The sequence below is a fragment of the Rhinolophus hipposideros genome, assembly GCF_964194185.1.
Source record: "Rhinolophus hipposideros genome assembly, chromosome: 10".
Classification (NCBI taxonomy): Eukaryota; Metazoa; Chordata; class Mammalia; order Chiroptera; family Rhinolophidae; genus Rhinolophus; species Rhinolophus hipposideros.
This window is the reverse complement of record NC_138056.1, coordinates 42267438-42500708: the sequence shown is the minus strand read 5'-3', so window position 1 is coordinate 42500708 and position 233271 is coordinate 42267438. Positions and strand designations below refer to the sequence as shown.

Genomic DNA, 233271 nt, shown 5'->3' with positions numbered 1-233271 from the left:
TTCACACAGAATATTAGAAAGACATGTATTCAAGGATTGAGATTTAATACAATATTTACTGCTTAATCATGGACATTCTTAAGTGAAAATGGTTTATTTCTTTTCTTTTTTTACTGCAAATGCCTGGCAATGTATGATGACTGGTACCAGCAGTTTTATATCATCTTTGGCTTTGGCTTTGGCACCATCAGTGCAAATGTCAACGCAGTGAAAGGGGCAAATAACATCTTAGTACTATATGAAAGTTGTTTTGATCTTGTAGACCCCCTGAAAGGGTCTCTAGGACCTCATAGGTCTATAGACCACACCTGGAAAACTGCTGGATTAAACTTTGAATTGTTATTCTGGAAATTCAAGGGGGTGGCATGGCTTTCCAACATCAGTGGGCACCACCTAGTAAAAATATAAAGAAATAAGTATTTCATCCCTGTCTTAAAAGAGCAATTGAAGTAACTCTATGGGGATAAAGATTAAATTAAAGGCAGAGCCAAACAATGAGTCTCTGATTTGAGGATGAGGAGGGGGAGGTCAAATGACATTTTCTATCCCCTTCTTCTGGCTGCTTTTCACTATCACTTAGTTCTTCCTTCTCCTTCCTATCTCCCCTGACCTAGGAAAGTGGATGGGGTAGAGTTTGGCAGAACGTACCTAAACCAGGAGAAGCAAATTCAAATGCCTACAAGGGCCAGGCATATAAATAGTGAAGTGCTCGACCTTAAAGAATGTGGGTCAGTGTTGCCAAACCTTAGTTTTTCAAAACACCAGAAATTCAGATTTTTATTTAAATTTTAAAACATTGGCAACTACTTAAATTAAAAAACAAGAAAACATCATGAATCGAATAAAATATACCAGCAATCAGATTGTGACCTCTACTTTAAGTCACGAAAAAACCTGAACTATCAAGTTTGGAAGGACAGGAAACCTCACGTATAAGATTAGCTTGCTCACAAACAGCCTCCTTTTAATATTCCAAACCAGGGATTTGAGAGAAGGGAAATGTTTACCAGGTTTTTGTAAACTTGCCAAGGAATGACAGAGAAATTCATTCTATAACACGTTGGGAGTAAGAATTTCAATGATTGTTTGTATGGGTAGCACAGAAGAAATTATCATTAAAATGTACTCGTTTTAGGGAGAAAATGAGAGAGAAAAAAACACTATGTAATGAGAGAGCACCTAGTCTATGCTAGACTGTGTTGAATGTGATATATTATTTGTTTGTTTACTTGTTTACTGTCTGTTTTCAACACAGTCAGAGGGCAGGACTTTTTCTTGTTCACTTCACCTTTGTATCTGCCCCTCCCTGCCTGGCACATATATATATAGTGCCTAAACTTAGCACACACTCAATAAATATTTCTAAAGTGAATGAATGAATCTGTCATTTTTAATTATACAAACAAGAAAACTAAGACTCAAAGAGAATATGCTGGTTGTTCAATATCATTCAGTTAGTAAAAATAGAATTAGGAAATGAAACCCAAGTTTCTGTGCCCTTTGCACTAATTTTATCATCTGAAATTAAATTAAAACTCAGATATTTAAGGCCCTCTTTGTTGTGCTATTGGATAAACTGCCCACAAATATCCTATAATTCCTCTCTTCACATTTTGCTATTTTGAATTTAATGGCAGCAGGGTTTTCCAACCTCGCTTCCAACAAAGCTTCTAGGAATGCACTTGTCACATAGTACAATGAAATTAAAAAAAAAAAAAAATGTATCCAACACAGAAAAGAAAGATTCCTAGAAATTCTTAATCCTCACATTAGACTATTTTTATTTGTGCTGATGAAAACCTTGTGGTCCTATGGATTTTCCTCCTAGATGCCTTATTGCCATATATCAAAAACTACCGATAAAAGAAAAATAAAACAAAAACCCTGAGCCTGGTGTAGTTGAAATTGGAAATTATACATGCTGCTGATGCATAAATTGGTACAATTCATTTGGGAAAATATATATAGCAATATAAAATGAATAATAAAAATGTTCATACCCTATAATCCAACAGTCCCACTCCTGTGAATTTATCCTAAACAAGTTACTCAATAGAAGAAAAAAAACTACATAAACACAAATGTCCACTGTACCAGTGTCTCTAATAGCAAAGAACACAATAAGAAAAAAATGAAAACAAAATACACTTGAAAATGGCTTAGTAAGTTATAGTACATGCTAACGATAAATTACTCTTCAACTGTTAAAAATAATAATCATTGGAATATTATGCAGCAATAAAAGGAACGAAATCTTGCCATTTGTGACATGGATGGATCTAGAGAGTACTATGCTAAGTGAAATAAATTAGGCAGAGAAAAACAGATACCATATGGTTTCATTTATATGTGGAATCTAAAAACAAAACAAAAACAGACTCACAGAAACAGAGACCAAAGGGATGGTTACCAGAAAGGAGGAGGTAAGGGGATGAGTGAAAAGGGAAAGGGGAATATAGTCAATAATATAGAAATAAGTTTACATGGTAAAAGATTACTAGAATTAGCTGGGTGATTACATTGTAAGGTATAAAAATGTCAAGTCACTACATTGTACACCTGAAACTAATATAACCAATATAAGATTGTATACAAACTATACTTAAATAAAAAAATAATTAAACAAAATAATAATCGTGAAGACTGGGTAGTGATAGATAAATATTGCATTAAACGAAAAGCAGGATACAAAGGAATTTGTATACTATGATCATCAGCTTTGAAGACAGCTATGTCTCCATGTAGATGAGAGCTGAAAGGTAATATTCAGACATGAAAACAGCATTGTATGGTGTTATGATTTGAGATATTTTTACTTATATTTTTTCTCAGAATTTTCTTTAATGTTTTACTGTCATTTCTATTACATAAAAAATTGTTAAATTCTGAAATAAATTTGGATTTCAGTTTTCTCAAATTCTCACTTAGAACAGAAATCTGGCCCTTTCCATCTTAAATTAACAATCCTCTGTTTGAAGAAGAAAAGCGTATCTCCAAATGTCCAAATCTAAAGATGAAGAGCCAGAAAACAAGGCTGGATCCATCCATGCTATTGTTGCTGTCTGAAGGCCTGTTGACAGACTCAGGAACGCAGAGAGGAGAGGAAGAGAGAGGAACCACCGGCCCTCTTCAGAGTGGCAATGTGCTCCCAAGGCCACCTGGAAAGAGGTCTGGGATAGTAAAAATGTCAGCACCACCTTTACCTGCTTTGCAAGGCTGCTGCCTGGCATCAACTCCCTTCTGCTCATTTCACAGGTTTATTTTCTGAGGCTCAGACTCTCTGGGAAAGCCCAGATGCCCGAGATGTCACAATGCCATGCTCTACTTCAGAAGAGATGTCACAGAGAAGATGTCTCAAGCGTCAATCACATCCAGGGTCTGTGTGTCCTGATGGGGACAGGTGACTTAATGCCCAATATCTGGCTGCTGCTCAACTTTGCAGATCTAGAGCTCAGCTTTGTTTGCTCTCTCAGAGCTGGTTGACCTAGGGAAACTGACCCACACTGACAAACCCCACATGAGCCTTATGTTGAAGCTACATGATTACCTTGTGAAGGGGAGGGAGCTGGCTGGAAACCGGATCCAGACAAGCACCCAGGGCTCTCCGTACCCTGGAGATCCATCAATGAGAAGAATGTTAGGTAAGCACAGAACCCAACGCAGGTGCTGGTCCACTCAGGGAGGCCTCCCATTCAGCCGGATGGCCTGACAGACAGGACGTAGCTCCTCTATAACCAAGGAACCTGGCAAAACTATCCAGAAGTCACGTATCATCACCCAGAACCTTCCCTCCAACCCCGAGGACAGTCTTAGTTCTTACTCCAGGCCCTAGTTACAAGACACCTGATGGTTACCTTTCATTCCCAAAGCTCTGCCCAGCTTACCTCCTCCATTCACAGACCGTCCGCCCAGGGTAGTTTCCAGGTAACTCAGCTCATCCCTTGTACACTTACTGACCAGTTTTGATGTCAAATAGAGTATGATCTCTTCTTAGACCTGGTCCTCCACCCACAAGGCCCCTTCCTGCTGGTCACAGGCAGTAAGTGATTAAGGATTGAAGGAGTGATGAAGAGCACAATGCTGTGAGGTGAGAGGCAGTGGTCACTGAGGTAAAAGCAGGGGAAGTGGAGAGAGAAGACTGAAGCTTAGGCCCAGTCTCTCTATCTTACCAGCTCTGTAGCCTCTGGCAAGTCACTCAAACTTCTGTGTGTTGATTTTCTCATTCATACAATGGGGTTGGTAGTGTTGCCTTCTCAGGCAGACACATTTTGTACACCGCAAGGTGTATTTGGCTATTATCACTGTGGACTGGAGTGTTTTAGGAAGCAGCAGATTATAAGGTGGGCTTTAAAGGTTAAGGGTGATTCAGGCTATCTGGGCAGGAAGATGAGCACTTCAGGCTTGAGAAATAGCTCGAGCACAGGCAAAAAGTCGGAGCAGATGTACCAAGTTTGGCTGCAGTCGAAAGCTTGTGCAGGGGAGAAGCTGAGGTAAGGCTATAAAGGGAAGCAGGCTGGATTTTGTTGGTAACAGGGAGGGAGATATGGAACCTTCTGATCAAGTGAAAGAATGAGTCATGTTTTAGGAAGATGAACCTGGTGGAGGTGTGATGGATGGAAGGATTGGAGGAGGGCCAGAATGCAGGCAGGATAACCACAGGAGGGCATTGAACTCAAGAGATACGATGGCCTTAATGAAGTCAGTGGCAAGAGGGCTTAAGAGGAGGAAGATTTGAAAGGTATAAAGTATATAGTTACAGTGTATTAGAGGAAAAGAAGGCTTGGGGACAGTTTTCAGGGGTCCCTGACATCGCTATGGGAGACAAGGGTGCTATTCACCAACATACAGAATAAAGGGGAAGGTACCGGTGAGCAGGGAAAATCAAAGTTTTTTGATATGTTTATATCTAGTTTGTCTCTAGAATGTCCAAGGGATACTAGCCAGAAATTAAGTGAATATATGAGAGTGGAGCTCAGAAAGAGATGTGAATTGAAGCCAGACGTGAATTGAACACCCAAGATGAGCTCACCCAAGATTGCGTACCGTGAAGAAGGGGGAAGGATAGGAGACTGAAGAACACTCAACATTTAAAGGTGGTCCAAGTTAGAAGAACCTGAAAGGAAGAGTAAGAAGTAGCCAGAAAGATAGGAGGAAGGCGAGTTTCTTTAGAAAAAGAAGTTAAAGGGGTAAAGTGCAACAGAAAGAACAGTGGTATGAGGAATAGGAAGTCCATCCAATTTGGTGTTTAATTGATGACTTTGCTAAGAGCAATTTCATTGAAATACTAGGGCTGAGAGGTAGGCTACAGTGGATTAAACAACGAATGGGAAGTGAGCAGATAGCATTTCAGACTGTCTTGGGGAAAAGAGTAAAGGAGCAAGGGCAGTAGATGAGACAGTCAGTCAGAGAATTTAGGATATTTTAGCTGAAGAAAACAAAACAGAAATACCTACACGCAGAATAACTGACGGAATAGGATCTGGAACACAGGTTGAGACCGTGAACTCTAGTTGACACTTAAGACAGGAGGGTTGCCCCTTCCACTATTAGTGAGGAAGGAGACAAGGGTAGGTGCATTCGTTCACTTAATCATTTGTTGAACGTGTACTACAAGCCGGGAACTGGGGCGGGTGGTGCATGGATAAAAGAAAACAATCCTCGAGTTCCTTAAGGAATTTGGTCTAGTAGGGAAGACAAGTGTGGATTAACAATTATCCAAGAGCTATGTACTAGATTTTGGGGTGGTACAAACCAAGGTAGCGAACAACTATGACTAAATGGGTCAGGGTCAGAGAAGCTTCCTAAAACGCTTGTATTGGGGTCAGAAGTGGGGGCCACAGGCGTGTCGAGTTATTTAATATGGTGGTTACGAAATTCACACGGTCTGGCTAAAAAGGACTCTAAAGCAACCAGGTGTGCAGGCCCCCGAAGCAGAACAGGTTCAGTGAACAGCCCTCGATGACAGCACCAAGGCCAAGGCGAAAGGCGCCCATTCAGGGGTGTGGGGGAGCAGGTCCCCGAGGGTGCTAGACACCTAGGGAAGGACTTCAAAGGCGTCAGAGCGAGACACAGGGAGGGCGAGCTAAGGGTCACATAGTGCCTCGTGGGTCCTCACCGCGGCCGGGGAACAGCCAGCAATCGCAACCGGCGGGGCCGATTAGATCATTACATCACTAAGAACGGAGCAGGGTGCGTGGAGCCGCTCGGGGCTGCGGCGTTTGATGAGGAGCTGAGACATGCGGCGGCCTAAGAGGCTTCCTGGGCCACAGCGCCAGGAAAAGGGCCCGGCCCACAGTGCCCCAGTCCCACATTCCGCGCCAGCTCTCGGCCTCCGAGCCTCTGCGCACCACGGACTGCGAGCAGGGAACCCAGACGCCACAACCACCAGCACAGCCCAGGGACAGCGCACAGAACCTGCAGGAAGAAGCAACACAAGCCATAACCCCGCGAGACCCGAGACCCGAGACCCGAGACCCGCCTAAGGCCCGGCCTCCCGGGCCGGAAGTGAGGTATTGGTTCCGCCCCCCATGTTCCACATCTCGCGAGACTTCGCAAAGGCCTGCCTTTTTCGTCTCGGCTGTCGACATGGTAGGTTATTGGTTTCGTGCCTCCTCTTCGCTGTTGGGGCCGGCCACGAGCTCTGCTCGCCTTGCACCCCAGGCACCTACCCTTGACCTTATTAGTCCGGTCTTCTGGGCCGCGCACAGCGGGCCGCAGGGTAGGGGGCCGATGTGGGCGTGGGAGCCTTGGGGCCGCGTGTTCCGACCAGGGTTCGGATCTCTGGAGACGCGCGGGCCCTGGCACCGCCCAGACGAGCTCGCGCGGCTCCGGGCCGGTCTGTAACCCCAGCTTTGCTACAAGGCAGATGCTTGATCTTAAGACCTCCAGGCCTCTCACAAGCTGGCCAACTTCGCCCCCCGCCCCACCTCCCTTAGGCCTTGTCACCAAGCACCTTTTCCCACACAGCCATCCAGACTGAGGAAGACCCGGAAACTTCGGGGCCACGTGAGCCACGGCCACGGCCGCATCGGTAAGTGCTGGCTTTCCATCCTGGCCGGCGTGGGCCCCCCTGCCTGGTGCTTAGCTAGTCAAGAGGGAGATAACTTAGGAGTGAGTTACTAGGCTTTGTGCAGTCAGGTCGGATTGACTCTGACCTCTGGCTGTCGACCTTGTTCTCCGAGAATCCTGCAGTGCTCAGTTACAGGGAGTTTAACAGCAATTGGGGAGTGGATGAAAATTGAGCGGGGCACAGTGTTGACCTGGTTGGCAGTGCTGGGAAGAGATGTTTAGGCTGGAGTCTTGAAGGCACAGCAATGCTGAAAGAAGTACTGCAGACTGGGACCAGCATAAGCAAAGGCGGAGGGGTGGGTAAAGGCTTTTGCCGAAGTATTGAGGGGCTGGAGAAGGCTGTTAGCCATGTGGCTTTGCTTTCCCGCAGGCAAGCACCGGAAGCACCCAGGAGGCCGCGGTAATGCTGGTGGCTTGCATCACCACAGGATCAACTTTGACAAATAGTGAGTGCTTCTTGGACTGCTTTTACTAACAGTTTTGGCGTTAGGGACAGAGCTGGCTCAGAACATCTTCAGTGGGAAACAAGCCTCTTACCTTTTGCTGGCTTTTACCAAGTTAACACTTGATGTGAACTGAGCAAATCTGTCATCGAGGCTAGAGTCACGCTTGGGTATCAACTATTGCCTTAGTGTGCTAGAGTCCTCGAAGAGTAACTGCTGACCTTATTCACTGGCTGTGGCCCCCATGGTATAGTCAGTCACCAGGTTAGTGACATGCATCAGGTTGACGTATACGACTGTTAGATTCACCTATGCCCACAAATTAGGGATGGTATTTTAACCATCTGTATTGAAGATCTCTTCTAGAGTGGATAGCATATCCATCAAATGCTGTCAAGTGACCTGAATTCTAGTCTTCCTACTGCCTCTGACTTCCTCAGGGACTTATCCTGGTTCCATAAAATAAGGCTAGTCTTTTTCCTCCTGAAAGTCTTTGGTGGGCTTTTTAAAAAGATTTGTTTCGTTCAACAAATGGAGTATCAGTTATGTCCCCATTCGACACCAATGAACAATTTACACTAAGGGGGGGTGGGGGGGCTGGACTATAAAGATGATAAACACAGCTTCTTAATTGGAGTGACGTGAAAGTGTTTGCTTTCTCTTCCCAGTCATCCAGGTTACTTTGGGAAAGTTGGTATGAGGCATTACCACTTAAAGAGGAACCAGAGCTTCTGCCCAACTGTCAACCTTGATAAACTGTGGACCTTGGTCAGTGAGCAGACACGGGTAAATGCTGCCAAAAACAAGACTGGAGCTGCTCCTATCATTGATGTGGTGCGATCGGTGAGTGAATGAATATTTTTGCTGTTACACGGGTCCTGACCTCTGAAAACTCTGAATCTAATCTACTTGATCTCCACCTCAAGTCTATATCCAGTTACCTACTAGAGTTGCACCTTTTGGAAATTTCCAGAGGTAATTCACTGATCAGAATTGAACTCTAGTTCAGTTGAAGAGTACTCCTTCCACTCTCGCTCTTTCAGGTATTTCATTTTCACTTGAATATTTTTCCAATCAGTAATCTCATTCCTACTGTTACGCCCTGATTAAAGGTTTGTATTTCTCACCTGAGCTATTGGCAATATCTTAGCTCAACTTGTTTTGGTCTGTTTTACACAAGACTGTAAGGCCCTACATTATCTGAAGAGGTTCCCCCCCAAAAAAACAAACAAGCATTTTATGTATCATTTGGAGTTCTGGTCTTTGTGTCAATCTTACCTTCCATGGGTATAGAAGTTGTCTGAACCCTGAGGGGGCTTTCAGTTAAGGTTTAAATTCCCCATCCCAGCCTGTTTAACATTCCCTGAGCAATTCTGATGGTCAAGACTTCGTGGAACACGCTGGGAACATGGTTTTCCTTTTTTGGTTATGAGATCATAACTGAGTGAGGGGGGGGGGGTTGTGTTTTGCCCGAGACTAGAGTCACATCCTGACAGCTCTTGTCCTGGTGTGCTATAGTTCTCGGAGAGAATCTGCTGGTCTTGATTCACTGGCGAGGGCAATCAGTGCCCCCGGTAGTGCCCAGATCAGAAACATGCCCTTCCTGGCTCCTAGATGGAGAGGGTTAATGTGCATCTTTCCTCATACCCATCAAGGAGTTAGTACCTGCCGTGGTGTGCTATAAATCCTTTTCTCTGTTCTTTTAGGGCTACTACAAAGTTCTGGGGAAGGGAAAGCTCCCAAAGCAGCCTGTCATCGTGAAGGCCAAATTCTTCAGCAGAAGAGCTGAAGAGAAGATTAAGGGTGTTGGAGGGGCCTGTGTCCTGGTAGCTTGAAACCACACAGGAAGTTCATTAAAACTCCAATGTTTTTCTCTTCTGGTCTGAGTGTAGGTTCTTTGGCACCTCTCTCTCTCCCTTACCTATGTGTCAGAAACCTGCTTAACAGGTTCTGGGAGTAAGGGTATGAGGGTCTGGGCTCCAGCCAACTCCCCTCAGAAAGTGTGCAAGAGATAGCACCAACACTTAGAAGGCCTTGGGCTGTTGCCTAACTTGAACCTTTTCATTTATCAAGCGATAATACCTGTTGGTGGGGTGTGAGTCTGTGTAAAACAGTTGAAAGGCTTATTTTCATTGTATACTCTGAATTTACATTGAGTAGAAGAATTTGCCCTTAACTGTTCCATGGGGCTCAAAGGGGAGGGGACAGAGTGATAGGAATGAGGCAGTTCTTCTGGACAGTTACTGAACTTACTAAGGTTTTTCCACCTGGCTCCCTCATCTTGGACTAAACCATTCTAGTTTATAACCAAAATCTTGAGATGGAGCCCAGCAATCTGAATTTTAAACACACCAGGGCTTTTACCTATCAGAGTGGTTTGGATTATATGAGGCAATTGTCAGGATTTTGGGGTCCCTGAGCATAGGAGTCTGAAATGTTCAAAGAAATACATCATGAAATCCTAAGTTTTTCTTCTAGTCTGAAATGTATCTAGTGGAGAAATTTGGGAAATCATAAAGGCCTGAAACTAGAATCAGGTTTTCCAGGGCTTGTATCTCCTGCAAAAACTTGACTAGTGCTTGCAGATAGGACCCTCATAGATCTCAGGGTAAGTTACAACTTGCTAGCTTTTATAGTTCCAAAGATTTTGAAATTTTTTCCACCAATAATAAAACTCACAATTTAGGACCCTGGCCAAAGAAATAGTTAAGATGGCACTTAAACTTGAAACTCGGCTACTAGGTTAATTTGGTGGAGAGTTGTTTCCTTAGGGCTCTAAGGGATCATACATGGGCTAGGGACTATTACTTTCTATGGGACAAATCTGTCATGACAAGCTTTAGAGGATGTGGGGGGCCATCAAATATTAGGTTGGTGCAAAAGTAACTGGTTTTTGCAATTTTAAACCCTTTAAACCGCAATTACTTTTGTACCAACCTAATACAAGGAAGCACAGGGGAAGAGACTTAAGTGAGTTAAATAATGGGAGTTAAAAGGGGTCAGGAAAGCTTTCTTCAGACAAACTAATAACTGGATTGTTTGGATTTGCATCTTCCATAATGGTGCTGAGAGAAAGGTAAGGTGATAGGTTTTCCCTTAGTGTCTTCTGGAGAACTTAACATAGAAGCTAAGGGATCAAAGACAGATGGTCAGTAGTTGATAAAGAATTAGGTGACTTAATTTAACGTTGGAGTCCTACGAGACACTGAAGGTGCAAAAATGTAAAGATAGGAAGATTCAGAGACAGGGTTTGAAATCTATGAACCTAACAGCTTGTGTGAGTTAGACTTAGTCCAGTTTTCTCATATTTAAAATGGAAGTGAAGGCATCTACTTGAGGATCGTGTAGATTAAATCAAATGGAAAGAATTTATTAAAACTTTTTGACTCTTAGCAACCATTCTGTAAGTGAGCTGTTAGGGGAGCAGACAAATCAACCTTGGTGTGATTCAGTTAATGGGAAAGGGGTCCAAATGGAAGAGCAAACATACCTTTGGGAAACCAGTTTGGAAAGGTTAGGCAAGTTACTGGATATGTGGAAGATGAGCCTGGGGAGGCTCTAGTTTGGGGGCTGGGGTACAGGGTGAGGCTGGAGGCAGGGCCAAGAAAATGGGAAAAGTATTCAGAAGACAAAATAAGCAGGACTTGGTGACTCACCTAAATGAGGTGGGGATGACCACAAAACGGTTAGGCTTGAAAAGGTGGGGTTTAGGGGGAAGAAAGATGGGCACTAGTCCCTTAGTGTCCAGGTCTTACCCAGGAATTTGTTGGTGCCCTGTGGTGGTAACTCCAGAAACAGGATGGGGTTGGATAGGATAATAAATATCCCTATCCTATATAGGGGAGATGACCTCCTGTGTTTACCATGAAAATAAGACCTAGCCGGACAATCAGCTCTACTGCGTTTTTTGGAACAAAAATTAGTATAAGACCCGATCTTATATAGTAAAATAAGACCGGGTCTTACATTAATTTTTGCTCCAAAAAAATGCATTAGCGCTGTCAGGCTAGGTCTTATTTTTGGGGAAACACGGTATTTTGAGCTGCCTTGTTCCAGTTTGGTCACTCACCAGTTTCTACAGCTGACATCTGGAGAAATTCTCCCACTTCTCCAAGTAGTAATGTTGCCAGAGGAAGAAGCTTGGGTAGCGTGAAAAGCAAAACGTTCATGTCCCAAATAAGGGAAGGACAACCTAGAGTGACTGCTTGGCTTGCTTTATATTTTGATGTTCTATTTCGGTTGAGAATGAAAGGTGCCGCAGCTGACACGTAAAACACAGTCAATGTTCATGAGACGACCGTGTCCTGTAGGCACAGCAGCTCATGATGCCCCCGTGCCTTTAGTGACCGCAATGATGCTCTCCCATCTATGGGAGCTGCGCTTTAACAGATACCCCTCTAACAACGTGGTCTTGAACCTTTCGTTCCCTAGTACCTCTGGAAATAACTGGGAAAATGGTAATCACCCAGCACATTAGCTTGACAGCTAAATTTTCTGTAAGTTGGAACTGCCAAGGACATTCCTAGCCCAATGAACGGGCTTTCAATGTATTTTCCACAAAAATCTCTGGGCTGCAGCTATGTTACAATTTATGGGACGTGTCTACCACATATTTTGCAAAATCAACTAGGTAGGATTTAAGTTTTCAAATAAACATTTCTACTCGATGACTAGCCCACGAGCAGTCAGCCCCAGGGACGAAAACAAACCTGCGGCGCGCAGCACCGGAAGATGCACTGCACAGCGTCCGCCTGCACTGGAAGGCGGTAGGCTACGGGAGTCAGGCCGCCGCAGCCCTACTGGGCTTGGCGCTTCCGCAGCCTCGCTCGCTTTACCCCGCCGGACCTCCGAAACGCCCTCACCACGAACCAAAGCTGAGTTCACGTCTTCCCCTTCCGCCCCCGAGCCACTTCCGGAGTGAGGTTGTGGTTCCGGGGTCACTGACCACCTCGTGACCGGAAGCATGGTCGGCGCCAGCTTCATCCGCTTCCGGCAGTGGACGGGGCCGGTCCGCCTTAAACGCGGCGTAGATACTCTTACCCGGCGAGGCGGGAGGTTTGATTCCAGCCCCGGTCCTTGGACGGCGTGGGTCGCCTTCCGAGCGGAAGACTGGCACCGTTGGACACTACAAGTCGCGCTTTGGCTGCGCTTAACAACGGGGGACTTGGTCTTTGTATACATTTTCAAGGTGGGAATTTCCAAACCTCGGGATTAACTTTCAGTTGTCGAAAAGGTAACGAGCGCCAGCTATGTTCAAAGCACCTTCGGCCAAAAAAAAACAAAAACAAAATGCTTGTACAGATAGGAATGTTCTGGAAGAACTTAAAAGGGATTTCCTCAGTTTCAGAAGGTGAGGTAGATGTTTTGGTGCAGTTTGAGTTTCTTGCTTAACCAAATTCATATATTTTCATATTAAAAGGCAATATAAACGGACAAAAAATAAGAGGCCAGTAATTTGCCAGTGCTGAAAATGAAACGTCGTATTTTTTTGTTCTAGAGTTTTCATTTATACTCAATTTATACCCACCTCCACCTCCCTGAATTTAAGATACCACCACACACTCTGGCTGTGGGAACTACTTCTGTGTATCATCCCTAGTAAGAATATGGGTTAAAAGTGTATGTCTCATTTCTGGCTCTATTTTACAGCCCACTTTTTGTTTTATTTCCATTTTCTTAACCTCGTTTCTGTATCCTTATAAATAAGTCATTTTGTGTACAAGGCAGGTTTCAAGTCCACATGTGAAATAAAAGGTATTATTTTAAACAAAAATTTAACAGTTGTAACTAGTTAGAATGATTTTCTTGGAGCCCTAATTCAGACAGTCTAATGTGAACCACATTTGGAATACTGCTACTTTCCAAGGGCATTGCCTTCCAAATACTGGCTTTAAAAAGCCGACTCCTCATTTCTGCACTGCAACTTACTACCAGGATGCGTTTCCTTACTGAGAAGAGCATTTAGAAAGATATAACAGGGCAGCCTGCCCTGCTTTAAAAGTTACCAGACTGATTACAGGAGAAAACCCAGAGCCTTTAACTCCTGAATAGAAGAGGCCTGGCTGACACCACACAGGCACTGGGACCTGGAGCACAGGAGACAGCACTGCTTTGCCCCGGGGAGCTGGGGGAGGCTGGCATCCATAATCATGGAGGGGGAACAACCAGGGATGCTACATGTTGATTCTTAACAACAAAGAAAAATCTAGCTTAGAAGCGACTCCCATTTATACAAAATAAGTTGGGTTTTTTTCTTTCGTTTGCATATACTTCTCAGTTTTCCAGGATTCCAAATACTGTTTAAATCAGAGGAAGCTCATACTGTGTTTTGTTCAGAATATTACCAAAAAGTGTTCATTTCAGAAAACTGCCAATGGTAACAACACCTACTCAACAGAATGTGAGTTCTGATGCAACACAGTTTTCTCTGCATGTGTAGCTATTCCAGTCCCAGTAATTCTGTACAGGTAAAGACATGTTATTTTCTAACAAAATACTTTCCTTTTATTTGTCCCCTTTTACATTACAGTTAAGAGGTGTTTAGGTAGCTTATACTATCTATAAATTTCATTTCAGAATAGTAAAGGGAGGAGTTACAGTATTGGCTGTAGAAAAAAGGCGAGTGTTAGACCTGACAGGATTGAGAAGCAGCTGTTTAGGGGTCCAGAGATCATGTGAAATTAGAATGTGGAAAGAAGCCCTGAACACTTGTCAACCCCAAACCAGGCCCCCTGGACACACCCACCTCTACCATCCCTATGAGACTTCTGTGCCTTGGCCAGAGCAGTCATTGTATGGACCCTTGCAACCCATTCCAAAACATTACATGCCTCAGTTTTCTGAATTGGGGAAGAGCCATGGCCATAGAGGAAGAAATCTCTAGCGTTAGTCTTAGGTCTCTTAAAATTTCAAAGATACATAAAAGTTTCAAATTTTGCAAAAAAAAAAACATAGCTATATCTCTTGTCATCTGATCACATATCTTAAGGATTCTTTGAAGCCACATGAAAAAAGAGGGAGGAAAAGAGAAAGAGCACCTTTTGGAAACTATTATTTTATTATTAAGGAATCCACTTCTGACTGTCATGAAGTCCAGGCTGGGTAAACAGTGCCACATTCGGGAGGTAACTGAAAAACCAGACTAATGAGGCCTCAATCCCCACCCTATTCCTGGAAGATGCCAAGGCCAGCTACATAGGAGACTTTTTCAGAGAAGATGACTTTGTCTTCCCAGCAGACAGCCCTCTACTTTGCTTTATGAGGCAGAGCAACCCCAAACCACGGACAGGTTGGGACCTGCACAGGTCTCAATGGAGATGGAGAGGAAGAAAGGGAGCCCAGGATGGAATCGACTCCTAGTAGCTAGGATGGAACGACAGGAAAACTTGACTCCATGGCTCAAATCGTGCCAGACCCAATACCAATGAAGAAAATTGCAGCTTAATGCCTCATCTTGGGAATTTCCAAGGTCTCTACTCTGGGAAGGACTTGCGTGGGTAGAAAGCCTAAGTCACCCATATTCCCCATCCTGCTTATCTCTTCTCCTTGCTCTTCCATGGAATGTAGCACAATGTCTATTCAAACCTACAGTTCCAAACAGAAATGACTATTCACATAGTAACAGGAAAGAGCCATATGAGCAAGCTTGGTTGGCTTTAGCTGTGCTTCACCGATGTCAGGATACCCAGTGATGTCCTGAGGGCTTCATACTGAATAGGAAAATGTTAAGATTCACCTAATAGTGGAGCCAAAGGGCAATGAGCATTCTTTCCATCACTGGAAACACTGACACAGAATTAGAAACACTGAATGAGAACAGTGATTAGGTAACTTCTAACTCTTAAGACTAGTCATACAACCAGGCCAGAGAACCCGATATCAGGGGAGGTCAATGACCCACACTGAAGTTAAATGCTTAATCAAGTACTCAGTTCCCAGCATGATGGTGTTTCACCCCTGAGAGGCCTTCTCAGCCCATCCCCCAGGAGAGAAAGTTCTGGATAATGAAGCCAAGGAACACATGGGACTCGGGCCCAAACAACTGTACACTGTTTATTGAGAACACCCGTAGATGGTGGGAAGGAGGGATGCCCTGTACCGCATCATGGCCACCACTGACGGAGCTGGGCCTGGAGAGCACTGGCAGAGCCAGGGGTGGGCGTCCCATGACTCACTGACCATCACCGAGGTGGGAGGAACAAGAGAAGGCCAGGCCCCAGAGCCTGGTACCATGCTGCAAATGGGGATCGATTGGCCTGTGCCCTTCAAAAACAGGGTTAGGGGAGGGGGACTACTAGAAAAAAATAGAAACTCTAAGATTTAAAAAAAATAGTCCTCCTGTACATAACAAGATAGCATCTGCTCTCCAGGGCCCAAGACTGGCAGCAGGGGCCTCAGGCAGGCAGGCCAGGAGCCTCCAAAGGAAGATCAGTGGTTCGGCTGAGACAGTCAGCTGCACATAATTGGCCAGTCACCAGCACCCAGCAAAATTTATCCATGCTCGGGCAGGGCAGGAAAGCACCCGGCCCCTTGGGAATATACAAATATTTACCAGATTCTCTTTGCTTGTTACAAAAACAGATAAGAAAGCTTACAGCAGATTATTTACAAACAGTATCCTGGGATATTGTGAAGGCAGGGGTGGGCTGGCTTGGAGGGTGGGGTCTGTGGGAGCAGAGCAGCCACAGCAGCCCAGAGGGTCCCAGGCTGGGCCCGCCCCCCAGGCTCCAGGCTCTGCAAGGCACTGGACTCTGTTCCTGGGAAAGGAGCTTAATTCTTCTTGTGGAGGAACTTCATTTTGTTGCCTGTGGGCCAGAAAGGGCAAGAGTGAGAATGTTTGACTGTCATCTCTTCCAACAGCCCTAACCCTTTTCAGCGGGAGAGAAAGAATTAGAAAGACTGGAGTACAGCTGTGATCCATCTGATCCAGGAAAGGGAAAGCACTCGAGCTCTAAGGACGCCACTGGTATTAATCACTGTGTGCCTTTGGACAAGCCACTTCTTTGGCCCCAATTTCCCTTTAAACTGACACATGCTATGATTCTATGATCCAACTGGCTGAGCTCTCTGAAAGGAATGGAGGTTTTCAGAGAAGGGTGCTCTGGCATGGTTACTTTTGTAGACAGACCCCCTTATGGCCTAGAAGAAAGCTCACTGGCCCTATGGCTTTCATATTCACTAAGGAAGCAGTACACCCAGAAAGACCTGACTTAGGTGAGTTGCTGTGGTTTCTCTTGGTTCTACAGTTTCGTAAATAATGAGCAAACTGCCCTTGGATCACTGCACTGGGAACCTTCTCTTCACCAAGGGATTTCTTCCTGCTCTGTCTGTAGCCCCAGTGTAAATACCCATTGGCACTGGTTTAGAATAGTTTGGGGGTACAGATGCCCCAGAACCTTTTTGCTTAGTGTCTATCTCATCTGTGACAAGGCTACTTACCCAAACCTCGAAGAAACTTATTCATTCCACTCTGCTCAGTATCTGGAAGTTCCTCTAAATACTGCTCTACTCGCTGCTCAAAGAGGCCTGGGGAAGAGGAGAGGCAAGCAGGGAAGAGAAGAGTCATTGGCGGAAGGGAAAGGGCCTGCTGGAGGGGGGCCATGAGGCACAGATCCCCGAGAGGGAGAAATTAAGGATCTACCATTATAATTTGTAAGAGCATCTCAGAATTCAGACTGGCTCATCAAAACTAGCATTAAAGACATTGTACTGACATTCACTGCTGATAGCAAGAAGCCCTTGATACCTTGCTTCCCGGTACCCACTCCTGAGCTGCAGTACGGCGAAGGTGCCACTCGTTTCTAAGCTGCCCCTGAGTGAACACCTTCTCTACTTCTGATTAGACCACTCTACCAGGTTGTTTCAAAAAGGTTTGTCAGACCAAATGGACAGTATTAGTGGACAGAATAATAACCCTGAGGTTAGACAGAAAGATCTTGATGAGAAGGGAAAGCCCTGGTGATCAGAGCTGATGAAATAACTCGAGATGAGATGACCTGCTCTGACTGCAGACTGCCACCACCCCAGACAGCTAGCTCAGTTCTCTTCACAAGCCTTTCCAGCCTGGGTTCTCAGAACCCCCTACATTGCTCAGCCTGGGCCTTTTTTCTGGATAAGAATGGACTGGGCAACAAACGGCATGCAGCTCTTGGTGGAGATCACATGGCTCCAGCCTGTGAACAGCCTTGGGAAGGCATTTACTGGGACAGCGGGAGAGGAAAACTCCCTTGGAAGTTTCTGTCAGAAGAAAAAGGATGTTTGGACGCCTGGCTCCGGACAACACCCACAAGCTGCCATCACAGTGCTTAGCTATTTGGCCCTGATGTTAGCAGAGAAGTTAGAGAAAAGAGCCCATTACCCCCAACCCCAAGCTCTTCTAACCTTACCCTTTGCCCGACACTTCCTTAACTCCCTGTCTTGGATGAAGCCAGCAAACATCTGAGACTCCATAAAAACCTCGAGAAAACGGCGGATGCTCTTGGAGGCCACAGACTTGCGGAAGGCCTCTCGCTGGAAGGCCCTCTCCCCCTTCTCATTCTGGGTCAGGAAGAGGGAGTAGTGCCCAACAGTCTCCACAAAGAACCGGATAAACACCTCCGACACCAGCCCATTGAGGGTATTACATTCTGGAAGAGAAAAGAAAACCTTTGAGGTTCAGGTCAAGAGCCTGTAGTCTCCAACCTACAACCCCCAATTCCAACTGGTGGTGTCTGTCTCTCCCCAATAAAACTCCCATCCAGAACCACTTATCTGTTCTTGCAACTCTATCTCCTATGCTCCTGGTCTTGTACCAGGCCACAAGCCACGAGGCTGGCAAATACTTGCTGGATGAATGACAGTGGACCCCTTTCCCCACACCCCTCACCCTCTCTGGTTTTACTGGCTTCACAGGAAGAGGAAGTTTCCTCTATCTCCTGCAGTGGCTCATGGAAAGGACCAAGAGGGAAGAATAACTAGTTTCCTGTCAGCAAGAAGAGTCTGTAGTTGCCACATGTCTGGGTTTTCCTTCCCAAACCTCCACAGGTAGAGAAGAATTAGAAGAGGGTACTTTGTCGCCTGGGCCGCCCTAGAAGCAGCCACAATGTGGCTGATGTTCCTGAGCTCCCTGACAAAATACCACAATACTTTCCTCTCCTCAGACCCAGGCCAGCCGTAACTCCGTGAACTCCACTGGTAGTGGGGCTACAGAATTCGAGGCTAGAGCGAGACCAGGTCCTACATCTGGAGGCTCATCAGCCAGAAGGATCTGCACAGAAACGGTCCCGGCCCCACGACACCCAGACCCAGAGCTGACTGCGTGGCAATCTCACCATCGTCAGACTCGCTGTCAGAGTCCTGGGAGATCAGTTCGTTCTTCCTCTCTAGAGCCTGCTCTAGAGCCGCCTGTAACTTCCTAGGTAACAGCGTGTCCTCATCATCCATCTGCAGGAGAAGGAAAACACACAGTGATAATCACAGCTGACACGACTGAGCACTTACTCTGTGCCAGGCCCTGGCGAAGAACTTGAATATATAATCTCACTGAATTATCCCAATAACCCTGACGTTATTTATCAACCTCATTTTAAAGTAAGGAGCTGAGGCACAGAGCGAAGTTAAGAAACTTGTACGAGGTCACACAGATAAAAAGTGGTGGGGCAGGTGGCATTCACTGACCAGGACGAGCTAGGGGTTCCTACCCCAGCACCCTGATGAAGTCTCCCCAATTCCTCCATCTTCAGTGCAGGTGAGAAGCACATCTGGCTCAGGATGGGGAGACTGTGGCCCAGCTTGTGTCTCAGGTATGAGGTTAGGCTGTCGTTCCTGTCTCTACGTTCTGGTTCAGTGTCGTACCTTGATGTCTTGTGCCCAGGAGTCACAGCTCTGTCAGTGGTGTGTAACAGACTGTACATTCTCCAAGGGTAAGGCACTGGGCCGTGCTCCTTTGTGGAAAGCCAGGAGAATTTCTGAGACTAACAAAGGCTTTTTGAAGTTGACAGCAATGATTGCAAACCTTTAAGTCCACGGCATTCTATGCATCGTGTGTAGTCTCCTAGCAGGATTCCAAGGCAGGTGCTATCGCCATGCCTGGTGTGGAGATGAGAACTCTGGCTCACAGAAGTGCACGGGTCTGTGTAAGATCATGTGGCCCAAAGGTGGCAGAGCTCAGACGTCAAGTCTTTAGACTTCCAGGCCATGTTCCTTGCGCTCCCACACTGCCTTCCAGAAACTGATGATGCCAACCGGAAAGGCACATCCTGCTTGAGGACTAGACGTCTCAGATCAGCTTCTCCCCACCTATGTCTATTCATGAATATGGAACCCAGAGAGCTCAACCAATTGGCTGTGAGGGTTGAGCAGTGTATGTGACCATGTTGGGTACTCTGTAGTCTGCGTGGAATAAATACCCACCCGAGAGCAGGCCACGTTCTGCGGTGTCCCAGTCTTACCTGTCGGATGAATCGGTCAGATCCCAGATTCACCATCAGTGCCTGAGGAAGAGTCATTGGTAGCAGTGATTTAGGGTGCGAATCCCTGCAATGCCCTCCCCAGGCGTCCAGACCCCCAGATTCCCAGGGTCAGATGAGCGGAATAACTCTAGCTGGGGACAGTGCTCCCAGGCTGGGTAGAGAGACCCAGAGGTCACAAATGAGAAGACCCAGTGCCTTTCTTCCCTCCGCCCTTCCTTCCTGGGGGTTTCTGTTTCTTCCATCCCTTCCTTCCTCCACCCATTCCACCCAGCAGGTTCCCCAGGTGGCCCACCTCCTCCACTGGCAGCTCCTTCAGTTTGGGGAGGGAGCTGGAGAGCAGGCCAACCAGGAAGGGGGTGGGACAGCAGACGATGTCAATCATGGAGGCCGGGAGGACAGGAATGAAGGTGTGCTGCCAGGAGAAGGGGTAGAGCAAGGCCACCACCGCATGGGAGCAGCTGGACAGGGTACTGGAGACAAAGAGAGGCGAAGTACCTGAGCTCAGGCCCAGCCCCTTCAGGGAAGGGGAGTTAGAACCGACGGGGGGCTCAGGACATCCTTTATGTTAAGCATCCCAATGCAACAAAAATGCTAGTGGGACTCAGGCCTGGGTCTGACCCTACCGATGGTGAAGTTGCCACATTCCCACCACTCAGGGCCCCGAGGACACTGGTACTACCCTCTGTGGTGACTCTACTTAGAAACAGCCAGGAAGATATGTAGCAATACTTGAACACACAAAGGACTCACACACACTCCCAAAGGGCCACCCAGATGCACAGGCAGGCCTGACTCTGGCGGGGTCATCAGCTCAGGGAGTACACAGGTAAAATGTGTAAGAGTTGCTCACATATCCAGCGTGCAAGAGCTGGAGGGCCTTACAGAGGTCATCTTATCAATTCTACATTTTACAGCTGGGGCCACCAACTGCCGGGGTCAGTCTGGTCATAAGTGGAGACCTGGGACACAATCACATTTCCTGTCTCTCAGTCCGGCATTATTTCTACTGCTCTGTCCTCTACCCATTCCTGCCTCCCCACAGGACCACTGACAGGTGAGGGAACTGGCACCCTTCTTACCACCCTTCTTACCACGCAGAAAAAGGTGCCCACTCCCACCTTTCCTTTCAGGCTCCCCAAAATAACCACAGGTCTCAGTGGGGTCATCCTTCTTTTGGTCTAAAGAGGAGTCCAGGCCTCTAGACCCAGGAACACAACAGGGCTGACTGTCCAAGCAGGATGACCACTGGGAGATGTAGGAAAATCTCTAGGATGCTAGCTAGAAGGTACAGAAGTGAGTGCACACTCCCCATGTATGTTGAGGGCTGGTGAAGGGCTCCAGTAAACACAGGAGACACACCTGGCCTGAACTGTCCATCTGTCAGGAGGAGAGTCAAAGACCCTCCCTTAGGGACCAGATTACAGATGACGAGACAGAGGCCCACAGTCAAGTTCATTTTCAAGCTTGACTTTCCTAGGCTGTCGTTCCACATCTATTGGTCCCATCTATTAGCCATAAAGCCCTGGTCTCTACTTGATCAGCTCTAGTAGGGACTCTCACCCTTTCATGACTAATGCCCCACCAGTCAGAGAACATGGGTCTAATCCATGACAGATACAAACCCCCTCCCTCTTCTAAAAGGATCTCTGTATGTTCATAAGTGTTTTGTCTGCCAGTGCCTTGCTTGGCTGCCCTGTAACCTCATAGACACCTGAAATACTGCTGGGCCTTGAAGGAGAGACACAGGTATCCTGGCCCCCAACAGCCCTTCCCCTGGGACAGCAGCTTCCCATACCCCAAGGAGAGCCATCTGAAAAAGATCTGGAAAAGCACTGTCTCAAGGCCCAGGGACACACTGATCTCCACCGTCCCCTCCATTGGGCCTGAGAGGCAGATGGCTTTGTACACCCCCTAGGTCTGACCTGCAGAGCCTGTGTGTGTGCGTGTGCATATACACATAGCCACATTCACACATTCCCACATACAGATGTCAGAGCTAGACCAGAGGGACAACGGACTTACGGAAAACCTGAAACGTGAGCAATGAAACGTGAACTGGGTGCACTTCCTGAGCCCTGAGCCCAGTCCAGGCCTGTGTGCCATCCCTGGGCTGCCTACCCTGCCCGTCTCCAGTCAGAGGCAGACCCCAGATGGGAGGACATCTTCTCTAAGATCCAAGACTGGCAGAACTTGAATGCCGAGCCAGGCCAAGAACAGGGCCCTGGGGCATTTTCCTCCCAGAATGGCCCTGGAATGTGCTCAGAGGCAGCTTTAGCCACGGGGAACAATAGCAGTATTCACGGCCCTATTGGAGCTGGGCTGAGGGTGGGGGTGAGGCTCTGCCCCAAGTGAGGGAATGGAACCTTCAGGAAAAGCAATCTCAGGGTCCTGGCTCTGTTAGTGGCACCAAGGTCTGGCCAGCCCAGAGCCTCACAGCTGGGCAGCAGGGGCTTTGCTGGAGGACAATGAACATGGATGGCAGGGCAGGCAGGGGCCGTGTGGAGCTGCCGGACCCGGCTAGTGCTAGCTGTGGGCCCACGAAGTACATAGAACTGTGGGATACAGAAACACCAGGCTGTGACAGGAAGTGAGGCGACGTTTCCATTTCTAAACCTGAAATTTTCTAAAAAGTCAGCTTCGGTTTTCCCTCTTCTTCCTTCTCCTAGGCTGAGGGTAGGCCTCGGCTCTTGTCCTATGAGGGAGTTCATTTATCCTGTTCCCCTCAAGACCCCTCAAGAGTATATCAGGGGACAAACCAGAAGATTTTTCTTTTCTGCCTCTCATATCAGCACCTGGCATTATGTATGGTATGGCACACAGCAAGTAGCTTAATAAATATCCACATGAGTGAATTAATTCTACCACATTAGGGAACCTCTGCTTCCTGTGGATTGACAAAAAGAAATAGGCAATGTGTTGCCAAGATCTCTTCTTCTCCCTGCCTGTCCCACCTCCCACATATACACTTTGCTATAGTCTAAATATTTGTGTCCCCCCAAATTTGTATGTTGAAATCCTAACCCCCAAACATGATGGTATTAGGAGGTGGAACTTTGGAAGGTGCTTACGTCATGAGTGGAACCCTCATAAGTGAGGTTCGTGTTCTTACAAAAGAGACCCTCCAGGTCCGAGCCCCTTCCACACGTGAGCACACAGTGCGAAGGAGCTGGCTATGGGCCAGAAGGCAGGCCCTCAGCAGAATGCGACCATGCTGGCACCTTCATCTTGGACTTCCAGCCTCCAGAACTGTGAGAAATACATTTCTGTTGTTTGTAAGTGACCCAGTCTATAGTATTTTGTTAGCAGCCCAAAGAGACTAAGACACTGTTTTGTTAAAAACGTTGGCTGCCTAGAAGAGCTTGGCTTCTTCCAGTGACCTCATGTCCAGTGACACTTCTGCCACCCCTCCAATGGCCACAACCAGATCTTGGCATCTGGAACTCCTCTACCTCTAATATGCCTACACGTTGGAATAAGATTTGTGATGTACCCAGCTCTTTTCTTACTCCTCCTAAACCAGCCTCTCTGCCTCATTGGCACCTCCAGTTCCCAGACATCTTGTTCCCTTTCCTAGTTTGACTGGCCAACCTTCCTGCACTCGCCACCCCAGCACCCTCAATGCCTCATCTCATCCTTCTCCATAAATTCCCAAGTGCCTGGCCCTGAATCCCTCCAATCAATCGCCTTCTCCAGGTGACACCCTCACCTGGCCCCCTCAGTGGATGGCTCAGTGCTCCCTGTATTACCTCTAGTCAGTGCCCTGGCCCTCTGCTCATGGTGGTTCTTCCTAAGGTTCATCATTCTCCTCAAACTCAACAGCCCACAGAGACGGCCTTGCCTCTTCTTCCAGAGGAAATGTGGCCATCAACCATAAGTCTCCTTACTTTCTTATCTTTCTCTAAATACATTTGCATCTGCACAATATTGCCAAAGAAGTGTTCCTCGTCTTCCCTCTGGCCACATCGTCCATTGGGCTCTCAATCCTGCCAACTTGTGTGCTCCCAAGGGCTGCTCCCTCAACCATCCTCTCTTCCCGGGTTTGCTAACCTTTCCCTCTCCATTTGATCTTTATTTACACACACACACACACACACACACACACACACACACACGCATGCACGCACGCACACACACCAAGGGACTGGCACATACTAGGGCTCATAAAAACACGTTGGATGAATTAGCGGCTATGCCTCCCTCCTCTTCTTCACCTTGCCCTGTTGGGCCCTACCTGAGCTTATCTGCCACAAAAATGACCCGGCGCTCCAGCAGCAGTGAGGCAAAGATTCGGATCAACTGGCGCACACTGAGGCAGGTAAAAAGGCACTCAAAGTCCACGTGCTCCAGCCGGGAATCCATGGGCCGCCGCAGCTCTAACACCTGCAGGGGAGCGAAGGGGAAAGTGGTTCAAGGTGGCCAGGTGGGTGCCATTCCCAGGTCCTTCACAAAGTGACTGGAGGCTGGTTTCCCTTCCCACCCTCTCTTTTCCAGGGTCTCGAAACTACCCCACTATGCAATAAGACCCCATCTCCTCCTCCCCTCAGACCACAGCTCTGTTCCCCATCAGACACCCAACCTGAGGGCAGGAGGGCTAAGTCTGTGAATGTAGGGGAGGCTCCAAAAGGAAGGATCTGAGGGGCCGTCCATCAGGCTCTCAGGAAAGGGAAGAGGACAGCTGACTGCGCTTACAGATAAGAAGGATGAAGGAACAACATAGCTTTATCCTCCCTGCCATCTTACCCATCTCCCCAAGCAAACATCTCGGTCCCCATACTGACCAGAACCCACAACTGATGGCTGCTCCCCACGCCTAAGGAAGCACAACATCTCTGTATCCCAGGACTCTATTCGCACCCATCTGTGGAAAGACAATGCTAGTGTCCTTGTTGCCATGTCCCCTCCCTTTCCGGCTAGAAAGAGCTTCCTTCCAGAGGCTATGTTTGTCCTGCCATCCTGGCCTCTATCTCTATCAGCCTCTCTAATCCCTGTGCCAGAGACAAGGAAAGGGCTGGCTATTCCACAAAGTCGCCAGGAAGCTGGACTTTCTTTATCAGGGCCAGACCTAGCAATCCTTCCTCCAAAGGGTTTGCGAGGCCACTCCCAAGATCAGTGCCATGGCGCAGAGTCACCTCCCTGGGTACAGTTATGAGGGTGGAGGGTAGCAGCTGACCCAGCAGTGCGAGCAGGAGGAACTGCTGACGCGCAGGCCACAGCAGAGCACTGTCCCAGGGGCTGCCCACTCTCGCCCTTGGTCCCTCAGCATACGATGCAGGCAGCACGGACTCGCAGAACTACAGCCCACTGGTATCAGCTCTCCTCAAGGGGCTTTCCCCGACATCATCTCATTTGTTCCCCAAGGTCTAAGCAAGTGAGGTTCTAACTCCAGGCTCAGTATTCATCTCTCTGGCCCCAGAGAAGCAGCAAAATGGGCACAAGTTGCCCTAACGATCGCTTTACACTCTGTCTCTCCCACCAGCTGGTGAACTCCCGAAGGCCCAGTGACTAGCACGGTGCTGGGTGCACCCCAAATGCTCAGTGAAGATGGGCTAAGAGAATCCTCTATCACAGTTAGGCCAGAGGCCTTTGGACCCCTCCTGTCTTTCCCAGGAGAAGTCATAGTGAAGTCCCCCTGACCCCGCCTCCTGAGAGCCTGTGTGTGGCCCAAGGGGCCCCTCTCTGCAGCACACAGTCCCACGAGTGAGAATTCAGCCAGGCGGCTACCCATGATCTGGGCCTCTTCAATCATCCTGCCCTCAGGAGATCACAAAAAGACTGGTGTCGGGACAGAGAAAATGGATGAGAAAATGGATGATTAACATCTGCAGAGGCAGCTGACAGGGCTTTGAGGAAGGGTGCCAACCCCATGTGGGGCAGGGAGGGGTCAGAGCAGCAGCTCAAAACACAAGGTGTTAACTTGGTTGCCCCATGAAAGAAGGAAGGATCTTCCAGGGAAAAAAGAAGCAAGGTTCAGGGACAGCAAGCAGTTAAGTCAGAGTGACGAGACACGAGGCTGAGGAGGCTGGGGCCACGTCCTGAAGAACCCCAGGCCCGCTGTTGGGCTCTCAGGGCAGAGTCTGCTGTCCCACCCCTAGACCACTCGCGAAGCCTGAAGTCTCTCCAAACAAGAGTAGGCAGAAAGAGGCTAGCAGAAAGGCCTGGAATGGTATTCGCCACTGCCAGCAAACCCAGTATTTCTCTAGTCAGTTCCTCTCCTACTCTCCGCAACAACTAATTGATTTCTTCTTCCCTCTCCTAGAACTCAACACCTACCTCTCACTTTCAGAGTATGATCTCCTTTTCTATTTTGAGAAAACCAAAGCCAGCAGATGAGAATCCAAACTCTACAAGCCACGGCCCTAAGCCGCCATTACATAAGGAAGTGCCCTTCTGGCCTAAAACTGAACAAAAGCCAGTCCTTGCCTGGCCCCCACCACCAGTGCCTCCTCAGTGACAGCCTGATTACCCTCTCCCTCCTGCTTCCTTCTTTAACCTCTTCCTGGAGGGCGATTCCCAGATTCCCACCAGCAACCAAACCACCATCTTCAACAAACCCCCTTGGCTCCATATTTCCTTTCAACCACTGCCTCCTTCCTATGTCTCTCCACAGCTAAACCTCTTGAACAAAATGCCTAGACAGGCTGTTTCCACTTTCTTATCCCCACTCAGTTCTCAACTCACTCCACTGAAGCTTCTGGGGCCCTTGCCCCCCATTCTTCTGAAATCCACTCTCCTGAAGGCATCTTGCCATCCTCATCCAGACCTCTTGGCAGTATCTGGTCACTCCTTCCTTCTTGAGATGTTCCCCCGCCCCTTGGCTTCCAAGCCACCGCGCTCTCCTGGTGTCCTCCTATCCGCTCCGTCTTCGGGCCGCTATTCCTCTACTGCAGGGCCTCTAGAGTTAGATAGAGTCCCTCGGACTGGAAGGACCGAGGCCAGGGCTCTGTCCTCTTCCCTCGCTACACTCTGCTACTAAACACTTTCTCTTAGGTGTCTCCCAGGTGGAACATGAACAAAACCGAACTCTTCCTCTTCCTCCTTACAAATCTGCTCCTCCTTCAGGCATTCTATCAGCTACCTTGATGCGCAAGCCAGAAAGCAAGGAGTTAGTCTGAAAATCTCCCTAACACTTCTTCCTTATTGATCCTCATTCTGAAACACATCTCAAACCCATCTACCCGTCTTCGTCTGTTCTACCTCACCTTAATCCAACCTCCTACCATCCCTTACCTGCATGACTACAACAGTAGCCTGGCTAGTGTGCCTATTTTCACTCTAATCCATCATCTACATAACAGCCAGAGTGAAATTTTAAAAACCTATCTCAGATTTTATAATCCTGCTTTAGATTCAAAATCCTTATCTTGGCCTAGCAGGCACATCGTGATTTGGCTCTCCACCCTGCTGCCTCTCCAGCCCTGCTCACCTCGCTTCCTACCATTTTGGCCTTTTTCTCAGTTCTTTGATGAGTGTATACATTTCCCCAAATTTTACCTTTGCATTTGCTGTTCCCTCTGCCTGGGATAATCTTCTCCCATCCATACCCTTCTCTTTCAGTCTCCTTCCTCCCACTTCATTTAGTTGACTCTACCCATCTTAGGCCCCTGGTAAAATGTCACCTCCTCAGAGGAGGCTTTCCCTGCCCCTAATCTAAAGCAGATCCCTGTCACACTCCCTCACTCCCGTGCTTTCACTTGGCACTTAGCACTTTTAGGAATTAGCTATTTATATGTAGAAGGACTTCTTTAATATCAGTTTCTCCCACAAGACTGTGAACTCCACGAGGACAGAGCTGTGCCCCTCTGACTTTATGACTCTGTCCTAAGGTGTGCCACGATCCCTGACTATGAGCGTACATACTCAGTAACTATCTGATAAACGAATAAAAGGAGGGCAGATGGTGTGCAGTTTAGTCCAAACAAGTCAAGGAAGGCCCCCAGGAGTTGCAGAGAGTTGGGCAGAGAGAATGGCAGTTCCATCATTCATTTTTTCAGCCCCTATCGATTAGGTGTACAAGCATGGTGGGCAAGGAAGGGGCCGTGCTCTGCACCTCCCAGAGACTGCAAACTTGGCCAGGCAGGCCTTGCTTCAGTCCCAGTCCATAGGCTGAGAAAAGAGGCAGCAGAAAACCTACCTCATTGCCAGCCCCTGGCAGGAACGTCTTCACTTTGATGGTCTTCCCTGGAGCAGGGAAGGGCGACTCCATGAGACTTCTCATGAACGGATAGACCAACGCAGCGGAGATCCCACGCCGTCGTTCCACCTCATCTAGGACCTGTGCCCCCCGCCAGCAGCCCAGAGAGGAAGGGTGTCAGGGCGCTGCCCTTTCTTAATCCTGGGCAGAGAAGACGGCAGCCTGGCATCTGACCAGCCTGGGACAAAAGCTGAGAGCAGGAGGGCTGTCTTGCCAGTAGCCTCACATCCTACTTTTCCCACTTCCCTTGGCACTCACTGACTGCTCTTCTTCCTAACCAGTCCTTGCCTCAGACCCCAAGAGCTGAGTAGCTGCCCAAAGCAAATACCACTTGAGAGTCAGGTCCCTGGGCACTGGGCTTCCCCAGGATGGTCTCTGTCCCCAGTAACTCCGGCTCTGCCCATGGCCCAGGCTGTGACATTTGCAGACACTGCTGGTGCAGGAGCTGGGAACATGGCAGCTGGTTAGGTGAGGAGCCATGCTTGGGCATCAGGAGGGAGTCAGAGAGCTTGCTTAGACTTGCTCTTGCATTCTCTCTCTCGTCCTCTCACTCACGCTCACACACACACACACAGGTGGTTTTCTCATCTACGCTGGCTGCACATACTCATATGGGAGCTGTCAGCTGGGGGGGAGGAGGAGGGCAGGAAGCCAGAGCCCTCTTACCTTGGAAAACAGGCCGAAGCAGCCCAGGCGGCTGATGACACAGTATACCTCTGGCAACCGAGGTCCTTTCCCACTTGGCTGGGCCGGGACAAGGAGGAGGAGGAAGGCAAACACACAGAGAGAATGCGTGATGACTACATTGGCTCCTTTGCCTTGGGACCTGAGGACTAAGAACTGCTCTTCTAGTAGAAGAAAGACTCCAGGACTCTTCGAAACTTCTACTCAACAAGGTCCCAAAGGAGACTCTTGGGGGGCAGGCGTCAGCCTCTGGTGGGCCTTCCAGCCCAAGGTGCCAGACTCTTGCAAAGCTCCACACAAGCTCCCTCCTGCCCCCAGGAGGACACTGATGGGGGCTGGAAAGGACAGAGCAGTTTAGCAGAGGCTATAGCATGATTTGTGGATTTACATCCCTAAGGCTGAGACCCCCAAGGACACAGTGGGAATGAGAGGGACTTGTGTACATTCTTAGCAACAAGCCATGTAGTCTTCTGCCCCCCACAGGGGGCATTCTGCAAAACAATCCCTTTCCCGCTGCTCTTTTCTTCCTTCCTTGACCCATCTTCTTCTAGGAAGGGTCATTGAAAATAGATTAAGAGAAGCAAACTACTATTTGTTGAACGTTTACCGCATCTGAGTCCTGGGCTTGGTACTTTACAAAAAACTTACGAGACTGGCATTATCTTCATTTTATAGATGAGTAACCTGAGTTTAAAAATATTAAATCATTGCCCAAGGTTATGTATCTCGAACTCCTGGAATCAGGAGTCTGTTTTGGCCTCTGACATGCTGCTGTCTTACCTCTAAGGCATGCTGCTTTCTGACAAGACGAAAGAGACACAAAGACACAGGATAGAGGTATGCTACAGAGTAGAGGAGAACAAAGAGAAAAAGAGATTTAAAAGGTAGGCAGCTGGAGGAGATGTGCACCGAGAGCTCCCCACACCAGCAGCCCCCAAATGCAAGCTGAGGTGAGTCCGCAGGAGTCTACTTCTCCAGCCAGGGGCTGGCAGGGCTCTGTGGCTGCCTCTGGCTCAGAGGCCTGGAGTGCCTGGCAAGGTTTAGTGTGGTGGGAGGAGAGCAGCAGGTGCTGGCCCCTCATGCAGGCAGCTAAGCAAATGCAGATGGGACTATTTCAGTCTCCAAACCTGCTGGCCACACGTCACAGATCTAAAGAGAAGGCAGAATCTGTTTTTGTCCATATTAGGCCTGAAACTCACTCCTCAATCTTTCCCTCTCCCCCGCCTCCCCTAAAGCCCCAAGTGATTAAATCAAGTATGTGGGATTTGGGTTAGAATCATTGTGTCCAATCTGCAGGAATGCCGAGCTAGTGCCAGCCCCCTTGGCAGGGACCCAGCCCAGGCCCTCTCTGAGCAGGCCAGGACAAACATGCTCTTCCCTGGGGGCGGCAGGCCCGTTGCAAAGGAGCAGCTCTGCTCCATCTCTGCTCCTGCAAAGGGAGCCTTCGGAATGCTCCCTCCAGGCCCAGGTAAACCTGGGGCATGTTGGCCTCTGCCTGGCCCGCACTGCATCTGCACTGCTCCCCATTCCCTTAGCCCCACTCACTGGGCAATCTATACCCATATATCACTTCTCCCCAGACCACCCTTTGGGGTGATCCAAGAGTACCAGACTTGGTGTTAAATGGACTTTGGGAGTCAGTCCTGGCCTATCCCTCACTGGCTGTGTGACCTTGGGTAAATCATTCCACTCTGAGTCTCAGTTTCTTAATCTATAGAATGGACACAATATTACCTCATAGGCTATTATGAGGATTAAAGAAAATGACATACTTAAAGCATCTACCCTGGAACATAATAGGTCCTAAGTAATAATTTATTCCCTTTTCCTTCCCTTCTACATTGAAAGTCCTACCTCCTCTGCTTGACTCTCTCAAGTTCCTTGAGGGTAAGATTCATGTCTCATCTTTATGTGCCTTTAGCATGTTGCTTGACCCTCAATAGGCATATGACACGTGTTTCTGAATGAATGAATGAATGCATGGCCCCAAATCCTTCAAATGGGGTCCCTGCTATAATTACCCTTGTCAAGGAGCCCCCTCCCCTGCCCCTAAACTGGCATCTCCTGAGGCCTTCTCCCACTAAGGCCTAGGAACCCTGACACACACTCGACAGCCGAAGCCAGCAGCAGCCCTGGTGAGCCCCAGGACGGAGTGCCACAGGACTCTCTCTACTGTTACCTTGACTATTTCCCAGGAATAATGGGAAGGAGATGGGGAAGGACTGGCTAATATTTTCAAAACCTTCCCTTTCCCGTGAGTTCAAGGTATCTCTCCCAGAATCCCATAGAAAGAGCTGCTCTGTTCCTGCTCAGTCTCTAGCCCTACCAGACCATGGATGGACACCTCCCCACATCAGCCTGGCCAGGTATGGAGGTGAGGAAAGCTGTCCTCCACCTCAATCTGATGCGCACACACATAGTGCTGGGGGATATGATCCTGCGACCCAGGACTAGCAATCAGAGCTCAGAAAGCCGAGGCAAATGAATGATAAGAAAAAGTATAGGCGAGCTAAAAACATATAATGGCCCAGCAGAAGGCAATCTACTCTCTCCCCTTATTACAGATTATCTTAGATCCCAGGGCCCAGTCAGAGAGGCCACTCTGAGTCCTGCCATCCCAGGAGTGTCTCATCTGGGAGTGTGCGTGAGTGTAGGCGTGCATATGTATATGTATGTGTGTTGGGGTGGCCTCAGGGAGCATACAAGGGAGCAGAACACAGGATTTTATATAAACTGAAGTTGAAGAAGGGGACACAAACATAGACACACGGGGGCCCAGTCCCTGAGGACTGAATGGCCCTACTCACCAGTAAGCGCCTACAGTAGCCAAAGCGTCTGCTGCCATCCTCCCCAGTCAGCATGAAAGAAAAAGTCTCACTGGAACAGGGAGAAGTCTGGCATCAGGGAAGCATCAGAGGACCCAGGAGACAGCCCCCAAGAAGAGTGACTGTCATCCCAGGGAGGGGGGTGAAGGGCCAGGTTGCTGTAGGAGAGGAGGTTGGGACTAGGGTGGGCCCCATTCAGTTGCTCACCGCTATGGGGGTACAGAGGCTTTTCCCCCTTCCTCCCTCTAGTCGGGCCGGGCTGGGCCTCACCTGGTGTACTCTGACACGGGGAGCCAGTCCTTGGCATCAGGGAAGCAAAACTGGGGAATGGCCTTGAGCCGCTCCTCCGCCTCCCGCATCTGCTTTGTGGGTCGGTCCAGCTGCAGGCAAGATGAGTGTGGGGAGACAGAGACAAAGGAAGGCATGGAACCTGGGGAGGTGGGGATGCTGACAGGCGTCTCCTCCCCTCAGAGCCCTAGATGGCATCCTACCAATGGCACGCTTCTCAGCAGGCCCTGTCCCCACTCCCAGTTCTTACAGAGGGGTCTGGGCGTGGCTTGAGTCATCATTTATTCATTCAACAAATGCCAAATAAGCACTTTCCACGTGGCAGCTGGCACTGTGTCATGTGCTGGGGCTACCAATGGAAACAAAGTGGACAAGGTCCTTGTCCCTGCACATTCTGGTCTGACACCAATTTCAGAGGGTGTCACACATGAAATAAATAGGGTGATATGACAGAGAGAACTGGGCAGGGGGAGGGGCAACCTTAGGGTACCTGGAGCGATCTCCTGGGAGAGGTACTATTTGAGCGGAGAATGAAAAATGAGAAAGAGCCAGCAGCCATGTGAAGAGCTGGAGAAAGAACATTCCAGGCAGAAATAATAGCAGAGAGAAAGGTGCGAGTATTAAAGGAAGAGAATGGAGGCCGGGTTGGAGGTGATGAGCAGGGAAGGAGTGGTGAGAGATAAGATGGGGGGAAGTGAAGAATGACTGCTACTGGGTACAGGGTTTCTTTCTGGGGTGATGAAAATGTTCTAAGATGGATTGTACAACTCTGTGAATATACTAAAAGCCATTGAATTGGACACTTTAAATACGTGAATTATACAGTATGTGAATTATATCTCAATAAAGTAGTGAGAGAGAGCGTGTGTGTAAGCAGGAGAAGTAGCTGGGGACCCTCGTGGTCCTTGTAAACAATTTGGATTTTATTCTAAGAACGCTGGGTGGTGCTCTGTCCGCCTTCATCCTCAGCATAAGCACCGGCCCAAACCCACAACCCCAACCCTCTCTTCCCTCTGCGGTGGGGGCGGGGAGGGGAGAGGAGATGGCCTCACCTTGGGAAACTGGTAGGAGACTTCAGGGAGGTAGGTGTTTCGGGACGGCTTCTTCTTGAGGGATACCACCACAAAGTACTCGAAAAGCTCCCTCTCCTGCCACTCGAGCAGTTCCAGCTCCAGTGTTCGATAACTGGGCGCTCGCTTTAACATCGACTGGATGTGGACTAGACGTTGCGTGTGGGCTGGGGGTGGGTCACACATCAGAGGACAAGCAGGCTTAGCCTCACAGACCCCTCATCCGCCCCCTCCACACCAATCTCAGGGCTGGGTCTCTGTGGATCAACTCTAAGTGCATGAGCCCAGTCTGACACCCTTACCCAGGTAGGTCTGGGGCAGAAGCGGCGGGCCGAGGTGTCTACATCTGCACAAAGGCTCCACCCTGACAGAGGGAACTACTGGTCCGGCCTCCTGGACTTCTGGAGGCGGAGCTGGGCCAATAGGACTACCCACAGCAGGCAAACCCAGGTATGTATCATGGGCACCCACCCACCCCTGCCCCTGCCCCTGCCCCTGCGTCAACAGAACTAGAAGATACAAACATCCAAGAAAGCTTCATCCTTGTGCCCCTAGTCCTTGGACTTGAACACTTTGTCCCTCTTCCCAGGCCCAAAGTCCACTTGCCTGGGGCCAGCAGAGGAGAGAAAGAGGGAGCTAGCTCCCACCTACTTAAATCATCCAGGAAGGTCTAGGCAGGGCTTCCCGGTAGAGAAAGAACAGAGATTTGTCCAGGCCCCTGGAATGTGAGGGTCCCAGAGCCTTTTCAGGGAGGTGGCAGTCCTCCACTCCAGAGAAAGGGGAGATGAGTGGCCTCAAGACCTCTAAGGACCAGTTTCCTCAAACTATGACACATTTCTTATAACCAGAAGAGATACTTGTAATCTTCTGAAGCCATCTCTGACCCTCCAGATTCACAACATTTACCAGGCAAATCTGGCACCAATTCTCATGGGCGACGGCTTGGGAAAGTATGGCAAGGTCACTAGCCTACGACTGAGGCAAAAGGTCCGAAGTTAACCTCACAGGGCTGAGCTCGCAGGACCGCAGGGACACACTTTCCTACAGCTCCTTGCTCTGCTGGCCCGGTATCCTGCTGGCCTGTTGCCTCTGCAAACCAGGCCAATTTGGGGACATGGGAAGTATCCATGCAGAGATGCAAAGGAAGGGAAGGCTGATCCCCTACAGCCAGGGCTGGGAAAGGGTCCCACACCTCACCTTTGAACCTGTCGTCAGAGTCGCTCTCGCTCTCACTATTCTCATCTGGAAAAGTAACAGCAGGAGTGCATGCTTGCTGAACCACTGCCCACAGCAAAAATGTTCTGTGTCCCCCTCCCAACTCTTCTCACGAGGGATGAACCTGTACCTAGTCTGGGCTCCTAGGGGCCCATGGCCAGGTGCTGAGTGGCCTGGGGCCAGGGTCCCTCAGAGCTCAAACTGCAGGTGTTCATCTATATACAAACCACCATCCATCTGGTCCAGATCTGGGGGAAGCTGAGGGCCCCAGTTGGAGGCTGAGCTAGCGAAGAGGCCTACGGGCCTGAAACACAAGGGCCCTGCCTCCAGGAGACCAAGATTTGAAATGGGAACCAGACCACAGTGCTCAGTGAGTCTGAACTTTCCTTTTGCCAGAAGCAGATTCCCACACCCCACTCCTTACTCAGGGCCTCACAGCCCAAGGCCTGAACCAGCCCATCCCAGGACTTTCTTCCCTCTTTGGTCCTCCCCTCCTATGTGGCCACTTCTTGGCAGGGCTCTACCTGCCTAGAAGGCCCACAGAAGGGTAAACTGAGGCTAGTCCATGCCTCTCCCCGTTCCTAATGCCCAACAGCCCCAGACCCGTGAACCAGTAGCCATCAAGGCCTACCTCTCAGTGACGCTGTCTCAATGCTGGACATAGACAGCTTTTTTAACCTCTTCTTTCCTCTCTTGGCATTGTAGATGGAGTTAATTCTTTGGACAAGCTGGGTGAGAAAAGCCGGAAGGATGAGATAACCTTAACACCAGCTATGCCTACTTCTAAGAAGGTTCATTAGTATAGGCCGTGTGTTCCCTTATTGGTCCAAGCTTTCTGCTCCCCACCCCAACCCGAACCACTACTGGTCTCCTTGCTGCACTGACTCCAAGAGCTGTCTGGTAGCTCTCCATCTGCCTAACCCCCCAAGTGGTCTTCTGCCCCATTAAACTTAGTTCCCCAGAGGAAGGAACTGTGATCAAACGGGACAGGATGGGAGCTCCTGGGTCCCAAGAGTCACTGAAGCAACTGAGACAAAGAGCTCCTCAGATGCAATAACAGGAACAGGGATTTGAGTCTTTCCCCCTGGACTACAACCTGGAGCCCCGACAGGAAGAAGCTCAGTTCCCATTATACCCAAGCATTGTTTGCAGGCTAAAAATACCAGTTGGCTAAATCCTGCTGCTTTGGGCTGAGGACTTGGGCCTGGCTGCCTATGTGTGCAAATCACTGCTGAAAACTCTCAATTTTGAGAGTTACAGAAAGGGAGACCCACGTTTGAGTCCGAGGTCTTTCAAAGCCTGGAAATGTTTATGTGTGCACAGAGACCTCAAAACACCCCCCACACACACACAGTTGTTAATATGGAGCCTCCTGAGGACAGGTCTCCACCCACCCAGAGGCGTGGAACGTTCCCTGGGTGCGGAGGCTGGCCTGCTCTCGGAACGGCTGCCTACCATTTATCACTCAATGCATCTTTATTGATAAGAAAAGGGAATAATTGGCCAGATGAAAAAGAAAGGCCAGTGCATGGACCCAGAATACGCTCAAGAAGAAGTGAGGAAGCAGCCCCAGATTAGGGAAGGAAGGAAGGACGGAAGGCGAGAAGAGCCACCCGCCCGCCTGCCCACCAGCCCAGACCTATCCGGGAAGGCTACCTTGGGAATGCGGCGGGCCCGGCGGCTAGAGAGCAGCTCACTCGTGGTGCTGAGGCTGTCCTCGTTGAGGCTGGAGGGTGAAGACGGCAGGCTCAGCTGAGCCAGCAGCAGCATATCATCATGGCTGTGCCTCTTGGGTAATCGTGGCAGCCGGTGGCTCTTCCTTTCCGACCAGTTCCCACTGCGCAGGGACTGGCTGCCGGGTTTCAGGGAGAGCTGGCATGGGGGAAGAGAACATGGGAGAGGAAATCATCACTGAAGCCTTGGCTGGCCTCTGTCTGCTAGGGCCTGGACCGAGCAGCCACAGGTGGCATCCCTGGCTCCCCAAAACCTGGAATTTCCATCCACCAGGGTTTCCTCTTTCAAGACCTCAGCTACTAATCAGTAGGTCAGGGTTAGATTAGATACTGATCTTCCACAAAGGAAGTTTAACTACTTCTGCCAGAATAAAGAATGCAGAGGCTAAGAAAACTGGACTCTGAGTGGAAAGAGAAGGCCAACTGGGAATTCTGGGAACTCCTCCTGAGCTTTGGGACAAGGCTTAGACTTTGCTCATTACTAAGCCTGGCTGATGGAGCCAGTCTTCCCGTGTCAGCCCAATCCAGTCCTAAAAGGCTTCACTAGCAGAGGCCATAACCTACATGCCAGCCTGGTCCTGCTCATGTCTTCCAGGGGGTACACAAGGGTTTCGGGCTCTGACCACCAAAGCCCAGCAAGGAAGGCCTCATAGCCAGCTGGCTCCCTCCCCACACGGCTCTGGCCTGCCTCCATCCCCAGCCCTGGTCTACTTCCTGCCTCCTTCCAGCCAGACTGACATCCTATAGCACAGAGCACCTGTCTCTCAGCAGACCCAGCTCACTGCTAGGAAAGCAGCACCCTCTGCAAACTCAGCATGCAACCCACCCACTGTCTACATCTGGCATTTCCTCTCATCACTCTTCAGCACGTCCTCCTTCCTCCCTGTCCCCCAATTTCCTCTTCCCACCCAATCAGTCTGGCAATACATATTCCATGGAAGCCTGTACGAACAGAGCATATTAGAAAAGTAAATCTTTTATAAACATAATCATACCATTCCACAGCCAGAGGAAATAATTTTTATATTCTCTAGCCAATGTCATAAAATATCTGGGCCCCTCCATTTGCATAGAGAGTCAAAGTAGCCTGGGCAGATCCAGAAAGCGTCTCAATTCTCCTGCCTCCTTTCGACCCTGGACAAGGACAGGAGTGGAAGGGCCTCCTTTGACCTTTCACCTGTCTTCTCATTCCATCTTCTGTCAGTCCATTCCCCAGAGATTCATGCTTCCTCCCTCCAACACGAGTGGCTCCAGGTCTCGTGCACACCTGGCCAGCTCTCAGATCCGGTTTTTGGGTCTATGCCTGGCTCCCAAATGCTGGTACTGAGATCATTTCTGCCAGCGCTGCAGAATACCAAGACTCCAACCAGGGCCCTGCCTTCCTGTTTCCCACCGAGGAGGAATAATAAGACAGCAGACTGCAGGAGCTCCTGCTTTAGTTTGGCAGCTCAGAGTTCTCATACTGAAAGGAAGATGATGGGACAGGATGCCCCTCAGAGCATGTCTCAATAGTCCACAAGGGCTTCAACATGGTGGGAGTGCGGGAGTGCAGCGCTCTTTCCTGAGGTCACCTCCTTTGCCAGCACTAGTGAGGGAAAAAGGCCGAGCGGAAGCTGGCCCAAGCCTTGGTAGAACAGGCCCCCACTGTGGCCCTCGTGCTGACCCTACAGGCACAAGTTGGTGCCGCTGTTACCTGAGTGGGTGGGTTGTTGTACTTCCTGTCCTGAGGACTCCACATCCTGTGCAAAGAGTCCAAGGAATTCTCAGACAGCTGCTGGCATTTTCGTCCCGCTCTTCTCTTCAAGTCCACATCCTCGTATGGATTTTCCTTGGGCAGATCTCCTGCAGAGGAGGAAAAGTCAGAGTAGGGGGAGAAGGGAAGACGGAAACATATGCGCACACACACACACACACACACACACACACACACACACACCAGCAGAATTCCTGTGAACCAAAGAGAATGGCTTCTGCCTGGCTCTTCAGCTCATGAGTCATGCAGCTGCCCGTCTGCAGTGGGAGGCTGCAAACGGATCCTGGCTCCAAGTGCAGAAGCTGAACTCCCCCACCCCCGGTTCAGCTCAGCCTTGTCTGGCCTCTGCGTTATAAATTCAGCCATTGCACACGACTGGCTCAGCCACCCCTGCCTGTGCCCAGCCAGAGGACAAAGCCAACACCAAGGCAGCCTTCCTTGGCTCCAGCCCCTCCGCTGTGAAACCCCCTGAGACACACAGTTCGAGGTAGAAAAGGCTTTCAGAGGTTAAACGGCTGTCCCGTTACCCTTTACCGACTGCTCCCTGAGGACCCACTTTTGGGGCGTGGGCATGGAGGAACTCTAAAGAACTGCAGGGAGCAGGGCTTTCGCAGGCCTCCCTCTCACCTATTACATGGCTCAGCAACGCTTCAGGGTGTCTTCTGCCTGGTCCACAGAGGGAACCCCGCAGCAGTGATTAGTAAGTAGTGAGTGCTCTGTCATTATTTGCTCAATGAGCAGCTCTTACCACTGTGTCACTCTATTTCCTCTACTGCTGAGCTCAGCAAAAAGAATGGTCCTCACTCCGCTTTTGGAATAAACTCTCCTGCTGTGACCCAGGGAGGTGTGAAAGGCTTGAAAGGAGTCTGGCCAGAGGGGCAGGGCTGGGGAGAGTTCCCGCTTCTCAAATCCCTGGCAGCAGGCACAGTAGTGATAGGACCAGGGAATGTCCGAGTCCAAAGCACAGCCCCTGCCCTAGATGAGCAGCCCCTTCCCATAAAGCCTTCCCTCCAGTACATGCCCATGTACCTGGACTTTTCTAAAATACAACATTATGAGCCAGGTCCGTCCTGCCTCAGTCCCCCAGCAGCAGCACGGCAGTGACGAGGGCCATGGGGACTGAGAGTGTCTTGCCTTACCCACTCCCCCATGATTACCACCACTGTGTGGGACGTGGGACCTAGACACCAGTGAGGAGAATCAGGCTTCGCTGGAGGGAGCACATATGCTGAGAGCTGGGCCCGCTCATCTCCTCTCTGTTCAGTAGCAGGACTGAACCTGGGTGACCACCGAGCCCCCGGGAAAAGGATCTGGGACTGGATCAAGTGGTTCCCAACACCAACCGAGTCCCCAGCCACTGAGCAGCTGTTTTCCTGTAACACAGTCATGATATGAAAATGACTTGTCTCCATTCCAGAGCCCTGACTAAGCAGAGCTGGCCCAACAACCCTGCCTCAAGAAGCCAAATATTAAACCTGGCATCCCTGCCTGTTTTCCCCAGCCTACCCTGCTGTGGGCACTCAGGAGGAGATAGGACAGACTCTGTGCTTCTTGGCGCCCCTCCAACACATATCTCGTAGCAGTGAGGTGGGGGGTCAATGATTAGAGAATGAAAGGACGGTTTTCCTGACGCTGGGAAACAGGACCAGGGCATCACTGTGCACATAGAGACAGGAAGGACATTTATTCCAAGCTCCAACGTGAAATCCAAAGTGCCTTGGGCCAGATGATCAGTCAGAGACCTTATCATTATCCCCCAACCTTGTCTCAACTCCTTTAGACAAGTATGACCTTGTCTCAACTGCTTTCGATCATACTTTCTCCAAATGACTGACATTTTGGGCTGGGTAATTCTTGTCATGGTGGACTGCCCTGTACATTTGTGGATGTTTAGCAGCAACCGTGGCCTCAATCCACTAGAGGACAGTAGCAACCAAAAATGTCTCCAGACACTGCCAAATGTCCCCAGCAGATGGATGGATGGATGCATGAATGGATGATGGATAGAAGAAGGAAGGAATGGAGGGAGGGAGAGAGGTAAGGAGAGAAGGAAAAAGGGAGGGAGGGAAGAAGGAAAGAAGGAAGGAAGGAAGGAAGGAAGGAAGGAAGGAAGGAAGGAAGGAAGGAAGGAAGGAGGGAGGGAGGGATGGAGGAAGGAGTTGCTCCCCCTTAATTAAGAACCACTGCTTTAATAGGAAATATGGTAAATAATATTATAATAATTATGTATGGTGTCAGATGGGTACCATCTGGGAGTGATCACTTCATAAGGTATATAAATGTATATAAATGTTGAATCACTATGTTGTACAGCTGAAACTAATACAATATTGCATATCAACTGTAATTGAATAATAAATTTTTTTTAAAAGAACCACTGCTTTAGATAGATGTTTCTAAATTTCCTAATAGTTTGAATACCATGACGAGTCCCAAATCAAACCCTCTTTTTCTCCATTCTTCCCCCTCCCTCCTTTCTTTCCCCAGAATCAGAGTTTTGAACATTGATACAAAATCCAAGTCTCAACAGAGAACACAGATACAGGAGGTTGAGGCCCGGGGAAGGAACAGCTGCGCATCAGTGATAACCTGGGAGGAACCAGTTGGGAGCAACCAGGTTCTCAGGACTAGTCTTGTCTCTGGAAACCAAGCTCAGAAAAGCCTCAAATGCCTGCTCCTCCTGCCTGCCCAGCCTTAACACCAGCCTCTTTCTTCTCCAACAATGTTTAACATCCTCTCTGATATGGCAGGACACTAATCCTTTGGGAAATGACCGCTGCCCCAGCCCACGTCCTTCCTCCCCATCCTCAGCTCGGGCCCTTCACAGCCCTAGTTCACCTGCTACTCTCCACTTCCTAGACTGTTCCTGACTACGCTTTTGGAGCTGTCTCACAGAGACACTGCCAGTTATCCCTCCAGGTAGTAAGGGTGCCCAGGGGCTCGGCAAGTGCAGAGGCTAAGTAGGCCCCAAGTCCTGGAACCACTCCACGGAACCTGCTAAGATCAGGTTAATACCAAAGCAATGGCTTAGCGTGGGGCAAGGAGGAGGTCTGGGAAATAGGGCTCAGGACTGCCTCCAGCGGAGCAGAGCTACAGCAAGGCTGGAGAAACATGGCGAAGATTTAGGAGGGGCACGGATGGGAGACAGAAAGCCTGGCAGACCACAAGGCTTTGATGTGCACATCTGCCCACACAGCTTCCCTGAGGGCAGCCCACATGGCCCTGGGAGGTGGAGAAGAGGTAGGCCCTCTTCCCCGGAGGCCTGGTCATAAGCAACCCCATCTCATCTCATGATGCTCAGCTGGGGAAGCCAGAGGTCTCAACCCTTCCCAGCTTTGCTGATGAGATAAGGGACAAGGGCATGGCAAAGGATTTCTGCTCTGCACTCTTTTAAAGGGGCTTGTCACAGCCCAAACTTATCACACCCGATTCTCTTGAAGGGAGAACCCAGTCTCTCCCGACCCTGCCCCCGCCCTTCCCCACAGCTCCTTTGGTCATTAACCACATGTGCCAACACGCTCCCTCCCCCCAACACACCCAACTGGAAGAACCAGTTAGGGAAGGGTGTGTGTGTGTGTGTGTGTGTGTGTGTGTGTGTGTGTGTGTGTGTGTGTGTGTGTGTGTGTGTGTGTGTTAGCGCATAGGCACTAAGGATTTCTCCAAAAAGAATCCTAAGTTTCCTGGACCACACCCATGGCTAGGGCCCTGGGTCTGCAGCTTCCTTCCGCATCCCTTTCCGGGTTCCAATTAGCCTTTTCTCCAGGTTCTCAGCCTCTCCCCCTCACCACAGCCCCCTCTGACCTCCCACACACACAGTAGAGACAGGGTCAAGATAAAGACTCCCCCCCAATGCACAGCACATCAGATCAGGAGTTCTAAGGAGCCTCCAAGCCTGGACACCATTTCCCAACTGTCCAGGCACCGCTCCCTGGGCTGCAGCCTCTATGCTGTGAGGTGCCCGCTGCTCCTTACTGCTTCCCAGCCTGGGCACAAACAAGAGAAGAAGGCAGAGAGAGCAGAGGCTCAAAAACCTTTGCAGTCAGGCTGACTGGCCCAATCCCCAGCTGCCGTCCCCCTCAAGTTCCTGGAAACTGTCCCTCAGCCAGAGCTAGCTGACAGGAGTGGGAATGTCTAGAGGAATGCAGTCCGGGCTCCTTGGTCAGGCGCCGAGACCACTCCACACAACTCCCTACCAATCTGCTTCCTTGGATGTATTTTTTTAAGGGTCAGGCTCAGAACGCAAACGATGACAAGGCTTTGTGAAACCGCAGCATCTTCCTGGGACAGATGTCAAATTGGACAGGCAAGAATTAACAGCCCCCGGAAGCACCCCAACACAGTCATTCTGTTTTTGAACCCCTCTATTGCAAATTAGCAGGATAAACCTCAGTCTGCTTTGGAGAATCCCACCCCAGTTCCGCAGGATACAGGGCCAGCAAACTCCCGAGGCCCCTCATTCAAGTTCACTGCTCAGAGAAAAGACACGTACGTCTCTGGCCCCCAACCTCTAACAGACCAGGACTCCCGTCCAATCGGTAGGTCCCCAAAATGGAGACTTAGCTAGGGTGTTGTCTACCCTCCTCTCCTCTCCACCCCCCAACCAATCCACCTAATCACACATCCCAAATAGAGCTCTGTCTTTCCCTCCGCAAGAGCCAGGTAATCCAAAGGGAACCGGAAATGCCCATACCCTCACAGAACACAGGCTGGGCCAAGAACAGACAGGCTCCCGGGAAGTCCGGCACTGCTCAATCTGAGGCAAAAAGTAAAACTGACATTCAGAGCTCAGCAACAAGCCCCCACCCCCCAAGCCTCTGTGGGCGGGTCCAAATTCTTGAGCCTGTCTCCAGGGATGGAGAAAGGGATGAACCGACCGGAATCAAAGAGAAAGAGATATTCTCCCTAATATTTCCCTCTAGCCTCCGTGGTCGGGTCTAGAAATCCAGATACAAAGAAGGAAAACATGCCCAGGACACCAAACTAACTAACGAAACCCACCCCAAAGCAAAACCAGGTTCCTGGGTCACTCCCCTGCCCTCCCTCCTACACTGTCCCATGTACTCCTCCCCTACTTCTCTACACAAGGCACCAAAGATTCCAGAATCTGTGAGCAGCTAAGGAACATGCCCCAAATCCAACCTCACCCCGTCCCAGCCCTACCCCTGGCTCTAGCTCATCCATCCAAGAAGCATCTAAGCTGCTCCTGTATTTTCTCACCTCCTCATGCAACATCCCAAAGTGGCAGAAAGTCCCCTCGACCGAGGGAGGAGGCTGAGGCACAGATACATTTGCCTCCCTCTTCCTCTTTCTCTAACCTGACCTAAGACGTCCTAGAGAACAGTTCTGTTGCTCAGGACAGTGGCTCCAAAATTCTGACGCCCCCCAGGCCCAGACACTGCCCTCAAACAATCCCAACCAGGCCCTGGACTCATGGAACTCCGGGCAGTTCAAACGGTTGAAGCATCTCTTTCCTTACTGTAGTTCAGCTGATACGAGAATATTCCCCCACCTGAAGTTTCTGGGCAGCACAGAAGGGCTGCCGAAGCTTCTCAGAGAAGCGAGAACAGTGATGCCCGCAGTGTTGGCAGTGCCTCCTCTGCCCACTGCAGCAGCCACCCTGGTGCTCCCAAGGGCCCTGGGCAGTAATGGCATTACAACTCCTGTCAACTAGAGGAAGTAGGAATGCACTTGCACAGGGTGGGAGGCAGATGGGGTTGTGCCTCTCTCTGATCCCCACAGCTCTTAACCTCAACTTTGGGTGACCTGTGCGTACAAAGTTTGTTCCCAGTGGTCAGGGAACAGGCCTCCCTCCCCAAGCCCTTTTGCTGTTCTAGGGGATCTCACTCCCACAGCTTCCTGTCATGACCTAATTTTGGATGGCTGCAGACTATATCCTCCATTCTCGGGCAAGCAGTGCCTGTGTGGATCTGAGCACCGTGCTGTCGCCCCAGAGATGCTGACCCAGCAAGTTCTAAGGAGCAAACTATGAACCTGATGGCTTAGATCAAATGAGAGAATCAATGATTCTCTTCCTAAGATTCCACAGTCTTAGGAGAACCTAGACGGCTCTCCACTAGGACACTCTTCTCTAAAGTGTTAACTAAAATTATTTTCTCAGTCTCAAGGCCTAACACAGAGATAAGACTGAGAGGGAGTGGACAAGTGAACAAGCACACTGCTTCTCTTTCTTCAGCCACCCCACACTCGGACACACATTTCACGTGAGCAGAATTGAAGCCCCCACTAGGGAATGAGGCCAGAATTAAAATGAAAGCCAAAAAGAAACCCAACCCAACCTAGTATTGGTGTTTCATTGACCCTCGAACACAAGTTTGCCAACACCAAGTTCTCCCAGTTGTTGGAGGACAATTCTCCACGGTATCTTACATTTCTGATCTTTTGAGTAAAAGGAATTAATGGTTCCAGACTATCTTTCCAAAGATGTTTATATAGCAAACAGCCTTAGAAGATAGAACTAGCATCTCCCTCCAGGGCAGGGGCACATGTGTTTCCTGACAGAACAAGAAGGGTAATGTCTTCTTCTGGGCAGGTTTGCTGGCAGCCCCTTGAAAAGATGGGGATTTCCTAAGCTGAGTAGAGCCTCGACCCAGACCTCCTCCTCACTGCCCCATGAGATGTGGGAGCCAGAGGAACCCATGTGAACACTACATTCATGCTGCCTGTTGTGCCATGAGTGATAAAGTCCCTTTTCTGTGATCCAGGATTCTTGTGTCTTCTGCAAGCATCTGTGACACTGGGGCAGGCTACACTTGTTAACTTGCAAGCAGAGTAAAATCTCAGATGCTTTCACAGTTCTTAACACCACTTACTTTAAGGGAAGAATAAGGGAGATATATATTTCAAGAAACTAGGTACTGGGCTAGATACTCTGATGTGCATTTTACCTCATTTAATCCTAACAATAATCCTATGAAGTATTATTATTGTTGTTTTTGTTATCATAACATCATCAATTGAGAAAACAGAGGCCTCAGGAATGTTGAGTTGCCTAAGGACACACAGCTAAGGAAGGGCACCCATTGGACTCCAAAGCCTTCCGAAAATAAAAGAAAGGGAAGGATGTGGTTTTCCACCTTTTGTGTTCCCAGAAGCCCTTTCGGTTTCAGTTCATTCAAAGCCAGGTTTTAATCTCTTAGCTGCTCAGTCTTTGCTAAGCTGCTCCCTCTGATGCCCATTTCCTTGAGAAGTTCCAGCAGCTGGGCCATGGTTGCCCATGGTGAATGAACTGGAACCTGGGAGTGTCCCTCCTATTCCTGTTCTTCTGTAGCCCAGAGACCATCCAGCCCACCACCTCGGCCACTGCTTACCCACAATATCTTCATAGGCATTCTCTTCTAAAGTGCTTTTGGATCCAAACTTGGGTTGGCTCTCGGTCCCATTCTCAGTGGGAGAAGAGGGGTACAGGGACTGGAGACTGGAGGCATCCTCAAACTCAAAGGATTTTCTGTGGATGACAAGAGCAGGAGTCATTCCGGCGGAACTGGATTCCTGGGGCCTTCTTGGGGAGCGGCCATGGGCAAGAGCAAAGCTGAGCGGTCCTCCTCACAAGACCAGTTACTGAGCAAAGCACAAGTTGGATCCAAACTTACCACCCAAGTAAAGAACTAGATGGTGTGAAAGGCCCCAGCCTGGGTGACTGCAAATAATACCAGTAACAACTCCCACCGCTGGAGAGCGTGCTGAGTGCCAGATGCTGTGCCAAGTGCTTTAGTGTGCGACTGCATGAGTCTTCCCAAGGCCGCTGCTAGGTATTGTGCCGTTTTACCAATGAGGAGACAGGCTCAAGGGGATGACGTCAGAGGCAGGACTCGCCCGGGCTGTCTGACTCCAGGGTCCGAGCTTTTGACTGGGCCTCCGAGCCTTGACAATCTCCTCCTTGGGAAGTATCTGCTATTGCCACAGGAACTGAGTGCCACATCTGCCTTCAGAGCCTCACAGCATGGCTGCATCCTGGAGGGCTCCTGCATGGAGCAGGCAGTAAGGGCTCAACATGGACGGGTGATGCCAGGGTTGTTTGGGGGTCAGAGAAATAGTTGGTGGTGGGTGGTTTGTTGAAACAGGAGGGGCTGAGTCTTCAGAACAAATCACACCACTTCTGAGGTGGAACTAGGAGGGTGATTTGCAGCCAGCAGCTACTTCTAAGCTCCAGCTTCCCTTCAGTTAGTCAGCGGCTCCTTTCCATCCGCCAGATAACCTTCCCCTCTACTGTAGAATTTCAAAAGCACAGTCTGTTAGCTCCTCAGACATCCTGAGCCCACAGCACTCTCTACGACTCTCCTTCATCATGGAGGCACTTCCCTCACCTCAGACTTGACCCAGCTGAGTCCTCTCCCTCTCTGAGGCAGGTCTGAGAGGCTACCAGGGAGGGAAAGAAAGAAAGGCAGGGACAGATCCCTCCTCTCAGCCATTAACACCTCCCTCTTCTTTTGGGTACCATTAGACCTTTCAGCCAACGAAATCCTTTCTCTCTTATTTAATGAGCAACTCCTGCTAAAATCCTGGGGTGCGGTCAAGGATTAAGTGTTTAAAGGCCACGTCTTGTTCTCAGCTTGCCTGGCTACTCTGTAGCACTTGACACAACCGAACATTCTACACTGGCACCCGCTTTCTTTTGCCTCTATGACGCAGTTCCTCCTGGTTCTCAATGGCCTCTCTGGCAATTACTTTTCAGGCTCTTGTGAGGGATCTCCTTTTCCACTTGCCTTTCAAATGCCAGGGTCTCTCACAGTTCTGTCGTCAGGACTCTTTTGCTCACTCTGCACTTTCTGGGGGTCCAATATTGATGGCCATGACCACATCTACCATGATGACTCCCAAGTCCCTGACTCTAGGCCAGACATCTCAACCAGTTAAATAGTCAATGACTGAGCACAACGGTTCCGGAATGTAGGCCCTCAGACGTCTACTGGTCCGAGACCAAGCTTTCCCTGAGGTATATATAGTGGAGCCGACATCTTATGCAGGTAGTTCTCAGGTCAGCACATACGACACAAATTACGTTCAGCCAAGTGATCCTTGAAAATCCCTTAGGGAGGTACCAGGTCGAACATCAACATACTGTCTTTCATTAAGATTAATCTAGTCAGTTTCTCCCTCGGATTTTGCAACAAATGTCTTTTTCTTTGGTCCAATACCGGAAGAAATATTTGGCTTATCTTTTTTTTTTTTTAATTACCAAGTACATTAAATATAAGAATCATACCTGGCACAACACATACAAACTTACCATCTCATGCTCTTCAGGGGAATATGCTCACTGTGTGGAGAGGCAAACAAAACAACTTGTACTTTTTGAACCATTTCTCTTTTTTCCCCCAATAGCACAGATTGAAATTTGCTAAGTTAATTCTTATAGGAAGTGAGTCCGCCATATATGGTATATGTGTGTGTACATATGCTATAAAAATGTAATGTGTGTGGGAGTATGTGTAAAATCTTCGGGCTGATGCACTGTCGCCCCATCCCCCCCTTTCACCCAGCTGCTTTCTGCTGTTCTAAATTTAGCTGAGCAATTCCATGAGAAGGCTTCCCTCACTCCCCAGTCTAATTTAGACGCCTCTGCTCCCTCTGGGTCTCTGCAGGGCCCTGCACTGACATGGACTGGGGCACGTAGCATAGCATCTATGATTTATTTGTGCAACAATATCCTGCACCAGACCACAAACTCCTTGAATGGAAGAACCATGTCTTATTTGCCCTTTTCTCCCCTTGAGCAACACAAGACCTGGTGTCCAGCAGGCTCTAGATAGGTGTTTAAAGAAATGGATGAATAGAGACAAAGCAAACATTCTCAGTAGGCTGTTAAAAACTTAAAGAGCCAGCGACCTTGTTGGGGTGGGACAAAACAAGGGATTACTCTTCGCTAAGGGCTCTTGTGGCTCATGGCTCTGAACCTTTGTGATATCTTCCTCTCTGTACATGGCAAGAAAGTTTTTCTATGAGTTGGGATGTGCTGGATGAAGCTGGAAGTGTGGGGTCAGACTGAAGAATCCCAGAAGTGAAACAAACCCAATGCCCACCTGACTTTGGGTTAGAAGAGAAAGGCTTAGGGGTAGGAAGATGGGCGTCCCAAAGGAAGCCAGCTCCCAGCCTACCCCAGTTCAGAGAACAAGATCCCTGTTAACTTTCCCCAACTCCAACAGCTCCAAATCCTAAGTCACTGTAATTGTGGAGATGGCCTGGGGAGTCAGGGTCAGGAATGCTGAGACTGACAAGAAAGCAATGTGAGTCTCAGAACAGGTCATTCTGGGACCAGCCAAGATGTAAGTGAAATGTTCTTTCACTCCTGTCCCATCAGTCTCCTGCTGCAGGATCCAAGGATCCCCTCTTCATACAGGCCCAGGTTCCTGTATGGCCAGGCAACACTCAGGAAAGAGGCAATCATGTTCAATGTGTCAGGACTACTGTGTTCATGGTAGCATGCAGGATTCAGACATTGCCGCACTCAGAGAAATACATTTCTAATGCTGGCATTTCAGGCAGCCATGAGGCTAAGATCCTACTAGTCTTCTAGGCACTGCCTATTCTGTCTAAAAACAAGGTGGCCCTATCCTCCCACAGAGGACTGAGGAAGTTCCGGCAGGGCTCGGAACACAGCCTAACTCGACTCCAAAGGCTAAACCCAGCCAACATCTTCAGTAGACTGCATTTGGAAGAAGCGCTGTTACCCTCCCACTCATGTTTAAGTCCCTTTATCCTGAAAGAGCAGAAGAACAATCTCTTTTTCACCTAAGTCATGTTACCACTAACAATAATCTGGTGCCTCAGAACTTACAAGGCACCACTGACTGGGACCCACGACTACCATCAGCTTTTGCATTCTCCCCTGGAAAGAAAGCCACCGTGCCCAGCTACGAGACACTGGAGAGGCATGCGTTACCTGCTCTGAGACTTGCGGTGACCACGCATGTCCTTCTTAGGTCTCCGGGTGACTGGTGGGGCTGGGGTGGAGGGCAGGGGGGGTGGAGCAGCAGGCGTGGGCGAAGGAGGTAGACCATTGCTTGGCTTACTCTTGGGGTTCTTGTCAGCCTCATATTCAAAGGTGCGCTTGGGTTTGGGGACAGGATTCACAGCGGGGTCAGGGGAGCTCTTCGACGGCAGCAGCTGGGAGCTCAGGCTATTTCCAGGGGTCCCTGTCTTAGTGGAGCCACTGCTTTCCCTTTCCAGGGGTGGGCCCGCCTCCCCCCCAACTCCAGCCACTCCTCCTGCCCGGATGCCAGCGCTCACACTCGCGCTTCCTGTTGGTTCCTCCAAGGTGCCCAAGGTCCCAGTCTTCCTTCTCCCTCGGTCTACACTGTAGCAGCTGCTGGGGAGCTGCGGAAGTCCCCGGCCTGGTTGCTCCTTCAGGGCCTGTTCAATTTTCTGGATGCGACTCAGCACTGCTGAGCTCTCTTTCCTGCTACCATGCCCCCGGAGGAAGGCACTGGGCTCACTCCGACCTGGCCGTTTCTCTAGCCGGTAGAAAGAGTCCCGGACAGGGAGTGCCTCTCCCTCCTCCTCGGTCTCAGGGTAGGAACACTCAGAGAAGGTCCTGCTCATCCTCCGGAGACCCTTGAAATCAAAGGTCTTTTCTGAGCTACAGGGGGATGGCACCACGCTGGGACAGCCCACGCTGGGACAGCCCACACTGGGGCAGCCCACACTGGGGCAGCCCTCACTGACCGCCCACTCGCCCCCAGAGCCCTCCCGTTTCTCTCCACACGTGCTCATCCTGGGCGAAGCCTCTTGGCGACCCTCCCATGCTGAAATCTTCTCCCGGATGCCCAGGCTGTGGGCACGGGGGCCAGTGCGGTTTTGAAAGATGCTCCGTGGGCCAGCTGCTGGTCCCAGGGACGGAGTGCTGTGGGCAAGAGGGAGGCAAGCAGCTACCCCCTCTATATCCTGGGCTGCCCCTTGAACATTCTCCTTCTGGTCTTCTCTCTTGCACACTGTAGGGCTTCCGTCCAAATAACTGAAGCTGGTGGCCTTGAGGGGACAAATGGGCGGTGAAGTGTCTGGGGAGGAAGGTTGAGGATTCTGGGGTGAAGGATCACGGGGGTGCCAGTCCTTGAGGAGCAGCCGGGAGCTGGAGCGGCTTGAGTACCTGCAGGCTGACGTTTCACTATCACTGAGGGGGTAGATGGGACTCCTTGGTGGGGCAAGAACTGGAGGTGGAGAGACTGACTGAGACCTAGGAGCAAAAAAAGAAAGGAAAAGAAGAGAAAATGGCAGTGAGTGAGTGGCCTGACAACCACAGGCATCGTGTTTTAATCTTAGAGAGCTCAGTACCTCCTTCCCATAGAACTCTCAGGCTAAAAGTACTCTATTGAAGTCATGCACCTGCAAAGCTGTCCTCGAGAAAAGAAATAGCTCCTTAGGCAAGGAGGCCAAACTCAATGGGTCTCTCTGCCCAACTCATCGCCAGAGACTCCACGTACTGTCTGGAACAGAAGCCGGTTCCTTGACAGGTGAGAGCATCCCAGGAGTCTACATCTGCCAACTACACAACAGTACGACCAGTGGTGTGCCGTTAGATGTTTAACAATCAACTCTCTGGGGAGAAAACATAGATATGTAGCATTTGCCAGGTTCCACAGTATAAATGTTCCTACTAAGGCTGATTTCAAGCTATCGATGTGATGTACTTGAATGTGGAGCTGGGAAGGGATGCTAATGATCAGTTTTCATAAGGTGGAATAAGCAGCTCCAGCAAACATTTCCTGAAGGAGCCCCCAAAATGCATTCAAGCCCTTTGATCTGTCTCCTTAACAAGAAGTCTATCTCCCCCTGAGACTTCTACCAGACACAAGCTACTGCTCCTCAGCTTGGATCTTGATCAAAATTCAGATCCTTGAAAGTCTCAAAAGGATCAAGAGGGCCCCTCAAAAAAGAGACCTTCCCAGGCGGATGGGTGGCTCAGTTGGTTAAAGCGCGAGCTCTGGGCAACGGCGCTGCCAGTTTGATTCCCACATGGGCCAGTGAGTGGCCCCCTCTGCAACTAGAATGAAGTCAATGAGATGCCGCTCAGCTCCCGGCTGGCCAGATGGCTCAGTTGGTTGGAGCGCGTCCTCTCAACCACAAGGTTGTCGGTTTGACTCCCGCAAGGGATGGTGGGCTGCACCCCCTGCAACTAACAAGGGCAACTGGACCTGGAGCTGAGCTGCGCCCTCCACAACTAAGACTGAAAGGACAACAACTTGAGGCTGAATGGCACCCTCCGCAACTAAGATTGAAAGGACAACAACTTGACTTGGAAAAAAAAAAAAGTCCTGGAAGTACACACTGTTCCCCAATAAAGTCCTGTTTCCCTTCCCCAATTAAAAAAAAAAATCTTAAAAAAAAAAGAGTCCTTGCCATTCTAACTGACAAGGCTAATGGGAAGGGAGACCACTTCCTTATGCAGCCCTACCTTCCAGCAGGGGCATCCCATCAAACAAACAGCAGCTATTTCCCAGCTCCAAATCCACATACAGATCTTAGCAAATATTGGGAATAGTTGTAAATAAATGTTTTTATATATATTAACTCATTTAATCGTCATCAAAACTCTATAGTGTTATTATCACTTATTATCTTCATATTATAAATGAAAAACACTAAGGCATAAAAAGATTAAATATCTCATCGAAGATCACTCAGCTGGTTAAGTGGTAAAGCCAAGACATGAACTTACACTATGTTGCCTCTCTAAAGGGGAAGCAATGGCCTCTGCCATCTTTGTGAACGACAGGGGCCCCCAGACATAGCTCAGCAAAAATCCCCAGAGCACTAGGCACAGCCCTATCTTTTTTTTTCAAATTACAGTTTATTGGAGGTGACAATGGTTAGTAAAGTTACATAGGTTTCAGGTATACAATTCTGTAATATATCATCTAAATATCCCATTGTGTGTTCACCACCGAGAGTCAGTTTTCCTTCCATCAGCATATATTTGATCCCTTTTACCCTCATCTCCCAAGCCCGCCTGCCTCCCCACAGCCCTATCGTGAATGCAGCATCATTCAAGTGTCAGAGGACTTCTTGGTCTTCCCTGGTAGACCATGATTTCTCCTAGGTGGAGAGACACATACTCAGTATCTGGAAGGTGCTCAGTGAATGATGAACAAATAAAGAAACAAACAGATAAAGGTGAGCTTATTGCACAGAGCTGTGATTATATTTCCTTTCCAGTATACTTTTCTCATTGTCTACTTGGGTAATCACTGTCAACTTTCAGGGTTCTTCCCACTTTTAGCTCAGTGACAGCAGGACATTGCCAGCACTGCATGCTACAAAGGCCTACCTGACCCTAATGTCACTCATGGCCCTTGGAGCTGGGCAGTCCAGCCTTGCAGGCTCCAGAGTGCCATGCCATCCACAGGAAGGCAGCCAGCTGCCCCCGAGCCAGGCGGCTGTCACTGCTTGCTCACACACAGAAAACTGGAGCTCGGGTGAGTCAGGGATTGGCCGACAATTCCCTGTTGGGTCATAGCCCCTGGCTGCCCCCGATCAACAGGAAACCTCAACATGCTTAAGTTGTTTTTAAAAGGGCAAGTCAAACAAGAGCCATCCCACGTGTACATGGGCACAGATGAGAGAAATTCGGTGCCTAGCCAAGCCAATGACCAAAGAGACTCTGCTCAGCGAGGAAGTGTGAACAGAATAAGCCTCAGCGCTCCCTAGGGTAGGCAGTGGCAGGGCACTATGCCAGGCTTGAGCCTGGGGAGATCCCAACCTCCTCACAATCAAGAGAGGCCTTAAGTCCCTCACTTATTTTACAGAACCATGGATGCGGAAGGTCATCAGTCTAGCCCTGAGAGCCAGTGACTGTCTGAGCCTCTACATTTCAGTTATTCTCAATTGGAAGTGGAGAAGATGCCTTTAATAAAGGATGACCTTATCAATTGTTTATTCATTCAACAAATACTGAGCAAGCACTCACCATGTGCTAGGCCCATTACTAGATGCTAGATACAAGAATAAACAAGAGACAAAAATCATGTCCTTGTGAAGCTTCACTTCTAGTGGGAGATGACAGACACTTAATGAGACTCAGAATCTCTTAGGAAGCCTTTTCAGACTACGTTATGTCTCATCGCTCCAGACATTTTGATACATGCTCCCCTAAGGATGTGTCTCCTCCACCCCCAAGGTGAGAATTTACCAGTCCATGAAGCCACTGTTACTTATGCAGGCGTGGTAGTAGGGTGAAGTGGTGGGTGGCACGGCTCCCGTAGGTGGGACAGAAAAAAATGTTGATGATCTCTGCTTTGTCTAATTCCAGCATGCTTTCAGAAAGAATAATTCTTAACTTCCCTTAGTAGTCCTAGCATGTAGAAATCCCAAGTTAAGAAATTTTCTCAATGCCTAGCCTGCTTTAACTGAGTTTTAGTTTATTCCCTCTTGTGAAGGAAAACACAGAGAAAAGACTATGTGTTTCCTTTACAGGTCCTGGCTGTGATCTGAGGCCCAGAGCTGCAAGGGCTCCTTGCCTAGCCTCCCCACACAGGCCAGGCCCAACGTACTCCAGCACCTGAGGATGGAAAAGGGGCCCCACGCTGACCTGGGGCACAGGCATCCATAGGCTCATGACAGAGAAGGCAGCATTCACTCACTCCATGCTCCTAGGGGTGAATGTGTAAACAACCTCCCTTCCTTCATGGGGTGTGATTCTCACTTGAGGGTGGAACTCACTGCTATTTCTCCATGTTTGTTGGGAATGTGACCATGGGCAAGCCACTCACTCTCTCTGAGCTTTTTTTCTCTCTCTTCCAGCTTTAACTCCTCAAAATTGTGCTAATACATCACAGGGTTGTCCTATTGGGCCAATGAGACTGTGGGTGTGAAATGCTGTCATACACCGTAACTCACTGTGACTTAATTATCATTAGTACGGAGTTTTGCAGCAGCTTATTCCAGGCCAGTTGTTCTCAACAGAGAGTAAGAACACAATGGCCTTGGGGTTCAGGTTTCAGCACAGCCATGGAAAAGTTACCAACTTTGGGCAAAATCACCTTCTCTCTCTCAACTTCAATTTCCTTGTCTACAACAATGGAGGTTAAAAGAACAGTATCTCTATCTTGGAAGGTTGTTGTAAGGAGCAGAGACAGACAATACAAGTCAAGTGCTGAGCTCAGTGGCTAATACATAGTCTTCATTCTTAGCTTGGTAATTACTAGTATTAACAGGGAACTGACGATTCAGTCACTGCTTGGCAAACTTTTTCAAACAGCTAACTTCTCTGTCCCTGGATTCTAAACATTCGGGGCGGGAGGGGGAGAGAATAAATTAAATATGGCCATAAATGCTTTGCAGCTCATGCTATCAAAAGGTGGAATCTATTTTTCTGTCCTTTGAGTCTAGACTGATCTTGTGATATGCTTTGACCAATAGAATGTCATGGAAATTAAGGTGTCAAAGTTCCAAACTTAAGGTCTCAAGAGGCCTGACCATTTTCCCCTGCGCACATTTGGAATGCTGCCTGAGACTGTCACGTAAGGAAGCCAGTCTAGTCTTTTAGAGGATGAGAGGCCATGTGGAACATAACCAAGGAACCTCAGCCAAGAGCCAGCTACCACGTGAGACTGACACGTGAGTGTGGTCATCTTGGAGCCAAATGAACCCAGCTAGATGAGTGAGCCCAGGGGAAACCAGTAGAGGAACTGCCCAGCAAATGCACAGAAACGTTGGGAAATAATAAACTGTTCTAAGTCACTACATTTTAGGGGGGGGTTGCTACAATGCAACAGTAAAATGATGCAGGTGGGAAAGGCCAGACTTGTGTATAATTGGCCTGCCTCCTCCCACTGCAGAACCACTGCCCTGGGCCTTGTATCCCCATGCCTGTCTCTTTCACCTCCCATCCTCAACTGGGCGGAGTGTCTTCTCCCATGGTCTCATCCCTATGCTGCTTTATGTATCCTCAAACCCTGATTTTTACTGCTACATTTCCAACTCATTCCACAAAGGACAGAAAAGGGCCATCTTTGTTCTTCCCCCCCCCCCCCAAGCATCTGGATCCAGCTGTATCCCCCAAACACTGATCTACTTGATGACTAAGTCCTGTCAATTCTACACCCTTCACATCTCTCAGACCTGTCCTCCTCCTTGCTATTCCCACTGCTCCTGCTACTTCCTCAGTTCAGCTCTTATCTCTCACCACAACTATTAAAACAATCTCTTAACTTACCTCTCTGCCTTCGTTCTTAACCCAGTTCCAATCTATCCTCTCATCTTCCGACATTTTTATAAAATACAAAACTCATTATGCTTGAAACTCCCCACTATCTATAGAATGAAGTGCAAATTCATTGGCACGGATGACAAGGCCCCCCATGATCTCAGCACTGGCTGTTTTCCTTTGTCATCTCATATTGTCTTTTCTTTAATACAAGCCTGCCTCCCACCCTTAGCCACATCCAGCTGCTTGCTTTTCACACCTCTAGGCCTTCACACATTTTCTTTCCTTTGCCTGGAATGCTGGCCTATCCACTTGCATATCTCTGTAGCTCCTCTACAGAATCTCTCTTGACTCTACTCCTTTCACCCAGGTGGAGATGGACAATTTTTGATGCCTACACTGTGCCTGGAAAAATGTCTATTATAGTACTTGTAACACTTCATGGGACTCTATTGTTTCCTCACCTTCTTCCCTTACTAGACAATGAGTGGACCTACTTGAAAGTGGTGACAGTGTCTTGTTAATCTTGATATCCCCTGCTCTTTGCAATTTAGTAGAAATTAATATAGTATTTGTGTTGAATAATTAAATTAATGAGTAATAAACAAATGGTTAAAACCTTGGTGTCCTTATGCCTGCCCAGGGCATTGTTCACAGACTTCTTCACTCCTCCTTGTGCCATGTGGCCAGAAGAATAACACAGAAAGGGACACTTAGTACAGCCCAGAATGGCTGTCAGTCCCCACGTCTTTTCTCATGAGGCAAAAATCGTAGATTAGAACAAGAGTCTAGAGAACTGGATTCTCCTCTGGTCCCTGCCCCATCACTTCCTGGGTGTGCTCACGGGCAAATCACCTAAAAATTCTCAGAGCCTATAAAACAGAGGGAAAAAACTTGCTATGAGTATCTTAACATACTAGCTGGGTGACTGAAATGATGTAAATTTTGAAAGTACACCATTATGAGCACCATAAATAGTTCCATGAAGGCAGAAGAAATATGAAAGAGGGGTAATTAATTATAAAGCGGCTAAAAGACACGTAAGTCTCTGCTCTTGTCATCTCTCGCTCTTTATTCTAAAATCGCAGAGCTTGCCCCTAGGGAGACAAACCCTGTGAAAATGGGCACTCGTGCCATTGCCGTGTCAGCAGGCAGCCAGTTGTGCTGCTCAGCACATATGTGGATGCCAACACTGCAGCACATGACTGGCCAAAACCAACATTTCAGGAGAGGGAGCAAGATAAACAGACAAAGGAGAAGGAGGGGGGGGGCAGAATGTAAAGGAAATTTAAAAGAAATAGAGGAGCATAAACGCTCGCACACAGACAAATACATAAGACAAATGGGTAGGATAGAAAGGGTATGAAATAAGGTATGGAAAGAGAAATTTAAAGAGAAAGCAGTGTGTGTGTGTGTGTGTGTGTGTATGTGTGTGTACATAAAGTGAGAGTTAAAGTACAAAATATTGCCCTCTCTTCTGGTATTGTTTCACAAGAACACGACCCAGCCCTTGGGTTAGTGACCTGGGCCACTGTCAAATAACACAGCAGGAAATATTTGTGGCTAGGGACGCCTTGTATATTGTCAAGTGCACCCAGGGACTTTTTTTTGGAAGAAAAGCTATCTTTATTCCTTAATGACAAGATAGTTCTGAACTCAGCATGTTCTGGCCACAGGGCTAGCAGGAAGAGGACCAAGTTGGGGCCCGCTGGGGAAGGTTTCTGAGAGTGCAGGAAATAGCTCAGGGGCACCGAGATGGGCTGTGGGTGCCTGTCTGCAGGTTAAGGTTCCACAGGGCCCAGCTTCCAATATGCGTCGTCCCTACTAAGCAGCTGTTTAGCCTGGGAAACGGCCCTTCACCATTCCAGGTAGTGCCCATTGGCTCAGTGGACGACCACATCTGCCCACTACTCAGCGACTGCCCCAACTCTGGACATGGCATTCTCACTGTGCTCTCCAGAGGCCATCCTCTGCAGCACCCAGGAGGAGAAAAGGGAGAAAGGATGCCTGAGTTCTCCATCAGCAAGTCCTCAAGTTTGTTCCCTAGGTCAGAGCAGAGGCTCAGCTCAACTCCCACTGACACCCCACTCTGGGACAGCTCTGATACAAAGCCAAAGGACAGGGTGACATTCACAACTTGGCCTTCCTGATCCCAAACAACCTTATCTCGAATGGGTGGGAGGCTGCATTAGGGTCTGGGACAGCTCATCCTCCAGGTGGAGCTACATACAAGCCACCAGCTACAGAGACTCCTGAGGTCAATTTCGGTGTGCCAGCTAAGTAGAATGGTAGCTACCTAGAGTCAGAGCAGAAACGGAGCCACCTTTTCACCTCCAGAAAGCTCACCAAAGCCTCACCTGCCTGCCCTCAAGCTGATTTCTAGGGAAGCACAAAGAGGATTGGTGAACTCTTCTCTGGTTGGGAACCCCAAGTTCTTCTAAGAAGTAGCAGCAATGAACATAGAAAATGTACAAGGTAGATGCCCTGTCCGAGGCAGATAAAATATGATGCCTTATAGGAACATCCCTCATAGCCTAGTCGAGTAAAAATGGGACAGCTATACAAAGCAGAACCGGGCACTATGTAAAGCCCAGAGGGAGAGAAATGCGGGTGCAGGAAACCATGCTAAAGATACTTGTGATGGTTGTGAAACATGGCCCCCAAATTCTTTGACATGTCTCCTGTCACAAAGGCCCCTCCTCTTGTCTAGGTCCTGTGACTGCTTCACCACCAGAATACAGCGGAAATGCATGTGTGCCCATTTTCAGATCCAGATTTCAAGAAAGCAGCAGCTTCCACTTCCTGTCTCCCACGCTGTGAGGAAACGCAGGCTGTGTGGAGAGGGCACATGTGGGTGTCCTGACTGATGGCACTAGCCAGCATCAACCCCCAGACATGCGCGGTAAGCCGCCCAAAGGTGATGCCAGTCCCTAGACAGGGAGTCACCCTAGCCCCGAAGTCTTCCCAGACATTGTGGAATGGGGACCAGCCATCCCTGTGGTATTCTGTAGAATTCCTAATTTATAGTCTAGAAGCACAACACAATGGTTGTTTTACACCGTGTATTTTAGGGTAGTTAAGTAGCAGTAGATAGCGGTAACAGATTTGGGTACCTAGAACTGGCGTATTGTTGAAACAAAATCCTAAAATAATGACTTTGGGATTGAGTGACAGGTGGTCAGGAGGAGCTGAAGGGAAAATAGGAAAATGTTCTTAGAAGCTAGAGGAAAGAAGACCATGGTAATATTGAAAAGTTTAGTAATTCTGTCAGCTGGGGTAACACAGAAAACAAGAAACACGCCTAATAAATACATAAACTAGCTAAAGATATTTCCAGGCAGAGTGCTGAAGATGTTATCTGACTTATTCTAGCTACCTACAGTAAAAGAGAAGAGATGAGTCAAAAAGGGAACTGTTCAGTTTTCAAGCAAAACTTAAAGGAAACATAAATGGGCTTTCTGGATTAGAAAATAAAACTTCTTCCATTCTCAGTCTCTCTAGACCAGAAAAATTCTCAAATTAAGAAATGGCTTCCAGATTATGGTGATAATTGTATAGCACGTATGAATGTGCTTGTGTTTGTGTGTATGTGTGAAATCATCAAATTGTACACTTTAAATTGCAGTTTATTGTACTTCAATTATTCCTCAATGATTTTTTTTTAAATCTAGAGTAGTACTGAAAGATCCTTTGTCAAGACGAGAGAGAGAGAGAGAGAGAGAGAGAGAGAGAGAGAGAGAGAGAGAGAGAGAGAGAGAGAGAGAGAGAGGAGAGAGAGGGAGAGAGAGGAGAGAGAGAACTAAATAAGCGTCCCACTGTCAGCTAGCTATGTGGGTTTAGCTTCCTCATATGTGACATCAAGTAACTGAACCAAATGAACCCCAAGGTCCCCTCCAACTCTAATATTCCACAAGAGTACGTGCAACACCTGCAAAGAGTTCCAACTGAGTAGTGAAATGAGCCTCACACAAATACCCATCTATGAGGCGCTGTTTAAGCGCCATTTGGAGGCTCCAAACTGAGGGTTCTAAGAGTGAATACAGAGGAGAAAAGAATCCTTCCTAGCTGGGTGGTCAAGAAAAGCACTGGGAGGGAAGTAACGTTTGCATCCAGACTGGCAGAAATGTAAGGTGTGCGTCAGAGAGCAAAGGAAGATAAGGGTAGAAAGAAAGATTAGGGCTTTTTATGAAAGCTTTACAAGCCAGGCCAAGTTTGCCACTATCATAGATGACAGTAGATTTTGAGTAGGGCGATCCCAGTAATGTTTGCAGCGAGGTGAACGTAGTAATACAACAAAACATCAGAAGGATCAAGAGAGCTAGGCTTGAGTTCTTCCTCCCATTAGCTTTGTGTCCTCAGGGAGAAGCTCCTTGTCTCTCTGTTTTCCAAGCTGTAAGTGGGTTAGACTGAAGGAATTCTAGGGTTCCTTTTCGGCTCTGCCTTTCTGAGAGTTTCTGGACTGAATGCAAAGGGAAGCTAAAGTTAATAAGACCCATGAGGAAGGAATCAGATGGCACAGTGGCCTGTGCTCTAAGAAGCTGAGCTCCCAACCATCTACTTAACTGGTCAACAAATAGTTACTGTTTTCTACATATTAGGCATTGTTCTAGGCTCAGGGGAAATGGAAAGAAGTCGGTCAAAATCTTGACCTCAAGAAGTCTTCCCACACCTACATCCAGAGGCAAGGTTCCCAAACACAATATTGATAGCCTGTATTTTCAACTCGCAATGACCCAGGTGCTGGGGTTTCATGGTGAAGAAGCTGTTGAGGAAATCAGCAGGCAAGGCAACTCTTCTCACAACAGCCCCTGCTGCCTGCCAGGTCTTACAGCACAAGTGAAATCTACCGAGAGCAACAAGTGGCAAACGTCATTCCATGTAGGGGCTGAGTTAGCTCTAAACGTAACTCTTCCTTGTTTGCAAGTCATCAAGCTGCTTCCAGTCCCACCCCAGCTCATCAGCAGTGACATCAGAAAGCCTGACCACTGGAATTCAGGGGAGCTCTGAGAATCTCACCTCCCACCCCCAGAATTGGATGCAGCCAAATCTTATGAGCTGGAGTAGGAACAGCCTGTGGGGAGCATGTCTCTGGTAACTAAGGGTGAAGCTCCATCAACAAAGGGAAAGGGAAACTTCTCCAGGAGACCAAAACAGCAAAGAACAAAACTCTGTTGGTCAAATGAAAAGGCTTAGAGATCCTCCTCCTACATACATATCTTGCCAAATCAAGATTGGGCTACAAAGGAAAAGGAAGAATATAAATTAGCAAAACACCTGTAAAAACCTAATAATGGAAAGGAATTTAGGATCCTTAACTCATACTGGCTTAGTGGTAACACCAGGTAAAGTCTTATTCAAATTAAAGATACAGCCTTGCAAATACTTATCCTGACAGTCCCACAGGGTCCCATCTGCCCTTCCTCACCAGTTTTCCATGCCCCAGAGTACACTCTGCCTCCGGAGCTTGATAGAAAGGTCTCTTAATACCACTGGGCTCCTTTGCCTCCATGTAGATGATGTGGAGAAACCCAAAGCAGCCAGCAGTCAAAGACCCAGCTTTCCAAGCCCCCCGCATCCCAGCACCCCACAACCAAAGTTCCAGTCACACCAGTGAGCCACTGGAACTCCTGGGATGGCAATAATAAAAGGGCCCTAGGTCACTGCCAAACAGCTACTGAAAGGTCAGACTGAGAAATTCAGGTGCTAAGGTCATCAATCCAAGTTGTAAATGCCTTGAAGAAATAGGAAGGACCATCCCTTTTTGTCCCCTACAATCCACCCCAGAGCCTGGCTCCTAGAGGAAAGCCCTCTGAGTTCACTGACAATGACTTCCTAACAACTGATGATTTACAGCCCCACTCAGCCCAAAGAACACCCCCTAGATGTGGCTGGGGTGAAGGCAGCCACAGAAAGTACCAGATGACAATTTTGAAATGACACCTGCAGTACAATGGTAGCCTCTGAGAGAAGGGTGTGGTTAGCCCCAGAGGCCTATGAGTCCATGCAAAAAGTCCAGGAAAGGAGGGAGGGAGGCAAGGAAGGAAGTGGAAATGTGGCAGGAAGGAAGGGAAGACTTAGAAGGGAGGCTGGAAAAATGCTTTTTTTAGGCACATCAGAGGCTCAGATATTTACAAACATCATCTATCATGTTATGATGTCAAGTATGCTGGGAAGCTAAAGAAAGAGCAATTTCTAAAAACGTTTAAAGCATGTAGGTGTGTGTTCCAAACAGAAACTGGGAACCCTGTCAGCAGTCCTCTCTCTGCTCTGTGACTGATGTAACCAATGCATCTCCCACCCCACCCCCTACATAATGGAAATTAGAAGAAAAAAATGACTTAAGAGCTGTTGGGTATGGTAATTTCTGGTTCAGGTTCTAAATATACTATTTCTTTAAAATTAAGAATAAAATCAAAAGAACAAGACAAACAAATGAGAAACAAAAACTCATAGACACAGACAATAGTTTAGTGGTTACTAGAGGGTAAGGGGGTGGGGGGTGGGAGATGAGGGTAAGGGGGATCAAATATATGGTGATGGAAGGAGAACTGACGCTGGGTGGTGAACACACAATGGGATTTATAGGTGATGTAATACAGAATTGTACACCTGAAATCTATGTAATTTTACTAACAAATGTCACCCCAATAAATAAAAAAAAGAAATAAAGCCATACAATCTCATATAATGCTTATTTTCCCCTATAGTCTCACATAAAAGAAACAGGAACGTTAATTCCCAGTCTCCATCGGCTACCAGTCGGGTGAGAGCCCCATGAAGTGGTTCCCCAGAAACAGACAATGGGAGACAAAGAATCTAAGATGGAGACCCGTTTCTGCCTTAGCCACCACATGCCCTGGGAGAGTTCGGTTTTTCTATCTGTTTTCCCCAAGACGCTGGCAGTGCCTGCCATTCTCAGCCTCACCCGGGTCAGGGAAGCAGGCATGCGAACACCTGCAGGCTAGGTTAGAGAGGGTGCGTGAGCAGCGGGTAGGGGTACTTATTGGTCTTGTTGTCACAAAGTGGATATTCAGTTTGTCTAAGTACTTCACAGGTCAGAACCTACCAATCTCTGTTCGTTCGCTTGGCACAGTCCATCCAGATCACTTCCACTGGGACCAAATCCTGTACGTGTGGTGTAGGGAACTCATCCTGCCTCATTCATGCCAGTCGTTCCCCAGGGGCTACATCCTAGACGCCATTCTACCAACCATAGCTGGACTCCAGCTTTGAATGAATCAATCACCCACGACCGCCTCTGGCCAGACCTGAGTGTGCCACATCCCACTGCACTCAGCCTGTCACTGCACAGCCCAGATATCTCGGAAGGAACAACCCACCCCAGCCCCGGCTCAGCTTCCTTCTCGTAGCTATCCATTCTAGCGGCTGAGGTAACAAAAGCCAAATTTGTTCATCTGAGATTCAGCAGAAGGGGCTATGAAAGGTATGTGGCTTTAATAAAAGAGTCTGGAGGTTCTTCTAGAAGATGCTTCAACATCCAGCCTTGGCCATGACCAGAGAAGCCCTGGCGAAAACTGTACGTCTACCTGCTGGCTCTGAAAGCTTTCATCCTCTCATGGGGAGGAGGCTAACATTTATTGAGTGGCTATATGCCAGACACTATGCTAAGCACTGACATATATTATCTCATTTTATCCTCACAGCAACTCTGTGAGTTAAGTATTATTATTTTACAGATGAGTAACCAAGATTTTAGAGGGCATAAGAAAATGTCCTGAGATCTCACTATTTGGTAAGTAGTTAGAGCTTGGATTTGAAGTCAATTCTATATGGTTCCAAAAATCCATGGTTTTTCTATGGTCCTATATTCCCACTTTTAAAAAGAAGACAAAACCAGCAAAGTGGATTATAGGTTACACTGGCTAAAATTCTCCAAACTGCTTTGTTTGCAGCTCAGCCTAAATTCGTATAGAACCTAGACTTCTGCTTGGAACTTGTACTAATACGCATAACTGCTTCCCCACCTTTACCCCCAGTGTGGTCAGCAACCTCACTATAGCACTGCTTAGCTCAGATGGTGACAGTCCCTAAGCTGTCCCCATCTTGGGAAAAAGATACAGTCAGAAGACCATCAGCTGCTTCTCGCTGGCTCCATTCTTGGAGCTCTAGGCTCCTCCAATAGTATAAAGCAAAGTTTGTTTTAGGGTCCCTGCATGCTCTCTCCTGTGGAGACTGAAAGAACTGGAAAATGGTATATACTTGTATATTAGAGACGACTTAATTCACGGTCAGCATGAGCTGGGCCCAAACCACTTACATGGATGACTGTCAGTCATGATGATGATCATTTACGTTTTGGCAGGGATCCTACCCAGGACCCAGGCCAGTTAGCTGTCCCTTGGTGCCACCCTCCAGTGAGCCCCATTCCCCCACCAGTGATCCCCTACTCACCTGCTCAGAGTCCCCCGAGGGGCCTTAGTGCCTCCAGCTCCGTGGGTGATGCTGGAATTCTTGTTGGCAGTCATGGTCATTTCGGCTCTCTGCAAACCCAGAGCCCTGCAAAGAAGAAAGGCTTATAAGCCAAGTTTCCACAGGCAGCCAAAAGCACCTCAAACATTTCCAGATGACCTCCAAAACTGCCAAGAGGGTGTCTGTGACGGAGGGTAAGAACCACTTTCCCATATATATTTAATTCCACGTGTTATAGCTTACGAGTCTCAAGGGCCCCCTGATCTGGTTTGGAAAAGAGTCTGTGAGCTAACAGATAATTTATCTGATTATAGAAAATGATAAAAACTCCATCTCTATCCCACCTCATCTCACTTAAGTTAGAGTTTCCCAAATTTCTAGCATGCCATCCAGCCTTTGTAAATTTTGCCATATTTGCATACCTCCTGAACAACTATTTATTCAATATTTTTCTTGAATCAACTTGAAACTGACTTGCCTTTCTTAAAATATTTAACCTTGTCCTAAATAATCATTCATTCATTGAACAAATATTTACTGAGCACCCTGTGTCCTAGGCACTGCCATCCAGCAGAGTGAAATAAAATGTCTGCTCTTATGGAGCATACATCCTAGGGGGGAGAAACAGACAACAAGCATGCACGTGTCTCATGTGTATGATACATACGTACACTTGTATATAATATGGATGGTGATGATAAGTGGTATGAAGAAAAAAGGAAGCAAGGAAGAGGGAGAGTGAAGAAGGTCAGTTACCTTAAATACGATGTTCGGGAAAGAACATCTTGATAAAGTGACATTTGAGCCAACACCATAAAATCATGAGCTGTCATATTTTTTCTAATACCCATTAGAATAAAATTAATATACATGAAGGTATTTAAGTACTTACAAAGTGAAAAATGCCATTCATGTGCCATATACAGTTAGCTAACACATCAACATTATTTAGGGAATATTATTTTATGCTAAAATAATGCAAGGAAGAAAAAATTTAAAACTTAAGGGTACATCCATATTGGAAAGGAAGAAGTAAAATTATCTTTTATTTGCAGATGTTATAATCTTGTATGGAGAAAATCTATGGAATACTACTCTGCCATAAGAAAAGATGAAATAGTACCATTTGCAACAACATGGATAGATCTTGAGATTATTATGCTGAGTGGAATAAGTCAGACAGAACAAGTCCAGAAACATATGATTTCACTGATATGTGGTATATAAATCTGAAAACAACAAAAGAACAAGACAAAAAAATGAACACACAAAAACTCATAGACACAGACAACAGTTTAGTGGTTACCAGAGGGTTAGGGCGGAGGAGAGTGGTAGATAAGGATAAAGGGGATCAACTATATGGTGATGGAAGGAGAACTGACTCTGGGTGGTGAACACACAATGTGATTTATAGATGATGCAATACAGAATTGTACACCTGAAACCTATGTAACTTTACTAACAATTGTCATCCCAATTAACTTGAATTGAAAAAAGAAAATCCTAAGGATTGCCCTAAAAACTCTTAAACTAACATATAAAATCAAGCAAGTTTGCAGAATATAGAATAATATTTTTTAAAATCAATTTGATTTCTATAGACTAGCAGTGAACAATCGGACAATAAAATCAAGAAAATCAAGAAAAAAAATCAAGAAAAACATTTCCATTAACAATAGCAGCAAAAAGAATGAAATACTTAGGAATAAATTTAACAAAAGAAGTGTAAGACTTGTACACTACAAACTACAGAACATCACGGAAAGAAATTAAAGAACACAAACAAATAGACATCTTACGTTTATGGATTAGAAAACTCAAAATTGTTAAGATGGCAATATTCACCAAATTGATCTAAATGCTGAACAGAATACCCATCAACTGCAGAAACTGACAAGGTGATCCTAAAATTTTATGGCAACGTAAGGGACCCAGAGCAGCCAAAACAATCTTGACAAAGCAGGATAAAGTTGGAGGATTCATTCAGACTTACCGATTTCAAAACATACTTCAAAACCACGCTAATTAAGACAGTGTACGTAAACACAGGAAGAGAAATGAAGATGAATACACTTAAGAGTCCAGATATAAACCCATACATTTATGGTCAACTGATTTTCAACAAGGATATCAAGATAATTCTATAGAGAAAGAAGAGGCTTCTCAACATATGGCATTAGGACAACTGGATATCCACATGTACAAGAATAAAGTAGGACACTTACCTCAGACCATACAAAAAAATTAAGTAAAAATGGATCATAGACTTAACTGTAAAAGTGAAAACTACAAAAGTAAAGCCTTTAAGAAAACATTGAGGTAAATCTTTGTGACACCGGGTTAAGCAATGATTTCTTAGCTATGACACCAAAAACACAAGCAACAACAACAAAACAAAAAGACATAAACTGCATTATGTCAAAATAAACTTTTGTGCTGTTAAAAAAACACCATCAAGAAAATAAAAAGACACCCACAGAATGGGAGAAATTATTTGCAAATCATGTATCTGCTAAGGAACTTGTATCCAGAATAAAGAACACTTACAACTAAGTAGTAGAAAGACAAATGACCCAATTAGAAAGCAGATAAAGGATTTGAATAGACATTTCTTCAAAGAAATAAAATTGGCCAATAAGCACGTGAAACAACGTTCAACATCACTAGTCATTAGGGAAATATAAATCAAAACCACATAGAGGTATCACTTCACACCCACTAGAATGACTATAATCAAAAAGACAGATAAAAACAAGTATTAATGAGAATGTGGAGAAACTGGAACCTTTATTCACTGCTAGTGGGAATGTAAAATGGTGCGGCCACTTTCCAAAACAGTTTGGCAGTTTCTCAAAAAGTTATACACAGAGTTACCATATGACCCACCATGATCCACTCTTAGGTATATTACCCAGAAAATATTATGTCCGCACAAATACCTATACACATAAATGTTCATAACAGTATTATACATTAATAGCCAAAAAGTGGAAACAATGCAAATGTCCACCAACAGATAAATGCATAAACAAAATGTGGTACATCCATAAAATGGAATATCATTCACACATAAAAAAGAATAGAGTACATCGATAAATTATACATTCTACAACATGGATGACCCTTATGATATTTTTTTGAAATGTCCAGAATAGGGAAAATCTATAGATACAGAAATTAGCGGTTGCCAAGGGTTGGATTGAGGGTAGAAGAATGGGGAGAGAATGCAATGATAATGGAAGTTTCTTTTTGGGGTGAAAAAAAAGTTCTGGAATTAGGTAATGGTGATGGTTGCACAACTCTGTGAATATATTAAAAACAACTGAATTTTACACTTTATATGGGTGAGTTTTATGGTATGTGAATATCTCAATATAAATGTTACAATAAACTTTTAAGTGCCTTGGAGAGAGGGTGTGAGAGCTTACCATGTGAATGTGTGCTCTGGCCTGGGCTGACTCCACCTTCTCAGAAGTTTAACAATTCAGGAACACTAGCTCTCTCACTCTGATTGGCATTCTCAGCACATTGACTGAAATGAAGTATTTGGATGTGAAAGTTAAACATATTTATTTATGGCCACTAATGACCTTAATCCTGGAGGCCGTCTATGTATTACCTTGGTGCAAATAAGTGATCGGTCTCAATGATCAAAATAAGCCAAACCCTAATTCCTGATATCGTTTATAGTTCTTTCCTCATTCGAACATGAACTGTGCTACCTCTAATTTCTTTAACCTCATGGAAGCTCTCAGGGTTGTGCTTCTGGTGATGGCGGTAGTGGGCAGAGTTGGAGTTGGAAAGGGAAGACGCCGCCAGTAGACATAAGGGCAGTTATCTGATGGTGAATGCTACAGATGCTCTGAGAAAAGGGGAGCCAACCCTGAGCCCCATTTTTGTCCTTTATAAAGTGGAGAAAAGCCGTCCTTACCTGTTGGGAAAAAGGTGTTTATAGACTTAAGTACCCAGTACAATGTTAGTGAGGATGATGAGAAGGAGGAAGAGGAGTCCATCCTGCTTCCAGAGCTTCTGTGCACACCGGCTGTGGTGAGACATTCGTTACCTGCACCAGCCCAGTGCCAAGTTAAGTCCTTGGTCTATGGCTGGGTGTGCGACACAAAGAAGGGAGAGAAGAGGCAGCTTCTGGAAGCTTTCCCAGGCGCGTTCTCAGGCTCCTCCGGGAGCGCTGTGCTACCAGGAATCAACTCGCTAAGTATCAGCTTTCGGCTGTGCCCATGGTAACAAGGGTCGCAATAACCATCATAAGCCATGAAAACAGCCCTGGACGCGATCTAGCAGCTCCAGGGCAGGCCCTCAGGGAAAGGGCAGAAGACTGGGGGAAGATCGGAAACTGAAATAATTAAAAGTGAGCATGATGAAAAATATATTCTTCCTCTTCCTGAATTCCTCACCTAAGGAAGGTGAACCCACTGCTCTGAAATGCTATTATGTCACTGAATATGAGAACAGAGACAGCTTAGTAAGAAGGACAAATGTAGATGACCGACATTTGCTTGGGCCAAGAAGAAAAATCCTGTGAAGACGTAACCAAGAGAGGAGTGAATCAAAATTGCTCCCAGGCCTACGGCAGGGATCCTTGGCCACACTTCTGCAAGGGCATAGCTGTACCCAAAAGTGGCCTAGGACTTACGGCATTTGGGGCAGACACTGCTGCAAGCCCCAGAAGGACCCATTATGTCAGAAGAACAGATGAAACATATATCCTCCTCACTGCCCTCCTTCCCACCTGCTCTCTCTAGGCCAGGATATTAGGGTCAGGGAATTATCTGGGGGCTTGAGGAACTGAGGGCCAGGCTAACCCTTTACACCTGAAGCTCAGACTTGAGCACTCTGCGTGGCTAGCGTCCTGTGGGACGCCACTGCTCCCAGGGCTTGAAGAGCAACTCTAGGCTCTCACCTAGGCTTTCAGTCTGACCCCTTGGCTAGTCAGGCCGCAAGGAGAGAAAACACTCCCAAGCAGAGGAAATGCCCACTGGGAATAGAGTAGAGAAGCAAGGGGGATGAGAGGCTGTTTCACTAGTTCCCAGGCCCATCGATGGCAAGCAAAGTCCAGGCAGAAACTGTATGTTTGGAAAATGAATCTGTTCAATTTGCATCTACCACCAATCACAAGTTGCTCAAAAACCCAGCTTCGACCAATTATCAACAACTATCTGTCACAATGGAATACTATTTGGCATTAAGGAAAGATGATATAGGAGCATTTGTGACAACATGGATGGATCTTGAGAGAATAATGCTAAGTGAAATAAGTCAGACAGAAAAAGCAGAGAACCCTATGATTTCACTGATATGTGGTATATAAACCAAAACAACAAAAGAACAAGACAAACAAATGAGAAACAAAAACTCATAGACACAGACAGTAATTTAGTGGTTACCAGAGGGTAAGGGGGTGGGGGGTGGGTGATGAGGGTAAGGGGGATCAAATATACGGTGATGGAAGGAGAACTGACTCGGGGTGGTGAACACACAATGGGATTTATAGATGATGTAATACAGAATTGTACACCTGAAATCTATGTAAATTTACTAACAATTGTCACTGCAATAAATCTAATTAAAAAAAAAAAAAACTATCTGAAGAGTTACAATCCAGAGAAAAGAACATAATAAAGGACCTCTAGAACTTTTCTACAAACTCTGCATTGAGACAAAGAGCCCACAGTCTGAGACACTTGAGGTGCAGTGGGAAGAATACCTGATTTGCAGGCAGGTAACAAAGTCCAACCCTGCCTCTAGCAACTGCTAGTTAGGTGACACGGCAGGAGTTGAGTTTCAAAAACTCAACTGTCTCCCTGTAAGTGCAATAATAATAACATGACCTACCTCACATGATTGTTATGTCTGGCACATAAAAGCTTCATAGTAAATGGTTTTTCTTCTAGTTCATGCTTCTCTAGGTTTTGGAAGGCAACCTCTCCATTCACAAGCTTGAGTCATTTTTCAGACTCTCTGGCAGTGCCATTCAATCCATTTAACTCTGTGCTAGGCGGCATTCAAGTATTAGGTATAAAAATGGGCTGACACAACACATTAGCTGGAGGAGCTAACTGGAAAGGGAAAAAAGTCAAGTAAAACATGGACTCCAGGAAGGCCTCATAGTGAGGTGAAATTTGAAGTAAGCCTTAACCTACTTGTTAGCCACAATAATTGGACCTAAGAAAAGCAAGGGTACATTTATTATGAGACATGCTGCTAGATTCTTCCTGTAATTATAATAGCTAAAGTTATAAGCACTTCACATGTATTAAATTATTTAATCCTTGTAACAACCTTATGAAGTAGATTCTATTATTATTTACAAGTTACCAAGGAAACCAAAGTACAGAGCAATAAAACAGCTTGCCCCAGTCACACAGCTAGAAAGTGGCAAGGCAGGAATTTGAGCCCTGCACCAGGGTCCCAGCTCTGAGTCAGGACTCTGTCTGTATTGCCTCCAACCATCTTCTAATTCAGCTGTCACCATTCTACAAGGCAGTAGGTAATACAGACCTATTTTTCCAATCAGGAAATTTAGATTCAGAGAGATTAAACGACTAGCCAAAGATCACTCAGCTAGTGAAGGAACGGAGCAGGAATGTAGACTCAGCTCTGTCGGACTCCACCATTCACTTGCTTTCCTTAACACTGATGGGTGCTTGTTAAAAATGCAGAGTCCCAGGTCCTTCCTCCATCTCCTGAATGGGAATCTGTGGGGATGGAGCCTAGGAATTTGCATTTTTAGAAAGCACTTTAGGCTAGTCTTACATACCCGTAAGTATGGAAACTTGTGTCCTATGACTTGCTCTCCAAGGACTTAGAAAAGTACGAAGGGTCACTCCTCACCATCTTCCCAAGAGTTTGCCCAGCTGTGGGCAAATAAAAATGGACACTTGGGAGCCGGCCCAGTAGCTTGGGTGGTTGGAGCTCCGTGCTCTTGGCTCCAAGGGCTGCTGGTTCGATTCCCACATGGGCCAGTGGGCTCTCAACCACAAGGTTGCCAGTTCAATTCCTTGAGTCCTGTAAGGGATGGTGGGCTCCACCCCATGCAACTAAGATTGAGCACGGCACCTTGAGCTGAGCTGCCTCCCGGATGGCTCAGTTGTTGGTTGGAGCCCGGGCTCTCAACCACAAGGTTGCCAGTTCAATTCCTTGAATCCCGCAACGGATGATGGGCAGCGCGCCCTGCAACTAAGATTGAACACGGCACCTTGAGCTGAGCTGCTGCTGAGCTCCCGAATACCTCCGTTGGTTGGAGCGCGTCCTCTCAACCACAAGGTTGCCGGTTCGACTCCCGCAAGGGATGGTGGGCTGTGCCCCCTGCAACTAGCTACAGCAACAGGACCTGGAGCTGAGATGCGCCCTCCACAGCTGAGATTGAAGGGATAACAATTTGATTTGGAAGGGAGTCCTGGAAGACACTGTTCCCCAGTGGAGTCCTGTTCCACTTCCCCAATAAAATCTGGAAAAAAAAGAATGGACACTTGGTGGCTCTTCCCCCTCCCACCCCTCAGCTTCTTCACCCCTGCACAGAACCACTGACCCTCAATGACAAAGGAGCAGCTACACCACTGGACCAAGTGAAAGCATTACCAATGTCTCCTCTAAACAGTTTCTTCATTGCTTGGGTGTGCTCAGAGTTCTTGGATCTCAAAACAACCCTTCCTGCCACCCACCACTTGTAGCTAACAAAGGCTGTCCTCACTTCCTCCTCATTTCCAAGCTCCTGGGAAAAAGAGTTTATACCCAAAGACACAAATGGGTTGGTTGTAAGAGCAAACGTGTGTCTTCCCTTTATTTTTAAACACTTTGAATTAGTTATCAAACATTTTAAAAATTGGGTGTGTGCAAATAGAATACAAATAAAAACTCACACAGTGGCTTCTCTTAAAAAATCAGAAAATCGACCATCGCTATCTGCACTTCTCCATGGCAACCATGGGCCAGCCCTGAGTGGAAGAGGCCCATTTAGATGCAACAAGCTCTCTCCTATTTATCACTGTCCCTTCCCGCCCACTGTCTACAGCTGGCCAGCCTTACACAGCTCTGGGGCCTGACTGGCCCAGGCAGCAGGGGAGTGGTACAGCCCCAGCCTGCATCCCAGCAGGAAAGGGTTAGGAGGTACTGCACTGGGAGCAGCCACACACAGCCTCTGGACGGCTGGGCGGGCTGGGCCTGAGCAATACAGGAAGAAGAGCCTATTCTAGAGCAGGGCACCGCCTCTTGGCAGCTTGGGAGTCCCCCACCCCCACCCCATCTATTCCCCTCTCTACCACTGGAGGAAAGAGCATCTGAAGTCTCCCTGCTTTTCAGGCCAGCCTTCATTTTGCAGCACTCTCTCTAGCTCCCTTCGTGCTCCCTCTCCTCACAATGCAATCTTATCACCCGATCCAGTTGCTCTCCCCAAGGTCCAAGAAGGGACCCATTAGAGGTCAGGCTCTGAAGTGAGCGCCTTCTGAAGGGAGCCCAGCCTCTAAGAATGAATCTTCTTATCCTAGAGCAAAACACTGTTTCCCCTTGATCAGGGGACGTTTCTAAATGTCTGTTTGGTACTTTTCCACAGGCCTAACTGTGGACATGACAGTATGCTTCACCCCTGAAGAAGGAGACATTTGAACCCCGAGAGTGAGAGGAGCGGATGCAGACATTTGGCGGGAAGCCTCCCGTGCCACTGGGGTTGAAGCTGCCATTGAGAGGAAACACAAACACTGCCAAGCATTCTGCTTTCCTCGTCCAGGTAAGAAGCCGAGACACCCGACAAAGGAAACCTCGAAACCACATTAGAGAATTTCTGCCGACATCTACATTCCACCAATTTCTTAAGCAATCTCTCATGTGGAAGGAACAGCTTAGGAAGCAGTCCGAAAAAAGGAAAAGGTGGGAAAGGCAGCTGAGCTGTGTGTGCGCCCTGAGAACCTGTTTCTAGCCCAGAGACTACAGCTCTGCACAGCTGTAATCTGTCTAACCACCCTGAGGTCAACCTGCCTACTCACCCAGCTCAGGGAGCACCTACTCAGACCCTCTTGACTTTCTCACTGACGCCATCCTACAACCTTCCCCCGGTCAATGAGATAATGAACAAATTGGCAGCTCACCCACAGGAGGGCCTAACTCTTCAATTTCTTCCTCCAAGAATCTCAGCAACCAATACTGGCACTGCGAGCTGCAGGGAGGTTCGTCATTAGAAAGAGCTCATTTTATTAATAAGTACCCAAACCACCATTCTCTAAAGTGTGAGTGTGGGATTCTTCCTTTCTCTTCTGCGGGCATCTCTGCACTGGGCTAAGGTGGGAAGGGCTTTATCTTCCACAGCTCTGCCTGGACTAACAACCAGGCCTTGCTGAGCAGCGTATCTGCACATCCGCTCTGTTCTCCAGAATTCCTAGGAAGTTCAGCCATCCCACTGGCCTCCTGACATCCTGGCCCCCTGGCCCCATGTGGCTGAGAAAGCTGTCGGGCAGTGCTAGCTAGTTCTCCAGTTTTTGAACAATCCTCTGTACTTAGCAGAGAGTTCTGCACACAAAAAAATGCTCAAATAAATGTTAACTGACTTGTTAACTAATGACAAAAGAGGGCCCCCAAGGGCCCTGGGGGGAGACAAGGATGACAAAGGACCCTAGAAATTGTAGCGCTGGACACATCCTTTCAGGTGCAGGCTTTCCCTTCCAAAAGTCACAGCTGCTATAAAACCGGTGAAAGGGTGTTTTCCCTGCAGCGCCACCCAGTAGGGCTGTCTGTGGCCAGCCTCTTCCTCACATACCTCGGCCAATCTTGTTTTTGCTCCGGGCTTTCAATCTCCTCACAAGCGTCCCTATTATCTTCCAGGACTCTGTTGCAGTAACAGGTTCTCAGCCAACACATGCAAGAGGAAAGGCTGTTGCCTCCTCTCATTCATGTTGGTTTTTCTCCGCCCTTATCCCTTTATTCCTCCCCTCCTTTCCTGATTCATTTCTCACTGGTTTATCTGCCCACAACCTTGTCTTTGGCTCTACTGTGCCTAAAAAGAAGGGATTACAAGGGACAGGGGAGAAAGCAGGCCCAGAGATTTGGGGGTAGACATCAAAAAGCTTCAGAAAGGGAGCCAGGAAGGGTTTTCTCAAGTCTACTCTGTCACCCCTTCCAGAATGCCAGACCCCTTTTCTCTGTCACTACTACATACCTCGTACCTCGGATCTTTTCCATTCCAGCCCCAGGTTCCGGGATTTTAGGTTCAGGAAGCCCTTCAAGCAAAAATACTGAGGAGATTATAAGCCCAGTCAAGTGGAGAGGAACCAAGATTTGTTTTGCTGGAAAGTTAAAAGAATGGCCGGGTGTTTTGACAGATCCCTGTGAGGCTAAAATCCTCCTCAAGTGGCCACAGGAAAAGACAATTTTGTTGTTGTTGTTGTATAATAATAATAAAAAAAATTAAGTTCTCTTTCCATCTCTTCACTATCCACTTATCACTCCCACATCCTCTTTCCCAAACCTCCTTCTCAAAGAGCCCTTTAGGTTTGGGGTTTAACCTCAACCATTTTCAATCCCTTTTCCTGCCAGATGGTCCTTCTCCACTTCAGTACAGATTCTGTAGAGGTTTGAAGCTGGTTTTAAACATTTCCTGAAAGCCTGGAATGGGGTGAGGGTTTGTTAGGCAATTCTAGGCCAAAGAAAATCTGGTTGCTTCCAAGATCGTTTTAAAAACCTAGACACAGCTGTTTCTGCCAGTCTGGAAACAGCCTCTCAGCAAGTGGCTTGCCCCCTGCTCTGCCGGGATGAAGGCGCCCCCTCTGCCCGATGACTTGCCGCCACTTGGGAAAAGAAGGTAGAATGAAGGTTTGCTCTGCTCCTGGGGCCTAACCACTGTCTTCGCACTTCAGCAGGGAGAACCTGATGGGTCCTGTAAGCTGAAGATGATTCAGGGGCCACAGACCTATCACACACCAGCCAGCTGCAATAGCCTAGTTCCCATTTCCAGCACATGCCAGGAATGTCCGGCCTCCAAGCTTTGGTTCAATCAATTCCTTCTATCTTGACATCCTCCACACCCATTCTTTCTTAAATATCCAGTTCAAGTGTCAGCTTTTTTCCGAAGCCTTTCCTGATCCTAAATCAACCTCATTCTCACCTCTCCCATGCTCTCTGATCGAATTGCTCAACTTAATTGATGGCAAAATGCCTCCCCTACTCTAGAAACACGCCAGCCCTAAGCCTGCTTTCTCAGAAGAAGAGTAGGAAATAATAAGGGTAAAGTGACTGGGCAAGTCTCAATACCTCCATTTTGCTATCTGTAGCATCGGGAAAATACCCCACCACTATAATGAAGACATGAAGATCAATGAGAAGCCATCTATAAAAAAATAGAGGATACTCAGCACCAACAGGGAATATACTTGAAGTCTCTGGGTCGGGGTTTAGCTTTTCCCCAACTCGCAGCCTTAAGACCTCACTCTTTTTAGCTGACTTTGCTTCCCACTTCACTGAGAAAACAGAAACAATCAGAAACAATAAGCTATCACCATCACATGTACCCACCATTAGCATCGGAGCAGATCTTGTCATTTCTCTGCTCAAAACCTCTACAACCACTCAAATTAAAAGTCAAAATCTTTACAATGACTTACAAAGCCCTTCATCATCTGGGTCCCCAGGATATCTCTGACCTCATCTCAACTCTTCTTTCCTCTTACTCCACGCCAGCCACACAGTCTCTTTATGTCCTCAGACACACCAGGTACATTCCGACCTCAGGGCCTTCACACCTGCTGGACCCTGTAACTGGAACAGACTCCCCTGAGAGGACCTGCCCCTCTTCGCCCACGTCTTGGTTCAGATGTCCTCTTCTCAGTGAGGCCTTCCCTAATTACACCATAAAAAAATTAGGATTAAAAGAAAACCTTTTTCAACCTCACTATTTTAGTTTTTATTTTTCTCCATAGCATTCATCACCATCTAACATACTACTTTTCTTTTCTACTTATTTATTATGATTATAGAAGATCCACGAGGCTAGGGATTTTTGTGTTTTATTCACAGCTGTATCCTCAGTGCCTAGAATAGTCCCTGGGACATAGTACGCCCTCAATAAATATTTTTTGTATGAAAAAACATTTGCCACCTGCTCAGAGTGGCCTTCCCTGGACAGGGTGAGCAGCTTCGGGCTCCAATCTCCAGGCCCATCCTCCAACCCCACCAGTCTTCCCAGTTCAGAGTCTGACCTACCTGCAGCAATCAGACCCACTCAAAAAATTCAAACAGGGACCATGCCCTCTGAGCACCCAAAAGATTTAGGGTAGGGATGGTTTTAGCCCAAGAACTCTACTGCAATTGCTCTTTGCAGAGATTACAATCACTTTCCTTTTGCAAAACGCAAATGTTTCTTTAGGGCTCAATGATTACAGGACCTTCCTTTCCTCATGCCGACCACCTTGGACACTGCTGATCAGCCCTCTCTGAAGCACCGTAATTAGTTAACTCTCAATCTGGAGCACACTCCCTGGGGTAGTTTTGCACAATCGGCCTGAGAGAGCTTTACGGTCATCAAAAGGAAGCACAGGTTCAGGAAGGCTGGGAAAATTAGAGAGAGACAGGTTTGGGCACCCGAGGCTTTCATTTCTTTACTTATTTGAACCCTTTGAGGGCATCTTCCCCAAGCTACTGTGCTATACTCTGGACCTTGACCTTGAGCAGCTCCTTGTCCTGCTTAAGAAAGAAAAGTAAAGATTCTGGTACAATGTTCCAAGAGCTGTGATAGCAGTATGGACACAGCTCTGGGAGCGAGGAGAAAGATACCTAGTTAGGTGGGCAGGATGGACGTTGGGGAGGGCTGCTGCAGGAGACAGGAAGTAACATTAGGCTGTGTCTTCCAGACTTGGGGGGAAATAAAGAAGGCAGAAGAACATTGCGAGCAGAATTAAAACCATAAGCAAAAGCCAGGCAGAGCTTGGAGCAAGCTGAGATTTTTTTTCACTAGGACACAAAAAACGATAATCATAATGAAAAACATTGATAAATGATACTATATTAAATAAGAACTCTGTTCATTAAAAATGCTATTTAGAGAGTGAAAAGGGAACCTACAGAGTGGGTACGCGGGTTACAGGGCTCAGCAGATTTGGGAACATAAAATACACAGAGCAAAGTTATCAAGATGTAGAGTAATCCTCAAGCTGCAGAGCTAAGCCAGATCATTAGGGCTGAATGTCCCTTTGGAGAAAAGCCTCAGTTTTGGAAGGCAGTAGAAGAAAGTACACGAAGACAGCCAGGCTCTGAGGGTTCCATCTGAGCGTCTATCTCATTTAATCTAGCTGTTGTTATCTCTATTTTATGGATGAAGAAACCAACGCTCAGGTTAAGTAATCTGCCCAGGGTTCCATAGCAAGTGGCAGACCCCAGAGTCTGGAGAGGTTGGCACTGAGCTCTACTGTGATACCAGGGCACATTAGTCCTTTGGTCTCAGTCATATCTCATGGCCGGATGCCATCCTCCATCCCAAGTGCACCCTTGCAGCCCAGCTCCGTCTGGACGGGGTTGGAAAAGAACATCGGCAGAGGTCCATGTCTGACTTCAAAATTCTTGGTGTTAAAACCCTGTTGTCTTTTTTAAGCCATCGAGTTCAGAGGGCCCCGAATCAACACAAAATAAATACTAAACAAACTCCTCTCTTGCAGTTCTTCAGGCCTTTTGTCTTCATCATCCTCCCTCCCCCCCCAGGGATAGAGGCACTGGTCAAAGTAAGGCCTTCCCACAACAATGCAGTCCAGCTAGAGCTGAGACTGCAGATAAGGGGAGTCTATCCATCTATCTGTCTCACTTCTTTAAGGATCACGATAGGGGCAGAATTTGCCTCTTTTTCTTCCTTTACACAAAGCAAGTGCTACTTGGCAGTTGCAGGTCTGCGGTTCTCAGACTGTGTTTTGAGGTGCCCTAGAGCACTGGCATGAACTTACAAGACTGCTGCAAGAGATTTTTGCACTTTTGAGGAAAACAGAGCAATATTCAACGTTTGTCAGATACCCCATGAGTTCAGTTTTAACATTAGATTATCCTACATTCTTTTCAATGATGTCATTTCTTTGTGAAACTGGGTTCTCAGCAGCTGCTGTGGTAAAAAGTTAAGCACCATGTGAAAAGCAACATGGAAGAAGAAATAAGGATGGCAGTATTCGCTCTGACTCCACGATGGGAGATGTGCAGTACACAGTAGATCCCATTAGTTAGAAATTAGTTAGTGGCTACTGAAGCAGGAAACAATATTTTTCCTTTCACTTATGTGTATCATTTTTTCAAATGGCTACTAGTTGTTAGACTATAAGCACTCTTACTAAACTGTTTAGACCTAAGTACTTAATAAATGAAACTTAGGTTTCCTTTCGGCCTACCGGCACTGTGAAAAACTTACTAAAGCACTAAGGGCCTGTGTACTGAAAAGGGCCGGGTGCCTCTGCAGCAGGGGTGTTCAAGTCTGCATTCGGGAGCCAAGGAGGAATTCCCAGGGCAGGCCCAAGCCTGTTCTAGAAGCAGGCGAACAGCGAGCCTCGGGACTATGGATGGACGGCACACTCAGGCCTCCCACAGCGCCTGACAGAACAGTGGCCCCTCTGCCTGAACAGACGTGGCTGCACACCAGCTCCCTCTCAGCCTGGAGGCTGCGCACACCTGCTTTAGCTTCACCCCAGTCTCCCAGGCTCTCTTCAGAACTCCCTCCTTGAAAAGGTCTACCTATCCAGCACCAACTGCATGAATAAAACCCAAAGCCAGCCCAGAAGCCAGCCAGCAGGGGACTTCCACACATGCTCAGACTTGAGCAATGTCCACATACCAAACCATTAATCCATAGACGCAGGGAGGGAGCAACGGGATCTGGGAGAGGGCATCCACTGACAGCCCAACCACTGAAAGGCCAGCAGGGCTCTGCGGGTGAAGATTTGCATGAAAATAACTCCTTTGTTCCCAAGTGGTTTCTTGCCAGATACACTCCCTTTCTCCATACTTCCCTGAAGTCCTAATCCTCAATTGGTGACATCACAGCTGTTGATACAATAACCAACTGTTGTGATGTCACAAGACTCAACTTTGGTCGTTTTCAGTGCGGTGGGTGGAGGTAGAGAATGTGACAATGGGCTGGAATAGAATCAAGTTATAAAACTGGAATTTGCTTTTTCATGCTAATTTCCCTGGTACGAAGGGCAGGGACTCAGAAAAGGAAAGGCCAGCTACTGACAGCAAGGCTGTGTGTAGATTCATCTATACCAAGGGGAGAAGGGCAGGGAGGGCAGGCAAGGGCAGAAAGGGGACAAAAGGAAGGAGTTTTCAATTCCAGGATTAGCCAAATATGAAGGTCCTCTCAGTCTGTCCCAGGCCAGATCTTTGTCTTTCCATCATCCACCGTGTGAGCCCAGAGTAAGCGGAGAAAAGCTGAAACGTAGGAAAGGCTGAAACATTCCATGGAAATTGCTTGGGATATTGAGTTCTGGACTCCACGCTGTCAGAGGAACAGGCTCAGACTGGACTGCATCATGAGGAGAGTGGCCAGGTGGAGAGGGCACTCAGAGGCCCAGCACAGGAGAAACGACTGGAGAACTGAGAATGTTCACGTTGGAGAAGAGAAGGCTATGGCAGGGAGACTGATAATTCCGTTGAGAATTCTGAAAGGCTGTCATGTGAAAAGGGGACTAGATGTATTTCCTATGGCCCCCCAAAGATCCAGAATAGGCAAAATGAGGGAGAACTTTTTATTTTTAAACTCCAATTAGAGACTGCAATTTTTTTTTCATTCCTTCTCAATTGCAGGCTATACTCTTGAGGACAAGGATTATCTTGTTCACTACACTATATCACAAAACAGAGTAAGGAGCACATAGTAGGAGTTTATTAATATTTGTCAATTAAATGAACAAATGAAACAATGACAATGGTGTACTGAAGTTGTTGATGTTTACAGGGACTCCCTCATTTGACAAGTATTTTTTGAATCCTTACCAAAAGCCACTCAGCCCGTTAAGATGTTGGGGATACAACAATAAAAGAGGCAGAGAAGATTAGACTATCTTGCCCCCCCTCCCTGCTTTGTGGGTGGTATGTAAGGTCCCTTCCAATGTTGAGATTCCTTGATTCTTAGAGGTGACTAAAAAATTTAAAACCCTGAGGAAAGATAATAAACCAATAAGACGAACCTTACCTTTCTATCACCACTACTACTCACAATCTAAGGCTGCCTTTCCAGCTGAGGGGAGGCCTCACGCTAAGATGGCATTGTGCAGGAGTGCACCAGTCCACGGCAACCAGGCTGGGCATTTATCAAAGGACCACCACCCCCCCCAGACAAAGCAGCTCCAATATGGACCTGGGCTCCCTCAGCCCAGCAATAAATAAGTATGGTCTAGTTAGGTAATATGAGGTATTTCAGATACCCTCATTTCTCTCAAGGAACTTAAAAATTCCCCATCGGCCTCAAGCAATTATCTTCCTAGGGGCCATTTGAATGACAACATAGTTACTACTGAGCAATTTTCAAAGAAATAATTCCCAGATCTTCTTTATCTAGGTTGTACTAGGGCTATAGGCTTGATTCCAACTGCTGAGGGCATGAAAGTATAACTATAGGTAATGAAACAGATTACTTAACAATAATAATAAAGTAATCCCCCTTATTCATGGGAGGTACGTTCCAAGACCCCCAGTGGATGCCTGAAACCACGGATAGTACCAAACCCTATATATATTTTCCCCATGTGTATATATGATAAAGTTTAATTTATAAATTAGATACAGTAAGAGATTAACAATAACTAATAGTAAAATAGAACAATTATAACAATATACTGTAATAAGTAATGTGAACATGGTGTCCCCCCTCTCAAAATATTTTATTATACTGTACTCATCCTTCTTGTGACGATATGAGATGAGACAGTGCCTAAGTGATGAGATGAAGTGAGGTGAATGACGGAGACATTGTGACACAGCATTAGGTTACTACTGAACACAAGCACTGTGATACCTAGACTATAAATCTGAAGACCAAGACAGCGACTAAGTGATTAATGGGCGGGGAGTGTACAGTTGACCCCTATATCTGTGGATTCCACATCTGCAGATTCAACCTACTGTAGATCAAAATATTTTTCGCAAAGTTACATTGTTGTACTATGTAGTAGCTGGCGTGTACTATGTAGTTATGCCCAAGACAGTTGTGTCTGTACCAAACATGGACAGACTTTTTCTCTTGTCATTATTCCCTAAACAATACAGTATAACAAATATTTACATAGCATTTACATTGTATTAGGTATTATAAGTAATCTAGAGATGATTTTAAGTGTATGGGAGGATGTGCTTAGGTTATCTGCAAACACTATGTCATTTTATATAAGGGGCTTGAGCATCGTGGATTCTCGTATCCACAGGAGGTCGTGGAGTCAATTCCCTGGGGACACTGAGGAACAAGTATATACAATGTGAATACATTGGACAAATGGATGATTGTTCTGGGCAAGACAGAGCAGAATGGTGTGCAATTTCATCACGCTACTCAGAACAGAGCACAATTTAAAATTTATAAATTGTTGATTTCTGGCATTTTTCATTTAATATTTCCGGACTGCAGTTGACCACAGGTAACTGAAACCTTGGAAAGTGAAACTGTGGATCAGGGAAGACTACTGTACACAATATACCAGATGTTATCCTCTTCAAAGTAGTCCTTAAAGGCCTGCACTTTTATCTCAATATATTCTCAAAACATTTCTGAAATTCCTGTTTGGAAATTGCCCTCAAAGATTTGAAACATTGAGTTTTCTCTAATGGAAAATTTGCATCTTTCAAGGATGCTAACTCATTCAGAGCCATATGACCAAAAAAAATGGTACAAACTAGAGAAATCCATCTTAGGTCATCATAAGCAGTAACTATCAAGTATACTGTAATGCGTTGGTATAAGGGAATGCATATGGAGACTGTCCCCAATCTCTACTTTTTAGAGGGCAGCAGTTGTTATTCACTTGTAAGTAGTATCTATAACCCCAGGAACCTCCACAGAAAATTCATACTCGTATGCACATAAATTTCTGTCTACCATTTTAGGGGGTTCACAAGCTCCCAAAGTTCCTTCATAGACTCGTTTTAAGAATCCTTGTCCTAACCCATTTTACCTTCCTCATAAATGCACAATCGTTATGAATGGAGGTCTACAGAGCTGGGCGCTAAGGCAGGCACACTTGCAATAAGGCATCCTGCTTCCCTGAGTCCACGCAGCACTGTGTCAAACGTGGAAGTCAGTAATTTACAGACTACTATCCATCACAGGCCTTCAAGAGTTTTAGAAATAGCTGAGTCCAAAAATATTAGACTCACAAATGTCAAGGGTCCTGAGACTCAAATGTGATGTTTTCTAATGTGGTTTGTAAACTGGTAGTAGAGACAATTCCCAAGGAAAAGTCAAATCTGCCCTCAGGTAACCACATTCGTTTAGCTGTGTAAGCACAGGTATGAAGAGCAAGCTATGGTCACAAAAGGTATTTGCTCCCCTTCCCCTAAGTCCCCAGTCTCCTTGTGCGAAGCATGGAGAAAATGCCTCCCCGCTGCTGGGCCAGCCGGCATGCTCGCCAAGCAGCTCCCAACACACTAAAAGCCACCCAAGTCACTCTGACTCATGGCACTGCTCTTGGTAATGAGGTATGACATGTATCTAAGCTCTTGTGTATTTTCATATTTGTAGCCTACAATTAGGCATTTTTGAGGGATGTAGCTGACTAGTGGTTCTGTTCAGTGACCTATAATTACTCACACAGGCATCCTGGCCAATCCAGGCAACGAGCAGGCTGGAGGCTCTCTGAGCTCAGAGTTCATGGAGGAAGCCCCATGGCTCTGAGGAGGGCTAGAGAGCACTGGTTAGAATGGGCCTCAGGAGACTGCCCTGCTCTTCCTTGGCTACACACAGATACAATTCCCCTTCCCCCCTCTACCTCATCCACTGCCTGGCTCAGCACAGCTCAGCCCCCCAACCAAGTGTTGGCACATTAGAGGGCACAATGCCCACTGGACTACGTGACTGTGGGAGCAGACATGGGCCTCGTCGCTGAGCCAGTCTCTCTGCCACCAGTTGTGGTGGCCTCACTGCTCCCAAGGGCCCAACAGAGTAATTCTCCCCCATGCAAATGCCCATCACCCTGCTTCCTTACCACTCTCCCTACTGGGAGGGAAAGTTAGTCCTAAAGATCTGTCCTTAGTGACATTTCCCATGTACATTTGGTTCCAATGAAAACTGCTTTCTCCATTCTTTAATGGCAGCTCAAATCCTGATTCTCAATATAATCAAAGCTGTGGCCACCAGCCCACCGGCGAGGCTGTGAAGTACAACTGCAGCCCATACTCCGGGTAGCATACGCATCAAGTGTGAGCCCAACGTCTAATGCAAGTTTCCCTTCTTCCCGGCCCTTTCGAGTGCTTTATACGATTCAAAAACACTTTCACATGTTTCCTCATTTGAGTCTACCAAACAAGCCTGGGAGGTTAAATGCAATCGGTATTTTCTTCACTTTACAGAGGAGACTGAGGCTCAGGGAGGCCTTCTTGCCTCCAAGGTCACACAACTACTGAGCGCAGAACCAGGTCTAGAACTACTCTGCAGCTGTGCGACCCCAGTTCTCCTTGTGCCACAGTTAATAGTAGCTACCTCATAGGGCTTCTTGTAAGGGTACATGGGCCAATATAAAAAATGTGCTTGGAAATGGCTAGCATCAATAGATCAACACACAAGTACGGGTGCGGATGTGGAGAAAAGGGGATCCTGTGCACTGTTGGTGGGATTGCAGATTGGTGCAGCCTCTATGGAAAACAGGATGGTGGTATCTCAGGAATCTGAAAGTGGAACTATCTTATGACCTAGCAATTCCTCTCCTAGGTATCTATCCGGAGAAATCCAAAACTCCAATTCAAAAATATTTATGCACTCCTATGTTTATTGCAGCACTATACACAATAGCCAAGACATGGAAACAACTGAAATGCCCATCGGTAGACGACTGGATAAAGAAACTGTGGTACATTTATACAATGGAGTATTACTCAGCCATAAAGAAGAAAGAAATCTTATCATTTACAACAACATGGATGGATCTAGAGAACATTATGTTAAGTGAAATAAGTCAGACAGAGAAAGACAAATACCATATGATCTCACTTATATGTGGAAGCTAAAGAAAAGAGTAAGTGAATGAACTAATCAGAAACAGCCTCAGAGACATAGAGGAAAAACTGAGGTTTGCTGGATGGGGGGTGGGGATAAGGGGGAAGGTGAGGGGATTAGGAAAAAGAAAATGTGCTTGGAATGATGTCTGGTCCATAGTAAGGACTACGTTATTGTTGTTATTGTCATTGAGAGTATTACCATGTTTCCCTGAAAATAAGACCTAGCTGGACAATCAGCTCTAATGAGTCTTTTGGAGCAAAAATTAAAATAAAACCAGGTATTATACTATATTGTATTATATTATATTATCTTATACTATATTATATTATATTATACCTGGTATTATATTATACCTGGTATTATATTATATTATATTATATTATACCTGGTATTATATTATGTTATATTATATTGTATTGTATTATATTATATTATATTATATTATATTATATTATATTATATTATATTATATTATATAATTTTTGCTCCAAAAGACGCATTAGAGCTGATTGTCAGGCTAGGTCTTATTTTCAGGGAAATACAATATTGCCACCACCACTCAGAATCTCCAATCCCAAGTCTAGAGCTCTTTCCTCTCCATCCTGCTGCAGTTTTGCAAAGATTGCTCAGGAAGCAATTTCATCTCACCTTGAGTGAGTCCAGACTAAATCCCTGTAATTTGCCTGTGGAACCTAGAACTCACGGGGCTCTCTATTTTACCACTCCACAAACTTCTTCATACTTTCAGAGAAGATTTCAGAGAAGGCAGGGCTGAAATGAGTTTTAGAGTGACTAGAGTTTTCTGGGAAGACAAAGGGAGAGAAGGACATTCCAAGCTAAGGGAACAGCATTTCCATAAGAATTATACAGAATCATATACAGAGTATGATAATCTCATACTGCCAGCATGGGGGAAGGGGACATGGGGATGGCACACACGTGAGCAGAAAGAGACAGAGACAGGAAGATACAAACAAAGAGAAGACAGAAAAATTAGATGTGGGAGAGTAAGCCCATTAAGCCTAGGGTGGCAGGCCACTCGGACAAACATCGCGTCTGCCTTTCTATGAGCTTAGTGACAATTTGGACTCCTTGGCTATGCTTACACTGTACCAATTTTAAATTCAAAATCCTTTAACAATTGTTTTCTCTCTCCTCTGTCTTCCCCTCCTTCTATATAAGAGCTGTTTATCCCTATTCTCATTTCTGCCCAGCTCTGAGCCCCGAGTTTTAGTGTCAATGCTTAAACACAAATCCAGCTTCACGTCCTGAGTGAAATATAATTTCATAGGAATGTAATTCTGGAATGATCTCATTGAAAAAGCACATCCAGCAAAGGCCATGAGCGAACTCTGGGCCAGCCCATTCACACCCAGAGCCAAGGAGATTGTAGACCCCTTTCCCTTAAATGGAGAATGTGCCCGGGGCCCAGAGCCAAGCACACCAGCTGCCACAGATATTATCCTGCCCACAGCAAGGCCGGGGCCCAGAGCAGTGACCACCACAAACCCCTTTGCGCTGCACAAGCACAGACTCCAGAGAGCATCCAGGCAGAGAGGCCTCACTACACAGATGCCCCGTGCTCCTAGGAGCGCTCTGGCTCCAGGCCACGAAACACCAGCTGAAACTATTAACACTCCCGCCACAGCCCCATCAGACAGAAGCATGCCCAGAAGCCACGCTGCTCAGGACGCTCCCCACAGCTACCTGCCTTCCCTCATCTCTGAAACTCACTTGCTATCCAACTCTATGAAGAGAGTCCGAAAGTAGGGTATTTGAAATGAGACGTCAAAGCCAGGTCCAGCCCAGTCCAGCAGAGCTGAGACAGAGTGGAACTGGGGAAGAAATAATATACTCTGATGGCCTCTAAAAAATCCTAGCTGAAAAATCACCAAGTTGGAATCTTTAGAAAAAATGTTCTCACTCCAAATCTGTACCCCACCCCCAATGAATCCTCATAAAATGGACCAGAGGAAGAGAAAGAAAAAATTAATGGCTTACAGGGTCTACAGGAACTCTCTGTACTATCCTTGTAACTTTTCTGTAAATCTAAAACTGTTCTAAAATTTAAAAGTTTTCTAAAATTAATGGCTTGTCATAGTTTCCTCTATAAGGAATGATGGGAAAGGAGTGGTCTTGGGTATAAACTCCAGCTCTGCCCGCACTAGCTATAAAGCCATGCATGAGTTACCTACGCTATCTAAGCTTCAGTTTCTCATCTATAAAATGGAGCTGACAGTTCCACGCACAAAATGCTGTAGTGCAGATTAAATAAGATATTGCACGCAGAGGACTTACCACTACCAAAGTGCTATCTTTCTGGGCAGTAGCAGTTTCTCGGTTCCCTCAGCCTTCACCCTGAGTTCTTGGCAGCTGTCGTTGGAGGCCCTACTCCTACTCCACAGCCCTATCTGTCTTTATGATTCACAGTCCCTTCCACACACGGCAATACACTCTAAGCCCACGGTAATCACCCAAAGGGCTGAAGGCCGCCTCACAGCAAGTCCCAGCTAGTGAGAGCACACCTTTGTTGACAGAAACATATTCTTCTCCTTACTGCTTTCTCTTCTTCCATTAGGATCCGATGTCACTGCCATGAGCTGAATTATTTTCCTGAGGTTTGCAGGGGCCAACCAGAAATAAAGCCAAAGGCTGACAGACAGAGTTGGGCTTCCGGTATGATTAGCTGTCCATGGTAGGGGGTGGGCTGGGGAAGTATGCTCTCAAAGTTGCCACAAAAGATTCCTTCCCCTCAGCAGCACGACTACTACCCATCATCTCCACTCATACCCCTCCCTGCACCCACCTCGACCCCACATGCCGCCTCGCTGAAAAACTGCAAATCCACCAAGTCAATGGGCAGAAGTTCCCCAAAGCCAAGAGACATGTCCCAAGGATGGGCATGAAGTCACCCCCCCCAAACCCTGGAGCCAGACTGTCAAGCCTCAGCCACCCTGACTCCTGGCTCCATGATGTGTTATCCATTTATCCCCAAGGAAGACGAGGTGAAGGGACAGGGCCCCATGCTGGTCTTACAAGTGGATGGGCTACGGGCCAAGGAAAGAATCAGGTGAAGAAAGGCAACGCTCTGATGTCACATTATCTCTTTGAAAATCACTCACAAGGATCTCAAATCCTTAAAGCACTCTCCTAAACCAAAGGAGAAGTCCAATCTCACCCTGAAAATTTAGTGTCCAAATAAGGGAGCAGCCAGTGCTAGAAGTTAGCCTGTTCCAACTTTGAAAAGCCCTGTGAGAGAAGCAGTTCCCAGGCTCAGGATTCCACTGACAGGTTGTAACCCCTCGAAGCACTAATGGGCACATTCTAATGGCTAATTTCTCTGACCTTCCAGATGGCTGGATTGGGGACACACCCCAGCTGAGGCCCAAGGACATTAGTTCCTGGCAGGGAGTATGCAAAAGCTCAGCAGCCCAGCCAGGCCAGATAACAGCCTCAGTACAAGCGTCAAGGGCAAGTTTTGGGAAACGGAGCTCAAAAAGATGTCCTTGGAGCCATTTCTTATTTAACCAAATAAGAGTCAAATACAACCAGATATGAAGAACTATGTTGTGTTTCACGCAATTTTTCTCCAGTTCATCGCCTCATACGCAGTTTTACTACAGTGACCTCTGATTACATGTAAAGCGCTGCCAGCCCATGGGAAGCACTAAATAAATGGGAAGTATTACTGTTCTCATTATTAGTCCCCTTTACTCTTCCATCTCCAGTCCTCCCTGTCCATAAATGACGGACATAACATCCTGGAACACCATCATATCATTTGTCTGGGATCCTTAACTGCCAATCACGCTAGATCCAGATTCCTCCAGAGCCCTGTCAGATGCTACCCACTGATCTCTCTTCCCTCCTCTTCTTTCTCCACCCTCCACCGAACCACCACACCCTGCATTCCCCTGCACACAAAGACACACACGCATGCATACACTTGTCTCTCTAGATAGGACACCCCTATGCTCAAAAAATGTCCATTTCTGCCTCCATGTTTTTGTGATCAAACTATTTCCAGCCTAGAGCACTCTCCTTCCTCTCTGCTTATCCAAATCCTATCTGTGCTCCAAGGCCAGTCTAAGGCACCTCTTAAACTCACTTTGGGAAACCATTTGATCCACAAACAATGACCAAGCACTTCCTCTGTGCCAGGCACGGGGCAGACTCTTGAGGACACAGGAAGGAAAACAACACAGTTATACAAGCTCCTAACTAGTGGGAGGGGCTTCAATACGATCCTCCCTGCTCACCTGAACCACAGGTAGGAGACTCACCCACCAGACCTCACAGACAGCTTGTTCTGCTATTGTGGGGGCTGAGGTGGGTGTGGGAGGTGAAGTCCAGTTGGATGAAGTCCAGTTGCCTCTCCTTCAGCCTTTCCAAGAAGCCACCCAGGCCTGGTGGTTTAGAACACATTCTGTTACAAGAACGGCTGGTTATTCTCTGACCAACCTGAAGAGCAGTGCCTCCTGCCCTGCTGTGGAGTTTTATTAGCTTCAGAACTCGGCTGGGTCCAACCCCATTCAATAATAGCCCTAGTCAACCACTCCTCCTAAGGACCAGACACGGGCTAAGGCAGAGAACAGACAGAAAATGACCAACGCTTTCCTCAGGAGTTCCCAGACTTCATTCCACAATGAGTAGAGATGATAAAGGTCACAAGGGAGGGGACTCTGCAGAGCAACGTGCAATTCTCAGACCCTCATGGTAACTTTGCTCCACTCTCTACTGTGCAAGAAAGGTTATCACACTATGAGTCAGGTTGATATCATTATAGGCATAATCTTGCCTACCTCTTCAATTATAAAAATAAATAACCCATTCACATACACCTTGGTCCTTTAACTCCTATAGCAAGTCACAAATGTAGTAACTGTGACATATCACATGATATATCATATCACTGCAGCTCCTTTTCCCCCCTGCATCAGGAACAGAAGAGGGGATCCAGATATAATATTCGATGCCTTGTAGGTCCAGGGAGGAAGGAAGAGAGAATATCCAGCCCATCCCTATTTATATTCCAGCAATGCAGACTCAGTCTTCTTCATCACAGTCTATCTGAATAAGCTCATCTCACGTGAGACACAACTGTTACTTCTCAGAGCACTAACTGTCCAGCCTCCTGCTTAAGACCACCCTTCCCAGTGAGGCTGAAGCAGTCTCATACAAGGCCGCTCACAATTTTGAGGCATTCACCCAAACCCCCAGTCACATGTTGAGGTGTACAGACCTCAGGAGGCTTTCATAGGTCAGGATGGCCAGGAAGGCCACAGTTGCTGCTGACCAACATACACCACACATAAACACTAAAAGGGATCAGTGAGCAAAGCCTTAAAGAAAGGGCAGGACAGAAGGGAAGAGGCTGCTATCAGCCCTCAGATCACCAGCATCCAGCGTGGAGGAGTGTCTGCCTGAGCAAAGCTTTGCATCCAACCGAAACAAGCACCGAATCTTTGAAACCTGTGGCGTCCAGATGCTATCATCTGCTACTCGGCTGCCCAGGCTCCGCGCACTCAGCTGCTCCTAACAGCAGGCCTACCTGTCTCTAATGGCTGGAGGGGAGACCCAGGGCATACTAAGTATCCTCAGAGACTCAGCCACACATTTTCAGTCCCCTTCTACTTCAGCCCTTCCCTCCGCCCCTGACAACTCAAATTTTCAGTCTCCGCATATATGTCTATGTGCCTGTGTGTCTGTGTTTTATTTACACTACCCATGTCTGTTGTTAGCAACAGAAACAAAGTACTTTAAGGCAGAAAAGGCAAGTCAGCCAACTGGCTTACGGCTCCCCATCCTGCTTCCAGCTCGGGGAAGAGGCTGGTAAAGGATGTGTCAAGCTCTGATATCTCATGTGTGCCTACAGCTCCATGTACTAGGGGGATGGACATAGTCAGGGCCGTGGGGGCCCCAGCCACCAGGCCCCCCTTCCCTGGAGACTACACCCTGAACACCTCATTCTCTAACCTGCCAGGGTGCTGGGTGCTGACTGCTATTCAAAGGCAGAACTTCAAAAGCCAGAATTCAGAAAGCCCACTCTCCTCCCTTTTACAGTAGGAGATCGGAAAGATGAACGGGCATTGCCTCCTCACACCCAGACTCTGGAGAAGCAGCCCAACGCTAAGTTTTACCTTTCTGTCCTTTCCCACCTTCAGTTATTCAGCTACTGATAATCTTCTGAGTTCTGCTATTAGGCTCCCCAATAAAATCAGTGGTCATTACTGATCACTGCTTTGTTTTCAACAGAGAGAACAAAACATGAGATGTGATTCTTGCACTCAAGTTGCTCACAGACTAACTTAGGGAAACAAGACGCCATAGGAAATAATCCACATGGGAGATACAAACTAAAAGCACTCTCCAGAGATACGTTCGTTAGATCACTCCTTTCTGTCGGTGGACGCCGCCGAGTAAGCATCGTTCGAGTTACCCTTCCCGCGGTCGTCATGTCTAAGTCAGAGTCTCCCAAAGAGCCTGAACAGCTGCGGAAGCTCTTCATCGGAGGTTTGAGCTTTGAAACAACCGATGAGAGCCTGAGGAGCCATTTTGAGCAATGGGGAACGCTCACGGACTGTGTGGTGATGAGAGACCCAAACACCAAGCGCTCCAGAGGCTTCGGGTTTGTCACCTATGCCACTGTGGAGGAGGTGGATGCAGCCATGAATGCAAGGCCACACAAGGTGGATGGAAGAGTTGTGGAACCAAAGAGGGCTGTCTCAAGGGAAGATTCTCAAAGACCTGGTGCCCACTTAACTGTGAAAAAGATTTTTGTCGGTGGTATTAAAGAAGACACTGAAGAACACCACCTAAGAGATTATTTTGAACAGTATGGGAAAATTGAAGTGATTGAAATCATGACTGACCGAGGCAGTGGCAAGAAGAGAGGCTTTGCTTTTGTCACCTTTGATGACCATGACTCTGTAGACAAGATTGTCATTCAGAAATACCATACTGTGAACGGCCACAACTGTGAAGTAAGGAAAGCCCTATCTAAGCAAGAGATGGCTAGTGCTTCATCCAGTCAAAGAGGTCGAAGTGGTTCTGGAAACTTCGGTGGTGGTCGAGGAGGTGGCTTTGGTGGGAATGACAACTTTGGTCGTGGAGGAAACTTCAGTGGTCGAGGTGGCTTTGGAGGCAGTCGTGGTGGAGGAGGATATGGTGGCAGTGGGGATGGCTATAATGGATTTGGTAATGATGGAAGCAATTTTGGAGGTGGTGGAAGCTACAACGATTTTGGCAATTACAACAATCAATCTTCAAATTTTGGACCCATGAAAGGAGGGAACTTTGGAGGCAGAAGCTCTGGCCCCTATGGTGGTGGAGGTCAATACTTTGCCAAACCACGAAACCAAGGTGGCTATGGTGGTTCCAGCAGCAGCAGTAGCTATGGCAGTGGCAGAAGGTTTTAATTACTGCCAGGAAACAAAGCTTAGCAGGAGAGGAGAGCCAGAGAAGTGACAGGGAAGCTACAGGTTACAACAGATTTGTGAACTCAGCCAAGCACAGTGGTGGCAGGGCCTAGCTGCTACAAAGAAGACATGTTTTAGACAATACTCATGTGTATGGGCAAAAAAACTCGAGGACTGTATTTGTGACTAATTGTATAACAGGTTATTTTAGTTTCTGTTCTGTGGAAAGTGTAAAGCATTCCAACAAAGGGTTTTAATGTAGATTTTTTTTTTTGCACCCATGCTGTTGATTGCTAAATGTAATAGTCTGATCATGACGCTGAATAAATGTGTCTTTTTTTTAAATGTGCTGTGTAAAGTTAGTCTACTCTGAAGCCATCTTGGTAAATTACCCCAACAGTATGAAGTTAGAATTCCTTCAGGGTGATGCCAGGTTCCATTTGAAATTTATTTACAACCTGCTTGGGCTCAGTCAGAAGCCATTGTCTTCGGAAACCTTGGTGTAGTTGAATTGACAGATACTGTGTTGGTGATCTGGAGCTCACCATTAAAAGGGTCACCCAAGCAGAGTCGGGAGTTTATTTGGTGATTAATGATTGTTGGCACATCCTATGCAATATATCTAAATTGAATTATGGTACCAGATAAAATTATAGATGGGAATGAAGCTTGTGTATCATCCATTATCATGTGTAATCAATAAACGATTTAATATCCTCTTGAAAAAAAATAAAAAAATAAAAAAAAATAAAAGCACTCTCCAGTTTAATGGGTGGGGGTGGAGGGGCTGGAGTAACTTGGAACAGGATTTCTGTGGGAGAGGAAATGTGAGACATACCTTCAGGACAAACAGTAGTTGGACAGAATGAGACAGGAGGCTGTTTGAGATGAAGAGTTAGACTATGACTCAAGGTCCCCAGGTAGGAATCATGGCAACTATCATGTTGATGTGTTTTCCCATGTCCAGCTGAGGCTCAGCCTGGGAGGTACGGAGGAAAGAGACTGGCGTGACGTGATGAAAATAAAACCCTCACCCCAGGGTCACCACACTCTCCAGCCCCTCTGCTCCCACCTCTGCCAAGAGCACTCTGTGTTTCCCGTACAACTCTGAAATCCTCTCCTCTCCAGTGCCCGGAACGTAGCCAGCCTAATGCCCTAAACCTGACGACATCCTGATGGAACTCTTGCTACTCAAGCTTCTCACTCCCACAGTAGAACAAGCTTCATGCTCTCCCAGTTACAATGTGGGTCAGGAGCTTGGTGTCTTCTGCCGGGCCAGGTGAAGCTAAGTTTGACTCTTGACTCACTAGCATGGGAGAAGAGGAATGAAATTGTAAGTACAGTCTCTGATAAGCCAAGTCAAGTCTCTCCTCCATCCTTTTATACATACAATCATGCATGCGTTCAACTAATACATACTGAATACCAACCACGTGTACGTGAACATACTTAGTGCTGGTTGGGACACCAAAATGCATCAGGCAGGGGTCCATCCTTAAAGAGCTTACATTCTAGTAAGGTAGATATGACAGACACATAAACATAACAAATACCAGGAAGACTATTTGAAGTGTTATTAGAGAGATGCCATGGGATTGCTGAAATGCTGTGGACTTAGGGAGAGGGGCATTACTTCCAACCGAACAAGCAGAAAGGGTTGCCTTCACTCTGGGCCTGGAAGAACAAATGGCAAAAGAATCACGGGGCAATCCTGGGCAGATGGAAGTCCACGAGCAGAGTCTTGGACACAGAAAAGTAGAAGAAACATGAAGAACAGCAAGATGTTCAGTCTGATGGTAGTTTAACTGGAAGTAGACCAGGGAGAAGGAGAGTTGGAAGGAGAGCGAAATGTCAGATTTTAGAGGCCTTTGAAAGCCAAATTAAGGATCTTATCTTTTCTCTGGGAAATCACAGAAATTTTCTGAGAAAGGAATGATAGGTCAGGAACTATGCTTCTGAAAGATAGAGCTTCTAAAAGATAAAGTAGTATTCACAAATTTGGGGCTACAGCAAAAAAAATTTGATCATGTAGCCCTCCAGGACTGAAGATCATAGGAAGAATAAGAGAGGGAGGGAACTCAGGTAATCAAATACCTAACTGGAATTCTTTTGTCTTTGAGGTTCAAGCTGAATAAGAAAATAATTGGGCAGTCCCAAGGGCAGCTAAGAGGCTGTACAAGCAGGGAAAGCCAGAGAACCAGTTGTCCAGAGCAGGCAATGAAGGAGTAGGAGTCATAACCTTCAAGAGACTGGAGAGAAAAGGGACTTTCAAAGTGTAGGATCCTGGAAATGGAATGGCTCCAAGTGATGAGGCCGAAGGTATGGGCATGCTATGAGCACCTTAACAGGATATTGAAGACGAAGGCTTTAGAGTTGAAAAGATTGAGGGACTGTGAGGCCAGGGCATTGAAGGATTCTTGGTATAAATTCTCAAGTCCTAGTTAGGCTACAAAGGGGACATATGAAGAAGGTTGTAAGCAATTAACATGGAAGTCAAGAGGGAGTCTGCATCAAGAATGAGAAGAGGAGATACATGTGAAGGGAGAGACTGACTTCAAATGGGAAAGGTTGCCAGGCAAAGGCTAGAGACAAGGTCAGGGAGTACTAAGCACAAGTCAGGGGGAGGAGATAAAATTGCTTCATTAGAGTGGGTCACAGGGAAGTGAGATCTTCATCGAAAAGCCAGGTTTCAGCTATAATAAAGAGGTAGGAATACTCAAGGAAAAGGTAGAAAACAAGGGAGAATACCACTTTTGTCTATCAGATCAGGCAAGACAATAAAACTATTCCCAGAGTCAGACAGCATGGTGAATGGGTTATTTTCATGCACTGGTGGAAATACTATAAACTAGCACAACTTTTCTGGAGGACAATTTAGGAATATGCATATGTATGTATATATATGTATACACACACACACACACACACACACACACATATATACTTTTTCCCCCCAAAATGCTCTGAAAAATGCATGCTCACAATGATAACGTACACAAAGTCAAGCCACAGACAGGAAGAAAATAACCAACTGCAAAGCATATGACTGACAAATAATTTAAAGTCAGAATATATTGAAAACTTTGAAAATCAACAGAAAACAGACAAATAATCCAACTGAAAAACAGGTAAAAGATATGAACAGACGATTCAAAGACAAGGAAACCCAAATAATCACATACAAAACAATCCTCAATCTCTCTAGTAAATCAGGAAAATGCAAATTAATGCAATGAAATATTATTTCACATTCATCAGACTGGAAAACACTGAGAAGTGTGCAATCTCCAAGTGTTAGCAAAAAATTGGGGAAATGAAAACCCGTACACAGGCAAATATATACAACCACTATAGAGAGCCATCTGGTATGACCAAGGAAAGCTGGAGAAGACGCGCCCCACTACAGGTACCCAATGCACATACACTCTTGCACATTCCTTGTACAAGGATGTTCATCACAGCATTGTTTGTAATACACAAAAAGGAGAACTACTTTAACCATCTCTCACTATCATACAATGGTGCACCATATACCAATTAAATGGAATGATTTTATATTAGTAACAAGATGAAGGCAGCAAGAGGGAGGAGGAAGGAGGTCAGCTAGAGATGGTTGTCCATAACTGACAGGCAAAGTATGGGTCAGAGAAAACAACGTAGTTCCCAAATTCCACAGAAAATGTTAATAATAATTCATACTCCATCACACATTCTGAAACCCATAGAGACCAGCTTCTTTCGGTGTAGCTTGAGTGATAGAAAGGAGACTCTTGGTTAAGTTTCGTGGTATAGAGTCTATCGTAAGAACAGGCCCCAGAGGAGTGGATTTTTCAGCCCAAACTATCTTTCCTTTACTAGATGCTCCCCTCACTTTCCCACCCCGCATACACCTCCAGAGGCCCTATGGAAATGCTAGGCATGACTGGAATATCTGCCATGAGGAGGGTGACTAAGGCAACCAAAGCCATGGCCTGGGTCTCATCTGCACAACCAGCAATTCTGTTTCTCTAGAATTAGTGAGATAAAGGCTAGAGAAGCTCAAGGAACAGAGTGAGAAAAGAGGGCTGGCCACGCAAGGTGGTAATCACAAGCTAGTCTTGCATTTAGGCAAATGTGAAACAGCAAACCTAAAACCCATGAAGAAAGTATTGGCTGTGTGGCATCTACAAAACAACACTGGTGTTCTCTTGGCTTGTCTGTCTTCCTTCTGGGTATGGTACCCCCTATTACACAAGCCCCAGAGGGCTGAGTAGCTGTTAAGAAAGCATAAGAAGGTACACCATCTGAGAGTCCATGGGAACTTACACCACTCTTTGTACTTTCGGATTGTGGACCTCATCCAAAGAGCCAGCTGCCTGCATTTCTACAAGCAGTCAGCTTCATCCCCAGACCTCAAAACCTGAATTCGCCCTATGTCAGTGAAAAACCGCCATCAATTTTTCTTTACATTAACTGAAACATTGACTGTGATCATAGCAGTTTTTCCTGTTTTCTAAGATCACTGCTGCAAAGAGGAAAAGGTACAGGGGGATAAAAGCACACACATGCAAAAGCTTTGGTGGCTCCAATTCCTCATTCTACCTGCCTCTGACCAGCAAGGATGACAGAGAGCAAGGAGCACTTCTGCATTTTGAAGACAGTCACCTGCCTGCCCTGTTGTTTTTCATCTTCTGGAAAAAGTCACCTACTCCCAACTAGGATCTCTCCCTGGTCACTATAATCCCATGATTTGTTTGTGATGTGAGCGTCAGTCAGCAATTGCCCAGGGCAGGTGTTATCTAGAAGTAATGATGGTCATTTCCAGATCAGAAACAGTCACACAGATAAAGCAAAGGGCAGTCCCTGCCTGGTATTTATGACCCATGAGATGGAGGGGAAGAGAGAAGAGGAATGCAGTGGGCTTATTCGCGGGATCTCTCAACAATGAGTCAGCCTCCCTCTGTAAATGGAGGAACAGTCCAATACTTGGTACTTCAGAGGGAATTCAACCTTTGGTTAGTCCCCTTCCTCCAAGGTCTATTATAAAGATTAAACAAAATACATCGTGTTTTTAATACAGGCAAGAGCAGAAGTTACACAGCTCTAACTTTCTAGTAGGAAGTCAACCTTTCCATCTGTTTTCCAAAGTCTGCTGATCTGTTCTCAGTTGGAAATACAGAGTAAAGAATATAGAACTCAGAATTTCTAAATTGATTGCTGTTGAATTCTCACAAAATTCCAACTGAAAAAAGTGATATTTAAAGGAGACCACCTAAGAGGTGTGATGAATAACCTGTTATTTTAAGCTCCATTTTTCTATCAGATCACTGGAAAGCTATATAGATATACCAGTAGCTCAGCTCCTTATAGGGTGGTTTTCACTGAGTGGAATTTCATGTAATACATTTGTATTTTATGAGCAGTCACCAGAAGAGAGCTATAGGAAATCGAAACCATGTAAGCATTTGTTATAAAAATGGTTAAAAAAAAGTCCTTGTGGTTGTAAAAACAAGAAAAAAATAAAATACAACTCTCGATTTAAAAAATGGTAAAGATTACTATCTATCATTCAACATCTTCAACAAAGATATCCATGTAAGAAATCTCATTAAAATGCAAAAGTAAAAAAACAAATTCTGTCTGTCTTGAGAAAATGGTGTTTCCTATCTCCTAAAGGTATCAGAAGGTCAGTCGATTTCCTCAACTGCCAAGGAACTCAGAGTCTAAGTCCAAGGCCGTTCACAGAAACCATCTTAATAACTAGATTAGGACATTTGCATGCTCTTCTTTCCTTTGGTGGTGATGATCTGTTTCTATGTTATTAACATGATTAACGCCTCCCTTTACCGGTTATCTACTGTGTGCCAAGCATTGTTCCCAAGTGTTAATTATGTTAATTCATCTAATACTCTCAACTATCCTATGAGGTAAATGTTATCAATTCTATTTTACCAAATAAGAAAACTGAAACCCAAGGTCATACAGCTAGTAAAAGCATCAGCCAGAATTCAAACTAGGTCTCGCTTGGAAGTTCCTGTCCTTCCGCTAAGTACAGTAAGGTGTTCTCTCCATTATGTCTTCGTAGCCAGCCACCTGAGTTCCACTTCTGAGAAGGTAGAATAGACAGCCAATGAAATAATGTGTGTAAAAATATTTTGTGTGTTGTAAGTTACTATTCATATGCAAATAACTATCATTATCCTCCATGAAGAGATGCATAAAGCAGAGCTGATATTTCTACTTACACACACACACACACACACACACACACACACACACACAATCAGTGAAGTCAGCAGGAAATGAACTCCAAATACAGCCAAAGGAAACATTTTTTTCTCAACATGAAAACTAGGTAAGCACGAGGGTCAGTCACTCACTTAAACATAGGTATTTAGCAAAATAGTGAGAAATCATCCCACTTGCAGACTGCACTGGGCACAGACTCTGTTTGCTTCAGAACCAAGGAGATGCTGGTATCAAGCCAGGTAAGGCCTTCTTTTCTCCCAATTCCCCCTTAATCTCTTCTCTTTCAGTGATGAACATCCTAAAAGTATTATTTCAAGAGATATCTTGGGAGAAGGAATTATCATTTCACATTTTCATTTCTGGTTCTTCCACAAGTCCATGACTTTAGCTCAGAATTCTTTAAAACATTGAAACCTACAATGTGCTTCTTTCCTGTAAGCAAAGGACTTCCCTGGTATTTTAGACACAACGTTCAGAATAGACAAGGTCAGAAAAGGGGACGACATGCCACCTCTAGTCCCAAGGCATCAATGGCTTTCTAGAAGTTTATAAGGCAAGTGGTCACTAGCGGTAAGAAAATGCTGGGAATTCTCTAGACCAGGCTTTATCCAGGGACAGGCACCCCCTCTACCTGCCCCCACCCAAAGAATTAGCAACGTGTAAAGAATGCAACACAAATCATCACAAAGATTGGCTATGAAAACAAACCTCAATCAAAAAGGCATCAGGGGCTACTGCAGTGAGCAGGGACTCACCGGCCAGTTCCCGTAACACTGGCACTGCTCAGGGGATCAAGTGTGTCTCCTCAACCCCACCTACATATCACACTTCTTTTCCTGTTCAGGATTAATCCCCTAGGCCATTAGTCTCCTCCCACCCCAACCAGTGGACAGTAATGTCGACTAGAGCACAACAGGCTTAAAAGCTGTTGAAAATGATGTTTTGTATTCTTTTCACCTTGCCGTCTCCCACCACTGACTGTGCTTCCAATCTATTCTGTAGAGCTACTGCTCTACCCTAAAGCAAGGAACCCCACGTCTCTAGACTCTTCACAGGCGTGTGCACCACCTTCTGCGCTAACACGCACCAGGCTCTCCCTGCCGGCTCTCTCTTCACCCTTGCAGCTTCAGTGCCTATGTGGATGCGGCCACTCCAAATCCTCGTCTCACGGCTGATTCCCTGGCTTCAGGTGACTTTAGTCATCCATACCTGTGGACAAACGTTGGACCTTGTCACTGCCTGAGATTACATACCTCAATCTTGTCCTCCAAAATCCTGCTCCCTTATACAACCTCCCTTCCTGCCTGCCTCTTGGCCCTTTCACTTCCCGATGGCTGCTCTGTGACTTTGGGGTAGGGCTCTCTTCCTTTGAGTCCTCCTCCTTCTTCCTAGTTTACATCAGCTACTACCTTTTTTGTCCTTCCAGGCAAGAATCCACGATCCATCACTCCCTCAAATCCCTAGTCCCTTTCTCCTTCTGCTGGACCTCCTCGGAAAGCCCTAACTCTGAATTGATTCAATCATTAGTATGCCCCGTTCCTCCATAAGGACAACTAAAAATTGCTGGTCAGAAATCAGTACGCCTAAAACATGTCTGAAAGGTCTTTTAGAGATACATTCTGAAGTATTTATGGATGAAATGGTACGATGTCTAGAATTTGCTTCCAAAAATACAGTAGAGAAGAAGGTAGGATAGTGAACAAGGATAGAGATAAAATAAGCTAGTCCACATGTTGATAATAGTTGAAGCTGTATGATGGATATATGGGTGTTCATCTTCTATTCTCTCTACTTTTGTGTGTGTTTGACATTTTCCATAATAAAGTTTAAAAAATGAAACCACTTAAGTGAAAGATTGATGGGGAACAGTGCCAAAAGTCACCCACAGAATATCTGCTAGTTATAAAATGAAAACTATAATTTTACAGTGGAAAAAATTGCCTGGCCCTACTGTAAGGAGTGACCAAAATTAACATCTATAATATTGAGAACACCAGACATTATGTGCCTCTGGTCTGCTGCATCATTTATAAAGGGTCCCTGCACCCCCAAAAAATGCTTAACTTAAATCTAATCAAGCCTCCATATCTAATTTACAGTTTACAAAAAATACAAGGGAGAAAGAACCTAAGCAATAACCCATGGAACAATCAGACAAATCCATAAAGTGGCAAGTGAATTCATGTTTAAAAATTTAAGAAAAAGGAATGCCTAAAACTGAACTCAACATTTCGCACTCCACCCTTAATAAAACACTTTCCCCTCCTGTACTTTTTCCACAAAGTCACCCAATTTTCTACAACTCATCCCTGCATTTTCATTTTCTTTACTCCGGTTCAATTCATCACCAAGTCCTGCAAGTTCTACCTCCTGAATGTCTCATATTCACCTCCTCTATTCCCCTGCCACTCTTTAACTCAGATTTTATTATAGATTGTTTGATTTACTGCAATAATCTCCTTGCTCCTACTTTTTACTTTCTTTAAATCTGCTCTCTACGTGTCAGCCGAAGTGATCTTGCAAATTTATATCACTGCAGTGCTTCAATTCTTTCAGCAGCTCCACTGCCCATAGCAGTGCTTCCCAAAATGTGGTTAGGAAACTGCATGGCAGGCCCTCAATATCGTATTACACAGCATTCAATGGTGTGAAATCACATTCACTTTTTAATTCTTTAAACATTCTCACTAGATTAAGAAGAAAGTCTCCACTTGCTGCTGTCTTTATCTAACACTTGATAATCTCTTAAGAGATAAGACTTTCATAGACAGCATTATCTGGCTAAAATATTAAAACATTTTTTGTTTTCATTGTATTTACTTTAAAAGTCATCCTCTGTAATACAGCAAGTAGTATTGATTATCCACTTTAAGAAAGTGAGATAACATTTCCTTTTAAAATAAATTTAAGTTCGAAAGTTAGCTGATTTAAACATTATGTCCAGGTACCTTATAAGAGGCTATGATAATATTGCGAAGATGGTAAGCAATGAATTAAGTCTGGGAAAAACTGCCCTATAGCATAAAATTCAAGCTTCTCTATAAGATTGTGGTGATTTCAAAACAAGTTTGCACATAGTTTGATATTCCTCTCCATGAACTAGATGGCCCCTGTAACTACCTCAAGGAAGGGAAGGTAGCCTACGTGAGGGCACTGGAGTTCCAAGACTAGGTTAGAGAAAGGCCAGGCAACCTCTTTAGGGGTCTGAGCCACCTGATAAGAAATGCAGCTACCCCTGAGGCCACCAGGCTGCAGGGAGCACAGGAAGTAGTAATGGGGGTAAGGTGATGGTGGAGTGAGGCTGATGGACTGAGGAGAGCCAGGGACCCGGGGCTTGAGTTTCCCCAGCTCAGGTACCACACACGGGGCAGCACGAGTCTTCTGATGATTCCAGCTCCAGCCACCATCTGACTACAACTACACGGGAAGACCCCGAGCCAGACCCCCCAAACCATGAGAGAGAATAATAAAATTATTGTTGTTTAAACGCCCACTACGTTTTGGGGTGATATGGCACACAGAACAATGGTAGATCCAGCCTTGCAGGAGCCAGTCCTTGAGCCACGTCTCTGGTCTCATCTTGACCCTGATGACCCTGCGCTGCCATGTACAGTCAACCGACCAATGGGTAGTTATATGCACATACCTCTGCACATACTGCCTCATTCTGTCTTTGTACGTGCTAATCCCTCTACCTGAATGCCCCTCCCTGCCTTGTCCACTTGAAAAATAACTATTCATAGTGGTCAAAAGGTACAAACTTTAAAAAAGAAAATCGATTCCTCTTTCAAATTCTGAACAGGCGCCATTTCCCCTGTGAAACCTTATGCTCATCTTCCTCACACTCTTTCCTCCCGGTGCCACTTGTATAGCGGCATAAGTAACACTACAGTATATTGACCTTTTGTATGCCTGGTCCACTAAAGTATTAAGTTCCTTAAGGATAGGGATTGTATGTGTGTAGCTAGTCTTACAAGGGGCCCAATGAATGTTTGCTGATCTGAAGTAGTTTCTCCTTCCACTTCCTTATTTAGCCTATTTCTGTTAAAACCATTTCCTTCTAAACTCCCGGCTGACAAGAACAGAAATGTCGGATCAATATTGTTCTCCTCAGTTTCTCAAACCCTAAATTTCGGTTCCAGGATTTTACTTACTCTGACCCTTGAAAGGGCTTTCTTTTCTGTGTTCACAACCCTTAGGAGCAACAACTCTAAGTTGATCCAGCATTAAAAGCTGACTTTTCAAATACAATTAAGTAAGACCTATGAGTTTAATATCTGGGACATAAGTGGGTCCTCAAAAACATTATTCCTCCTCCTTCTCTCACTTCAGAAATCCTCCTTAATCTGTCTTCTAAACAGAATACGAAATTTCTTCACACATCTTTCCTGCTCCTCTTCCTCAGAGTCATGCCTTCCTGCATCTTAACATCCCTTCAGACTTTGGCCTTTCAATCTCCTCAGCACCAAACCATGCATCTTGCAATTGCCTCTCTGTTCGCACCTCAGCCAGACTGAGTTGATCAAATCAGGTATAATCTGAGAGGAAGGCTTTTATGTCACAATATCTAGGTCTAGTGTTTCACTACAATTGCATATAGGATTCACTGTGAAGTTTTTCACAAGGGGAGTGATGCAATTATCCCCAAACATTAAGAAAGGGAATCTGGCTGTATCGTATAAGAACAACAGAAAACAAACAAAAAACAGGATTGGGAATCAAAAGACTTGGATGCAATTTCTTGATCTGCCTCTCTCACTAAACGCTTTTTGTTTTGTTTTTTTGTTTTGTTTTTTGTTTTTGTAAACTGAGTCTAAGATGTTCCTCTATACATGCTACAGAAAATGTTTTTAATGGTTCTGGTACATACTAAATAAGAAATACAACAAGAATTTGAATGTAGACAGCCTCACTCATTAAAAACACTAAAGTGGACAGATGTTTACAAATTTTATATAAAGAGCAAATTAATAGGGAAAACATATTTTTGGTTTTTATCAAATTACAAACTTACAGTTTAAATGTAAAAATTGGAACCATGAAAACATGAATAAATTATTTTTATAATTCTGATGAGTGAAGAACATTTTTCAAAGTATGACAGGAAATCCAACTCAAAAGCTATGAAGGGCGGGAAATGCTATGAAGGAAAATATTATATATTTGTCTACATAAAAATTTAAAACATATGAAAGGCAAATAATTAGCCTAAACAAAGTCAAAAATTAAAAAGAAACAAACCGGGGGAAAAATAAGGCAAAGAGTTCTAATGCAATATGTGTATAAAAGCTCTTACAAATCTACAAGAAAAAATAATGACCACACAGAAAAGTGAACATAGTATCAGAACAGACAATTCACATAAAAACAAGCGCAACTGCCAGTGAGCATAATGGGTGTTCAATTTCATTAATAATTAAAGAAATCCTAGGTAAAGTAACAATAAGAAATCCTTTTTCATCTGTCAGATTGGCAAAGATTAGTAACACCTGCAGTGCCAAGGGTGTGGTGGAAACAGGTACCTTTATACACCGTTGACAAGGACCAAACTGACGTAGTGTCTTTTTTTGAAAGCAGTTTGGCAATATTTACTAAAATTCTAAATGAGCATACTCTTTGATCAGCAGATCTTTCCTTCTAGGAATTGTGCCTAAGGTAATATAAGCACTAGAACACTTGGGCAAAGACAGCTTATCTACTGCTGTTTATTGCAGCATTGTTTATAAAAAATTGGAAACAACTCAAAAGTCCATCACTAGGGCTTGGTTAAAGTCTGATTCATCCACCTGAGGAAAGACAACGCTGCTGTTAAAAGTAATGCACCGACATGGAAAAACAGCCTAGGTAAATTATCAAGGCAGAAAATTTTCAGTAGAGTATAATCACTTTTTTTCCCATATTTTATGTGGTGAAAATGTATATAAAATTTGTCATTTCAGCATTTTTAAGTTAACAATTCAGTGGCATTCATTACATTTACAATGCTGTGTAGCCATCAGAACTGTGCATTTCCAAAACTTTTTCATCATCCCAGATACTCTAACCATTAAAGCAATAAGTCCCCATTCTCCTCTCTCCCTAAGATCCTAACCTTTAATCAACTTTCTGTCTTTATGAATTTGCTCATTACACATTGTTCAATCAAGCTCAGTTGGGTGGAGCACAATGCTTGTACACCAGGATTGCCGGTTTGATCCCCGCATGGGCCACTGTGGGCTGTGCCCTCCACAACTGGATTGAAACAACTACTTGACTTGGAGCTGAGGGGTCGTGGAAAAACACCCTTAAAATAGGCAGAATCATACAATATTTGCCCTTTTGTATGTGGCTTATTTCACAGCATTTTCAAGGTTCATCGGTGTTGTGTGTAGCATATATCAGAACTCCATCCCTTTGTAAGATTGAATGATCATCATATATGCCACATTTTGTTTATTCATTCACCTATGAACACCGTGTTCACCTTTTGGCTACTGCAAATAATACTGCTATGAACATTGGCATACAAGTATCTGAGCCCGTTTTCAATTTTGGGGGATTTATACCTAGAAGTGAAATGGCTGGGTCATATGGCAAGTTTTAGGTTTTTGAGGAACCAAAAGAATTCAGTTCCACAACAAGTGCACTATTCACATTTCCACCAGCAACGTATAAGGGTTCTAATACGTCCACGTCCTCACCAACACCTTTTATTTTCCACTTTCTTTTATTAGAGGGTAATCTCTTTTTCTAAAAAGAAAATAAATGTATATATAAATCTATTGTAGAAAAAGCAATCCATTGTTATCCAACTGCTAACAATGATCACATTTCTGGGGCAGGAGTTTGTAGGAGAGGCTTGTATTCTGACATCTATTTTTCTATTTTGTAAACGTTTTTAGAAATAATGTATTGCTTTTGTTATTAAAAATAACAGGAAGAAATTCTAAAACAAAGATTAGCCTGAGACAGTTTCGTGCATGTTTGCTAATCTGAAATTGTTCTTGTGTTATGCAAACAGCAAGGCCCTGAATCAGCAGAAGTGAAAGGACCTGACTGGGTCCCAGTCCTGGCTTTGCCACCTTGGGTGCTCAGTTTTCTCACCTCTAAACTCTGAGTTCCCAACAGGTGTGCCAAGAATGGGTTACAGCTGTGCAGATATGGTGACTCCTTGGCCCCTGGGACAGCACTGGGACTCAGTGCTACCAGTAGACTCCTCCTTTTATCCCAGTGTGCCTTACAAAGATTATCACCTCCTTAAGGAAAATCCAAGTCACTGACCATGAAGGAGAAATGAACAAACGCTCCCCAAAAGAAGCATGCACAGACAGAGATTCAAGAAATGAGAACTCCGAGGAAGAGAGAGCGGCTTATATTTACTAATTCAAGTGTGTCACCTGAATCCACTGGTCCCGAAGTCAACAGTAGGCGGCAGAGCCTGGAGCCATGCTACTCTGGGAGAAGCTTCCCCAGACCACCTGCTTGGGCAGCGGACAAGTAGAAAACCTGACCTTTGTGGGAAGAGGCACTGAGGCCTGGCTAAGTGAAAGCCAAGTACAATCCTCTCTTCCAGGTGTTCTCAGCCTCTCTGCTGCCAACAGGGGACTTTGCCCTTGAAATTCAACTCTGGGGCTAAAGAGATAAGCTCCCAGGCACTAATCAACAGGACACAGTCAGTGCTGAGCCTGCCTGCAGTCCCTGCGAGTCTGCCAACCAGGAGGCTGTGCTGAAGGGCGGGGGGGAGCTTATCTTGGCATACATGTCACCTATCCTGATAAAATCAAGTGGCCAGGATGGGCATGTCCCCCAAATGTGTCACACTGCTGTTTAGAGACAAGCACATAGCTGGAACCTCACTGTGGCGGGGTAGGGGTGGCGGGTTGGGGGTGGAGGGCAGGCTCTGTTGATGCAAGCCCAGGAGATTCTAAAGCACATACATGAAATTCTAGGTGAATGAGAGGAGGTTACCTATTAGCGTCTGGCCCTCACACTCTTATTTGACTCTCAGCTGCTGAGATGCTCGGGCAATGGCTCTCAGCCTACAGCAGCACTTAGAAGTTTGTTAAAAATGCAAAGTCTCAGGCCCCACTTCAGAACAACTGGATGGGAAACAAGCTCTGCAGGGTCAGTCTGGGGCACACTCAAGTCAGAAACCCACTGCTCTAAGGCTCCACAGCACTCTGCCACCTGGAGTTCAGCACCCCCTAAACTTTTCCTATATTCTGTTTCAAATGAATTTTGAGGGACTGGAATATCACCTCTTAGTTCTGCCCAGTAAGATAAACAAATTTCCTCCCACACCAATTTTATCTTCTGCATGGTCACATAAGGGTTCTTTGACCAACCAAATTCAATTGTGTTCCTTTGCTGCTTTCAGAAGAACGATTCCCCAGTTACCAAGAGTTCAAGCTCTTCAAGATCTGACCTTGACGGATCTTTTCAAACCTCATCCCCTAACTCATCTGTGTGTTCCTGCTCATGGTGCATGACCATTTACTGTCTGCCAAGTGAATCAGTGCTAAAGATGAAAACACCGTCTAAGGAATCTTCCCTAACCACTTATCTTTTCCCTCAGAAGCCAAGTAGTTACTAAAACAGGCAGGGATAAGGAAGATAGGAAAGGAGAATCCCATTACTTACAAAAGAAATTCCTGTGTGTGTCAGGAATCTATGCTAAATCTGAAATTCAATCTCACCCTCTTCTGCCTGTCACAAACTATTCATCTAAGCCGGCTGGCTAGGCCGAACACAGATCACATGAACACCGAGAAATGAGGGTTTATAAATACCCTACACATTTTCATTTCAGAATCCTGACCCTTGATTTACAGACTCCAAAGAGGACCAGTCCCTTGAAAAAGAGGTGTCCACCAATAGAAACTACTCAATGTTCAATTTCCAGCCAGTGAAAAGTTGTGGCCTGACAAACTTCTTTCCTCAAACATTTCCAACAAATTTGAAGACTTTAAGAGAAACCTGGTAAACCAGGAAATCAGAGTTTATTTACAAATGTTAGGTTACTGTTAGGTAAGATAACAGTTAGGTCCTTTTTTTTATTATTATTTTCCAAAAAAAAAATCTATTTTCTTACTATCTAAAATAGGAGGAATCATAACCTCAGAAATCCAATTACTTATGGAGTATTAACAGAAAGACCGCCACTCTTCCTACCCAGATAAAGAGCGGTGTTCGGATGATCTGTTCCCAAGTCCTGCCACACACACCTGCGTACCACAATTTTTGATGGACTGGCATTCTCAATATTTTACCAGGTACTCCTTCCAGAGAAAGCTAACAAAACAAAACAACAACAAAAACACTCATTCAACTCCACAAGTACCCTTACTTCCAACATACGGAAAGGAGAACATGACAGTAAACAACTCATAACAATTCAGGAAAAAATGCTCCTTAAGTATTGCAGATAACTAAGAGAAAGTGCGTGGGGCATACGATGACAGTGCAGGCGGAGAAAGGGCACATCCTTTGGAATCATACAGACTTAGATTTGATTTTAAGCAAATTGGCCACTTGGAGTTCCTTATCTATAGACATCAGACCATCAACAAATTCATTCATAGATTTGATTAATTTTACTAAAATCATAGATTTTACTAAATTCATAGATTTTATGAATTTACTAAAATAATGTAAATGAAAATGCCCAGTTTAACACAATGCCTGGAACAGAGTAAGCATTCTCCTAATGATATACCACAAACCTAAAATCTACAGAAATTTTTAAAACACATATTTTTTGCTCCGTAGAAATATGCAGAACTAGATTATATTTACTCAGCTTCCTTTAGCTAATAAGCTATGTGCCTATCCCCACTCCAGATAACTTCTCTTTTCCCGTATTCTTTTTCTTGATTCTCCTCAATAGAATTCAATGCTCCTCTTAGCCCATCCTCTCTCTCAGATTCTGCAACCTTATCCCTAGTCATGCTTACAGACCTAGAATATATGCCCCTCATATTGTTCTCTAAAGCCCTTAACACGGCCAAAAGGCTCTGCCTGAGCTGCCCTCCACCAACACCTCACACCCTCCACCCAGGGGCTCCCTATGTTCTGACAATGAAGACTTTCTTCATGTTCTGTCAACATCCCAAGCTCTTTCCTACCTCAGGGGCTTTACCTTTGCAGTCACCTCTTCCAGGAATGTACTTCCCCCAAATGTGCACATTCAAGGTGTCTTCTCATCCTTGAACTAACTCGCTACTTCAATGTCACATTCTCAGAGAGGCCTTCTCTAGCTTCTCTTTTGAAAAGAGCTTTCAAGTTCCTGTTACTCTCTCTCTCTGGCATCCCAATGATGTTCTTCGTAGTGTATATGGCTATCTTGGTCTCATTTATTGATCCTATTACTCATCTACTGACTGCTCCCCCACTACACTTGAAGCTCCATGACATGAAGACTTTGGTGCCTCGGTTATCTCTATATCCCCAGCATTTAGAGCAGTGCCTTACACAGAATAGATGCTCAATAAATACGCATTGAATTAATAAATAAATTCAGACAGTTTCTAAACCAGAGAGGCAGAGCTGGACACCCCCCTTCTTTCTCTGACTAACAAGATAGGGATATGAGCTATGAAGGAAAGGCTAAATTAAAAAGAGAAAAGCCTGAGGAGAAATAAACCCTTTAGAAACACAAGCTGAGAGTCACCCCAACTTCCCCCACTGACAAAACATTAACATTAGGGGCTGAGAGGATGTCACAGGTGTTGCCACCTCCAGTGTTTTGTTTTGTGTTTTCTCCACCAATTTTTCTTACTGTGGCAAAATACACATAACTCCACGGTTTTCTCCTTTAGCTTCTACAGCTTCCCAGGGCTCAACTGCTTCTAGCGAAGCTATGTAGACATCAGCCCTTGGGTGTTTTTCAGGTAAAAAGAAGTCTGGAGATCACTGCTTTTGAAACCCACCTGGCTTTACCAAACAGTTGTGGGTTTTGAGATTGTAAAAAAGCTTTTCTATTTCCATCTAAAGAGATTTAAATAAAACAAAAATTTCCAGTTGTTCCTCGTTGTTTTCTTTTTAACTTGATCCCTGCCACTTCCCTTTGGGCACTTACTCAGAGTTAACAAAACCCACCCTCCTCACCACCAATATCCTCACTGCTGGCTCTCGGAGCACAGCTGAGTAGTAATTCCACCCTGAGCAGCAGTGATGACTCAAACTCAGAAAGACGGGAACTCAGAGAGGACAGTGATGCCCATTTCATTTCAAAAACACCAATTTCTCTGGCAGGTTTTTTGGTTTTGTTTTTTGGGTGTTTTTTTTTGTTTTGTTTTTTTATGTCTGAACCTAAAGGGGTGAGTAAATCGAGGTCAGAAGGAAGCAAAAAAGAAAAGAAAATAAGGAACGTCAGTGCTCTTTTTCCTTTCTAGATTCCACAGCTTCAATTCTCTCAACACAGCAGCTGAGTTAGTCAAGTCACAGACTGCAAACCAAGGTCACCGCCATTGCCAAGTTCATCTCAGCTGTCTCAGGTATTTTCCTCTCGCACTCAAGTACTACCACACTTCTTTATAGTTGCAAGGGTCAGTCAAGTTCTTTTTTTTTTTTCTAATTTATTGGGGTGACAATTGTTAGTGAAATTACATAGACTTCAGGTGTACAATTCTGTATTACATCATCTATAAATCCCATTGTGTGTTCACCACCCAGAGTCAGTTCTCCTTCCATAACTATATATTTGATCCCCCTTACCTTCATCTCCCTCCCCCGACTCCCTTACCCTCTGGTAACCACTAAACTATTGTCTGTGCTTATGAGTTTTTGTTTCTCATTTGTTTGTCTTGTCCTTTTGTTGTTTTTGGTTTATATACCACATATCAGTGAAATCATAGGGTTCTCTGCTTTTTCTGTCTGACTTATTTCGCTTAGAATTATACTCTCAAGATCCATCCATATTGTCACAAATGTTCCTACATCATCTTTTCTTACTGCCGAATAGTATTCCATTGTGTATATATACCACAACTTCTTTATCCATTCATCTATCGAAGGACATTTTGGTTGTTTCCATGTCTTGGCCATCGTAAACAAAGCTGCAATGAACATTGGAGCACACGTGTCTTTATGTTTAAATGTTTTCAAATTTTTTGGGTAGATACCCAGGAGAGGGATTGCTGGGTCATGTGGTAATTCTATTCGTAATTTCTTGAGGAACCTCCACACTGCCTTCCATAGCGGCTGCACCAGTCTGCATTCCCACCAACAGTGTATGAGAGTTCCTTTTTCTCCACAGCCTCTCCAATACTTGTTACTATTTGTCTTGTTGATGATAGTCGATGATCCTGACTGGGGTGAAGTGATATCTCATTGTGGTTTTTATTTGCATTTCTCTATGATTAGTGATATTGAGCATTTTTTCATGTCTATTTGCCATTTGTATGTCCTCTTTGGAGAAATGTCTCTTCAGGTCCTCTGCCCATTTTTCAATTGGGTTGTTTGTTTTTTTCAGTCAAGTTCTTGAATTACCTTTCCTTGTTTGCACCCATTTTGCCAAGTGACAAAGTATATACCGTACACTCACGGGTCTGACCTTCTGATCCTCAGATCTTTACAAGCGAGTACAAGTCCCATGTGTGGTTTGTACACCACGTGGTCTTCACCTCTTTTCAGCACTCCTTCAGAACACACGGTGGGTCAAAAATTGCTAATAAATTGAATAAGGTGAGGGATCCTGGCAAAACTTTGTGCCAAGGAAACCTGTCTCCAATAAGGAGCGTCGGGCATAGTGTTGGTAGCTGTAAATACCACTGAGGCTGAGTGTGTCCTGATTGTACAGGGAGCTACTGTGGAGTCTGAGCTCCTGCCTGTGAGAGTCTACAGAAGTTACAACTGAAAAAGAAATAAAATGTTTGACCCTGATCTGCAGAGTTTGGTCTTCTAAAGGACAAGAAACCTTAAATTATAAGCAGCCTCTCTCAAAGGAAAAATTTGTAAAGCACCTACTCCCAGGAACTCCCCATCCTGCCCTAGGCCTGCCTGGGTTCAGCAGACCCATAAATTGGCACTGTTGATATGACCTTCCCAGGCTATATTTCAACAAGAGATAACAACAAAGCTGAGAGCTTTGGTAGCACTCAAAGGAGATTTGAGGGACTTAAAACACACTGCTAAGTTTGGCAGCAAAAGTTCTTGTTTCTTGCAGATGGAAAAGGAAATCTCTTTATAATTACACTTGTAGATAAGATGCACCAAGCGACTCATGCTGCGCATTCTTGTTAAGAACAAATCAGAGCCATTTCTCCCAATGTACCACTGCTCTGAGAGTGCTCTGAGTGCTCACTGATGGGGCAGGTCTCACCTGGCGCTGGGATGTCAGCATGTCTCTTAGCAAGATAAAGTGCCAGGAGCTGTGTGATGCCACTTACTGTCTCACCCACAACCACCTGCCCAGATATATTCACCAGTCTTCATACCGAGCTCTCTCTGAGTGTACACGTTCCCTTAGTCCACTCCCCAGCTTGCTCTTCCACCTAAGGTTCTGCCATGTCCCTCCCCCCGTGCCATACAACATATATTACTTATCAGACAAGGTCCTTTCAACCTAGATGTCCCTTTAATTCCACCAGATCCCCCCTCTGGTTTATACGTCTTTATCACAGCAAGGTACAACAGCTACGGCCTATGTACTGACTGGGAGACACTTAGTACTGCTCTGCTCATACTAGATATCTGCCCAAGACACAGAGGAAGAAGATAGCATTTCTCAGCAGAACAAACCCGACAGACTAGCCACTCAGGAACAACTCTACTTGGCTTACAATATAATAGTGAATACAACAATTGCTCACATATACATATCATTCAGCACTAGAAACAAAGTAGTATTCTAAGCACTTGATTTTTGGGCCTCACCACAATCCTGTGAAATACTACTGTTACCGCCTCCATTTTACAGAAGAGGAGCTGGGGCATGGACAGGCTAAGTAACTTATCTGAGATTACAGAACTAGGAAGTAGCAGAGCCAGGATTTGAACCCAACGCTATGATCCCAGAGCCCAGGCTGTAAACGTTACTCTTTCCTTGGATGGCTCTAACTTACAGGCTTGTTTTTTAGCACGACTGGCTCACTCCAAAGTCTAAAGGGGAGAGGCTCAGTCAGAAAACTGCCATTTTTCTCCACCCAGAGGAGGAAACAGCAATGGCAGTTATTTATTCACAGAGCTGGTCTAAGTCTATACAGCAGAACAAACAAGTACCCCTCACAACTGTGGACCAAAATCTCCCCAGGGCCACCAAGTGGAACCCAGCTGCTTTCTGACTGACCTGGTGGGCTTTCTAGCTCGCTATGGGCTGGAGACTCTGTGCAAGTTGTTGTAGCCAAGCCCTATGCATCTGAGAACAAGTTGCCACTCTCCAAGTTATGAGAACTGAGTACAAATGCTTCCTAGAATCCAGGTGATGGGGTTCAAAAAAAGTTACTCAAATATTTTTTAAGCATAAACTTTATATGCTGGCCAACTAAGGAAAATAAAATGTATAAAATATTATATTTAACTTCATAGAACTTCAGGGAATCTAGCTGGAAAGATAAGTCCGAATGTCGATGAAAAGAGTCCAAACCTCCCACTTTCTAGAAGTGGAAACTGAATCCTAGAGAAGCCAAGTTACTTCCCCAGGGTCACCCATAAAGTCACATATAGAGCCAGGTCTGCTGACTACCTGGCCAGGGCTCTTTCTACTACTACAAACACAGGCAGAGAAATTCATAGGCGGAAGAGACCTGTAACACAGCTAAAATTTACTGAGCGCACTGGTGCCAGGAACTAAGTAAGCTAAGGGATTTATATAAATGAACTCATTTAACCCTTACAACAAACCTTTGAGATGGGTAACATTACTCCCAACTTATAGATGAAGACCCTAACGTTTACAGAGGTTAACTCACCAGAGGTCACAGAAAGTAAGAGGAAGCGCCAGACTAGGAACCTCCAGAGCTGGCTGCAAAGCCTGTGCTCTATTCTGGGTCCTGGAGGACACACAAACAGGGTTCATGGAAGTGCTGGGGGATGCTGGGGCAACCTGTGTGCAGAGCACTAAGAGCGGCTCGTGAAGGGCCTCTGTGCTGGCTTAAGGAGGACCTCAGGCCCTACCCGGGCTGGCCCGCAGCAAAGGGGCAGGCGAGAGGCAGTTGTGGTCTCCCCCGCCTGGAAAGTAAGCATCCTACAGGAAGATACAGCTGAGCCTGTGAACCTCGGGGGAGAAGGACCACCTCAGAGAGTCTCCTGGGGTCTTAATGGGAAGATGAATAAAATACACAGTAGAAACTCCTACTGAAAGAAGAGTCTGGTTTGACTTTCCTAGCATAGTAACCCCAACCTACCTGAGAGATGCCAGTCTTACTCTCTTGGAAATGCTGCTTTAAGTGGATAATACTCATGGAAAGCACTGAATATTTACTATGTGCCAGGCACTGGGCTGAGAGCTTTACAGGGTATCTTTTCATTTTTCTTCTCACCATAACTCCAACAAGCTAAGTATTATTATTATATCCATTTTACAGATGCCTCACAGAGAACTGAGTCTCAGGAAAATTAAAAAGCTTGCCCAAGGTCACCCAGCCAGTAAACAGTAATGTCAGGTTCTAAATGTAGGCTTATCAGACCCCTGAGCTCCAGCACTTAATCACCACGCTACACTGAATGTAAAATAGTTATATTAAGTGCGAATGGTTCCATCAGAGCTGTTCTAAGGCAACACCATACACTCACTGAGTAATCATCACTGATAGTTAAACAAACACATCACAGATTGCTTCACTGAAAAGCAATTGATAAAACAGTTACCAGAACTCCATAAGGGAGCACAAGTGAGCCCACCAAAATTGTTCCTCGAACAAAGCGAAAGAGTTCTAAAACCTAACTGACTTTATAGTTTTCTTTCCAATTTTCCCAGTTCCCTTTTCCTATTCCTCCTCCACACACTCCATCCTTTGACACTCTCAGAGAAGCTTCCACCTACGTCTAGAACCCTGGCCCTCCTCATATTGCCAGTCCTTTAGTTGGCTCTCGTCCATCATCCAATCAGTGCTTTAAACCAGTGTCTAAGAGTTGGACCTGCCCCATTTTTCCCAGTGTAAGAATGAGATGGTCATTCACCCTACCATCAAAACCTACAACTTCAGGTCTATGTTCTTCTCTCTTAATCACACAGAGGCTCACACTGAAGAGAAAATAACCATATCTAATAAAACATATATGTGTTACGTTCCACCCGTAATACTTTTTTAGATCCTGCCCAGCTCTTCGCTCAGATCCTCCGTGTTCACCAACTAAATGGTGAACAGACCAAGAAAGCACAGGAGCACCAGAGAAGCTGCCAAGCCCAAGAGCAAGTGAACAGGAGAACCAACCCCAATGCCAGCCCCTCAGTCCCCCAGCCCCCTGTCTCCCTACCCCCCCAGGGCTAGTTAGGAGCCACACACCACTGTCTCCTTGAGTGCCCTGGGGGCAAGCCAGCCTTCCACTGGATTATGAGGGCCTCCCAGGTACCACCTTCTATTGTATTTATCACCCCTGCCGCCTCTGAGAACTACCTTCTCCCCAGTCCTTTTGCCCAGGGTCTCTCTCCTATTTCCTTCTAGTCATCTTCCTACCACTTCAGATCTTGTCTCCCATAACCTTCCGTTTATCTCATTTTTCCCAAATAGTCGTTCATTCACTGTGCTACTTCCTATTAGTCAATCACCAGCTCACATACAAACCCCTTCGGTGACAAGTCACACAGAAGAGTCTGGATCTTTGAAAAATGGGAGTGGTTTCATAACAAACCCTTAGGAGCAGGTCAGTTTTGGTTAAGAAGGCTTCATACCTCAATTGTATATAATTCACCCTTTATAGGAAAAGTGCAATCAACATTCAGGCAGTTTTTAGATGAGACGAGTATTGTGATAATTTCAACAGCCTCTCAACAGAGCCGAGGAGAGAGAGAGACAGAGACAGAGAGAGACACAGAGAGAGAGAGAGAGAGAGACAGAGAGAGACAGAGAGAAAGAGAGAGAGAGAGAGGATCTTTGGGAAAATCCTTCAACAATGTAGTCTAGACTCATTTAACATCTTCCTCTCCCCTCAACATACATACACACTCACACACACGTTAAGTTTTCTAGGGCCTCTGGCTAGAAACAGAGACCCCAGGTTTTGTCTATCAGACACTATTGCGTGGCATGTTCCCCTAAGACAAATGCACCCAGCACTTCCCCCCACTCACCTCCTGAGACAGATGTGTACTGTGTCCCCTCCCCAGCATAAAATAGACGCACAAAGTCCCCCTCCCTGCCCCAAGAAGACACTCACTAAATTCAAGTTTTCCCACAGGCTTTAAACAGAAATCCCTGCAAACTATGCCAGATGGTCATTTTATTTTTTTTTCTTTCATGCCCTCCTGGCCCCTTCTCCATTTTCCATGGTTCCTCTAACTCAAAGAACTCAATTATCTGCCCACAGATCCCCCTTCCTCTCCCTCCCCCAGCCTATGCTCCACAGCCTGTCTTCCCAGGTCATGTAGCACACAGAAGGGAGACCAAGCCAGAGCTCTGGCAGGGCTGTTGCCTGGTCTCCTGCAGGCTCAGATGCACGTTCCCTTTGCTTGGCTGCCTCAGAAAACTCTCTTCGCCCCGACTTTTTGGAAATCGGGAGCCTCTTAGGTAACAGCTAAGAGAAGCAAAAGGAAGACATGCTTCCTTCAGTCTCTCAGCCCCACCAGCCTGTCCGGAAGGGCTGTGGAAGGCCTAGGACTCAGACTCAGACCCTCCCCGTTCCCACCTCCTAGGGGGGCCAGGCATACTCTCCAAAGCAGTCCTTAGAGTCAGATGAGGTGGGGAAGGGAGCACAGTCTCTCTCCGCTCAGGGTCAGCAGGGTGGCCATGACACCTGGAGTCTGGGGGCCCCTCCCAGCTGTACACCAAGCCCTCAGCCCGAGGGCGGGAGCAGAGCCAGTGGAACGGAGGATGCTCTTGGCCTGTCCTCCAAGGTATTTCCAAGGTTCAGCTCGTTGGGTACTGATCATCCTCATTTTAGAGAGAGGAAACCCAGGGGGGCTATGTAGGAAGGGGAGTAGAGGAAAGGGGAGAGAGGGAGTGAGAACAGGAATGCTACTTTTTAATCCTTAAGGAACATGGCGAGATCCAATTTGTGACTCAGCTCTGGGACGCTGGATTGACAAGGAGTCGGGGAACAGCTGCAGCCCCAATCTAAGCTGCGGACAACTTCTCCTTCGTGCCTTAGAGGCTGCTGTGACATGATTCACCTGGAGAAAGGGCTCCGTTGTTTAAATGAAAAAAAAAATCTGCCTACTCTGGGTCTTTCCAGGGCTTCTTCCCAGACAGCACTCCAGGGCATGGCTGGCAGGTTTTCCCCTGTCTGACAGTAAAAGCTGAGGCGCTAGGTGGGTGCTCAGTCCCTCCCTGTGTCCCCACCTAGTACTCCCTGAGGACAGATCTGGGATGCCCTTGCTGGAGTCTCCCCTCCCCTCCAGTTCTGTTCCTTGGCACTGTCCCATGGCATATCAAGTATCTCTGCCCTTGGAATTCCCACTTCCTCGTTTCTTTCTTTCTGTTTCCCTCTAAACTGTAGCCACACAAGTTCCTGAAAGAGCTGCCCAGCCCCCAAGGAGCATTTCAGAGCAATAGCTCTGCCTGCCAGTTAGAACCTTGACTTTCAAACTCCAAACAGAGGAGAAAGGCCTGTCCACGCTCTCAACAAGTTTCCCCAGCAGAACCCAGCAGGATGAGAGAACCAGCCCTGGCAAGGAGCAGCCTCTCTTCCAGCTACTAAAACTGATGACATCAAACCTTCCAGGGAGCTGTGGGACACTGGGAAAGCAAAGGGTCTTTTGGATTCCCTCTCCTCTATACTCAAACACATGAGGCAGGTGCCCTAAGGAAAGCACCGTCTCCGAGGGATCATTCCTGAGGCTCAAAGTCTATAGTGAATACCACTCACTAAACTTCCCAATCCAAAGAAAGCACTGTTTTTTCCTAACACCTTAAAGGAGTCTTTTAAGGTTTTTCTCATTTTTTTTTAAATTTATAAATGCAAAAGAGAAGAGGTACTTTATAAATGGGGAAACCAGAACAGAGGCAAAGTGACTTTCCAGAGAGAGGTGGGCCATCCTTCAAGTTTCAGTTCATCTTACATTATATAGGACTTGACTTGTTTAAAACTACTTCCATGGGAATTGTCTCATTTGCTCCTCTCAACAGTCCTGTGAAGCAGTTTTATCATTAACCTCACCTCTGAAGGGCATAGAGGTTAAAGAACTTGTCTGTGGCCACTTGGAGAACCTGGCCATGGACTCAAGTCTCCTAACCCCAAAGCTACTATTCCCTCTGCAACGCCAAAAGAAAGGTCATCTGCTAGGCTCTTCCCACGGGTAGGGAATGACAGAATGAGAGGGGACCCAACCACATCGACACGAGTGGAGGAGAACTGAGATCCTGGGTGTGCATTGCCCACCGACGTGCCCATGGACTCAGAGAGGCCTCCTGCTCCCCTGCTCCAACTTTAATTCCAGCCGACAGGGCTATGCCCCGTCCCCCAGTAAAACGGCAGTTTCAACCCAGCAGAGGGCTGTGGAGTAGGAAAAGGAGGACTTATTTTAGAAGTGGCCTATCTGAGATCCAGGGCGACAGCATTCACCCTCGTGGACCCTCAGGCCACCACATCCACGCATGCATGTCCACATTCAGGGAGCCCTAACTTTGGGGTGGCCAGTGCTTTCACTGGCAAGCTGACCCGAAGTTAATCAGAAGGCCCCCTCATTGTTTGCCAGAATACAAAAGCCATTCTGTTCAGAAAGTCCATGAAGAGAAACCTAAGAGCCAGGATAGCAGCTGTTCCTTCATCCCACAGAGAAACCAGCGGCATCCATAAAGTTGCCTGAGGTCCAAGAGTAAGTTAAGATATAACATGGCTGAGCAGAAGCCTAGCTACTGGGTCTCCACCACAGGGAGCGTCCCCTGCATTAACCCTCCTAAAATGATTACTGACAAGCTAGCTAGTTACCCTATCACCTATGAAAGTGCCTTTCTGGAAGGATCTCCTCTCCTAGGCCACACTGAGCTTGCCGCACACCACTCTGCTAGGTCAGAACAAGTTTTACCCAAACACAGGACAGAGTAGGAATCCACAGCAAGTACACTGCGCGCCCTGAGAGCTGGTTAAAATATTAACCCAGGGAATCCATCGGCACAACCCCAGCACCTCATGTCTCCTCAGGCAGCCTAGCTCTTAGTGACTGCAGCTAAGAACTCACTGAGATATCTGGATAAGTAACCTCTTTGCAGGGCTCCCAACCCCAAGACCCACCCATCACTTACTTCCCCCCATATATCTTTAAGAAAAGCCTGTGATGGACCTTATTAATGGGGGAGGACAGCTTGCTTCTTACCAAGCTACCTGGGAGGGAGGGACACACACACACACACACACACACACACATACTCACACACACACACACACACTCACACACACACACACACACACACCAGATATCCCTAAGATAGTCCTTCTGTCCTAATTACTGCTCCAGAGAGACTTGGAATTCACCACAGGCTCCTAGCTGAGTTCATTGGCTTTCTTTCTTTCTTTTTTTCATTACAGGTCAGACATAGCAGCACCAAGAGACAAAACAGCACCAAGAGACAGTGTTCACTAGAACAGACCGAGTCACTCAGAAGACACTGGAGTTTCCATGTAAGAACTACAAACACAAGGCTGGAGTGATGATAACTCGTTTTTTTACATATAAAAAAAACTCTTCTTATAAACTATCCTAAGCCTTTGTTCTAAATAAAAGATGATGGTTTCTATAGTGGTCTGAACACTTCAGGTTCAGCAAGAGTGAGATCAACTAGATTTGCAAAGTCAAGAAAATTGGCTGTTTCCCTCCTCCTTGAGCTAATAGAATCCAACTGTTGGAGCATGACATCATTCCTGAGCCCCAAACCCTGAGCAGAAAGTACAGACACTCGCCTGCCTCCCACCAAACAGCCCAAGACTGTAGCCAGGAAAGGAGGAAAAACAATCGGAATCCAGAGCTGACCTTACCTGAAAGTCCCGGTGCTTTCCTGCCCACTCCATTTTCTGCAGAGTTTGGCTCAAACCACAGTCCGTTAGGGAGCCCAGGGCCCCCAAACACACTCGCTTAAGTTCTAATACCTGCTGTGAGCTTCCCACAGCTCCTTCCTCTGACCTTTCGCTGTGCTCTTTCCAGCCAAATGAGCGGAGCACTGCTAGCCGGCCAGGCCAGTTGTCATGGAGACCCTGTTCTCACCAGCGTGCTAGCTCTGGCTCTCTCTCTTGCTCATGCTCCTCTCTCTCTCTCTCTCTCTCTCTCTCTCTCTCTCTCTCTCTCTCCCCCCCCCCACCCTCGCTCTCTCGCTCTTCCCCCGCCCCCCCCCCCTCAGTTCTGGGAGGCTTCCATGAAACAGCACTGTCTTTTGATCAGCTTGGTTTTTGCACGCATTCCACTCCTCCTACCTCCCTTCCAGTCAAACAAGGGCTCTGGGCTGCTCCTGGGAACTTGATTGAACAGCTCAGAGGGAAGAAGGGAGAAGACAGTGAGTGGACTTGTTTTCCTCCCCTCCAGTGTCTCATTTTTTATAACTTGGAAGAATCCTGGCCAGGGGGAGGGAGCTAGCCGGAGCGCTTGGAGGGGAAGCAAGCCCTTCCTCTGGGTCCTCGAGCACGGGTAGGAGGACCCAGAGGCATTGCCTTGACTTGTTTGTGCACTTGGGATTTTCCGGGCAGCAGCTGAGACGGAAATGCACTCCCGTCTCAGGCACTCGCCTGGACTGGCCTCTCTGCTTACCTTGCTGCCTGCCCAGGTCGTGGCGATGGCTTTAACCAGTGCAGGGACTCGTGGTACTAGTGCTGGCGCCCAAGCAGTCTCTCATCTTCCTGCAAATGGAGAGGAAAGACACTAGGTCAGGACCAGTGCGAGTCCTCGGCACATCCAGTCACAGCGCAAGCAACAAAGGTGACACAAATACAGACTCGTCTGTCTGCCCTGCTCCAGGCCTGCAGCTGAAGCCCAGCCTTTCTGTGAGCTGCTGTCACAGCTCCTATCCAAGAGCTAGCCCTCAGGTTTATGCTCCCTGTGCACATTTCTCTGCTTTGTAACATTCTTTACAGGCACTGTTTGGTTTGTCCTCAGAACCTTTTGAAATACACTGGACAGATATTATTGTCACCATTTTATAGATGGGAAAACTGAGGCTCAGAGAGATCAACGGTTTAGTCCACAGTTACAAAACCAGTTACACAAACAACTAAGAGTGGAGACCAGACTACTGCTCCCTAGTCCAGTGCACTTTCCACTAAAGTACACTGCCATCTGATCTTACCAACTAACAACTTTTCTGAGAACCAGTCATGAAATACAAGGCTGGGTTCCCAGGGGAAGGAGGAGACGCTCTGAGTCACAGTGAATGGGGCCTGACGACCATCCTTCCAGCCTGAGGACTCTATGACAGCATCTACAAGATGCAGAAGTACCCGTGCACAGCGTAAAGCAGTCCTACCCTACAGCTACAAATTCTTTTACACTTTTCCAAAATACTGGAACAAATCTTGGCCCCTCTGTTCAACACGGTAGGCCTGAAAGTTAGAACCGGTATTATCGTACTCGTTTAAAAGATTTAAAAACTAATAATAATGTATCAGAGAGGTCAAATGACTTGCCCCAGGTCACAGAACCAGAAAATCACAGGTCTAGAAATAGTCCCCACACCTTTCGATGCTCTTCCATGTGTATTAAGCAGAACAGTTGCAAGAACACCAGGCAGAGCACGAATCAGAAGACCTTGGCAGTGCCTGGCTCCACCACTTGCCCTTAAGGCAAGTCACCTGACCTCCAGTTCTCACCTATAAAACCTAACACGACTGCTAGGGCTAGGAAGAGCATACAAAGGATCAGGTGTGTGAATGCGCTCTTAAGTCAGGCACTAAGCTGAGAACTTCATTCATCTCAGCTGTTCTTCACCACAAACAAACAAAAACCTGGGACCGTTGGTATCCTCCCGAGAAGACACTGAGGCTCAAGGAAGACACTTTTCAATGCTGCTTCCTAACACGTGCTAGAGAAGCCCTGTTGGAATCTTGAATGCAGTGTCCCCTTGCAGAATCCTTGTGTTTTTGATTAATCTCCAATGCATCACAAAATTCTCAAAACAAGATTTTAAGTAACTTGAGTTTAAAAGGTAAATAAATACATGCCAGGAGTGAAGGTAGGAAAAGTGTTGCATAGGCAATGACAGGATGGCACAAATCCTAAATGGCGGGCACTGTTGCTTTAAAGAAGCAATCAGGGCTTCAAAGGGGCCACACCCAATCGCATACTAAAACGTCCAACTTGACCCCGGTACCAGCTCAGGAATCCCTTATAGGCCCTCATGTGCCGAGTCTGCAAAGGAAGAACCAGCAAGTTCAGCACCATGACATCACTGAGCATCTCCCCTTTCCCATTCCCAGCCGGCATCCCTCTGCTCTTTTCCTGACTCGCAAAACGCACATTCCACTTGCCCAGTCTCCATACTAAGAAGGAAGAAGTGATGCCCATCCATTTCTAAAGCACGATGTTATTCAGTTTTAATAGTATCACCAAGATTTATTGAGCCCCTACCATATGTCAGGCACTCCTCCAACAAGTATGAGGGGCTAGGGGCCAGGGCCAAGTACTGAAGCTGACACAAGTCAGTCTGTAAAGCAACCTGAACTTAAAAAGCCCTCCAGACCAGACTCAGAATGCAGGCCATGCTCCCTCTAGTGGCATGCTGGAGTTACAGCGGTTTCTCGGGGCCTGTCCTCGTTAAGGACGTACGGAAGGGTCCCATTCCTCGGTGCTGCTCGTGTCTGAGCTTCTTGAACTGGGCAAAGCCAGAGGACAGCTGAATCCCTCTGCTGCCTCTGCAAGACTGGATTTGGATCAAACCAACTTGTCCTGTCCTGAAGGACAGTGCTTTTACTGTCTTATGTGGTCTAGTATCTGGTGAGAAGCCCACGTGCATGCTTGTGCCAGAAACCTGGGAGACATCCTTGCATCTCCCTACCTCCTTCTCCCCACATCCAATTCATTTACCAATTCCAAATAATTCTACTTCCAAACTATATCTTTTACCCACTTTTCTGCAACTCCATTGCCACCTCAGTCCCTCCCTATAATTATTGCAAAATTGCTCCCACTTCTACTCTCGGCCTCATTGTTCCATTTTCTACAGAGCTGAATCACCTTTTACACCAGATCATGCCACTTCCTGCTTAACACACTTCAGTGGCTTCCCACTGCACTTAGGATCAAATCTAAAGTCTTACCAGCACCTAGAAGGCCCACATGATCCTTCTCCAGCCTCTTCTACGTACGTTTCCTGCCCTCACCCCCTCTGTGCTACACAGGCCTTCGTGTAGTTCCCTAAAACTGCCAGATGTTGTCCAGACTGTTACCCTCTGCCTGGGACATTCCCCCACACCCTAGTCTTTGCCTGGCTGATTCTCACTTACCTTGCCGCGACTTGCCTCTCACCTCCTGAGAGCACTCTTGCATCATCCTCTGATCTAAATGAGGACCTTCATGGCATTCACCATCATCTGCTACCGCACATTTGTGCAGTTTTCTGCTTAGTGTCCATCTCCCCCCATGGTTCCTTATGAGTAAGAACCTAGACTGTTTTTGCTCACCACCCTATTCCCTGCATTTAGTAATAGGGCCCACCTCACAGCTGGCACTCAAGAAATATCTGAACGAATGCACAAAAACCCGTTTCTTCCTGTCCTATAGGAAGGAGAAACTTAGAACAGCTAGTTCATGTCATTCATTGTATCTTTTCATAGACTAACAAACTATAATTACATCTCCTTTTCTCATGTGCCTTGCCTATGGGCTCAACCAAAAATTCCTGTAAAGTTTCCTTGTGGTTTGTTTCCCAGAACTTTCCTCGTAAGGTCACTCTCCTGGGGACGCGCTCCAGGGTTTTACAGCCTGTCCCATTACCAGAGTGCCACTCAGAGGCACTCCATCACCAGCGTCACTGCCAAACCAAGCGGGATGCAGGGATGGCCCAACTCCCATAGACGAGAAGGTTCAAAAACGCTTACTCTCACTTCCACTGTGCTTCCAGAAAATACAGTTTTACTGGGGGGGGTGGGGATGGGAGAATCATTGTATGTTTTATAATTTGGAGGTGGATGTAAAAATTGAAAACTATTGTCTAGGGGGTGAAATAATGCAACTTAAGCAACAGCAACAGCAGTGTGACGAAGTCCACCCCGTCTCACAACATACATTACCACCACCACCGGAAATCCTTTCTGGCTTCTTCCCTCCCTGTCACTACCACCCCACTGTAGGCACAACCACGGCACACCACCTGGTGCTCTGAAGACTGCTTTTTTCCTCTCCCTGTAATGCTGTTGCCTCTATCTGAGTGCCTCTCTTTCTCCAACTAGCAAAATCTGGTTGCCTTCAAGGCCCAGCTCAGTTAACATGTCCTCCATGAAATATTTCTTGATCTCCTGGCAGAATCCGTTTGTCTAATCTTCTACAAGCCCACAGCAGTTTGAAAAAGGTGCCTTTTTATGATACTTACATTACTTTAACACTGTTGCTTGCACCCCTATCTCCCTCAGTCATGATCCCTTTGATTTCTATCCACTTCAGTATTTCATTCAGAGTGAGCAATCAATCAATGTATGCAGGATAAATGAATCATTGAAAAAGACTCTTTGAAGAACAAAAACAGAAACAGTTGTCCCCCCCGTAAGATGACGGAATTTCAGTGGATAGATTTACACTGTACCAAGAGAATATATATATTAATATATGTATAGGATAATTAGATTCTAGACTTGATCACTCGAAGAGTTTATAGTATTTTCTTGTCTCTTTCAAAACAACTGAAATTCTGTACCTGAAAACACAGGAGCAGAGTAAATCTTTTGAAGTCACTCCTTCCTTTGAGATCAAAAGAAGATTCAAGGAAAGCAAGCTACTGTTTTGATACTACTGGTTGGATTCTAGAATGTCTAAGAAATGCACTATAACTTCTGATGCCTTGGGGAGCCCAGCCCCCAATGCTCACCAGACTGGAGTCCAACAGCATCTCCCCTGAAGGCGTCCAGTTCTACCCAGGTAATTGGAGGCAAACATGTGTCCTGCCCAGTTCTCCTTCCTTGGGCTCTGGCTGCCATGAGAGCAAGCAGGTTAGCACAAGAGCCCTTTAGGGCTTTATAATTTTCCTTTTCTACCTCTCAGAAACAGTGTAGTTATGAAGGGAAAATTAAAAATTCAGGAGTGGACATAGAGTCAGTGGGATAGAGTCAGCAGACCGGACCCCAGATCCTGGTTTCTAGGGACGTGAGATCTTGGGCAAGTCCTGTACACCTTAGGGCCTCAGCTTTTCCCCGCATATAATGAGAGCTATTAGAAGAGCTGTTCCCCAAGGGCCCTTCTAGCTTGAATGTTCTATTGTAGTCACCCAATCTTATTGTTATGTCCTGGTCACCTAGTCCCATTGCTTTTTGAATAAGTCCAAAGCAGCAGAAAGTCCTTGTTTCATGGGCTACAAAGTCTCTGGCTAAGTGTTTCAGCAGAGCCCCTGCCCTGGAGTCAGCTGCCTGGGATCAGACAGAAGACCCTCACCAACAAAAGGCAGACCTTCCTGAAGGAAAAGATGGGAGATTCAGGCTTCCTGCCTAAGAAAGGCTGGAGAGAGAAGAAAGACGCCAAACATAGGCTGGGGACGTTAGGAAATGGCCTGGGAAGTGCCTGGAAGAGGACTAAGTTTCTGCCAGGGGCTCACTCCTAGCCATCAGTCTGAGACAAAGCCGCCTTTACAGAGCAGAAGAATTGGCAGTGTCTAAGTCCTCTTGGAAGACAATCTGCCTACTACAAACCAAGCAGTCTCTTCATGGGCTCTACTAGGGCCTTTGAATCAACAAAACAAAGGCCTCCCTCCAGATGGCAATCCCAGCCCTCCTCTTGCTGAAAGTCACATCTGGCGGGACCTCCAGTGCTACACAAACTTTGCTTGCACAGCCTTCCTGGGAAAACAGAAATAGCCATTCTATGCTCAAGTCCTGGCATTCATTTGTGGTAGGAAATTCTCCCAGGTCCTTACTCCTGCTCTAATCCCACCTCTTCCCACCCATTTACCACCCACCTCCCACTCTCCCAAATACCCACCCCCACCAACCCTAATGCTCTGAACTAGAAAGGTGTGGAAGTCAGCCTGTAATTATCCTAGATCTCACTGTCCTGTGGTGAGATCTTCACGCTGGGTGGAACACACTCTCCTTCGGTCTGCCAGGCTTCCAGCCCTAGTTCACCTCCACTCAGGTCATAACCCTCAACACGAAGCTCAAAGCTCAGATTCCCAGAGCACAGGATACTCAGTGGATACTTGATCCAGCCTCCTGGAGGATCTGTCATAAAGCTCATCTGTGGGCTCATTTCCTGGAATCTCTCAAAGGCACAGGCCCCTGATCACTGCTCCTTGTCAAATCAAAACATTTTAACACCGGGCCACATAAACACAATCTTGGGGAGGGGGAAGACTGGACTGAGGAGGCAATATCCCAGACCCTACCGCAAAGCGCCATTTACCTTTCTAGAATAGCCTTCTAATGCTTACTTCGCTTATAACTCCCATCTCAACCAAGATGTTAACCTGTCACAACTGAAGCTTCAGGAAGAGGGAGGTAGAGTACAAAGTGGGGGGGGAAAGAGACGAGGAATAAGAGGAACGTGGACTCAAATGGCTTTTCCATGATTAACCAAGAAAATACCATAAGCCTGGGAAAGGAGTACCTGTCAGAATAAGATCTGGGCAAACTTATGAGAATGTGGGCCCAGACTTGTCACCTCCTCCAAGCTGTCTCCCTTGATTTTCCCTGGCTGGACTGGATTCTCTATCCCTACCCCCTACTCTTTGGAACAAACAGTCTACTACTTCAGTGTCATCTGTGCTCACTGCTTTGTATTTTAGTGCACCAAGGCTTATTCAGCTTAATTCTCCTTCTAGCCTGTAATACTCTTTAGGGCAAGAGTTATGTCTTAACTCTGAATCCAATTTAGGGTTCTGTACCAAGTACAATTAATAAATATTAAATATATGAACTAATGAAACCAAGCAACCAACTAACTAATCAATCTAATTAATATGAATCAACAATATCAGCATAGAACCTAAAGCATTTGGTGCTTAGTACCTCAGAGTGGTCCAGGGTTTCCACGGTGTAGTGGGTATACCAGATGACTATAAGTGGCATATGGACAAATATTTTTTAAATTTTCAGTATTTTTATATTTATCTTAATGTACATAAAAAAACGGAGTTGGGGAAGGAGGCGGAAGAAAGGGGGAAAGAAAAAAAATTCAAAAAAAGATAACCAGCTACTAACCCCATTTTCACTGATCTCACTGATTAGAACAATGCTAAAGAAAGTATGTAACTTTTTTGTTTACTTTTAGTTTTGTTTTGCTAAAATTAGTGGATAAAAGTTTAGAGAACTGAGATACTTGCACAGCCTCAGAGTATCTCTCCCAGAATATTAATTAATTACAGTGGCAGAAATAGTTGACAGTGGAGAAACCCGGCACACACTATCTTCCCCAACTGATGAAAGTCAACATTACTAGTAATTAAGACATATTGGCATCATGTACCCCTGACATGACGCATTGGGAAGGACAGTTCACCTCTGTGGTGTTCTTCCCCCAAATCCATAAACTCAATCTAATTACGACAAAACATCAAACAAACCCAACTTAAGGGACATTATATTAAATACCTGACCAGCACTCCTCAAAAGTGTCAAGGTCATGTAAGACAAAGACTGACTGAAGATCTGTCACAGACTGGAGAAGACTAAGAAGACACACCAACTAAATGTAATGTGGGGTCCTGGGTTAGATCCTGGACGAGAAAAGGGACCTTAGATAAAAACAAATGAATCCCCAATTAAGTAAGTCTATAGTTTATATTATACCAATATTAATGTACCATGATGACATGATGATTGTACCATAGTTATATAAGATTAGGGGAACTCGTACTGTCTTTGAAACTTTTCTACAAGTCTAAAATTATTTAAAAAGAAAGCTTTCAAAAAGCCAATTTAAAGATAAATAAACAAATAAAAGTATATATGGTACAAATCATAAAGGTGGATAAGAATGACTCAAGTTTGAGAATTACTGAAGTAGTCACCCTTCACACCTACATTCAAGAAAAGCTGTCCCCAGAATGAGAATCATGGCTGTAGAAGAATATTGAGTAAAATAGGGAAGTGTTCACTTTATATTACATGGAAAAAAATAAATTATCCCATTTTGTTAAAAAAAAAATATGTATGGGGCGGCCGGTTAGCTCAGTTGGTTAGAGCACAGTGCGCTTAACAATAAGTTTGCCAGTTCGATCCCCGCATGGGCCACTGTGGGCTGTGCCCTCCACAACTACATTGAAATAACTACTTGACTTGGAGCTGGTGGGTCCTGGAAAAACAGACTTAAAATAAATAACAGTTTTAAAAAATATATGTATCATATATAATGCATAGAAAAAATGTTAAAATAAATATAACCTATATTGAACAAAGAACAGATGGCACTTATTAAATAGTAAAAGGGACATAGCTTTCGGAAAGTAACTTGCCTAGATCAAGTAAAATGCTCACACTCTTTGACTCAGTATCCTCACTTCTAGGAAGTTACACTAAGAGAAAATTCCAAAGTATGAGAAAAAACTGCATGTCCCAGCATTATTTATAATGAAAAGAAACAATCTACATGACAATCATTACTAGATTAGTAAATTTCAAGCGTTTTTCGATCATGACCCATAGTAAAAAATACATTTCATGTTGTAATGTAGTATGTGCGTATGTGAGAGAAACTGTGTGTGTGTTTGTGTGTGTATAAAATTGAAGCAAAAAGGTTTCTCAAAATAATACCTATCTTTCCTGCATGTGATGCTCTCTGCTACTTTCTATCCTAATCTAATTGATTTACCACCCCATCAATGATGACCCGCAATATGAGAAACATTGTACTAGGTGGATTACTGTGCAGCCCTTAGTAGGTGGATTACTGTGCAGCCCTTAGTAGAGATGGCTATAATCCACAAACCGGTAACAGCGATTACCTCTAGGGAAAGAAAAGAGAAGGTGGAAAGAAGGCTTGCTTTTCACTGTATAGCTTTTTGTCTCTTTGAATTTACAACACATACATGTATTACTTATTTAGAAATTAACTTTAAGTTATGATTGTAAGTTATGATTAAACAGCATCAGACTATGCTAATTATGCATAACTAAGCTGTATTACACTAAAATGGAAAAACATACAAGTGAAAGAGAAAATTATACTAAAACAATAATCACATGTTAGCATTTTTCCCCTTTTTACAAAGTTCTAAATGCTCTACACTGTTACTATTTTACTTCTACAATTTAACATATTTATTTGCTTAAATTACTGCAATTATTGAGGACACAGATTTCTAATCTAATGGTAGTGCTTTCTTTATTAAGCTGGGTGGTAGGTACATGAATATTCATATTTAAACTAAACATATAAAAATATATATACTATTTTTTTTAATTGTTTTATTAGTTTCAGGTGTACAAAACAACATAATGATAATATATTTTTAACAATATTTTTTTAAATGAAAGATTCCAGAAGTGGGCCCTCCTTCCGGGCCTGCCTCTCTCCACCCTCTAACTCAGGAAGACACACCAATCAAGTGTGGAGATAGGATTGAAAACCATCAGTCAATTGGATGCCTTCCATCTTTGCAAAGAGGTTCTAACATGGACCACACCACCACCACGGCTTCTGAAGGTTTCCATTTAGAATTTCGTAGGTGAGCTAGTTTGGGCATTCCATTCACTCTCATTTTTGTCTCCTTTTGCTTTCCCTCTTTCCCCCACCAAGCCATTATTCACACCTTCATACATTTAATCACATATTTTTAATCACATATAAGCTTTTCTGTGCAAAGGGACCATTTTTTATCCATCTTTAAATTTCCAAGAGGCTGCAATGTAGTAATTTCTTTACATACAGTAAGTACTCAATAAGTATTTATTAAATAAGCAATCTCATAGGCAGAACTCCAGAACACAGAACATGAAATATGAAAAGTGTCAAGGACATAAAGCACTGATCACTGGAGATTAAGTATACGTCATGCTTAAAATAATGTCATTACTTTTATTTAATGAAGTTAATACTGAATTATCATAAAGAATAGAGGAGTAAAAGGAGTAAAAGAATAAAAGAGTAAAACACTCAGCAACAAATAGCAAGTGGTCTATAAATAATAGTATGGGAGTTTAAAAATAATATGCGTACATATTGACATGATATATATTTGTATATGGTATATGTTAGCCTCATATAAACACATATACATGCACACACATATATCAAAGAATGCAAGAAAGCCAGGGACACAATTTGTCTGGATTTCAGAAAAATATCTCTTGCTCTTGTGGATAAAACATATATATACTGGCTGCTGGATGGTCGGGTAACTCAGGACAGCGAGGCCCAAACAATGCTGCAAAAAGGCTGAATATGAGCCAGGAAGAAGCACTCTGGAACTCTTCGAAGTCTGGACCCTTCCCATCTTTTTCAGATCCTAGCATGGGCACCCTTTTCATCAATGACTTGGGTAAAATATGCTTAACAAAAACGCATATGACAAATTAATTGGGAGGGATAATTAATATACTAACGATAATAATAATTTAAAAATCAGGCCTCCACAAACTATTAGGTTGGTGCAAAAGTAATTGCGGTTTTTGCAATTATTTTTAACTTTTTAAATAGCAATTACTTTTGCACCAACCTAAGAGAATCATAGGTTAAATATAACATGAAATTTTAAAAGGACCAAAGACATCATTTTACACTTAAGTTTAGGACAAAAACTGCATGACAATAGTACGAAGACGGTATAAGTGAAGAGACTTGTGGGATGGCTTAATATGAGTCAACTGATGAGTCAGTGTGATTTTGAGTTTCATTGACTGGAATACAGAGCACAGGTCAAACAAGGTCCATATCTTACTCCTCTCCATTCTGGATAGAACATTAGTGGATCCAGGGGATACACACTATTATTTGCAGACCCAGGGGTACATGGAGTCTTAAAAACAGCTCAGGCAAGAATACTGAAAGAAAAAAAGAAAATCAAGTCTGTGCAGTCCCTTAAACTGCGAGATAAGATAACACATCTGATTCATAAGGCTCTTAAGTCCTCCTACAGAACAGGAAGATTTAAAAACAAAAAGCGACCACTTTTATCCCTCATGGAGACATCTCTGGGGACTTGTGGCCAGAAAGCTGACAGAAGGAAGAGACAGCCGAGCTCTGCCTGACCCGCCCTTTGTCCCTCCCGCTACTCACAGGAGAACTTCCCAATTGGGTCTCCGACCCTTCAAGCTCTAGCAAGGACACAGAGGAGCTCAGGAATCCAAACAATTCTTACCCATTATCTCCCCAAACCACGGTTCACCATGATCAAAATTACAAAGTGATATTTTTAACTATCAGAGTGAATTCTTGTGGCTCTTTAACCTTCTATACTAAGCTGTCATCTGAGAGCTGTTTGTGAACAAGGACTTCGGTTTGACTGCTGTAAGTGAAATGTTAGACTGCAGGAATGCGGCACGTCAGCTCCGCAGGCATGGCTGGGATGTATACATACCAGCTTATCTCCCATAACGGGAAACGATGATGCTTCTTCTAAGGTCTGAGGAAGAACCAGGAAGACAGACAAGCAGGGGCTCCTCAAAAATCCTGTTCTTATTCTAGGTACATGGAAGGTGGCCCTGTTACAGAGATGAGTGTCATACTAAATAAACATTAACATCCTATAGTAGAAGACGACATTTTTTAAAACCATTCTCTCCCTCTTTTTCCCCACAGGAACCTAGAAGTTCCTAATTTATGCAGTGATTAGCTCCTTCCTTAACAAAACATGCACTAGAGGTATTCCATTTTTATGTAGACAAGAGCCAGTTTGCCTTTTGTATAAAAAGAGGTGCTTATAAACATTCATTAACTTAGAAACCAACATAGAGCAATCTATGCAATGGGGATGGGGGAAGGAATAGACCCTAGGTTGCAAGGAAGGGAAGATGGGTGAAATGATGATCAGAAAAACAAAGGAATGTGGAGGGAGAAGAGGAAGCAATTTAAAATTCTGAAAGAGAAACAGGAGGAAGCTTGTTTGGAAATCTGAGAATAGCATATTTGGGGGAATTCCTGAGCATTTCTCCCAGGGATGTCAAGAAACATATTTGAGTACCACTTAGTCTTCTGAAGGAAAGAAAGAATTCCCTTAGTGTCAGGGTTCCTTACCCTGGGTTAACACGACTGTCCACACCCCATGTCACTGGCTGCCATGACTAGGAGGAGGGAGGCAGAGTGAAAAGAACAAAGGGTCAAGGACCACTGTCCCCAGCACAGCAGTAGTCTTCTTTCTCACAAGCCGTGGGACTCCAGAAGCTACACTGGCACTCCTCAAACCTGAGCAAGCAAGGGAAGTCAACCGTTTGAGAGTCCTCAAGGTGATGATGGATTGCAGCCACTCATCATCAATGCAGACACCACATACAGTCAGTAATGGGGACACACTTCTTCCAAGGAAAATGCCCAAAGGAGCTGACGAGGGGAAGTCCAATTAGGGAACATTCAGCAAGAAGATGAGGCTTGACTTTTGTCTGTGTACTCCCAAGAATTACCACTGCTTACTAAATTATTGTTCCTTTTCAGACTTAAGACCTCTCCAAATACAGCCAGCAGAAGCATAGCTACCAGACAATCACAGAGCGTCAGAGACCCACAGAAAGCTGCAAGAGTTCTGAGAGGCAAAGATGGATACTAAATTGGGGTTTGGTGGTTTATAAATGTGTTTGAGGACACTGAAGGTGATCCTTATCTCTTTTTTGCTTTCTGCGGCCATGGTCTCTCTCCTGCTGTACGGGCAATGAGAATGGACACAAGGTGGAAGGATCAAGGGCTATTTTAATAGAAAACAAGAATCTGAAGATGATTGACTGTAGAGGTGAGGAAGGGTCCAGAATGGCTGTCAGATTCTGGCTCGGATCACTGAGGGCCAGTCACCACACCAGGAAATGCAGACAAAATAGAAAGTTCCGAGGTGCTTTGCTGTAGTCATGTCTGAATTTAACCAAGAGGGGAGCTTGCTCCAACACAGGAAGCTGTTTAGACAAGACAAGAGTGGACAGGACAGAGATTGTGGAAGGGAAATGCGACAAAGAAAACCAGTGAAGGAAAAAGAATGAAAGAGGAAGGGAAGGAGGGAGAAAAAGGGGAACGGAGAAAAGTGTGTGTGTGTGTGTGTGTGTGTGTGTGTGTGTGTGTGTGTGTGTTTTAAAAGGAGGTGGGCAGAAGTGGGTAACACAAACAGAGCCATAAATGAAACTGCGAATACTGAGGTCTTGGCTGCTGATTATCACTGGCCATAGCCTACTACCAGCAGAGTTGTATCCTCCTCTGTAGTTAGGTTCTGTGCTCAGCACATAAGGTGAAAACCACGTGGAGTCATGATCACTCTTAAAATTCCCTTAGAAAGGCACCACATTGGAAACCAGCCACAGTCTCTCAGGAAACCCAATTCAATTACTTTTCATATACATTATTTTTGTGTACTCTTACGAATCTCAGAACTAGAAGAACCCAAGGAGTCCGTCTTCCTTGCCTAGTGGGTCTCAAAAAAAAAAAAAAAAAAAGTCTTAGTAGTGGAACCACTGATCTGGTCTGAATAAAGCTTCATTTTGCTCAGAGAGATTGGTAATCACCTAATAGCACCCAACTAGATAGGACTCTAGGACTCTTCTCTGACCCCATACTCCTCCGTGCTACTCTCATCTTAAAATTCCCCTAGGAGACAGAACGCCAAGGTTGGGAGTCCCACTCTACCACTAAATAGCTGTGTGAGTTGCAAATAGTACTTTCCCCTTTCTTGGTTCTAATCTCCCCATCTGGAAAATAAAGCCAGACTAGATGAACTCTAACAGCCCAGACAACTCTGAGATGTTTACTGAATGAAAATTGCTTTGAAAAGTGCAAAGCACTTTATAAACACAAGCTAACAGTAATGGAGTAATGGTCAACTCTCGCAGGGAAGACATTTTGGCATCCGCTGCCTTTCCCCTCTACTTCATCCTTAATAGCCCATGTCTACGTCCGAACTATTCTACTTTGGAATATTCTCTAGGATTCACCACCCTCCTCTGTATTCCAGTTGCTGATGTCCCATACTGTTGAGCAGGTCTCCTTACTGCCAGTCTCCGTCCTCTCCAAAATTACCCTACTTTCTTCTACAAGAGTGATTTCCACAAAATTCCATATTCACTGCATCATTTCCCCTCTCCTGTGCACCAAGGCAGAACATCCAGAGCTCAGATTTCCAGCTCTGCTCTTCCAGACCTACACTCCCAGGGCAGACCATCACGGTGACCCCAGAACACCACATTCTCTCTCTGTTCTGGCTGTTGTCCACATCCAGAACATTTCCCACCCCTCCTTTGCTTATATAAAGCCGATCTAACTTTCCAAGACCAGAAAAGATCCTGCCTCCTCCAGGAAAGTTTTTCTACAGTTTTAAGATACAACTTTCTTATTTCTGAACTACAAACATATTTAGTTACCGTGTTTCCCCCAAAATAAGACCTAGCTGGAAAATCAGCTCTAACGCATCTTTTGGAGCAAAAAGTAATATAAGACCCAGTATTATATTATATTATATTATATTATATTATGTAAGACCCGGTATGATATGATATGATATATGATATGATATGATATGATATGATATGATATGATATGATACCCAGTCTTATAGTAAAATAAGACTAGGTCTTGTATTAATTTTTGCTCCAAAAGACGCATTAGAGCTGATTGTCCAGCTAGGTCTTATTTTCGGGGAAACACAGTAATAAATACAGTTAAGATCTTCAATATTCTCTAAATCTTTAACAAATTTTGTCTCTCCCAATATATTATAAATTCCCTCTATCAGAAAAGAAGCTTAATGTAATATTTAAAATACTATGTTGCTAAAGCTGAAAAAAATTCAGCAAGTACCTGATGGATGCCTGATGGCTGAAAAGCAAGATCTTGGTTTTCTCTCCTGCCCTTCACGAGAAGTGTTGGGGGTGAATCCAATATCCTGCCAACTCCTGAAGTACCTCCCCTTTCCTCCCTGCTTTCACCCACTTTGTTTGGGGTGGAAAGGCCTTCTCTATCACAGGTTCAGATCAACCTCTTCTCTAAGGCTGTGTCTGAGCACATCAGAGCAGACAGTTATATTTAGCTCCATTCTTAAAGTCCTGATCAGTCTGTGTGATAGCAGCGGCTGCTCCCAATCCCTGACAGCGATGGGAAGATAAAGGGAAGAGAGACACAGAGAGAAGAGCCAAGACTAGCAGTAAGCTTGTACTATGCATTTCAGATTTGGGCCTTTGACGTAGATCTGCTTCAAATCCAGCCTCATCTGTTCTCAAGCCCTAAAGAGGCAGGGCATCCACGAGAAGGCTCTGTAACCTGCCAAGGCACAGACACCTCTGCCGGCCACACCAGTGAGGCCTGGCAGCTGCAAAATGCTTCTCATCCTTAGGGAGCCAGCAAACCGGGAGGTGGGGACTCTCAGACCCAGTGCCTCTAGCCCAGAACACTAGGCCAGGAGCCCTGACAGGCAAGAATTACAGATACAGTTGACCCTTGAATAACACAGGGGTTAGGGGTGCTAACCCCCCATGCAGTCAAAACTCTCCGAATAACTTCTGACTCCCCAAAAACTTAACTACTAATAGCTTACTGTTGACCAGAAGCTTTACCAACAACGTAAACAGCTGATTAGCACGTATTCTGGATATGTGTTATATACTGTATTCTTATAATAAGGTTAGAGAAAAGAAAATGTTACTAAGAAAATAAATCATAAGGAAAATACATTTACAGTATTTACTGAAAATAATCTGCATATAAGGGGAATCTGTGCAGTTCAAACCCGTGTTGTTCAAGAGTGAGGGAGGCTGTTGAGGGACGAGCCCTCTCCCCCAAGAAAGGCACTCGTGGCCATCATTCCCAGGGTACTCAGCAGCGCCAGCACAGCGGGCATGCCCAAACCGCCTCCCACCACATCTGGCCTCTAGCCACTCCACAATACATCGCTGCAAAAATTCCCAGCTTCCATGCTCTCCACAGCCACCTTCCTCCATTCCCTTTCCAGATTTACTACCCTTGTTTGTTCTTTAGAAGTGTTCACTCCCAGCATCCACTTCCAGCCATCACACGCACGCACACACACACACACACACACACACGTACACACATGCACACGCACATGCAAACACACACGGGATAGTATCTAGGGCAAGGAGTCCCCTTCTCAGTTTCCTCTTCTGCTCAGCATGTTCATTCTTTACAATGCTCTGTGGAGCCTGTTCTATTTTACAGGAGCTGATCCTTTTGTCCCCTGTAAGATTTTAAACTAGGTAAAGGTGGTGCCCACCTTCAAGGGCCGGGAGTGCCAAGGTAAACCATTCAGAGTGTCAACACAGCAACCAGAAGACAGATTCTCTCACCTGCCTCTAAGCTCCTTCCTCACAAAAGGCATCCGCTGCACCCATTTCCAGCACCAAAGAAATACCACAGGAAACTGAGCACTAACCTCTGTACTTTCCAGAATGGAAAGGAAACAGGAAAGCAAGTTGGAGAGAGTTTTAAGAAGAATCAGTACCACACTGGACGCTATGAAAAGTTAGCTCCTGGTTTCAGGACTGCAAGAAAGAGCATTCCATCTTCAGACTCCTAGTTATCTCCAATGGCTCCATTGGTCTCAGGGAAGCTGTCTTAGCATTCCTCGTCACAGAGGCATGAAGCAACCGCACCCCCACAGAGCCCCAGAGGCAGAGTTGGACAGAATGGAATGCAGACAGCTTCCCAGAAGTGCCCGGCTGAGAAGGAAACCAGGAGCTTACCACAGCTTCCTGGGGCCACAGGGGAGGAACCAGGCTTTCAGAAGGACTTTGGCAGCTCAGACCTTGAAAGTCCCCATATCTAAAAGCTCAGAAGAAGGGAAAGCACAGTGGTTGGAAGACGCCCAGACAGAACAAGCCTGGGCTGGCCCCATAAGGCTTCAAGTCAGCAGTGGCTATACTGGAATGTAAGCAAGAGTCTTAGAGAAACGCTGAACTATTGATGATCCCAAAGAAACCCAGGACAGGCCTGGGATGGGGAGGTCGGAACCTTTTAGTGTACATATAAGCTTTGTCTAAGCTTTGTCCTGGTAGCTTCCCATGCAGAGGCTTCATTTCTTTTCCCCACGTCTTGGGGGAGGAGGGTGGAACCAGATTGGATGCCCAACATCTGACAGGAAAACAAAGATGGTAAGCAGATGGACTTCGCAGCTCCAGTGCCTCCCAGCTCTGTTCTCTCTGTCATGCTTCAGAGGTCATAAAGCTTTTCCTATTCCTACTGTGAGTTGTAGGCTTCCCACGAAGCCCCACCACAGTTTTCAGAATCCTATCCATTAGGGAAGGCTGAGCAAAGAGGAAGGGCTTCCCTGAAGAAGTGCTTTCTCCAATTTGTCACATGTTATGGCTTTGTGAGGCTCTGTTCTAGGATAAGCATAGGGGAAAGAACAGAACATAGAAAGCAAGTTATTAGAAATACCTACCAATTATATACTAGGTGTCCACTTTAAGAGTATCCAAAGAAAATAATCAAATAATTTTAATAAAAAATGAGTTAAATCATAAACTGCTTTCCCTTCCCAGAAAAGGGCAACTCCTGATACAGATTCCAAAAAAAACAGACATCACTTCCTCTTCCATCTTATATCCAACTCCCAGTTTGGAAACCCTCATCAGTTGTTAGTATTAACAGAAAATACACACACACAGACACAGAGACACACATGTCTGTTCATTCCTCAAAGCTTTGTTCCCACAGCCAAAGCTGCAAGACCCTTTCCAATTTCATGTCCCTGTGGGGACAGCAGGAGGGAAGAATGAGATGTAAGCTTTTCCCAAGCAAAGGCCTTGGCTGCCAATGGGACCGGGGGTGGCTCCAGACAGCCGCACATGCAGGAGGAAGGCTGAGCACCTGGAATCTCCTCTTCCTCCACGGCACCAACGAAGCTGACATCATCTCTCTGGTAGCCAACATGTCTGCCCCAGACCCTGGGATTTTGCCCATCTTCATCTCAAAATTGCACAATAAGTGTCTGTAGCCGGTTAGGTCAGTTACTTACCGCCTGGTACCACAGAAGTAAAGGGAAGAGGCTCACTACCTCAAAGAGCCATTAGTTTCACCCTGCCCTGTGGCCACAGATTTCACTCCCAAACCTTGATCAAATGCAAGCTTCTTTTTTCAGACACGAGACCAAAGATGAGCTCAAACCATCTCTGGACACCATAGAAAGAAGGACAAAGAAAGAGGTAATCGGCTATGGACATACTCCTTTGGAACTTCATGATACACACAATCCCCAGGCAAGAACATGTGGACAGGTTGTCCCACTCTGACAGGAAATTCTCAGTCACTTGGAACTTAGGAGAGCCTGGAATTTTATTCAAGAAATTGTTCCATTTTCCTGAATTGTTCATTCTACAAGGAGATGCTGTAGTTTACACATGGAGCACAGGGACATCTTCAGTTTTCATAAATTGGCAGCAGATTTATCCCACCGGAAATATACAAAGCTTCAAACTATCGTAGAAGCTTTCCATTTAAGACCTGATAGAGCATCACAATAAGAATGCATTATTTCCTACTTAAAAATAGGTTTAGATAATTCAATTAACTCCACTAAACAACATGTTTAAAGAATGTGGTCCTGTCATAATTAGATCAAGATTTTCAAAGTGGGAGAACTTCTTCAGAACTTTCCCACATGACACATGGGGGGGGTCGGGGTGGAGCTTAGGCACCCCTAACTACCAAGGGGAAAGGACGGCAAAGGGAAGAACTGAACTCTCCTGAGCTAGCTCCAGGCCTCCCTGGGAAGCACTCTCTCTTCCTCCTCTGCAGACCACAGGGACACGGGCAGGAACGGAGTCAGCCCCTTCCACAGCGGCACCACCAGTAGGGGCCAGAGGACGAAGATTGTTTTCATTGAACGCTCCTTTATTAGTCAGTCACTTTTATAAGTTGAAGACATTTTCCCCAAGAAACAACATTAGACATGTTAGTTGGATGCCCAGATAAGCTCATTATTGAATAGAATGGCTAAAATATTGTTTATACATAAAATCAAGATACAAAAATTACCTGTGTAAACACTAGCAATAAAACAAAACACAGAGGAATAAGGTTAAATGATTTTTACATATCCCAAATGGTAGTCCTGGAAGGACAGATTAATTAAAAGACAGGTATTTTCAGGAATTTCAAAAGTTCTCACAAGGACAGGACTGGGAGCACTGATTCCTCACACCAACTAATTTCACTCCCAAATGTCTGACTATCGTTCAGAAGGATTCTTATGTCATGCTGATCAGCTATGATTAGGGCTAGCTTTCACTCCACAGTCCAAGAGGGAAGGGGACAAGGAAGGTATTTCCTAAGGCGTTGAAGCAAAATAGATAGGAGAGAAAGAGAAGAGAAGAAAAGGGTCAAAGAGGATGTAGGTAGCTTGAAGAACACCTACCTGAGGGGAATCTGTGGAGCAAGAACTGATAAGAGACAAAGAAACACGAGAGAGTTCATGATACCCAGAACTGGAGTGGCAGGGAGGACACGCTAGGTATTGTGTGACATACAGCTACCAACTGGCCCATCTGCCTAGTACAACTTGGTTGAAGGCAAAATAGGGTGAGGGGAAGTGCTAAATAGCCAGACCTGGGCTCACAACTCTTATCAAGACCCAAGTCAAACCATTACTCTGCCCCGATGATGTTGGCATTCACGATGAACACATTTACAGAGCCTACAGGAACTGCTTACGGCCTGTTGTCGTGGAGCTGGATGAACTGGAGTACCTAGCTTTCTAAACAAAAGGCACCGTGCCCGAGTTCCCCGTTACCTGGCTCTAGCAGTCCCAGGCAAGTAGAAGACGCCTTCAGTGGCAATGTAGAATCATGATGTAACCAGGACTCATGGAGTACAAAAGATATGGGATGAGCACTGTGGTTTATGTCACAGGACTCAGAGATAAATCAAAGGACTGAAGAAGAGCAAAGAAGGCCCACTTGAAAATATACAGTCAGTTACGTAACTGTTCTTCCCGGAACTATTCTACTCAGTTCCTTGACTTTCTCTAGCAAGTTTCAGAAGCCCAACAGCCTCCCAGGGTTGGGCAGACGCAGGAATAGCGAGTGCAGGTCCTTATCACTAACCCTGCAGAGACCGGCATTGCTCTGCACTCATTTAGAAAAGCTTCTACTGACTGTGCCTGACAAAGGATTACAGGGAAGCAAGAGACTTTGGAGAGTGTCCTCATCCAATTCATTCTGTACTGGAGGAAACCAATGCAAATATTTAACTGGAAAGAAAGAGTATAAACTAGGCAAGATCTGATTAAATCCCAGAATCATTTCAGAGGGGACAGGGTGGGATAAGGAAGAAACACAGCTCTGCCTATCTGAGTATGTGTTTGCGGGGGCCATGGTTTGCTAGGCAGAAGTTAAACCACTTTGCTTCTTCTTCAAAGACCTGCTTCTCATGAACACCAAGGGGGAATCTCTCAGTTCTTTTGTCTACTTGTGTTTCCTAGCCCTAGTGTTATAATCCCCCAAGAAGTACCCCATTTCTTGTTGGAACCAAACCATGCCACCTTTAGGGCACAAGAATTGGAACACAGCCAAGCACAGGAGTGATCAACAAATACAGAAGTTGGACATGTTGGCCAACATTTAAGCTTTCTGGAAACTACAACTTCTAAGGACCATTCTCCACATGATGGGGAAATCAAAGCCAGGTGAAGATCTGGGCTGAGTTTCAAATATTCCTTGGTTTACAACGGAGGTGGAAGGCGGGAGGCAGAATTCTGGAACTGAACCCACAGAAGGCCAAGCCTCCCACATCCTGAGGGTGACAGCAAACAGGTGTGGACCCAGAGCAAGCCCATGACTGGACACAGCAATTATCTCCTGAAGTCATCCTCGTCAGAGAAGTTCCACCATGCTGTTATCGCATTTTATAGTTCTTCAAAGTGACTATATATATAAACATTTTATCTGGATTTGAGTATCCTTCGGGTTCCATTAATGATACTCATGGTAATGGTCCTCTGCCTCTAGCCTGTCTATTCTCTCCTCGATCCCCCAAGCTTACTCTCTGGGTTCCCATCTCATATCCATAGATTCCTATCTTCTTGATCATAAGGTCTCTTTTGACAAAATGAAATTGAGACATAGAAATGTGCTTTGCGCAAGATCACACCACCAATTTGTGGCGCAGCAGGGATTAGAATCCAATTCTCCAAACTCTAGTCCAGCACTCTTTCCAACTGACCACAATACCTCTGTTATAGGAGAAACATCTGCCCTAGAGCAGTAAGACCAAGAATCAAAACAGTTTATCTGCATGTCTTCTTAAGCAAAACAACACAGCCAAAATGTTTGGCAGAGACTAACTAAATATTTCATCTGTCATCTACGCCGGAGGGGAAGACTGGGAATGACGTCAGCACAGCACACGGGGATACTGAAGACCAACAGCCAGCAGAGGGGTGTCCAAGAGGAAAAATGCAGTTTTAACGTAAGAACAAGCTAGGAGCAAAGGAATCAGACTTTTTATGTTAATTGTTGAGATTTAAAAAGACGATTCTGGATCTAAATGTTAATGTGAATGGACTGTCATCTGAGAGCTGACCAAAGAGAAGCCAGAAGAAAACATCACACTATCAAGTAATGGAGACCAGGATCGCACCATGAATGTGAGGTGCGAATGCCTAGGAAATCAAGGAGAGGGCAGACAGGCTACAGGCAGAGAACCGCCAGCACACAGCACCATGAGTGAACTGGAAGGGAATGCAAGGGGCCCAAATAAGGGTCTTCTGAAAGGAGAAAAAGCACCAAGATCAATTAGCTGGAGGAAGGCTGGGGGAACAGAAGTCACTATGCAGAACTAGGTCCACTGGTTAAAAAAAATAAATCCTACCAATCATCCCAGAGAAAAACTCTCCAAAGAGCATGAAAGCTATGAAGAGAGCGAAAAAGTTATTACCAGCAAGTAAAAGTCACCTGAGCTTCCCAGTGACCTCTGACAAAGAAAAGCCTTCACAGGGCAGACATTACCCCTCGATTTCATCAGAGGCTCTGATATCAGGACTGTTCAAATAGACAGGAAGAACAAAGGGGTCTGACACAGGCCTCCAACCACTTCCCGAAAGGCAAGGCGTTTTCTCTTGTACAGACAGAGAGCCAGTCTTAGAAGGCTTCCAGAGAAGTCAGCCTCAGAGAGGGTTGGAGCTGTGCCTACGCTCCAGGTGGGCAGAGGGACACTGAGAGCAAGGACGAAGTGACCTCACCAGGAAACTCAGCCATTGGCGGTCACCCTCTTCCCCACAGGGTCCACCTCTCCTCTCCCATGCCATACTTACTACTGGCTGCGGCAAAGGGACAGAAAGAACCTGGAGCTTTTAACCTCAAAGGGTGTACATGCTACTTGAGCAGCGAGGACACACATTCCAAAGCACTAGGAAATCCTGCATCAACACTTCAGCGGCACAAGCACCAATAAGCAGTCCAGTCCCTGGGCTTGGAAGATGATACTCTTTCTTAGGGGAGAGTATTGACAACTAAGGCAGTGACAGGCAAATGAGAAAAGGTCTAATAGTCACAGAACTCAGCAAAAGGGAATTTTCAGAGGCAGATGAATTGTTTCCCGATTGTGAACTGATTCACTCACTAGGCAAAGTCTCCAAGACAAGTAGTTAAGCCAAGGAAAGTATTTTAAAAAAGAAAAAGGCAGCTCTTCCCCAGGTAGAAAGGTTGAGAAAGACAACAAAAGGAAGGAGTGACCTCCACAGAAGTAGGGAAATCCTCCACCCAAGTCATTTGTAATCAAAGGCAGAAAGGACTAAACTAATGTAAACAGGCCAGGAAAGCTAATGTGCCCTTCTCCAGAGAGGCCAAAACACACACTTCCCCAGCCTGGCCCTGCAAATGCAGACGTGTGTGTTCCCTTATACAAGAGAGGCAGGCTAGACAGTTGGGGAATTCCCGAGCCGCTTCTAGGCATGTTTTTCCTGCACCCAGGCAGTCAGAGCACTCACAAAAACTCCAGGACACCCAGACCAAATGGAAGGTGAAGCTAAGACTTTGCTGCTTGGAGAAACACGTAGTTTGCCCTAAGTTCCCATAAAAGAGACTCCGAACAATCAAGCAGCTGGACCACCCCCAAGTCTGAGCACCTAGACCACAGTCCTGCCGGCTTCCCCACCCCTCCTTAGCACCAATGCAATAAACAGCTGCCCGGGAGAAAACAATGGGCCTTTGTCTGCGCCTATGCCTTTAGATTATCTTAGAGAACCAAACAGGATAATTCCTTTAGAGGAGTGGTTCTCTTAAATACTTGTCCAGGCCACGATGAACGTTTTGTTGTTTTTTACCATCTACAGCATCCCTTTCGAATCAATTCCTCCCAGTTCCCTACTGGGCAGTAAGGGTCCTGTAAAGCCCTTGCCCCCACCCGCGTATGACTCAGCGGCAGACAGGTCCTTGCAGCCCTCTTCCTGGAGCCTTCACCAGTCACACACCAGAGCTTCTACTTCTGCTTTCCTCTGGCCTGGCCACAGAACTGAAAGCCTATGAAGTTTTCTTACTCCCCTTCTCTCCATGCACCAAAAGTATCCCAGATTGAGTAAATTATATCGATTGTTGATACTGTTTTCATCCATATACCTGTCAAAATGGACTGTTAACAGTAACTGTGATTAAAAAAATAAAGTATCAAACAAGCTGGACCATCAAGCTTCTCCTAATGTTGCACTACCAAATAAAAGTTCCCAAACTGACAAACACATCAATAAATTTTGTGTTGTAATTTTTCGTGATTCAAAATATTTTAAATCTAACCTAATTTTGTAATAGATGAGTATACGGTGCTTTCTTGGAAAGGGCTGTCCTATTATGCTATTTATTTGTTTCTTTGTTTTTAATTTATTATTCTGGTTTTCAAATTTCCTTTATGTGATGTGAAGATAACATAGGTGTGGGATTCTAACAGTTTATTTTTAGTCTCTTTTCCTGGAAAAAAATTTTCAAATCTGGGAATGCTATGTGGTCTGAAAAACCAAACTAACAAACAAAAACTGTGTTTTGTGAAATCCCATATCCCTATAGTACACTAGGCTTCTCCCATTTTCCTTCACAGAGATAACTGGCAGCAAATGAGTTCAGGAACCACTTCATTCAAACCACCAGCAAGGACGAGATGCGACAGCACAAAATCCCTTCCATGAAACACAGTCCGAAGAACTCCCAAGTCTCTTCTCCTCAATTCCTCCCTCCTAGCCAGCATCACTCCTCTCCCCAAATGCCTCCAAAAATTCTGTACTCAGAGTTTTTCAGAACAGTTAGCTGGATGCCATGAGTTCCCTAATTCAATCCATATCATTCATTTTCCATGATTTCAGCACAAGGAGGCCTCACAATGTAGTGGAAAGGGCTTTGTAATCCGATGAACCTGGGTTCCAATTCTGGATCTTGGGCAAGTTACTTGATTTCTCTGAGTCATGATTTCCTCTTCTTTGAGACAATTAGTGAGATTTATGAAAGCAACAAGTAGTGAATGGCACATAGTAGGTCTCCTGTACTGACTCAGTACTTCCTTGACAACGTTCTTTCCTTTTGTCCCCCGAGAGGTAGGCTTTTTTGAAGCATTTTTGAAAAGAGAGCTGGAAATAATGAAAAACACAACATTTTCCCACAAGAAATCAGCGTTATGCAGCTTTCCTTACCTTTCCTTGCTGGTCGCATTCCCATGGCTGTCCTCAATTCCTTTCCAGGCTCTCCTAGGAAATGCCCAGGGCATCTATTTAATGGTGTAAATCTCCCATTTCTCCCTCTCAAGAGCCTGCAAGAATGAATTATTAGGTGGCTCAGGGTTCTCTAAGGGCAAGGCTTTCGGTGTCATCCCGGAAAATATTAAAATGTGGAAAAACCGCTCATCTCACCACCTCGTGTTTCTGTGCAGAGTTTGTTCGATCTGTTCTAAGCAAATACTGAATCACGTCTCTATCACTTTGCTGAACAAATGTTCCAAACAGGCAAGAAAAAGCAATCAGTTTTTCAGGACTACGCGGTCTCATTTCACAGCACTCCTATTTGATCCCTATTAATGGAAGCCTCTCTACCATGAAAGCAAAACAATCCCCAGTACCAGATGGACCAGAAGAGTAACCTTACGTGCTAACTTTTCTGGGACCACTGACATTTTATATAGTTGAATTCTGTACAGTAGGATGATTTAGTAAATGTATATGTTAAGTTTTATTTAATTTGCAGAAGTTTGTAAAAGTTTTTCACGTAAACAAATTCATAAACTGGGGAGAGGAGGGAATCCTTTATTGGCCCAGGATACCAAATTTTGACCCCAAAGTTGTAGTCAACCTTTGTAATGACAGTTTAGGGCCTCAAACAAGCAATGGCCAATGTGTTTAGAACCCGTGGATTCCAGCATTAGTCTCTGTCTGGCCACTGCTACTATGGTACAAAACCTGTGAGAGGAAAAGACCCTTGCTGGGCCTCCTTCTTCTGCCACAGCAAAATGTAAATAGAATATCTACATTTGTAAGAATGTCCAAAATATTATTAATATGAAAAATATCACTGGGGAGGAAGCACCAGTAATGGGTCACTCTCATTCTCACCCATCTCATGCCTGACCTTGGCAAGAGCTCCCTCCACAGACATCTACCACCACTGCTTTTCCTTGCCCAGACACCGAAGTACACTGTCAGGCTGGCTGTAAATCGCCACCCTGCTCATGCGACTCCTGCCATGTCCCCCAAAGTTTTCATGTTCTGTTATACCTGTACGCTTTTGCATATACTGTTCTCTCTTCCTGGAATGCCTTTCCACCTCAATTTTGCTTAGCCAACTCGAACAGTCCTTCAAGAGTCAGCTCCCACAGCATCTCCTCTGGTTGCTTTCCCTGACCCTGGGGCTTCCTGTGTGTGTCTTTTCCTTATTATTTTTCCCTTTTCTCTAGGCAAGTACCTGTATCATATTCTGCTATAAATGTTAGTTTATCGTTTAAGTGCCCTAAATAAATTTGAAGTACTCCTCACCATACAGTTAACATTTAAAATTTTGCATCATAAACAGTAGTAGAGATACACTTTCTGGCATATTATGAATATTGGCATTTTATAAATACTGACATTTTAAAATAAAATTACTACATTATTCTATTAAATGAATCCAATCTAAATACCACAGTGATTAAAAATACATCATCCATTTAAAAAAACATAAAATTGTATACCATTCCTTTTTATCATTGAACTCTAATTTCCTTTTTACTTCCTCCTCATAATTGTATCCTAATATTTATGCTTGAAAAATCTGTTACTGATCAATCTATGATACTTCTCTGCAGTAAAACTATTATACATAAATATATACACACATAAATTTTTAGATTTTCCTATGACTATAAGCTCTAAATGTTAAAAAAAAAAATTCTTCTGGATTTCTTTCATTAACTACTATTAATTTGTAATTAATCAAAACATAATTATAGTACAAATTTGTATTACTGAAGTAAAATTTTATTATGAATGCATTAATTTTCCATTTTTATAGTTGTAAGCAGCAACAAACTTCATTCACATAAATAACTAGATAGGACTGAAAGAAATTTTGTTATAGCACTATCAATCTTTGCAGTTGTTCTGAAGTATATCCCAAAATTACATGTACACAATGATCTAGCATCAAAAATTATTTTTAATTATCTACCTACCAGTTGACAACTCTTTCAATTTTATTGAAAGCAAAATAAGAAACCATCTAATTTGGAAAAGGATTAGTTACTCAGAGACATTCATTTTCTTAAAAATATTTCTAATTGTTCCTGTGTTTGCTAACCTGGAAGTTTTCACACAAGGCACACAAACAGCAAGATTCAGAATGAATCATGGCTATGCTTCTTTTTGTAAAGTGGGAGAAGAGTGATTTAGAAAGGGGACACCTTGAGCCAACAGTATTCACGGACAGATCAGCTTTTGGAAATACGACCGATGGAGGACAAGGGTCTTCAAATCTTCCCAGTCTGAAGGCCAGTGGCTTACATGCCTCTCTCACCAAAACAGGAGCATTATCAAAATTAACAAATTAATATTGTGTTTATTCATGGATAATTACTGTTACATTTCAACAGACAGAGACTGAAAATGTGCTTCAATAAAATTTTGGTCAAATAAATCATGGAGCACCCCAAAACCAACACCATACTATATGGTTCCCCTGGGGGGCTGAATTGAGTCCCCCCAAAGTCAGAGCCCACTCCTCTAATACCAGCCTTCGCCCCTACTATTCCTTCTATACAGTCCCCGTGGTACCATTCTCCGCTATACAGGTGAGTTTCTAGACTCCAGTATGCGAGCCCATAGCCCATAGAGTAACAGACTAGGAAGTGTCAGAGCACCGAAGGGTAACAACGCTTGCGGTGAACGTTTACGGAACAGCAACCTGGAAGCCTACGTCCAGAGAACGTGGGAAGGTTCTAAGCTGAGACGGCAAGTAGCAAGGACCCACAGAGTATGAGGGAATCCAGTACTTAAGAAGAGGTTAGTGGTGTTGACAGGGAGGTTTCTCCTCAAGTTGCTGGCCCCAGAGGTCAGGGCTCTGTCCTTAGAAGGCAAGTGGAGGACAGAGCAATCAGAACCATAGCAGCACCTGAACCGGAGGGCCCTGGGGGCAAAACACTGTTCCTTGAGAAGGCGCCCCACTCACCACTGTGGGGAGGAGGAAAAAGGAGGAGTGAGTCATGACTCAGCAACTTGGTGATGGGGCAGTGCCTACAGATGGGAGCAAATGAACCTGGTTTTACAAAACATTCTCCTACCTTTGTGCCTCAGGATATTCTTCCAGCTAAAGTCCGCCTCCTTCACCAAGTCAAATCCTGCCAACCCTCCAAAGGCCAAGATCATGCCCCATGTTCTCTCCGTGCCACCTCCTCAAACCTTCCTCCTGTGTCTCTAAACCGTCATACCAGATGCTTGCCAATGACTTCTAATTTGCCTCATGAATCCATGTACAGTTTGGTATTAACCTTTAGCTCTTTATTGTAGGTGTTTTATGCCTCTTGGAGGGCAGGCTCTGTGACCTCTTAATCTTCTAAGTCTGTGTCTTTCCTATCCCACAGAATGGGCCCCCAATGCTTTTACCATGCAGGATACCTGCTTGCTTACAGTTTCAATGGACACACTGTCTCCAGTGCCTTGTCCCAAATAGACACCTCTTTTATAGACACAAATAGACACATATCTTTAATTTGAACTCTGCTTGGGCCCTTCGTTATCTCCCTCTTAAGGTTTCACACTTGCTAAGCACTCAGTGACACTTTGCCCCGTCACTAAGGTGCTGCGGTACCTGGAGATTGTAATACCAATCAGCCTCTCCAGAAATATGCCCAAATGGTATGTCTTTCAGGTACAAACCACATCCTATGAAAGGATAATCAACAAGTGGCCTACAAACTATCCTACCCCTAATAGCAGAAAAAAGATATAAGCAGTCCAAAAACAAAAACAAAAACAAAAAGCGTATGGTAGAAAACAACAAAGCTTACCCCAGGAATGGAATGCCTTCCTTTCAGTAAATACTTAATAAATAAGCAAATAAATAAAATTGACAGAATTGCTGATAATGATTCTCAAGGAGATAAAACAGACGATCACGATGACTATGCAAGGACAGGTTGCAAAAGAAACATGAAAAACATCAGGCTCATATTGAATCAATGAATAGATAAATGGACGTCAATTTACAACAATACTAACAGAGGATAGAACAGTGTGTACACCACAGGTTTGTTGAAAGTATTAGAGTCAGTACATGTAAAACATGTGTCTGGCATAACAGTATGCACTCAAAAACATTAGCTTTTATCATTACTATTATTATTATTATTTCAAAACAGAATAAATTCCAGATTGAGTAAAGATTTAAATGTAAAAAAAAAAAATGCCATCATAAAAAGAAGTAGAAGACTATGTGTATTTATCTTAATCTTGCTGAGGGAAGATCGTTCTAAGAACGACACCACAGATAAAAAAAAGAATGTTAAAGGCTAATAAGTTTCACTACATTAAATTATTGAAAATGTTTATATGTGGAAAACACTAAAGTAAAAAGATAAATGATAAACTGAAGGAAATATATGTAGTATATGCCATGAGTTAGCATCCTTAATATTAAAAGAATTGCTAAAAATTAGTAAAAATAAAACATAAAAATACATGAACATGTAAATCACAAAAGAAATATAAATGGCATTAAACATATCAGAAAATATTCAACCTCAGTAGCAAACAAAGAAATGCAAATTAAAACAGCAATGCAATACCATTTTTATCTTACCAGATTTGCAAATATTATTTTCATTCTTTTTAGTTTGGCAAGGATGGCTAAAATCAGGCACTCTCACTCACCTTAGCTGAAGTGTATGCAGGCTAAAGACTTTCTGGAGGGCAATTTGGCGAAGCGCATCAAAAGCCCTTGAAAGTGTTCGTATCTTTCATCTATCCATTTTACTTCTACAAATGTATCCTCCAAAAACAATCAGGTAACTGCACTAAAATATAGGCATAAGGATGTTCATCAGAGTATTTTTATAATAGCAAAAAGGGGAAAAACTAAACATAAATAACATTAAGTAGATACATAGTTAGTATTTTTGTGACATATGTTTGTTTTACAGTGTTCCTACATATTTTAGTATATATGTAAAAAATGGTTATCTGTGTATAGTAGGACTGTGGGGGTTGTTTGTTTGTTTCTATTTTCTAATTTTTCTAGAAAGAACATGAATTACTTGTGCAAAGGTCAACTAACTAATTAGGAGGGAACTGCGCCATCCATGGATGGGCTCTTGAAAGTGATGAGTAGGGGAGAAAGACAAATAACTGACTACCTATAATAATCATGCATCCAGAGTGCACAGAAGGGCTTGAATTCAGCCGGGAGCTGAGTCCTGAAGGATGAATTTGCCAGGGAATGAAGTCAGAAGGCCAAGAGAGTATCAGCTGCAAAAAAAAAGAAAGAAAGGGAAAAGAGCCTATTGTGTTGGTAAACTGCATGTGATTTCGGCATGGCAGGAAGGGCAGGCTCTGTGTGAAGGACTTGAAGTAAAAAGCCAGATGACAAGATTTTTGAATGTCATGTTATAAATAAATTTGGACTTATCCTGTCTAAGGAGATTCAGTAAAGAGCTTTTGTGATTCACTTATAAGAAGATTAAGAAAAGGCAGAACAAAAGGTACAGGAGAAGTGGGTCGAGACAGGAGTGTGGATACTATGTGGGAAGAGGCAGAAGGCAAGCTTCCGGGTGCTGGAAATTTCCTCACCTTGATCTGAGTGGTGGCTACACAGGTGAATACGAAGGTTGAAATCCCTTACGATATACGCTTACTATTTGTTGCACTTCACTGTCTGTGATTCCTCATAAAAAGGAAGTAAGTGTGATCATTAAGCTATTCTGTCGGAAAACTCACTGTCGGGAGCAGCCTGGGAGGTTGACTGAAGAACACCCAGGGGCAGGCATTCGGACACATTCAAGCTGCATTCCAGGAAAAAGGTGCTCAAGGCTTTAAGAGGACTGGAGGCGGCAACAGGAAGGAGCACTTTTGGGAAATGGAACTGACAAGACTTTATGAGTGTGATTACTGAGAAAGGAGGAATCAGAGATGAATCGTTAAAGGAGCTGGTGAATACAAGAGAAGAAAGAGCAGCTTTACAGAGATAAGTACTGCACAGGGAAAGGTTGAGGTGCCTGTGGATCAGCCAGCTATCCAACAGCAATAACTATATACACTAACTGTATGCCAGGTTGTCTCCTAAGTCCTTTACATATATTAGCCCATTTAACCTCGCCAAGACCTTAGAAGGGAGGCACTATTATTATCCCATTATACTTATGAGGAAACTGAGGCACAGAGAGGTTAAGTGACTTGTCCAGGAAAACATACAATAAGTGGTAGATGAAGGATCTGAACCCAGGCCATCCGGTTCAAGAGTTCATGCTCTTAAGGTGACCGTTGAGATACAGGTGATGTATCTCTGATATAAAGGAAATAGTTGAAGGTCTGGGGATACCTGAGATCCCACAGGAAAAGGATAGACAAAAATGAAGAACACTAAAACATGCTTCTCTGTGTTGTTCCAAGGATTAAATAAAATGACATTTATAAACCCCTTAGCAGGATAGGTCAGAGTCAGTACTCAATTAAAGACACCCACTAGGGATAATTTTTCAACAAAACAGTATCACACAAAAGGAACTGGGTTAGATGAAAAGAAATTTAAGGGACATACCATCCAGATATAATACATGGTTGTAGGTTCAGTGCTGGTATGGAAAAAACAACGGTAAGGACACTTGGGGGTCAGTGGAGAAATCTGAAATATGGTCTGGGTATTAGTTAAAATAAAAATTTACTGAACTGGAAAAGTGGAAAATTAGATTGAAAAACAGTAATGTATAGTATGATCTTGCTTTGGTAAATAAAAGAATACATATAGTACATATATGCGCCTAAAAAAAGATCTAGAACAAGGTACACACTAAGATATGAACAGTGGTGATCTGGGTGTCGGGAAAGGGGAGTTTTTTTTATTTTTTATAATGTACTACAATGCACAAATTACATTTTTTAAAGAACCAATTTAAAGTGGAAAATAAAGACAATTTTATATTTCACAGTTTTCTATTAAAGGAACTCACAGATACAAAGAAAGCAGAGCAAACCTCAAACAGTGTACAAGGTGGCTCTTGGATGCCAAGCAAAGGAAAGGAAAGCAGCCTCACTCCCGTCGGCAACCCAAAGGCTCAATGAAACACACTTCTGTATCCACCTTCTTTTGCCTCTTTTGCTCTGAGCAGCTGCCTTTCCAAATGATGGGAGATTTCAGCCTGATTGCCTCCCTCTCGTTGTGTTACTCAGTCTAAGAAAACAAGACACCGTACCCCTCCTTACTTCCCCGAAAGTGCCAAGGAAGCAGGCAGAAATGAAGAGCCTGAGAAACAGGGAATACTGCATGCCCTGTATCCACACTGTATGCAAAGGAACTTTCAGAGGAAGGAAGAAGGATCTCACAGTGAAGCCTCTTCTTTGAGATTACACAGGCAGGAGAGATTCTCCTGGAAGATTCAAACTTAAAGGTTTCAGCAGGGAAGTGCTGCCCTCAATGGAACTTCCCAAACTTACGGCAAAGGAGCTAATTTTCATTTCTCTTAAATTTAAAGATGGAGATGCTGGGCAGGGGTAAGGGGGAGAGGGCAGGGCTCCGTGTGGGCAAAGTAAATAAAGGAATATACATTACTGCTGCCTACACTCTCCTCTTGACTGGGATCCCAACAAAGTGGAAAGCTGCCAGGTCTACCTGGTAAATCCCAGTCAACCAGTTGAGGACCCTCACCAGTTCTTATTCATCTTTAAAAGTGCCTCAGCATTCAGCATACCGCCTGTTACGCAATGAATGGGCTACAAGTGATTGCAAACGTAAGTCAACAAGTCTGAACGAATTGAGGGTTTATGGACCAAGCTATGTAATCTTTGGGGCTAGAAAACTTTAACATGGAATAGAATAGAACTAAATGATAATAATCTATTAATAACATGTGATGCAATATGATCAAAAGATGAAAGTGCCAATACTCAGCACAGCAGCTGGCGGTCAGCAGGTCCTGCTTGGTATTTGTTGGATGCTCTAGGCTTTTTTCCACAACTCAAACTTTCAGATCCAGTATGAGATATTATTTACAGGTCTGTGTTCTCACTTTCATGCTGACCTTTAAAGATTTTCTTTAGAGACAGAAAAAGATTCCTGAGGATGGAAAACACTTTGAAAGTAGCATAGCCTGTGCCAGTTCACTGGCCTGTTAAGGGCTGTCGATCTATTCTCATCAGCTCTGGCTGAAAACATACGTGGACCACATCAGTGGGCCTGGGCTTCAGTATAACCCATCTGTCCAAAGTATTTGTGGGCCCAGGAGGCAGGTCTTATTTCCACAGGCCTCTTGTGTCATAAAAAAAAAAAGTGTAAGGTTGGGGTGGACACCTGACTCCCCAGCTATCATGCAGCTCTTCTGACAGAGAGGTCCAGGCCCTCTCTTGGAAGCTGCTCCCTTCATTGTCCATCTGTTTGTCTGCCCCTCCCCAACCCGTCCACCACGATCTTCACACTACTCTGGTGTTATCTTCTATCCCTACTTTCCTTACCTGGCCCAGGTTAGGGAAACCCAGGAATTGTCATTTGGATACTAAACAGTCATTTATAGCTGTATACAGAATTAAAGCGAAATACCAGTTCTTTAGCTTCATACTTCAGAATGCTCTTAGAAATCTGGGTACACACCAGAGAATTAGGTCACCTTCAAAAACAAAAAACAACCAAAAAACACAAAACAAACAAATGCTACTAGGCCCCTCACTACACTAGTACCTGGATTGTTATAAGGGTCTCCTAACTCCTCCAAGGCTCCAGGTTCTTCCTCAATCCCAATCCATTTTCCGTATTATCAATTATATATCACCTTCACTGGAGAAAAAAGTTAGAACAATATTTCAAGCGCTTTCCATGCCTCCCTGTCTTTCCAAATTTAAATTCTTCAAGATAACATTCAAGATCCTTCCTGGTCTTCGCCTGATACAGCCCACTGTATCTCCCATGGGTCTCCCGTAAACCTGCTAATCCAATTAGGACAGCCTAGTTCCCATTCAAATTTCTGTCCCACACAAGCCAACATCTTTTCTGCCTCTGGGCCTTTGCTCATGCTATTCCTAGCTACTTCTCATCCCCCAAAGTGTCCTCCTCGATTCTGAAGGCAGCACTGTATGGAAGCAGGAGAACTGACCTAGGAATCAAAATATCTGGATTCTAGACATGGTTCTGACAGAAACTAGTTGTGTACCTTTGGACAAGTCCTTTGCCTCTCTAGGCTCAGTGTCCCCATCTATAAATGGAAAAATTGACCTAGATCAGCTTAATAGTCCATCCAGCTTTAAAAAATTACTCTGTGATTCCTACATGCCCAACAAATCCAATCTCCTTCAAAGTCTGCAAGTCCTCCACGAATTCTCTCTAAGCACTCCAGCCCACATTATCCTAACCCTTCTCTGAACTACTATGCCTGGAACCCAAAACAAATCACATGGCACATTTATTCAGCTAAGATTTTCTGAGCATTTTCTTGGCCTGATATTATGGCAAAGCATTGGTAATAAACATAAAGCCAAGTAAGACCGAGACCTGTATATACCACCTGCATATCCCTTTCCTCTCCACTACTTCTATCCAAGTGAAGTCATGTTAAACATGAACATCAGATGCAAATGATATCATTTATTCATTCAACACATATTTAAAGAAAACTTACCATGTACTGTTCTAAAAAGTAAAGATACCAGTAAACAGATGGACCAACTCCCTAACCTCATGGAGTTTATTTGCATGGGAAAGCAGACAGGAAAAACGTACAAGTATGTATATAACTTTAGTGAGAAAAACAAAGCAAGGATTAAAGATTGATGAACAGCAGTAGTTTCACATAGAATGGTCAGGGAAAGGCTTCCTGAGGAGCTGCATTTGAACTGCTACCTGAATGAAGTGAGGGTACAAACAGCATCCCAGGTGTAGAAGAAAGGCTGTGAGACAGAAAAGATGGGGAGGAAGGAAGGTGGAGGGCAGGTGGGAGGGCTAGAGGTTAGCTCATTTAAGGGCTTGGTAGTAAACGTGATTCTCTTTCTAAGTATGATGGGTGGGATTCCATGTGAGGGGTACAGCAGGGGACACACAGAGTCCTTTGGTTGCCATGTGGAGGAGACACTGTGAAGGGACAGGAGTAGAGAGGACTCAGGACCAGTTAGAAGGCTGCACAGAACCGTTACGAGCTTGGCATCCAGTCTTCAACTGTCTTCAACATAGGCTCACATCCTGACTCTTTGGCTTATAAGCTATATGATCTCAACGAAGTTCATTTCATTGTATGTCAGTTCCCACATCTTTGAGTGAGGATAACAGTACCTAAATCACAAATTTGTCAGGAAGATTAAACTAGTGCTCTAAAGCCTTTAGAACACGATCTGGCACAGAGTAAATACTCCATGAATGCTAGTACTTTAAAACCACGAGATCATCCATGTACACGTAAAGTGCAGACAGAGAAAAGAAGGGGGCTGAAGCCTGAGCCCTGGACACTCCAACAGCTCCAAAGGCCTCCATTCAGCCAAAGATTTCACCATAAGCCTGCATGTCCTAAGCTTTGTCTGGGGCCCTACAGCCCCTGCATGTAACTCACAACTGAAAGCTTGATAACGTAATATTTTATATAGTTCCTTGGGCGACAATTACATGTTCTAAGTTCAGGTTCTTTTTTCGTTTTGTTTTCTTCACATGCTTGTCTTGTATATACACTACACTGCTTGGCATAGAGTTAAACACATACTCAGGTGTTCACAAATACTCACATGTAAATATCAAAAATAAGTAAATCAATGTAATGCATTATGCATTCTCTTAAGAAAAAAAAATCTTCATGAAATGATGTGGATTATAAGATATCCTTAGTACCACCCAACCATCCAACCATCAGGCCCATCTTAGCAGACAGTCACACTGACCAAAGCAGTTACACTACCTGCTGTGCCATTTTTCCTCTGAATTCCCAATCCTTATGCTTTGTATATAAACTTTTCTGTCTCTTCTTTCCTGGAGATTTGTCTAAGTGCAAAAGTCTCTCATTTCTGGCAACACATCACACTCAGTCCCCCGGCCCCCAGCACGCATAGCCCTGAAAGAATCTAGACAATGAAGCCATAATATTCCTAAAAACAAACAAACAAAAAACATCAAAACTTGGGAAATAAGGGAAACAATATGGGGAAAGCCCAAATACATATGTAGAGAATCATCCAGGAGACTTCTTCTCACCAATGTACAGAAGTCTCAGTGCCGTCAGCTAGTTACTGCAAGTAAAATGACCTCAAGTGATAAGCGTTTCCAACAGAAAAAAGGTCCAAGTCAGTGAGGGGAAAAAAGTGCTAACTTTTTCATTCCTTACTCAATCTCCACAGAAATCTATGCCCTTGTATTTTTTCTCCCCAGACTCTCCCATCCATCTCCCCACACGCCGGTCCAGGTGATGATAAACCTCAGAAAATAACGCTGACCTTCCAGGACCAGCTCTTGATGTGGCTTCAACCAAGTCTGAGCCTCATATCCTGAAATCTGCCCCTAGCCCTCCAGGGACCAGTAACAGTGACAAACACATGGGAACTATGTAGGCGACGTGAATGAGGGCAGAACTGGGCACATGACACTGCTCCCAAATTGGCTTTCTCACTCAGATACAATCCTGCAATACACAAAGGCTGCTCGATGTTACTCTACCAGTAACTTTCAGTAAAGCTATTTCTAACTAATTCTGACCACTGGTCTACTTATGGGTGTTTTTTTTTTAAATGGTCCATCTGAAGTAGGATATAAAACAGCTTCTGCTCATCTCCCATGATTCCGCCATCACTTTCTGTATAAACACTTTGGTCCTAAATACTACTCTAGTTCAAGGCAGTGACCTGTCAAAACAAAGACATAGGGGGGACTATAATAAAACAGAATCCTCGCAATTGATATCTCTAATTAACTGAACATTGAGGATTCAAATAAACATTTTGATCTCAAATCCCATTTTTCTACGTGCTCCTTAACTCCACAGCACTAAATATGCATTTAAAATTGGGTTGTCTTCATATCCAAGTATCTGTGTGCAGATTCCAGTGTCCACCGAGAAGCAAAAAGCCTGATTCCCGTCTAGGATCCAATTTTCAAGAGAACTTGCATTTCCCTTGGACTTGGTCCCAGTGTTAGGATCACTCTGGTTTACACAGAAGCTCTTTGGGTCTAAGCACCTAGTATCCATCCATCTCTGGCTCAAGTGGCAAGACCAGATTTTCAGGAAAGCTTCTCCAGGCAGTCCTCACTGGGTGCTTTCTAATGCAGAGGATATTATGCTAAGTGGAGTTCCTAGAACAGTAAGGGTAATCTAGCACAACTAATAGGAAAAATAACTGATTGTGCCCTGTTTACTCTCTAGAAAATATACCCCCACATGTTGAGCCTTCTTATAAGGAGTAGTGTCAGCACTTAGAGCAAAAGCCAGAGTGATGTATTAACAGCCACTTCCCAATAGCAATATGTGAATCAGGAGGTATCCCACATACAAAAAAATTTTCCATCTAATATCTTAACATTACCCACTCATTAGTTCTTCAGACACCCAATATTAAGCATGTTCATAAAGAAAAATTAGGGCCGGCCCAGTGGCTCAGGCGGTTAGAGCTCCATGCTCCTGGCTTCGAAGGCTGCCAGTTCGATTCCCACATGGGCCAGTGGGCTCTTAACCACAAGGTTGCCAGTTCAATCCCTCGAGTCCCACAAGGGATGGTGGGCTGCGCCCCCTGCAACTAGCAACTGCAACTGGACCTGGAGCTGAGCCGTGCCCTCCACAACTAGGACTGAAAGGACAACTTGAAATTGAACGGCACCCTCCACGGCTGGGATTGAAGGGACAACAACTTGATTTGGAGAGAAGTCCCAATAAAGTCCTGTTCCCCTTCCCCAATAAAATCTTTTTAAAAAATAAAATAAATAAAATAAATTAAAATAGTACTTAAGATACAATAAAGCCATTTGACAAGAAAATTTAAAAAAATAAATAAATAAAAGTAATGAGAACAAATAGATGCTTCAAAGCACTAGCCCAGTGCTTTTTCCATAGTAGATATTCATACACAGGAAAGAGTGTATGAATAATAGTAATGCAGAGCTCTTCCTTGAAGACTAGTGTCTGACAGAATGTCCCAGGATACAGACTCCTAGATTAAAGGTTCCTTCTACCCCACTCCAGTGAGCCTTGGGGATGAGGAAGAATAGGGAGAATGGGAAAAAATACCCACAAATATCTAGGTTCAAACTTGTCCTTAGCTAAATTAATATCCAAGATCCCAATTTCACATCAAAGAGAAACAAAAAGGCAACTATATTAACACTTGCCCACTCAAAGTAGTTTCCAGAACACTGATTACCAGGGTTCCCATCATAATCACTATCGCCCTTTATCACAAGAAGTACGTAAAAAAGGGTTTTATTTCTTATGCTATTAATAAGGGTTAAACAGTTTATTTCTATAATATTTGCCTGAAGATCCTAACTTCCAGTTTAAGCAAATGATTCTCACACTTCTAGAAAGGCTTTAATTGGGCTAGGCTGTTACTTTTAGTGCAATCTTACAACGCTGGATTATTTTTAAGCCCTTAAAGGACTTGAACAAAATTCTTTCGATGATAATTTTTTTTTAAATCATCTCTAGAGTTTACAAATGTTCCATAATTACACATGCTGGTGTCAGGGGGAGGGGGCACATTGTATTTCCAAAAGGCTCCCTTCAATCTGAAAGCTCTAATTGCCAACATATCTGATATTGACTTCCTGCATAAAACAAAACACAACAAGTATAATCATGGATCTAAACAATGAGACTTAGAAAGAAAAACAGAGAAAGCTCTGCTCTTTTAGCCAGAGGAAGGCAAGGAAAGGATGGGTACAGAAGGGACAATATATATATTTGATACAGCCACTGGGATCCAGAAAAGACAATTTGTTCACTCTGTGAATACTGTGCATTGAAGAAGAGTGGGAAAACAGTAAAAGAAACACTAAAAGAAAACTTAGGCAAACTACAAGTAGATAATCTGTGCTCATCAGTCTGGAAAGCTCAGAAAACATTTCTTAGGGAGGTTGTGTAATCTCTTGAGAGAGATTTAAGGATATTTGGAGGTGGAGTAGGTTAAAATAGTCAAATGGTTCTACTGTACTAGGAGATTACACCTGAGTATCAAAAGGCTATTCCAGTTTTATTTTTCTAAGCTTTTAGCTAGCTTAGAAAATCTAAATAACTCCTTAATAAATTATAAAAATGACAAATGCTTACCAAATATAAAACATTAACAACTAAATGAGTAAGCAATGAGCCAAAATACAACCCAACATCTCTGACATTTAAATAAGAGAATTGTGAGTCTTTTTTTGAGACCTCCCCCCGCCCAACTTTCAAAACTAACTTCAAGAGCATTCTCCCAGGAACGCATACGTAGATGGTTTTCCTTTCTGATCTATAACTAGAGGCTACAGATAAAACAAAATGGCTTTCAGGTGACACCACATTCAAACTGGGAGAAGGAATAATTGGGGGCATGGACTCTGTCTGGTCCTAGCGGATTACCCTGATCCAGACGAACTAGAAAAACAGCTAAGAGATTCCTCCAACATCAAACTCCAGAAACTTCTAAAGAAATGGCAACGCCGGAACTTTAACCCATATTTTCGGACTCTGAATCACCTACACTAAGAGGTTACATTTCTCAGAGATCCAAAACCCAAACTGAGTCATCCTGACACATTTAGAGGTGCTGGTGAGAATTTCACATATCAAAGTGTCCTTCAATAGGGCAAGCTCTCTGGTTAGAGGCTCTTAAAGGTAAAAATCAGTATAAAGAACTGAGGTCATATTTTGGTTTTGCAACCATGTTGACACTAACATTAATTAATATAAAACTTCTCTAGTTGACAAAACTTGATTTTTCTGCCTTGTCAGCTGCCCTGTTTGTGTGCAACTTTATGCTACCTGACATTCCTTAGCCTAAGAACCAAATCTTCAAAACACTAACAAGTTCAGAGGAAAAGGCCTAGAGGTTGCACAAAGAAGAGCAAGAAATCTAGACCGTACACAAAGTGCAAGACAATTCTAGTAAAATGGCTCCACCCACTGCTGCCCTTCCTGAGCCCATTATCTGCAGAGAATCAAAGGGCTTGGCTATAAACTTGGGTATTCAATGGTCCTGTAAGCTCCCTAGCTGTATATATGAACAACACAATTAACCGGTAAGAAATGTGGAGGGGTAGAAAGAGCTTTGCGCATCTCTAAACCCTGGCTTTCACATCCCTTCCAAACTCTCCAAAGGCATCCTATTGCTTCTCCATAACAGAAAGTTTAAGAAACGTACATTTTATCTTAACTGGTCTCATTATTAAGAAAGGTAATCTCAATTCATTTCTACTTTGCCAGTACCAAATTTTTGTTAACTTAGCATTTCTAAGAAACAAGAAAATGTGGAGGGGAAGGGACACCTCAACTTAAATCAAAACTTTAGGGCAGAGGCCCTGGTTTAGAGCTCAACTTTGCCACTTAGTAAAGGCTCTTCAACAAATTATAACATTGATCTACGTTCCAGGGGTCCCAGGGTAGTCCTGAAAGAGAAAAACTGACCACAGCATTGCAAACCACATGGGGAACATGAAGGACAAACCACCAGTTGTTCCACAGTCACATTCCATTTCAATGTCCGCCTGGTCATATCCAGCTCTCTTCTGATCCCCAGTAACCCTGTGGTCAGTGCAGCTAGTTCTTACCCAGTGAACCCAGCTATTGAAGGGTAAATCGGGCAGAATTTCAACACCCAGATATCTTGGCTACATTTACTTTTTTTAACCTCCTAATTAAGAACTATATCTTGCACATGACCTGTGATGAGTGTGTCACATTCCTGAACACAGATGTCACATTAATCTTCCAAAAACATTGCTTTGCCCATCGCTCCTTTTCTCAAAAATCTTTAAAAGCTAGACAATGTGTGTAGGATAAAGTTCCAGTTCCTGAGCCAGAATTCAAGCTGACCACAGTCTGCTTCAACTGAACCTCCCACTGCCCCGTTGGGGAAGGCAGCTGTGGAATCACAAGCTTTAGAGTCAGACAACAGGGAGTTAGAATTCCAGCTTTCCCACTTACTACTTGTGGATCTTAAGCAGGATACGTATATTTCTGATCTCTCTTTAAAATAAGAATAACAATGCCTACTTCATAATACTAGAGGATGAAAGAGAGAGCAGGGCATGTGGAAGAGCAGCTCACTAAGCATTACTTTTCTCCCTAGCTCAACCCCAATGGTCTACTCTCTCTTCTCTTGAAAACCCTCCCCAGCAACTCTCCACTAGTTTCAGAACCACAGTGTGTTTCAAGGCCTAAGTGAAATCCCTTCTCTTCTATGAACCCACCCTGGCTCATAATTGTTTTCTCTTCTGACCTTCTATCATTTGAAATTGTTGTAAAGTCTCATTCCTCTTTCCCCAATAAGTTCACAAATCCAAGAGCAAAATTTTTTCTAATTACCAAGCCAATCACAATCTAAGTGTTCAGTAAGAAATACTTTGAGAATAGAGTTGCCTCAGAGTTGTCCATCAAGCGTTCAGGAAGCCTTTGCTTCACTCCATGCATTCAACCCGTTACTCTTGAGCTCTTGCTTTGCGCTGTCTTTATTCAGCATGGAAGACAGACTATGAGCAATTTGGTGTCTATCGCCAATCAGCTTTCTGGGACCTAGACTATTTCTGACCCTTTAGAAATCCCTACTTCTGAAAAAATCCCATCAATGAAGGGATTCACCTTCTGAGAATATAACTTGGAGAAAAAAATAGTAACAGTCACTTGGGTTTTAAACCGTGTGACTCTATCCTAAAATGGCCAGCTAAAGTATGTGCATATGAGATAGCTCACAACAGTCCTAGAGATGAGATAATGACCTCTTCACCCTTCCCAAGACCCGGCTGTCCAAATGGCAGAAACACCTGCATAGGGATACCAGCAAGAACTGGACTGAGGCAGCATCCAAGCAAATTCTCTCACTTGATGAAGAAGTTGTTTTATCCACATTCAAGTAATTATAAACCACATTCACATAACGATCCCAGGAAAATGCAATAATCTTTCTTTGGAAACACTTGAAAATGTTCAGTCTCTTGAACTCTACTAAATTACTAAATTCTTGGATAAGGTAGCATAAACGTTAGCTAAAGCGTGTTCCTTTAGTCTTGGGCCACTTCAAAAAATATATCTTTAATACTTAGTACGCTTCAGCCGAAAGGCAAAAAAGGAAAGGTAATCATTCCCGATAAATACAGTTTAATTTGTTAAAGTGATAGAGTACGAAGTTAATTTTCCTTTGTTTGAGTTGTGTGTGTGTGTGTGTGTGTGTATTCTTTAAAAAGCCTGCACACAAGCTACCACAGCTCCAGGTAAGAGCTCAACAGCCTTTGCAGAGCAGCTTGGGCATGTCCAGGGGACAAGGAGACTTGCAGAGGAGCTCACTCCCAGGGCCGCCCGGACTTCGCACACCACAGCTCTGCACACCCCCATCTCGCTGTTCCCCACCCCCAACCGCGCAGCCCCAGCCAGGCGGAAAGCAGAGCCTGCCCCGGCAGCCCAGAGGGCAGTCCCCTCCAGCCCGGTGGAGCTGCCCTGCCGCCCTGCTCCTCTGCGCCTTCCGAGGCCCCCCAGAGTCCGGGCGCCAGGATGCAAATACTCACAGAGCTGGAACGCTGCCGGAGGGAAGGAGTGGAGAATAGCGGGAAAATGGCTAGGGCTGCAGCGGCAGGCAGGGCGCGCACAGCTAGAACCCTAACCCTCCTGCCCGCCACCCGGCCCAGAGCAAAAGCACTGAGGCAAGCAGGCAGCCACCCGACCCGCGGGCAGGCGGGCAGGGAAAGCAGGGTGGCGGCTGGCTGCACTTACCTCTGCGCTGCCCAGCCAGCCTGGACGCTCACACCGATGGGGGGCTGGCCTGTAGCTGTGCAACCCCGAGGAGGAGCGGCTCCGGAGAGAGGGCGGGAGATGGGCAGGCATCCGCACCCGGAGCTGCGGCCGGGCTGGAGGGACAGAGAAAGGAGGGAGCGCAGATTTGAGTGGAGGGGGCGTGGAGGAGGTGTGCCTCCACCCGAGACAGAGAGGGTGGGCTGCTGGAGCCTGGCGGAGGGGTGTGCTCAGAGGCAACAAGAAAACCCGCGCTGAGAGTGCGCGAGGGGCGGGGTGGGTAGGAAGGAAAGACAGGGGTAGGGGAGATTGGGGGTGGGGACAGGATGAAGAGTTGGCCCTCAAACTGAATGGTCTCACCTCCGCACCGTCCGACCAACACTCGTCTGGGTCTGGAGCAAAGCACAAGGGGGTCTAAAACTTTATGTCATTTTCTCATACACACGTGACCCCCGTTCGGTCCAGATGGTTTCAATCACTGGAGGAAAAAAGCGGCTCTGCTGGTATGCATGAAAAGCCGGAGCTGGGAAAGTCTGGGAAAAAGCTGCCTGGACAGCCTGCCTGCCTTCAAACAAACCGACGATCTCTTTCAGTTCTCCCAGCCCTCAGCCTAGGGAAGCCCTGCAAAACACAAACAGACATTAAAAGAAGCTACATTTGGTACCGCAGCAGTAGCAGTGGAACTGGGGTTCCAACGAGTCTGGTCTGAACCAAAAGTTCCAAGGGCATTCTGATAATTTGTGTTAAATACTTCATTAGCTTGCAAAACTAAAAGCTGGAAAAGGGTGTCATTAAACAATAAGCAACGGAATACCCAGTAGCAGTGACAATCTAAGATTTATTAGTGGAATCCTGAAATTTTTAACCCAGTATGACAATCCACTTGGAAAAGAATAATACAAATCACTTAAAATCTAAACCCATACATACATGGTGGGATTATTAGGAAGCCATGTAACCCAATTTCTCCTCCCATAAATCACTATAAACAGACCTTGATACAGAAATACACTAATTTGACTTTCACAAACCTAGTTGAAGGAACAAATGTGTATGAATGAACATAAACCAGCTCCAACGCCAAGGTATGTTTCAAAGCCCAAGCCAATTCAATTGTCACATATTCTAAGGAGCATTTACTCAACTGTAGGGCACACATAAAAAATACTGGAGAATTTAAGATACATTCTGAAAATAATTTAACTTGTTCATGATCAAAGAAAAATAGCGTCAAGAACCAAACTGATAAACTCTATTGTTCCTTTGCCAAAAAAGGATATTGACATGAATTACCAGTATGAACTTTTTATCTCAATAATATAGATGCCAGAGGATATGTTTGGCCTTTCTCGAACAAGGCTACAGTGTGACACAGTGGTCTGTGTGGGAAAAATAAATCTTGGTAAAATGAATTGGTCTACATTCGCAGAACCCAAGATTTCAGTTGCTGTTGAGGCACTGTGGGAAACCCAGGAGACTACTTGAAACGAGGCAAATCAGAACAAATTTTACTTCAAACTCAAAATCCAGCAGTGAGTTTCTACTCTAGTTCGTTAAAGTGCTTAAACCCTTAAGGAGACCTCAGCCATATTTGGATGGACTTAGCCTTTTCCAATCATCTCCAATCTCAACTTAGGGTGGTTCTACCCTCCGCATGCAACAAAAGAACACATGTACAAAACTCCTCAGGGGACAGGAGCCACAGAATTTAACAATGCTCCAGGCAAATTCCACCTGCAGCTCCCTAAACTCTGGAAGGAGGTTCTTCAGTGTCCCATTTCCAAACCTGTTAAAATCTGTACTATTAAAGTCCAGTTTTTCTTGTGAGTGACATCCGTAAAGAAAGCCAACTCAACAGAAAACATCAAGATTTTCTCTGTTCAGACCCAGGGCAGTAATTGTCTTCATTTCTGGCAGCTGCTGCTGCTGCCTCTTATGTGTGCAATGTAAGAGGGCAATCATGAGACACAAATAGTTGCTCTTTTTGTTTGCCAATTCCATTGCAAATTATGCATGGGACTTGTTTAGTTCCTAAGAAAAACCTTAATTCTTAATTAGATCTGCTCTTTCAGAAAGCAAATTAACATCCCCTACGTTTCTGTAACATAGTCTTGAGTCTGAACTCCACTGATGTCAAAATTAATCTTAATACAAGCCAAAGATTTATTAGGGACACGACATCTGAAATGTTTTTAAAACTATTTTAAATGGTGCTAATTTAGTACTGTGCATTAACCTAATGTCCACATCACTTGACGAAAAAAGCCAACCATGTATAAAGTGCTACGGGAGATATAAGCTCTATGAAGAAAGGGACTGGGTCTCTCTTGCTAATAATTACATCTTACGCACCCAGACCAGTGCCCAGCATGAAATAGGTGCACAATAAATATATGCTGTCTGAGTAAACGAAAGAAAAATAAAAACACTCCGCATGAGGTTACAATCCTGTGGAAGCATGTGACTTGTAAACAACAGGATGAACTAACAGCTTTAGGAAGGATACTAGCAACAAAAAAAAGAGGAAGGAGTAATTAACATTCGTGGGCTTTGGCCTTTAATCACAATATATATTCAGAAATGTGCAGAGATTGCTGCAAATAAGAAGCACTTACCGAAGGAATTTGGTATATTTAGTGCCGAATTTAGGGATCTCAGAGATACACATTCCCATGTTCCCATTATTCAGTCCCCTCAACACAGAGCCAAGACAAGATTTGAGCATAAACATCCTGGCTCTAATTTGGATAGTATGAATACTGTTCCTTTTATCCTTTCTCGTACATCTCCTCCACCCCCAAGCCATTTCCTCTGTACTGTCTTCTGTCAGTCTAATGAAAGTTTCCTAATCTTTAGAAGCAGTAGCTTTGGTTTTTTGTGTGGAGAAGTACAATACATTCTGATTACATGGTTATATTCCATACAGATGCCTGGCAACACATCTTATAGCTAAGGGTCTGTTTAATATTTTAACTGTGAGGGACTTATAATTCAACTATTTTGTTATATACCAAAATAGCACTTGACATCAGATGGGCTTTACTTCCTTTTGCTATTTTAAATCCTGCACTTAAGCATGAGTAGTTTGGGTTTTCTGGTTCATGGATTTTGCTTTGGTGTGTTTTTTTTTTTCTTTGAGGGACAAAAGGATTAAGATTTTCAAGGAAGTCTCTCGGGCTTTTGCAGGTCTAGTACTCATGAAGCAGTTATTTCCTCCTAAGGACTGCCTATAATATTATACGTGGTCATTAAAGGGGATTATTTATGTCTCGTGATCCAAATAACAAGGTTTCTCTAAAGTAGGCAATTGGGAAAGATGGTTGGCCTAGATGACCCTTAAGTTTTCTAGGTCATGCTTTTTCAGATGTCAATTATTTCTTTTTTTAAAAAATTTTTTTTAGTTTTAATAAAACCAGTGTGTTTTGCTTAAACAGTGAAACATAAATGCTAAAAGTTGAAATCATCCTAAAACATTTTTTAAAGAAAATAATTATTAATCACTAATCTATAACTCCAACAAGTACTATTTAATCCAATCCTGTTTTCCATTCTCCCCAGATTTGAGTAGAACCTCATTTCTAAAGCACCCCATATTCACCCTCGAAGTTTTTTCATGAGCTTTAAAACTTTGGGCTGGTTTTAACATAAAACACCTTTGATCTATAATCTCCAGGAGCCCAGCATATCCTGACAAAGTCATCCCTTTACTCCTAAAATAGCTATAAGGAAGGCAAAGGGATGACTGTGTCACTCCTTTCGGCTTTTTACTTTCCTCTTTTCCAAGCCCCTCAAAAGGCTAAAGGGGCTTACATTCACACAGATGCAACTAAGTGAATCCTTGTGACTCATTTTTGCAGTCAGTAAAGCATGATGGTGCATACTCCATCACTAGTTCCTAAATCTGATAGCCCTTCAGAATCATCTAAGAAGCTTGTCAGAAATACAAATTCTGGCCACAGTCCCAGACCCACTGAATTAGAATCTCCAAGTTTAAGACACACTAGACTAAATAAATTATGTGATCTTTACTTTGTCACTTCTACATGTGGCGATTTTCCCTTAGAGGAAAGCCCCACTAGCAACATACACTTACGCAGACTTCCCAAAAGGAATCAAGAAGACATATAAATTGAAATATAATGTAGCTCTTTCCTTTACAATAACCAACTTACTTAGACATAACCACCTCTACAGCCTACCTCTGAAATTAAAATATCCTTAAATGGAATGTTTAAAAAAACATATTCCTAATAAATGAAGTTTAAATAAAGTTTAATAAGATATTAAAATAGATCATTGAGAAATCAGCAATTTTATTATACAAACATAATAGCATAATAGGTCACTGAAACTACTGATTAAATTTCTATCTTTTGTAATCAAGTGAAATAATCCATAATAACTGCCTAGTTGTTAGAGCCTATGATTCCTGTATCCTATTAAAATATCCTATACTCTGTTAAAAGCTACTTAATTTTAAAAATTGTAAGGGGTAAAAGCATAGAACCCAAAATTGTATGCAAAAATTTTTGACATTGTGACTTATAAAAAACAACTATATATATTATATCTCTATAATATATATGTTTTATATATATGTTTATAAAAACTTCAAAAATACTATAGAAATAAATTGAAAAAAAGAAGTCTTCCCACTCTTGCCCTCCAGTTCCCTTCTCTTCAGGCAATCAGCGTAGTTGCTTATATTATTCTTCTAGAGATATTCAAAGAGAATGCAAAACTACTTATGTGTGCACAATGCATTTTGGGGAGGAGAGGTCCAGAGCCTGTAACAAATTCTCAAAAAGGTTCATGATCTCAAAATAGGTAAGCATCATCATTCCAGGGCTCGTGCTGTATCCCAGTCCATTGGTAGGATTAGCAGAACTGCAACCTTCAGTTTGCTTATGAGTATTACTATGCACAATTACTATGCACAATTCCAGATTACAAAATCAAACATCTCTAGATTAAAGATTTAGCCTTATCACTTAAGTTCACTGAATTTTGCCCGACAAGCATTCCTAAAATAAGAATTGTCAGAATGTAATATCTTCTACTCATTTTCCAGGTTACTTCCATAAAAAGAAAGGAAGGAAGGAAGGAAGGAAGAAAGGAAGGAAGGAAGGAAGGAAGGAAGGAAGGAAGGAAGGAAGGAAGGAAGGAAGGAAAGAAGGAAGGAAGGAAAGAAGGAAGAGACGATAGTGAATAAGAAAAAAGATTATATTTCTGTAGCTATTAATTTATTTGTTTAGTCATGCAATAAGCATTTTACAAACATTTGCAAAAAATCTGGTTTTGACATGGGAAATAAAAGAGAAATAAGTTGTACAAGCAAATTAAAACCTAGTGAGAAAGGTATATATAAATAATAAATCAGAATAAAATAAGTGGTATGAAAGAGATAAAGAGAAGGATATACAGGAATTCGCAGAAGTAGTAGAGATTCCTACTGAGAATTGAGGAAAAGAGGGTTGGCAGTGAACTTTAAATGATTGTTAGAATTTCTGTTTCAATGAACAGAAAACAAGGGGAAACAATTCAAAACCAAAGGAAACTGCTGAGCTGTGAAAGTGAAATACTATCTTTAAGAACAATGACTGGTCTTCATTTGACTAGAGTAAGAGGCTAAAAAGGTAGATTAAGTGGAAAACAGTTTGGCTGTTCCTCAAAAAGTTAAATGTAGAATTACCATATAACCTAGCAATTCTTCTCCCAGGTTTATACTCCAAAGATTGAAAACAGGGGTTCAAATAAATACTTGTACATGAATGTTCATTGCAGCACTATTCACAATAACCAAAAGGTAAAAACAAGCCAGTATCCATCAATAGATGAATGGATAAACAAAATGTAGTATATTCATGGAATATTATCTGGCCACAAAAAAGAACGAAGTATTGATACTTGTGGATGAACAATGAAAACATCATACACGTAAAAGAAGCCAGACACAAAAGGTCACATATTGTATAATTCCATTTACATGAAATGTCCAAAATAGGTGAATCCATAGAGAAAGATGAGCAGTTGCCAGGGGAAGGGAGAAGTGGGTATGGTGTCTCCTTTGGGGATGGTGAAAACGTACTGGCACTAGACAGAAGTGATGGTTGCACAACATTTTGAATGTAATGAATGCCACTGAATTGTACATTTTAAAATGATTAATGAATTAATTTCCCCTCCATTTTTTTAAAAGGTAGATTAGAGATCTGTGGTAGATATTACTAGCGCTAACTAACATCCTTCCCAGTCCCCAGAAGTTTATGCATTCTGGTCACCCTGCACTTAGGCAGGGCCATATCATCATTACAGACAACAGGCTGTGAGCAGAAAGGATACACATACATGTCACTTGCTGGTCAAAGTATTAAGGAACAGTGAGAGGGGAGGGAGATGAGGGTAAGGGGGATCAAATATGTGGTGATGAAAGGAGAACTGACTCTGGGTGGCGAACACACAATGGGATTTATAAATGATGTAATATAGAATTGTACACCTGAAATATATGTAATTTCACTAACAATTGTCACCCCAATAAATTAAAAAAAAAAAAAAGGAACAGTGAGAGATGTCCATGCCTCTCTCCTCTGCCACATGGATCCCAAGCCATGGGAGACAATGGAGCAGACTGGGTCCCTGGATAAATTAGCACCTCCCTACTGACCCATGCTGAACATGTTATACAAGTAAGAAATAGGCTTTTGTTGGGTGGCCGGTTAGCTCAGTTGGTTAGAGCATACTGCTAATAACCCCAAGGTTGCCAGGTTCAATCCCCACATGGGCCACTGTCAGTTGTGCCCTCCTTAAAAAACAAACAAAACTTTTGTTGTCTTAAGCCACTGACATTTTAAAGGTTGTAATTGCAGCATAAGCTTAAGCCTACTCTGATACAGGGTCAGCTCTGAAAAGGATGTTTTGGGGGAAGAAAGTGACACGATATGTCCTTTAGGAAACTAATTCTGGATGCAATGTGCAGAGTAAATTAGAAACAAAGGTAGTCTTCAACCTTTGGTGCAATCAGAAATCACCCGAGGAGAACTTAGTCATCTTCCAATTCCTTTATATTTCTGTAAAGAATAAAATATTTGTCCTCTGGGGAAAAAAAATCTTCTGAAGAGCTTTTCAAAATGCAATGCTCTTGTCCAAGTTATCTCTAGAGATTATGAATCAGAATCTCTAGAGGTAGCATCTAGGCACCTATAATTGAAAAAAACTCTATGGGAAATTCTAGACTACAGATTAAAGTCAAGGAGATCTCTAGTTCAGAGATGACCAAATTTATGCTTAATAGAGTCAAATAAATAGCATAATCAAACAACTATTTTCTTGACAAATGGAATCATAAATGCTTGGAGAGTCATTAAAATAGTAAGTTATGAAAAGCTTATTTATCTTAACATGTGTATGGTCATAGTAATGACTTTGAAAATGTAAACAACGGTGTGGGTGGCAGTTTGCATGCATCTACTCCGTTGCTAAGTGGCAGCTGACCCTAACATTTCTGTCATGCTAGGAGACATGGTTGACACAGTAGAGTCAGAGGACAGAGCGGTTCTCAGTATCCTGGAAGGCCAGGCTCTTCTCAGCCGTTCCAGCCATCTCATTTCCTCCTTTCTTTCCTCTTTTCTTTTAGGCTATTAGCATTCCTTTTGGGCCTTAGTTCCTTCCTCCTGAGTATCTAATTCATCAGCCAACTTTCAATTCATCAAGGCTTGAAATGCCAAGATTTAAAGGCTCAAAAAGTCTAGGTTACAAATACATTGGAAGCTGTCACTCTAAACTTTGTGTGTGTGTGTGTGTGTGTGTGTGTGTGTGTGTGTGTGTGTGTGTGTGTGTGGCTTTTACTACCAAATGCAATTTATTACATGTAATTGCTAAGAGACTCAGCTTTCCAGCATAGAGATTCTAATACTGTAAAGAAATAGATCCTTTGCAGATAATAATTCATTTGTGTTGCAAAAACAAATCTTCAGAGTATCTCAAGAAAAAGTATTTTTTATCTCTGATAAATAGCATTGAAATTGACTGAGAGAAAAAAAATACCTTTATCATTTCTGAAACCTCAATGTGCAAAAGAAACTGACAGGCTTCCCTACAAACCCCCTCCCACTACTGAATACTGATCAACAATCCTTTTACTTATTCTAGTGATTTAGATCCTTTTCTTGCTCCCCTCAGCAACTGTTCCAAGCCTGTCTATTTTCAAAACTTCTAGCTACTGACTGTCAGCAGGTAACCACTGAGAAAACAGGTATGGCTCCCTCAGCATTGCTCTTCTGTGTCAGAACGCACCTTCCTTCCTCCCTATCTCCTGTCCCAGGAGCATGCCTGCCTATTCCTTCGGAAGAATAACCTCTACTATGTTGGATCCCTCCATTTCATGTCTTCCTCTTTCTTTTACTACCCCTCATTTTAGGAAATACTTCCTCCAATAGTCTTCTGAGAAAGCGTACATAGGAAGTGAATTTTTTTGATGCTTTGCAAGGCTCAAAATGATTTCAAACTATTCTCCCACTGAATTGCCAATTTCTAGGCAAAGAATTCTAGGTAAAAAATATTTTGATGCAGATTTTAGAAGGCATTGCTCCACTGGTCATATACTTTCTAATACTGCAGCTGAGGAATATGATGCTTATTTTTTGTCTCTGGAAGCTTGTAGAATGTTTTCTACCTGAAATTTCATGACAATATGCCTTGGTATAGGTACTTTGTCAAACATTGTTCTAAGGCACATGGTGGGCCCTTGAATCTGAAGGCTCATGTCTTTTAGCTCCAATAAATGCTCCTGTGTTATTTTAAAAATAAATTTCTTCCCCCATTTTTTAAAAGATTTTATTGGGGAAGGGGAACAGGACTTTATTGTGGAACAGTGTGTACTTCCAGGACTTTTTTTTTCCCCAAGTCAAGTTGTTATCCTTCAATCTTAGTTGTGGAGGGTGCCATTCAGCTGCCGTTGCTAGTTGCTAGTTGCGGGGGGGGGGGGGGGGGGGGCGGTAGGGTTAGCTAGTTGGGGGGGGAGCCCACCATCCCTTGAGGGAACCCAACTGGCAACCTTGAGAGCCCACCAGCAGCCTTTGGAGATAGGAGCACGGAGCTCTAACCGCCTGAGCCACCGTGCCAGCCCCCGCCACACACACATTTTCTTTACTTTCTCTTTCCAGAACTCCTATTATTTATGTGTTGAACTGCCTAGATTAATCTCCTAGTTGTCCATCTTATTGTCTTTTTGTTCTACTGAATGGTAAATTTTGTCAAAATTTTCCTTCTAACTCTTCTTATCAATTTTTTTTAAAATTTCAACTATTATATTTTTACTTTCCAAATGGTCTTTCTTGTTGTGATTGTTCCTTTTTTCTACAGCATCTTTAGCTTCCTTCTTGACATTCTCTATAGTTCCAACATTACTATCAACTCCTTCTCCTAGCTCTAGGACCACTATTTTCCAGTGTCTTTCACTACTACCTCTTCCTCTGCGTACCCTTCAATTGGAAGATTTTCTTCTGGCTCTTTTCTACATATAGCCTCTCCTTAAGGCATCTTATCTGTTTGCATTGTTTCAATGAAATATGCTGATATTTCCAAACTATTATCCCTAACTCCAACCTTTTCACTTGAGTTCTAGACCTGAACTTCCAACTACCTAGTGGATATTTGCACCTGGATGTACTAAAGACACCCTAAACTTTACATCTTATTACTGGCTTCCGGCCAATCTTTATGGTCCAATCTCATAAATAACTTGGCATTCCCAGAAAATGTCAAGGAAGTTCACACCTTTGATAGACCTGAGTAAAATGACACCTCTTCAATAGAGCCTCTTATGACTTCTTCCTATCCCAAGCAGAATGAATTACTCCCTCTCTTTGCACCCTAAGCACAGTTCATAGCCCATAACGCCTGTTTTACAAGTATTGTTCACCAGGACCCAATCTGTAGACTCTGCTAGAATGTGCATCTCTTGAAGTTGCAACCATCTTCGACATATAGCAAATGGCAGTTACTCAATAAATAGTTGTTGAACTACAGTACTTTCAAAGGAATATAAAGTATAAATATTTGACTATGTAATTAAATAAGCAAGGAATGTAACCAGAAGCCTAGCCCACTAGGGAAAAAAAAAAATTACATGACTTTAAAAATGCACCTGTGGATATTTTTCATCTTAAAAGATTATTATTATTTTTCAACCAAACATTTCCAATCTTATCCAAAGGCACATTCTCCATAGTCATTTACACATGTGCAAATTCAGAATGTAAAAAGCTAATCACTTTTAAATCATCTGCTCACCTAAACAGGCACCTGAACAGTTTCCTTAGAATACTGAACACATTTTTGTTGTTGTCGTTTGGAATAATCAAAAAAGGTAAAAAAAGAAGAAAAAAAAAAGATTTCTTCAGAATGTATCACCCATATAAAAATGTTAGTAATGGGTAGCCAATCTGCTGGCAATTTTTTCCAGAATGTCAAGTTTTTAAAGAGTAAGGAAGAGATAGTGTAAACCCTAACTAGAGCAGCTGCGAAGGGCATTATAAGGCTGAATAAAGAATTCGTATGCAGGGATATAAGTGCTGTTGTTGTTTTTTCTGTGGGCTTTTTGTTTACTTTAGTTTGGGTTTGATTTTCTTTTAAAACTATGCCCTAATGTCAAATCTTACATTTTTTTCCTTTTTCCTGTTGAACTGATGCTATGTTAAGATATAAGTACAAATATCTTCTAAGTGTTTTAAATCCATCCAATTGTTTGAGAAGGCATACGTGTTGGGCCAATGAAGCCAAAACATTAGAGCTAGGAATTTTGATGAAGATAATAATTACTTACAGACCAGCTTGTTTTAACTTGCTGAACAAAGAATCCAATTTTATACCACATTTTCATCACAGGCTTTTTCTCTGTATAATCAGTACTATAATGAGCACTTTAAAAAAGGAGATTATCCACAGGTTAAAGAGTAAGGAAGTTATCAATTAGATTCCATCATCTTCAAAATTTCACTTACTCAAACTTCATATTAATGTTTAAAAATTACTGACTTAAGCACTATTTTGAATCTTTATAAAACATTTGTTTAGTGTGCATAGCATAAATCTAGGAACGAAGACACAGGTAATTTCCAGTGCTGCCCTGAATGGTTCTATAGCCTTGGATAGGTCAATCATTTCTTTGGGCCTTAGTTTATTTCTAGGACATTCCTGTCTAGCAACCTGGTTCCATCTTTCTCACATCTGAAAGCTGCATTCAGGCTCTGTGCCTATGTCAGGAGTTACTCCCTCCCTCTGTGGCCCACTCAGTTACTTCCATCACTTGCAGAGTCCATAATTCAATATTCAACCAGTATTTATTCAGGGCCCACTCCATGACAGGCAATGCAGTGAGTGTAGGGATGAGCTTGGTCCCTAAGAGGACAACAATACTCGTTTCTGAACAGAAAGGATTGTCTCAGTTATTCTGTTTGCTTCACTCTGACTCTGGATTTCCTATTCTTTACTTCCTCTGGAATATACAGCTAGAAGCCTTAAAATTAAGGTGGTGTAGATTCATAGGATTGTCATTTAGTGATCAGATGATTAGAGAGCCAGGCAGTCCAGGAGTCAACATGGTTTCAAGACAGAGATAAGAAGTCATGGAAGGCACCAAAATAACAAGACCAAGATAACTCTGTGCAAAGTACCAGCAGTGGACCCTAGGTTTGCTGCATCTTTTTGCCCTTACTACTCCACCTCTAAGACAGAACTCTCAAGACCTCAGCAAGCTGTACTGACTTCTGGTTCCTTTAAAGCAGGGAGTCATTCATCTCAGTGCACAAGCCTTCAGTATCAGTGTGTGAAAGCATGGTCATAACTTCCATCTAAGTCTGAAACCTTGCAAATTACAGAGAGGAAGGGAGGGTGGGAAGTGAGAGACTGATGTTATACAGAAGTATTAAGGGGCCAGTTTCTACTGGCAGATTCTAAATTTGAGACTCCGAACTCTGTACATGTGCTCATCATTCCCTGTCTACCCATCCTACTGGTGTTTGTACGCCGATCTCCTGTACTGTTTGTCTCTGATCTGTTGCTTAGCCTGATCCTTGCCATTCAATTGTATTCTGGGTCTATTCCACAGCCTGGTTCTGATGTTGGATCATGGATATGCTCCCAATCTGAAACACTTGTCTGGCTCAAGATCCCTGGTCCAGACCTGATCACAAACTTTATTCTCTTTCCACTTGTTCCCATGCCATTCATTCAGTCTCATCACAGCTTCTGGTCCTGCTTCCCCATCCATTGCTGTACGTTTTTAGTGCTGGCTAGAATTTTAGAAACTTTTTAAGCTCATTCTGGTAGGACAAAGGAGGTGAGCAATAATTAGTTTTTTTAACAACAGTATTCAGAAAAGATCTAACTTTGTTCACGTTTACCTATAGTATGTACATCAAGTTACTGTATCTTTCTGTACCTCCAGCTTCTCATCTTTAAATTAATACATTTGCCACCACATTCCCTCAAAGATATATTTATACTTAATTAAAATAACATACATTCTGGGATTACAATAAAGCTATACTATTTTCCTCCATTCTTAATTTTTCATGAGTTTTAACGAGTACTAAAAACATTTAGAAACAAATTGGCTCCCCAAAAGGAATAAATATTTTGAGTAATTCATTTTTTACATACAGTATCTATCTCACTTCACAAAATATTTCTGAAATGTTATGCAAAAAAGAAAAATATTATAAATAAATTAAGTAGAACATACTCTTCAGAAAAAACTCAATGGTGAGTCTTTGTTCTTAGTGCAGGATTTTGGAAATGTTAACAATTATCCCATAATAAGTTTTATATATTCACATATAACTTCACTGAGTTTTCTGAAAGAGACTTATCTTAACAATCTTATGGAAAAAGAATATTCTAAATATATTTTATTGGGTTAATTCACTGTAGGGCTTTGACTTTTCTACTAGTGAATTATAGTACTAAAATAGATGCATTTTTAAAGACACAAGGATTTTCATTGTGCTAGTACAATGAGTAGATTCTAAAGTGTTATAAAGTATGCTTCTAAAATGTAAAAGAGTTCAAGGAGATTCCTCACCTCAATTCCTGGGAGATGCTGTATGGAAAGGGTCAACAGAAACAAACAGTTTCCTGAAATTGTGCCAAGGCTACATGTCAACTGCCTGGCAGGAAATGCTTTTGGAGGGCCTAGATAAACAGACTATCATCTTTTTTTTAGAAAAAATCTTTCCCTCTGGCTTCTTACAAAGCAAATGTACTGAGTTTAGCATCATAAACACAATACGGAGAAAGGGCACAGAGGATTCTTGAATATGGCATCTGTAGGGGCTGTATGACAATCACGTGATCTGTCCTTCACTTTTAACACACACAAACCTCACTGTTCAACAAGCATATACTCCATACATGCTTGTTGAAATTTGTGTAAATGAAATCTTATTTTTCCATTCATTTTCATCATGATTTTGGTGAAGATTTATCTTATGAGAAATTTTCATTTAGAGCAGCTTTTAATATTTTAACATCATACGATGATAATATTTTCTTGCATTTATATAGCAATGAATCTTTCAAAATAACTTACATCCATTGACTTAATTTTTGTATTACTATCTCATTTCATAATGAATTTATAATAAAAAATGAAATGTTAGTACAAAAATTAGGTCAAAGATTAAGTTAGTCAGAAGATCAGATCTAAAACCAATTAGTCTGAAACACTGTCTAATATATTTCCCTCTCTCCCCACTATGTTAATTGATAATGGACCCTAAAATCCAACTACTCTAATTACTAAAATAATCCTTTGAGCTCATCTCACTTTTACTTTCTTAAACTGCAGAAGGGAGAATGAGAATCTAGGTGTTGACTCAGAACACCTACCTACAGCCGGAGAAACCTGCCTCGCATAGAGCCTGGGCAGCCATTTTGCACATCCTCTCCCACCAGCCTATCTGTTCAGTTCGGCTACAGTCCAATCACCCATCTTTGCTTCCTCCTTTCTCATACTGAAAGCTTTCTCTGCCTCACTCACCTTATGTCCAATCTTGCCCAGTCCTGAGGAGCAGCATTTCCCTGGCCCAAGGAACAAAGTAATACAAGAGGTAGCATACCTCTCTAACTTGCCATACCTCCTCCTAGCGTCAAGTCACCTCAGGTGAAAATTTGAGCCATCTCAACTTTGGGGTCCTTCTCCATATTCCACTAGCCATTACTTACAATATCCACCCAATCTGCCCCCTTCCTTCCAAACAGGATAGCTATGCTTTAGTTACTATTGGGCCTCATGGGGGCTGGGGAGGGGGATAAAAAAATTTTGTGTGAGAACCATTTTATGTTCTCTCCAAAAAATGTGAAAGGGATGGTGTGTGACTAGAAGAAAGTGACAAAACTGAAGGATACAAACATTAGAACGTAAACAGTATATTTTAAATAATATAATCCCCTTATTCATTGTTAATTTTTAAATTTATTTCTATTACTTCTTCAAATGGGGTACACCTATAACTATAATTAGGTAAATTTAGTATAGACCAGGAGATACAACCAGTTTTTTCTAGAACTGGTATAATTCTAACCCTAGAAATCTGGCTTTCTACTTTACTCGTTAGACCTTCTTGGAATGGAAATGCATTCCAACATCAATATAGAACAGAGGCTTAATAAATGACCACTGAATAAATAAAGAAATGTTGATGGAAGGCATAAATATAAATTTCATCCAAAAAGAATATATAAAAGTAAACCTTAAAACAGTCAGGAGTTATGTTTTAAAAGGTTAGGAGGAATATAAAATTGGAAGGGAACAGGATGATTAACATATTCATTCTTTAAAAGCTGCTGGATCTGTCAGGATATATTGTGCTAGTTTTTAGACATTAAAACTCTACATAGGGGATACTTCCAGAATGACAGAGTGAGGAGGATAGCAAATCATCCAAAAGTGCCTAAACAATCATTTTAGGATTTTTTTTTTTTTGGAACTTGATCAGAGCTACACAACAAATTGAAAAGCATTTGTTTAAAAAACAAACACCCAATCTACTTAACTTCTGTAAGAAAAGTGGGAATCTGAGGCATCAGAGACTGTAATTCTATCAAGACAGGACAAGCCATGAAAACCAGCAGTTCTGCTGCTGGAAGGTCACGACTTGATTTGGTGCCAGGGTAGTGACAGAAACGCGTGATCTTAGAAAATCAGTGGTAAACAATCAGGGAAAAGTCGACATCACATATGGCTGAGACTACAGCACTGGTTGGGGCAAGCAATAGACCAGCTAAAACTTTAACAGTGGATCCAGGTAACAAGACAACCAAAGTGGACTTTAATAATCATTCACATATCTTTGGTGGTCTGGAAGGTGTGCATTGTCCAAGCTTATGCGCTGACTGAATGTGAGGGCTCACACACCCAGAAAACCCAGAAAGTTACAGCAGACTTGATTGAACTATAAATGTGTTTCTCAACCCATACACAGACCAATCGGCAAAGGGTAAAAGCCCTACTAGACTCAAGATATTTAACTACAACCTCTTACCAATTATTAGCTGACCACTAAGCTATGCTGACAATCCCTAGGAAGTCAGGCTTAAAAATAAAAACAAGAATTAAAAGAAAAAAAAACCGAGGAGAGACATGATGACCACACACTGCAAGGGAGACAGACTCCACAGAATTAGTCCAGGCAAGTCATTAAATAAATAAACTAACAAACAATAGCAGCAGCAACAACCCCCGGAAGCTGGGGCAGATCAGAATCCAGAGTTGCTACATTATCAAACAGAGGTCAGCAAACTGTAACTCATGGCCTAGTTATGGCTCATGTCCTATTATTTTTTACATAAAGTTTTACTGGAAGACATCTATACTCATTTGTTTACATATTGTCTATGTCTGTTTTCACACTATGACAGCACAGTTAAGTAGTTATAACAGAGACCACTTTGCTTGCAAAGCCTAAAATATTTACTATCTAGTCCTTTAAAGAAAAAGTTTGTTGGCCCCTGATCTAAAAATGTTGTTTTGAAAAAAAAAATATATATATGAGCCATACAAATAAACAGGAAAGTGGGACTGATACACAGAAAAAGACACAGTTAATAGAAACTACATCTGAGGGGCCTGAATGTTAGACTTAGCAAACAAAGACTTCAAGGCAGCTGTTATAAATATGTTCAAAGAAATGAAAAAATATTTTTTTTAATTTAAGGGAAGTATGACAACAACAACACAATACAGACTATCAATAAAAAGATAGAGATTATTAAACACACACACACACACACACACTCAGAAATGCCAGTTTAAAAGTATAATAACTGAAATGAAAATTCATTAGAGGGGTTAGGCAGCAGATTTAAGATTGCATAAAAAAGAATCCGTGATCATGAAGATAGAACAATAGAGGAAAGAAAGGAAAAAGAATGAAGAAAAATGCACAAGCCTCAGAGACCTATGGGACACCACCAAGTATACTAACAGATGTATAAGGAGAGTCCCAGAAGGGGAAGAGAGAGAGAGAAAAGGGTAGAAAAATATATTTAAAGAAAAAATGGCTAAAAAGTTCCCCAAAACATTAATCCACACATATAAGAAGCACAATAAACACAAAAATGTACAAAAAAACCCTACTAGTAACTAGTAAATGAGTTTAGAAAGGTCACAGGACACAATATCAATATGCAAAAATCAGCTACATTTCTATATACTAGTACATAATCTGAAAATAAAATTGAGAAAACAATTCCAAAATAAATTACACAATAGATCTGTCAAAAGAAGTACAAGATATACACTCATAACTATGTAACACTGCTGAGAGAAACTAACCAGATAGATGACAGACAGACAGACAGACAGACAGATATTCCATGTTCATGAATTCAAAAACTAAATGTTGTTAAGAGTACAATTCTACTCAAATTGATTTAGTACAATCCCTATCAAAAATCCTAATAATCATTATGTATAAGTTGACAAGTTGAATTTAAATTTTGTGGAAATGCAAATGACCTAGAATATCAAAACAATTTTGAAAATTAAGAACAGAGTTGGTAGACTTATACTTCCCAATTTCCAAACTTAGTAGAAAGCTATAATAATCAAAACAGTATGATGCTGGCATAAGGACAAACATATAGATCAATGAAACGATTAAAAGTCCAAAAATACCCTTATATTTACAGTCAATCGATTTTTTAACAAAAGTGCCAAGGCAACTTAATGGGAAAAGGATAGTCTTTTTGACAAATTGTACCAAGACAATTGGACATCTGCATGTAAAGAGATGAATTAAGACCCTTACCTCTTAACACACTCACACACACACACACACAAACACACAAATGCAAAAATGGCATAAATCTAAATGCAAAAGTAAAACATAAAATTTTTAGAAGAAAACAGAGAAAAGCATTTTCATAACCTGCTGTTAGGCAAAGATTTCTTAGATATGACACCAAAAGCACAATCCATAAAAATAAATAGATAGATAGAAAGAAAGAAAGATAGACAGACAGACAGACAGACAGATAGATAAACTGGACTTCATTAAAATTTAAGATGTTTGTGCTTCCAAAGACACCATTAAAAAAATGAAAGACATGACACAGACTGGGAGGAAATACTTATGAATTATACATGTGATAAAGAATTCTTGTTCAGAGTAAGAGCTCATAATTCAGTAATTAAAAAAATAAGCCAATTTAAAAATGAGCAAAAGATTTGAGTAGACATTTCACAAAAGAAGAAATACGAATGGCTAATAATAGAAGTTCTCGACATCATTAGTCATTGGGGAAATGCAAATTAAAATCACAATGAGCTATTACCTCACTGTCACTATAATGACTATAATCAAAAAGACAAGAAAAAGTATTGGGGAGGATGTAGAAAAACTGGAATCCTCATACATTGCTTATGAAAATGTAAAATTGTACAGCCACTTTGGAAAACAGTTTGGCAGTTTTTTTAAATTAAGTTAAACATAAATTTACCATACCACCCAGCATTTCCACTCCTAAGTATCTCCTCTAGAGAAAGCAAAACACATATCCACAAAAAGTCTTGTATGCAATCTTTCATAGCAGCATTATTCATAATAGCCCCAAAGTGGAAACAATTAAAATGGCCATCAACTAGTACATGGATAAACAAAATGTAGTAGATTCATATAATGGACTGTTATTCAGCCATAAAAAGGGATGAAGTACTGACACAACATGGATAAGCCTCAAAAACATTATGTTAAGTGAAAGAAGACAAACAAAACAAAGTTACATATTCATTCATTTATATGAATTATCCAGAAAAGACAAATTTATGGAGACAGCAAGCAGAATAGTGGTTGCCTGCGTCTAGAGGTAGGAGCTGAGACTGACTGCTTAAGGTGGGCACTAGGGATCCTTTTCAGCTAATGAAAATGTTCCAAAACTGGATTATGGTGATGTTTGCACAATTATGTAAATTTTAAAATTATTGAATTGTATACTTAAAACAGGTGAACTTTATGATATGTAAATTACACCTTAATAAGGTAGGTTTTTTAAAAAAATCTACATAGATTACAACTATTTATATCTTTCAAAAATTACTATTCTTTTAATCTCTGATAGTTTTCAAAACGGCAAAACCTGTCCCTAATCAACCCTGTTCTGCAACCAATTTTTTAACTTCCAGTCAATTTTTAACACGTTGTGAAAGCTAATTCTCAGAAGTTTGATTCATTTTCTTTAATTTATAGAATCAAGATGACAAGCTTGATAATGACTTTCATTCATTCCCCAATAACCCAATGAGTTGATGTAATCAGGCAAAATGAATGATCTAATGACTCAGACTGTAATACTACTTTACAAAGCTGTAATAATCCTAAAGCTCCTAAGTCTGCTGAAAAAATAAAAATACCACCTGTCAAATGAAATGATTTATACATTCTCTGGTATGTACAGTATAAACCATTGTCTAACTCTAGCATGATACTCACTTTTGCATCCTAAGTTTTTAACCCTTTTGTGCCCGTCACATAGAGAAAAATAATTTACATTGCTCTTCACTAGACTTGTTTTTTTTCTCCTCAAAATGTTCCCCCAAAATACAGAACCAATTGCTTTCCCTAGATCTCAGGAATAAAGACTTCCTCCAACTTATCTATTCCCCCAACCATACAACCTAGACAAATAATTTCTGTGTTCTCTGTAATGAATTTACCTCATGAAGAGAGAAATCATGAGACATACCAACAGTTGCTCACTCAGTTGATGACCAGGTACATGCCTGAGTTGCCCTCCTTCCACTTGCTGTTCCATTTCCAAGTCTCACTGGTGGCTTTCACGAGTACCTGGCTTAGGCTGTGTTGGATCCACAAGGGCCCTGATGGTAGGTCATGCTCCATCATTATTTTTATTCAATCTTAAAAAAGAGAAGAAGGATTCTCTCAATCTGTGGTTTATGGTACAAACTTTGAGATGATAAAAATGTGTGTGTGTGTGTGCGTGCGTGCGTGCGTGTGTGTGTGTGTGTGTGTGTGTATGGTGTGATCAAAAAATACGGCGAACATTTAAATTTAAAAAACTTATTACAGCAAAAGACGCATTGTCATTAATTCCCTCAAAGTGTTCCCCCTTGCTTTAAATACACCTATCCCATCGTTCTTGCCACTTTCTGAAGCAGTTCTGGAAGTCCTCTTCTTGTCTTTAGTTGTGTTATGGTGGCTGTCGTGATGTCCTGAATCATTTTGTCTTTGAAGAAGAGCCAAAAGTTGCTCTTCAGATCCAGGGAATAAGGTGGATGAGGACACACCTGTGTTTTTATTTGATGGAAATTGCCGTATACCATAAGCAATGTGTGACACAGAGCGTTGTCATGATGGAGGACAATTTACGGTACACTTTAAAACATACCTTCTCTCAACTGTAGCTCACACCCGATTGACTGCACTGAACAAGTTGGAACCTGTCACACACTGTTACTAAGGTTCGTTGCGCTGCTTCCCGTACTGAAGATCCCTGTCTTTCCATTGGATGGCACTGAGCAGCAGCATTCACCATATGTTGTGATCACAACAGAAAGGCTCCATGTCACACATCGCTCCTGGTATGGCAATTTCTATCAAATAAAAAGATTATGGCATGTTCTAATCCACTGTATTCACCGGATATGGTGGTGTGCGACTTCTGGCTCTTCCCTAAAGTCAAAATGACCATGAAAGGTAAACATTTTAAATTGATTCAGGACATCGAGGCAGCCATGACAGTGCAACTAAAGATACCCACAAAAGAGGACTTCCAGAAGTGCTTCAGAAAGTGGTAAGAACGATGAGATAAGTGTATTTGAAGCAAGGGGGGAGTATTTTCAAGGGGATTAATGGCAATGTGTCTTCTACTATAATAAATTTTTTTTTACTTAAACATTCACCGTATTGTTTGATCACACGTCATATACGTATACCAGGGGTGCCAAAAAAATTTATACAAGTGGACACATTGGTCAACATTGCTCAAGCAGTAATTCGCTGTAATCAGAAGTGTCTGGACGCTGATGGTAACAACTTTGAGCACCTCTTGTAATTGCAGAAGTCAAATGTGACTTGTATTCATCTTTTGTTATTGGTATATACAGGTATTGAGTATCAAAATTTCAATAATTTTTTCCCTTTCTTAAAATCTGTATACATTTTTTGGCACCCTCTATGTGCCATATATATTTATTTATTTATAAATATAAAAATAAATGCAAAAATTTTAATGTCAGTCTTTAGGCTTCAGTTTCATTCCAAGCATCATCTTTCCAATATATTTCTAAATGTTGAATTCTGGGAAAATTAGTTATAACTGAATATTCATTACATTCTTTAAAGTGCATGTAGGTAAATTTCTTTTTTTAAAACCAACCCTATCTGGCCTAATGGGTCTATTTAAATTAAAAATTAAATCAGAGTAAATTCAAGAATGTCTATTGAATACCCACTAATTAACAGGCCCTGGATATTTAGGAACAACTAAGGGACAGTTTCTGCCTTCAAGGAGTTCATAAGCCATTGAGACTACATACAACTACACACAGTTTAAATCAGATTGACATGAGTATCACGTATTTTTAAAAAGCTGTGGAACCAGAGGTTGCAACTGGGTATAGTTGAAGATTTCAAAGAGTTGACTAGACAAAAAGAAAGTAATGCTTCATTTGAACCAAAATGGGAGGTTGGAGGTAGTAATAGAATCCTGGGGAAGAGTCAAGTGAGGTGAGATGTGGCGGTAGCATTGGGTGAGACATATTGAGAGACCAGGCTGCTGTCTGATTAAGATAATAATACTTTCTAATATTTATTGAGCATTTACTATGTGCCAAATACTATTCAAAGCACTGTACATTTCATAACTTATTTGATCCTCACAACAACCCTACGAGGAATGTACTATTATTGCCATTTTATAGATGATGACAAAACTGAGTTATAGAATAGTTAAGTAACCTGGTCATGGTTACACAGATACAGCTAAAAGTTGTGGAGCCAGGATCTTTAAATCCAAAAACAATAAAAGAAGACTAAACTGTCTTACCACTCACCACACTCATTACAAAAGCAGTTAACATATCTTAACTACCCCTTCTCTCATTAATTCCTAGGCCATCCATCAAGGTCTAGCTCAAATAATTCCTTCTCTACAAAGTCTTCTTTGATTCCCCCCACAACTAAACATAATCTCTTTCTCCTCTAAGCTTCATAGCACTTTATCTGTTTCAATCTTATTGCAAGTCGTGCTTTGTTCTTGACATTACAGATTTTATGTGTGTCATTCTTTCTTTTTTATTCTTTAGTCTGATCCACTTTCCGTTCTCCCAGGACAGTGCGTGACACATAATAATGGAGCACTTATTCTTTGCAAGGAATTGTGCTAAGCATTTTACAGGAATTATTTCACAAAATCCTTACAGCAACCCAATTCACAATAGCTATGTTTAGCCTCTCTGTGGATAAAATACGAGATGCACCTTAAACTCAGTCAACAAGACAGATATGGTCCCTGCAAGAAGCTTACAGTCTAGGGAGATTGGTACTATTGGTATCCCCAAGTATAGAGATGAAGAAAAGTGAGGCTCAAAGAAGTTAAGTCATTTGTTTGCCCAGAATCACACAGCAAAAAAGTGACAGAGCCAGAATTCAAACCCAGCACTCCAGCTGAGATTTTTACTCATGAGTAAAAGTGCATATGGAAGTTGCAGCTAATACATGTCTGGTAAGTCAGACCCATCTGATGGGGAGCCTAGGTAAGCATCTGATTTCCCTGTGTCCCTTAAAGTGACCCCCACTGTGCTGTGTCCCTTATCATGGTCCCTCCTGAGCATCAATGCTTTCCTGCACACAGGGTGGTGTAGAGGAGTCACTAATTTGCAGCGAGAATTTGGACTATATCTCCTACCAAATAACTGAATGGAGTGTTAGGTAACAATGCACAATTCCTTTAAACACAGTGCAACTGTTCTTGAAAGGTGGGCTCAACCCCCCCCCCCCCAGAAAAGATATGTGTGGGTCCCTACTTTCCACTGGAGGGGTGAGGAAGCGGCCACCAGAGGATTACGAGAGACTCTACAAACAACTCAGGCTCTCCTCTAACCCTCTGGGCCAGAAATACCTGCCTTCTGGCTGAGGGCTGCGCCTTCCACCCGCCACAGCCTGCAGCTGGCCACACAGACTCCCTTCAACAAGCGCCACCTTGGCAGCCTATGTTGGCGGCAATGTTTGGCCTATCCTAGCCATCTCCTCAAATAAACGTAGCGATATCCCAAAATATCGACCAGGCAGAAAGAGGCGCCTGGACGCACGAGTCTTATTCCCCACAATTTCTTAGCCCAACAGACCACCTGACTTTACACCAGGTTCATCACGTTAAGCGGCAGAGACGCTCTCCACCAGCCAGGACCCAGGGCCAGGGGATCTTCCGACTAAACTGACTGGCGGCCTCGGCTCTGGGCTTAATTGGCCCGGTGCCCCAAACGCCACCAGTTCTCCACCAGCGCCCCGTGCGCCGCCTTTTGCCGACAACCCGCACGTGGGAGCGGTGACCCGGCCGAAAGAGGCGTGTCCGGCGCAGAATGTGCGCCCCGCCTCCTGCCACCCGCCAATGGCCTGCGCCCTGTCGTCACGCTCCGCCTCCTGCCCCGCCTGCTGCGCCTGCGTCTGGTGCCCTAGGTCCCGCCCTCCCCCTCCGATGGACCGCTGAGCGCATGCTCCTTGAGAGGCTGGCTGGTGAGGGCCCCCTACGGAGGGCAAGGGGAGGCGGAAATGGAAGGGCTTAACGCGCACCTGCTCGCCCCTGACCCAGCGGCCGCTGGAGAAGGCGTTGAGGACGGAGTTGAGGGCAGTGGTCGTTGGGGAGGTTGAGAGCCGGGCTCCGACCTGGAGGTGAAGCAGGGTGGCGGCGGCCCGCTGACCCGCCTCTGTGTGTGTGTGTGTGTGTGTGTGTGTCCAAGCAGGGAGGCATGGAGAACTGTTTGGCGGCTGCGGCGCTGAACGGGGTGGACCGACGTTCCCTGCAGCGCTCCGCTAGGCTGGGTCAAGAAGTGCTGGAGCGGGCCAAGAGGAGGGCGGTGGACTGGCGTTCGCTGGAGCTTCCCAGAGGCAGCGTGGGGTTCATTTCCCGGGAGCGGCCCTACCGCGAAAAACGGCCCGCAGCCCGTCCCCAGCGCCTCCTCCCAGCAGAGGTGAGGGCCCCTGTGCAAAGGGACCAGCCCGTTCATTCTCTCAGCGGTGGCCTGCTGGACACCAGGGCATGCAACACAGAAGCACTTGAGGGATCCTGTCCTTTGGCGGAAGCTGTGAAGTACCAGGACAGGGAACGGAAAAGCACTTTGAAAACTCGTGATATGTGATAGGTTCTTTTTGGGTAGGTTTAGGATGCCGCTAGTGCTCGGCCCTGGTTGGTTACTTTTTAAGAAACTCTTACATGCTACCATCTGATACTAGAGGAAAGCGCGCAAACCTATCTTTGTCCTGGATAAATTGCATGTCAATGTGTTCTTTTTAGAGTTGGAATAATTTTTCAGAAAGATCTTTCTTAAACTTAGCCTTTAGAAAAGTAAAAGGAATCTATTCCCAAAATGACTTCATTCTCCCGTAGGGAATACCAGATCTCACCTGCTCTTTATTCAAATAGAGAGAAGAAAGACCCTCAACCCTCAGTGCTTCCTTCAGAACAATGGCTGAATTCATGGGCTATACTTCAAGTCAGTGTGGGGTAAGTCGGTGTAAGCCAAAGCCTTGCCCCTGCTCCGCCTGCTGATGGATCACAAAGTGGATCTTTGTAGAATTTAGGGAGAAGGGAGACTACCGGCTTACCTTGCCCTGCCTTGGTGGGCAGATTTAAAGCAGATAATAAATCCAAGTTAGAATTCATGTAACACTCTAGGTGATATTGAGGACGATACTGCAGTGAACAAGTCTGAAAAGGTCTCTGCTCTCACTATTGTTTTTCAGACTAGTGGGGGGAGGGAGGGAGTGGGGCGGGCTTGGTGCTGAATTCCAAAACAATCATGTCCAGATATTAGGAGTTTTTAAAACGTTGAAATGAAGTTAAGTTTTTTTAAAAAATCAGGGTTACTAAACTGGAACTGAGCCTCTGAGCCTGTTTTCAAAATGTACTGAAAGAAAAACAAAATCCCTACATTAGACCTTAACCTGTTTGAAGTCCCTGGTACCGCAGGTTTAAGTATGTCCCTGTGGGTTCCTATGGCTTGTTGGCCACAAACGTGATTGTGTGGAACAGGCAACATCCTCATGGGAAGTGGTGTGGCTTAATGGCAGTAGCAGCCTTCCAGGAATCAGACCCATGTTCAGCCACTTACTGGCTGTAATGCCTTAGACCAGTTAGTCTCTCAGCCTTTCCTTCCCCAAATGAAGATCCCTAAAGTTCTTTCCAGACTTCACAGTCTGTTTCTTTGGTTTCCACTGAGAGGTGACCACCAGAAAATTGTCATAAACTATAGCATGAGGGACTTATGATTTTTGGTACCGTTCATTGAAATGGCTGAACAAAGGTTTTAAAGACCCTCTTCTCAAAACCATATACTAAAGTCATCTTGAATGCTGACCTTATGGTGAAGGCAGGCCCACCAACTCTGAAGGAAATCACCTGCATGGGAGGTACTCTAGCTCTTCTAGGAATTACAACAGACTCTGGTCTCTTCCAGTCTTAACGTTTTGTCATTCTTACGTGGTTCTAAGGATGCTGGTCTATAAGAGAGAAAGAAGAGAATAACTGTTTCTGTCCTACTTTTCAATTTTATATATTAAGATTCCAAAAAAATCTCTAATCTTTCTACATTTTTTACAAAATCCCTGTGACTCCCAAGAATAGGATTCCAACAGGTGAGATATAGTTCAGAGAATAGTTTTATGTTCTTATTCTGTTAAATGGTTTTAGAAAAATTCATAACTTTGACTCTACTGTAAAGTGGTCAACTTAAACATTTTGGTTTATGGGTCAGTAAAAAAAATAATATTTGTCTTTGGTTTGAGGTTTAGCAAATTGGTATTCTTCATTTTGGTTTTCAGTTCACGTCTCCATTATGGAGTGGAACCTCAGAACCCCTTGGCTTTCCGAGATAGAATTTAGCACAGTGTTCTGAGTTTGCCTTCACAATTTTGAAGCAGCCCCTAAAATGCATCATTAGATCCATGTCCTGAAGTGCTTTCTGCAGCTTCTCATTGTTTTGAACACTGTCCCTACACCATGTTTAGAACAAACACTGGTGGTGTCCTTATCATTAGTCATAATCAAGAGCAAGTCTAAGGTTAACTTCCATGGGGAGGAAGGAAGTAGACAAGAAAAATGTAACTGCTTTCTGATCCTTTGGATTATTCTCCTTAAACTGGAGACCTCTCCTTCCCCTCCTCTGCAGGGGAAAATGACTGCATGCTATTGGTTTATGCTAATTTCCTATTGTATGTCTTGCTCTCAAGGAGATGCAGCCCTCTCTTCCCTTGTCCCTGTCTGAGACTGACAATAAACGTGGAACTGTTCACTAGAACTTATCATGAGAGGAGATGAAAGAGCATGTGTACTTGACATTGGGGTGCAGATACGGAAGTTATTTAACCTGGCAGAGAGCTTGGTCCTGCTGAGTTTTAGTTGGCCAGAATTCTTGCCCTACAGAGGCAGCAGATGGCAGCAAAGTAATGCCAAATGAAGTTTCCTCCTCTGCAGACACTTGACATGGGCTAAGATTTGTTACATGACTTCAGAGGCCTGTCAAGAGGGCAGGTGATTTACCTTTATTCTCTTGCCTCCCTTTTTAACCATACTAAGTGTTTTGAAAATTGAACCAAACTATTTGGTTACCAAACATCTTTCATATTCTCTAGAAATATTATTCATCTGTGCTAGAGGAAGGAGGGGCAACCCACGTCTATCGTTATCACAGAGGGAAGTCGGAGCTGCACTTGTGCCGGGACGTAGGGTCTGGTCAGGTATGTATGCTCAAGTGTCTTGTGCTCTGCCCTCAGCCTCAACCCCCGATGTCCAGGAGCTCCTGCTGGATCTATATTATTGAATGCTTGCATGACTTAGCAACATAATGCTCAACGGAAACGTATCAGCCCCCAGCCTCAGAGCATTTACAGCAGTGAACATGAAATAGGAGCTTGTCCAAGATAGGACTGATACCCCTGTACATGGCTCTTGGGCAGGCTTAAAGAACACAGCTTAAAACATCCTATTCTACATGTAGGGAGAGGAAAGAGATTTTTCATAATCACACATTCTACTCTAAGGTAGTGATACTTATCATGTCTTTGGTAATCTTAAAGAAAGTGCAAGGAGAGGATCTCTTTTAACAGAAATACTTTTCCTAAAGATAGTAACAATTACAGGCCTCTCATTACAAATTTACCTGTGTTTACCATATGTCATTCCATGGAAGACAAAGATTCTGTTTGTTGAACTGATTCAGCAGAAATCCTTTATTGTTTTTGAGGAAAGTTTTGTTTTTGTTTTTCTTTTTAAACTCCCCCAGTTGTACTCAAAGATAACAAACTTAAGTCCAGAGTCTGATCCACAAGTTGGATTTCTGACTTCTCTGGCCTGTGGGGTTAGAGAAAGGATGGAAGAGTGGCCGAAGGGCTACGAGTGAGGGCTGGCTGCTGCTGGAAGGCCCCCTTGTTTCCCGGCCTTGGAGATGCTGAGTAACACCAGAGCCCACAGCCGGGGTCCCCTTTTTCTGGTCTGGGACTCTTTTAAGTGAGCCTGACCCTAAGGGGGTGACATGTGGGCAAGAATCATTGCTATCCCTCCCATTTATTCCTATAAAATGTAAGTTGGTGCCTCTAAGGAAAATGGCCTTTATCAATTCAGTCTGTTCCCCTCTAGTACTTCCATTCCTGGGTGAGCACAGAAGAGAGTTCTGTTTCCTGAGAGCCTGTGAAATAGTAGTCTCATTTGCACTTTCAATCTTCCCTACAATCGAGTATCCCCACGTTCTAGATGAGGAAACCAAGGCTTAGAGAAATTAATCTAGATTGTCTCTCTCAGTGAATAGCAGAGATAGGATTCAAACACAGGTCTGTCTGACTCCAGAGCCCACGTAGGATAAAAAGTAATCATGGTAAACATCTGACTAAAAATACCTCACAGAATTCACTGAAAGCCTTAATAGCTTAGGTAAAAACTTAGAAAAAACTGACAGAACAATAGTTAGTTCCCAATAAAGTGGGAGCAAATTTCTCTTGACAAGCCAGAAGTCGGAGCTTGGGCACTAAGCAATGCTTGTACTCGTCTCTTCAGAGAACAGAAACATCCCTGGGTCTTGGAGGCATCTGTCAAGCCGCAGAGTGTGCTCTAGAGGCGTCCCGTCCTGTGAGTACAGAGCTCCGAGGGTCCCTGCACTGGCCTTCACCGCCACTGTAATTCCATGAACCAGTTGACCTGGTTATTATAGGGTTCTTTGTACTGGATCTGTAGTATTTTTAAGTTGGGATGTTTTTATCCCTGGGGGGAGCATACAACATTTTGGTTCAATATAAAATTATGTTTTCTCGGTATCCTTCCTTCACTTAAGCATCAGGGATGCTCTGTGCCTGAACTCATAGTTGTGGTTGGAAAGAATGTGAAACATTCACATCTCCCTTCCTACAGCTCAGCTGGGCTGGCGCTGGGTCCTGCTGAAATTCCACCATCTGTTCAAGCAGCAAAAGGGCCTGACCTTTGTGATTACAAAGTGAAAACCATTACTGACGTTCTGAAACACATACATTTGGTTAGATTGGGTTCCAAAACATTTTAAGGGATTTGTTCCCATTTTCTACAAATGTCTCTCTGTCAAAACACATAGGGATGAGTTTTTAGGATCAAGTACTCATTAGTTCATAAACTAAGGAAATCTTCTGGAACTTCGAAGGGCTGCAATTCTGAGGAAAGGAACTCCAGCATGTTGTTGCAATCATTTACTTAATTTTTGTTTGTATACAGTGTGCTACTAGCTAGAATATACTGAAGCTAATAGCAACCAAGAATATTCTGCTTCTAGTACAAATGTTACTGGCTTAGCTGCCTCGGCAGTTGCTGGATTTTGGCTCATCTCCCTGAAGCTCATGGTGTGGGAATCACACTTGCCAGTCTTCCCTGTGTTTCCTTGTATTCACACAAATGAAGCATCCCTCGTTTTCTGTAATTCTGATATAGCTATATTTTCTGAAACCTACTTTTATTTATTTACATAGTTGATGACCAATAAATAGTTGTGGCGTTGTCACATCCATTCACATCAGTTCACTGATAATAGACCTCCAATATTGCAGTAACGGAATGTGAACGGATATAGTACAAAGCATCTTTGGAAAAAATTGGCTTCAAATCTGGAACGTGGAGAGGGAGGAGGTTTCATAAATATTATCATTTACCCTCCTAGTGGACTTTGCTGGCCAGTGGTTTACTTTCTTCCCCCTTGGGGGTGGTTAGAAATGACAACTTCTGCCTGTGGCTTCTTCTGAGCATTGCGTGAGCATGAGCGGTGTCCTAGCTGTGGGATACGAGCCTAGGTCCTTCGGAACAGCTCTTCTCTGGTTTGCAACTTTGCTCTTTTGCCATATGAGCTGAAACCCCTCCTCTGCTGCACGCCTTCCATGACCCACTTCCCTGTCGTGCACGAAGTCTATCCTTGGAGGATGGTTGGTGCTCAGTTCTAAGCAAATCTTTCCATTAACTCCAGCTTCCAGTGTTTTGCACTATAGGAGAACCCTGCCTCAGATGGAGGGCTTTTGCTAGCCAGCTGACGTGCTGGCATGACAAAATGGAATCTACTCCTTTAGGAGTAGTTTCAGCTTTAGGAGAAAAGCAATGTTTCATTGCCCTGCTAATGAATGTAGCAAAGCAATTCAGTGAAAAAGAATGATTCTCATCATTCCAAAGTGCCTTGCCATTACTGCTAATCTGTGTTAGCAAGTGCCACTGACTGCTTTGATCCCTAAAACAATGTCATTAGCCCGTCCTTCTACCTAATTCTCATCTTTCTACTCCAGCTAAAGTGTTCTTTTATGATCCTTCATGTTCCTATAATACTTGAATGTTTACAGTGTTTTTACACTCATGCTTATTTGTGAGGCAGGTGTTATCAGTCTTAGAAATAAGGAAACGAGCATAAGGAGAGGCTGAGACTTACCTAAAGGATAGTGCTGTCCTGTAGCCGAGACTTGAAAGCAGGACCTGCATCTCCGACACGAGTGCTTCATTCCATCTGGCCTCTGGCGCACAGGTGGCCTGGTGGAGGCGCCCGGGCATTGGGATATCACATCTCTAACTGCTAATTCCTGCTTTCTTTCCAGGCTGAGAATCTCTCTACAGACCTCTACATAGAAGTATATCCAGGGACCTATTCCGTCACGGTGGGTGCAAATGACTTAACCAAGAGCACTCAAGTGGTGGCAGTTGATTCAGGACAAAGTGTGGACTTGGTTTTTCCCATATGATGTTGACCATCACAGTACCTTTTTTAAAGTAGCAAGGAGAATAAAGCCAGCATATGAGTCTCTTAATATTTGCACATTAATCCTGCTTTTAGGGTTACCCTCTTGCCTGAAATGATGATGCTGTCTGAATACTTTTTACTGCTTGCTTTCCAAGTAAAGGTTAATTATGATAATAAAAGGAACAATTTGGAAATAGAAAGAATTTCTTTTTATTGGTATTAAGAACAATAAAATGTCATTCATGGACAACTGTAGGCTTTATGAAAAGACGGCAGAGAGGCTTTGGACGCGTTGGCCCAAAGCAGGCCGACCATGACCTGTGGCTCCTGTGGAAAAGGCATCCTCAAGCTGACCTCACCAGGCCCCTGGCAGGGAGCCCTGCCCAGGGCCACCACACACCTGTGATCCTTCGCACAGGTGCCTTCCTGCTGCCTACCTGCAGGGAAGTCTTAATGGGTTGAAGATGCTGCTGCTTATTTGACTATCATCTATGGCCTGCACTCCACCTCCTTCCACTGAAGAAGGCTGTGGCAGCCACTTTGTAACTCCTCCTCAGGTATTTCCCATCACTACACTTCAGCTTCCTGTAAGAGAAAAACACTCCTGCGAGTCTTGTGCTGACTGTAGGAAGGATTGAAAGGCACTGACTTTAAGTCACTGATGTGTGCTAAACTTGAAGCTAGCACACCAACAGTAGTGTTGCGTCTCAAGTTAGTTGCCTGGTCATTCATCTCACTTTGAACATAAGTCTTCCATCAGGGTAAAAGCCAGTGTTTCATATGATGAAAATGAAGTTTTAAGTAGAGCGATATTAGCATTCCTAGTGAGGAACAGACTCCCACGGACATAGGGCCTAGTAAAGCAGACCCATTCCCATCACCGTAGGGTAGAGGGTCATGGAAATGGGGATCCCTTCTGAAATTGGATGCAAAATTGTGGATATGTGCATTTTTCTGGGAGAAGGAGCTATGGGTTTTATTTTCAAGGGGTGTGACTCCAAAAGGTGGAAGAACCATGAAAGGAGTCCCTAAAAAGCCCTTTCCCAGGGTGGCCAGTTAGCTCAGTTGGTTCGAGTGTGGTGCTGATAGCACCAAGGTTGCCAGTTCGATCCCCACATGGGCCATTGTGAGCTACACCCTCCTTAAGAAACCAAACCAAACCAAACCCTTCCCAGCCATGCTGTGTTACCTGGATCCTTAGGCTGTTCATCTACGAGGAATTCTGGTCCCTCTGACATGTCGTAGCGCACTGACTCCGTTTTCTCTGTTCAGTTTCCTCTGGCAGGATCTGCACTGGCTTCATGTTGGTGTCCTCCAGCACCAGTTCCTTGGTATTCCCCACTACCACGGTGTGTTTCTGCCGTTTGTTGCCTGTCTTTTCTTTCTGAATATTGCAACATCTTGTTCCTAAACCCAGAATTCAATTAGGTATGTTGAATATGCCACCATTTTGATGGGATTAATCTTGATGACTTAAGTACAACAAACATCAAGGATCAGAGAATCTCTTCACTACCTGTAAGCTCCTAGCACTGTTCTCTATTTTTAAAGAAGAAATAAAGTTGGTTAATAATTTCTGGCTATTATGCTTTTGAGAAAGGTTATATCTGATCACCAGACTTGGAATTGGGTGGGAGAAGTTATCAGACATTTTTCAAAACAGCCAGCACGGGAAACAAAGGTAACCAACCACCCCCAGGTGATGGAGTTAATAAAGCAGAGGAGATAGTAAGCTGGTGGAAAAATAAGTTTTCAGAGATTGAATGAGGCAAAACAAAAATAATGGGAGATGTGACTTCCTGAGGAACAGGACAATATCAAAAAAGGAAGGACTACTTTAAAAGAAATCCATCCCCTCCCTGACTTTTAAAACTACAGCTTGACTACTATTTCAGTATAAGGGTGGAGAGCAACGTGGGCTGGCAGCCACCAATCCGGCCTGTCCAAGATGGCGAGGTTAGGATCAAACAGTAACCTCACGGCCTGTAAATGAAAGGAACAAGAGTGTGGAGGGAGGGACTCATACAAGAGGATTGTTAAGAGGCAGAGCCTGACTTGAGTGTCAAGCCTCAGTACCTGATGGTTACCAAGCACAAGTAGGAGAAGCAAAGCAACACATTTCCTTTAAAGGATACAAAATCTGGAGGGGAGAAAGAAAAGCACTGGGCACACGCGGGCTTATGCATGTCGTCATGACTGGTTGTGGGATGAAATACCCCACCTGTGACAAGGGCTGGGGGTGGCCTCTTTCTCCACACCCCATCTTGGGAATATTCCCCATAGCTTTGGGTACAGGGTTGGGACCTGGCAGAGGGCAGTCCACTAATTCTCATGGTTCAGCTCCAAGAATTAACCTTTGCCTGGAGCATAACAAATGATCCAGTACCTAAAGGAGAGCCAGGCCAAGTACCTGAAGATCTTACTCATATATTTCTCTTCATAGCCAATTATTTGAATTTATTTTGCGGGGGGGGGGGCAGAAAAAGAAAAGATCTTTGCACTGGATCTGTTGAAATTTGGTGGTGGCGGGGAGAGACTGAATGTACATGTAAGTGGCTGGGCAGTTTCAAGCAGTGTGTGCTTCGGGCCAGAGACTTAATCGGGTTTGGAATTGGTCTGTGAAGCAAGCCACAGTAGTGGGCCTGTCCTGGTACCTGGGGCATGTCTGTCCACCATGTACCCTCGGGGTACCCCACTGGCCTCCCTCTCCCTGAGGCTGGGCCTGGGGCCATCACGGTTGCTCCCCACAGACTCCTCCGTAGGTACAGCTTTTCTTTCTCCAGGCTGTGCTAAAGCAGGAGACAGTAGAAGCATGAAAACTCTAGATTTGGGCACCATTTTCTTTATATTATATCACTTGTAGAGAGGGTAGGTCTAGTGGAAACAGCTGTTTCCAAGTAGTTTTGCTAAGGCTTCCCAAGGCATCCATCCATCCCACTGTACCATCGTCACGACCCATTGCATAGCCGCCTGGAAACTTCCCCAGCCTTTATATTTCCAATACAAAATTTCTTCTCAGAGAGGGGAGGAAGAGCTCAGTGGGTCATGGCTGGGTTCTTGTCCCTTTAGTTATTTCCCTGTTAGAGGTGGGGGAAAGATCCCACACCTTGAAAGCCAGCGAAGGCCTGGAACCCTCATATACAACAGCAGCCGACTTACATGCATCCCTGCCTGCCCCAAAGCCCAGGGGTCCAGTAGAGGCAACCTAGAAAGGTTCTCATTGTAGAAACAGTTTCTCAACTTTCTGGAACTGAAGACTAATATGCACTTTACCTCTGGCAGCTGTCCTGGAAATAGGGCCCTGGCTTCAAACAGAGACCCACATGGGTCCCAAAGTGGGTGGTACCTAGAGATCCTTAAGCCCTTAGCAGTGGTATTCTTTAATGCTCATAACATCGCTGCCCCAGATTGAATGTTTATTTAGTTCACTGAATGTTAAATTAGTGACTTCAGGATCTCAAGAAGCTAGTCTAGGGCTGGGCTGATCCAAGCCACCTCCATCACATAGCTCTGCCAGGTGACTAGCTATTGCTCTTTCTGGGCTCCTCTGGGAATTTCGATAGGGTGGGCGTGAGGCATATCAGTGATATACTGCCCCTAAACCTACAAGGGCATGTCACACGGTTCTTAGCTCAAGATAAAGAAGTTTGGGGATGGCAGCAGGGTGCCAACAATAACACTGCCTCCCCTCTGCACTGGAAAGAGTGAGCAATGTAATGCAGCGCCCCGCTTCCTCCTGCTCTAACTAAGGGGCCCGTCTGAAGAGTAGGGCCTGATGACCAATGTTTAAAAACCAGTTTCTGTGCTTCTCAGGGCACTGAAGACTCTAATCAATACCTGGAGGTATTATGACTATTCATCCAAAGAAAAATCAAGGCCTCTGAGAAAAAAGGGGGGGCGGGGCAGGTAAACAGACAATGGCAGTTAACTCTGGAGAGACTAGTGAAGAAAGAAAGGATACCTGTTACATAGGGATGCAATCCTTCGGCCCATCCTTTCTTGCTGGACCTTAAGGATTACGTGGACACCTACCATTTCCCTCTTCTCACAGACTCCCTAAGTGTTATTTCTAATCCCAGCTTCACAGTTGTGTGGCTCAGATTCTTTAGAGTGACAGGAGGGAAGGGAGCAGGGGCCTTAGAAGAAGGTATACCTGACTTCCCCGGATGCGGCTCAGGCCCGGTTCTCCTCCAGTACCTCCACTCGGGCTGGCAAAGGCCGCCCTGCCTCCTCAGGGACTTCCCAGGGAGGGTGGCGTCCCCCGTCAGCCTCTGCCGGAAGCCCACCTCCAGATCCTTCTCCAAAGTCTCTTCTTCAGAAGAGGACGACGACGGAAAAACAGCCATGGGAGCTTGCACTGCTACTTCCTCCTCTTTAGGACCCTCTAGGGGCAAAAGCTGTGCCGTGGGGTTCAGCTCCGTCTCTGGGTGTCCTCTGGCTGTGACCCCTGAGCTTCTGGGGACAGGCCACCAGGTGGGTCCAGCCAAGGGGCAGCAGCAGAGGCCGCCCTGGCACAGCAGCTGGCAACAGACGGGGTCGCAGGGGGGACACAGGAACGGGGTGCCCAGTGGAAGCCCATAGGTGACACATCCAATTACCGGCCCCAGCAGAGAGCAGCAAGGGGCCCAGAGGAGAGGACTGGGGTGCTCCCTGACGAAAGGGCTGTTTAGCCTCTCCACAGCCTTCTTCCAGACAGCTGGGGACACCCACCTGACCCCACCTAGAGGCACTGTAGCTATCTTGCCATTCCAGAAGTGAACTGTAATTTCTTCTTTCGAGGCTACATAACAGAAAGGGGCAACATTTGTTACAACTACCTCTTCTATATCCTATCCCCAAAAGCAAAACCTCAGCGCAGCCCCTCTGCTCTGCCTACTGCATGCATACTTCTCCCTGGAGAACTTGCCAGAAACAGCCCCTCACCTGCTCCTTATCTATCACCACTGCCCTTGCCCTTGCCCTTGCGCATGACTCCCTGTCTCAATTTTCATGTCAAAACCAAAACACATCCTCAGGTGGTGGAAGAGAAGAGGAGCTTCCTTCTGTCCTTCTTCGAACTACAATGACGCTAACTAGTTGGCCCTGCAGAAGGGGAGTGTCCCGGTCCCTGGACTTGGTGGGGACAGGTCCTGAGTACGGTGTGACTGACCCCAGGACAACACCACCACAACACAGGCGAGCTAACCAACATGGATATAGTAGTAGCAGGCTATTTTACCCTGATGAAAAATATTTTATAATCTGAAAAATATGATTTGTGTATCTGTTGCCACCCCAGGACTAAGCTGCAAGTGAGGGGGGAAGGTGGTTTTTCTTAATGCCTCTAGGACCCCTGAGCTGTAGAGATGCCCCTTTGTAGAGAGCTCCTCTGGCCTCATCAGCAGCCTGGCTCCTTCTGGCAGCTCAGAGCCTGGCAGGACAGAGCAGCTTCCCTTACCTCTCTGGGGCTCTCTCGCCTCCAAGCCTAAGACAGTGGCGGGGCCATACCGCTGTCGGTCTGGCTCCCACGGTGCCAGCACCTTGTCTCCAGGTTGCAGTGAGTAGTCCGTGAACGGTGAGAACTGAATGACATCTTCTCCTAAGACCACGCTCTGCAGTGGGGCTGGCAGCTTTGGGTCTGGGGCAAAGGGAGCATCAAACTCCACAAGAAGGGCCCCCTGCCTCTCCAGCTGTGGGAAAGAGAACACCCAGAATAAGATCTGGCATCAGGAAGGAAGTATCACCGGGAGCACCACGGAGCCCTAGAACCAGGCCCAGGGTCTTCCTTACAAACACTGAGAAAGGACAGGCACAGGTACCACTTAGATCTGGCTGCAGCAGGGCCGCCATGTGGAGCAGACAGACGCCCTTCCCTCTGCTTCTTCTTGCCGTGGTTGACTCTCGTTTACCACTTCCTGCCTTTCCCTTCCCATTCACTTCCTTTTCATGCTTTCCTTTTCTGCTATCTCTATGTTTGGCCTATAATCTCTGAGTCCTCTGGATCTTTCCCCAATGTACTCCCCCTCCGAGCACTTCCAACATGTGTTGTCCCCAGGTCCAGGGCCAGGGCTAGGGACGGTCTATCTACAGGCCCACATCGCCAAGGGGTGGCTGTGGCATTAGGGCAGCCCTCCGTACTGCCCCTCCATCAGTGATGGGAGGTTTGGCTAAGAAACTGGAATGCATGAGTGAGCAGGAGAAGTACTAAAGCTAATTCAAAGTACAAGAGTTTTAGAGAACTTAGGATGATTTTGAAGAGAAATAAAGTCTGGTTACCAATTACTTTCATCGAATCACTACACAGACCCTATATTTGAGCAAAACTCTGCTAATATTTCCTTTGAATTCACATATCAGTTACTTGAAAATGACAAAATGACTGAAAATTCTATAATTCATTTATATTTTTAGAATTCACACTAGTCTTTTCTCCATGTGTCCACATTCACAAAGTCTGACTCTGAAAAGAGAAAACTCGTGAAGTAAGCAGCCACTGAAGTAAAGGCAGGGCTCCCAACATGCAGGGGACTGAGCTTGTGTGTGTACAGGCACACTGGTGTGTACGGGCACACACATTCTGCTCCTCTTACCCTTAGGCTGGTGTCCATAATTTGACACATTGAATTTTCCTGAATAAAGTACTTTTACTGTACATTTTCTTTACTGTTATGGGTTCAATTGTGTCCCCTAAAATTCATATGTTGGAGTCCTAGCCTCTAGTACCTTAGAATGTGACCTTATTTGGGAATAGGTTTGTTGCAGATGTAATTAGTCAAGATGAGGTCACACTGAGTATGACTGAGTAGAATGGGCCCCCAATCCAATGCCTGATCTTATAAAAAGTGGAAATTTGAACACAGAGATGCACACAGAGAGAACACCATGTAAAGATGAGGCAGAAATCAGATTGATGCATCTACAAGCCAAGGTTGCCAGCAAAGCACCAGAAGTTAAGAAAGGCCCATGGAACAGGCTCACCCTCAAAAAAACCAACCCTGTCAACACCTGGACTTCCAGTCTCCAGAACTGAGTGACAATACATTTCTGTTGTTATTTAAGCCATTCTATTTGTGCTACTTTGTTACACAGCTGTGTCTCCACAAACTAATACACTCACTGACATTACATTTTCACCTGTACTGCCTGGCCATGGAAGATCTGTGCTTCTCCAAGAAACTGAACTGCTGGGCACACACAGCTGAGGCATATCAGATATGACAGGGCCACCCAGGGTGTGCCAGGGAGATGTGGGGAGTTAGAGACTTGCCTCTGGCACAGCCTTTAGCCGAGCCCAGTAATAAAAACCATCTGGTTCCCTTCTTGCCAAGACCCATGTGTCAGCGGCATCTCTAACTCTTCCCAGCCAGCCAGGTCCCTGCCATGCTGGGTCTGCAATGTGGAGATTCGGGTGATAACATGAACATCTGGAAAAAAGCAAATGGAATTAGGGACTGGAGGAGATCAAGCCCTAAAAACATCAAGAAACACGTTTCACAGTTAGATCTGAGCAGCACCACAGCATGGGTGTGTTGTACAAGGTGTCGTGCAAGGCAGCCTGTGGGGTCTCTGGTCTCCCTCCCCACATAAGAACGCAGGACATGGCTAGGCCAAAAAGGAACACCCACGGAGCCATAGGTAGGGGAGTCACACCACTATAGTCTCACTAAGGCTGGAGCCACATGACCTGCAATTTGCTGTCCGCTCCTTTGCCTGACAACCAACCAACCAACTGACCAACCAACACAGCCGCGGCAGTTATATCAGTGGCCAATTGGCTAACTGGTTACAGCTGATGGTCAATTAGCCACAGCTGACGGCCATCTGCTACCCGAGCCAGCACCTTTCCACATGAGGCCGAGAGCCTGGAAACTGTTCTCTGGGACTCCGTCCCCACACAAGGCTATGTGGAACAGAAATCCACATACAAAGTGGCAATCTATGATTCCAGTAAGATAAGGTAAACTGTGGGAAGGGGCAGAAGGAGAGGACACTGAAGGGAACCATCATTTGAGGATTAGGAGTTGTTTCAAAGTCATCAAAATGTGATTAGCCTTGATAGAGTCAAGTTAATTAATGCTGGGTCTGAGACTAGACAGCAGACCTGAAAAGAGAACCGGGAAGGTAAAGCTGAAGGGGGTGTGTGAGAGTCCAGGCTGAGGCGTGGAGGCTTGGATGGGAATGCCAAAAGAGCAAAACTGTAAGGCGGCTTGGTGCCTGGGGTCAAGAGAGAGAAGGAAGTGCTTGAGCAGGGGAAACACAGAGGGACTGAATGAGGGAATATGGGGACAGGAAAAAAGAAGCCAGTTCTGGGAACTTTGTGGGCAGAGCCGAGCAGGGTGGAGGCGGAATGGTTGAGTCAGGGTTGGCGTTTTGAAAATGCTGTTTACTTTGTGGGTAAGCCTGCATACAGGGATGCTTAACTCTGGCTTTGAGTGAGACGGTCCACGTAGGTGAATCAAGAAAGGGGGTTACTAAGGGTTCAAGCTGGCATGTCCCTAACCTGGGCAGGCTGAACTGGGTAGCACAGACACGAATCCCTGGGACTTGCTTACCGGCCTCTCCCCTCTTGTATGCACACTTTAGACAGCCAACTGGGGACACTATTCAGGAAAAGCCAGGGCAACTGAGGGACGCTGAGAGAACCTGAGGAGGGACCCAGAGACCTCACCTTAGCTGTTGGCTGCTAAAACCCTAATTTCTCATGTAGTGCCAGAGCAAGTCTCAGTTGATGGTAAAATGAGCTAGAAGCTTTATAACTGGTGATGCCTAACTGCCTTCTCTCACACGTGCCAACTCTGACATCTGCCACCCTGCTACCAGGTAGGATGAAAGCCAGGTCAACCCTTAATGTCACTGGGAGTACAGTTTAGACAGGGGTCATGTAAATACCTTAAGCAAATCATAGCCCACACAGTAAAGAACCCTTTCGGCCTTCCCAAGAAGCAAGTTCTCTCCCTCATGTGACACCACCTAGAGCTGAGAACAGAGGAAAAAGGAAAGTGCACACCATTTCCCTGAGAGGGGCAGAGACCAGTACCTGGTGAGAGGTTTGTGCCAGGGTGCTCGGAAGGCAAAGGGGCAGGTAAAGGAGAGGTCCCAGGGAGGAGCGGTGCTGGCCCAGGCAGGGGCCTCCAGGGTTGTGGCTACGCTGCAGTATTTGGGCAAAGGCATCCCAGGATCTGTGGATGATTCCATAGCCTTCGGAGAAACCACCTGAGAACAAGCACCATTAGCTAAGTTACAGCCCACAGCCCAGCAAAAGGCGCCTGGCTGGGGCAGAGCTCAGCTCTGTGGTCAGCAGTCTCTCTGGGGCCCCACCCGCTCCCACAAAGGCTCAGGGTGTCCTCTGAACCAACTGCCTCAGAACCTTCAGCTCAGGAAATAGGGGAAGGGTTGAAAGAGTAAGAGCTGTGATTTTAGGGAAACCAGCTTTGAATGCTTCACAGCCTGCCGGCTGAGTGCTCACTTGACCTCCGCACTTCAGTTACCATGCAGGAGATCATATATGGAAAGCACCTGGCATACAAGTAACTCAGTATTTGTTAGCTTTTTCCTCCTTCCTCCTGCCTAGTTGTAGGGCCTCCTAGAGAGAAGACCATACTTCCCTTTACAAATCCTAACGCTCATGACAAACAGAACCTTAGCCCAAGGCTCAGACTCCCCTCCTTATCCAGTCTTTCAGGACTAACTCTAGCCCCAGGCCCTGCTGGGACCCCAGGGCTGTGGCCTCCATGGACCTGTTCAGAGGCACCAGCTGCGACCCGGGACTCAAGGTCACACTTCACTGCCCCAGCCCACCAGAGCCCCGTTAGGGTCTGCCCCTGCCCAAGTCCACAGGTCTGCCCCCAGGGGAACTTACCCACAGCCCCAGATGCCTCCCCCTCAGCCTCACCCCTTCTGACAGTTGGGGCTCAGGGCCTCAGCCTAACTGACTCCTGGTTGCCAAGCAGGTTGCCATGGATGCAAGCCAGCAGGAAAGCTGTGGGCTGAGTAAGTGTACTGAGCATGTGCAGAGGGGTGCCAGGGGGCCTTGGGAGGCATGGGCAGGGTGAGGGGGCAGAGGGTTGTTCTCCATCTTTCTCTTTGAAGAGGGGGAGAGGGGATGTTAGACGGAAAGGTCATTGTAGCTTCAATTCCCAAAAGCTCGGGCTTCTTCATTGCCGGAAGATTAAGTCATGATGGGAAGCCCTCACGGATCCCAGGGGAGCCCTGTGAGGGAGGAGCTGACCCTACAGAGACTCGGCGCTATCGATCTGCCTCCTCTCCGAGCATGAGCACGCAGGAGGCCGGGGTAGTGGGGGCCACCGGCTGCACTAGGGAGGGACTATAACATAGAATTTGTCCATAGTTTAAAACCAAATAACCAAAGGTGTGGGCATGTTTGTCTGTAACAAATGGAACTCTACTGAGAAACAGAGGTGTAGTGACCACTTGGGAGGGTGGGAGTGGACATTGGGTGCAAAGGAACAAAAGTCTAGTTTCCGCTCTAATTCGAATACCCAGGGGAAAGACTGGTATTTTGAGGCATCTGACAGTCATTGTGCAGTTGTGTGCCTGGCACCTGTGCTTAGTGGAAAATACTGAAGCAGCGTATAGGGACATTCGTGGGTGCCTCTCCCACATCCACCAGCTGCTGTGGCTGTTTGAGGAGCCATGTGATGAGGTGGCTGATGGGACCCCAGCTCCACAGGCAGAACATGTGTCAATCAGCACATCCCATCACCCCTGGCCACAGGAACTGGTTAGGCACCGACATGTTCCTGAGCCTCTCCAATCAGAGTATATCTTGAGAATATGTGGGGAATCCTGGATTATAGACTTCTTCTTTCCTCTTATACATAAATAAGAAAGTATGTAGTTCTGGGAGCTTCTGGCAGCCTTTTTGGGACACTGAAGCTATTCCCAGAGAAAGACAGAGAAGAGAGACCTAAAGAAAACCGATTTTTGGTAACAATGTTGGACCAGCCTGAAGGCAGCTGTTCTGCTGGGTGCTTCAGTTTATGTGAGCCTTTGCTGATTATACCAATTCAGATTGGATTTTCGCTTCCTTGTACCCAAAAGCAGCTTGACTGATGCTGCTCTCACAGAGCATAACTTTATAGTCAGGAGAATGTGCGCAGGACTACATACCTAAAGGCTGAGTTACTCGGTGTACAAAGTTCGAGTCCAAGAAAAACCAATGACGTCTCTCGCAGTGAGAGGAGGATTCCTGCATAAGACAGGTGGGATTTCCGTGATGGGAGGAAAAAGGAGACTATTCCAATTTAGGTAGGAAGCAAGAGCCAAGAGAGAAGGATTTATCTGCAAGACTTCTTTTCTTTTAGTGGGGGAATGGGATGTCATGGGAAAATCAAGGTGTAGATATTTGGGAAGGGGCCAGATTGGTAGGAGCTTTGAAAACCAAGCAGATAAGTATAAACAATATGACAGTCAAAAGGAGGTCACCATAGGGTTTGAGCAAGGAAGAGACGTGACATGCGTTAAGAAAGAACATCGGGGCTGGCCCGGTGGCTCAGGCTGTTGGAGCTCCGTGCTCCTAACGCCGAAGGCTGCCGGTTCGTTTCCCACATGGATCAGTGCCAGATGGCTCAGTTGGTTGGAGTGCGTCCTCTCAACCACAAGGTTGCCGGTTCGACTCCCGCAACTGTACCCCCTGCAACCAACATTGAAAGGACCACAGCCTGACTTGGAAAAAGTCCTGGAAATACACACTGTTCCCCAATAAAAGTCCTGTTCCCCTTCCCCCCCCCCCCAAAAAAAAAAGGAACATCAAAGTGAGAATGGAGCCAGTTGAGAACAGAGCCCAGGAGGCCAGGGAGGAGGCTGTGAACAGTGACCCAGACACAACATGACAGGATTGGAATTTACCGATAACAGCTACCTGACTTGAGGCTCTTTGCTGGGTGCTAAGAATAAAGGATAACTAAGATTAGTTCCTATCTTTAAGGATCTTACAGTCTATCTACTGAAAAAGGCAGAGAAAGGTGTGTAACATGGTATGTAAAGATAGTAGGATAGGAACTGCAAGGAAATACGTACACAAAATAAAGAAACAAATAATGGCCAGGATGGGAAGACTTCACAGAGGGCTGACAGTGTATAGAAAGTTCTGACTGAGCTTGGTGACAGATGGGACCTGGGAATTAAGGCAGAAGGAAGAGCTGAAGCTAATTATGGGAACAGACATAAAGACATTTTGAAGGCAGACTCCAAGATACAGGGCAGAGATCGTCCTTCCCGTGGGTGAAGGAAAAGCCCTGGCAGCTGCACGTTTTCTGGCCACGAGAACCTGGAGGAGGTGATGCTGTGGACAAAACAAGGGAAGGGTGATGATAATCCTAACAGTAAAGGTAATAAATACTTGTAATGTGCCAGGCACTGTTCTTCTGATAACCGTCATACACATAGGGGGTACTTGTTATTCTCATTCTGTGGATGAAGAACTGAGACATGCAGAGGAAGCTGCATTGATAGTGCAAACGCTGGCACTTTGACTCCAGAGCCTGCCCTCTTACCTTCTACCCCCAGCTGCCTAAGGACGTCTTCTGCATGCAGGAAAAAGATAAATGAAGTCATCACAAATGACAACAAGGTTTTGGTAACTACTATTGCGTCAGCTCTGAGACACTTTCCCATCATGACGTGGGTAAGGTATAGATTTCTTGTGAACCCCAAAAAGTAAAAACCACTAAATTTTGTCAGATCAAGAGAGTTCATTGTGATTGCTCGGCGTGAGGCATCTCCAAAGTGCACTTACAAGCATTCAGTAATCATTACTCATACTTTACAAAACTTTTGTGAGAGTTTCTCACAGCTGAGACTCTGGCCAACTGTGTGAGAAGGGCAAGGTGAGAGGTGTAGAGAATCTTGGGGACTCCTGCTCTGCTAAAGTTCTTGAAAGAAATCACCAAAACGTCAGCAGCATCTTCTCAGTCTACATAAGACAATGTTTAGTACACCTGAGACCCAGGTAAGAGATAGCCAGCATAGGTTAGCATCTGTGCTGTTAACTGCCCTCACAGAAACTACATTTAGGAAAAACTATTCCACAATGCTGTTAGAGACCCCTTTTTGTGAGATTATTTGTTTCTATTTTGAAACACTGACTCAAATGATTCTAAAAATGGGGTCAGTGTGGTGGCTGGTGGTTGCCCTTAGGGAGGAAACTTTCCCAGGGTTATTCTTGGTCTCAGCCTTATCTGGGTACAGAAGAGACTGCAGGTAACTAATGTACTTGATTGCAGCTCTGAGGGTTTCCACTTTGCTGAGTCGTTTCTCCACGTACTCCTCCGGCAGATGATGTCGGAGCTGGGCGTAGCCTTCGTTCACACATTTCACCCGCTGCCTTTCCCGCTCATTTCTTTTCCGGATAAAGGCTGGCCCATAGGAGTAGTCGCACCTTCTGTAATTTGGATAAGGCATTGGGAAGGAGAATGGGCAGGGTTCACCATAATTCTCCATGATCAGGGAATCACTGGAAAAAGGCAGCAAAGGCAGGTCTTCAGAGTAAGGGGAGGGCGCCGGGGCCTCTGGGTACAGGTGGAAAGTGACCATGGGGTCCAGATAGAAGGACCTGGTCAGTGGCAAGTGGGCAGAGTCAGAGAAGACAGGAAGTTTTTCTGGCAGATTAGAGTAGCTCCTATTGTCCATCACTTCCTTGTTAGCCTGGAAACATAATGAAGTTTATTAATTTGGTCAAATCAGAAGAGAGCAGGTAACAACTTTCTCGGAGATCAATGTTTTAAAGACTTTTCTGCTTTGATGTGCAGTTTCTGAGCCCATTCTGAAAACAATAGCCTGTGGGGACTAAGAGAGATTTTTGATAGTACGAGAAACAGCGTTAAATAACATGACTCAACTTGTGAAAAAGTTATTCCCTTTCAATTCTCTTTCAATCCTTATGATTACAAAGATACAGCTTTAGCCTAGTGAGAATACATCTTCTACACTAGAGTGCTTCCTAATCCTTCTCTGGTGGGAACCTTCAACAAGCAATAGCATATGGCTAGAATTTAATAATATTTCACTCTTAGTTTCTATTTATTGTGAGTTATACTGCTTTCACATTTACAGCAGTGATACAAACTTTCTTTGAAAAATAAAATCTACTTGAGTAAAGAGTATGAATTTGAAGAAAAATAATAAGTACTTAACAATAGAGGTGGAATACAGGTAATGCTGACTGTGAAGGTGAAATGCCATAATATTCAAATACACATTAGAAAAATTATGAACTATTTAATGATCGTGCAACCTCACAGGAAAAGCCTCCTGAAATAATGCCTGATATGACAGTTGCAAAACCAAAAATGCAAATAAGAAAGGAAGCATTTACTCTTAAAAAGTCACTATAAGATTCCTTTAAATGAGAAACTCCCCTAACACATTTAAAACATAGTCAATTTACGTGTTATTACTTACACAGAACTTTAAGCATATTGAGTGAAGTGCATCTGTATTTAAGTTTTTTTTAATGGAATGCAAAGATATTATACCCCAAGTATTATACCATATTCCCTCTTTCTGAATAGAACTGCATCCATTGCATTTATTAAACCACCATTACTTTTTGCCTTTGACTATAATAATGTAGCCATAGCCAATTTTATAGGGATACTGCTGTTTAACCAGTTACCTGGGAGGCAGGATAGTGCTGTGTGCAAAAAGCATTTTTCTTTCAGTTATATCACCCTTGAGTTTCAATCTTGGCTTTGCCTCTTCCTAGCTGTGTGTCTTTAGGCGAGATTCTTAATCTCTCTGAGCTTCAGTTTTTTCCTATGTCCAACTGAGATATTAACTATTCTGTAGAGTGGTTGTGACAATTAAATTAAAATATGTATATATAGAGATAGGTCTATCTATAGGTCTATAGGTCTATCTATATCTATCTACATCTATCTATATGTATATATAGTACCAGGCATTGGTTCTTTTCCTCTTTCCTTTCTTAACAGATGAATACTTGTACAGCATCCCTTTCTAAATTGTACCTTACAGAAAACCTGGCTTATATTTTCCCTAACACTGGAAAATCAAACACTGATCTATCCAAAGCATATTTCTTGAGAGATGAAGAACATACCTACAGATGAAAAGGAAAAGCCTCATGAAATCTAATTGTGGGCCTCCAGAAAAGAAGGAAAGACAGGCTTTGTTAATTTTTCAGGGCTGTGATTTTTTCAACATCATTAGGAGAGAGGGATTGTTCTCTATGTTTGGCATATGTAAAGAAAAAGAGGGACCTCCCCCTCAAATCAGCCCCAATGTTTATGGGCAAGATTAGATAACATTGTCACTTGCTTCTCTACCTGAGCGCAGCAAAAACTCTGCAGGCTGCCCTATGTAATGGATGGAGCAGCCCCTAAGCACCAGAATTCAAGTGCAATAAAGTGTATTACAATGCCTGTGGAAAAGCCTATCCTACCTAGTAGGGCTACTGAAAGACAAATGACTGTGGAAACAGAAAGGGCAATAGGGGATGGGGACTAGGAGATGAGGGGTGGGAAGGGTGAGGGGTAGAGAGGGTTATAATAAGTCATGGTGAAACAATCTGGAAAAGGAGTAAATGCCAGGAGAAATTCTTGGGCATGGGGGAATCAGATTAAGTGTGATAGGTCCAATTAAACAAAAATCAAAACAAAGGAACAGGAAATGAAAGATTCCAAATTACTGACCAAATGACCTAAAATAACTAACATAAAACAAAAATCTCTGGAAGATTAGAAACTAGCCAAGATTCTTTCAAAAAGAAAAGGTTGCTGAGAGAAAAAGTTTAGGAAATTTTTGGAAAATTTTAGGAAATTCCCAAGCCAGGAATTCTGGAGGGTAGGAGATAAAGAACATGTATGGCCAGAAGCTGCAAAATGATGTCACAATCGGTATGGAGCCCATATTTCTACATTTCTAAAAACAGCAGAGCCTTCTTTCTGCCCATGGCTGACAAGTCAGAAGTGATACAACAGGTACCAAAACATAAGGCAGATGTCAGCAAAGCCAATTACACACAACAATTCTTTGGGCATGGTTTTACCTTCACAGAGCATTTTAACACGGTCTTAAACCTTGACCCAGATGAAATCTGAGTAATTTATATGTGCTACCGGGAATTAGAAGTTTCTAGACTTTAATAAGACTTTGCATAATTCTTGGAAAAAGAGCCTGGGGTCTCTGGAGACACACTGATGAGAAGCCTTTTCCATTAAGCATTTCCAAAAAGTTCACTAAGCAATGTAGTAGCATTTAAATATGATCCTCTTTCATTCAAAGAAGAAAATATAACCACAACACAAGAGCGTGATAGAATAAAAAATGCAGTAACAAAGGAGATCAAGCTAGGACTCCTAGCGAGGCTGAACATGTTTGTAGAAACTGAGTACAAGTTTTTAAAAGAAAGCAATGTAGACTCTTAGTGCTGGGCTCCACACTGCCAGATACAGGCACAACTCACAACAAATGCACTGACCCTGGGAAAATCTCGGGTTTCTGTCCTAGAGCTCTTTTGGAAAATAAAGGATGAGGTCGTACTGATAAAATCCTAAACAGATCCTGGATACTCTGCTGAGCATAAAAGCTTCAACTCTCAGAGCTATCAAAAATATCTAGCATGTAAAAAAGCAAAAAGCTGCAACTGCACATATAATTGACCTATGGAATGTTAGGGATGCAAGGAACCTTAGAAATTCTCTTAGCCAATTCCTCCTAGCTCGTCGTGACTCGGCTAAGGCTGCAGCGCCAGTTAGCAGAGCAGGAAGCACAAACTAGGCCTCCTGACTTCCAGGCCAAAACGCTTTCCACTGCTCCAGGTGACGTACGCACCAGCAAAATCTGAATCTTTCCACACCTAGGCATAGCTGATAATTTAAGATAATGGAATAAGCAGGTAGCTGACAAAATTCTTCACTGATCAGCTGTGCCTGGGGATTTTCCTAAGCATCACGTTCTTCTTCTCTCCCATGGGCCACTCTGGGGAGTCTCTTACCTGAGGTTTGTCACCAAGATGCTGTATTTTGGCCTCAGTCAGACTTAAACCTGATTTATAGGTGATCATTTAGTAACATTATGCAAAGTAGCTTACAGTTAAACAGGACTGCTCAGTTCTGGTTTAGCTGTTTTTTTCTACCTAATGTGTAGATATGACAACACATAACAATACTAAGTAGAAAGGTTTGCTTACAAAACTGACTCTTGTAACAAATTGTTTTGTGAAAAGAATGCTTCCCCATTCATCTGGGTTATGTGCTTTTATATCAAAATTATTCATGGAAAGTACTTTTAAGTAATAGTCTCATAATGCGCAAATATTGGTCAATGTTCTTTTAGAGATTAAGGCCACAACCAGGAAGGTCAATATGAACCCACAGTTTATTAAAATACCTGTTAATTTTTTTTCCTTCTAAATAAACTATATTTTTTAGAGTAATTTTAGATGCACAGCAAAATTGAGCAGAAAGTACAGAGAGTCCCCGTATACCTCCTGCCTCTACATACACGTACCCTCCCTCACGACCAACATCCTACCCCAAATACACTTGTTACAAGTGATAAACCGATATTGACACATCATTATCACTCAAAATCCAGTTTATATTAGGGTTCATTCTCGGTGTTGTACATCCTGAGTTTTGACAAATATATAATGACATGTGCCAGCACTATCGTATCATACAGAATAGTTTTACTGCTCTAAAAAGCCTCTGTGTTCCAGTTATTTATCCCTCCCTGCCCCAATACCTGACAATCACTAATTTCTTTTTTTTTTTTTTTTTACTGCTTCCATAGTTTTGCCTTTTCCAGAATGTCATATTGTTGGAATCATACAGTATGGAGTCTTCTCAGATTGGCTTCTTCACTTAGTAATATGCATTTAAGTTTCCTCCATGTATTTTCATGGCTTGATAGCCCATTTCTTTTGAGTGCTGAATAATATTCCATTGTTTGGATGTACCACAGTTTACTTATTCATTCACCTACTGAAGAACGTCATGGTTGCTTCCAAGTCTTGGCAGTTATGAATAAAGCTGCTATAAGTATCCACGTGTAGATATGTGTGTGGACATAAGATTTCAACTCATTTAGGTAAATAACAAGGAGTATGATTGCTGATTTTATAGTAAAGATATGTTCAGTTTTGTAAGAAACTGCCAAACTGTCTTCCAAAGTGGCTGTGCCATTTGTTGTGCCACCAACAATGAATGAGAGTTCCTGTTGTTCCAGGAACTCTTTGTTCCCAATCTGTATACCTTTTATTTCATTGTCTTATTGTATTAGCACTTATTGTCAGTGTTCCAGATTTTGGTTCTTCTAATAGCTGTGTAGTGGTATCTTGTTGTTTTAATTGGTATTTCCCTGATGACATATGATGTGGAGCTTTTCATATTCTTATTTGCCATTTGTATATCTTCTTTGGTGAGGTGTCTATTCAGGTATTTGGCCCTTTTGTTAATCAGACTATTGGTCTTACTACTGAGTTTTAAGAGTTCTTTGTATATTTTGGACCATACTACTTTATTTGGTGTATCTTTTACAAATATTTTCTCCCAATCTGTAGCTTGTCTTCTTGTTCTCTTGACAATGTCTTTCAGAGCAGAAGTTTTTAATTTTAATGAAGTCCAACTTATCAATTCTTTCTTTCATGATTCACGCTTTTGGTGTGGTATCTCATAAGTCATCACCAAACTAACAGTAATCTAGATTTTTCTCCTATGTCATCATCTAGGAGTTTTATAGTTTTGTGTTTTACATTTAGCTCTGTGATCCATTTTAATTTTTTGAAGGGTGTTAAGGTCTGTGCCTAGCTTCATTTTATTTTATTTTTGCACAAGGATGTAGTTGTTCAGGCACCATTTTGAAAACATTTTTCTCCCTGTATTCTCTTGTTCCTTTGTCAAAGATCCATTGACTATATTTGTGTGGGTCTATTTCTGTGCTCTCTTGTCTATTGATCTGTCTGTTCTTCTGCCAGTACCACGCTGACACTGACTTGATTACTGTCACTTTATAGTTAAGTCTTGAAGTCAGTGTCTGTCCTCTGACTTTGTTCTTTTCCATTAATATTGCGTAGGCTTTTCTGGGTCTTTTGTCTCTTGATATAAGCTTTAGAATCAGTTTGTTGATATCCACAAAATAACTTGCTGTGATTTTGTTCGGAATTGTGTTGACTCTATAGATCAAGTTGAGAACTGACATCTTGACAATATTGAGTCTTCCTATTCAGGGACATGGACTATCACTCATGTAGTTCTTCTTTGATTTCTCTCATCAGTTTTATAGATTTTCTCATATATGTTTTATACATATTTTGTTAGATTTATACCTATTTCATTTGGGGGGTACTAATGTAAATAATATTGTTTTTAATTTCAGTTGTTCACTGTTGATACATAGGAAAGCAATTAACTTCTGTATATTAACCTTCTGTCCTGCAGCCTTGCTATAATCATTATTAGTTCCAGGAGGCTTTTTGTTCTGTTTGTTTTATGTTGCAATTCTTTTGGATTTTCTACATAGATGATCATGTTATCTGTAAACAAAGATTTTATTTCTTTGTTCCCAATCTGTATACCTTTTTTTTCATTGTCTTATTGTATTAACTAGGATTTGCAGTATGATGTTGAAAAGGACTGGTGAGAGAAGACATCCTTGCCTTGGTCCTCAGCAATAAAGTTCCTGGTTTTTTACCATTAAGTCTGATGTTAACTGTGGGTTTTTGTAGATGTTCTTTATCAAGTCGAGGAAGGTCTCCATTTCTAGTTTACTGAGAATTTGTTTTTTATCATTAAATGGGTGTTGAATTTTGCCAAATGCTTTTTCTGCATCTGTTGATAAAATCATGTCATTTTTCTTCTTTAGCCTGTTGATGTGATGGATTTTATTAAGTGCTCTTTGAATGTTCAACCAGCCTGATGTACCCGGCAAAAATTTCACTTGGTTGTAGTTGAACTTACAACTTTTAGTACTTACAATAAAAGCAATAATTTTAGGGGTTTAAAAAAATTGTTTTTCACTAACCAAAATACCCCTTAACAGTTCCTAAAACCTCATACTTATAAATTTAATTCTAATATAATTTTTTCCAGGAACTTCTTAGCTCCTTCATGCATTTTAATCTCTCAATTTATCAAAATATTTGTATACTTTCAGAGACTCACCTTAGTACCCATACATTCTCTCTCTCTCTCTACAATGTGCGCACAGATAATTTCGTACCAGTAGTTTATGGTTATACTGGTACAAAACAGTAGTCATGCAACAGGACACAGAATGCCTTTGCATCTTCAAGCTCATCATACAGCAAAAGAAGGAGGAGACAAAAGTTAGAAGACATAGATACATTGGTAGGTGTTTCCAAAACTATTTTTATTGTTACATTCCCAAGAGGACATAGGAAGAAAACAGCCAGTTATCCAATAACTATTACACCTATCAGAAGGAGGCACCCAGAACTCCAGTACTCATTCAAAGCTGCACATACTAGAGCTCAAACAGCTGCCTCTCAACCTGACCTGAAATACTGACAAATACGTCTATGTCATCAATCCAGGGAGGCTTGGGTTTAAAAGAAAATTTCTTTATTGCAAGTATCCAAGTCCTTAGCATTCGTCCTTAAAGATATTAGAAGATGAGAAAGACCACATACACCAGGACTATGTTTAGTCATTATAGTAAACTAGCAAATGGCCAGTTTATTCTCGGATGCATTGCATCAGACATCACAGGACTTGAAGAAAATCTGTATTTGTAGAAGAGCCATCAGGCATTTCCGATCCAGTTTACCATGTACAGCCACAGGCCAACCAGATACCCAGATAATATAGTCAGCGCAAAATTCAAAAGGGATAAGTTGGGGCTTGGATGAGGATGGCTACACTGCAAAATACAAATGAAACGTGAAAACAGAAGGTAAATCTATTTACAAAAGTTTGTTTAGTAAAGTGACTTGAGGAAAGTTATGTTAGGCAGTTTCCATGCATCCCTCCTCTTCCCTGCCAAAGAAAAAACACCTGAAAATTATCTTGAAAACCAAGTTAAAACTGTATGGTGAAAAAGAGGGTGCTTGTTCCAGGTAAGGGACTTCAAGACATTTGCAGGCAGACTTGTTTTTATTTGTAAAAGTCACAAATAGGAAAAGGTGTAATGTCTGACTTTGAGGTCTGTGCTTTTAAAAAGGTCTCTATTAATATGTTAACAAGAAAAGGAAATCCCAAGCCTGTTTTTTTGTTTCAGGTTTTGAATTTTTCCAGGAAGAGTTGGCAAAATCAAGAGAATATTAAAACAAAACCCAGGAAAACTCAGTCAATTTTTTCCAGTTGTCTGCCTCGTTGCTGTCTAGTTACCTTGAATTTGATTCCCAATTAGCTGAGGACAACATGACGGTCAAAGACAGATTTTCGCTGCTCTTGAACTTGAAGTTTCCAACGCTGTTGGGCATACTCTACCTTATTCAGCACATTGGCTCGACTGCGGGAGCGGGCCAGCACGTCGTGCGCATTTGCAAAAGGCTGGTGATCCTGAAAGCCCAGGAATGAGAACATCAGAGACAGCATGATCAGTGTGAAACACACACACACAAAATAGTGGCTATCCAGCCACAGAGATAGAAGCAGTTGGAGTTTTCAAAGAACAGACCCAAACAGACCATCTATTTGGCCAAGCACTCCTAGGCAGTCAACTGCCAGAAGTAAGATGAACTCAATCGCAGAACAGGTGGTTCAAATCGCATAAGTGATGAGGAGTTATCTGTGAAATGTTCCCCAAGTCACCATTTCCAAAGGCATTTCCCTTAAGAAGCAGGGACCAAGACAAACAGTGGTCACTTGTGTTAAAGAAAAGCTTCCCTAGAGAGTAGGGGAAACAAATCTATTTTCATATTAATATCTACATGCTACAAATATGGAAAGTACGACTTTTCCTTGCTTTAGTCAATGCTATACAGCTAATCTGTGGCAGAGGAAAAACCTGTCTTTTAATTTCCTGACTCCCATTGTATTAGAATTGTTGGTTGACAGCTTGGGGCCACATTCCCCAGGGAACATGAGTGGACAGGATCTTATCTCGGTTGGTTTTAATCTCTCCCTATACCCTCAACATGTACACTAAATGAACTTGTTTCTAAAACCTTCCTCATTTCCCTCTTCCCCACTCTGAAATGAAAAGAGACATAGCTCAAGTGCTACACTACCCTCTATTACCAAGGACAGTGGGGAATTATTACTTCAGCATTTCTATTCGAAGACTTGAATATTTCTTTGCGGAACACTTAGCAGCCTCTCTGCTAGTTGCTGCCTTAGGAAAGGGGCTGCTGAAGGCGTACCCAGGTACCTGTAGAAAACCAACCTGGTCAAAGTAAACCAGTGCCACTGATGTTTGTAGTCATTACACAGGAAACCACTGTGCTAATCTATCTATGAATGAGATGTAAACACAGCTGCCTAAATGACAAAGCATTCAATACTAATTTATTGCTTTGGTTTGCCTTTTCCTTGATCTCTTTTTCCGAAACCTCATTTAGCAAAGTTTCTAAAGGTTCCAACATAGGATTTAAGTCACAAGTAGTACTTCTTAAACTAAACTATACCTCTAGGAAAGAAACAATATTGTTTTGCCGTACGTGTTTGCAAAAGCTCTATTATACATTCAGGCAGGAGTCAGCACGTCTATGGAAAGCTATACACAACCACATAACTATATATACAATTGTAACTATGTGGTGTTATAACACTCGGTCTTCTTTATATACCAAGATGTTTACACAATGACTACATCTCAAAGAGATCAAAGAGTTTTCTATAGAGGATCTTTCCCTGCCTTCTTTACCAAAATTCCCTCAACTTTTCACTTAATTTAGGAAACAGCTGTGCAAACCCCATTATTTTTTTTTATTTTTAACCTTCAAATGAAAATAATAAGAACAACTTCATAAAGTTAACTTTTCAAAGATGTAAGAAACAAGGTAACGAAAAAGGAAGGCTAAAGTTGTTGGATTACTCGATTTCCCACAAGGAAATAAACCAATTCAAGGTCATCTAACAAATTAGCACAAACACCAAAACTTAGCTCACCTAACCTTGACTTGGTACCATATTGTCTAAACATACTGATTTTGTCAGGTAGAGTAAAATGACACTATAGGAATATCATCATGGACTTGTATATAAAATATTATCACCATTGGTATGTTTTGACATAAACAAGACTAGGAAGAAGGATGTACTTTGCCAGCAGAGCACCTATCAATTTCATAGTCCTGTTATCTACTCTTCAAGGTAGGGGGAGAAAAGTCTTAAGGAGCAAATTTAAAGGATTAAACAAACCAGTAATCCTTTTGGTCTGTTCTCCACCTATCAGAACAAGATTGAACTAGTTGCTCACGGTCATGGATGCGGGGAGAATGCAAATAGAGATTTACCCTTTTTATATGTTTGTTCTTTTTACACTTGATAAAATTACAACAAATACAAAACATGTTTTAATGTAATGCTTTGATAATAGCAATGATGTGTCATGGATATATGATACAGTAAATATTGTGACGACTTGCAGTGAGCTTAACTATTTGTACTAACTCTCACTTGATTTAAAATGCTCTACTCTGAACAAAAATGAAAGCAATTTAACTGAGAATCTAACAAAAACATTTTAAAAAGCACATATATATGTATATATCTCTCATATATATGTATGTATGCATATATATGTACGTATATATATCTCATATATATGTCTCATATATATGTGTATATATATACATATATATATATGAGAGAACTCTCATCTTGGATAAGCAACAATTGTAGGAATTTAAATTTAACTTCGTTTTGTACAATTGTTACCCTAAATTCACAGCTATGATGAGAAAACCTCCTCTTCCCACAATCAGTTTAACAGATAACCAAGAGTCAGCCAGACCTCTCAGAAACAATGTTCTCAAATGGTCAACTTTCACACAGAATCAATCACCGGTGAACAAAAAGGTTACTAAGCACATGACCCCACCAATCACATGCCTTTCCTACATGTTTTTGTCTACACATTTGTGCATCCATTTCTTTTATGTTCTTTGTGTATGACATTGATATTGTCTATTCCTAAAATCAGGAACCAGGTATTTCATGCGGTAAGGAAGGAAGGAAAGCATGTGGTTTAAGTCAGACTTTCTATGTATGTGCCTTATAATAATATGGCCTTTGACACATAACATCTTCATATGTTAGTTGTTCTCAACTGGGGATGATTTTGCTCCCCAAGGATGTCTGACTGTGTCTGTGGACATTTTTGATTGTTCTGATTGGGATGGAGGATGCTATTGGCATCTAGAGAGTAGAGGTCAAGGACGCTCCTAAATATCTTACAATGCACAGCACAGCCCCTATGACAAAGAATCATCCAACTCAAAAGGTCAGTAGTGCAGAGGCTGAGAAAACCTGTCATGTGGGTACGATATCTGAGAGTCTACTACCTCTGGTTCACAGCCTCCCGTCCTTCTAGCTCTCTCACCCCATCAGCCCCACTACGCCTGGTGTCCGACCACATCAGAGCTCAGTCTTGACCTTTATACCCCAGCCTATCAGTCCCCTCCAGGAATGCTTCAAAAATAAATAAGCAATTCTTATATGATTAAAAATGAAAGAGGGAAACACACTATTATTAGTCATTTCTTTTACATACCCATTTCTGTTTCATCTCTTTACTGCTAGTATTCAGCACAGTATTTGATAATAAAAAGTTACTCATGTATTATTTGAATTCATAAAAGCAGCAAGGGAAAAAGAAGTAAATAGAGGTATTTCTATGAAAGCTATTGACAAAACAAAAAATGAAATCTTTCCCAAACAAGTTGAGTATTCACAATTGATATTCACGAGACACCAATGTATTGATCAAAAAGCAGGCTCGGTGTGTAGTTATAACTCAAGCCATCCAGTCAGGATCCCCTTTCCCATCTCTCACCAACAGATCCACAGCCATTCCAGAGTAAAACGACTTGCGACTATGGTTGGCAAGGGCTCATCCTGGCTTTAGCTTTTGGAATTGGTTCTTGAAACTCAACTGAATTTGATCCACTTTAAGGAACATAGTCCAATAAAGTAATCCAAAATCAAAAGTAATTTCTAAAAAAATTATATATATATATATATATATATATATATATATATATATATATATATAGTAATGAAAAATAGCTGAAAATTTGGAAACAACCCCAAACAGGATAATGACAAAACAAGTAATATAATTCTCTAAGCTATATCGAATAACAAGTTTGTGGACTATGTCAATTTCTGGACATTTTTGAATGATGTACTAATTATACCAACTATATGTGCAACTATAAATGGGTTTGAAAGATAGGGAGAGAATCTGGAGTGATGGTTTTATTTTTCCCTAGAGTTAAAGGTGACAGATTTTTTTAAAGAAGGAGAACAGGAAACATAAAACATCAGCAGATTATCCAGCTTTAATTTCATTAAGATAAGAACATCCCCTTCACTAAAGCCTCTTTCCCTTCTGTGATATTTGGTGATGCTGACGGGAAAGGTGTTCAGGCAGGAGCTTGAGGAGAAAACTATCTCAGATGCTTTTCTCAATGTAACCAGGGAAGGCACTGAAAATTGAGCCCTGGGTACTGATGGGCAAGGCCTCGTACAGCACATTTACCAAGGTTCATCAGTTTAAACCACCATACTTATGGCTCTAAGAGCAGTTTCCTCATAAAGAGACACGAAAATGAAGTGTCTTTAGCTTCTCTAGTTGGGCATCTGCCCCAGCACAGGAACGTCTCTATGCGACCAGTTGCACTCTATGCGACCATTTGCACTTTCCACCAGACAACGGCAGAGACTGGCAGCGAATAGCTAGGGCCTGCTGAGAACTTACCCCAACATCGTCATCGCTCTGTATTAGTTGTGAGTGTCCGAATAGGCGTCTCTTCAATATGGGCTCAACCAGAGTCAGGTACACCATGTACAGAAGCAGAAGGCCCAAAATGGACAGATAAATTATAATGGTAACCTAAAGGAAATTGAAAATAAGTTACATCTCTGTTCAAGCCAAGCAATCAGAATTTTGCATAATAGTAAAGCCACAGTGAGAACTGATCTATCTGCTAAGCATAAAGAATTTCTATACAAACCAGATTCCGACATTAAGAAACAAACTCAACTCTTCACCAAGGTATTACTTAAAGAAGGAAGAAAGCATTTTGTCTTTGGGACTTTTTTATGAGTCTTCAAAAATCCATCTTCACCTACTGCTAATCATTTGTCACCACCTGACACAGCAGTTCTCTTTTTCACCTGAAGCTAGTGTCCTAGATTCAGCCAAGACAAATTAAAGGAGCCCTAATAGAAAATGTGATTCAGACGAATTTCAACAGAATACCCTTTTAGATCAACTTAAGTATACAAAAATATGTTTTAAGCCAGTGATTTTCTTGAGCTCTAATTTGCGTGCTAACACCACCCACCAGTATGGCTATAATTAAACACAGACAATAGGAAATGTTAGTGAGGATGTGGAGAAACTGAACACTCATATGTTTTTGGTGGGAATGTAAAATGGTCCAACCAATTTGGAAAACAACCTGGCAGTCTTTTAAAAGTTAAATATAAATTACCTCTCTAAGGAATCTACCCAAGAGACATGAAAGACATGTATGCTGATATTCATGACAGCATTATTCGTAACAGTAAAAATCTGGAAATAATCCAAATGTCCATCAACTGATGAATGGATAAATAAAATGTGGTATATTCATATAATAGAATGCTATTTAGTAATAAAAAGGAATTAAGTACTGACATGCTACAACATGGATAAACCCTCAAAACATTATGCTAAGTGAAAGAAACCAGTCACAGAAGACCACATATTGTATGATTCCATTTATATGAAATGTCCAGACCTGTAGAGACACAACCAGAATAGTAATTGTCTAGGGCGGGGGTAGGAACGTGATTAACTATAAATGGGCATGAGCAATCTTTTTGGGGTGATGGGAATGTTCTAAAACTGGATTTTAAAAAATTGTTTTAAATTTACTAAAATTTATAGAATTGTACACTTACAATTCTATACAATAAGTGACTTTTAGGGTATGTAAAGCATACATCAAAATTTTTGTTTAAAATAAAAAAGTACAGTGAGGGTTTCTCTAAAGGACAGCACCCTGCTGGAGCAGGAGCTCTGCCACTCACAACAAAAATCTTTGTAACTGTTACAGCTGACCACCCCATATTCATCGTGAGGCCTCTTTTTGAAAAAGGAATGGGAAGCTCAAAATAAATAAATAAATACATTAATTAATTAATTAAAAAATGGGAAGAACTGTTAGCCACCACAATAAAGTAACTGAACTCAGTAAACGTCCGAATGGTATTGAGAGTAATCTACATTCCATTTCCTACAGCAAATAAAGAAAATAAATCTTGAAATTCAGAAGTGATGTTTCTAGAATAGTCACTATGTAATTTTTTCTAACAGTTTGAGAAGGCAGGAAGAAGAGTACCTAATCATGCTGTTCTTTCATTAGCCTTTGGCACACATAACACACAGAGAAGCTGGGATATTTTTCTGGGACGTGCTAATTACACATAGGGCATCTTTTGCTACTTCACACATCATACCTATGTAGCTATCCTAATTAAGCCACAAAGCATCTCAATGAGGCAAGCTGAGAGCAGGCCCATTGTTCCTTTGGGGGTGGGAGTTGGAGATAAGGAAGAAGGAGGTAAAGGGGCTGGTGGAGGAGAGCAGTAGTTTATGTAACTAAAGTAGAATTCAGATGTCCAAAATTCTTTCTTATCTTTTTTTTTTTTAAATTTATTGGGGTGACAATTGTTAGTAAAATTACATAGATTTCAGGTGTACAATTCTGTCTTACATCATCTATAAATCCCATTGTGTGTTCACCACCCAGAGTCAGTTCTCCTTCCATCACCATATATTTGATCCCCCTTACCCTCATCTCCCACCCCCACCCCCTTACCCTCTGGTAACCACTAAACTATTGTCTGTGTCTATGAGTTTTTGTTTCTCATTTGTTTGTCTTGTTCTTTTGTTGTTTTTGGTTTATATACCACATATCAGTGAAACCATAGGGTTCTCTGCTTTTTCTGTCTGACTTATTTCGCTTAGCAGTATACTCTCAATTTTCTTTCTTATCTTGATACCATCAAGAATTATTGCAGAAGCAGAGCAGATCTTTTCGTTTACCTTGATGGTTACAGAGCTTCTTTCCTCATATTTGCATTCGCAGCGTAGACAGTACGCTTCTACATCAGGCCCCCGCACAGGCATGGGGTCCACAACGTGAAGGCAATCACTGAAAAACGAAGATACAAGATTGCTTCAGGCTAGCTAGATTTTCTACTCACACCGGTCAAAGCTTTCCTGAGATCCTGAGTAATCTCTGAACTTACCCAACGAAAGAATATAAGGAACAAATAATCAGTAAGGGAAGTGAAACCATTTCCTCTCTTAATATCATCAATTGGTAAGATTTAAGCGTCTACAAAATCATAAAGACGCATATGTAGTAACTATTTTGAAAAGTGCTACTGTTAGTTAAAAATGCACCTGAAAACTCCCAAATGGGATCAAAAACGGCTTAGCAGATCAAGTCATATTCAGACATGTTCAGTTACCAAGCAAAACTGCTTTAAATGATTTAAAGTAACTGGGGCTTTGTTCAAATATGAGATTATCTCTTTTATAAATTAACTAACATCATTCTTAACATCCAGTGTGGTATATGAATAGATAATCACACTTAACAGTTGATAAATTCTGAAACTCTGAAACCTGAACAGTCAAAACTATAGTAAGAAATAATTACTTTTATTAATGAGCAAAAATCTATTGAAAAATCATGGAAAAGGAGGATTAGGACAATGAAAATATTTTTAAAAGAAAAATGATAACTTGGGAGAAGTATATCAAAAATAATGAAAGACAATGTTTTTATTGTTAGATATTGCCTATTTATTTTTCTCTACTTTCCAGGCTATTTATTTATGGCTTATAAAAATGCAATTCTATCAAAAAAATATTTTCCCAGAAATCTGCCAATTCTAGGAAATAATTAAATTTTTACTCTCCCCAGCTATTAAGAGCCTACTACTCTGATAGCCTTCAGCAAAAATAGGCAAGGCTTTCCTGTCCTCCAGCCAGCTCCTGGGCAATTTTCTTCCCTTTTGTCATCTCTTTATTAGGCATTTCTGGCTGCCACAAGAATTCTGCCATAGCTTTCTGTCTCATCCCACCCATTCTGCGCGGGGACACCCAATGCTCTAAGCTGATTCTTTCCCTTCGCCCTATCAAAACATACTTTTTTGTGTTCCATCCCTCTGAGCTATGGCATAAGAAAACCAAAAATGGCATAAATGATAAATGTTCAATCAGTTATACTTAACAGGTAATTTTAACCAAGGTAGTATGTAATGAAAAAAATTCTTTACTGGTAAAATTTCAAATAAGGTCCCACAACATATAAATGTGTGATATCTGTTCCAGACATATAGACGAGCAGGACTGTTATCAAGCTGGATGCAGGCATACAATAGGCAGAGGAAGCTAAATCCCATTACAGGGGTAGCTATCTTAGAATCACAGAGCCCATCCAGTCCAGCATTCTCAGGAGTCATCTGTACAAGATCATAGAGCAAACTAGTAGTTAAAAGGACCAGAATCCAGGGCTCCTGCCTCCTAGATCAGGCCCCCCTGTATCTCTCTGAACCTCAAGAAAATTAGATTTATCTCCCATTTAATTTCTTATTTCAGCTTCAGAAGCCTCAATAAAAACAACGTAAGAATTACTTGGGAATCTAAGTGCTGAGTATTGAGTGTTCTTTTTGAAGTACAAATCCAGTTTAATAACGAATAAATACTGAGTGCTGTGCAGAAGTTGTGCAGGGTTGGTGAGGAAGCAGGAAGATTGGTTCTCACTGGTCACTGTAAACACAAAACCCTAACCGCTTCAGGAACCAGGCAACACCTCCCCCTAGTGCCCAAAAGAGGAATCATTGGCTTTAAATCACAGACCAAACACAAAACAGAGAACTCAAAACTTTTCTTAAGTCACACAGAGGGAGTCAATGAAGAATTAAAGCTAACAACTGGATAAAATGGAGGCCAGAAGGTGAAACTATATCTAGCGCCAGACAGATACTGGAGGCCTTGTAAAGCCATAACACCATGATTAATCAAAGCTTGCCTGCTCTTCTGCCAGTTAAAAACTTTCAGTGACAGCTGGGAACCCATCCTCGGTAAAAGGCTCAGCTGCAAAACGGAAGCAAGGAAGAGAGGGAAGAAAAATTCCTAAACAAGCTTTGTTTTCAACTGTTTATTTTCAAAGCTCCCTCTTTTGACCAATAACCAGGGATGAATGATATGATTCTGTCTGAACCTAGAATAACAAAAAGTCAGTGAAAAGATTAGTGTTACACACTTAAATAGGGAGTTTACTTGCCATTGAGATAATAGGCATCATATTCTATTACTGATAATGGAATAAACTGTAAGTGCTCAATATATTTGGAAAATTTCTAGGAATAACTTAAAAACTTATTGTACCATGTAAAGTAACTTGCTGATATAAAACCTATAAAAATATAGTTAAATTACTTTGTAATATGAGACAATTTAAGTGAACATGGAAGTTCACAGAAAGTTATCAGGAACACAATTATCAAATATCAGATAGAACCAAAATGAGAAGAATAAATAATAATATCAGAAAAACTAAACATGTTCAAAGGCTGCCTTTTCTTTTTCAAAGTCAGCTTGGAACATTGTAACCGACTGAACTTAATTTGGCTTTCAAACTTTTGCTGTTTGAAGTCAAGTACACGTGAAAGTATGTAGCATTTGGAGCTATTTTTCTTCTATGCCTATCCTGGTAATCTTCTACTCTGTACTGCTACAAACCATGAAACATCACAATTCCATGGGAAGAAGCCCATCCATCCTGCCACAAAACAACTGCTTGCCAACTATTTTACGGCACACATTCAAAAAGCTATCATTTGTAAGGTCCACTGCAATAAGCAGAGAAGGCAGCTGGTGGCTAGCCAGTCAGGATCCCAGTTGTCACACGCCTGCCTGATTACCCCAAGGCTGAATGGATCAGTATCTTAGCACATCTGTAACCTACTCATGGCACGTCCATTAGGAAACTCTGATATACATGGCTCATTCCCATTCCTTCCTGAGCTTTCTCCTATATTTGGTAATATATCTTCAAAACCTGCAAATTATAAAAATTGTAATGCAGATAAATGAGGCTTACCTTCCACTGAAAAGCAAGAGGGAGGACCAAAATTTAAGGGGGTGCAGGAAGATAGATATGGGTAGTTTAGGTGGCACAAACTCAGCCCCATCCCCACAGAAAACCCTCCCTACCTGGGGCTTAGTGTTTTGCTATTAATATATTCCTTTAGGCTTACATAATGTACTCAGGGCCTTACTCTCACTTTTTCATTTGACACTTTTGCTTAAAAAAATACTTAAAACAATAAATTGGATGAACATTCTGAGCTAACAGTGATAACCACGAAAGAAATTTGACAGGTAATTCAGTAATCCAGAATACTTACCAATCCTTTTGGGATATGTTCTTATTATAAATATGTCCAGGATTATCTTTATAGGGAGGACAGATACATTTACATCGAACATCCTCGAAATCCTGTAACCAAAATAGAACTTAGTATAGCTTATTGATAATTTATCATCAATATTTTTAAAAACTGCACCATATCCATTTTGCTAAGCATCCCTGACAAATATTCTAAAACTAGTCACTTAAAACTTTAAATAACTTTGAGAGATCCAAGTTTTTAAAAGCCAACAGTTCTTTTTGGTAATGCTAATGAATCATTGTAGACCCTGTTTCCCTGAAAATAAGACCTAGCTGGACAATCAGCTCTAATGCATCTTTTAAATCAAAAATTAGTAGATATTTATTATATGTTATGTTATGTTATGTTATGTTATGTTATATTAAGACCCGGTAGCCCGGGTCTTATATTAATTTTTGCTCCAAAAGACACATTAGAGCTCATTGTCCAGCTAGGTCTTATTTTCGGGGAAATACAGTAGTATATAAAATCATTCTGAAATAATACCTAATATGTGATATGGTATGTGATACGGTATCCATTATTAAATGGGATTAATAAATATTAATCACATTTATGGGTCAGATGACAATCAAATTGTGCCACCATTATTGCCATCTACATGGCAGCAGAAAGACATAGTAAACGGAAAGCTGTGCCTGAAAATAAGAATGCTGATTATGGCCGGCCCGGTGGCTCAGGCGGTTAGAGCTCCGTGCTCCTAACTCCTAAGGCTGCCGGTTCGATTCCCACATGGGCCAGTGGGCTCTCATCCACAATGTTGCCAGTTCAACTCCCACAAGGGATGGTGGGCTTCGCCCCCTGCAACTAAGATTGAACACAGCACCTTGAGCTGAGCTGCCACTGAGCTTCCCGATGGCTCAGTTGGTTGGAGCGTGTCCTCTCAACCACAAGGTTGCCGGTTGGACTCCCACAAAGGTTGGTGGGCTGTGCCCCCTGCAACTAGCAACGGCAACTGGACCTGGAGCTGAGCTGCGCCCTCCACAACTAAGACTGAAAGGACAACAACTTGACTTGGAAAAAAGTCCTAGAAGTACACACTGTTCCCCAATAAAGTCCTATTCCCCTTCCCCAATAAAATCTTAAAAAAAAAAAAAGAATGCTGATTATAAAAGGATGCGGAAGAATCAAATTAAAAAATACCCAAAAAAACAAGTCACAATTCTATTCACCATCCTTCCAGCCTTTGATAGAAAGGCATTAACACGGATAAAAGGGGTTGGGCCAGATTCCTATGGAAGGGATGAGGTTTTCAAAGCACCCAGCTACAATTATAAAGAAAGCACATAAGGGAAGTAGCTTGAGTCTAGCTGAGACCAGTTTGGTCTACCCTTTACAGGAAACTTTGCTTCTAATCCCTGGTAGACAGAGAAGACAACTACAGATAAAGCACATTTCAAGAGGCGGAGGAAGAGGTGACTAACATATGAATAGAGGGATTAGGAGACGGCTCCTCAACAAAGGAAAATCTGTCTGAAAAGGCAGTGGCTCATTGGTGCCCAGAGGACCAGGTGCACTGCTCCTATATATATATATATATATATATATATATATGGTGGTATGTCTGGCAGAGCTGTTGACAATTCAGTCAGCATTTTCTTGGTGCTGGAATTTGTGCTCAGTGAGGTGGATTCAGCTAAGTGTAAGACATGGTTTCTGCGGGCATCAGGACACGCCCTGGTAAAGGAGGCTGACAAGTAAGTCCATGATTACACTACAGTACCTAAAGTGATGACAGGAGATATGCAGAGAGTGCCAGCAATGTTTTGAAAGTCAGGAAACTTGCTGCTGTTCCCCTTTCTGGTGGGAGGTAGGGAAGATGTCAGAAAGAACCCCTGATCAACCCCGCCCCCCATCTTTCTGCCTGTAATGCGTCTTTCCCAGTCCCTATGAAGATATTATAGATTAAAGCTCCTACTTTTTAAAAAATGCAAATGTCATTCTGTTTTCCCATCACATGACTGTGAATCCCTTCCGTTTCCCCCGTAAATGAGCTAGCTCATCAAGGAGGAAGCCCACGTGTGAAGGGCAGGTCTGGAGGGCAGGGGCGTCAAGGTCAGAAAGCAGAATGAGGGGACTAGAAGGGCCAAGATGGGATGGAGCAGACGAGAAGGCCCAAACCTCAGCCACCTCTCCTGTCGTGTGGATCCTAAGAGAAGCACGACAGGGGCCAAGAGATCCTGGAGGGGGTCAGAGGAGGGTATTGGGCCTGCGAGAGGGGCTCTGGGGGTCCTGTGGGGAAGGCAGGCTGCCACGAGTGGCCAGTTCCCACGAGGACAAGGGAAGCTGCCGGGGCTGAGAGGGGAAGGCCCAAGGAGGGGGGAGGCGCAGTCCCGGCGGTGGGCGCTCCCAGGACTGGGTGGAGCTGGGCGCCGCGGCGACGGCGGTCGGACTGTCAGGGCCGGGGGCGCGGGTGCTACCGGGCAGGCGGCGGGGGGCGGGGGGGGGGCTGCAGGACTGAAGCCAGGGGTCGAGCCGTCAGGGCCGGGGAAGGACTGGGGTGGGGAGCAGGTTGACAGACCCCCGCCCCGCGGGAGGCAGGGGAGGAGCTCCGGCCTGGAGCGCAGGCTGGGCGGGACTCACCTTGGCGGCGTCTGACAGCTGCACGAGCAGCAGCACCGATAGCGCCAGGCAGGACAGGCTGAGCAAGGAGCCGAGACGAAGGAGGCCTCCCCACTGGGTCGCCATCGCGGCGGGACCCAGCAGCCCCCACAGCCCGGAGCCCCCCGAGACCTGCTCCCGGCTCGGGCTCAGGCTCGGGCGCCTCCGCCAGCACTTCCGTCTGGGCCTTCGCGTCACCGGCCGCGCCGGGTCAACTGCAAAAAGCATCCGCCCCGGAAACGGTTCCCGGGGCGAAGGGTCCGAGGCTGCGCGGGGCTGGCGCCGGCCGGGCCTAGGCTGCGCCCGGGAGCCGAGGGGGCCTCTGCGGGGGATCAGCCTGGGCCCTGCAGAGCTTTGGGGGACTGGGACACCTTCCCCTGGCGCCGAAGCAGTGGGAGCGGTGGCCAGGGGGACCCCAGCCAGGCCGGTGTGTCAGATGTAGACGTCCCGCGCCCCTGCGAGGCCGGAGCCATTCGTCGCAAGACGCCGGAGGCCGAGCGAGCCTAAGCCGCAGAATTCATGAGACGGCGGCCCATCCCCGCTAGCGCAGGCCGGGCGGGTGCTAGGCGTGGAGACGGCCGGGGGGCTGGCCGCGCCACCCCTCCCCGGGAAGCCCACCCCTGTCCGAGGCAGGCATCTGCTCCAGCACCTGGGGTACTAACCTGCCGCTCGGGCGCCTCCCGGACGCCATTCCCCGCAGGGTTTCTACACGTCTCCTGGAGCTGCCTCCGCGGGTGTAGCCTCCCCTTGGGAGTCCTTGCTTGCCTCCCGCTGGGCGCTGGCCGCCCAGGTCCAGCCGGCCCGCAGGAATCGGGCTCCAGCGGCGGGCTGGGCCGGGCCGGGCTCCGGAAGGTGAGCAGTCGGCGAAAGCACCGCCCTCGCGGCCTCCGCCGCCCGGGACTTCCGACGGTGCGCGACGGAGGCGCTGCCATGCGGGTCAGGGCGGCCGGCCCGCAAGCGGGGGTGGCGCTAACCCAGCCCGCTCCAGCGCGGCTCATCCGACGCAGGTAACTTCGGAGAAGCGGGGACATGGCGCATTGTCTCCAATTAAAATATTTTTCAGTTAGTGGAGACAGAAGGGGGTGGGGTAGTGAAAAGGCTACAGAGCTCATCACACCACTGCGGACTTGCTCAGTGACCTTGGGCAACACTTGCTTTTTCTGGTTCTCGGCTCAATATGAGGAGATTAAAGTCTTTATGTATGGATTTCAGGTTTTCCCGTGGAATACCCGTGTTTCTTTGATAAACATTTTTTTAAAGGTGGGCTTCTAGTTTGTGGGAGTGTTTTAATTAACAGTATTTTTCTCCCATGTTTCTTGTTCAAGCTGGAATCTAACACAAGGAGGTGTCTGATACTGCACCAAATGTATTTAGCCCCTTTCAGTCCCAAGTGGCAAGTGATACCCAGTCCGAACCAGAACCAGAGGGGCAGGACTAGGTGACCCTTCACCAGGACCCCTGCCAGCTGCCCTATGAAGATGCCACCCCATCACATTAGTGAAATATCAAGTCTTTGTAGTGGGTGTTCTGCTGGCCAAAGGACAATCTGGAGACACTTGGGGTCAAATCTTGATCTGTGATTGCTAAAAGCCTGCTGATCAGCTAATTTGGGGTCCTCTTAGGGTTAATTGTCTAGGTCTAGCATCTAAAGGGAGTGCTTACTCTGGCTGAAACCTCATAGGCCTTCTCTTCCTTCTTCAAAATTGTTCTCAGGGCCTTGATGGGGGTACAGAGGCTTAGAGGAGACAAACAGTACTGCCTCGGACGGACCGGCCTCATCTGTTCAATGGAGAAACACCAAGTACACTCTGTCTAGGGAGAATTTCAGAGTTACACTGTTAATACAGTAGTCAGTCCCTAGCCACACGTGGCAACTGAGCACTTGAACTATGGCTCTGAATTGAGATATGCTGTAAGTGTAAAATATACACAGATTCCAAAGAGTTAGTACAAAAAAACCTCGATGTTTTTATATTAAGGTTACATATTTTGGATATATTGGGTGAAATAAAATACATTAAAATAATTTCACTCGTTTCTTTTTTACTTCTTAAATGTGGCTATTATAAATTTTAATATTTACGTTAGGCATCGCTGTTCTAGAATATAGAATGTGGCTGCCTTGCGTGGAGTGTGACTGTAAGATGGTTGCCTGGCTGGAGACTGAAAGAAGAGGACTGGGTAAGGGGAGGGGTGACGGGGAGGGACTGGCACAGCTAGAGCCAAGGGTTTGGGTGAGGCAGATGTCAAAAAAAGGAATGTAACTTTAGGTGATGCAATAGAAGTGGAGGGGTCATTTCGTCTTGTTCTGCCCTGCCCATACCCACATAATTCTTACTTTTCCCTTAGGTCAGGGGTCTTTTAAGTTAGAAAGCTTTCCCTGACTTAAGTGTAGTCCCTTCTGTTTGTGTAGATCTCTCTTAACTAACCCCATTATGGTAAAATTATGTTTTCATATCTGCCTCTATATTCCTAACCTCCACCAAAATATTTCAAGCTCTTTGAGGGCAGGGACCTTGTCTATTATCTTTGTACCTGGAAAGTAGGATATAGTAAAAAACCAATAAATGTTTATGGGGACCCAAAAAAGGGGAATGGGAGAGGCTCCTCTAGTCAGTCTCAATCGGGTACCTACTTGAATCCCTACTTGGTTCCTTTCTGACAATGAGAGGGTGAAGCTGAGATGCCCAAAGAAGTACAGATGGGATCTGGGGCACTGTAATAGAAAAGGGGAGATTTCTGACCTAGATTGTCCCAGATCTTCAGGTCACATTGGAGTTGTTCTGTTTACAGGCAAGACTGGCCATAGTGAGTGCCCACTCTTTTCCCCTTTCTTTTCCTTGTTTCCCTGTGACTAGGTCTCCCTACTTCACTCCCTTTAAGGAGTAACACAAGCCCAAGTGCACCCTCCCACCAGGCCTGGGCCCTCTCACTTCTTTGTGAGGCCTGAAAAATTCCCTGGTGGGGGATGGACAGGAAAGTAAGAAAAGCCTTCTCTAAATGTATGTGTGAAAGTCAGGTTAGGAAGCAGAAGTGACAATTTATGTATCTGGGACAAGTGTATCTAGGGCCAAGGTTTTGCCAGCACTGTCTGCAGTCCTCCGCCCCCTTTCTCCTCCAGTTGTTCAAAAAGCTGTCTAGATGCCTCTTTCTTATTTTGACACCCCATCCTTTCTGATTTACCCAGCCCTGTCTCAGGTCACACTAGTGCAGGACAGAAGGTGTCATGCACAGCATCCATGATGATGGTTTCCTTGATTGTGCCTCTAGTGGCTATGGCAGCAGACACACACACACACAAGTTCTTCCAGTTATTTCTGAGCATATCTGGGAATATCAGATATGATGAGCCCTCTCCTTTACCATGTGCATCGTCAGGATGCTCCCTCCTACTTGGTGCCTTTAGTTAGATTTTCTGCCCTCTGCTGCCTGTAAAGCTACGGAAGGTGCCATGCCATCACTTGCTGGGGCCCACCATGATGACAACAATGTATGAATATTCCTTCTCTGTTCCTAGAGATTCTGGTGTCCCTATTGCTGACAAGTTACTGCAATCCCTAAAAACAACAAAGTAACACAAGTTTAGTACCAAAGCAGAGAGAATTTTTAGTTTCCGAGAGGTGCTAAACCAATATTGGTGGTTTCCCAGTGTCTTAAAGAAATACTTAAGAAAAATAGTCTGTCCTCTCTGACCACTAAGATTTTCAAATAAATGAAATGCTACATTATTGATATTTATTTTTACCAATATAGCACATTTTTAAAAAAATCAAATAGTATTTCACAGCCGACTTTGCCCCAGCCCTCTACACTCTCAATTTCTACTCCCTAGAGACAACTTTCTTGTCTTTTAGCTATCTCTTCTGAAATTGTCTCCGTATTTCTTAATCTCCTTATATTACTAGTTCTTGATTTTTCAGTATGGTCTATTACTTTACTTCTTGCTATAGGAAATAAACTATATATTTATACTCTAATGCCCTCTCATAAACGTGTATTATTTCTTCATTCTCCATCTTTCAATATATATCACCTTACTTAGGTAAATCACTTCATTACATTATTGACTATGTACATATTATTCATAGTTGATAAAATTAGCCTATTGCATTTGCTTTTTTTTTTATTGAAGCAAGCCATTGCCTCCTTTTCCATGCTTTCTTAAGTCCCTAGCATTCAAGTAGCTATAATTCATTTATCCCAAATTTTCCTCTCAATTATAAGTACAGTTTTTAAATTGGAGACAAGTCTCCAGGAGTCCATCATCCTCCATTCTAGGCTGATTCTCTAAGTCTACTGCACAGCTTTTGCCCTAGGATAATTTATCATTCTTCCCCCATTTCTACCTCTTTTTGTTTTTCTGAAAGATTTCCATATTCCAACTCTTCTTTTGAATTTTTACATTTCTGTTATCGTGTTTTAAATTTACTAGAGCACTTTCTTGTCAACCTTCTCCCCTTTTAAATAGCATTCTGTTCCATCTGGGTGCTGCCAATATTTTATTTCTCTGATGATAGTTCTGTTTTGTTTCTTGAATTGTCTGTGTTAAGTTTTTCAGTCTTTGTTTCTGTCTTTTCTACCCTTAAAAGCTGGGTAAAAAGCTCACTTAAAACACTTCTTAAATGTCTGGAGATCCTTGGCTATCCAGTCATATGTAAGAGTGAGGCATTAGAAAGCTGATTGGAAGCTCTGTACATATACAGAGCTTGTAATTAGGACACACTGCTGTTATTTTTAAAATTAGTTGCAACTCCACTAGTGGTTTGTGAAGTGTAATCAGTTGAAGCCAACCTGTTTTTCCCCTCCAAATGACAGATATTGGAACACATCACACATAAAAAGGAAATTATTTTGTGAAATATTAGTTTCATACACACACACACACCATGTATATATATTATGTACTGGATCAATTCCATAAAATAGGAATTTCTTATTGTGGGTGTTTTTTCAAAGAATTTTGAAAAAATACCACTTAAGGTTCTCAAGGAGATCTCCAACTGTCAAGATAGGTTAAGGCTTTTCTCTTGGAAGGAGAGATAAGTTTCTCTGGAGAAAAATTCTCTAAACTCCTGCTTGCTGGCCTAGTAGCCAGTGTTCATGCATTCAAGTATTTGTTGAACACTTACGTGCTAAACACTGTTCTAGGTATACATCAGTGTAAAAAAAGACAAAACTCTCTACCCTCTTAGAGCTAAGAGTCTAGAGGGTGAGACAGACAATAAGTTATGCAGTATTTGGGTATTCTGCTATAGTAATAGAATAACAGAAGAAGAAGCTGAATATCTGCATACAGATGCCAGTTAAAGGGTAGATGTGGTGGGAGTGGTGAATGTTCCGACTATTTCATGAATTAAGTAGAAAGCAAGGTCATCGTCTGAGAGTGAGAATGGGGAAGGAGGTGTTAGAGACAGACGTGTCTGACTGGCTTGCTCTTACCAGGATGCTTCTCAGTCCCTCAAACACAGAGGCTCCAACTGGCCCACCCTACAGGCTTCTGGTATCCAGACAGATCAGAATCCTAGTGGTGGAGCCAACTTAAGCTGATGTGGGATTCCCACCCCATTTTCCCTTCCCTTTGTCACTCTTCAATTCTTGTCCTTCCCCTAATCCCTTACCTGCTGATACTGAGCCTTACTATTTCTGAAATTCTGTTCTCCTTGGGGGCATACACACCTGGATTGTCCTCTCTGGCTGCCTTTTTTCAGACCTTAGAACAGGCCCTCTTCACACACCCCTATGGTCTAATTGGTCTTTATGAAACCTATTCACTTTAATATACTTTCTACTCCCCAACTAGTTCCTGTATTCTACAGAGAAACTATTATGAATTCAGACCTGTGGGGGGCACTTTCCATAGAACTTTCAAAACAGTAACTGCTTCCTCAAATCGTTAGTCCCAGCACCAAATTCTCAGGTCCTTACCCATGTTCAAAATAAGTAAGATGAGAGCCACTACAGCAGCCCCCTAATGCAAGGTCATCCAGTATATCCAAGGTGCCCAGCATGTCATCACTGAATCCCAAGATACCTCACATGAGTTTGCCAAATGATGAAAACAAAATGACATTCCTGTTATCCAGGCTCACAGTACCGAAGATTCTATGTCCCCACTCCCTTGGCCCTCCGTCTCTCCTCTGGTAAATACAAGTAGCTCTATTAGATCAACCATTCTCCTTCTCAACCTATTTCTCCTGTTCAAGGCAACTGGAAGGGCTTGGGTATATCAACATTGGAGTATGTGGGTTACCTGTATTAATTACAAATTAGGAGGCTACTCGGACTCCAGTTAAAGCAATGCCAGGATTGAATTCCCTCCCTGATTTTGGTGGCTGGCATCTGCTGGTTAGGGGCATATGTCCAGGAAAGAGTGTGATAACCGTGCTGGAAGGAAAGAACAAGGCTTATAATCATCAAGCTGCTAGACCTTTGGACAAGCCACTACTAAAAGCAGGTAAAGACCCAGATTTTTCTTCATTCTAGGCAGGCATCTGGCAGCCCCAATCTTCTGGAACATACCACAACCCTTGAATAAAAAATGAGTCTATGTAGTGATGGCAATGAGTCAACAAGAAACTATATTTGATTCACAATGCCATTTAACAAAGATGTCCCAGAATCAAAGAACTTTGGCATTAGAAATGACATTGTAGGTTTCCGTACCCAACCTTCCACCCAATGCAGAGATCTCTTTGCTAATATTGCTAAGAAGTAATTCAGTGAAAGAGAATGTAGAGACAGTCCATTAATTGTGCTAACCAGTTGAGCCTTAGCTTTTGCTTCTGCAAAACTGTGAACAATACTATCTTCTTGCAGGAGTTAGCATAGTCCCTGGTTTATAGCAGATGCTTCTCCCCAATTTAATCAGGATACGCCTCTCTGCAACCTCCACCTACTGGAAATGCTTGCCTCTGGTGCCAGAAAGAACACTTCTCACATGACAGCTCTGAAGACAATAATCATTCACCTTTTCTGTACACTCTACATATTGTGTACACGTCCGTCTTACAAATGATATCTCCTACACACAGAATCCTTCCTTAATACTTCTATATAAAGAATGTGTAACCAACTAAAATACCAACATCATCTTCACATGAACTTCTGTTAATCCAAGTTCTCTGCCACTGTGCAAGTGCAATAGATTTTTTTAAAAATGAAAGTCAGGATGAATTTTTTTAAGTTGGTTAAAACTTAATTTTGTTGGTTTCATTCTATTAAGATGATTATAGATCTTGATTCTGTCATTCATTGCTTAAGAGTCCAGGTGGGTTAAGTCTTTTCACATTTTTTTTAAAGATTTTTATTGGGGAAGGGGAACAGGACCTTATTGGGGAACAGTATGCACCTCCAGGACTTTTTTTCTCCAAGTCAAGTTGTTGTCGCCCCAATCCCAGCCACGGAGGGTGCCGTTCAGCTTCAAGTTGTCCTTTCAGTCTTAGTTGTGGAGGGCGCAGGTCAGCTCCAGGTCCAGTTACCCGTTGCTAGTTGCAGGGAGCGCCGCCCACCATCCTTTGTGGGAGTTGAACCGAACCGGCAACCTTGTGGTTCAGAGACGCGCTCCAAACAACTAAGCCATTGGGGAGCTCAGCGGCAGCTCAGCTCAAGGTGCTGTGTTCAATCTTAGTTACAGGGGGCACTGCCCACCATCCCTTTGCGGGACTCAAGGAATTGAACCAGCAACCTTGTGGCTGAGAGCCCACTGTTCCATGTGGGAATCGAACCAGCAGCCTTCGGAGTTAGGAGAACGGAGCTCCAACAGCCTGAGCCACTGGGCTGGCCCCACATTTTTTATGTTTAGAATAAATGGACAGCATTAAGACAGAAAACCTTTTGAGGTGGAGTGGTAGCATCATTTGAGTACTAATAGAACCATAATTCTAGATCATGATAACCAATGTCACAGTTAAAGAATGTTTCTTGTTGACTATTTAGCCATACTGTTTAACTGTTTAAAATATTAATACTTGAAGGTAAGTTTTTGTCATCTGTAAAGTGCATTTATTTGGAATGTCATTTATACAATGGCTTTAACTATATATTAACTATATTTAATATATATTAAGGTTCAGTCAACCCTTCTTTCCCTTTCCCAAATGTCTCCTATTTGTTTGAA

The 233271-nt window shown here is 44.2% G+C and overlaps 7 protein-coding genes across 14 annotated transcripts; 3 read left to right on the top strand and 4 right to left on the bottom strand.

Annotated features, from left to right (window-relative positions):
• Positions 1-6540: 6540 nt before the first annotated feature.
• RPL27A (ribosomal protein L27a) lies at positions 6541-9392 on the top strand. The gene is made up of 5 exons (XM_081063863.1): positions 6541-6588; positions 6967-7030; positions 7439-7514; positions 8180-8354; positions 9218-9392. The coding sequence occupies exons 1-5, from the start codon at positions 6586-6588 to the stop codon at positions 9344-9346; spliced, it is 447 nt and encodes a 148-aa protein (XP_080919989.1). The 5' UTR covers positions 6541-6585; the 3' UTR covers positions 9347-9392.
• A 6146-nt stretch (positions 9393-15538) lies between these two features.
• Positions 15539-161417, bottom strand: DENND2B (DENN domain containing 2B). 3 transcript variants are annotated; one of them, XM_081062574.1, is made up of 22 exons: positions 161337-161417; positions 160959-161092; positions 118935-119023; positions 63290-63394; positions 48620-49909; positions 45048-45184; positions 37660-37808; positions 35890-36105; positions 34865-34961; positions 34216-34260; positions 33001-33185; positions 31931-32040; positions 31643-31712; positions 28818-28895; positions 28092-28232; positions 24192-24340; positions 20253-20430; positions 19940-19981; positions 18821-18932; positions 17897-18136; positions 16950-17036; positions 15539-16315 (listed from the first exon to the last, which is right to left on the bottom strand). In XM_081062574.1, exons 4-22 carry the CDS (start codon positions 63367-63369, stop codon positions 16281-16283), a joined length of 3441 nt encoding a protein of 1146 aa, XP_080918700.1. In that variant the 5' UTR covers positions 63370-63394; positions 118935-119023; positions 160959-161092; positions 161337-161417; the 3' UTR covers positions 15539-16280. The 3 variants fall into 3 exon arrangements, with proteins under 3 accessions (XP_080918700.1, XP_080918699.1, XP_080918701.1); XM_081062573.1 differs by lacking the exons at positions 118935-119023; positions 160959-161092; positions 161337-161417 and adding an exon at positions 118172-118458; XM_081062575.1 differs by lacking the exons at positions 118935-119023; positions 160959-161092; positions 161337-161417 and adding an exon at positions 98211-98332.
• LOC308503054 (heterogeneous nuclear ribonucleoprotein A1) lies at positions 89855-91240 on the top strand. Its single transcript, XM_081061847.1, has one exon. It carries the CDS (start codon positions 89933-89935, stop codon positions 90893-90895), a length of 963 nt encoding a protein of 320 aa, XP_080917973.1. The 5' UTR covers positions 89855-89932; the 3' UTR covers positions 90896-91240.
• A 22768-nt stretch (positions 161418-184185) lies between the features above and the next one.
• Positions 184186-192522, top strand: AKIP1 (A-kinase interacting protein 1). 3 transcript variants are annotated; one of them, XM_081063240.1, is made up of 6 exons: positions 184199-184231; positions 184459-184686; positions 185139-185219; positions 187346-187450; positions 188763-188834; positions 190799-192522. In XM_081063240.1, the coding sequence occupies exons 2-6, from the start codon at positions 184465-184467 to the stop codon at positions 190940-190942; spliced, it is 624 nt and encodes a 207-aa protein (XP_080919366.1). In that variant the 5' UTR covers positions 184199-184231; positions 184459-184464; the 3' UTR covers positions 190943-192522. The 3 variants fall into 3 exon arrangements, with proteins under 3 accessions (XP_080919368.1, XP_080919366.1, XP_080919367.1); XM_081063242.1 differs by lacking the exon at positions 188763-188834 and having other exon boundaries at positions 184186-184231; positions 190799-192521; XM_081063241.1 differs by lacking the exon at positions 188763-188834 and having other exon boundaries at positions 184231-184686; positions 190799-192521.
• Positions 191131-202662, bottom strand: LOC308503687 (uncharacterized protein C11orf16). Of its 2 annotated transcripts, none has more exons than XM_081063235.1 (7): positions 202051-202662; positions 199958-200133; positions 198188-198344; positions 196379-196610; positions 195095-195721; positions 192131-192348; positions 191131-191526 (listed from the first exon to the last, which is right to left on the bottom strand). In XM_081063235.1, the coding sequence occupies exons 2-6, from the start codon at positions 200113-200115 to the stop codon at positions 192152-192154; spliced, it is 1371 nt and encodes a 456-aa protein (XP_080919361.1). In that variant the 5' UTR covers positions 200116-200133; positions 202051-202662; the 3' UTR covers positions 191131-191526; positions 192131-192151. The 2 variants fall into 2 exon arrangements, with proteins under 2 accessions (XP_080919361.1, XP_080919362.1); XM_081063236.1 differs by lacking the exon at positions 202051-202662 and adding an exon at positions 200780-200857 and having other exon boundaries at positions 191137-191526.
• A 1365-nt stretch (positions 202663-204027) lies between these two features.
• ASCL3 (achaete-scute family bHLH transcription factor 3) lies at positions 204028-204570 on the bottom strand (the record flags this gene model as incomplete). Its single annotated transcript, XM_081063243.1, has 1 exon — positions 204028-204570. One exon carries the CDS (start codon positions 204568-204570, stop codon positions 204028-204030), a length of 543 nt encoding a protein of 180 aa, XP_080919369.1.
• A 6684-nt stretch (positions 204571-211254) lies between these two features.
• TMEM9B (TMEM9 domain family member B) lies at positions 211255-227168 on the bottom strand. Of its 3 annotated transcripts, XM_081063238.1 has the most exons (6): positions 225818-226035; positions 225138-225370; positions 222510-222601; positions 219130-219238; positions 216793-216927; positions 211255-212426 (listed from the first exon to the last, which is right to left on the bottom strand). In XM_081063238.1, exons 2-6 carry the CDS (start codon positions 225240-225242, stop codon positions 212271-212273), a joined length of 597 nt encoding a protein of 198 aa, XP_080919364.1. In that variant the 5' UTR covers positions 225243-225370; positions 225818-226035; the 3' UTR covers positions 211255-212270. The 3 variants fall into 3 exon arrangements, with proteins under 3 accessions (XP_080919364.1, XP_080919363.1, XP_080919365.1); XM_081063237.1 differs by lacking the exon at positions 225138-225370 and having other exon boundaries at positions 225818-227168; XM_081063239.1 differs by lacking the exon at positions 225818-226035 and having other exon boundaries at positions 225138-225578.
• Positions 227169-233271: the final 6103 nt, after the last annotated feature.

Coding starts and splice junctions, on each gene's coding strand:
- LOC308503054 (XM_081061847.1), top strand. CDS start 89,933: ATGTCTAAGTCAGAGTCTCCCAAAGAGCCTGAACAGCTGCGGAAGCTC.
- DENND2B (XM_081062574.1), bottom strand. CDS start 63,369: ATGACCATGACTGCCAACAAGAATTCCAGCATCACCCACGGAGCTGGA. Junction 33,186..34,215: donor CTCTGACGACAGGTTCAAAG/GTGAGGTGTGGG, acceptor ACCCACCCCCAG/CCCACACGCAACGTCTAGTC. Junction 18,933..19,939: donor CTGACCGATTCATCCGACAG/GTAAGACTGGGA, acceptor CTTCTCCTGCAG/ATGGATGATGAGGACACGCT.
- LOC308503687 (XM_081063235.1), bottom strand. CDS start 200,115: ATGGAATCATCCACAGATCCTGGGATGCCTTTGCCCAAATACTGCAGC. Junction 198,345..199,957: donor TGGCACAAACCTCTCACCAG/GTACTGGTCTCT, acceptor GCTTTTTTCCAG/ATGTTCATGTTATCACCCGA. Junction 196,611..198,187: donor GGCTAAAGGCTGTGCCAGAG/GCAAGTCTCTAA, acceptor TCTTTCCCACAG/CTGGAGAGGCAGGGGGCCCT.
- TMEM9B (XM_081063237.1), bottom strand. CDS start 226,267: ATGAGCTCTGTAGCCTTTTCACTACCCCACCCCCTTCTGTCTCCACTA. Junction 216,928..219,129: donor GAAGCTCTGTAACCATCAAG/GTAAACGAAAAG, acceptor AATTTCCTTTAG/GTTACCATTATAATTTATCT. Junction 212,427..216,792: donor AGAGCGATGACGATGTTGGG/GTAAGTTCTCAG, acceptor CTGGGCTTTCAG/GATCACCAGCCTTTTGCAAA.
- RPL27A (XM_081063863.1), top strand. Junction 7,031..7,438: donor CCACGGCCACGGCCGCATCG/GTAAGTGCTGGC, acceptor GCTTTCCCGCAG/GCAAGCACCGGAAGCACCCA. Junction 7,515..8,179: donor AGGATCAACTTTGACAAATA/GTGAGTGCTTCT, acceptor TTCTCTTCCCAG/TCATCCAGGTTACTTTGGGA.
- AKIP1 (XM_081063240.1), top strand. CDS start 184,465: ATGGAGAACTGTTTGGCGGCTGCGGCGCTGAACGGGGTGGACCGACGT. Junction 184,687..185,138: donor AGCGCCTCCTCCCAGCAGAG/GTGAGGGCCCCT, acceptor TTATTCAAATAG/AGAGAAGAAAGACCCTCAAC. Junction 188,835..190,798: donor CTCTAGAGGCGTCCCGTCCT/GTGAGTACAGAG, acceptor CTTTCTTTCCAG/GCTGAGAATCTCTCTACAGA.